This window comes from Rhipicephalus microplus, chromosome 1 (genome assembly GCF_043290135.1).
Source record: "Rhipicephalus microplus isolate Deutch F79 chromosome 1, USDA_Rmic, whole genome shotgun sequence".
NCBI classification, from domain to species: Eukaryota; Metazoa; Arthropoda; class Arachnida; order Ixodida; family Ixodidae; genus Rhipicephalus; species Rhipicephalus microplus.
The window spans coordinates 278018393-278289664 of record NC_134700.1 but is presented as its reverse complement, the minus strand read 5'-3'; the positions used below and the strand labels follow the sequence as shown (position 1 = coordinate 278289664).

At 45.6% G+C, this 271272-nt stretch overlaps 7 protein-coding genes across 12 annotated transcripts in view; 2 read left to right on the top strand and 5 right to left on the bottom strand.

The window, feature by feature from the left end:
- Positions 1 to 41568: 41568 nt before the first annotated feature.
- Positions 41569 to 120550, bottom strand: LOC119188253 (aquaporin-9). 2 transcript variants are annotated; one of them, XM_037436200.2, is made up of 7 exons: positions 120187 to 120550; positions 66451 to 66571; positions 53718 to 53855; positions 51130 to 51248; positions 47771 to 47988; positions 46713 to 46870; positions 41569 to 41959 (listed from the first exon to the last, which is right to left on the bottom strand). In XM_037436200.2, the coding sequence occupies exons 1-7, from the start codon at positions 120292 to 120294 to the stop codon at positions 41943 to 41945; spliced, it is 879 nt and encodes a 292-aa protein (XP_037292097.1). In that variant the 5' UTR covers positions 120295 to 120550; the 3' UTR covers positions 41569 to 41942. The 2 variants fall into 2 exon arrangements, with proteins under 2 accessions (XP_037292097.1, XP_037292096.2); XM_037436199.2 differs by lacking the exon at positions 41569 to 41959 and adding an exon at positions 45739 to 45967.
- Positions 120551 to 124935: 4385 nt separating this feature from the next.
- Ctr9 (RNA polymerase-associated protein Ctr9) lies at positions 124936 to 160709 on the bottom strand. The gene is made up of 19 exons (XM_037436198.2): positions 160543 to 160709; positions 160336 to 160434; positions 159174 to 159413; positions 157142 to 157231; positions 156927 to 157049; positions 155888 to 156283; positions 154785 to 155000; positions 151639 to 151761; positions 147253 to 147517; positions 145666 to 145754; positions 144117 to 144384; positions 143393 to 143541; positions 139274 to 139536; positions 139061 to 139132; positions 137214 to 137481; positions 136403 to 136551; positions 133982 to 134173; positions 130299 to 130448; positions 124936 to 125672 (listed from the first exon to the last, which is right to left on the bottom strand). Exons 1-19 carry the CDS (start codon positions 160582 to 160584, stop codon positions 125072 to 125074), a joined length of 3795 nt encoding a protein of 1264 aa, XP_037292095.2. The 5' UTR covers positions 160585 to 160709; the 3' UTR covers positions 124936 to 125071.
- A 1286-nt stretch (positions 160710 to 161995) lies between these two features.
- LOC119165224 (uncharacterized) lies at positions 161996 to 169209 on the bottom strand. Of its 2 annotated transcripts, XM_075895657.1 has the most exons (6): positions 168869 to 169209; positions 168619 to 168729; positions 168049 to 168106; positions 167878 to 167966; positions 163940 to 164195; positions 161996 to 162358 (listed from the first exon to the last, which is right to left on the bottom strand). In XM_075895657.1, the coding sequence occupies exons 1-6, from the start codon at positions 168919 to 168921 to the stop codon at positions 162212 to 162214; spliced, it is 714 nt and encodes a 237-aa protein (XP_075751772.1). In that variant the 5' UTR covers positions 168922 to 169209; the 3' UTR covers positions 161996 to 162211. The 2 variants fall into 2 exon arrangements, with proteins under 2 accessions (XP_075751772.1, XP_075751769.1); XM_075895654.1 differs by lacking the exons at positions 167878 to 167966; positions 168049 to 168106; positions 168619 to 168729; positions 168869 to 169209 and adding an exon at positions 166616 to 167244.
- Positions 169210 to 169253: 44 nt separating this feature from the next.
- LOC119188251 (perilipin-2) lies at positions 169254 to 176771 on the top strand. Its single transcript, XM_037436196.2, has 6 exons — positions 169254 to 169405; positions 169736 to 170157; positions 170967 to 171104; positions 172907 to 173239; positions 174410 to 174685; positions 176492 to 176771. The coding sequence occupies exons 2-6, from the start codon at positions 169771 to 169773 to the stop codon at positions 176615 to 176617; spliced, it is 1260 nt and encodes a 419-aa protein (XP_037292093.2). The 5' UTR covers positions 169254 to 169405; positions 169736 to 169770; the 3' UTR covers positions 176618 to 176771.
- Positions 176772 to 192954: 16183 nt separating this feature from the next.
- Positions 192955 to 195542, bottom strand: JTBR (jumping translocation breakpoint protein JTBR). The gene is made up of 4 exons (XM_037436195.2): positions 195349 to 195542; positions 194964 to 195108; positions 194579 to 194661; positions 192955 to 193202 (listed from the first exon to the last, which is right to left on the bottom strand). Exons 1-4 carry the CDS (start codon positions 195525 to 195527, stop codon positions 193046 to 193048), a joined length of 564 nt encoding a protein of 187 aa, XP_037292092.2. The 5' UTR covers positions 195528 to 195542; the 3' UTR covers positions 192955 to 193045.
- A 513-nt stretch (positions 195543 to 196055) lies between these two features.
- Positions 196056 to 197417, bottom strand: LOC119165214 (E3 ubiquitin-protein ligase CHFR-like). Its single transcript, XM_037417401.2, has one exon. It carries the CDS (start codon positions 197324 to 197326, stop codon positions 196370 to 196372), a length of 957 nt encoding a protein of 318 aa, XP_037273298.2. The 5' UTR covers positions 197327 to 197417; the 3' UTR covers positions 196056 to 196369.
- Positions 197418 to 204687: 7270 nt separating this feature from the next.
- Positions 204688 to 271272, top strand: part of Nckx30C (solute carrier family 24 member Nckx30C) — a 228152-nt gene continuing 161567 nt past the window's right edge. For all 4 annotated transcript variants that reach the window (XM_075895624.1, XM_075895621.1, XM_075895620.1 and 1 more), the window contains exon 1: positions 204688 to 204901. The gene's annotated coding sequence lies outside the window, so the exon portion shown is untranslated. The remainder of the gene's footprint in view (positions 204902 to 271272) is intronic.

Genomic DNA, 271272 nt, shown 5'->3' with positions numbered 1-271272 from the left:
AAGCGGTAGAGCTGCAGTACCTATACAGTTTTCTCTCTCTTTCTCTGTCTTGCTGAGACAAAAGATCTCGTTAACTAAATGGCATCGAACGTCTTTTTCTGTTCAAGCACGTTCTTGCTGCCTTTTTTTTCCTTTTGGTGTCTGCGTAATTTTTGTTTCTATTGCACTGGAAATGCGTACTTATAAAGAACGTTTTATATTGATTTTGTTTAAAGGCTATATGTGCGACAATTCATAGCACATGGTCCAGCTGTGAGCATTTTTGTAGTAAGACGACTCGCTCAACATAAACTTGACTGGTAGGATACATAATCTGCCTTATACCTGCCCAACAACAGTGTAATCCATGCTGGCATCCCTTTTTTGAGAGCTGACGCAGCTGGAAAACATCACTCGTTTGCTCGCCAGCAAAACATCAATGCAGTTCCAACCAAGTCGAGTGAAAATTAAGTTAAACGCGTGCCTTTATTACTGCCTCTACGTAACGGTATCATCTTTTCTTGTTTTCCCTAGATCTCAGACGTCACTGTGCAATTCAAACCCGTCTACGACACAGAGTATATAGCGTTCTCAAAGACGTTCCCACTGGTCGCTCGAATGGGCTACAGCAACACTTCGTGGTTCGCGGTAACCTTCACTGCAAATGCCTCTTCATGCACATTCAGAGACGATAAGCTCGTGCATACGTTCCGGGGAGGTGGAGGAATAAACTTTATTATAAGAAACCAGCAGGATTAGGTTGCCGGGCCCAAGCCTCCCATGAGGGGACGTCAAGGGTTTGCCTCGACGCCGCCTCACGGGCCTGCTGGGTCGCCCAGGCTTGGTCGTCAAGAGTGGGGATCCGCAGAACTTCATGGAGCTTCGACGAAAGTACAGACACACTATCGCCATCCATTCCGAAAGGCTTTTTTTATTTCACCCCAAGGTGGCGTAGGTATGTCGTTCACTGCTTCTTTTTTTTTTTTTTGAGAGAGCCTCAATCCTTCGCATGGCTGCGCCATCCTTTTGCTACCAGGCTGTCAAACTGTCAGACACGTCAGCACCAACCAACTTCAGCGGTCGTCGTATAGGTCTATCCGTGATGATGCACGTCGGCTGTACGGCTTTCTTTGACGCACGAACTTATTTGCATTGGTGAAGACACCGGAGCATTCTCTGTCTTGGCACCCGTGTGACAACTAAGCGAACACAAATGGATATCGTCTCGAGCCGTCAACCGTACGCAGTCGCTCAGCTTCACTCTGCAGCCTCCGGTAAAGAGAGAGAGAAGAGAGAAAGTGAAAAAAAGAGAAAACAATCAACTTTCGCTACCGTAATTGCTTCGCCGCATGCCACTCTCATCGGAGGGGTGAGGGGATACGTGGCCGTGAAAGCAAGAACTGCGCGTTTCGCATATGCGCCGCAAGTTGTGCCGCTAGGCCTCGTTTAATGAACAACGGACAAGCATGAAACGAGGGAGCAACTTGTTTTGTCGTCTGCTTTTGAAGAGCAGACGGTGTCTCAGACTCGGCGTGCGACGGAAAAGGACGCAGCGGGATCTCCGAAAATGCTTAACATCGCCGGTTCCCATGCACTCCAAGACGCTGTATATATATTGTGGAAAGCATCGATGAGACGAGACAAGCAAACACAAAAGTACTTTTTGTTCGACACGGGCACGTATTCTTGACGTGTCCTTGCGTGCTTCAAAATGGGTATTGGTATTCAGACGATCCCTCACCTTGAATCATCCGCGTAAAGGTACGAAAAAGTGAAGGCCAGAGATGCGTCAAATGAAGGTGGGGTATACAGGTGGGAATGAGCTGTCCAGTGATTGGTGCGCAAAGCAGGGCTTGAACTTTGAACTCTCCGTAATATTACATTACGTGTGGTATACAACGGTGAATCCCTCCTTTTGGTAAGTGTCAGTGGCTAGTAACGTTTACGCGATTTGCCATTCTTTCTGGACTGTACAACTCATAACCTCCCATGGCGCGCTATTTGGAATATGAATTCAAGGGGTTTTAAGAGAAAGCTCAGGATATCACTCAATTCTCCTATAAGTGAATTTTTAAGCCCTTAGTCCTATTTTACGCCTAAACCACCTTCTCAATTATGTATACAAAGGTAATTTTCTGAACTTGTTCACTTGAAACTGAGGTGAAGAGGCAGCGCAACATTGAATTATCCGTGTGTACCACACTGAGGTATATGGAGACAGCTCGAGTCTTCTGGCTTTTTTAGGACTTAATTTATTTTTCAGCATATAACCCCCCCCCCCTTTTTTTTTTCTCAAATATATCATCGATTGCGTTTGAGTAGGCAAGCCTTTGCATTTTTTTTAGTGAAATAAGCAGAGCTAAGTTTCGAAGGTTCTCTGCAATGCCTTGACGATAACTTTAGACCAGAACAAGAAGAGGCGGCGCCATTATTAAATATGCAGAAGTGCAGCCCTGCATTGCGAAGCCAAATAAAACTTGTATATATGGTAGACGGGAAGGCTGATATCCACTTGAGCTTTCGGCTGTATAGTATATCGGAACGAACGGCGCAATCGACTCAGCAACGCCAGTTCGTGCTCACGAGTCAATTGGAATTCCTTTAGGCCCGCAGCATTCTGACAGATCACAGCTGCGTCGTCGAGCGCGCAATATTTGCGGCGGAGGACAACAGACCGTGGCCGTCACGACAGCTTTGACGTTGGCCCGCGTGACACTACGGTGTCCTGTCACAGTGGCCACGAGATGACAACTCCATGGTGTTTTCATTTCGGCCAGGAGGTGCGGGTGTCCGTAAATAACAACCCTGTGGAAGGCGCACCGCGCACCTCAAGTAGAGAGACTGGTAGAGCGAGTGAGCCCTCCAGGGGCAGAAGAGGCTTATTAAGGTGCGGGAGAGGTATTTTTGACAATGATGACATTCCTCATCTACCTCTGCCCTACTCTGTTGAAATGCTGCCCCTTTCTAATTACGCCGTGTCGGTCTTGCTTCTTCTCCTAGATTTTCTATATTTTATTTAATGTTTGTCCTCCCGTTTCGCTGTTTCTTCTTTTTTTTCTCTCTCTCTCTCAATTGACCCCTCCCCTCCTGTCTCGACAGGATATAAAAAGGCACAGAACATGTATAAATAGTATTATGCCTTGAAAAAGACAGGGTTCCTGTCGAAACGTCGGCACAATAAACAGTTGTTATGTGAAAGCGCATCTACTTTCATATATATATATATATATATATATATATATATATATATATATATATATATATATATATATATATATATATATATCGTGTGTGTGTGTGTGAGAGAGAGAGAGAGAGGGGGGGGGGCTACATATTCGCCAACTAATCGACTGAGTGTTCGCACAACAGCACTAAACAATGAATGCATTGTTCGGCTACAGTTGGTTTTCTAGCTTTAATACTTTTGAAGCTATTGTGGAATCAAGACGTTATGTTTACTGATGGATGAATGTCATTTATTTAAAACTCTCTGCAACATAGATAAAAAATGGTCTTCGCGATGCCGCATCGCAGAACGTGAAACTTCGACATGTCTCTGTAACCACCGATTAAGCCAGCGCAGGTTCCTGCGGTGTCCACCACTTCATCTTCGTTTCTTGTACGTCATGCACACAGCCCTAACGACACGCAGTGTGTATAGAGACATCATGTCGTTCATCAGAAACGAGCAGTGCAGTGGGGGATCGGCGACCACTACGGTTCACCGGTGCCACCAACCATCGATTCAGTGGTCGCCTCTCGGGCCACAACTTCCAACCGAACAGCGCAGTAACGCGATGCAATACCCGTGCATTGTTCTTTAACCATCACGATTTCTTAGCGTTGCGTATATATCGGGGCGGGTTCACAACAGTGTCCTCCGAATGGGGTGTGCGCATGTTCTCAAAGCCACGCTAAGGGCCACACGCTGCCATTAAGCCCCGTCGGCCGCTGCAAGCTAGCGTTTGCACCTACAAACATGCGCGACCAACGCACCACCACCCAAGCCTTCTAATTACATCGGCTGGCGGGTGCGCGTGGCCCAATTGCTTCCACAGCGTGCGGTGACCCAACGACTGTAGCTTCGGTCACGCCGGTCTCCGACCTTGGCGGCCGCGATCACTTTCGTTTGACTCGATCGCCGTACAGGAGGCTGCAAAGAGTGATACCGTCCTTATACTCCCATCGAACTGTTCTGGCCTCGCAAGAGAAAGTTCGACTGGGCCACATGTGATGCTGTCACTGCGAAACGGCACGCGCATCGAGTTATACGCGAAGATGAAATTCTGACAGATGGGACGGCTCATACTAACGCTGTGTGTTGTGCTACATCGAACATCGGCGAGCGTAACATAATAGTTTGGGTCTGAAGTCCTAAACCCAATTTATGATTATGAGGGCTGTCGTGGGGAAGGCTCAGGGAAATTCGACGACCTGTAGTTCCTTGACATGCATCCTAAACTTAAGTTCGCGGGCTTCAAGCGATTTCGGCTCCATCGAAAATGTCGCCACCGCAGCCAGAATTTCGTTCCGTGACCTTCTGGCCAGTATAGTCGAGTACCATAACTATAGACAACCATGGCGGGTATCGGCCAGCGTAGGATGTGTGAATGCACTATAGCTCTGAATTGGTCAGGTTGAACTAAAGCGACAATTCAGGCACATAACAAAGGACAACAGACACGTGAAATCATGCGGTGCCACGCAAAACAAAGCTCGCTGGTGGCAGATTCAGCGCACTCGCGGTAGTTTTTGACGGAATAGCGTTCAGGAGCTTGTTTTGCACAAATTAAGGCGTGGAAGCTGTTGGTCGTGAGCAAAAAAAATCGAACTAGATACAAATAGCTCGTAAAGAAAACTTCCCTTCTCGTGAGAATTGAACCCGGGCCTTCTGCAAGGCAGTCATTCTACCACACAGCCACGCCATTGCTCTGAAGTGCTTGTGAAAATAACCCAATTCGAATGTTATGCGATGCAAATATATATAGTAGCCCCGCCGCGGTGGGCTAGTGGCTAAGGTACTCGGCTGCTGACCCGAAGGTCGCGGGTTCAATTACCGGCTGTGGCGACTGCATTTCCGATGGAGGCGGAAATGTTGTAAGCCCGTGTGCTCAGATTTGGGCGCACGTTAAAGAACCCCAGGTGGTCAGAATTTCCGGAGCCCTCCACCACGGCGTCTCTCATAATCATATGGTGGTTTTGGGACGTTAAACCCCACAAATCAATCAATCAATCACTTCAAGAAGAGTCTCGTGCAGTTACCGGCCGCCGCTGGCGCTGTCACGTCACCAGGGGTCGTCACGAATGCATGCCGGAAATTTTTCACAAGCCCGGAAGCGCACGCGCCGTTGCTAATGACAGACCCCGTCGACTCGACAAAGGAGTGGACGATTGCATTTCCTTCTCACGTTCCTCGGCGCCGAAATTGAGCTGGCATCCCCCTTGTGGAGAGTAGGTGTACTCCGGTGTACAGGCATTCTGACCGGAGGAACGAATTGGCCGCTCGTTGTGGCGTTCCATCGACTCCACGCATGAGCTTTCAGGTCTCCTTTCACGGATGTAATCTAGAGAAATCAGTTAACGAGAACGATTAGCGAATACGCTCGTTTGTTCATCGTTAATAAACTACTGAGAGGCAATTCTAGACGCCTAAAGTACGACAGGAAAAAAATAATCACAGAGAAAGAGAGTCAACTCGCAACTGGTTTATTTGCAGGAGAAACGCAGGAAATATATAGCCGCACACGCATGTGCAGAGCACACTACTTCACCTAGTCACATGACCACAGACATAAACTGAGGACGTTCAACCGGCATATCTAATCAAGCTACCCCTCAGTATGACGAACCAACTTGCCCATACAACAAGTACTTCTAAGTTAATGAACTACACTAGCCTGATTAAACTTTGTGCTGCCATTCGTGGAGGTGGAAGCTATTAGTGCCAGAGGTTCATTCTGAAATGTTATAACATGTGCACCATGGGGCACTTGTAAAAATGTTTACCAGTTAGAATAGGGTAACATGTACCCTATAGGGTACGTGTGTTCGTTAGTAGTAGCAGGTGTAAGCTAAGGAAACGTGTATCCGCGTTTGTGTGAAGCCTATACCGGTTGTTTTTGATGGGCCTACCGTATTTACGTTGCATAATACCGTGTGCTTGGCTAATTCTGACTCTCAATGACTGTCAAAGTAACAATAATTGAATGTGATTAAAGATAACACTGAAACGTTTATCTAGTATTTACGTCTATATATCACCGCTGAACTTCGTTGCTCGCTCTTGACGGGTACCTTAAGGTGATCATGGGCTTGACGCAGAAAGAAAGGGCAAGGTGAGATTGAGTAAGCTAAGAAAAGGGGATAGGCGGCAAGTCCTTTGTGCACGAAGATACAAAAAAAAAAGTTATTACGGATTTGTCACCCTTCCGCCAGTTTGCGCGTTTTCACAGAACTGATTTTCAACACAGTAGGACATGGGGCAAGTAGGGCTGTTTGGACAGCGTTGGAAATGGTTGGCTTTAAAAAAGTCCGCTGGTTAGTTGGTTTGCGTGCTTAACGTTCCAAAGAAACCCAAGCTATGGGGGACGCCATAATGGAAGGGTCCGGATAATTTTAGACCTCCAGGGGTTCTTCCATGTACACTGGCCTCACGCGAAGATATATGCATATAACAGTGAACTAGCAGGGACATCTGGGCTATAGTTTATGCCAACACATGTTTGAAAAAACAGTTTTGAAAAAAACACACACACAAGTACGACATCATGTCCCTTTCGTGCCTGCGTATAGCGTTGTTCATAGTCTGTTTTGTTTTCTGACGCTTTTTTTTTCTATATTTCCCTACAGCATTTGACTACCATTTAAATGAGTTCATCACGGCCACTATCAAAACGCTGGTTTTTCAGGTCAGCCTTCACGCATCATAACCATCATATTATTGCTACCAACAACATTGTCCAAAAAAAAAAACAGGACATATATATCTCACTGAAAGACGTAACAAATGCATGAATCGCATACGCAACGCTTCATACACATCGGTTATCTTGGATAAAAAAAAATGAATTTGTGCAAGGAAAGAAGCCCGGCTGCTGGAGCTAATGCACCTTAGTACGCAGCAGGTGAGGTCGAAAGCTGCGAGAGGCAATGAACCTGTGGCTGTATCACTGCGTGTTTACGACACAGGTATTTGCATAAAGAATCCGCGAGCTAGGTATGCACTAAACTGCTGTGGCCCTTGACTCAGCCTCTAAGAGCAGCCTTAACCGCTTCCTTTGGTAAGGGTGATGTCCGCGAACTTTGGAAGGGTGATATTCGGCTGCATAAGCATTTCCTCTGGTCCACAGTTGGATGTATGGAACTCTTCGACGTTCCTAACCCGTACAAGTCTTAAACGCTTCTTTCTTATCTTCTTTTATTTCTCAAAATTAATCACCATTCCAAATCAAATCATAATTAGTCAATCTTCGTACGCATCACAACAAGAATCAACATTTGCCTTTTGCTCCGTTATAGTCGCATATGTTATTACCTTAAAATACACGCTCGAGGTTATTGAACCTACCTCTCTACCGCAGTGCCTTTTTGAAGATGTAGCTTACTGTATAGGGTGCGATAACCAGTCCATAATCAAGAGTGATGTCACAACTTAAATGAATCAAACCTTTGTTTTTTTTTCTAGCTTTCCTGATACGAAATTATAGTCGGTTCAAAAATGTCAGTTATGTCGTGGTTTCCAAAAAGCCATTATTGCTCACTGCACAAACTGAAAATTCGTGTAACCCTAATTTAATACCCTTGACTACTACACTTCCCAACCTAAAAAGAGATAAGTTTATTTAAGGCATTGAAGAGGCTCATATTTGTTTTAAAAGGCAAATGTGCTGTAGTCAACATTAGCATATGCCTCGTTCGGGACAACAGACACTTAATAATTAGAGAAGAAATGCACCTCGTGATTAAGTCGATGTGTTTACTGCCGTCCCCGCGTGAGCTATTATTGTCGCCCACGCATACGTTCATGTCAATGTCACATCGTCGTCGTTTACGACGAATACCGCCGTTATATCATTTTCCCCGTAATGATGTCACCACTGGCTGAAGTTGACGAAGTTTCAGTGATGAGCGCGTTCAGATAGCGTGCTCCGAACTCCAAAAAGAGTACGCTCGAAAGCACTCGTGTGTGACAGCTTCGGGGCTTAGCTTAACGGTGAATTCCACTAACTGCTTTGGGGACACGAACGTGTTACGTGGTGAATTGTTGGTTCCATGGTAGGAACGAGTGGAGAGGGAGAACGCACTGAGGAGAGCTTGGAGGAAAGAGTCCGAAACATGTCGTATCTTTCGGAAGCCGTAGCGTGCGCAAACTCTCGTGCAGGCCTCGTGCACCGCTTCAGGGTTGGAGTGCGTAGTGCGCGCTCCCTAATAACACAGCAGAAGTCGCTTTATCGCCGTTAGGTTTATCACAAGAGTGCACTCCACCAGCTATAGAGAGCGTTCGAGCTCCTTACCCTGACGGGCCCATTTCGAAACTTTTGCAGTGCAGCAGTTTCAGAACCCATCGAAATGAAGACAGCAGAACTTTCTTGATGGAGAGCTGGAGGTGTTTGCCTGGCTTTTTCCCTGACGTTCTAGGTGCTGCTGGGACATCGCCTCGAGACTTATCAACCCACATCACGGGGCCGTCGTCACAGTGAAGGCTTTTCCTGGGCCTTTTTTATTTTTATTTTTCCAGTGACTGGCTCGCGTTACAATGCCGATCAAAGTTCGTACATTAGGTTTAAAATAGTCTCTACATCTTGATTGTGACTTCATAAGCACAAGTATGGCTAGATATGATGGCGTCACGTATGAAAATATACAACATGGCTGCTTGCGCTTCACCAAAACATTCACTTGGGCATCACCAACGGAGCCACGTAGCGGAGCGGTTGTGAAAACGCCTGGATATCTTGTGTGAGCACGTGACGAATACCGTTCACCATGTCTTGACTTCGAGATATCGTAGGAACCGGAACTATCCTTTGAAAACACGTCGCTCTCAAGTTTCAGAGTGCAATCACATTTGTCACAGCATTTTCTGGAATCTTGAGGACTTGTGTGAGCTAAACAACAAGTGACAACAAACAAGAAGAAATTTTTGTGTCAATACACTTTTGAGTCGGCGTATGGAAGGTATCGTGTACTCGCAGCGCTGCTCTACACTTCAAAAGCGAGTAGCTCACGAAGGGTTGCTGATCGGGCGAGATGGTCATCCATGAACGTAGCGTGTGTTAGCGCAGTACGTAAAAGAAAGGGACACGACACAGACGTAGAGATGGGTAGGCGCTAAACACATCGGCGTGTATTAACCACCGGCGTGTATTAGCGCCTACTTATCTCTACGTCTGTGTCGTGTCCCTTTCATTTATGTACTGCGCTGATAGACGCTACGTTCAAAGTAGCTTACGATTAAGGCCAAACCTCATAAGCGCGAAAATGCACGCGACAGCGACAAGCGACGCGACGTAGATCGGCTTCGCGCGATCAGTCGCTAGCGCAGGCAAACCTCATTCACGCGACGGCTTCGGCGAGCGAATTCCACTGTTGCTGGCATGAGGCCGTCTACTCGCACCAAGAAAACCACGTAGCGAGCGGTATGCAATTTAAAAATAAGATATATTGTTGTGTAATGAAACGGAAAGTGTTTATTATTGCCTTGCAGCACTTTTTTATATGCACATGCGTATTAAACATTGCGTTATTTCTTGTTGCGCATACGTGACTCGGGCAGGGTCACGAGCACCTATGTAGTCTTTGTCTTTTTCCGGTTTTTCGCTATTGGCTGCTTGAGCCCAGCACTTCCGGGCGATGAGCGACGGTTTCCAAATCTGGAGAACCGAGCGATCGCGCGAAAACGAGCACGCGACACGTCGCGCGAACGCCCTGTTTCGTCGCTCATAGCGTCGCTCGTCGCTGTCGCGTGCATTTTCGCGCTTATGAGGTTTGGCCCTTAGTTTCTCCGAGAACCCGAGGCGCCCGAAAGAATCGGTGTATACTCGCGTGGTCTGCCGTCGCGCTCGCAGCGCCCTCTGCCCGGCGGTGAACCGGCTTGCCTCCTCACCCGCGGTAGGCGCGCAGGGTGAACGCCACCCTCTTCGGACTCACCAAGGGGCCGCCGCGGAGTATAAGGGGCAAGGTCATCGCTAAGGTGAGGAGAGCCGACACCTTCAGTCCCACGCTGCTTTTCCTTCCCAACACGGACCACCCAATGAATGAATACATCATTACCGGTAAAAAATGGACGCTCTCTGCATCGAGGAAGAGAAAGAATAAAAGGCCTGGTAAAAGGCAGGCTATTACAGTAGAAAGAAACAAACAGAGAAACACCGCTGTTTCTTCGGCCCGTGAAGCTATTTTCTCGAGATAGGATTCGTGCACGACCACCTAATCTCTCTCGCCGACCCTTTCAGACCAACAAAGATTTCATGTTTTTTCTTTTGTCTTCGTCTTTTACCCGGAGAAGATCATCTGAGAGATATCAGCAGTACAAGTCAGTTACGACCGTTATATCGGTAGCAATCTCACACTCTGAAAAAATATCGAGTAAAAAGGGTGTCTTTTTGTCCCACAACATTAATCGTCATCAGGCTTGCGTGCGCTTCCTTTCTTGAAAACTCGGCGCTGGCCGCTTTCCTATCGAGAATGCAATGTAACCCTGATAATGGCCATGTCGATCGTGACTGGAATGTACCGGGCGTGGGCCGATAGCGCAAGGATTGAACCCAATATAGATGATGATTATTGTTGTGGGACAAAAAGACATCCTTTTTACTCGCTCTTTTTTAAAGTGCATGGTACTCCCATTCAACTCGTTGTTGGACGCTGCATGAACTGGTTTGCAGTCACAACAAGTTCATTGTCCTAGCTAATAAAAAGAGACATGGATTGAATAACAGTCTACAATACTTTTATTTTCTTCTGCTGAACCACGTGTAGATTGACATGCTTGCCCTTTCAGACAACAACCGCTGTGGACAACCGCTATCGTGAATTTCGACAGATCGTTAAGTTGAAAGAAAGGGCGATCATGTCGTCACCACACGAAGCGTTACACTTCAGCCGTTAAATAATGTCTCTCTCTTTCTCTCTCACTTTCACTCCACTACTGCTTCATGCATCCCTCAGAATGAAGAAGGTGTGCGTCATGTTTTTTTTTTTTTCGTGCTTTCCTAAATATCATACCTGCTGACTCGCTGGGCAACACCAAACGGCTCTGTCAAGTCTGTCATAAAGTGGTAGGTAACAAAGTTATCTGCAAAGTAATTTTGGTATCATTCTCTGATACCGGCATAGTGAAGATTTAAACTAAACGAAGTTAGATTGGACTTTGTCCCATGTGCGTTTTCTCTGCTGGGTTGAATATCATACCTGCTGACTCGCTGGGCAACACCAAACGGCTCTGTCAAGTCTGTCATAAAGTGGTAGGTAACAAAGTTATCTGCAAAGTAATTTTGGTATCATTCTCTGATACCGGCATAGTGAAGATTTAAACTAAACGAAGTTAGATTGGACTTTGTCCCATGTGCGTTTTCTCTGCTGGGTTGAATATCATACCTGCTGACTCGCTGGGCAACACCAAACGGCTCTGTCAAATCTGTCATAAAGTGGTAGGTAACAAAGTTATCTGCAAAGTAATTTTGGTATCATTCTCTGATACCGGCATAGTGAAGATTCAAACTAAACGAAGTTAGATTGGACTTTGTCCCATGTGCGTTTTCTCTGCTGGGTTGACGACCAGACGTTACCCTATACAGTATGTAGTGTGACTGTCAGCACCACAAACTTTAACTGAAAAATGCATCGAGAATCGAACATTGAGCTCGAAGTGCCACCTATGAAACTGAATGGATATGGGGTCACGGGTTCGAGGTTAGGTTCTCGTTGCGGCAGCTACAATTTGTATAAGAAATTCAAAAACGTTTATTAACTTAGATTTAGATGTGCGACAAACAAACACCACAATGTTAGTATAATAAAGAGTTGCCACTGCGCAATGCATCATAACCCGATTGGAGTTCTCAGCGGATAGCCTCAGCTCCTAATTTAATTTAACCTTATGCGTTCAGTAGTCAATGCAGCCAACGTCCTGACAGGTTTACTTCAAAACAAATTTGTTCTCGTGTAATGCCTGGTGTCGGTATTACGATGTTGCTAGCTGAATTTAAATACCAGAGAGTGATTACCGAGCGATGAATACCAGAGTTAACGCGTCACTTCGGTTACGCGCCTCATGGCTAGCGTACAGAAATTGTTAGCTTAACAGGTCGTCGATCTTGAGCTCATCGGCTTCGTGGACTTGTATAGTAATTGAACCCTTGACCTTCTGTTGAGCTTGAACACTCGAATGTAGCTTCCGATTCAACAACATTATCCTGCAGGGCTAGTACACCTGCTAGGCGTCTAACCTAACTACTTCTTCTTCTAACCACATTTCTTTCTTTTTTAAAGACTTCTGTAAACCAATCAACACTCACATTTCATTCTGTAGATATGTTCAATAATTCTGCTTGATGAGTGTGCATTCTTTCAGTGGAAAATAGGCACGTTTACTTCCGCTCAGCTACATCGTACTCACACGTATTTATTTGTTTAAAGTTTCAAACTCGAAGCTTCCGGGGGTCTCTCCATGGCCTCTGACTCTTGCACGGTGTAAAAAGGCAGTTTACATGTGCAGTGCTCCAGCAGAATAATTTGTCATGAAATCTCAAGCGAACAAGCTTGTCGAACAGTTACGAGCGTGTCGAACTGGCATGTGTGTTTGAGTTTCGGGCACAATTACCTGCTGACTCGCTGGGCAACACCGAACGGCTCTGTCAAGTCTGTCATAAAGTGATTGGTAACAAAGTTATCAGCAAAGTAATTTTATTATATTTCTCGGATACCGGCATATTGAAGCCTTACACGAAACAAAGTTAGCTTACACTTTGTCCCATGGGCGTTTTCAGAAGGCAGAAGAGACACCGGCCAAACGAGCGAGGCGCGCCAGCTGACTGCATGCCTCCACTACTGCAGAAATGGTCCTTCTTGTGTACGCGGCCATGCTCTTCGATGGCGGGATGACTATACGCCTCACTCATGACGTTGGTGTAGTGTGAGCTCCCATTTGCGCAAGCTTGTGTGCATCCTCGTTTCTCGAGGAAAAGCTGCCGTCTTGTACGAATGAACAAAGACATAGTTTCAAAGACAACGTCCTTGAAGGGATATCGCAAAGATCGGGAGTCACAATCATCAAACATCAGCCCAGTTTGTGGAATAGGGTGTTCATTCAAAGTATGATGCTTTGTTTAAAAAAGTACCATCATAAAGATAGATGAGAAGCATTTCTTCGATACAGAGACAAGGGCACCTACGGACACCCGTCCACAAATGTCTCCACGGCAAACGCAAATTTCTGCTCTGATAGTGCACGACGTTTCTATAGCCTATATGAGGCAATTGCGGAGGTCACAAGGACTACTACAGGTTGCAACGTCTATCTAGAGGCTTTGTTCTCAAACAAAGCAGGAATATAGCTCTTCCCAAGCAAGCAACCACTTGGCAGGACTTATACATGCAGCAGTCAAGATGACGACCACGACTATGATGGTGAAGATGATGATGGTGATGATGATGACGATGATGATGATGATACATCCAGTAGGCCAAGCGTAACGTTTGCTGAAGAGTGGGCACTTTAGCTTTTTGAGGATGTCATGACATTCCCACAGGTAGTTTTCTATCTTCCAGTGAAAAGGTATTTGTAGAAGGCAAAAAACTGTAGAGAATTCGCAAACGCACTTGTTCGCTTTATGCACTTTCCTCGGGGTTGAATTATGACAGTGACAATACCGCAATCGCTTATACACCCTATGAATTCCATATGAGCATACCTAACCAAACTCACTTGACAGCATGACCTGTCGCGGTGGTCTAGAGGCTAAGGTACTCGGCTGCTGACCTGCAGGTCGCAGGATCGAATCCCGGCTACGGCGGTTGCATTTTCGATGGAGCAAAAATGCTGTATACCTGTGTGCTCAGATTTGGGTGCACGTTAAAGAACCCCAGGTGGTTGAGATTTGCGATTCCCTCCAATATACGGCGTCTCTCATATTGATATGACAGTTTGGGGACATTAAACTCTGCATATCAAATGGTCGTTTGACAGCAGTATAAGTTTTCACGAAAGACACTGACATTTGATGAAGGTCACACGACGCCATCTGCTTACCGTTTGCCATGCTAATTGATGCCTCCGAATCGGGGAGTGCTTAAAACATTGTAACGGTGACGCATTGCCGGGGTCCCTCGCCACCCCATCTGATTTTGGCACCATGTAAAATCGCTGTCTTTATGATTGCGTATGCATACTTTGAAACAAGCTGTCACTGTTGGTATGTGCTATCTATCTATCTATCTATCTATCTATCTATCTATCTATCTATCTATCTATCTATCTATCTATCTATCTATCTATCTATCTATCCGCCTACGACGTTTAGCTCTCCTGGCCGTTTCGATAATGATATCGACACCAAACTTGGTATGGCATAACATGACTGTATAAACAACATATTTGATTAGTCATAACATGAAAATCAAGACATTTATGCCATCAATGTCATGCTTTACATTTCATGGTCCTGCAGCTCTTGCGGGGGTTTTGTTTACATGGCATGTTGCAGAACTCGTATGGTATGGCATGATTGCATGGCGAACACAAGTGATGACTCTTACATGAAAATCATGACATGCGTGTTATGTAACAACATGAATACATACCAAGCTCATTATTCTCTCGCGGCTGTTTCGTTAGCGTCCCATATACCAAATTTGGTATTACGATACGTGAATGGATGACGAAGGTATGTGACTGGTGCAAACATGATAATCATGAGATGCGTGTCATGTAACAACATGACTACATGCCACGCTAATAATGTGCTGGCGGCCGTTTCGCTAGCATCCCTTATACCAAATTCGGTATTACAGGACCTGAATGGATGACGAAGGTATGATACTGGTGCTAACATGATAAACAAGAGATGCCTGTTATGTAACAACATGACTACATGCTACGCTCATGATGCGCTCGCAGCCGTTTTGCTAGCTTTACATGTACCAAAATCGGTATTACGCAACGTGAACGGACGACATAGGTAAATGACACATCCAAACATGATAATCACGACATGCGTGTCATGTAACATCATGACTACATGCCACACTCATGATGCGCTCGCAGCCATTTCGCTAGCTTCACACAGGCCAAATTTGATATCACGTGACGTCAATGGATGACGAAGGTATGTGACTGGTGCTAATCATGAGATGTGTGTCATGTGAGAACATGACTACATGCCACAGTCAAGGCGTCAATACATTTGAACGTGACGTGGTCGCGTGCTCGCCGGCGTTAATTTCGATGCGTCACGCCGGCGTTGCGACGCCAGGCGCCGGTCCCGCCATATACTCGCAGGCGCGCGCGCCGCGCTGCGTTGCTTTGACGCATGCGCGTTTCAGCGCGCCCGGCGTCCCTCCGTCACGAAAAGAGGGAGACGCACTGTTGTCTGGATATGGCGTCGGTGCGACATGCAGCACGTCACATTTCGCACTGGTTGCCGTCGGGCCGCGCCGACGGACGCTGGTCGCGCCGGTTGCACCTGGCGTCAGACTATAGATGGTAGGTGGGGGTAAAAAACATTTATTTCAGAAGAAGTCTACTAGAGAGTGCCGACGTGGCCCATCGGCGTGCTAGAGTGGCAAGACCCTATTCCGGGACGCCAGTGGAGCTGGAAGCTGCCCGTGCGCGCTCCACCAAGGAGCGTTGTGCAGCCAAGGTAGAACAGCCGAGCAGGTGCTCCTCCCAAGCCTCTCCAGTTGGGATAGGAAAAGGGGATGAGAAAGGGACGGGATTAACTAGGCACGATGCTACGACGTGATATGTGTCGGCGAGGACATGACAGGTCGAGCATGTGCCATTGATTTCCGGCAAAAAGTGCCTGGCGACCGCCAGACTGATAAAGGTGTTCGTCTGCAGGCGGCGTAGCAGTCGTTCGTCCGCTTTCTCCAAACCGCGTGCGGGGTCCGGGTAGAGGCGGCGCGAAGCCCGGCAATAAGCCAAAATTTCGCGAAAGCGCGTCAGGTTGGCATTGCCAGATTCCGTCTCGGGACATGGAGGGGCAACGGCCCGGACAGGAGAAGCGCGGGCAGCGGCATTTGCCGCCTCGTTGCCGGGCAGGCCCGAGTGGCCTGGGGTCCAGAGTATACGAATGGGATGAGGGTTAAAGCGCCAAGAGGCTGCCTGTAGCAGGCTAGCCGCCAGCGGGGCAATGGAACCCTGAAGGTACTGAGAACAGGCCGAGCGCGAGTCCGTCAGGATGGTGCGTGAGGCAGGGTGAGAGGCGGCCAAAGCTATGGCAACCTCTTCAGCGTGCGTTACTGTGTCTGCTCGAAAGGAGAGGCTATCGACGTGTTTGCCCTCTGTAATCACGGCAGCCGTGAAGTGACCCGAGGGGGAGGGACCCGAGACGTCCACGTAGAAAACACCAGGACGATCGGAGTGTCGCGTATGAAGGGCCGCGGCGCGTGCTAGTCTACGGCCAGGATGGAGGTCGGGGTTCATATTACGGGGTAGAGGTTCCACCCATAGCTTTTGACGCCAGAGCTCTGGTACCGGCTGCAGAGGGTCTTGGTCAGATATCGGGTTAAGGCCAAGTCTGTGTAGAAGACGGCGCCCTGAAGGCGTCTGCGACAGCCGATTGATTTGGTTAACGCGATGAGCTTCGCGCATCTCTGCAAAGGTGTTGTGTACCCCCAGAGCCGCGAATCGGCTATTGGAAGTTGCAATAGGTAGGTCCAGAGCGCGTTTGTATACTGAACGAAGAAGGACGTCCAGCTGGTGCTCGTGTCGACGACGCAGGCGAAGGTAAGGCAAGGCGTAGAGGACGCGACTGGTCACAAACGCGTGGGCCAATCGGAGGGACTGAGACCCGCGGAGGCCGCCGCGCTTGGTAGAAACTCGCCGTATCAAGCGGCTCACCTGTTCGCTGGTGCGTCTGAGGCCTGCTATTGTGCCCTTTGGATCCAAGGACGATGTGAGGTGAAGGCCAAGAACCCGAATATTTTGCACTGACGGGACGGGCCCGGACGGAAGAAAAATTTGAGGCGGCGGTAGCGGAGAGACTGAAAGAAGAGCCGATTTAGCTGGAGAGCACTCCAGGCCGCATGAACCTGCGTAGGTGTCCACCAGAAGGGCAGCCTTTTGCAGGCGTTCTTCGATTTGCGCTAAGGAGCCGGTGTTGGTCCAGATTGTGATATCGTCCGCATATAGTGCGTGTTGTATTCCCTCGACCTCGCTTAGAAGAGAGGGGAGGTTCATCATCGCCAGGTTAAAAAGCAGAGGAGACAGGACTGCCCCTTGAGGTGTACCCCGCGTGCCTAATAAGTACGGGCCGTGTTCAGTAGAATTAAGGCGAATGAAGGCGGTGCGATGTGATAGAAAGGCGCAAATGTAGTTGAAAGTCTTCTGCCCGCAGTTTGTGGTAGACAGGTTAGTGAGTATAGTGCTGTGTTTGACGTTGTCGAACGCCCCGCGGAGATCGAGAGCGAGCACGGCTTTATCGTTATGGCGCATAGTAGTCGGCTCTATGATATCGTGTTGAAGCTGGAGCAGGACGTCCTGCGCCGACAGATGCGGGCGAAAGCCAAACATCGTGTCGGCAAAGGTCCTCCTGGCCTCCAAGTAGGCGGAAAGGCGTTCGCGAACCATGGTTTCCATGAGTTTGCCTGCGCAAGACGTAAGTGAGATGGGTCTCAGTGCCTCAATACTAACGGACTTTGCCGTTTTGGGAATGAGTGTCACGACCGATGTGGTCCATTCCGTTGGAAGCGGAGAACCGTCCCATATCGAATTTATAAGGTGGAGTAGCGAGAGGTGTGCTTGGTCGGGAAGATTTGCCAGGAGCGATACTGTGATTCCGTCGCGTCCAGGGGCCGTGCCCCGTCGCATTTTCGTGAGTGCAAATCGTAAATCAGAAAGCGTGTATGGGGCGTCGAGGTCGGTGTTAGGGGCGCCGGAATACGTATATGCTGGGCCTGCGGGATCAATTGTGCGGCAGATGTAGCGGTCACAAAGTTCTCGCGCGAGTTCATCCGTAGTGCCCTGAAAGGCATGCAGAACACGGTGGAGCTGGCGTTGCGTTTCTCCCCTGGTGGTGGAGGGATCGAGAAGGCTTCTAAAGAGTCGCCACGCACTCTTAGAGCTCATCTGGTTTGCAGCCTTCGAACAGGTGTCTGCCCAGTTAGCATCGGAAAGTTGTGCGGAGTATGCGGCCGCCTCTGCAGTGAGCGCCTCAATGCGAGCGCGAAGTTTCCGATTAAGTTTGTTGCGTTTCCAGCGCCTTATGAGCCCGCGGCGAGCGTGCCAAAGATGTAGGAGGTGTGGATCGATTGCAGGAGTCAAATTAGAGGTTGCAAGGGTGCGAGTGTTCGCTTGTTTCATATGAAGAGCGTATGATGCCCACGCTGCATATTCGGTCAAGGAGAGGCCGGCGGGGAATGGTTGCATTCTGAACTGAGTCCAATCGGTGAGACGGGCTTGGCCCCAGTGTTGGCGCATTTTCTGCCGCGGTGTGAACGAAATGCGGAGTAAAAAGTGATCGCTGCCTAGGGTTTCGCCTAAATTTTCCCATGTAGCATCGCGGATGTGACGGGTGAGGGAGAGGTCGGGGCACGTGTCTCGCGTGACCGAGTTGCCGGAACGTGTGGGTTGTGCCGGATCGGTAAGAAGCGTCAGGCTCAGCGAGGAAATGAGCTCCTTGAGCTCTCTGCCCCGGGCCTTCTCGTAGTGGTAACCCCAGTGAGGGCTGGGGGCATTAAAGTCCCCGACAATCACCAGTGGTTGTGGGGCCGCTATACGCAGCGCCCGATGGAAGAGATGCGCAAACGAAGCCCTCGCAAGGTGAGGGGGACAGTACACGTTTAAGATATGTATTGATGGTTGGCCCCTCCGCTGAGACAGCACTGATATCATGCAGTAGTCGTAAGGAAGATCCAGATCGAGGTCAATCTGTATCGCCGTGTAAGCGTTATGCACGAGGAGGCATGTGGTGGTGCCGCCTACATAGGAGCAGTATCCAGAAAGGGATGGAGCAGGGCCAGATTCTTGGAGCGCCAAGACGGCCGGCTGAGAGCCAAGTGAGGTGAGGAAAAGGGAAAGATGTGAACGCTTTCGCCTGTTCCCGAAGCCTCCAGGGTTCCACTGTATGATCTCGAATTTAGACGCAATGTTTGAACGGGACGTACGATTGGTAGCCATCGTGACTGTCTTAGGTTTTATATTTGGTCCTCCATGTCCCGCTCGGAATCCTCAGAGGCAGGGAGGGGCACGGAGGCCGGATTGTCCGACGGCGGTGTGGTGGTAGCCACCTTACGACGACGCCGTGGAGCTGTACCCTCACTGCTCACCGAGCAGGAGCGGGAACGCGATGCCTTGGGTTGAAACTGGGTGATTCCCCAGGCTTGAATCGCCTGGTAACCTCTACTACTATGCGTTGGACCGAGAAGCTGGTGAGGAGGTGATTAATCGAAGCTTCGACGCGCGTGAGGCGTTCCTCTACGTGCGGGGTGCGCTCTTCGCTAGGGAGAGTTTGGTTAGCGGGCAAGAGAACCTGAGGTGCCCCAGGAGCCTCAAGAGCTTCTGGAGTAGATGTGGCACCGGTTCCGAGTGCTGGAGTACACATGGGTGCTTGAACCGGCGGTTTAATGGGAGTGGACTTAGCGCGAGGACTAAGCTTGGACGTAGCTGGCGTAGCCGCCTGGACAGAGGAGGCAATACCGGATGGCCTTGCAATACACTGTTGTTGGGGTTGAAGTCGCTTATTTAAGAGTTCGAGTTGTTTAGTTAAAAGAGAATTTTGCTTTTGAAGTGCCGCAACTTGCTGGCGAAGGGCCGCAAGTTCGGGAGAAGGAGGATCGACAGAAGGGGGTGAGAGAGGCTTAGAAGCAGCTTTCCCTGCCCAACTGCTCACCTGAGGTACCGCCGCTGGTGCTTCGAGCGGTGGGAATGCTTGAGTGTCGGCGTGGAGTGGTGGAGCCGAATGATGCAGGTTGGTGCTGCTGTCTGACTGTGACGAACATGAGGTGGTCCCTCGAGGAGATGTTGAGGGCTGCTTGCGTTTCCGATATTTTCGATATTTTGCCGTGCAGCCACTGGTCCCAGTCTCATGGGCGCCGTGGCAGAGGATGCACTTGGGGTGGCAGTCATGGGCATTGAGACCTGCAGGTGCGGGGGTTCCACATTTGGCACACTGGGTTGGAGCGGGGTGAGGACACTGAGGTGGTCGATGACCGATGGTACCGCACTTGGTGCAAACAGGGACCGTTTTCTTGTAGGCGCGGATATACACGCAGTGGTAGAAGAGGAAGCGGGGTAACTTCATGCCCTCGAAAGTCACCACCGCCGCCGCGGAATCTCCGAGTTTGCGGACCGCAAGGATAGTACCTCGAGGCCAATACAGTTCAGACTTTATCTTCTCCGGGCTTTCAGCAGGGTTTACGTTGATGACGCCCTTGCATGTATCCCCTGGTGCCTTGGCGTGGCCTCGAACGGGCAGCTGCTGATCCCCCACTTGCAGCTGGAAGTCCCCGAGGAGTCGCTGTGCCATAGGCAAAATGGTGGTGCTACAGACCAAGATGTTCTGTTCCCAGATTGGCCACACTTGAATTTGCGTGGTAGTCCGGTCGCCGAGGTAGCTGCGGATGGCGTCGCCCGCGCGATCGGCCGGGACAAATGTGCGTAGCTCGCAGGGAACACGAGGTTTCACTATCACGATGTAGTCGTCGCGAGAGAGGCGAGGAGTTTGACGCGGACGCCACTTGCGTTGTTCGCTGGCTGCGAGGACGGAGCAGAAGTAGGCACACCACCGGAGGGATGGCGCACCGGCGTTCCTTGCAAGGCTGGGGAATGGTGGCCCGCTGTGGCGTCTCGTTGTTGTTGAGACGCAGACTTCGATTTCGCTTGCTTGCGTTGCCACAGTCTCACCATGTCGTCGAGGTATTCATCTTCTGATGGCATAGTGTTTTCGGAGGATGAAATCTCCATGGACAGCGTTTGGCTTGAGGCAGGATCATAGCCCGTAACCACGTTAGCGGCCGCCATCGCCGGGCTGAGAGCCCTTAGCGAGGCGGCGTTGTAGCCGGGAGTGAAGGACGTCCCTCAAGTTGTCAAAACTGGACCCACCTGGACGAAGGTGTTGTCTAGGCGAAGCGGAGAACTTGGCGGTGACGATAAATCCAAGTTTCAGGGGTACCAAGGTGGATGTCCGCAGAAATAGCAGGAAATCTACGGAGGCGATGTGGAGTGCGTCCGTCACCATCGAGCGCTCGCAGCGCCCCCAGACTATAGAGTGCTCGCGTTTTGATATCGCAGTGTTGCTGCGCCCAGCGTGCGCACGCGTCAACGCTACATAGGAGTGTATTGGGCCCTTCGCGATGCACTCGCGGTCGTTTTGCTAGTTCCACATATACCAAATTTGGTGGTACGTGACGTCAATGGATGACGAAAGTATATGACTGGTGCAAACCTGATAATCCTTACACGCGTGTCATGTAAGACCATTACTACATACCATGCTCATAGCGTGCTCGCAGGCGTTTCGCTAGTTCCACATATACTAAATTTGGTATCACGTGACGTGATTAGATGATGATTGCAAACGACACATCTAAATACGATAATCATGACACGGAAGTCATGCACGGCATCATATGCCTCCACCTCGTAACGTTGTGCTGATTTTAAAATGACACATCAATCAGTCTCAATCGTGCTTCGCATACACCGATTTCCACTGTACGTGGGATCTGCCAATTTTTCATTTTTCATGATATTGGCCGCTTACACCCTCTACGCATCGCATTGCTGCGTTCCGTCGCGTGTGTGTGCCGATTGTTGCGTTGATGAGGCATTTTCTTATGCCATTGCACATAATATTACTTGGTGATTCCACGTAATCTAAACCTTGAAATTAAGCTTGACCTGCTAAAATATAATAAGATTTTTTCGTTGGTCGTTCCCAGTGCGAAACAGCTAATAAACAGACCAGGGTTGTCCAATCTGGAGTGCCATGACGTGCGGAGCTGGGCGTCTTTTATTCCTCATTTATATGAATGACTTATCTACCGAAATTGACAACTTGCACTTGTTCACAAAACGGCGCACTCTTCCGGAATATAATTACTCTTCAAGAAATAAGTACTCTTCAAGTTGATAATAATTACATATGCAATTAGTGCCAATTTGATCTTGCATCTGGTATTCCCGACACGGCCACATTTTTCTCACGTCGTCAATGTAACATGCAATGTCCTTCAAAATCATTCTGACCTCATGTGTCAAAACGATGAAGTGACCGTCCCACTGATATTTTTTTGTGTTTTGGTAATATAGCTGGAATTTTGAAGAAGTATTAGCTAACTGTATGTATTAACAAGCACTCGAGACTTACGTCATGCTTCAACGCTGTTCCTGACCAACTTATATAACATCACACATTTAGGAAACTACGTGCATTATCTCGTAGTTAAGCGGCGGCTGAAAAAGTCACAGCATATCCACGGAGTGCATGATGATTAGTCGGGCGAAGCGTCCGTCCGTCCGTTCGTTCTTGCTTCTGTCCGTCCGTGCGTCAGTCTGTGTGACCGCCTCGCGTCCAGCCGTACGTCCGTGCATTCGTTTGTCCATGAATCAATCCGTGCGTCCGTCCCTGCGTCCGTCCGTTTGTGCATCTCTCTGTCTCTCCGTCTGTCCAGCTAGTGTACTAATGTCATCTCGCATTTTTTCATCGTATATTCAGCATATAAAAGTACCGCCGTCCAGTGGGCATACCAGGGACTAAGCGAGAGGTGGCACTCACGAGTTTACTTACGGCCTGCGCTTAGTGTCTACTTCCCACCTTTCACCGCCTTTAGATAATTGCACTGGGGCCCAACTCTTACTAAACCTTGTTAAAACCAAGCAGGTTACACCCAGCGAGTTTACCGTGGCAACCCTTTCTGGTCAAACAGTGCTCAAAGTGCGTCCTTCTCATACTAGTTTTTTTTTTTTTTTAGTAAGCATCCAATTCAAGGCAAATGTTATTGGAGGTTAAGTCACCAATACTCGTATCTGTAAGTAATTTCATCAGAAACTACTATCTCTTTGTTTATGATTAACGTGCAAGGGTTTCCTCCTCAATGGAAAAGGTTGCACGCGTGCCGCTCTTCTAGTCCGGCCGTGGAAGTGGCTACCTACTACTACGACGACTACATACATCGCGGACGCACAATCCACGACATAGGGAGCTTCACCCCCAAACCTCAGCTAGTATTGCACAATTAGAAAATAAAAGTGCATACTGTGGGCATTAATAAGACACTTCTTCATCACTTGTACATAATCATCATCACATCGTGCTTTTCATCGTCATCGTTTTTGGGGACACCTCCTGAGTCTGTACCTTGGATGCGACTGGTTTTGCCACGTCTACCAGGCCTAATAAAGGCGTGTTGAGTACTACGTCTCAAGTGGTGGAGGTTGCTTCTCGATCCCCCTTGCCTGCTCACCCGCTTAACTCCTAGATGATGATGATGAAAAACATTTATTATAAAAGAGAGAGGTACGGGGCCAAAGCATGACCCCGCTACATGGTCGGCGTCCTTAGTCCGGGACACCGCATGACGAGGCCCCTACTCGCGCCCGTCTCACCAGAGCCCGTTGAGACTCTAGTGATGAGCAGTTGAGGAGGGCAGTCTCCCATGCCTCTCGGGAATGGGTAGGGAAAGGGGGTAGGTTTTTCGGACATGCCCATACCATGTGGAAGATATCACACGTCTCCCCACAGTGTGGGCACCGCCCATCTGTGTTCGCATCGAAATGTTTTAGGATTGCAGGACAGAGTAGAGTACCTGTCTGCAGGCGCCTTAGAGTTCGCTCTTGCCTATCAGCGTTAGGTAATGAAAGGGGGTGGCAAAGAAAGTAGAGAAAAGGTGTTCATGATCATGAGGATGAAGGCGATGATAGATTGAAACCACGAAGGCCCAAAAGTTATTTACAGTCTATCGACCATTACAACATAGTGAGTGCAGCGAATCATTGGGACGATCCTGGCAAGCTCCGCCACGTCTCTTCCTATCTGACCGGCGTGGCAAAGACTTGGTTTTTCAACTACCAGATCGACTTCCCCGACTTGAGTGCTTTCAAAAAGCATCTCAAGCAAGTTTTCGGTGCACCGGCAGTTCGATCTAGCCTCGCGAAAAGGGCACTTGATGCTCGCAAACAACTCGGCGAGCGCTATACCTCGTATATCGAGGATGTTCTCTCACTCTGCCGATGCGTCAGCACTTCCATGCTAGAGTGAAAATTTAGAAGGAAAGTTTGGCATGGACATTGCACGTACAGTGATAAGGCAAGATAACCACCGGTAATTAATAGTGACATATTCACCTTTTCGGTCGGTGTCAACATAGCAATAGCCGCAGCATGCGTTGCTTCCCAAGAAACTTCTGGTTACTTCAATTGTGACTCTCTAACGTTGAAGCAGAAAACTTGTTTTTTTTTTTTTTTTGTCAGTGTAAGGAAAAACACTTTGCTCGCTTTCTGGTAAAACGAAGGCGCTTAAAGTTAACCCTTTCGGCCGTGGCGGTGTCAGTTGAGACCACCGCACAACATTTCTTATAGTATTTCGGAAATGTAACCAATACTGCTCATTCTTGGGGTCATAGTTCTTTATTGATCCCCACAGCACTTAACATCACTATTGCGGCATGTTTGTGGAGGTAGCAGCCACAAAGAAGAAGCATGGCCAAGGTCTTCGGTGAAGCCGAGACGCGTAAGGTGACATGGGTAAGCGCCATTTTTGCGACGACGTACCGAAGCTGTTTCAGTGAGTATCAGGCTGTAAATTCAGACGTTGGTTTCTATTTTCTGTACACTACTGACTGGCAGAAAAAAAAGAAGCAATTTTTCTCAACTTTGAATCACTTCGCCCTGATTACCTAATTTGATACCTCGTTAATTATTCCAAAAATGCTTGCACCAGTGGCTCAGTTTTCTGTTTGTTTTCTTCTGAGGTCCTAACTACCAGAAAAAAAACACCCAAAAAGTGTATCCGACCAAAATGAATAATGCAGGGCTGAAAGGGTTAACTACTCACTCCTATATTGTGTGTAGCTTAGAAGAAAATGTATTTGAATTATTTGGCCAGACAAAGGGGAGAAAACTGTTGAAAATGAGCGGGCTACTCGCTACAGCATTAGTTCCCTGCTATTGCTTCCAGGATACGCTCGGGCACAAAACCGGAAGCCTTCCGCGAGTGAGGCGCCCCTACAAATTGACGAAGACACCAGCCCCAGTGACATAAGCCAGGACAGTAAGAGACGCCTTTGTACCATCCTCGCTCAAGAACCTGGACTCTAAACGCCACCGGATAACTACTCGTGACTTAGAAGCCCCCACCAGAGACAGAAGTCCCCTGCGGACTTCGACGCGATCCCGGAAGCCCCGAGCCTCCGGTGGATCGCCTGGCCGGAAAAAAATGACTCAGCCACTTGCGGGGCACCGGCTCCCGCACCTGATAAACGTACCCCTGCATTTGCGTGATCCTATACTATGTTTTCATTTTCCCCATGGCTCTTACTCTAAAAGTTATTACTTTTAACGTTCAAGGTTTCCGCAATCCACAAAAGCAGGCTGAGGTATTGGCTTTTGCGCGTTCTGTGATTTGCTGTTCGTGCAAGAAACAAATTTTTTCAAGCTTTCTGATGTGCTCGCTTTCAAGCGCGCGTTCAATATTGATTGTTTCTTTTCGTACGCCAGCACGCGTTCGACTGGCGTCGGAGTCATTATTTTTAACCGAGGTCTTTTACGTGACCATCATGTTTCCTTCGATGCCTTCAGACGCGTGCTGGCGTTCGACTGCACTTTTTTTAGGGGCGAAGCTCCTTATAGCGGCACCCGTTCGTCCCCCGTAGTATGTAACAAGTATAACATTTTGACCTCCAAGGTGGTGCCGGTGAGAGACTTCTTCTGTGCGTTGTTGAACAATAAAAAATAGTGCTCAATGTACATGTCAATGGCTGCTAATGGGGAATGAGAAACAGGAGCATTCGGCTTTTAGTTAACGCGCAGACTGCGATCACCATTAGCAGCCATTGGCATGTACATTGAGCACTATCTGACAAGAAAGGGTTGCTACGTTATACTCGCTGGGTGTAACCTCCTTAGCTTTAGCAGAGTCCTTCAATGCTTTTCTGGTCACGAAACTCCGCCCGAAGGTTGATATAGGGACAAAATCTGTCGCTAGAGGCGCCACCCGTTGTATGGGGGCCACAAGCCGCCGCCACTGCTGGGCTTGTATGCGCACTGCGGCCGACGTTTCGACGCGATTATGTGCGTGCTGTTCTTCCTGTTACCTTTTTTTAAACGTCTCTGAACGCATCAATGCCACCAGATAAATAAGTTGAAACGGGATCCAGTGTAGACGACGAATGAGAGCTGTTTACTTTGGAACGCACGCGTAGTTTACTTGGAAGTGCGGGCCCACCTTATAAACAGCAGCGCATTAAAAGTGTTCTCACACCGCGCGATAACGCTTCGGGTCAATAATTGTCTCATAGCCCAATTATATGCATACTTACGATGCCTCGAAGCGGTACTTGCGAGCTATAGCTCGCAAGTGTTGAAAGACGATGCTTATGCTCCATGCTCTTGATGCGAGCAGCTACTGCTTGATCTGCTCGACAACATGTTTGTATTTGCGCCCGGCCAAAGGGCGATTATGTTTATGCGGTAGGTGAGCTTTATATTCTGGTAGGGCCACTAATAGGGGGAGGAAGGTTACGAAATGAAACACGACTGGGTAGTACAGGAGCAATCACATTGTTTTATATCCGGCTCGCCTCTCGCGCGCTACTACCCAAGTATTCAATTGAACTGAATGGTTGAGCCAGAAGTTTTATTCCAGACCTTTCAATTGAGTTTATACCCAAATGCGCCGTTGTTTTGGACACACGTTTGTGAGCGCCAATCGTTTTTTTGACGCGGGGACTTTCGATGCCGAGGGCTTTCGCGACCGCTCTAAACGTGCCCAACATTTGATTGATCACTTCTTTCCACGCAGTTCACACGGGACACCCGCCGCTTGACGTTTCCTCGTGTTTACTGTTTAGGGCATTATTATTTACCGGCCGACAACCCATGATTTCTCCGGGAACGGAATTACAGCAGCCTAATCTGGAAGTTCCTTTTGATGCCAGTGCTAGCCACTTGGCCGCCTCTGGCACTACCGAGGTACCTCATCACACATTTGTTTTTATTTTTTGGGTGGGAGGGGGGGAAGGGTGGTTATGATTCAAGGCATGCAATAAATCTTAAATTTGGTGCTAATGATACGCCGCCTAGTAGTCAGGTGTGCACTTATGAATGGGAGATTAACATATGGTGCATGTAATGGGGAGAAAGTTGGAAAACATTTGTTTACACAAAATACACTGAGAACAACACTTTGGAGAAGAAAAGCACTAGAAAGTATTGCAGCTGTTTAGAGCAATGTTTCAAAATTTGTGACTCTACTGTACAATGTGTATTTCGTTTCATTAACAGCTGCACTCTGCCTTAGCTCACTGCCTAAAATAAACTGTATTTGAATATACACTATTTACACTATATGCAGATAAATATGAATAGTACGAAAATATTACAGTGTAATGTATACAAGATATACAACACTATATACAAATGGGAAGGCGTGCTCACATACACAGCCATTATGCTTAACACTGTGGCTTCCACCCACCACTTGCAGGGCACGAACTGCGCACAGTTGCCGGCGAGGATTTGTTTTTTTCTCGAGTGAAGAAATGTAATCTACATCTCAAAAAAAAGTGTACAACGTTAGCTGTTGTCCCTAAAAAGTGCGACAGACAACCTTCACTTGCTGACGCTGTGCGGCTGTCGAGCAAAATGCCCTCAACAATCCTCGCGTACACTTCACCGCATTCAATGTTTTGCACCGTGTACGTCTCTACATGTTCTTCAACAATTTTCAGGAGAGCAAGAAGATGGCTGCTAGGTACTTTCAAATAGCCCCTCGATTTTGTTTGTAGCTTTGTCAGGTACGCCGGGAGCCCGTCAACAATTCTTGGAACGGCGTTCGTGCGAAGCCTCGGTCTCTCTCGCTGAAGCGACGCGACCACCCCGTTCACGATGTGCTCGTCGGTTCTCACAACGTCGCTAGCATCAAAATGCTTTTCGCACACCCGAACGTTCTTACTTTCGAAGCTGAAACCGCCAGCTTCCAACCGCGGTATAGCTCGCTTCCATTTCTCTCGGAGTTCGGCGCTACTTGGGAAACAGAAGAGCGACGCCTTTTCTTTGTTGCTTCGGTATCCGGAGCTGCAACCCGTCACACAGCACGTCTTAGGCATTGTTCATTCGAATTTTCATGCCGTCCACCTTGAGCACGGTGCACTGGCAGATGAAGTTCGCGTTTCGCTGATGCAGAAACCGCGAGCTGCCACCACACAACGCCGTCGGGATGCCGCCGCGGCCAGTGCGTTTCGCCGGGCGCAGCGGGGCGATGGCCCCCCTAGGACGGCTTGCGCCGCGTAGCGGCCGCTCTTGGCACCATATCAAGCTCTCCCATAGAGTGACGGAGAAGTTTCGTGACCAGAACGGTATTAAGGGACTGTGGCTTTAGAAAGGTTTAGCGAGCGTTGAGCCGCAGTGCCATGAATACAATGAACTTGTATATACCATGAGCCCCGCCGCGGTGGTCTAGTGGCTAAGGCACTCGGCTGCTGACCCGCAGGGCGCGGGTTCGAATCCCGGCTGCGGCGGCTGCATTTCCGATGGAGGCGGAAATGTTGTAGGCCCGTGTGCTCAGATTTGGGTGCACGTTAAAGAACCCCAGGTGGTCTAAATTTCCGGAGCCCTCCACTACGGCGTCTCTCATAATCATATAGTGGTTTTGGGACGTTAAACCCCACATATCAATCAATTGTATATACCATGAATGAACTCGAGGTGGTTAAAAATGGGAAGTAGATACAAAGCGCAAGCCGTAAGAAAGTGTGCGTGTGCCACCTCTCGTTTAGTCCTTGGAATGTCCGCTGGATGGCGGTGCTTCTATATGGGGAATATATGATGAAAAGATGCGAGATGGTGGTACTTGGAGTGTTGAATAGATGGACGAACGGACACATAGACAGATGCATGGATGGACGCATGAACGGACGCCGGGGCGGCTGCATGGACGAACGCAGGGACGGACGCACGAACAGACGCACGCACGGACGGGCTGATGGACGCATGGACGGTCACACTGACAGACGCATGGACGGACGGAAGCAAGAACAAATGGACGGACGAATTCTTCGCCCCACTCTCCATCATTCACTCCGTGGATATGCTGCCATTTTTTTAGATGCGGAGCATCTAATACTCGAGGCTTGTAGTGCGGCGCCGTCCGCAAGCTTCCTCCTCCTTCTTCCACCATCTGTGCATCCCTTCCTCCTCTACACACCGCGCGCGCTTCACTCCTCCACCATCTGTGCACCCTTCCTCCTCTACACACCGCGTGCGCTTCTCCTCTTCACGAACATTCGCTAGCTGTATAATGTAGCGCGCATGCGCCGTCACGCTTCGAGAACATCGGCAGCTGACGCGCGCGCATGCGCCGTCGCGCTTCGAGAACATCGGCAGCTGACGCGCGCGCATGCGCCGTTGCGCTTCTCCCCCTTCTCGAACATTCGACAGCTGACAGTGCATGCGCCGTCGCGCTGTATATATACTCAAGGTCGGCGCTCGCTCGCTCAGTTGCCGCTCGTCGGTTGGTTTGTACGGCGCGTCGACGTCCAAGGTCGCGGTGAAATGAATTCCAACGAATCCACAAACACAATGATCGACGTCCCTTCGACCAGCGCCGCCCTTTCGCATACGTGTGTACGTGTTCACTCCCCCCTCCTACAACCACGTTAACCAATTTAGCCATCGACCCAAGTAAGTCGCAATTTAACACCCCATTTCACAACCACGTTAACCAATTTAGCCATCGACCCAAGTAAGTCGCACTTTAACACCCCGTTAACCAATTATATGCTCCGCATCCTCCTCAGTGTTCCCCCGAGGGAAGCTGCGGGCAATTTTTTTTTCGTTAAGAATGAGATTTGTTGCCGTGTATGCCCCAGCGGCACGCGTGAACTCAAACGCGTTCTTCCAATCTCTTGACGCGTTCCTTTTAAATTCCCAACATGTGGTACTTTTAGGGGATTTCAATTGTGTCTTAGACTCACACGCAGACGTTCGAGGTCCGGGTCGCGGCCGGTCAAACTGGAGTGCCAGAGAACTCGAACGTCTAGTGCAGCAATTGGCATTGAGTGACATTCATCAAAGTGTGCATGGCAGTAATTATGCCTATACTTGGCGTCGAGCAGCGTCGAGCAGCCGAATCGATCGCGTGTATATGCATCCCCAAGTCTCATTACCTACGTTCACGACACCGGGGTAATGTCATTGCCACCGACACCAGTGTACATTAGCGACCATCGGCCGGTTATGTTCTCTCTCCGCCTGCCAGCGGGGACGCCAACAATTCACAGACCATGGCGTCTCGATTGCCGCGTCCTCCAGGACTCTCAGGCTACGGAGAAATTATCGCGAGCGTTACACACATCGCTCATTGGGGCGGATGTAGCTGATTGGGATCGCCTCGAAGAACAGTGGCGCCATCATTGCAGTGTGTCGGGCAGAGGACTTTGCACCCGTATGTCGAAAGATGCGTCATTGTTAATCCAAAAGATACGCATTGCCAATCGAGATCCCAGTCCTTCCACTGTAATGCGGGCATGGCAAGAGGAGCTCGTTGAACGGTACCAACGTATTATGCGCGCTTCTTCACTCTCGGCTGAAGCTTGGCGCTGTAGACGTGCACCGTGTGCGCACCCTGAGGTGCTAAGGTATGCACGAAGAGCTCTGCTTTGTCCACCAGGCTCGCCTGCCCACTCGCTGAACTCTCCCGCCCCAGCTGCTGCGGGTACGCGCGACTTTCAGGAATTCACTCAACACTTTCAGTCAATAGCTCAATCTGGTGCTAATGTCTGTTACCCAGGATCCGTTTCTTCGCATCCTCTGCTAAAAGATTTACCTCATGATTCCAACATGTCAAATGACGTCCTGCTATCACCGCCATCCGATGACGAAATCAAGGGCGCATTAGACGCAATGAAAAAGGGATCGGCCCCAGGGCCTGACGGACTCCCTGCAGAGTTTTATGTACAGTTCTGGCCCATCATTGGTCCAACTATGTCACGCGTCATTCGAAAGTGTTTCCAAGATATTACACTTCCAACCTCTTTCCACAAAGGCCGTATAACACTAGTTCCCTAGAAAGACCCAATGCCCACGCGACCAGAAGATTGGCGCCCTATTACCCTGCTCAATGTAGATTACAAGCTCTTGGACTGATTCGGTGCACCAAAATGTTGGCCATTTCTTGCAACATTAATCGCTCCCCACCAGGTCTGTTCTGTTCCGGGCCGAGAAATACACACCCATACGTGACATCATTCAATACACCATTAGCCGATGTGCGCAAGGACTGTTGGTTTCATTAGATCAAGAGAAAGCGTTTGATTTCATAGAACATGGCTACATACTAAATGTTTTACATGCATACGGATTCCCGGATAAGTTCATTGACCTCATCCACGCGATGTACACTAATTTAGAAAGTACCCTTTACTTTGGTTCCCGTGAGAGTCACGCATTTAGAGTCACGCGTGGGGTCCGTCAAGGGTGTCCCCTCTCCCCAGTGTTATTTATCCTTGCATTAGAGCCCTTCTTAAGGGCCGTTGAACATCACCCGCAGATTCGTGGCTTACCTCTACCCGGTAACACTCAAGTAAAGGTCACTGCATATGCAGATGATATTACTCTATATGTACATAATGAACAGTCGCTGCAGCATGCTCTTGATACGTTCCATGATTTCGGTATTATCTCCGGTGCAAGGTTAAACTTTTCTAAAAGCCAGTATTTTTTCATTGGCAACCCCAGCCGTCGTATCAACATCACGTCACCTTTACAGTGGTCTCCTGAGATTTCAATACTCGGAGTTACTTTCACTGTATTTGGTATACAGGATAGCATCTGGTCATCCGTTCTACAAACTCTTCTAAATGATATCAAAGCAGCCAGGCACTTCGAATTCCCCCTCTTGGAACACCGATACTTAACTCAAACGGTGTACCTAGGAAAATTTTGGTACCTTTGCCGTTCTGTTAAACCACCGCTCCACGTCTGCAGGACAGTGCAAAGCTGCATCAGTTCATTTTTTTGGTCTGGTGGCACAGAATTGTTATCGCGTCCAGCGTTAGCTCAACCGCGAGATCAAGGCGGTTTTGCATTCCCCGACGTTTCCGTCACGGCTTCTACATTGTGCCTCCGCACTCTATTGCGAATACTAAGCAATGATGACATGCCCGCTCAGACACTGGCTCGCTACCATCTAGGGCCATCACTACGTGTCTTCTTTCCGGATAGCCAAATAAACAAAGGTCCCCAATCAACTAAATTACCATCTTTGTATCAAGCCCTTCTGGCATTTCACCGACGTTTGGAAGCTACGTGCCCAGAGATAGAGGTGGCCGATTCTAAAGTGGTGGACACAATGGCCGCCCTTCTACGGCCCTTGGTGCCCCAGCATCGTCAATCTGTATTGAACCGTGCTTGGAAACCAATAACTGCTGCAATGTTGCCAGGGCATCTCAGAGACTTTGTCTGGAGGTTGGGCTGGGGCTTGCTCCCCACGCGAGATCGGTTGCAGCGATGGCAGGTGGTTCGCACTTTCACTTGCAACTGCGTCATGGTAGAGACCAATCGACATGCGACGTTTGAATGCGTGGTTTCCCGCCTTTTTTGGCGTGCGGTTAATGCTGGCTTTTCGGGGACAGGGTGTGCGAACTTTCGTGTCCAACGGCCAATTTCCGCGTAGCCGCTTCTCCGCTCTCTTAATAGTTGCGGGGCTGTTCAGCCTTTGGAGAAACCGATGTGAGGCCGTAGCTGCCAATTGCCGCCGGCGTGCCTTGTGGCCGATACTGGGGAGAATGAGACGAGAGATCCTCGCGTTCCTCTCCGAGGAGCTTTTCTTCCTCGGGGAGCAAGAGTTTCTGCGGCATTGGTCGTGCCCTTTCGTCAAGGTGGAACACGAAAGGATACAACTAATTTTTCGACCGACTTGGTGCTAAGCAGCGCCCGTTGAGTTGTTATATATGATTTCATTTGTTACAAATTGTGTTTCATTTGGATCTATTGTATCGTTATACCCTTGTATCGTGATATCACATTGAATTCTTGTGTACACGTATGCCAACATAATCATGTATATTAGAGCAAATGTCTTCACTGTAACGTAGTGATGTTAGTCGTGAAATATAGATGTGCCGAAGTGTATGTGCCCTGTTACTGGAATGGTATGAAGCCTTTGTGTTCTGTACATGCTGTAAATAATTTTTTTTCTAAACGCAAAAAAATGATAGTGGGGCGAAGCATCCGTCCGTCCATTTGTTCTTGCTTCCGTACGTCCATGCGTCCATTTGTGTGACCGTCCGTGCGGCCATCCGCCCGTCCGTGCATGCGTCTTTTCGTGCGTCCGCACGTTCATCCGCGCGTCCGTCCCTGCGTCCGTCCATGCGTCCATCAGTCCGTGCAGCCATCTGTGCGTCCGTCCATGTATCTGTATGCGTGTCTGTTCGTCCGTCTCGTCAACACTCCAAGTACCACCATCTCGCATCTTTTCATCATATATTCCGCATATCCAGCACCGCCATCCAGCGGAAATTCCAAGTACTAAACGAGAGGTGGCACACGCACACTTTCTTACGGCTTGCGCTTCGGGTCTACTTCGCACCTTTAACCACCTCGATTTCATGGTATGTATTTGTTCACTGTATTCATGGCACTGCGGCTCAACGCTCGCTAAACCTTTCTAAAACCAAGAAGGTTACGCCCAGCGACTATAACGTAGCAACCCTTTCTTGTCAGACAGTGCTCAATATACATGCCAATGGCGGCTACTGGGGAATTAGAGACAGGAGAATTGGGCTTTTAGTTACACGCTGCGAATTTCTTATTGTTCAACAACGCACACGAAAAATCTCCCACCAGCACCACCTTGCTGGTCAAAGCGTAAGACATGTCAAAGCGTAAGAAGGTCAAAGCGTAAGACAAAACGAGGGACGAACGGGTGCCGCTTTAAGGAGCTTCGCCCCTAAAAAACGTCTACCTTCGTCTACCCGCGGGACGGCTTTATGCTCTCCCATAGTAGAGTACCAAGGGCTCTAAATCGTTCACTATTTTGTCTAAGCACACAACTTTGTTTGTGAACAGCAAAAGGGGCTATTGAATTCCGAGAGAAGACAAGCGCGCCAGTTCAAGGAAAAAAAAACTGAGGTAGGCAGGAAACACACATGCCGAAATTGCAAATTTTCGCATTGTCTTATATGACCCCCCCCCCCCTTTTTTTTTTGACGGAAGGACAGAATAATGGACGGACGTCAATGGTAGATGGATGGGGGTACGGCAGGGCAAGGAAGTATCCTAGGACCCATTTTTATTTTTACTTTATATTACGAAATTCCGACGATCGATGATACAGCCAAATTTATTATATATGCAAATGACACCAGCTTATTTTTGCAGAAAACTCAGAATCGAACCTAATTAATAGAGGTAACGAAGCGCTATCGAAAACAAATTACTGGACAACTCAAAACCACTTAAAAAATTAACATTAGCAAATCTAAGGCAATATTGTTTCGACCACGAAACAAGCACGTTCAACTAGCACCAATAACGTTGTATAATGCGGAAATTGAGGTTGCGGCATCAATAAAAAATTTAGGCGTCTATTTTAATGAGCACATGACATGAGATGACCACATAAATCACCTAATTAGTAAACTATCTAGTGCAATAGATGTGATGCGCCGTGTCTCTTTTAAATGCCCTATAAGCATCAATATGTTTTTGTATAATGCTCTATTCGTACCAATACTTAATTATAGATTGCTAGTTTGGGGTACTACTGCAACAGAAAACAATGAAAAGCTCGCAGTTTCAAAAAAAAAAAACGCGCGATTCGATTAGCATGCAAGGTTTATTACCTTTCACACGCGTTTGATCTCTTTATAAGACCCAAGATTGTCCCCTTAAAGTCAATTTTTAACTATAATCTATGTCAGCAGTGTAAACTAGCTTAATAAAAAAAAAACTAGTCCACCCTAATAAATTGTAATATATACAAACCAACAAAAATGGGCAAATTAAAAATGTCGCACTAACTGCGGTCACCAAATGCTTTGTTAAATAGAATCAGTAAAGAGTAGCTTTTTTAACATTCCGGAAATCTCATTTAAATAACTACGGAGACTTTTTGTTACAATATCCTTATCATGAACATGCCTCATAAACAACGCCGTCTGTTTCTTTTTTGTTTCTCGCTGTTTTACAAGGAAAATAATTTAGTCATTTATTATGTTTTTTTATTATGCTTATGGTAGCACGCTACTTTTTTGCATGAAGAATATTAATGTACAGCCGCGACCAAATCTGTGTAGAGCACGCGAACAGCCGGTTTTTGCTATGCGGAGCAATTCAGCATATGTTTAGCACCATGGCACATCTTCTGCTAGGTAAAAATGTATTTGTATTATTTTAAGCCCCAGTAATATTGATCAAGAGCCGTTTAATCTACTTGTTTGATACTGAACCTTGTGACTATCTGCTGTACTCTCTCCTGTAAAAACGAGTTTACTGTACGAGAAAAGACTTGATTACGACTGTAGTTGTTCTCATTGGAGGGTACCCAGTCTTTCGTTCTCTCCTTTTTTTTATTTCTGTATATTTTTATAGTTATATGTATTTTTTTTAAATTGTCCAGTTCATGACACAATTCATTTCAGTCGCTGTAAGAAACATATGTTGGAAAGAGTGGTATGGATCAAGAGCAAATTAAGAGCCTTATTTTTTCTGTTGGTTTATGGCTAATTCATGTGTTTTATTAAGCTGCCATCATCCTTGTCGACAGACTATCTTTAGTACGCATTCTACGTCTGAGCCAAACAATATCATAGGTATTGTAATTAACCGGCGTAGCCAATGGGGAGGCGGGGGAATGTGTAAATAAATTGGCCCACTCCACCCCCACCCCCCACCCCCAAACCGACGTTTTTCGGTTTTGTATGTGCACATTACGCCTGCGCACACAAACATAAAAGAGTGTTTTAACCCTCTAACTAGACAAAAAAGTACTGACTGCGCCACTGTTGGATTTTTATCCTTCCCGCTTGACGGACATTCTATCATCTGAAGTGGCATTCCGTTCTGAGCAGTTGCGAAGCTTTGTACGCTTGCCCACGTAATAGTACGCAGGATTTTTACGACAGCTAGCGCTATCTGTCGAGCAACAGAAACTTCTTCTTGGCCTACCTTCGTGCGCGCTACTTTCGACAGGTGGGGCGACCTGCCTCGCTATCTTATGCTTTCTCATTTTTTTTTTTTTTTTACTGGAGCACAAGCGGTACGAAGCGGGCTCACAAGTGCAGGTGCGGCGTTCAAAATGACTCGGTGCTACCAGGTGCCGCTTCAACGGAAGGAGCAAGTTGACGTAGAGAGAAAAACGCGCGCTGAAAAAGCATCGCGGTAGGTCGACGGTCGACACCTGGGCTGCGCTTCTCGGCTGGTCAAAAGAATGACGCCCGGTTTATCGGTACTGTTATTTCAGCTGTTCAAAAATCAGTTCATGCGCACGAAGATTTCGCTATCTCGCGATGAAGCGGTGCTCACTTTCGTTACCCTAGTGGACAGAAATAAATAAATAAATAAATAAATAAATAAATAAATAAATAAATAAATAAATAAATAAATAAATGGACTTCAATACAGCGGCGAAAGCGTCTACGAAGTTTCCAGACAGTACAGTTCTATGAGAGCCCCCCCCCTCCATTTAGCGCTGCCACACACACACACACACACACACACACACACACGCACACACACACGCACACGCACGCACGCACGCACACACGCACGCACACACGCACGCACGCACACACGCACACACACACGCACGCACACAGACACGCACGCACGCACGCACACAGACACACAGACACACGCACACACGCACGCACACAGACACACAGACACACGCACACACACACACATACACATGTAGCTATTTATGCCAGTGTACATCGACCACAAATATTTAGTAAACTACAGAAGCCACAAAACGTCAAAATCAGAAAAAGCAGAGCAGTAGAAACTCGAGGTGAGAATGCGTCGTGGTGGTGTAGTGCTTATTGTGCTTGGTGATCCCAAGGATGCGGGATTGAATGCCGGCCACCATGGTCGCATTTTCAATGGAGGTGAAAATGCATGAGGCTTGAGTACTTAGGTTTAGCTTCCTGTTAAAAAACCATAGGCTTTCGCAATTTCCGGACCCTCTACTACAGCGTTCCTTATATAAATGTATGGAACGTTAAACCCCACCAATCATTAAATTGGATGGGAGGAGAATAAACGGCAATCTAGATGCTTCACGTGCATCAATTCTGGCACGAGCTTACTGGTAATGCACCGGAACGTCAAATTGGGAAATCGTTCCCGGGATAGGGGAGCAGCTTGGCTTTCTCGGAAGGGCCTGGAAGTAGCCCAACTGTCACAAGTTGCAGCATGTATATATAGCAGAAGTGTGCGGAAACATTACATAATAAGGCGCGTGCAACACGTCGGGCTTTGCGGGTCTTTTTCTGGCACATTAATCAGAGCGGGCTGGAAACATACTTGCGGCAAACTGCGAGCGCGCAGCGTAGTTATTACATAATCGCCGATGCCGCACGCTTCGGCTGCGTATACGTATATAGACGCCAAGGTAACAGCTATGCCTTACTTCTATGAATTAAGCACCACGACAGCGTGATGAAAACCACACGTGCATTCTTAGTGAGTGCATATAATGTCGAGAATGATATAATAATCACTAGCGCGATAACACACAACGGAGTAGCCAACTATACACAGAGTATCATATACTGATATACAAAAGGGAAATCTGGCGCTAGTGTCTATGGGAGCTGCGGGGCATGATGCTTCAGCCAGGGTGGGAATAACGGGTAGGACATGCATTTGCGCATGATTCGTCGATTCAGCTCCACGTGTCCTGCTGCCACTTTGTCTCAAGGATTCCACGAAGTTCAGCAAACGTTCAGAAATTACACTTCAGGATCAAGTTCAGATATTCACTATTTTATCCGGAGCGAAATTCAAAACACGGCAATAAACAATGCCACAAGTTTGTTTGAAGCTGCAGATAGGCAAATTCGCGTACTGTGAGTTCTTCCTTTGGTGACGCAACAATCGCTGCACCACAGTTCTCCCTGTAGTGATAATTTAATTAGTTCCGCTTCGCGAACATAAATACAACAGTCAAGCTGGTGGCGTTACATCCTTCGTCAGGCTGTAAGGCATGTTCATGTTTTGCAAGCCTTTCAGATATATTGCATCACTGTTCTTCATTAAAAGACTCTTTGTTAAGCTGTGAGCAGGTAGTCTATAGTTTTACTGCATCCATGTTGAGAGTTTGTGTGAACGCCTCTGACTTGCGGTGGAGTTTTACACGCTCCAGGGAATTCACTGTCTATCTCTCCCTTTTTCTTTTCCTTCTCTTCCCTCCTTCTTTTTTTATTGTCCCCTACCCTAATTCCCCACTGTAGGGTAGCCAAGTGGATGTCTTCCTGGTTATAACCTCCCGGCCTTCTCCTTTTGTCTGCCTCCTTTCTTCCTGACCTTATACAGAAATTTACACTCTTACTTACCAACACTTTTTTGTCAAGCTTTGAGGTGACATTGTAGTCACCACCTTTCACAACCACAAAATGCCATCGTTTATAACTACAATACTGTTACTCTGGTAACGCAAACGCCATTTTCTCGGCTGTTTTTAGTGTAAGTTGTTTCTATTGCGGGATTTGCCCGATTTCTGTAGTACACAGACGTTCATCATGATTATAGTTTCCTGATATATTCCCAGAGAAGGCAAGCGGGTTAGGGGGAGACAGAAGGTTAGGTGGGCAGATGAGATTAAGAAGTTTGCGGGTATAAATTGGCAGCAGCAAGCACAGCACCAAGTTAACTGGCGGAACATGGGAGAGGCCTTTGACCTGCAGTGGACGTAGTCAGGATGATGATGATGATGATGATGATGATGATGATGATGATGATGATGATGATGATGATACCACACAGATTCTCGTTGCACATACCAGTTGGTTGGCCTTACTTTCGCGTTCATCTTTAGTGAACCAGTGCTGAGTGGTGGTATTTACCCAGCGTATGGCGAATACCCGTCGATGATGCCCACAAACGTTACCACGGACCACGGACATGAAAGGTTTGGCTAAGAACAGCTTCATGCTATATGAAAATCCACGCTATCAAGTAGTGCTCGCTTATCTTCCTGCAGCTCTTTCGTTTACCACAGCGTAGTCATTCTATCTTTACTCGAGCTGTGGTCTGCCACGAGCTTTAGTGCATATTCAAGGACCTATACTGCATCTCTAGCCGCGGATGCAAGTTGTGATTTTGTTGTGACCTGCCAAGAGCATTTGCGAAACAAAAGAAAAAAAAGTAAGGTTTGTAAATCAGAATTGCCCTGAACGTTCTGTAATCTGAGCTTGGTAAGTTATGGTGTTGCCAGACGTTCCTTTAGTCCATGATCGTCGTACTACCGGTTTCGGGAATACACCCGAGGCACTAAGTTATATCTTCTGCGTAGAGCATAACCCGGTGCTGACATTAGCCATATTTCACAACTATAGAAGGCCAATAAGTGCATATGAATGAAAATAATGTTGTGCCCATGAAATAGATGATTTGCAAGCTTTCCCTGATCCTGCAGAAGACGGGATCATTATAATTAATTGTGGGAGTATGTTCGCGAGAGCATTTCAAAACAAACCGTGTCACCAAAGTTTTTCTCCCACTCTCTCTTTGTTTATGAGTTCGCATTTTTCTTCAGGCATTTGTTGTCTGTGTCACCCGGCACTTTTTTTCATGGACGCTGCCCTGGTTTGTTACGGAGGACAATCCTCAACTTACCAATCCTGTCGCAATTTCGTGTTCACTGCCTTCGGGTTCCTCTTAAGTCCTCTCCGTCATGACAATCTCTACCACAACCGAAAACAGGAGACAAATGACAGAACGACAAGAGTTCAAGCATTCTTTATTGCGATTCAACGTCACGTTTTTCTCCAGAATATTAAAAAAAAAGTATACGAAAACCGTAGCAGTTTTCTGCTTCCGAGCTCACTCATATTCTAGAACTGGCAGTAACTATTACACACGTACACAAAGGCAGTGATGGCGCTGCTTGATCATTTCTACCCGCCGTCTAACACTTTCTACTCGGCCATATAGAAATCGATTTGATCGCAGCATTTATGCTCCATTTTACGATAGCAAACCAATGCAGTCAAAGGAACGAAGCGTGCTCAAGTGCTTGAGAACGCGTACGTTGTGATAGCGCTTAGCGATACGTGCGTTCGGCTTCTCTCAATTATTGACGTCATCTGTCCACTTCAGTTGCCGCATTATTGCCAAACATAGTACACATATGCATGAATTCACAGCAATCGCCGTGCTTCGACTTGCTTCGCGGTCTCAATATCGTATTAATAATTATAATCTACCTCTATTCAAGCCAACCCGTCACCCCATGTACAAAAATAGTCCCCTTACCTTAACGCTACCCGGCAAATGTGGTAGAAAATCTGTATGCAGTCGATGTTTTTACATCACGCTATTTTTTCATTCCTATAAGGCACACATGTATTCTCGGAAGAACTAGCCTCGATTGAGGCACGATTGTGGACGGTATACAATCAGCGCACAAATATGCAATAAATAATTCTTTCTCTTACACACTCTGAACTCTGCGCTTGAGCTACGAATACACTGTAAGAATAAGTTCTTTCACTAGCATCCCATTTCATTTTTAATATACATAGGACGCCTCCTTCATCGACATCGGAATCCCCACTGCATTTTTCGTGCCCGTTGTTAATTCTGTGACCAAGCGCTGTCTTTGAAACCTGTATTGAAAACTAGGCCTGTACCGCTTAATTCAGCGTACTGGAGAGTCGCGAAAGTTCTTTGGACATCTTGTACGCTAAGTTAATCATCAATAGAAGTAATACGCATTACCAGTAATAGTCTGACAGGCCGATCCTCCATAATCGTGGGTAAAAAAAAAATGACTGCTCCACGAGTTTGAAATCTCATGTGGACAATGTCACGTATTGGGAACGCACAGAGTGTCTTCAGTGACAGGTTGGTGTGGTCGTCATATTAATTTTTTTTTGTTTTCAGGTAAGTAAAAAAGAAATGCAGGTGGGGTCAGTCGCAGAGCACACGTGTAGCTCACTACTACAAAACTTTCAACTGATGAGCACGTAATGTGCCTCTCTAAGCACTTGTTTTTTTTTTGTCTTTTTTTTGAAAATGAAGAGGAATAACAGTGCCCGCGATGTGTCAAAAAAACATTCGACGTAAGTTTTTTCTGGCTTCCTTAAGCCGCGTCTACTAGCGATAAAGTTATAGAGAAATGTTGTAAGAAAACAAAATAATTTCAAGACGGTGCTGGTGTATAGATACATATAGCTACGGCTATATACTTCAAGTGCACATCGTTGCGTAAATGAAGGGTGTACGATCTTGTGACGTAATGTGTGACCATGACTGAGCTGTTGGCTGCAGTCTCAGCGTGAGTCATGGCGTAAACAAAGATGCGAGCGTAATCCATTCCGTGCTGTCGGGTGATTTCTGGAACACGACGTTCACTGTTGTGCTAGGCCGCTGTTTTGTCTGTAAGAAACAAACAAAGACAACAACACGGAGGTGTAGAGCCGGCTCGCCGTTTTCGTCTCGAACTGAATCAAACAAAGCATGCAAGCGAGGTGGAAGCAGCCGGGGATTAGCGTAAGCTGTAATGGTTACGCCGCGTGGAAGAGGAAAGAAGGTGGCGCTAAGTCTGCTGCGAAGTCTAAGTGGCAAGGAATCAAGTGGTAACTAGAAGGGATATTTAAAAAAAGAGAGAGAAACAAGAAGCAGGGGTCTTTGCACACAATCTGATTATGAAAGACGCATAAACTGCCACTGCATGTCTTTGAAACCGAAGAGAGCAAGCTATACCAACCAATTTATTTTCACCTTCTGTTCTGTCAAGTTCTTTCAATGACGAACAGCCCGCAATATGTTCCCCAACCGCCTCAATTTAGCGCACCGCCAAAACAGCCTGGAGCTATTTATGTGTAGGCAAAGCGTCTGGTGGAGCGCACCTTCATAGAGTGAAGGGGCAAGCTGTGCACGACATTTTGGCGCCTCCTTACCGCACCCTTCGCACCACAGTTCGGAAGCCATCGTGTTTACTATATATTTGTTAATCGCAGTTTTATTTACAATACGGCTATTGGGAAATTAGGAGATTGTTCGAATATCCGTCGCTGCTCGAACAGTTTTATATTTGATATCGCAACGGACCCTTTGCATGATTATCAAGTGCGCTTCCTGCGCTGCATATTTCATCAAGTAATGGCGGCCCCTGTCGTGCACCTGGCGGCACCTGTCGTGAAAACCCCCCTCAACTCCCCTCTAGTTACGGCCCAGATGCCGAAGTATGCAGCTTGTAGATGCGCAAACAACATACTTGAGCAGAGTGCACATCTTGTGCCTGTTGAATAGACTGTTCATGTGTTCTTTGAGTCTTGAACAAGACAGCGATTAATATCGTACTTTATTGACAAAAGTTTGCGGCTTTACAGCACTCATAAAAAATGGAAAAGAAAAAACTATGGATAGGTAAAAAAAAAGACGCTGGCTTTGTGTATTTCTGCTCGCATCGGTGTCTCTTTTTCTTTTTTGTCTTAATACAATGAAAACAAAATATGCTTTTGCTAGCACACTTTCTGCATTTCTGCTTCTAAGGTGTGGCAAAGTGCCTATCCGTTTGCAAGCATTCTGGACGTCTCTGCGAGCCTTGCAGGAAATGGGAAAAAAGAAAGACCTATAGGTATACAGCGCCCGCAGCAGAAGAGGAACTCAAAGAAAGTATTGTCTCCTCCGTGAACAATGAATGGGAACACCTGATAAGATCACACCGCGAAACGGCTGTTCCGATTCTAAACTTCACCACGTGTGGACGAATACAAACATAATGAGATTGTTAATCCGTCAATGCCGCAATATAGGCGTCGCACCAGCGCCATCCATCCGTGTGGTTCATTTTGAATGTTTCCGCTGTGTGTATGCATGGCAGGCCATTCCGTAAGCGATGTAGCACGCGCGAGTACATGGCCGTTTTCTGAGGAAGGCATTACGTAACATTTAGTGCCGCTGTTGTTAAACGGAGGGTGTGCTTGGTGAGGTCTAGCCAGAGCATGCCTTTAAATAACGGCCTTCAACACATTTATGCTCTCATTTTCATTCTATATTCTGTTTCCTTTCTCTCATTCTTGTCTCTTTGTAGGGTTGCCAACCGGATGTTGCACACACCATGCGGTCTTTCATTGTCTTATTTCCAACATTATTTCTTATTTGTTATTCAACACATGACATCAATGATGGCTCGGGACAGATATATATATGCGCCGTAAAGCACAGGATGTCGGGTCCGTTTCTGACACCGTATACACGGCACGCATCGACGAATTCCTGCAATAAGCGCGAGGTATATTGGCCGCTTAATCTATGCGTCTTGATGCGGCCACAAGCTGTGCCGATTCTAATGTTTGTTCTGGTAGCAATTACCAGCTTTTTTTTTATGTCGCCCCTTCGGGAATATTCAGGAGCTTCGTGGCAGTACACTACTTCAAAAGATTGAGTGGCTTTAAAATATATATATATATATATATATATATATATATATATATATATATATATATATATATATATATATATATATATATATATATATATATATATAGATGAAATAGATGATCAGAGTTTCTTCCGGCTACCGTAATAAAAGTTATAAACTTCGAGAATAGTGCAGTATAGGAAACAAAACAATAAAATATTTATTTAATCCTAACAGTTTCGGCTGGTGGACCAGCCTTCTTCGGAGGATGTAAGTGAAATGATACAAGTTCCCGTAGCAGAGGGTCACCCTCACAGTTTAAAGACCCTCCAAAAAAAGAGAGAGAGAAAAAGACAAGCGGGCGAACGAGGTAGCAACAGACAACAAGAAGGAGAAGAAGGATTGTTTCCTATACTGCACTATTCTCGAAGTTATATATATATATATATATATATATATATATATATATATATATATATATATATATATACTGTCCAATCGTGGGAGCGACGCGCAGTGTGCAAGGACGCACGCCTTCAGACCTTTACAATAAAGTTTTCCCAAACCAAACCACACCAAACCAAACCACGGAATATCAGCCGTGTCACGCGAAGTTTCAAGTAACAACGACGACAGACCATTGTCATCGAACAACATACGCGCTTACGGAACGTTGCGGTAATCTCGATATCTATTCAGGGTCAAGCGGCAAAGCGCCGCACTTCAGGCAACTATAGTTCAGCGGTTTCCCAGTAAAGGGCAAGCTGAATCACAATGTGCTAAGGTTAAAAATGTAAAATGAATAAATAATGGTTGGCGTCGCAGTTTTAGTGAGAGAGCATGTGTCGCGCTGGTTTTATTACGAATGTGTTCTATAGTAGCCAGTTATAGTACCATGGTCGTTGCGTAAGTAAGAACACCGTATTTGAAACGGTACAGATTAGCCAAGAGAGAGAAACGAGAAAAAAAAGGAAGGCAGGCAGGTTAACCCACATTAGCCAAAGGTTCTGCACTTGCTTGTGTTCTGCCGTGAAGTAAGGTGTATTGCTCATTGTACCACGTCCAAATTTTCTGGGCATGTATTCTGCATTTTTACCGTGGTAAAAGCAAGAATTACAAATATATGTGAATCTGAAAACGAACATAAATGTACTCAGAGGCGGGCACGACAAAAAACATGCAATGTTAGAACCTACATATTTGTGAAAGCATTTTGGTCAGCATTGCAGAGAGAAGGAACGTGAGAGGTGCTATTGAATATAGTGAATATTGCATATAGGCTGGTGACATTATGGCCCTTAGAAAATTTATTGCACTATTTTACGCATTCAGTGCAAAGTGAACGATGTTGTGAGGTTGTGCTCAAGTAAATGGCAGCATCTGACAGTATCTACAACCACGAGAGAGCATCCTCAGATTTTTTTTTCTTCTCTGCTTCTTTTATGCATGCATTTTCGCTCCTAAATTTTATTTTATTTTATTTTATTTAGAACATTACCCGCAGCGCCATCTTAGACATTATTGCAGGGGGCACAGTGCCTCATAGAATGAATCCGCAGTATTGCGGCCAACTAAATCAGCTGGTAACGTTTTCCATTCGACAATGGCTTGCGGAAAAAAAGAATGCTTGACAGATCCGTTCTGGGGTTGTATTGCCGTACTTTAAATTTGTGGTCTTGACGAAAGGAATGATGGTGCTATGGTTTTAAATATTCTGAAATATTAATGGCTGTTTTCTTATTATAGATTGAAATATAGCATGTCCGGCTATGATGATGCACAAAGTGAATTAGAGAATGATGAGATTATCGCTTTATTGAGTGGGGGATGTCACATGACTAGGAAGCTGGTTCGTTTGGGCATGGCTCTGTACAGCTATTTCACTTTCTCTTCGCTAAAGTTCACTGCAGGCACTCCCGGTGATGCTATGTTTGCATTTGTTCCTTTGTTGGCCGTAATGTGATAAACTGCCGAGTGAAGACCAACTGTGTACACGCCTGTGTTGCCGGTGCTCTCACCTACAGCAGAAAAGAAAGAACCAGTGCAGAAAAAAAAGAGAGAGAGCTACAATTCAAGTTAATGGCAGAGAGAAGCAAGAGCTAAGAGAAATCACGCTTGCTTTGTTTGTGCGATTTCATAACTATTACGAATGTGGTCACTTAAGGCTAGAAAAGGTTTGGTGCTTTTTTAACAAGGAAAGACCTCGCGTAAAATACTGTAGGCTGTACGGACTTATTTCCCATATTCACGTGAGGGCTTTGACTCGGAGATTGCTGAAGTGCGTCGAGTGAAGCACCGCCTTTCAGCAGAAGATACTGCGCTTTAGTAATTGCAATATCTGGGATTGGACGTCGTGCAATGCGCATATCGGAGGACATGCAACCACAACGCTGAAGAATGTGTACCAATAGTTTTTTTTTTTTTTTAAATATGCATCTTCACTCTTGGGCATTCTCGGCTGAACACTGGGGCTACGCTGGCACAATGTTTTCTTTCGACAATCGCCATGGGTTGTCAACGAAGCGAAGCTATTGCTCTACTCGAAGAGTGACGCTGCTGTCGAGTTTTACCTTCTTGAGACTGCATGTCGTGTCCATAGTATTCCAACGCTATGGAATACAAGTGATATTGTTGTTCGAGATAGAAATCCCTGGCGCTTATATATAGCAAAGCCAATGTTACTGCGTGTGGCGGGCAATGAGAGCGCAGTATAAGCGATTAAGCACACGTGTCATGCGCTTACGGGACCTATAGAATACTGACCGGCTCTGGGCGCCAGTGGTAGCAGATTGACCCCCTCGGGTCCGTCTCTGGACTGCGGCTTCGAGATGTGCATGCCGATGCACAGCACGTACAGCCAGGTGCCGATCAGGCCACCCAGGTGAGGCACGAACATTGGAATCCACCAGAAGTTGCGGAACCTGCGTTGGGTAGCACCCGTCAGCACTCACTTTGCCAAGTCTCCGCACGAGACACGTGACAAAGTTGGCAACCTATAGCGCACCTTCTATACGGTACATGTGCGGTAAACGTGTAGGGCAACGCACACAGTTCCTTTGCCCATACAGCAGTGATGTATAGCATCTGGCATAGCCGTAATTGGCATGCAAGTGATTCCGTTGTGTATTCTTAAGCTTAATTTTTAGTGCTCCTTAGGCAGGCTTATATTTGTGCAAAAGTTTAAGTTTCCGTGAAAATACTGATAGGCATGACCTCACGATTCTGGCATGGAAGCAGCCAGCGGCGAGCCGAGGGCCCCAGCGTGTCCTTCTAGCTTACTCAGGACCTCTTTAAAGCTAATTGCCTGTCTGCCTAAACCACGTAGTAATTCACATAAATAAGCCAACGAGTGACATGGCCTGACCAAACTCTTTTTTACTTCGTCCTACTTCTTTCTAGAGAGAGAGAAAGAGAGAGAGAGAGAGAGAGAGAGAGAGAGAGAGAGAGAGAGAGAGAGAGAGAGAGAGAGAGAGAGAGAGAGAGAGAGAGAGAGAGAAGATTTCACTGAACACAATGGGCCGGCAATTCGTTCTCGGTGGCTTTATTTAGGTGACGGCTCGTGGTCCCTGGACTCGGGCGGCATCCTCGGCCTGCCGGACGGCCCAGAGCTGGTCATTCAACTCTTATTTTTTTTTACGCTAATAAGTATTATTTTTACAGCTACACAGAGTTTGTAAAATGCACAAACGTGTTCATAAGAAATAAAATTTGGTTTCTTGCGCCAGAATGCCTTTCACATCTATATGAGAACACAGTGAACCGGGTGTATGACTTTTGATACAGTAACGTCTACTAAGAATGAAGTCCTTAAGTCAACTCACGTGAACGATTCGGCGCCGTATCCAACGATCGCGCTAAGCACGCGCGCCGGGAAGTCCCTGGCAGGGTTGACAGCGCCCATGCAGTTTGCTCCGTAGGCCCAGCAGAGGGCCACCACCATGATGCCGATGAGGAAGGCGTGCATTCCCTTGGTCGTGTTCGCGTTGCGGTCGTCCAGGATCACCATGATGGTGAACATCAGCAGGCCCGAGCAGATTATCTGCGGATACGATCGAAGCTCCACGTGAGCTGCGTCTACACCAGTCGCCGAGGGCACTCTCGTCACAAAAGTTTCTCATTTATGCTTCACTTTCAGTGCAGCGATGTGTATAATATAAAAATTAAGCAGATGATTGATTGATTGATTGATTGATTGATTGATTGATTGATTGATTGATTGATTTCGGTCCCGTCTAAAGCCAACTTCAGTCACTGCTATGAGCACCGTATCTCTGATGCTAAGAAACAGTACATCATAACCGCTCAGCTTATACAGCGGGTAAGGAGTAAGCTGTAAATAAGAACAAGAGGCAATAATATATACAGTCGTGTTTAGTGATAGCAAGATCGTTATGAAATTCCGGCAAATCACTTCAATGCCAAGCTTGACTCGAGACCTTAGTAGGGATATCAACGCAGCTTTTCGCAGCCGTGTTTTTAAATGCGAAGCATTTCTTGGTGAACTTCGGCGACTTTGAGCATATCTATCTATCTATCTATCTATCTATCTATCTATCTATCTATCTATCTATCTATCTATCTATCTATCTATCTATCTATCTATCTATCTATCTATCTATCTATCTAGCCACTTACGTTTGGCTACTCTCGTGGTCACCCTCTTAACTTCGCGTGAACCAAAATTAGCATGGGAGAGTAAGATGGTCTGACGAATATGAGGCGCTGGTCAAGACATGAATAATGTCACAATCCTGTCGCGTACGTCGTCACACACTTCCCGCCAAACAGTGGTCCATACCTGCGAGCGGGTATGTGCAGCTGGTATACGTGGATATGTGCCACAGGTGATTGACACTTAATCTAATCAGGAACGACGAGAACACACATGGGCAATTTTAACCTTCGAGCGTTAAGAAATAAACGACATCGGTAGCGTTGACCCGACGAATCTAAACAAATAGCTGTCAGGGTCCCAAATGGAATCGAACCCAAGCATTCTGAGTGGCAATGAAGAATTTTACCACAGAACCAGGTCTCGGAACTCCTTTTCAAAAAGACTAATCTACGTGAAACGTCAATAGTGGTTGCAGTGCTGCCTACCCAATTTTATAAACATTACATAAGTATTCCTTTCATACAGCCGTCACGTCGAGTTGATGTCAATTGTGATTAGTTGTCATGCGCTGAACTTGATTTATGTAGCAGTGTCTAGGGCCAGCATCCTCGCGAGCATCAGCGCTTCATACCAGCTCCTGGTGTTGCTAATACGCATTTTCCAGTTGGCATCTTTGCGCTGGTGCAAACAATGGTTATATAAACATCTACAACTCTTCAACGTATGTGTGTGCGTGCAACATTTGTACATATGTTTAGCGCTATTTCATGACGTGTCGCTCAATAAAAAAACTTGTAACACGGCCACCTTCTCTCCACACAAGTTCTTCGCACAACGTCGATTCCCCGGGCGTATGGTATCTGCCGAACTTTTTCTTAGCGAAGTTGAACCTATAGTAAAAGCAGGCGTAATTGTAAGAATGTGCGTAAACAAAGCTCGTCTGTTCGCTGGAAGTGAGAACAAAAATGCTTTTCATGAATAGATGGTATTCCTTCGGCATTTGCCTTAAAGTGCTGCTTGATATATGGAGCGGCGTTTCTTCGTTGTTTTCATTGACGCGAACTACGACACGCCAAATCCACTCTATAGTTCTCCAAAACAGCGGCTAAACTACATACGCGCTCAGGCCGGAGTGTTTTTCTGTTCACCGTACAAGGCCGAGGCCCCACTTGGTACGAAGGGCAAGGGCACCGTGCATGAGGGACTGCGGGGTCGAGTGGTCTGCATCGTGCTCGCGATCCGGCAGGACGGAGGACGCGGCTAAAAGCGGTAGCCGCGGCCCTCCGCATTCTTCTCCGACAACTAGGGCGCGTCAACTGGAGCTTGGCACTCTTCCAACGCCCCCTCGTTGTTAGGGATGAAAAGTACGTATACAAACAAGGCTGTAGGCCGGATCATTCAAGTTAGAAGAAGCGAGCCAAGGTTGTCACACTTTACGCCGTTTTCACCATCCCCGGATTGTGGAAATTCAATTGATGCCTGCGCCGTCTGCAAAGGAGGTCCACATGTTGGCTTTGAACTCCGTCAAAAACTATATACGCAGACAGTTTCGACGTCACGGAAAGCACAAACAGGGCATGCTAAAGAAGGCGTCCATTACAGCTAGGCTTACACGAACGTGAAAATTTAATGAAGCTCTGGTAATTAATTCGACCCTACATTCAGCACACGTGAACTCACGGGCTCGACTTCCTTCTGTGGTGGTGGTTATATTTAACACGGGACTTCGCTCCACTCGTAACTGCCAGCTGAAAAGCTTTTGTTCTACGTCGTCATTCATGCTGTGGAGTTACATTTAAGGCATGAACTTCGAGTATGCCGTTCCACTTTTACCTCAATTCACCTGAAGTAACATGCATCATAGCGTGTCGCCGTGTGTAGCCCAGGTCTCGATAAATGTATTCTGATCTATCTCAGTGGGGCAGAAGTTGTGCCCGTAAAAAGAAGTGGGGGGTCATTCCTTTTGATCTCATATCAGAAAGCAACAGTACTTTCATTTTAGCATTCACTGTATGCACATGAACGTGAGCGTTTGGTTGCTAAGTAAAGCAAAAGACTAGAAGCAAAAGTTGGGCTAGTTGGCGCTTCATGCTTCGAATGTAAAAACAACAGCAAAAAATAAATAAGTGAGAGAGAGACAAGGACTGAGTTTGCCCTAGCGTCTTGTCGACAACAGCACCTTGTGATCTCTTTTTCAGTCCTTGTCTTTGTTTTCGCGCTGTTTTTTTCATCCCAGGCATGAAGCAAAAGCTAAAACCGTTGATTAATTCCCGTAACAGAAGGTCTCGAGAAAGAGAAGAAAGCATTTTAGGGATTTCACTTTTGCTTACTTTTCTTCGTTACGATGCGCTTCAGCCATCAAGCTCCGTTTTAACTTTACACTGAGTGAAAGCACTATTAAAACACTTAGTATTATACTGTCCTGCATATGATGTTCGTTTGAGTGTCCTTACTGAGCCTACCGTCAATCAATAAATAAACTGTATTTAATGAAACGAAATGCATTGCATCTCACGTTGAGACATGGAGGGAAAACACCTGTGACGCATTCGCGATCTCGCTCACCGTGTCGAAGACGCACACGGATAGGTGCACGTTGTCGTTCGGGTATGTGGTGAGCAGGATGCCGGTGCCGTTCTTGCCGAAGATTTGGCGCTCGCCGCCGTCAACACTGTCCAAGAGGTCTGCGCACAACACGGGCACATACGTTGGTATAACACCGTGCCTGCCTTTTGGGATTGTGTTTAAAGAGGACTGACATTTGAACACGTTGGTATGAGTGTACTATTATTTAGAAAACGGCACAACAGAAAAAGGCGCAACGTGTTTTGTGTTCGTGTGGCTAAAGTCTATTCTTCTTTTTTGTCGCACCATTTTCGAAATTTCAGTCGGAAGAACCTCTGCGCGGAGGAAAAATGAAGTATATGCACAGGAACCACAGGTGTGGCTTAGGATGTTTCAAGAGTTTTAAAAAAAGTTTACTAAACTCGATATGTAGCAGCGTGTCTCAAAGCTACCAAGTGTGGAGGTCCAAATTTCCACTGCACGTCTGCGATAACAATAACAAAAGTGTAGACATAAGTGTGGTAGTCTGGGTTTGAGATTCCATCATACTTTATATGGCAGTAGCCGAACCCTTTTCACTACGGGAGATAAAAGCTATATATCTGGCATAAATGACTTCAGTTGATTGTTGATGTTTCTTCTTCTGGTTACTTCCCTTGCTCTACGGCGGCACGTCCGCTGTGTTTGCTCTTTGAACACCCATGATGTTCCGCTGGAATCATTCGCATTTAGAATGTCAAAGCTCGATGTGCACTGAATGGTTGTGGAGCAGATAATCTCGTGTTAATGTCATCAAAGCATAAGCTTAAGTTGCAGAAAATATTTGCTAGCTAAATAATTTTATGGTTGTGCGCTTCAGTGAATCTTGTAAACACTGAATTCGGACTCGCGGGATTGAAGAACATCGTGATTGGGACGTTAGCGATATTACCTGAGGTTTAGTTGCACTATAGTTCACTCAATGAGCATTCGTTACTCTCTTCTCCATTTTCTCAAGGCGATCTTAAGGCAGCGCTGAGATGTCACTGGTATCGCCTTCAAATATATTAGGTACTAGTTTAACAATACTGATGGTCTTTTAATACACTTTTTCCCAAACTTATGATGTCTCTAACGACCCCCACTGTCACCCAACCTCACTTTTCGTCACGACGTTTTTCACAGAAAAAATGGCGAACCTGCTTCTCCTGAGAAAGAACCATATCAAATTACATGACCGAAAATGTAAGTGCTTTGAATAACAAGAAGCACGTCGTACTGGCGCCGGCGGCAAGACTCCAATGGCGATACAGGGACTGTGAGGTGTGCAACTTTTGGTGAGTGTGCTCCCCGACCTCTCTCTATTTCAATCTCCATCATCAATTTCTCCAGTTTAGAGTAACACACCACTTTCTTTAGAATGGTCAACATCCCTGCCTTTCAACTCCTCTGTTCAACCTCCTCCAACATTATCTGGCTCGACGTGAGACATTTCATCTCCTTCCTGTATATGATTGAATTTCCGGGCTGTATAATTTCTTAACCCAAGATTCCCGCGCATTCTAAACGCTAAATGCGTGTTCGGCAAAGTGAAGGTCTGACGCAATAAACGTCCGACTACGCAGAGCATACGTGACTGGAATGGAAGAATCCCCGAATCAGCATACTTCGCCTTCTCTGCGCCCATTAATCCTCCTTACTCAAGTTAACGCGCCCTACACAGACGCTGCTGTAAGGCAGTACACTTTCTTAGTTTGTTCTGCGTTCTTTCGTTTTATTTTCGTCGTCCTTTGACACGAGCTTTGGAGAGGACTTTTTTTTTCCGCATTTCTTCATCGACGCGCCGCAAGGTTGGTTCAGTTTTCACGTGTGAGCAGCTTTGCTCGCAAATAGGCTTTTTTGTTTTGTTTCAGCCAGTGCATTCCACGAGCCTCAGATATGCCAATTTAAACTGTGCAGGCATGATCATGAGTCAAGCTACGTGTGCGTGCTTTTCTATATAGCAGTCATCTGAGAAGGGATGAAAGCTTGAACCTCGAGAACAGAATAGAAGGCATATGAAGTTGGCGTTCCGGCGCGTTCTAGCCGTAAGGCGCTGCGCATTGTTGCTGAAAGGATAGTTTACATGTATTTAAAGATATTGTTATGAGTGACTTGTTTAGCGGCTGTTATGTATCAATATATAGAGTAGTACTTGCGTGGAAATCGTCTTGCAAGTGCCGGAGACTGATAGTAGAGGCCCGAAATGAAATAAGATGGTGGCACAACCACAGCTAACGATTTCTCAAGTAAATGTAGCTTGAAGCGTGTCGCACTTCAATAACTATAAAATGTTTCAAGCTTCACTTACTATAAAAACAACTAATAGCGTATGCGATATCAAGGCAACATGCGCCATCAAAGGAAACATCGAAAAGTGGCTAACAATTTTGTAACGGTTTGACAGGTGTGTGGCAAGTGTTTAGCAATGTAACGAGCGTGTAACAAGTGAGCGAACAAAGTACGCATCGACAAGCTGATAAGTGAACTTAACGCGTCACTGCAGATCTTGCTTTAGTGCTCTTTTGTTTGGACAAAAACGGCACACGTAGCAGACAAGTGCGTCGTACCAATGTAGTTGAAGTAGAGGATGGCCGAAGCGAGGAAGGCTCCCAGGTGCTGCCCAAGAATGTAGTGCGGCACCTTTCGCCAGGGCAGCTTGCCGACGCTGGCGAACGATGTAGTTACAATCGGGTTCACGTGACCACCTGCGTGAAGACATACGGAAATAGGGGTGTCATACAGAAGGCCTTGTGAGAAAAAGAAAATTAGAGAGACGGGGAAAAGAGAGGGACGTTAGATCCTGAGTCTACAGGAGTTTTCCGTCTACGCAGTATGGCACTTTACTTGCATGTACTCCACAATAGGTCATGTGGTCATCATCATCATCATCATCATCATCATCATTTTCAGTCTACTGATGTCCACTGCAGAACGAGGGCCTCTCCCGATGATATCCAGGTCACCATATCATGTGCGAGCTTATTCAACATTTTGTCTCCATTTTTGTTTCAAAGAACCTCTTAGTTTCTTCGCTCTATTTCGCTCTCTACCTTCCAAGACTGAACTTCCCGTCCCTTGGTAACCATTAGGTTGCTTTTATAGCATACCGGTTTCTCTGTTTTACGCATTACGTGGCCAATGTCGATATCTTGCGCTTAATGTCAACCACAATATCCGCTACACTGTTCGTTCCCAGACTCATTATCCTGAACTCCAATATCTTCACCACTTTTCTAAGAAGTCATAAAATGGACTAAATCAAAGAGCTTATTGCCTCACGAATCCACTGGCACGAAAAAATTCTTTGAATCTGTCCAGTACGAGCGGAGTTACAAAGATTTCTTGCACGCTGCATTTACATTCTCTCTTCTCTCGTCCCGATGAAAGCACTGGAAGCTAAGCAGGGAAGGATGGCAGGGGCAAAGAAAATACGTCACGCTTATCTTGTGACTTGAGCACACTCTTTCTCTTTTTTTTTATTCGAATATGTGGTTTTTCAGTGTGATCACGCGCGCACTTATAGACAAGTCACGGCCTCCCACGTTGGGTTTATTAACAATCAATCGCGCCATGCTCAAATAAGCCAATGGCTGATACAATGGTTGTGACGAGTGATTTTTAAGCTTGTTCCACCATTTTTTCGAGGGAAGCAAGAGGAAAGAAGATGTTTGTTTCCTCTGTTTTTTTCCCTCCTCCCGAAAGAGTGAACAGGCGTTGTACCCCTCTAGGTGACAGTTGCCAGCTTACTATCTCCCTCTTTCCTATGTGTCCTTGTGTATCTGTGTATGCAAATCAAATAATAGTAAATTATAATTTCGAAACAAGAAAAAGTAATTTTTGGCTGACTTTGTGAATTTATTTTGAAGACCAGGCCACGTGCTGCGCTATATTATTCGGCCCACGTGTTCTGTAGGGAGCCTCGACTGCCGATCAGCAGCGTTTTCTGACCATGCTCAAATTTTTTTCTTTTCCCTCTCTTCCCTCTTTCTCGTCTTTCTTGTCCCCTTCCCTAATCCCCCAGTGTAGAGTAGCCAACCGGATGTCTGTCTGGTCAACCTCCCTGCCTTCTCCCTTTTGTTGTCCCCCCCCCCTCAAACATTGTTGCACGGCTCTTTTTCAAATGTTTCCCATCTCCCCCACAAGCAAACCTCTTCGAGCAAAAGCTTCAAGCAAACGCGTTTCAGTAAAAAACTCGAGTACATATAAGGCCATTAAGACAGCTTGCGCTGTGAATGTAGCGAGCTTTTCCTGGGTACGGCTGTACATCCCTATTAGCTCCACAGTGTTGAGTAATGGTTTTTACGCAAGCGAATAACGCCAACATGTAAAGGCATGCAGTGTCAGACCTACACGCGAGCCACCCACAGTTATCCAAGGCAGTTGTAATTGCGGACGCAAATGCGTGAAGGAAAAGCAGCCTGGCTACTCCGTCTCTATTAACAGTTTCATGTTTCGTCTCGGTTTCCTTTTAATGTACTTAAAGGCAGACCACGTGGTCATCCGAGTGAAGCGTAACGTTTGCTCATTGTTTGAATGCCCGCAGCAAAAAAAAAATGACTTCTCGTAGACCAAGCTTCCCCGAGTGTGGAGCAATCCTAATGCAGACGTCCTTGAAGAGAGTGATTGGGTAATCATTGTCGCGGATGGTGGCTCGCCCGCAAGGTAAGCGCTGGACTTCCCGTTTCGGAGACAATGGCTAGATTTATGTGGCGTTACATATAGTTACACATAGCCGGTGCTGGAGTTGTAAGCTGAAGGCAAGAACAATTACGTTCGCACTCGCCATAGATAATGCACTGATTTCGCTTTCTCGGTACTCATAGTTAATATGACGCTTCGAGCAGCTGTTGTGTTATACGCGGAATGGCATGAGTTCACAAAAACGCTGAATTTCTCTAAACTGCGAATTGAAGTGCAGCTAATTAAAGCAGATATTCCAAAGCGATTGCGCTTGCTATGATGAGCTGCAATTTAAAGCGCATTCTTTCAATTACAATAAACACGAACTGAGAAATCTCAGAGCTCTTGAACGAACTGAAATAAAAATTACTGTGTGTAAAAAGAATAAGTTTATAGCGGATACCGCAAACAATCAGTCACTAGAAAAAAATTCATGAGCCCTTGTCATATCAGGAAAATTGATTCAATTGAAGCTTTATGTCTACGTGCAGGTATGCTTCTTTCTCTTTCTTTCTTTCTTTCTTTCTTTGTTTGTTTCTTTTTTCTTTCTTTCTTTCTTTAGGAAAGAGCACTGCATTGTGCACTGCTCTTTTCTAATTTTTCTTCCCCCATGCTGACAATTGTACCGTGATTCACGTGCAACAAAAGTGCGCAACACATTTGTTGCTACGGGCAACAACGACAGCTGCGCGAGAGACAATGGAATGCAACAGTAAAATGTGAATGCAACAGGAATGCAGCAGTGAAGTGTAGATAAAGATATCAGATTGGTATATATCAGAAGCGGCAGATCACCGACAAGCCGATCGTCGAGAGAGCATCAGTTATTGAGAAACGGTGCGTATTCAAATACGCGCGCATATGACCGGCGCTCCATGGATCTATTGCCGCATTTCAGAACACTAGCCAAGCGCCAGACTTTTCGCTCACGATGCCACCGAAGCCTGTAACTCTTAAAGCTGTTCCCACGTGTTTCAGCTTCGAGGCGTCTTGACGACGGGTTGATGACGCAAATATCGCTTTCCCCGTGGCGCTGGAAGAAGTATCGTAATGGGCGAGACACAAGAGGCGTCATGCATCCCAGCGCCCGATTGAGCTCGACTCCGACGTCGCACCTTTTTCTTCCTCGTGCAGCCTCGAGCTGAGTTCGAGTGACGCTTTCCCCGGAAAGTCTCGGAAATGCGACGTATTCATAATGATAGCGTCGCAAGCAGGTTGACGGTTGGCTCGTACGCCCATTTTGCTACTGCCTTAAACATTTTGGTGTTACGACATCTTCGCTACACCTCTTTTGCATGTCTTAATAAAAGCTCATGAAAAGTCTTTATGTCTTGTACCTTGTCTACGCCCTCTGATTGTTCAATAATGGAATTACGTCAAGTTATTGTAATGAATTCGTTTAGAATAATGAGTTTCGCCATAAGTTACTTTCGTAGGCCGGCAATTAGGCATTGTAATTCCAAGCAACCTGCTCGTTACTTCGTTTTATCAATGCATTTTCGGCTGAAATATACGATGTCCGCTTGCCTTACGACACGAAAAATGACAAGTTAATTTTAGTGATAAACCTCATGCATGAGAAGCTGAACAGAAATATGCGAGATTTCAACCTATAAGTTGCGCAAATATTATTTGGTGTATACAATAGTCGCTGCATGAATGAGAATTAACTTTTGTTAAAGCAATTCCAATCATAATTTCAGCACTTTAAATGTAATGTCCTTATTTCGACTTGACTCAACTTAATTACATTTATTATGTCCCGCAAAGTGACTTCTAATCTAATTGTTTTTGGAGAAATTTTGACTTTTCTTATTCCAACTATTATATGGTTTCGTAGCTCCTAAACTTGTGGACTAACGGGAGCGCTTTCGTGATCCGTTGCACGCACCTGCTGATTTGACAGGAACAGATGACGTTCGACATCTCCGAGCTCTTTTGTGTATGTGGTTCTCTGATTTGCGTGCTATTTGTGTGCGTATGTGTTCGCTGTATATAACATAATTATCAGCCAACAGCTGTAATATGAAGTCACGCGATCACATCCAAACTAGCATATAAAGCATGTCGATATTTCTTCATCATCTCCCTCTTCTTTCTTTTTTTGTTTATTTTTTTCTTTCTTTCTTTGCTCGGTATGTGCGTCAAACGTTCAGCGTATTATGTTGTACCTCGATCTCAGGTGTTCAATATCTTGCGTAGTTCGTTCGCATGACCTTGTCCGATATCGCAGCCCATGCGCACATTATCACCTCAATCAGGTACGCTAACTACTAACACATCTGCTTACTTCTCTCGCACGAGACAGCTTTCACTATAAACTTCGCTTTTTCAGGGAACGGTAGGATTTATCACCTAATTGGTACAGGCGACACCTTGGAAGACGTTTTACTCGGGATTTCGTCCTTCCCTTAGCCGTCAGAAGAGCGTCCGTCTAAGCTGCTTCTGACTTTGCCTACGCTGCACTTATCAGCGAGTTCGAAATGCGGCGTCACAGAACGCGAGATTAGCGTGCTTTATTATCTGAATTATTATTATTATCTAATTTATTATTATAATTATTATCTTTATTATTATCTGAATCAGAGGTGCTCCACTGCACGAACACATTCCGCAAAGGAAAAAAGCGCAGTGAGTGCATTTTCCTGCGCTTATTGCCCAATCTTCTGCTCACTGCCCGTTTTACTTTCCTCGTTGCCCACTGCTCTTAGTCGTCTGCGTACCAACAGCGTTATCGAGAAAGAGAGACATGATGAGAGAGGAGGAGAAAAACGGAAAAACAGGGAGGTTTATAGAGGTGGTTAAGTAAACACTATAGAGGGAACTCTGGTGTTATAGTGTTTATGGGAGCTGCGACGTACGGCGCTTCAGCGAGCATGGGAATGATAGGTAGTACACGAACTTGTATAACCTTCGTTATTCTGGCTCCATGTGTGTTCGTAAGGCTTAGAACAGTTCTGTCACCAAACAAAAATAAGCAAACGTTCAGCGGTTGTGCTTCACCACCTAAATCTTTTAGGCTTACCTTTCCAAAATCGGGTCACAAAGTTCAAAAGGGTTGAATTTTTCTTTCAAAACAAGCGAAACACAGCAATAAACGAAGCCGGAAGTATGATTCGCCGACCGCAAGTACGAGGACTAGGCAAATGTGTGTACTACCCATCATTCCCATGGTCACTGAACGATCGCAGCGCCAGAGCCCTTTGTAGTTAATTTTAGGAAACTCTATGAAAAGGTTAGCCAGTTCTCAGACCGGTTGGCTGCCCTGTGCTGGGTAGCTGGGCAAAAAGATATCAAAAGTCAATATTCCCAATCGTGTATTTTTGGCGAACAAACTCACATAACGCAAGCTATAGAAAAGCATACAAATGTTGATCTAATTCTACATCTTCTTAGTTCGCAACTGCCGTAAATTAAAGTAACTCTTATCAATTTAATCACGTTTGCTTATCTTACTTTGCGAGGAGGCGCGCGTACGTCGAGCGTTTATTTTCTCTGAAGCAGATGACATGGTGGTGCCGCCGCATATTTGTGACGTCACGCTGTTAGCTTATCTGAAGAACGTGCATGTCGTCATGGAGTCATGGTGGCACCTGCGCTGTTGATTAACGAGAACATGCGTATTGAGCTTCATCGTCAAGCAGTGACGTGAGGTGATCATGTACTTGATAGATACCGCCGGTGCCAGCGCTAGAAGTTATTATGACGTGTATTTTTTTTCATTATTCAATACAAGCAGATGGCCACGATATGTTTGTGTAAATGTCATTGTCCACAGCGACGCGCGCCGTTCGTAAGTCACGAAAAGCAAAACGTCAGTGGGGGGTATTTTGTCAGCCCTATATATTTCTCTTCTTCCTCGATTCTATATCAATGAGATATCTTGTCAACTATCGCTTTCGAAACATATCTACAATTCAAAACATTTCAATATCTAAAACAAGGTGCCGTACATTTCATGGCTGATCCCCCGGGCGGGCCGTGCCGTTTTACTGAGGTACAACGAACTAACCAACCGTCTAACGAGGAACTTTTATCCGCGAGAAACACGAGTATTTCAACTCCTCGTTTACAAACTCAAAGCTCCTCTTCCCTAAACATTACGCAAGTGGTCCGAGAAGCGTGAGACCAGAAAGAAGCATGCAGTAGGCTTTGCAGAAGCCCGCACTCTCAGCTCAGCAGGAGCTTCAGCAGAAAGAAACAATCTCCTCCTAGTCGTCGTAACAAATGACTGCAGACTTCAACTCGCCCTTGAGCACCGGGCAGGTTCAGCATGCCAGAATTAGTCGTCGCGGGCTTGAGACTGACGCCTTGTGCCAGACTAAGACTGCGTCTCTCGCCTCTCTCTCTCTTCTTTCTTTTCTTTAGCGACCTGAATAAGTCAAGGCCGTGTTCACCCTTACGTCGCTCGACATTCTACGGTGTGACGCTGACTCCAGTTGACACTGCGTTGTCGTAAGCATGGGCGGCGCGCTGCGCTTGAAATAGCATAGAGAAGAAGGAGGTATACCATGGACTGGTGGCGTTCACGCGACGCAAAGATCCACAGACCACATAGTTTCGTAATGGTACGCTAGAGGGAAAGCCGACGCTAGTGTTTATGGGAGCTGCAACGCGCGGCGCTTCAGGTAGTATGGGAATGACGGGTATGTACACGGATTTGCCCGCCACGGTGGTCTAGTGGCTAAGGTACTCGGTTGCTGAACCGCAGGTTGCGGGATCGAATCCCGACTGCGGCGGCTGCATTTTCGATGGAGGCAAAAATGCTTTAGGCCCGTGTACTCAGATTTGGTTGAACGTTACAGAACCCAATATGATTGAAATTTCCGGAGCCCTCCACTACGGCGTCTTTCATAATCATACGGTTGTTTTGGCACGTTAAACCCCACATATCAATCAATCACGGATTTGCCTAAGCTTCGTTCTTTCAGCTCCGTTTGGGTTTGTGTTGCCTGCAGCTGCCTTGTAGCCAGACAAAAGTTTAGCAAAAGTTCAGCAGTCCCAGTTCACTACTTTTATAGGTTCACCAATGCAAATCAACTCATAACGTTTCACAGATAGCCATTCTTATTATTCGAAACAAAAGCCAAAACAAAAGCCACGAGTGCGTGTGAAACTGTAAACACGAAGACACACACACACACACACACACACACACACACACACATATATATATATATATATATATATATATATATATATATATATATATATATATATATATATATATATATATATATATATATATATATATGTGTGTGTGTGTGTGTGTGTGTGTGTGTGTGTGTGTGTGTGTGTGTGTGTGTGTGTGTGTGTGTGTGTGTGTGTGTGTGTGTGTGTGTGTGTGTGGGGGGAAAGAAGTGTAAACTTAAGGGCTCGGGCTCGCTTTTTCCATGTTTTACATAATAATATTAAAGAGATCCAACAGACAATAATACAAAGGAAAGTAAAGGGGAAGTTATTAGACCAAATAGTAATGTAAATGATAAGAAAGAAAAGTGGGTGAAAAGATAAGTTGCCGTGGGCAGAAACCAAACCTGCGACCTTCGAATAACGTGTTCGATGTTCTGCCACTGAGCTACCACGGCGGCTATTCCCTCAACCGCTTTGTTGGGAAGTTTTACATTGCAATCCGGTCTAATAACTTCCCCTATACTTTCGCTGGCATTATTGTCTGTTACAATCATTCAATTCTCATATTACAATCATTTCCATGATGGCTGAATAAGCCAGCGCCGGAGTTCCCTCTAGTAAATATTGTAGGAAGCTCTACGCCAGAGAACGAAACAGCATACTGGCACCTGTTCTTGTCTTTTACCACACTTAATTGACTTTCTTTTTCTGTTTGTCGTATTAAGCCGCTTCATCCTGAAAGCTGTGCTCGAGGCCACCCTTAATTCTGTCCAAATAACTACCCTCCGTGACGCTATCCGCAATTTCGCGACTATAATTAACATTGTTTACCGCGGCCCGATTTTGTCCCTCGGCTATCGCTGCTAATAACCTCGTGACAGGCGCCCACGAAAGAGCTGACTCTCCGATTCAAAATAATCGCAGCGCAAAAAGTACTGGCAGCGAAAAAAGGAGACCCGTTAAGACACAACGCCATGGGTGGTCCCATACTATCGGAGACAATTCTTAAATCTTCGTTTTCCGACTGCAAAGTTGTATTTGCGATGTTATCGGCAGGCTATTAGCGAGTAGACAGGAAGAACCGGGGAGAGGCGTTTATAACAAATTGACATAAGCGTGGGATAATTTATGACTGCCCGTTTGTAGCACTATGCCACAACGAAGTTCATGCGGATTTCTCTGATAGGAAAGTCTTTAGCTGAAGAAAGGTTCGTCATGATCTGGGGATCGAAACCGGTACCAACATCGTTCTTGGGCTGTCGCTACATCAATAAATTATCCTAAGTAATTTCTGTCTTAAGTTTTCTATTACCTTGTGGGATTCCGCAGATCTCATTTACAACAGACACGTTATTTTTGTGATACAGGTATAATTTTTATAGTGCTGGATTCTCAGTGCGTAGTCACACCGCTACAAAGTGTTGGCGGTCAGAAACGCTATCGTCATCTCCAGCGCACTGAGGTATGTTTGTAGTTTAGTTCACACTAAGATGGCTAAAGCGAATAAATACAGGGAGCATCGCAAAATTCAGCAAGATCAACGCATACGTTTTTTTTTAACCGTTGTGTAAACCTAGAACGGAAAAACCCCCGGTGGTATTTTGTGATCACGTGAGCATAAAAAAAGGAATTTCTGCTGACGTAAAAGAAGTCTGGAGGACTCCGTGGCGCTGCTGATAGTGCCTCACCGCTATGCATGAAGGAAAACACAAGAAAGAAGTAACGAAAAATAAAAGTCAGAGGTAGAAAAATGGCATGTCAGCTTTCACATACGCCCGAGAACGTTCCTCTGTGGCGTTATACCTTGCGCTAAATACCCGAGTACGTCACTTTTTTCTTATGCTTATATTTTCTTTCTCGCGAGATGTAAGTAGGCGTTCAGTGCCAGCTCTCTCCCTTCGTCTGTCATTGGGGTTTTTGATATCGCGCTGATCACATTTTTTTGAAGCTCGCGATTCGAAAGAGGGTCTCCGCGACACCAAAAGCGTCAGGAGAGACGAAGCTGGTGGAGCCGCGGGGGATAAGTATTCGCAGCCGGTGCTCAAGCGTACGCAAGGCGCAAGCGATGAAGGAATGGCGCGGAGGCAAAGAGGGGAGCGCCCGAGGCGACGGCAATGACGCCGGCCAAACCGAAAGCGTCGTTGTCCTGTGCGCGCTGCGCTGTGCCGCGCCCTTCCCCTCCAACAACGGTGCCAAGAGGAAAGAAGAAGACTTCGAGAGCAGCAGCCTCGGCGTCGTGTGGACGCCAGGCGACTTCGGGGGAACGGACGACCGACCGTTTCCAGGAGAAGCCGAAGAAGACGTCTATAGCCTAACATCGCACACTGCTTTGATCCCGGTCCTGTTTAGATAAGCGGGCTGGGCTCGCCCTACGTCACCTCCTGACACCGACCTCCGACGAAAGTGTAGCTCTGACCGATTTAACTTGATCTACGCCACCTCCTGACGCCGACAAGAGCTCTCGCAAGTGGTGCCCCGTCCTCGGACGCCTGTGACCGTGTTTCCATCTTTCCTATCCCTCCTATCCACTCGATATGTCGTCGCTCTCTGGCTTACCGCATCATGCCTCTTTCTCTCTCTCTACACCTTTATTCCTAGCCTTTTAATGCCTCCTCACCCCCATTCCTTGTGAGCTACTGTTGAGGTGTCACTCGCTGAAGCAGACAGTTACGGGGTTCACTTTTCTCTTCCTTTCTCTCTTAGAACCACTTTGTGTGTGGGTGGGGAGATGTGGCTGCAACGGGTACATGCGGTGGTCCCATGCCTTAAATGGAGGTATCACAATCATGCTGAGTTTTGGGGCTGCCGCACCACCCAACGCATGTGCTCTTTGTTGTACGGGAAGTGTCGCTGCAGCTTATCACGCGCCACTGTCTCAGAAAAGCATTCCTCAGTTTACAGCGTAGAACTCCGGTCGATGTGCCGGCAGCTGGTCGTTTTGCTCTGCCAATTCTTCAATCTTTTCCGGTGGACTTTGAGCAGCGCAGCAATAATTATCAAATTTATGTTGTAATACAAGAAAAAACATTGTACAAAGTTGAAAAAAAGAACTGATCATATGATAGTGCACTTTTAACGCACTTAAGCACCCACGTTACGCATTTTTATACATTCAGTTAGCTCGATGAAAGTGACTGTTAGGTGGCCGTCGCCCCTTTGTTGCACTGCTGTCTGATCTTTTCCTCATCGCCAAGTGTGCGCGCGATACGCGATTGTATAATATAGTATAGGCCTTATCATTCGAGATTTTTATGACTCGCACTTTCGCGATAACTCTCGCAAGCCTATTCCATATATATATATACGCACTGGCAGCCAGCTTCAGCCTGTTTACGCGTTGCATTTTAATAAAGCGCACGACGAACGTTAACTTATACCAAACCCGTTTGTTCATTGATTGATATGAGGAGCTTAACGTCCCAAAACCACCATATGATTATGAGAGACGCCGTAGTGGAGGGCTTCGGAAATTTCGACCACCTGGGGTTCTTTAACGTGCACCCAAATCTGACCACACGGGCCTACAACATTTCCGCCTTGTTACGACCGGCCCTGGGGAACCGGGCAGGACGAGTTTGGGGGAGAACCGGTTCTTGACCGACGGTGTCGTCCACCCCCACCTCCCCATTCGGGCTCCTCCTCTCGCTGGGAGAGCTCCGGGGTCTGCTGTGCGTTCGTGACCATGTTTGGTAACATTTTGGGGCGCCGAGACCATATATGGACATCGTGTTGGGTTGTGCCACTCCATGTGTTGTGAGAGGTGTTTCCCCCTCCCTCGTGGCCGAGGTGCCGGGGACACCGTATTGGCTGACGATGCGGACAAGGCGCCCAGTGTCAACAACGTGGCGCTATAAAATGCCGAAGACGTTTTGTATCACTCTCACTCTTCTCTCTTTGGATCAGTTGACCACTTCTCCACATGTAAATAAATCTCTGTTGTTCGTTCGGGCGCTCCTTCTTGCTGAATTGTTGGACGATGGATCCTGCGACGGGGCCAGCTACCGAAAACGAGACCGGCAGGACCCGGAGTCCCAACAGCCTCCAGCGGAAATGCAGCCGCCGCAGCCGGGATTGGATCCCGCGACCTGCGGGTCAGCAGCCGAGTGCCTTAGCCACTAGACCACCGCGGCGGGGCAACACGTTTGTTGTCAAAGGAAGCGCAAGCTAGTGATTCCTGTTTCTGCATATATTTATTATTTGAGGACCCTTTACGCCTACGACAAACGCAGACCCCTGGTGATTCGCACAGTTCATGGGCATAGTGAAAAGATATCGCCATGGTGCTAATTGGCCATATAATGGGCCCTTGCGACAAAGGATACTGATACATTGTCATGATTGCATTTGTGATGCTTGGTATTCATATAAACTACCATAATAATAATAATAATAATAATAATAATAATAATAATAATATTAATCTGGTCTTTTACGTGCCAGAATAACATTATGATTACAAGGCACACTGTATGGTGGGGAGCTGTGGAAATTTGAACCACCCGGTGTTCTTCATGTCCACTGGAATCGCACAGCACACGGGCCTCTTCGTGGGCCTTTCACATTTCGTCTTCACCGAAATGCGACCGCCGTGGCCGACATTGCACCACCAGCGTCGCGGGACGAGCAGCAGACATGCCAGCAGAGTGCAGTTACCACTGCACCCCCGCGGCAGGCTTGTGAACTAACAGCAACCGAGGTATGCAGACTGCATTACTTGCATTATTTCTTGTACAACGTTTCCCCGCGTTCTCGTAATTTATTCTGCGATGTACTTCACCCGTCGCGGTATGTACCGGTATACACATCTGAGTCGCTATGGTGCTTCCCTGCTCATATCGCGCCTACGGTACCACCCACGGCGGCCATGGTGTACCATTAAAGGACAAGTGGCTTACGTTTTCTTACACCGCATTTAATAGCGTTGCAGGACTTATGTGAAAGTCCTTTAGCTGTGTATGTGGCCGTCTACGGTGACAGCTGCAAATAATAAGTGCGTCTAGCCATATACGGCGGGCGTAATTCACTTATGAAGCTTGGGATGTAAAAACAGCGCAAAAATATAGACAAGGACAGAGGAAGAGACGACACCGCGCCGATTTGTCCTCTGTCCTTGTTTATATTTTTGCGCTGTTTTTACATCCCAAGCATGAACCACCAACTAGCCCGACTTTCTCTATTAGGTCACTTATGAAGCAAAAAAATAAAAAAGAAAAACCAAGCTTTTTATCAAGAAGGAAAATGTTGGTATCGCTCTTTTTTTCTGTTTTGAGGAAGAGTCTATTGCCACGTCTTCTGCCTAGTCCCTTCTTTTAATCACCTGCTTTCTGTAGGAACTGAAACTATGTAACGTTACTGTACACTAAATGCATCGGCGAGCTTTACATAGCGGTTAATACGTGACCCTATCAACACATGAATGGTTACCTTTAGGTTTCCAAACGCTAAAACCGAAACACTGCACCGAGCCAAGTATACACCTATACTAACCAGAGACTCCAGCTCCGGTCTGGATGCCGAGCATGACGCCTATGCCCCAGCAGAAGGTCACCGCGAACACGTCTTTCTGGTCGGTGAACAGGAAGTGCGCGAAAGATGCACCGCCGAACATCTGCACAGAAGAAGCGAGACAAAAAGAATATTAAACGTGTACCGACACGAAAGGTATCAGTTGTTTGTTTGTTTGTTTGTTTGTTTGTTTGTTTGTTTGTTTTTGCGTCAAATGAATGACCAAGCCTTAGGAGCGTTCACTGCTAAGCATGACTGCACCCTGGAAAAGTACGTGTAGTTTGTTTGGAAAGCTAGTTTTGGTTCCTACTGTATCCTGATGTCACAATATGACATGATCGAATCGTCATGCGATCACGCAAGATATCGTAACGTTTTCACAGCCGATATGCACTGTGCTTCGCTGGTTACGCACAAGCAACCTTTCTGAAGTTTTTTGTTGGTACCTGACGTCATCACAACTGGCCAGACAGCTGCGTGAAGTCACTGGAATTCGCACTGTATACCGTTACATCAAGCTGATGTCGACGCCACGGGAAAATTGACTATTCTACAAAAATGCAGTATCTTGCGAGCGTTTCTTGAGCCTCACGCTTGCTCAGAGCTGTATGTGTAGAAAGGAAATTTTTATGGCAATGTAAACACACCTCCGGAAATAGTGTCGGTATTCCTTTAATCGGTATACAACTCGATCACATTATTATTACTGAATCAACACAATGTTTCTTCAACAAGAGTGGGGGTGGTCAAGACGAGTCACGATATGGACACATTGCAAAGTTCATCCAACATTAGTCGTCACTTAGTAAGTATCGCACAGGCCGGTTTCGATCAGTACACGTAATGAGAGAGAATATTCGGTAGTTCCATTCGCACATTCCTATATTCATCATATAAAGCGGAACAGGCAATCCTTGAACTTATTTCAACTCAGCGCTGGACTACGCGTATACACAAGAGAATAAGGGACAAACCTCTTTTGTCCGCGTAGTCGTGCACTGGGTTCAAATATGTTCAAGTACTGTCACCAATTGGCACAGCTTTGAATCCTTCTACAGGCAATCCTGCATGTCGAATGGTTACAGCTAACTTTAAACGTACGTACGATAATATTTCCAGTTGTTGTCAATAAACTTCAATTCAATAAACGTCAGTTGATAGTGTCAGCAGAGCCCTAATGTTTTCTTTCCTTTGTGCGTCCGTTTAAATTTAGCTGCAACCATTCGACAATGAAGATTATCAGCTAGCTCAGATGCAAACTATTTAAAGGCGATCCCTGTTGAAAATACTAGGACAGACGCACGTTTTCACTGTAGGGATTATTTCCAAAACAACTGATTCCGTTCTTTTACGAAAGTATAGTTGCAGCGCGAGGACACAAGACCGAAAAATAGGACGACACACTTCTTTTTTTTTTTTGCCCTTGTGTCCCCGCGCCATATGTCTTTGTCATGGCTTCCCAACAAGCCCAAGACATCCACCTTTGCCCTTTGTGAAGCTGGGGAAACCGTTCGTTGAAAATAGCAGCTCTGTGACTAATTTAGCCTGCTCTTGCTTATGTTAGCATATGAGTTCGCATGCTGACGCTGCCGTCATACGAATTTTTACGCTATATATGCGTTATCACTCGCTGCGGCTACGGGTATCTTGAGGCGAAACTATTTGCCGATTCAGGCGCGCGTATACGCAACAAAAACTCGCTCGACTGCCGCCATGCGCAGCAGCTGCAGCTGCTTCTTTGACATACAGAAGCATTTTAGCACAGCTGGCTGCAGCTGGCGCCTCGAAGAGATCTACGTCTTCAAACGCACGCGCATTTACTATACCGCGCGTTCAGTCGGTTTCACCTTGCGCGGTTTGGCGCAGTCTGGAGCTTGAAAAATAGAGCCACGTACAGGACTTTGTGCGCAAATTTCAAGAGCCTGATGCGATGCACGAAATGTGCTTGTTTAATATTCCCGCTGATTGATTGATATATGTGGTTTAACGTCTCCAAACCACCTTTATGATTGTGAGAGACGCCGTAGTGGAGGGCTTTGGAAATTTCGACCGCCTGGGGTTCTGCAAGGTGTACCCAAATCTGAGCACACGGGCCTACATCATTTTTGCCTCCATCGAATATGCAGCCGCCGCAGCCGTGATTTGATCCCGCGACCTGCGTGGGTCATCAGCCGAGTATCGTATAGCCACTAGACCACCGCGGTGGAGCAATGTCAACAAAATAAAACGCAAGAATGAAGGTCACATATCAATGCGCACATGCGTTGATGTTATGTTGGCCTGTAGTTGAGAGTAGACAACGTCTAGAAACAAAATCACGCAACTTTGATATTTCCGGCTGGACGTAGTTCTGAACAGCCTCGTACAACGCTTTTTTGAACCTGACACTTCTAGTTTTTGTGAATTTTCCAAAATAGCGTATACGAATTTTTTCGATCGACCTAAATCACGTACGCGTTGTTTCTTCACGCAGCACCGCAAAAGCCTTGGAGATATCGCACCATTAGGGTGGGGCTCGCTGATATCGAAACAAGAGGGCATTGCGTTGATACACTTATCGAAGCACGTCTCAATGAAACAATTCGTCTTACGTCTCCTTCGCGCACTCAAGCACGTGTTTTCATATCTAAAGGGATGTAATGATAACGGCTGCCCCCAATATTTGATCAGCAATGCGCTTCAGTTAGGTTCATATTATTTTTGTAGCATAGGATTGGCTCTGATCAAATGTTTTTTTCTTTTTCGTTTCTTTATTCCTGAAGTGCATTGGCAGATTCCTGCTGTTAGTGATGTCATCGCACGATAATTGTTATACTAGGTATACAGACAACGTTCAGAAAGCGCACGCAATAGTAAATAAAAAAAGCTATGTCGCCAACTTAACCGACACGTCAGTTGGTGTGGTTAGTAAAGCGATGGAACAAAGCAGGATAAGTAGGAACATTAAACTATTTTTCTCTTCAGAACATTAGCTCTCCAGGTGTTCCAATGTCGTCTTTTGGCAACGTTTCCAGGTATAGAATAAAACACTGTTCTACGCGCCAAAACCATGACGCGATTATGAGCCAGGCTGTACCTAGGTTTTGATTTCATTTTGAAAGGCTGATTTTATTTCACGAGCACCTAAATATTAGTACATGCGTGTCTTTTTATCTTTCTTTTCCTTTTTCGTTCCACCGATGTTGGAAGTGCGTCGTGGCCGGGAATCAAACCCGTGTCGTTTATAGACAACCAGCGTAAGTACAACCATACAGACATCTGGACCAGTAAATATGCACAATGTGCAAGGTATATCATTCCGTTAGACATGCTCAAAAATCTGGATGATGTCAACCCAATCAGAGAGAAGCACATAATATTGTGACGCAGCTCAACGTTTCCTCAGCAATTGGCAACTGATAATACATGAGCCACTGTTCTCAGTCTTCACGCCTTGACCTACGACGTCGGAGCCGGGGAAGATATTCTTGAAATGAAAGAGGGTGAAGAGAGAGGCTAAGTGACGCAGTAACTGTCTCTCATGCGAGGACACCACAACCGCGACACTGGGGCGTAGAAGGGGAAAAGGTGTGGGGGAGAATTAGAGGGGAGAGAGAGGCATTAGGGAATCAGCAATTGTAGTCCTTTAGACGGAGGATGATAGATAAACGAGAGATAGACAATAAATTTAGGGAAGGCAGGGAGGTCAACCAGAATCGTAGTAGATGGTTTCCTACCCTGCACAAAGGGTAAGGGGAACGAGAATATTGTTCCAGCTCTCAATAAGAAGACTATTTGTCTGTGGTTGCTTTGAGTTTACCTCGTTATCAGGCAATTACCTACCGTATACCAGCCGAACAAAGATATTTACACACAATGGCCATACTGATAATAAAAAGTGTCACCTATACAAAACTTTTTAATCCAATTCTTCCTCTTCTGGGTCACGTCAGTGAGGCAGCAGGAGCCAGTAGAGCCCTGGACTTGGGGCCCCACTGAAGAGTTAACCAAAACCCTTATTAATAAAGGTTTTTTTTTCTTTTTCTTCTAATCGAATGATTTCTACGTACGTATTTCAGTATAATATGCATGACAAATGAATTATTATGCATAATATGCATGATAATATGCGACGCACTTCATAAAATAAAGTATGAGCAGGCTGTTTCGTGGCGCCGGAACCAGCGGTTCTAGTTGTCTTTATAGACGTTTCCCGAAACGGCGTCTCCCGCCTGGTTCTCCACGCTTTGGCGCCACTGCTCAGGGACAGCTTGTGATGTAGAAGCATTTTCTCACTTACGTTAATACGTGCGACACTGGCCCCTTTTTTTTATGTAGCGGCTGTGGGCGTCGGAAGCCTTGATAACGGTGCCACATGAAATCAGGAGTGCTCGAATGAAAAGAGAGGTGCATCTTGTCTTTTCACGCCATAAAGCGAAGGTGCAGCCACGTTTGAGGATGATAAGCGGAAACATTGCTTCGCGAAGCGATGTCATGATCGCGGCCGCCTCGTTACAGTTGAGAGAAAGCGAGCCTGAGAACTGGTTTTATCTTTCAAGAAGCAAGGCACGACATTCTTCGATAGGCATCACGATAAGTGCACAAGAAGGACAAAAAAAAACACAAGTAAAGGCACAACACAAGCGCTGTCTAACAACTGAAAGTCTAATGGAAGAAAGTTGTCGTATATATGCAAACATGAAGGCATTAAAAAAAAAAAAAACCTTGACACACCCCACCAAGCACGTAATCAAGTATGCTGTAGATACAAAATATCAGCATCTGTGAGAGCAATTGAAGGTTCGCTTACGCGCCCCGCCGCGGTGGTATAGTGGCTAAGGTACTCGGCTGCTTACCCGTGGTCGCGGGATCGAATCCCGACTGCGGCGGCTGCATTTTCGATGGAGGCGGAAATGTTGTAGGCCTGTGTGCTCAGATTTGGGTGCACGTTAAGAACCCCAGGTGGTCGAAATTTCCGGAGTCCTCCACTACGGCGTCTCTCATAATCATATGGTGGTTTTGGGACGTTAAATCTTACATATCAATCATATCAATCAGGTTCGCTCACAATCTGTCTCGAGGCATATATATGCCTCGTCAACACCGTGGTCTTGTTAAACTCATGTGTGCAGCTGCACTGCCGGCAATGAAGGGCAAGATGCGTGGATGATGTACCTTTCAGCCTCGACGTCCGTGTAAGGGAACAAGCTCTCTGAAAGCTGCGTGCATCTTGAAGGCCCTCGATTGCCGGCAGTGCGGCTGCGCAGCTTTGTTTAACAAAACCACTGTGTTGATGAGGCATAGTGACCAGCACACGCGTGAAATCGTTGAAGCGCATGAAATCATAAAAGCAGGAGACAAGTGCGTGAACCACGTTTCAATTACTCTCACCAATGCTCATATTTCGTATCTACAGCATACTTGATTACGTGCTTGGTGGGGGTGTCAAGGTTTTTTTTATACCGTCATGTTCGCATATATGTGACACGTTTTTTTTTTTTTTCATTGGGCTTTCAGCTGTTAGACAGCACTTGTGTTTTACACTTTCTTGTGTTTTTTGTCCTTTTTGTGTGCTGACCGTGATGAGTATCTACCAACTAGCCCAACTTGCTACTTTACTTCGATAGGCAAGCGTTTCGCTTATTGATCAGGTTTTTTTTTTTTGTATTGTCGTTCTGATATCCTCGATCTTGATTTCAGCCCCAACGTGGACGCTGTAAAGCGAAATCAGAAATCGCCCCGCCACGGTGGTCTAGTGGCTAAGGTACTCGGCTGCTGACTCGTAGGTCGCGGGTTCAAATCCCGGCTGTGGCGGCTGCATTTCCGATGGAGGCGGAAATGTTGTAGACCCGTGTACTCAGATTTGGGTGCACGTTAAAGAACCCCAGGTGGTCAAAATTTCCGGAGCCCTCCACCACGGTGTCTCTCATAATCAAACAGTGGTTTTGAGACGTTAAACCCCACAAATCAATCAAGTCAGAAATTGCGTCAAGGTTGCTCGTTCAGTGTGTGTTCCAGCACTCACCGTATACGTACATGAAGAAGTATACAGGTAAGTGGACTGCGGCTAACTTAAGTCTCATTCAGAATTCTTAAAATAATATTTTGGGTTTTTGCGTTCCAAAACTACTGTGCGATTATAAGAGACGCCGTGGTGGATCGATCCGGAAACTTTGACCACCTGAGATTCTCTTAAGTACATCTAAATCTAAGAACAAAGTTCTCTAGAATTACGCCTCCACCCGTGATGCGGCCGCCACGACCGAGATTCGACCCCGCTATCATCGGGTCAGTAGTGAAACACCCCAATCACCAGGTACATCACTCTCAGTGAAGGACTTGTTTTGATTGATCGATTTGTGGGGTTTAACGTCCCAAAACCACCATATGACTGTGAGAGACGCCGTAGTGGAGAGCTCCGAAAATTTCGACCTCCTGGGGTTCTTTAACGTGCACCCAAATCTGACCACACGGGCCTACAAAATTTGCGCCTCCATCGGAAATGCAGCCGCCGCAGCCGGGATTCGATCCCGCGACCTGCGAGTCAGCAGCCGAGTACCATAGCCACTAGACCACCACGGCGGGGCAAAAAAGGACTTGTTTTTAGCTGGTGTTTGGTTCATAGAATTTTATTTAGTGACATTCAACTTTCCTACCTTTCTCACCTACTAGTAACCCTCTTCAAAATTGTATCCAGAATTTTTCTTGAGCGGGAAGGAGGCGTGAAGGGAAGCGTGGCCGTTGGGGGGGGGGGGGGAGGGGCGGTGACATATTATATTTCATGTAAGTGTACCTGGTTGTGTGTGCGCGTGTATATGTAGACACGCAATTGTTTTAATGCGGTGACGGGGAGCCTGATCTTAACTCCCCCAACAATGGGTAAGATCTATCTTCATTCCGATTATTATTATTATTATTATTATTATTATTATTATTATTATTATTATTATTATTATTATTATTATTATTATTTGGTGTGAGTAAATTAAAACATGAAGACAAGAAATACGGAGCAGGCTGATAACTGCCATCTACAGGGGCACAACGCTTGCCTGCTCCTTCGGGAAGGAGAGACATAGAGGAAATGAGGGAAGAGTAGAGAGAAGAGAAAAGTTTTTAAAAATAGAGAAAAAAATACACACACGCAACAAAATAGTCATATGAAAAATGTCTATAAACGAGACGCCAAGTCCATTTTCGTTAAGAGAGTTAAAAGTGCTCTATGAGCCTGGTCACGCCTAGAAGCACATCCACCTGGGAACAAGCAATTCCGACGCCGCGAAATGTCGACAATAAAGCATTTACGATGTTCGTAAAAACCAAGACAAAGAGCGATAGATAACCGGCGGTATTCGGTTGCTCCACACTCTAAAAAAATATCGAGTAAAAAGGGTGTATTTTTGTCCCACAACCATAATCGTCATCAGGCTTGCGTGCGCTTCCTTTCTTGAAAACTCGGCGCTGGCCGCTTTCCTATCGGGAATGCAATGTAACCCTGATAATGGGCATGTCGATCGTGACCAGAATGTACCGGGCACGGGGCGATAGCGAAGGATGGAATGCAATATAGATGACGATTATTGTTGTGGGACAAAAAGACGCCCTTTTTACTCGCTCTTTTTTTTTTTTTAGAGTGCATACAATATTGCACGTTGCCCTCTGGTAATCCGGGAATCCAGTCGATTTTGTGCGTTACTGCACATACTACATCCCCACACTCTCGTTTTTGTTGACGTCAAACTATACCGTTACTCGCACCAGCTGTCGTGTCTTCAGGGCAATCCACAGCAGGCAAAAACGATAAGCGCGCGCCAAGGGCTCCGCCGAGACGCGTCGCCTCGCAGGGCTCGAGTGCTTAGAGACGCCACTATCAGTTCCTTCCAAGAGCCGCATCATATAAAGCACCCCCCGCCCCCCCCCCCTCTCCTATACGGAGCACCCATAAGGGCTCAAAGGGGAGCATGCTCGGCAGAGTCAGTCCGCTTGTAGGAAAATACGCGAAGACCACTCAGTACAGCGTAGGGAGGGCAAACACTCGTACGAGATAAGCTATAACGAGCACAGCCTCCCGCAGCAGCCGCGCGTGAACCGGCAGTCATGCGTCGACCCCACTCAAAGCTATAGCCCGCAGTGCGTAGTATTTATTTACTCATTTATTTACATTTCACCTACATCGCCGTGAGGCATTAGGGAGGTACACATAATAGTTTGACTGCATAGTTTCAATCGAAACAATAGATACCACAAATACAACAGCACTCAAGACATCTTAAGCCCCGCCGCGGTGGTCTAGTGGCTAAGGTGCTCAGCTGCTGACCCGCAGGGCGCGGGTTCGAATCCCGGCTGCGGCGGCTGCATTTCCGATGGAGGCGGAAATGTTGTAGGCCCGTGTGCTCAGATTTGGGTGCACGTTAAAGAACCCCAGGTGGTCTAAATTTCCGGAGCCCTCCACTACGGCGTCTCTCATAATCATATGGTGGTTTTGGGACGTTAAACCCCACATATCAATCAATCAATCAAGACATCTTAAGAAAAGAAAAACACTCGAATATTGGTGAGCGAAAACAACGCCGCAGTCATGCATTTGGAAACACCCACACGCTTCGAGACAACAAACCATTCTTAGTGGCAGTGATATTGTAGGCGTTGTTACAAGGAAGAAAAGAAAAAGGATTCATTATCAGTTTCATTGACGAGATCATCCGGTAGACGGTTCCATTCCTGTATTGTTTTTATGAAAAAAGAACTACCGAAAGAGTGGGTTTTGTAGCGGTATTCTAATATTTTTCGTGAATGGTCTTGACGATTAGAGACGTACGTTGGTGTGAACAGATAATCGAGGGGGTTAATAGCAATTCCTTTATAATATATAATTATATATATATAATAATAATATAATTATAATATATAATAATTACAATATATATTTATAAGTAGGGGCTCTTTATAAGCCATGCGTGAGAGTTCACCTCCAGAGTTAATAATAATGAGTGGGTTTTACGTCCCAGGACCACAATATGAGTATAAGATATGCCGCACCGGAGGGCTCCAAAAATTTAGCCCAGCTGGTGTTCTTCAACGTGCGATGACGTCACTCAGTACACCTTTTCGCCCCTATCTAAATGCGCCCACCGAGGCCGGCATCGAACCCACGACCTTCAGTTGAGCTGCTGAGCCCCATAACAGCTGCACCACCGTGGCGGACACCCCCAGATTCGACTCGGGCAACGAAGCGATAAAATTCGCAGTGCGTCTTTTTTTTGTGATCGCTTTGTGCCCAAACGCAGCGATCTACGCTGTGCGCTGAACTATTATAAACAAGAGCCTGTTTTTAGAAGAGGAGACTCGTATCGTGGCCCTATGCTTCGCAGGCCAGCAAAGTGAAGCTGTGCCCGTGTGCTCAGATTTGGGTGGACGTTAAAAAAATCCCAGGTGGTGGAAATTTCCGGAAACCTTCCACTATGGCGTCTCCCATAATCATACGGTGGTTTTGGGACGCTAAACCCTACATATCATCAGCAAAGCGAAGCAGGTGTTGGTGCAGTTTCTTTTTTAATCGACCTACTTGAGCAGCCACTTGAAGTTGTGTAACGCACAGGAACACAGTCATGTACCATGACTGCCATGACTGCGCCTTTTCCCCCTCTTCTTCTTTTCTTTTATTCATTTAATCTCTTCCCCCAGTGTAGGGTATCAAACCAAACGCGAGTCTGGTTGAGCTCTCCGCCTTTCTTTCGCTTTCTTTCTTTTCTTTCTTCAAGCTGCACTTGGTTAGAAGTTGTTCAATCATGTATACGGCGAGCGAAAGTACAGGCGACTGTACCAGATATAAAATGACCTGCTACATTGATAAAGGACTTTAAAACAGCGCTGAAGAGAAATGTAAATAAAAATTTAATAATTGATTTATCGGTAATAACGTACCTCGACAGTGAAAGAGTTTTCTGATTCCTGTATGCGGTAATTCAGCGTTTCATGCATTTCGCTACGGGTTTATTGGCACCTAAAGGATTTGGGAATCGCCACCTTATAAAGGTGATCATACGCCGTCAGGAGTGATTGGGAAGACCTTTATGGTTGCGCTCTATAATGTATTTCACGATAACAGAAAGCATAAGTGCACATGATAGAGCAGTGTGCTGGTTATTGAAATATCCATATATAAGATTTTTGTAAGGGATGGCTGGTTTTCCTCGGGTAAAACTGTCAAAATTAGAGTGCCAAAAAACATATTTGTAGTTTTTGTTGCCTCCCGCAGCTTAATGACCGCATGCTTCACTTATTCTGAGGGTGCGTTCTGGTGAAATACCTTATTTTGTTGCAAAATGAGCATTCTTCTGAGAATGCACGAGTTTTGCAACAGAACAACGTATTCTTAGAATAATGTTCGCCCATTAGGTTCATAGAAAAAGAAAAACATCTGTATAACAATGTTACAAAAAGGAAAAATGAGCCAAAGGCAATACTGAGACAGTGCAGTACACGCTGATAAAGATTTTCGGGATAAATCTTCGCATGAGACGCATGCTGATTAACTTTCTTGGCCCAGCTGTTTCTTTGTGCGTGCGTGCGTGCGTGCGTGCGTGTTAAACTTAGAGGCAACATGAAACTCGTTTGGTCGTTTCTGCGCTCTCCATACGACACCAGCTATCAAAGTGCCCCAGTTTAACACTGATTGCGCCTGTGTGTCAGCAAACATAGGCCTTTCTCAGTAGGAACGGACGCGCTTTGATGCGGCCAGTGCGCCTCGCGTGGACAACTTGACCGAGATTGAGGTCACTGTGAAACGTGCCTACGTCGTGTACCGCGGGATATTGTTCATTCGATTGCTATAAGATATCAAACAAAAATATCGGTGGTCGACAAGTACATCTTCATGACCATTGTTATCGCACCACGAACGTGTACGTGCTGTCAGATAAGTGTTTATCTTTTTTTTTTCGATGAGCCAGAGCGTACGTTTTAGGTGAAGCTCGATTATGTGTAAGAGACTGAAATAAAGTTCAATGGAAGCTCACAATGTAAACTTGACGCAAGGTTACGTACTTCAAACCAGCTTATTTAAGTGACACTATAGGGGTACTAAAACTCACACTGCCTTTAATGTTTTTACCTGCGACTACCTGAAAGCGAAAACCACCTTATATTTCTTCTCAATCGATGTATTGGTCCCCCTCTGTGCCCCTCCGAAAGCGTCATCACCATAATCATCCTAATTACGCCCACTGGACGGCAAAGGCCTCTCCCATGTGTCTTTAGTCAACCCGGTCCTGTGCTTTCTGCTGCCACGCGTATACCTGCAGACTTCTTAATTTCATCTGCCCACTTATTTTCTGTCTCCCTCTCGCACCTTTGTCTTCCCTGGGAATCCAGTCAGTTACCCTTAATAACCAGCGGCTATCCCACCTATACGCGCAACGTGCCTGGCCCATGTCCATTACTTCTTGATTCTTGATTTCTCCCGAAAGCATTCTGCAACTAACGTGGTTTTACATTGCCACTGCGATCGGCCCACAGTGTGATGACGCCAAAATGTGACGTCACAGACGTCTTTGTGACGTCGTGATGCCGTCACAAATTACGTCGCTGTGTGAAGTCAAACGGTGAGGTGATCATGTGCGATTATTTTTACGTCACACGTGTTGATGACGGTGAACTTTTGCTTTCGATTCGGCATACAATGCTTTCGCCTTTGTGTGGCCTGAATAAACAAAGCAGGTCAAGGTAACGAAGGGATAAAGTTCAACAAAGTTGAGAGCTGGTCTAGTTGGTGACTGATCATTTTACAGTGAGGTCAAATGATCAATGGCTCAAAGATTGGAAATGCAAACGGCAATCCTACGTCCAGCGTCAAAACCTCATAGATATCTACCTACGCCTGCCTTTACGGCCCCATCGTAACGCCATGGTGGAACAATATTGACGCTATTTCCTATCGACAACGCGCGTAAACATGCCCGTTGCAAACTTCCATTGCACGATCTCTACCTTTGCGATGATGAGAACGCACGGGTAAGTGTATGCGTTAGACGAGTTACGTGCGAGTCTCCGCCTGGTATGGTAAAAACTCGCTTTCCCTGCGGAACACGACTAATCGTAGGTAGAAAAAGAAGACTACAAAAAACAGCCAATTCAACGGCCTTGGCTCGGTCGAGAGGAAGCAAAATAACCCGCGCTAGAGAAGCGGCGGCCGTATCACGTGTCGTCGAGACTGTCGAACAGAGCACATCTCACGCAATAGTGTACACCAAGGTCGGTTTCTTGCTGCTCTTTTAATCGCTGCCGCGTCAGTACGCCTTCTGATGTCAGCACCTACGTCCTAGTTGCCGCGAGTTAATTGTTGACCAACGACTAGCGATCGCTCCGTGGGCGCTGCAACTGTATTGCATCATTATACGTCCTGTACCAACCTCCGCATTCTCGAATCGCAACCAATCGCAACCATGTCGACCTTCTCATGAACCCATCGCAACCTTGTTTATCGCGCAGCTTGCTCGTTAGGTTGTTTAGTTAGCTTACGAACTATTCGACTTTGAGAAATAAAAGAAAACAAACCATTTTGACACATCTGTTATTGGTACATAATATTGATTGATTGATTGATTGATTGATTGATTGATTGATTGATTGATTGATTGAAACAGAAAGTGAACGCCACAGCATGGGCAGCCAGTTGTCAGCGTCAGTCTGCTCTCTTTTTCTCTTTCCTTTGAGTCCTTGCGTATTCGTGCTAATAATAATAATAATAATAATAATAATAATAATAATAATAATAATAATAATAATAATAATAATAATAATAATAATAATAATAATAATAATAATAATGTATAGTCCTTGCAGAAGCTGTAAGGACTACATGGATATAGGTGAATGTGACAGCCAAAGTGCTTGCCATTGCCTCCTGGGGCAGTAAGGTTGTCTATTGTATACGACAAGGCGACGGGTGTTGCCGTGATCGTGAGGGAAACCAGAGAAAAATTTTCTGCGGCCAAACACTGATTCGGTTTGTCAACAAAGATGTTTACCGTGAAAATGCTGGTGTAGCTGCTGTATAGACTCTTGCACGGTCACTATAGCCGAAAAAAGGTGCATACTATAGTTGTCAATATCGCTTTTCGGCCCGCACTCATCACTGAACGATTTCACGTCCTAACAAAACTTGGCGAAATCTGTGCCGTCTTGGATATCTAGGAAAATAAATTCGAAGGTGACGTCGAAATGGCCATCATTCACATTTGCGCCATGTTCCGGCACATCATCTATCAACCTTACTCAAAATTTGTCTCTGCACGTTAAAGAACCCCAGGTGGTCGAAATTTCTGGAGTCCTCCACTACGGCGTCTCTCATAATCATATGGTGGTTTTGGGACGTTAAACCCCACATATCAATCAATCAATAATTCTCTCTGGTGTTCACGTATGAATGTTACCAAAAACGAACCAAACCTTTAGGTATTTTTGCGTCTGTTCATGTCAAAACGATTTTACATGACGGAAGCGTAGTGTCAAACGTTGTCAAGAATAGAAAGCGCCCGTGAAGCGAGAGTAATGTGTGGTGATTATAGCCACACCCTTCATATCACACCTCGACGACATTGTCGATTGGCACCCGGAACTATCGGTATGCGGGCGACTGGCATTGAGAGACGATGGCAAACAAGTCGATCCTGATAGCCCGCTCCCTGTACCGGACAGGAGAACAATGGCTTCTCCGCTCGCTATCACACAGCGGTCTATACATTGGCTCAGATATACGATGCAGGCTCCTCCTTTCGAAAGAGAACGTATAGAGTCCACCGTGTCCGATGGGCCAAGTTTTCCGAAAGAAGAGCTCAAACGAGGCAGCGAATGCAAGCTTCAGCCGTTAGTGCGTTGAAGATTCGTTTCTATCTAATGTGCAGCATACGCGGATATTGTTCTCAGCTTCCAGTTGTTCCATGGCTGCTAGCAGAGCCAGAAAACTCAGATGACAAGCAAGGAGACACGAACTGTCGCAAGGGGCATTCGAACAAGTGAAAAGTGAACCATTTGATCGAAGGAAATGCAACGGTAGTGGGCCTATATTTCTTGACAAGAAACAAACCAAAAAGAGACAATCGGCCAAAATCCATCATAAATGGTTTCCAACGTTATGATATGCTACCAGAGATTCCAATATGAACACGGAGCTATTGTGCAGTACTAAACTGCATTTCAGTCAGAAAAAGAAATAAAGGCACTTTATTTCTCACTTTCAAGGAAAAGGTGCATGCTTCTTATGACGTATGTTGTTCGCGATAATGAAAAATCAGGCACCGTTAATCGTTTTAAGGCTATAGTTGCGCACAGTACAGAATAATAAACCAAGGTACTTGCAGAGGTATACTCCAAACACAAGAATACGCAATCTGCTCACGTGCAATTTTCGGTAAACGTTTGTCTTGGGCGCTAGATGTCAAAAAGAGTACCGAGTACTTAAATCGCTAAAACAGTTTTTTTCTAAACACACTGAGTTTTGACAGCATTAGGAGCATTTTACTGCTGTCCCACTGAATAGAATTGGGCCCTAAATTGTTCATAATTTGTTCTATAAACACATCACCTGTTGCTCTTTTACATACCACTGTGACATAGTTGTGACTGGGACGGCTTTCTGCTCTTCTATAGTAGAGTACCAAGTGCTCTAAACCGATTAACACGTTTTCTAAACACCTTGTATGTGGTAAATAGTACTACATACACAGCTCAAAGTTCTCCTATAGTAGAGTTAATCATACTATAAAACGTCAGGCATTCGTTCTAAACACGAATGCTGTCGTAATAATACCTAAGTGCTAGAAAAAAAGCTCATATAGCATTTGATATGTTACTCAATGCCTATAGATTGATGAAATGAATGGGACGGGAAGGCGACTACATTCTATTCGTCTCGAATGCAGAGACGCCAGCGTCGCGATGTCATCACTATGAATGTCGAGAAACCAGAGCACGCTCACGAGATTTCGGCGAGGGCCGGGGGAAATTGCAGACAATACCAGTGCCGAGGAGGAGGAGGCATGGCACACCCGGGCTACTCAGATTCTACAGTTTCGGAGATGCTTTCGCATGACGTAATAGCCAGCGCAACGGATCAATTTGCGAGTATAGTGACGGGGTACAGCAGAGCGCTATTTTATGTCGCACTAGTTCCGAAACGTGAAAAGAAGTTATCGAAGACATATGCCGGCAAGTTTGGGCGTTGACGGACGTTATCACAGGCGTGTGGGTTATAAGTCTCGGCATAACGTATCCCGCTTGAAGCAGTCGAGCTGTCGTTCTCGAAAAGTATTGTTGTGCGAACAAACTCGCGCTGACTCTACAGAAGTTCCGTTTTGTCCACGCTAAGGTACTCGGCTGCTGACCCGCAAGTCGCGGGTTCAAATCCCGGCTGCGGCGGCTGCATTTCCGATGGAGGCGGAAATGTTGTAGGCCCGTGTACTCAGATTTGGGTGCACGTTAAAGAACCCCAGGTGGTCGAAATTTCCGGAGCCCTCCACTACGGCGTCTCTAATAATCATATGGTGGTTTTGGGACGTTAAACCCCACAAATCTAATCCGTTTTGTCCATGCGCGCAGAGGCTATACAGGGTACTTGAAAGTAAACCAACAAGCTAATGCAATTGAAGGAAATAAAAAAACACATGATGCATGCATGACAGTATCATGTTTTAGTTCTTTTTATTTTTCGTTTACTTATTTTTTTTTATTTTTGTAGGCTGAAGTAGGCATAATAGTAGCCTAAAGCGGTAATCGTTGTAAGCTTCGCACAGTGAGCCTCACAATTACGCTGTAATAGGTTCAACAACAGCCGCCTAAATGCGCCACACGTTCCTGTCAGCCTTTACTCGTACGAAATTCTTACGTATAGCCGTAGGCTAGTGCAAGTGGAGCATTCTGTGAGCTGCGTCCAGTATATTATATAGGACGCGAGCAGGAGTTTCATAGCTGCGAATCTCGACCATCATTCGTGAGATTCTAATTTTCCGTTCTGGCTTAGCTAAGGCTCTGCGTTGCACGAATAAGCACGAGAGTGCAAGTTAGTATTACCGATAACAACAGTCGCGTATCAAGATAAATCGAAACACGGTAACCCCTGAGCACTTTGATGATAGGTGCAAAGAAAAAAAAAACCCAGAGCAGGGATATTCCTTACATCAGAAGCTACAATTGGGCGAGTTTGTGCACTTCCATCTTGAAAGAATATTAGCGCGACGAAATTTCTACAAGATGAACAAATGCACAATAAAACATAAGAGTACATTTCCGATGGAGGCGGAAATGTTGTAGGCCCGTGTGCTCAGATTTGGGTGCACGTTAAAGAACCCCAGGTGGTCTAAATTTCCGGAGCCCTCCACTACGGCGTCTCTCATAATCATATCGTGGTTTTGGGACGTTAAACCCCACAAATCAATCAAATCAAAACATAAGAGTGAATTCATTAAGTGTCGAACCAATGCAGTATGCAAAATACCATGTTCTTGCAACAAGGCTAACATTGGGCAAACTAGTCGATGCGTGATTATAAGAGTCCAGGAGCATGCGCGCAATGTAAAAAATGGCACAGGTTCTCATTTGACCATTCATTGTCACAGAAATGGGTGTAATCCTTATCTTGACAAGACTGAAAGTTTGCGTTGCCACATAGACCAATGGTCCCGAGAAATCATGGAAGCTGTTTATATGTCACTGGAAAGTTATAATTTCATCAGCCAGCCTTCCATATCACTATCAGGTGCAGAAGTTTCATATCTCACAGACAGCTTGCACGTTTCAGTAGCCACATAGCGATTTATAGAGTTCTGTCACTTTGAGCTTGCGCGATGGTTCTTTTCTTGTCTTTGCTTTGCTCTTTTCGGATGTCATATATTTCGCTTTTTTTTAGGAATAAACCTTAGTTGCGTGTCAGCGCTGTAGTTTGGCTTTTCTTTCCCGTCCCTGTTTTCGTCGCGCTAATAATCGTTTAAGATGTTCCTTATTTTGCCGAAGAATTCTTATTTCTGGACGTGAAAATTTCATATTACAGGCATCATTTTTTTCATTACACGTTGCTAACATTCCTAGTATATTTCCCTGCAGTACACCGATAATATTATGCACCCCCTCCCCCTTTTCCACCTACACACCCACGCGCATATTATAAATGCATGCGAGTGACGTGCTTGAAACTATTGAAATAATCACTTGTGCCGGAGCTCCTGCACGACAAAAGCGTGACTCTCTTAACTCGTGTGCTGCAAGTACAGAGCGCTAGAAATTGTTCCACATAAATATTAGAAAAATTCTTGCTCGTTGCATACTCCAGAAACGATTACGCGAGGCAAAGGTGAACTGTGACTGCTTCCTGTCGATCCTTATGAATTATTACAACCATTCCTGGAGTTCCCTGCACTATCGCAAAGATTTCCTATCTGCCTTTCCGTAAGAATGACAGCTGAAAACTTCCCGAAAAAAAAAAATTTCCTGCATAGAATATCACAGCCCCAGAAACATTCCTTATTCTACTGTACCCATCATAATCATATCGTGGATTTGGCACTTAAGACTGCTGGATGTATCTAATTACTTTTGCTGAGATTCTCCGCAGTTTTATTCGTGCATTCGGTTGCTTAAGGCGGTCAAGAATCGAGTTCAAGAGGGAATTTGGAAAAACCAGCCGTCATTCCCTACATCCATTATATTTCCCATATAAGTTTAGACATTTATGTCAAAGTTTGACATACTAGTTGTTTTTTCAACACCAAACAAACTGAAAGGGCATGAAAAAGAGTAAATAAGTGTGAAAGCGGAAGTAAGGAAGCCGGGCTGTAATGTTACGCACAGAAATAATTTTGTGAATTGCTCAGAAGGAGTAGTTTATGGCATTCCCCTCTACTGCAATGGGAAGTATATATGCCAGACTGCGAGGTGCTATAATGAAAGATTAAAATAGCATAATTATGCTTCGTCACTCCTAACGCATACTGGTCATTCAGCTTCCCACTACGCAGAATGTAAGTGCATTGCAATGTTTTCTGACACAAAAGTTTTGGCGCGATCTTTTATCAAACAGAAAAGGAAATTACGGAAGCTTTTTTTTTACATGCATATCAATGAAGGGTGCGTCAGCACTCCCTCGATTGCTCTCTCAGGAAGAAATTAGGTATTTGAAGGAAACCGTATCGCTGCATACGTAATTCTTTACACTTTTCAGTGAAGCTGTTTGACGCCCGGATATGTTTTCTTCTCTTCTTCGTATTCTCTTTCCTATCACTGAATTTCCCTTCCCTCTTTTCTGTTTTCCCGTGAGTAAGGTTGTTAACGATCAAAACAAAGTAGTTGTTAGTTTGCGCACGACTCTGTCTCGTCTCTGGTTGTTATTGTTTTTTTTTCTTACCCTGCAGTGCATCACAAGCACGAAGACGTACCAACTAGCCCTTATTGTCGCCATGTTTGTCAGCTGTGGCTCAGCGTGTGTCGACGAGTGGGTGGCAAAACGTCTCTCGGCGAATGTGTTGGAGGTGGGTCGCTCGATGTTGTAATCTTGGCACGCGTTAATGATTCACGGGGTGAAGCCCTTTCCTTTTATGTACTGGATCAGGTTGTGAGAATGTAGTTACGAAGACGCTAGATTAGGGTAGGGGTGACTAGCTGGCACGCTTCGCAATAGCTCCAACTATGAAGCCGCTACAGCCGCCATATATATAGTATACGCTGCGGTGCATACAGGTATGGTGCCGAGCAAAAAATTCCGCCATATCCACGAAGTGAATGATGATGAGTGGGCGAAGCTCCAGAGGTAAACCTGGTAAACCATGAATCCTCTGTACATTTTGCCCACTCGATTTTATTACATCGCTCCCCCTCGCGTACGTCGCTGCACTAAATCGAACGATTGCCTTCAACCAATGACACGCGCCATATGTGACATCATTCCTATTTTATACGATCTCGCGTATTTCATCAACTACAAGTACCGCTTTCTAGTTTATAACATCTTGCATCTTTTCATCATCAGCTACAAGTACCACCATCTAGTAAACACTACAAGAACTAAACGAGGTGGCTACATACAGGAGACGGTACCGCCATCTAGTGAACACTGCAAGAACTAAACTAGAGGTGGCTACATACAGGGGACGGTACCGCCATCTAGTGAACACTGCAAGAACTAAACTAGAGGTGGCTACATACAGGCTACAGGGGACGCACAGCCCACGCCCTAAGGAGCTTCGCCCCTAAAAAAAAAAATTGGTCGAGGGTGGTTCCTCCTTGTCCGGCAAAAAAGTGCGGGAACATTTACAGATATCGCTGCTCGGCTCGTGCAATAGGAATTTTCAAGCTTGATTAGCAGGGGAGACCCTCAGTCTTTTTGTGAAATGTCCTGATAACGGAACCTTCCCCCCTCTCCTCATTTTGAGCGCCGATCAAAAGCAGCAAGGAACGACTGGCATAAAAAATACGTTCGGGCAAAGCACAAGCACGCCTTCTATACGGCTGCCCGACGTATGCGCGTAGCATTTGATCGAGATTTTATCGATAGTCCTTCGTTTAAGTTTGCTCAATGCCACAAGGTTTAAGTAAGTAATGATAATAATAATAATAATAATAATAATAATAATAATAATAATAATAATAATAATAATAATAATAATTGGGTTTAACGTCCCAAAACCACGATATGATTGTGAGAGACGCACATTTCGACCATCTGGGGTCACTTTAACGTGATCTCCCTGTCTTTCCGCTTAAACTTTCTTCCATCTTGTTCCTAAATCTATAGCGTGCGGGCCTCAAATATTTTCGCCTTCATTGATAATGCAGCCGCCGCAGCCGGGATTCGATCCCGCGACCTTCGGGTTAGCAGTCGAGTGCCATAACCACTACACCACCGCGGTGAGGCAGTGCTTGTTTGTAGAAATGGAAAAAAAAAATTACGAAATGTTGTTAACAAAGCGTTACTATTTGCCGCCACCATGAGGCTGCTATTCCGTTTGAAGAAGAATCGTTCCGCTGTTTGTGGGCACCCTACTTTGAGAACTATTGATATACCCGAGACGCTCACGCTATTTAACACTAAATATCTGTATTTAATTGTATAACCATAAAAGGCAGTCTAAATTTCTAGTTGGCTTTACAAAGAAGGCTTTGAGTAATAGTGTTGTATTTTAGTAAGCTTGCTTATATATATATATATATATATATATATATATATATATATATATATATATATATATATGCCAAGGAAAGTATGGGGGAAGTTACTAGACCGAATCGTAATGTAAATGTGAAGAAAGAAAAGTGGGTGAAAAGATAACTTGCCATGGACAGGAACCAAACCTGCGACCTTCGAATAAAGCGTTTTTCGAAGGTCGTACACCCATTCAATACCCTCTTAGAAGGGTGTTGAAGTATGAAAACACCCTAACATTTTGCTGAACACTCTTCGTGTAGGGTGTTCAGCTAACACCCTTTCAGTAGGGTGTATCTGAAAACAATCAGGGGTGTCCCTCTGGCGATAAGGCAGTTTACACCCTTAAGTGTGTAAAACATTATTGTGATGTATACATAATCAGTTGGATATTTCACCTTTGTCGGTAGATTCGCAGGAAAAGTGCGAGGCTTGCGCTATGTTTGATGAAGCGCAGCGTACCTTTCGCATAGGTGTCTGGCTCTCTCGTGCGTTCGAGGCCTGGACAAAAGCCAGGTAAAAGCTTGTATTCACGCATGCGAAATTCGGCTTCTGCATCTTTTCTCCTTGTTTTGTCGTTAACGTCAGTTGGCAGTCGACTCAGCACAGAGCACGTGAAGAACACCCGCTAGGGTTTGCGTTAAGAGTCGGTTCTTTTGCTTTTCTCTGATCGCATTTATGTAAAAAAAAAAAAAGAAACTCCGGCTTTCGACAGCCCGACACGTTCTGGATTCAGTCAATTTCAGTGCCGCGAGTTGAACCAACCATCACGTTAATGTCAGAAGCGTTTATTTGCTCTCGTTAGGCGTGAACAGTACTCTCACAGACTGGTCCGCAGTTAGAAGGGACGCATGAGCTGTAGTGTCAGGTTTTAACCCTGGCAAGTGCACAATCGGCCCTCTTTGCAGCACTCGAATTACGCGCGTGGTGGTGCTGGTACCTTTCAAAACACTTGTGCAGTATATTGACAGGCCCAACCTAAATTTATCACTATGAGGTCATCAAAGGTAGACCCTCATATTCCACTCTGCGTACCACACTGCATGTTATCGTAATTTAGGTTGCAATGCTTAGTGGGTTTGTGGGCAACCTAGATGAAGAGCACGCATGTGGTTTTATTTCTTTTGAACTTCAGTGCAACAACTTGAATGAATCGATAAGTTGTTGTTTTTTTTTTAATTTCAATCTACGCCACGCCACTTCGTGGGTCTCATTATTCTGCAGCGTCACTATACCTTAAGAACCACAGCCGACAGCGACGTGCCGCTCTGACGTTATACGCGAGGTTTACTCACGCGTAACGTAATCCAGAGCATGTGACGGCGGAAGTGCCATTTTCGCGCTTTGTAAGGCATAAAAACATGCTACAATTATCTTTATTTTTTTGTTTTAGGGGCGACGCTCCTCTTAGTATAAAGTTGTCCCGCGTCAGGCGTGACCGGCCGTATCTCCCAATAAGTACAATAAATGGCGCATTCTCATCACCATTTCTCATCTCATTTCCTAGATGGCGTTGGTCCAATAGAAGCGTGTGCAATAGAACGCACGCACGGATGCACGCACGGACGCGCGGACAGACGCACGGACGAACGGACCAACGCTTCGCCCAACTCATCATCATTCACTCCATGGATATGCTGCGATTTATTTTTTTAACAGATCACTATTGGATAATAAAAACAAAAGCCACGTGGTATCACAAAAGTTTGATTCAATTGTGGTATGGGAAGTGCGTGTGTGTATGCATGCGTGAGTCCGGTGTTGATGTTGTCGTTGCTGTCATCGTCGTTGTTGTTTTCCTACGGCGAGGCTGAGAATGACGTGGTGGCCTGCACGATAACGACGATAAGGAAGCGGTCTGTAAAACAAACTCTGAACACTCACTTCATATGCCTGCGCTAATTTAAACGAAGGGAATTACAAAATATTAAATGAAATGTCGGCATAAACACGGAAGTAAGCGCGTGTGAGAGGCTCACTGTTCTTGCCCAGCTGGTCAGCCACCGCCAGCTGCATACAAAGGTTCTTTGACACAGCGAGGACAGGGAGGTCGAGAGCAATAATCGGAGACGTTAACACAATGCCCCAGTTCACGTTAGAGTCATGGAAACTAAAATTCATTCGGACGTCATGCAGTGTCCTTTGAAGTGTGCTCTACAATTTCGGGTGGTGTGAAGGCATTGTGATGCTATGGAAGCCGGCGTCGCAGCAGCACATGTGGCTGCCAACGAACCCGGCTGCCGACGGTCGTCGTCTATACATTGTACTCGGCGGGGTTTCGAGTACCGAAACAAGTACGCATTGTTTATGAACCGCGAAGGACCTCGCCACGTGGCATTCGTGTCGGCAGCAGCGGCGGCAACGAAATCGCGTGTTGTTCACTCTCGCACGCGCGGCCGATGTGTGCTCTGCTTAGTCGCGGGACTGAATGTTTATACCACTACGCCGCAAGACGTTTTTCTACGTCTCAGCTCCAAGCGCTTTAGTATAGTAAAACAGAATGCTGCCCCTGTAAAATAGTCTATACATGTGCATATCATTTTCTTGAGGCGTCTCTTTTTTTTTTAATAATGTGTGCTCAGTGAAAACGGATTATTATTATTTTCGTTGTTCATTCAGACGTCGTGCAGTGTCTTTTTAGGTGCTGAGGTCTCTACATTATTAACTTTCAGGATCTTGATGTTTTTCACAGTCCACTGTCATTGTTTCAAACTGAGCTCCGTACTGTCTTGACATAGTTTTTGACAATGTACAGGTTCTTCCCTTTTCCATCTGTCTGGAAGGCTTCTAAATAGCTGTGTATACACCCCTTTATTTTTCTCTCCCATTTTATTCTTCTCGTCTTGTCTTTTCATTATTCCCATTTTGCACTGATTTCTTTTTGTATGCGCGTCTTCACTCTTTTTATTTGATTTCTTGTTCTGAAGACTACAGTAGATTGTTGATTTTTATCGTTTTATTTTTGTGTGTGTCTGCACTAAGACCTCACAGTTTTTCCGGGGCACGTTAAGTAAACGATTGATTGACCGATTGATTGATTGATTTCGAGCGTTCTAGCATGCTATACCTGTCGGTATTTGGTAGCCTCAGTAGGAATTTACTTTGTTCCGTATAGCGTCGCACAATCTCGCCCAAGCTTCCGTGCATCTAAGGAATTCGAACGAGCGACCTCGGCAGTATAACGCCACCGTTGCGGATGATTCAGCGTTGCAAAACCCCTTGTTCGTGTAGATAGCTATAGATACAGGCCCATCTCCCGTTATCGAGCGATAACGAGCTCGGCATTACGCCAGTTACGCTACTCATACTGCAGCGCGCCTCGTTGATTAGAACATACCCGCACAGCTGGGCGGCAAAGGTAAAACATGGCGATGTTTGGGAGCACATGCCGCGCAGGGCACGTCAACAGGTATAAAGTTTCCGCACGATGGCAGTACAGTAATTATCAGCCTTGTCAATGCCCTCACGCGCTGCGCACGCGCGCTCTATCGCGCTTGTGTACTTAAACAGAACGCGCATTGGGAACATACCTTCACGCGTGTGTTCTCGTAGGATATGCGTTTCGTCGTTTGCTTCCTTGTCGACGACCAGCCTTATGCGTCGGGCGATATCACAGTGAAGTACGGAGCATCGTAGAACATGCACTTGTGGTCAGATAATGATACATCCACAATGTTACGCTGTGAAATCACAATATGAGTATGAGGTATACGCCACAGGGGAGGGCTCCGAAAATTTTGACCATCTGGTCTTCCTTAATGCACACACACTAACATTGTACAGTATGCACACGCTTCTATCATTAAGCTGTACGAAGATGTGACCGCTGCCGTCGGTATGCAAACTGTGACTTTTGGTTCTGCAGCCGAGCACTGTATAGTCACTGTTTCATCAAGGCGGTAGTGTGATTACATGACGAAATATTCTTTTAAAACATTGCAAAAAGATAGAACGCGTATCGTTGACATATGATCAGCGATTAGAGAAGATACAACATGCAACGTCATCCTGGTGCATTCAGTGGCCGCCTGCTCTAAGAGACATGTATCGAGTCACACTCTATCTTTGTTTCCATCATCCAACTATCGCAGAAGTCATGTGATCATTCTGACTATTTCACGACGAAACATTAAAAATGGCTCTTTCTGGGTCGCGATGTAACGAGTGTCTGTCGATCACTCAGACGAGCTTGACATGATGTCAGAGGTAGCTATACGACCTAAACATGTGTAGCATTCAACGGCTCTGCCTACAAGCGAACGTTTGGCAGCTGCTGGGACGAGAACAAGGCGTACCGGTGACACCGCCATACAGCATGGCGAGAATCAAGCCTCTTAAGCCCTTCGTCTTTCCGAACGCAGTGGACTGGTCCGCCTGGATGGGTGACTTTGACGACTACAGGTTCGCACCTGGGCTACGCGAGAAAACGGACGAAGTTCAAGTAAGGACTCCTCTCTCTCTGTACGATGGGTCGAAAGCCGAGGGACATCCTTCGGTCGCTAAACGTAAAAGACGAAGAAATGAAGGACTTCAAGCTCGGAAAGCCTAAATTTAAGGATTACCTTGTCCACACTAAAAATATAGTCTACGAAAGTGTTCACTTTAATCTAAGCCGCCAACAACTAAGACACACAGTAGAGCAGCTCGCAACCGAGCTTAGCAAGCTATGAAACAGATGCGATATCGAAAGCATGAAGGAACGCCTCATAAGATGCCGGTTCTTGGTAGTATTACAGGACCGGGTTCTTTCTGAAGATTTGCAGATGGACCCCAAGCTAACTATGGCTCCTGCTTTGGCGAGAGCACAAACTAGTGAAACCGTAAAGAAACACCAAGCTGAGCTGAAATAGCATGAGGGCACTGTCTCAGAAGCCAACATCACATCAGTAAATCTCAATAAAACCGCTGCTAAAGGCCCGCGCGATTTAGCGTGCATGCGGTTCGGCCTTTATAGCACGATCACTCGTTGTCGGAAGCCCACTAAACAACAAAAGAACTGCAGTTATTGTGCCAGACCATTTCACCCGCGAAGAAAGTGTGCAGCGCTATAAAAGGTGCAAATTTCGCCGGAAATTGGGCCACTATGAAAAGGCATGCCGAAAAATGAAGCAACAAGGCTGAAATCTCGATGTCATCGCCAAAACTGATAGCAAGTTTTTTTAGTACGGTTGAGCATTCTGCAAACACTGCCTGAGAATTTCCTCGGGGTAACGATAACCAGGCACTCCACATGAAACTAGATACGGGAGCCGAAGTGGCAGTCGTTGGTCAAAATTGTCATTTCCTTCCGCCTTCTCTAGAAAACGCAGCCGTTCTTCAAGGATCGAACAATACCAGCATCTGTACGATCGGAAAGTTTGACGCTTTCAATGTGCGGTTCATATATGTATAAAAGATAACTACAGTATGTATGCGTGGTCATGGCGCGCTAGCCGTGAGGTGCTATATCTCCATGTTTACCACAATGGCATGAAGGGCTCCAACTTTTAAAGACGATAGTCTTTCTTGGAGACCTTCGACGGAAAAAATTTTGGTCTGTCTGTCTGTCTGTCTGTCTGTCTGTCTGTCTGTCTGTCTGTCTGTCTGTCTGTCTGTCTCTGTCTGTCTGTCTGTCTGTCTCTGTCTGTCTGTCTGTCTCTGTCTGTCTCTGTCTGTCTGTCTCTGTCTGTCTGTCTGTCTGTCTGTCTGTCTGTACATTTGTCTGCTTGTCCACCGTCACCACGAACCGGGTACTTTAAAAAACACCAGCCGAAACCTCAAACGGCCGACCCCATCCGCAGCGCCCACCAATAATGCTCAATATTTAGCATTTATATTTGTGCGATTGTCAAATAAAAAGCAATCATTGCGCATATCTGAGGTACCATAACAACATGTCGATGGTTTGTATGTGTGCCTTATATACGAGAGAAGGCACACACAAGTAATTCTAAGGACCCTAGCGTTAAAAACGCTGCGCTGGCAGTGCATTGCGATGCTCAAAAAGGCAAGTGTTACCAACGCTTTGCTAGAACGAGACGGCGGTGGCACCTGCCCATCACTTTGCGTTCTACACCTTATCGCTTCCGAGAATGGCACGCATCTTTCTCCGCAGGCGCGCATGCCTTCCTTCGTTTTCGAAGATGTATGCCAGATGGCGCTCGTGCCTAACGTGCCTCGATGCGCTCGTTCGCCTCCGCTACATGCTCGAGGCACTTCAACGCAGCGCTTCTAGAATACCATTCACCGATTTCCTTGCGCAGAACATCAAATAAACGTTTTGTTCACTCTCTCCGGACGCAAGACTATTGTCTTTCGACGACATTTGCAGTGTAACATGCAGATCCAAGGCCAATTTTTTACTTTGTATTTACTTTTCCTGCTAATTTTTATGAGGCTGTGAACTAAGGTCAAGCTGTTATAAAACGCATCTTTTTTTTTTCAGTCATTTCTCTCTGTACTACATAACGAAAAATAAACTTTGATTTGATTTTGTTTGAAAATATCTTGGAAAGACAGCTGTTCACAACAAGCCATTTAGATCGTCCAGAACTCGCGCACGCCCTTTTTGGGACTACCAGCTATCGGTGCTTTAGAAAACATTCGCTTTCTATGTGAATTACACTGCCCACGACATCGTAAGCAAATAGCCTAAGATATTCCAAAGCACGGATACCATATCAGGAGAACACACCGATTTCGTACAGTTTGTCTACAGCGCGACAGGTCTTTTCCTTCTCACGCGAGAGGTCTGGCCTTTTACTTCTCACGAAGGAAAAGGCCAGGGAAGAATACTACAGAATATAACGAGAAGCAATCATACAGAAGATCGAAGACACCGGCAGAATGGTGCACGTCTATCATTCCCGTATTGAAGCCTTCCGGAGCAGTGAGGATCTGCGTTGACTTAACTCATTTGAACGAGTTCATCCGATGAGAAAGACAACAACTGCAAACAATTGAGCGAGTTATGAGAAGTTTCCACGAAGGCGGTCTTCTCCAAACTGAGCCTAATTCTGGGTCATACGAGATAAAGCTTTCCGATGAGTTCCAAAAGCTCACCAAATTTATTACGCCGTATGGGCGGTACTGCTACGGCAGGTTACCGTTTGGGATTACATCCGCACCAGAATTTTTTCAGCGAAAGTTCCCACGAGTCTTGGAAGGCCTCTATAGCGTACTGAGCTACATGGATGACATCTGGTGTACGTAGAAAATAAAGTGGAACATGACAGGCGGCTTCGTAACGTCGTCGAACGACTTCAACAAGCAGGAGTGACGCTCAACAAGGAAAAATGTTGTTTCTCGCTTGAAAAGGTCGCATTCCTAGGAACTTTTTTATTCGAACGGTGTTCACTCAGACACTGAAAAAAATTAAAGTAATCGAGTAATTATTGCCCAGACACCAAAATGTCGCTGAGGTCTGAGCCTTGTAGACATGATGAACCACCTCGCAGGTTCATTGTCTCCTCCTTTACGCAGCCTACTCAACAAAGACAGCGGCTGGTCTTGGGGACCTCAGCAAGAAAATCCTTTCGAGAAGATCAAGACTACTCTCAGCTCAGGCAGATGCCTGGCGAGGTACAACCCACGACACTCGACAGTTGTATCGCTGGAAGCGTCTTCACTAGGGCTTGACACAGCACTCCTCCAGGCTCGGCGATCTGGCGAGACGTCCAGTAGTATGTGCTGTCAGGTTGCTCACAAAAACAGAGCAGAGTTATTCACAGATCGAAACAGAAGCATTAACTTGGGCTGCAGAACATTTGGCAAAATTCCTAAGTGGCCTCGCGCTCCTATTTGAGACGAACCACAAACGCCTCTTCCCGCTCCTTGGTCGCGATCATATTGACTCTCTGTCAGCAGAAATTCAAATGTTCAGGATATTTCTTAAGTGGCACTCGTTCACTCTCACACACGTCCCGGGACAAAAAAAAAGCATCGCTGCGGGGGACACACTTTCTCGATCGAGAGTGATGAACATGGCATCTACAGTCGGAGAACTGTCTGAAGCGGAGGTTTCTGCTCACGCGGAGAGAGTCGTTCAGTATGATTTCCTCCGACGACATGCTCGACAGCATACGCGAAGAACAAGCGAATGGCCCTGAATGCATGTCGTTTCTCGAAACTAGTATGCAAGGTTGGCCCGCTAAGCACCACCTTACCATAGGTTTTCAAGCCATTCTGGGCGCATTGTGGTAGCATGCCAGTGATATACAGACGCCGGTCACAATCTGTTTTTCCTAATGAAGAGTCTCTCTGTCTCTCACAGTTTGCACGCAGTTTGCAAACAGTTTGCAAGCAGGTGTTGGGGCTGGTGATTCCAGGAGCGCTATGGAAATAAATGTTTCGAATGGTCCACGAGGGACATCAGGGCATTGCATGTTGCCGCGCGAGCGCGAAATAATGTTTGGGGCCAGGAATTGGTTAGCGAATTGCACAAACCATTTCCTACTGCCAAGCATGCACTGAAGAGCGTACCCAGTTTTATGAACGTATGATCCCATCTGTAAACTGCAATGACAGAATATTGGAATTGATTTATTTAAGATGAAAGGGAGGCCCCGGCGTACTGGTCTGGTGGATAAGATAATCAGCTTCTGACCCGCAGGTCTCTGGATCCAATCCCGGCTGCGGTGGCTGCATTTTTGATTGAAGCGAAAATGATTTAGAACCGTGTGCGCATATTTGAGTGTACGTTAAAGAACCACGGGTGGTCTAAATTTCCGAGGACTTCCACTACAGCATCTCTCGTAATCATATGGTAGTTTTGGGACGTTAAACGCCATATATCAATCAATATGATGAAAGAAACTGTTTATCTCGTTGCTGTTGATTATCACTCCAGGTATCCTGAGCTGGTCCTGCTGGATTGAAGAAAATCGTCGAAGATGGTCATCCGACCTCTGAAAAGCTGATTCGCCAGGCATGGAATACCACAAGTGGTAATATAGGACAATGAATCACAGTTCATCTCAATCACGTTTACTCATTTTGCAACAAACTGCGGCTTTAAGCGTGCCACAACGAGTCGTCGTTAGCCACAAGATAGCGGGGAAGCTGAGTGCATGGTCGGGAATCTTAAAAGGCTTTTCAAGATACCCGAGCATCCCTACGTTGCCTTGCTGAACTATAGAAACACGCCGGGCGCAACCGGCTACAGTCTAGCGCAACTGCTATAATTAGCCGCCGTTTACGCACGAAAATACAATGCATGCCGTGTGCGCTAAAATCAGAAGTAATATAAGTCGCTTGGAGAGGGCGAGACAAAAAATACAGACAAAAACAAAGGATGTTTGACAAACGTCATGCTGCGAGACCTCTTGCATGTCTATCCGCAGGTACTCAAGTATGGCTGAGAGACAGGTGCCGAGGGCATGGTCCTTCGTCCTTCTTAACCAAGTCTTACTGGGTTTGAACTGAAGGGAATACCATACGCAGAAGCAGGTGTCATCTGTGTTTTCTCCCAAATGGAGGAGAAACGAGCCCCATGAAGGCCAAGCAGCATCAACGAAACGGTGAGCCGACAGACACGACAGACAACGACATCGTAGTTACCCAACACGTCCGACATACCAGATGTTCGTCCATCGAACGAAACTTCAACACCACAGCCAAAGACGCGATATGGGCGCGTCGCACGAGCTCCGAAAAGACTCTGATGACTAATTTGTGAGATCTTTTTTTAACAAGCCCACGATGCTTACAGAACGGAGAAGATATGACGTCATCGTGATGCATTCCGTGGCCACCTGTTCCAAAGACGAACGCCGAGACACGTATTATTTTTATTTCGATCAGCCAATTATCGCAGAAGTCATGTGATCAATCTGGCCGTTCGTATTTCCCGACGAAACATTAAAGAGGGCTTTTTTCTGGGTCACGATGTAGCGAGCGTCTGTAGATCGCTCAGACGAGCTTGATACAACATAGCTGAATGGAACAGTGTAGAACCATGGCTGCTCGGCAAAAACAGAACTATAAAATATGGAGGAAAGTGAAGAACAAGATAAATAATGATGATTGATATGTGGTGGTTAAGGTCCCAAAACCACCTTATCATTATGAGAGACACCTTAGTGGAGGGTTCTTTAAATTTCAACCACCCGGGGTTCTTTAACGTGCACCCAAATCTGAGTGTGCGGACCTACAGCATTTTAGGCTCCACCGAAAATGCAGCCGCCGCACCCAGTATTCGATCCCGCAACCTGCGGGTCATCCAGTGAAAAACAAGAAGCATCTTCTTCCATACCTTAAATATAAATGCGCTATTCTTTTTTTTCTTCTTCTTTCGCAGGAGAACGGGCCTGACAGCTTTTCCTGCAAAACACGTTAGAAGGCGAGGATGGCTGTCGTCCTAGAAACAGCACGCCAGACGACGAAACGGCGCGCGATGTTTCCACGAAACCCGGATGAAGATAGTCTCAATCTTGATGCAGTTATTTGACTTAACATAACTGAGAGAGAGAGAGAGAGAGAGAGAGAGATACAAGAAAGAGGAAGGCAGGGAGGTCAACAAGATGCTAGTATCCGGTATATGCTACCCTACACTGGTGTTAGGGAAAAGGGGGTTGAAAAAGAGAGCGAGTTAGAAATTAGCTTAAGACAATGGGTATTTTGACATACATCTGTAGAGTAGCACGCCAGAGCAAATTATAGCTCAGGCCGACCTCTCTACCTTTCTGTAAATAAATTCTCTCTCTCTCTCTCTCTTGACATACATCTTTTTAATTAATGTTTATGCTGAAGAAAAATAATCGGCAGAAGAGAACACAGGTAAAAAATATGCTTATTATAACAAAAATACATAAATATTTGTCATATCAGGCTGGGTATCGTTACTCAGATTGTTTTACTCCTCACATGGGTAAAAGTCAATGCTCTAGCCGTATGCACTGAAGGTTATCTAAGTGCACTATATGAATTCGCGAGATCGAATCCCGGCTGCGGCTGCTGCATTTCCGACGGAGGCGGAAATGTTGTAGGCCCGTGTGCCCAGATTTGGGTGCACGTTAAAGAATCCCAGGTGGTCAAAATATCTGGAGCCCTTCACTATGGCATCTATCATAATGATATGGTGGTTTTGGGACGTTAAATCCCACTTATCAATAATCAAGTGCGTTATATGATAAATAATTGAATAAATAGTTGTGCTGCGGAGGCTGTCATACAGGTGTCACGTCGAAATGTTAATATAGCAACCAGGAGAAGACAAAAATGTGGTCAGGTTTCATTATGTCTTGTGATGTGAACAACACGACGAGAAAGAAAGTATTGGCACAGTAGGTGTAGTAACAAACACGTTTGGAGAATTGGTGGCGTACGGGTGCACGGAGAAGGATCACGTCGACATAAGCAGGATATAGTTCTCGTAAGGTGCACACAAACCTAAACAGCATATGCAGCAACGTGATGGCACAAATCAACGCCGCGTTGCAGATGAAATTCGCTGACAATCGCCATGAATAACTGAATCTACCAGCGTACGCACATTTACACTAAACAGAAGCGTCTAGTCGAATTCTTCTGTGCACTATAGTTTCAAAAATAGTTTTGAAAACTTTCTTGTCTGTATTAAAAAGAAGAAAACCATTGCTGTACTTGTTTGAGACGCTAACCCCCGTATTCAGAAACGCTCCTCGACTTGAATTCGTCCCTTCACTTGACAGAGTGGAGCAGTGCGCCGCTGCTCGACTGAAACTGACACTGCGCTTCTCAAGAATCGTTGCAGAATATTGCCGATATGCAATGATTTGGTCTGCCAAAAGAGGGCGCTCCTATCGACTTCTTTCAAGCCAAGGTGAAGCATTGAGCGAAGTAACGTTCTAGAATACGGTGGTAAATGATACTTTGATGGTAGTGGGGAAAACAACACGCAACAACAGAAGACACTGAACTACTAACAATTCTTATTGTGAGTGATTCACAATAATAGTTGGCGTTGTTTTAGGGCTCTTTTTTGTCACCTTGATGCACCCGTGTGTCTGTGTCTTGCGATGCTGTTTTTGTACGTACCCACACGCCAAAGACTTTACCTTAACTAAACCTTAATACGAAATACAAGTATTGAACAAATGCATCCCTATTCGTACCACGAACTTCGAGACAGTCATACACCCATTAACGAGGCAATAATGTGTAGCCCACAATATTATAACGCCGAGCTGCTTGGTTCGTGTTTCCGAATTAGTTGGCTGTTAATAGTTACACACGAAAGGTTCGTGGCATAACAAGGTGACAATTGACTCTTTGTTCTTCGAACAGAGCTTCTCATTTCTCAGTCCGCGCTGTATGCGTGCCGGTATGTGCCTCTCTTTGTTCGGTCGCCGCGGTGCTGCGATTTTTATTGCGTGCGATACGTATGGGCACATATGTGAAGGTGACAATACGGCATTACGCATCTCCGCGGTGCTATAGTGACCGTGAAAGCCAGCGGGCATCTTTCAGGTTGCACCAGGTATTTGCGTAAATGTTCGTCATTCGCGCGTGTCAGGCAATACCACCTATATATGATAACGTCGATGGAACTTGGCGCGAGTGGTGGCCGTATACCTGTTGGATGCACGACCCTTTCATACATGCAGGAACGACGTTCACCGCGAAACGGAAGTTCACCGCGAAATGCGGTGTACAACTTAGGCGTGATCGCGTAAGCATTGTGTGCATGCATCGGCCACGCAACAGCATGCGGCACTGATATCTCAATTGTGAAACTCAAGCAGCGAGCGTGCATACTTTCCGTGCTTCGCATGCTGCGAAGATCCGCTCACTATTAGGCCCATTGTTTTCTTCATGCTGTTATCCTGTTCAATCAAAAAACAGAACAAAACCAAAAGAACAACAATACTGACAGAATTCGCCGCGCCACTCTGTTACGCAACGTTGGTGTTACGCTCAAGTGGCGTAACACCAACGCTGCTCTTTTATCGCAACGTTGGTGTTACGCTCAAGTTCCCGCGTATATCTTAATTCGCGAGCGGGAGTGTTTCTATTATACGTGAACACGTCATTCTCTCACTCGCCTGTTCCTCCGTTGTAATCGTGTAATCTCCGCATTGGAGAGGCCCGTATGACCTGACATGGCTTGGAACACTTGCGTACCTCATAATAGATCTGTGTACATAAATCATCATCATCATCGTGACTACGTCCACTGCAGGACAAATTAAGGCCTCTCCCATGTTCCACCAGGCAACTCGGTCCTGTGCTTGCTGCTACCAATTTATACCCGCAAACTTCTTAATCTCACCTGCCTCACCTAACCTTCTGTCTCCCCCTAACCCGCTTGCATTCTCTAGGAATCCAGTAGAAAGGAAAAGGAAAGGAAAATTGTAGGCGTAACCTTGATTGATTTGTGGGGTTTAACGTCCCAAAACCACCATATGATTATGAGAGACGCCGTAGTGGAGGGCTCCGGAAATTTTGACCACCTGGGGTTCTTTAACGTGCACCCAAATCTGAGCACACGGGCCTACCACATTTCCGCCTCCATCGGAAATGCAGCCGCCGCAGCCGGGATTTGAACCCGCGACCTGCGGGTCAGCAGCCGAGTACCTTAGCCACTAGACCACCGCGGCGGGGCGTAGACGTAACCTTAAGAGACAAGAAGAGAACAGAATGGATTAGAGAACAAACCGGGGTGAAGGATATCATAGTTGAAATCAAAAAGAGGAAATGGACATGGGCTGGTCATGTAGCACGTAGACAGGATAACCACTGGTGTGCAGAAATACGCTCTGTCAAACGCGCCATACTGGGTGTCAAATATTCAGGAAAAAATTGAGTCGGTTAAGCGCCAATGTATGAGAGTGATTGAATGTTGTTCTTAGAAGAACGTACATCACACGCTGTTACTTTAACACACACTAGCAGGGGCTCCACGTCGTTTAACCGGTGTATACGCGTATACAGATATATGTTAATTTCTGCGAAGTCGTTACTCAGAACATAAATATGCAAAATATTAAAAAATATATAGTGGCCGAGCTGTGTACTTCGGTCCTATGACGCCTTTTTATCTTCGCAGAGAAGCCAATTCTGTCGTGCACATAAAAAACGATGAAGTATATAGCTTTATTGCGTCCTCGCACAGGCACACGCACACATGCACATTAAACGCGTGCGGCGTGCTCGTGCCCGTGTGTGTGTGCGTAATTGTTTTTTTACATTTATGTTTGCTTCAACGGCTATGCGGCGATTTGTATTGGCTTGGAAATGTACAGCATAAAAAAATGCCGCCATATCCACGAAGTGAATGATGATGAGTGGGCGAAGCTCCGGAGGTAAACCTGGTAAACCATGAATCCTCCGTACATTTTGCCCACTCGATTTTATTTCAACGCTCCCCCTAGCGTACGTCGCCGCACTATATCGAACGATGACACGCGCCATATGTGGCATCATTCCTATTTTATAACACCTCGCATCTTTCATAATCAACTACACGTACCGCCGTCTAGTTTATAACATCTTGCATCTTTTGGACGGACGGATGGACGGATGGACGGATGGACGGATGGATGGATGGATGGATGGACGGACGGACGGACGGACGGATGGACGGATGGATATGGCTGTACCCTTTAGATCGGGCGGTGGCTAGCGTAATACTTAAAACTGAACGAGAGGTGGCTACATACAGGGGACGCACAGCCCACGCCTTAAGGAGCTTCGCTCCTAAAAGTTTCATCTGCTCGGGCTGGCGTTCGTTACATAGGGGCGTATACAGCAAGCAATCTATAACTAAAGGTAAGTACATAACCACAAGAACCTGCAAGAATATTCAACAAAACATTTGCCGCCACCTTCTAAGTGTAGCATCAGCGGCGCCAATTAAAACGCTCACAGAGTCAACACCACTAAGAAGACGTGAATCTGCCAAATGCATGAATGGCTTTGTCAAAAGTAGACAGACATCCGTTCCACCCGACTCTGTTCTCGTGGCGCTCTCAAAACCTAAAAGCCCTGGATAGTTATCGGGTAAAAACGACATCTTCATTCGTTAAGGCGTTTAACCTGTGAGAATTCTACCTTAAATAACTTCTATAGTTTTCCGTGGCCTTCGAATTTACGTAAATCCGCGCGTAATTGTGGCGACACGGAGTGAATGTTTTGTTTTAATAGGTATAGTCATGCTAGAAAATCTTCGCAATTTTGAACGGGCCTGGGAAACAAAGGTACAGTTAAAAAAGGAGGGGGGTTTAATTCAAAGGCTTGTTTGTTTGTTTTTTTCACAGACAGTGTGGAACTAAGCAAGGCATTAGAGGACGTTATATGCTAAAACAATGTCTTCTACACACCTATTGATCGATATTGATATATATGTGTGGTTTAACGTGCCAAAACCACCATGTGATTATGAGAGACGCCGTAGTGGAAGGCTCCGGAAATTTCGACCACCTGGGGTTCTGTAACATGCAGCCAAATCTGAGCACACGGACCTACGACATTTCCGCCTCCATCGGAAATGCAGCCGCCGCAGCCGGGATTCGAACGCGCGACCTGCGGGTCCGCAGCCGAGTACCTTAGCCACTGGACCACCACGGCGGGGCCTCTACACACCTATTACATGTTTGTAAACAGCACTATAGGCGCGTCAGGGCGCGGGGGCTCTGCCCAGCGCAAAGCTCGCCACCTCCTGCTGTGATCACGTGACAACTAGCACAGCAGCAGCCCACACGCCATGACGTGGCTACAAGCGCCTCAGTATGTTTACAGCGCGTACCGCTGTTTACAAACGTGGATTATGTCTATATTTCAAGTACAAATACTGCAAAACATTTGAACTATGATATTACTAAAAAGGCTAGCAAAAGCGTCCCCTATACCATCCTTGGTTCGAAGGTCTGTCAGTTCGTGTACATAACTACATAATTGTAATGTACATTATATGCATATTTCTTAAGAACTTGTTTTTGCTGTGTGCATCAGCAAGGGGCTAAAAAAAGAGCGAGATATATAGAGCTTTGGATGCATGGAACCTGCTGCGCAATAAATTTGTCTTAATTTAACTTCAAATTGCAGTGTACTGAATTGCACATGACCTCTCTCCTTAAGGCACTACCACGTTTGACATGCCCCTTCATTCGAGCCACGTGAAAATTATCATTTTTCATTGCTCAAAATGGACATAAGCAAAAATAAATTCGCACTATATATTTAGCCTGAGATTTCATATGTAAAAATAAAGCATCAATTAGTTCAAAATTTGAAGAAGATTTAATTATCGCTTCGATCAGTTAGGGTAACATACACATTAACATATTATGACGTTACATTTGGGAAGTACAATACTGAGTCCTTTGAAATAACGTTGTATCTATTTGGAACATTTACAGATGGTTCCCCTAACACCCTTACAGGATTAAAAACTGAGGTCCACGCAGAGAACCACAAATGGAAGCGTTTCGTGTCTCACTGTATTCTCGTTTTTCAAGGGCGTCCGAAAAAAAAAACAGTATGTAAAAATGAAGGTGACAGTTGATCCAACAAACAGCCGATGGCGTATCAGGAATTAAAAGCAATAATTAACAGAAATTTATTAAATTTCGTTTTAAAATACGTTTCAAATGCCAAGTTGTCTCTTGTCAAGCATCTTCGTGGCATGTTTTGTTGACACGACTTCATTCCAACCGATTACATCCAGCCCAAGGAACAGCACTCCTGAAGAAAGCCTCTCATGCAGTAGCATTTCCCCCAAAGGCTACATCATGACCGCAAATTCTCGTCCCATCGCTGGCGTAGTGTGGAGGGGGCTTGTGGAGGGGTGTCATCGAGCTGTGGCCGCTTGGAGGGCAGCGCGCGATACGACCGCCTGTCGCCCTCTCAAGTGTTCATTGTTCAAGGCTTCGTCGCTTCGGCTCGTAATCGCACGAGGAGGCGGCGGCATCACGTAACACTGGCTCTCTTTCGAGTGGCTGGCCGACGAAGAAGGGTCGTGCCAAATGCTTGCTGCTGAGCTGCCTTACGGCGTGCGAGTTAGCGGCACAACACGCTGGATCGAGTGCACCGCTGCCCTGAATAATAGCTGCACTGTTACTATTGTATGACGCCATTCCCACAGATAAGTAGCGACGCCATGTTGAAAAGCACACGTAAACAACGGCTTCCGTGAACGAGTTGCATTAACACGCTATACTCGCCGTCAAATGATATCCGACAACGCCGAGATGCAGGCGTGGTACCGTGCTATATCCCTTACTTCTGCCCACGCTATTCTCAAAATGGCTAATTTGGGCATCATGTATCCTCTTGGGGGAGGTCTTTCCGCTGATATATCCAGCCGAAATGAAAGCGGGGTTTTGCATTTTGTTGCCATGAAAAATGCAACCTTGTTTTAAGGCATAAACCGGCGATAAATAGTGAATTCAATGCGTTTTTTACAACTGAGCTTTTTTTTTGGGGGGGGGGGGGAGTACAAAAACGAAAAATAGGCTGGGTCCTTGTGCGTTGTGTTCGTATTAATGAGCCTTATTGAAGTCAGGGGGGAATGGGGGCTGCCCTACTCCTGCACCCCCCGCTGGCTCCACCCCTGAGCATCTAACAGCCACGCTATGGACAAGATGGGTTGTTGTCTTATCCGCAAACCAGCGTGCCAAATGCTCATATCCGGCGCTCTCGCTGGATTCCGTGCCGACCGGTTGTGCCCTCGCCATCTCCGACGACGGCGTAGCTCTGGCCGACTGGGCTGGCCCTACGCTGTGCCCTCGCCATCTCCGACGACGGCGTAGCTCTGGCCGACTGGGCTGGCCCTACGCCATCTCCTGACGCTGATCTTCGACGACAGCGTAGCTTTGGCCGAGTGGACTCGTCCTACGCCATCTCCTGACGCCGACAAGAGCTCTCGTTGAGTGGTGCCCCGTCCTCGGACTCCTGCAATCATCTCCATCGTTTCTATCTTCTCCTTACTTCGGTCGTTCGCTGTCCCTGCGCCTCGCTCTCTCCTTCATCTCTCTCTCTATCTCTTTGCTTTTTAATTCTATCCTTTTAATCCCTTCTCTACCCCCATCCCTCGTGAGCTACTGTTGAGGTGTCCTCCCCCTGAGAGACAGTTACGGGGCTCACTTTTCTCTTCTTTTCATTTATAATCACTCCCCGCCCCCCCCCCCCCCCCCATCGTACAGCTACAGCCAACGCCTGCGAGGGCGGTCACACGACGCGCTGGTGGGCGCGCTGCCTGTTTCTGTTGCTGCTGCCGCCGGTAGGCATGACGTCGCCTAAGCGGGCGCCGGCGTGCAGGCGCCGCGCAGTCACAAGGCTGCCAAAATGTAGCCATTTGCTAAAAAAAAAAAAATAAGGCAGCATCGTACTAGTGGTGCCAAACCTCAAGAAAGTGCCTACCTCGCTTCGTTTCTCTTCGGTTTCGTCTTTCTTTTCTTATTTTTTTTAGAGGCGAAGCCCTTTAGTGTCGAGTCATGTCTCCGATCCATCGGTGTGACACGGTTTGGATATCCATGTCCATAAATATAACCATATGAATATCCACATAAATATACATTTTAATATGGATATCTATATACCTTATCCATATGAATATCCATGAACATCTGAACCCCGTATGCGCAATGTGATTAATAAACAGCTTTATATATACTGTACACACGTGTCGTCCTGTTTATTCCTGTTTATTTTCTTCTTCTATTAATAAATTTTTTTTTTGCTCTGGCAAATTTTTCTATATTTTTTGTTCTCTCTCTACTTCACACTTGCCTCTTGTTTTTTTTTTAGATTGCTGTGCGGTTTTTTTTGTGTGTGTTACACCAAGCGCACTAGTTTTGTTAATTTTCTTTCCTGTTGATGTTGAGAGACAATCATCAAGGCACTCTAAGAACAAGAGGACTTCTCCTTCTGATGCATACCCCAGCGACACGTGTCCCTCGTGCGGACACACGGTGACACTCGCGCACATGCTTTGAGAGTGTAGAAACCCTCCTCCCGACTCTACCTCAAACAAATGGGAGAGGACCCTCAGGAGCTCACTTCTCGCCGACCAGCAATGGGCCGTCCAGCAGGCCCACGAAGCGGCCGCCAGGTGCTCCCTGTCAGTCCCTACGTGGTAGACGCCCGCTACGCACTAAGCGCGTCCGGCAGAACTGAAGTAAAGTTTTTTTTTTTTTCATTCTATTCCATTCTATTCCTTGGCCAAAGGTGAGTGGGGGGGAAGGATAATGTTCAGCCACATACATTGGCATAATCGGGAGGGGAACGCTGCAACCAACCTCATGCCCGTTGTGTGTTAAAAGTTGTTGCATGAAGGTAAAGCGATCACAGCGAAGTTTAGAAAACTAGAACACCTTGGTTGTACTGCACACAACCACAGTGAAGGCAGCGTTCGCATCGCCTCCGAAACACAGCTGCGCCTCTGGCGGCGCCCGCTGGCTCCATGTGAAACTGAGGTGACAGTTCCATGAACATAGAAATTATTGAATGGCTCTGGTTGTACCAACCATTCTACCACTGTTGAAACGCAAGTCACTTGATACGGGTACTTCATTTAAACAATTTTTATCGAAATTCAGAAATGGCGTAAAGATAAAACTATGTGCACGACTGAGCTTCGGTTTCAAGAGCGGGGCGCGATAGCGGGGTAGGAACATTTTTGTACTGCTTTTCCAGTCGCAAGCCTGGCCTCGGTTTTCGGTCGACACTAAATTTTACCGTAAGGAAAGCCAGAAATTGGAATATTTTCAATTTTCGCCTCGAAGTGTTCAATGCGATAGCGATCATCTGCACCCTAGTGCGTACATAAACCAGTTAATGCATACGTTTTATTATATGATGTTACTTGAGAATTGTGGGTGACTGTGATATAATCGACTAAGTTGATAGTGGATTGTGCCAGTGAAGCTTTCGCATATGGATAAATTCTGTGTGGTGGATAGCATGCTTTAAACCACCAGCAATTATGCGCATGAAAAACTTTTCGAACTTGCTATGAACCCACTATGTGGTTTTAAAGGGAAAAAGGAATATTACGTCTACGTTGGTCCTTAAAACATCAGTCCACAAACCTCGTAGTGCTACATGTGTGCCAAGGAAGTGCTTGTTTTGAAATAAAATCACGTTTTAGTGGTCCGCATCGCGTTAGCGCACTTCAAATCACCCGCCTGAAAGCAGTCTTTCTGACGTGACTGTTGCGTGCCCAACGTTGACCGCCTTTACTGTGCGGCCGCCGACACTAGTAGCAGCGGAGCGAAAGTAGCGGGACTCACAGAAGCAACAGTGGTCATTGAACAATTTTTGCTAGCTTGGTTCAACTGGGCGCCGCCAGATGGCACCACCTATCTAGTTTTACCAGGCGTAAACGGAATTTTCTAACCACTCGCGCCATTCCCCTTAGTAACGCCAGGTGGTTATTTTATTTATTTTTCTATAAATCAAACAGAAATGGACATTCAGCATTTTATTACGTCTCTTGATGCACGGAAGGTTCTTTTTTTTATTGCAGCTAGTTAGATTACTAGTGATTAATTTGAGGCGGACGCTCTCACCTCATCGGGATTATTTCCCATATATTCCACTTGTGGCGCACGTCGTGGGACACATTCACGGTAAGATACATTTCAGATAAGTGGGGCATTTATTGCCGTTTTAGACATTGCCATGCATTGAGCTTTCGCTCTGACATAAATTGTTATTTGCCTTTAGTGTCTTTTAGGGGAATTCGTGCAGTAACATGGTGCCTTTTGCGGTAGGTAGCTGGCTTTAAACCACGAAGTCGTTATGACAGTTACAAGATCTGGTGCCTGATGGCTTGTGCCGCGCAATATTACTGCGATATTTGCATGTTGTATTGTGAAGCCTGTATGAAGGACGCGTGTGTTTGTAATGCATGAACGTTATCTTCACTGAATTTCCAAGCAGATGAAGTTATTTTATCCGTATTTGCAAGCAGACGCGAGGTTGTGTGGTAGAACACTATAGCTTGCCATGCGTTCGGCCTGGGTTCGAATCTCGCTCGCGCCCGTAAGTTTTCATTATTTATTTTATTTGCGTATTCTTCGATTTTCCCGTCACGCACATGCATGATGATGATTTCTCGCTCAGAACCAACGTCTCCGACGCCCGGAATTTTTGCGAAACGAGCTCTTTAACGCTATTGAGTTAAAATGCAGACGTGTGACGGCAGTGATATTTATGCATGCGGCGCGACAGAACACTTAGGAAGAGGAATAATATCTATCGATAAGAAATTAGAATAGGAATGTGGGAAAGCATGTTCCATGGGCCCTTAGCGTCATCCCGCGGAATTTTCGTCAAGCAACTAAAGAACCTCCGAGATGAGCATACCATCAAAGCTAAAGTGCTAATATAGATTGCTTGTCGTTAGCACGCGAGATGGTGTGCGTAAAGATCCATCACTAGATGCCTACAGGGCCAGGTTTTTACCAGTTCATGGGGAAAATGACGGAGCACCTTACGATACTGTTATGTTGCTCGGCTTTTTCAGTATTTGGAAAAAAAAATACATGGCTGTCCATCATGCCGATATCAATACACTGCCAGTTCGGGAATATTTTCGCCAAGTGTTCTCGAACTTTGTTGTAGATTGTGGGATTAGGGACCCAGTCCCAGAGTGGCTCGAGACACTTGAGCTACTTGTGCCCATAAACTAATTATAGCGACTGTGTAACCCTTACCCCTTATTACCTCTGTCCCCACAGTTTATGCGCTGCATTACTGCTGTATGATGTGCAAATGAAAGTAACATTGCACAAAAGCGTGTTGGCCGAGCGGTTAAAAGCATTGTTCCACGGAATGGAAGGGCACAGGTTCGAATCACCACTTGCACTCGAAACAGAATATTTTTAATTAATATTATCGCTTTCCAATGGTGAGGTGTCATCGCACACATTTAAAATGTACAGGTAGATTTACGACACCGCGTGATGCTCATAGACGTCACATCACGAGACCCGTTCACTGAAACGCCATTGCCCAGAGCAGAGTTCAAGTGATATTGTTTTCACCAATCTAGTGTATTCGCGCGTAATTCAAGCCTAGGGTTAATTGGCGACACCAGGTTATCTCCCCGTTCAATGCTTCATGTCCGACGGTTTTCAGGTGTGGAACTGGCCGTGGTTCTTATAAGCGTAGTGCTGCAAGGTGTGACGTCAGACAAAAGTTAAGCCTTATCAGCGGTGATAAGGGCCTCAACTTTTTCGACTGCTTTTCGACATATACTGATGTAAAGCAAACCTCCTAGGGGAAGCTGTAACCGGAAGGCTAGTTTTTGTACGCGTAGTTGGGCAGTCGCTGCAAGTTGTGACGTCAGACAAAAGTATAGCCTTATCAGATGTGATAAGGGCCTCAACTTTTTCAACTGCTTTTCCACGTATATTGCGGTAAAGCTAACCTCCCAGGGAAAGCTGTCACCGGAAAGCTCATTTTTATACGTGTAGTTGGGCAGTCGCTGCAAGGTGTGACGTCAGACAAAAGTTTCGCCTTATCGGATGTGACAAGGGTCTCAACTTTTTCGACTGCTTTTCGACATGTATTGCGGTGAAGCTAAACTCCCAGGGGAAGCTGTCACTGGAAGGCTCGTTTTTATACGCGTAGTTGGGCAGTAGCTGCAAGTTGTGACGTCGGACAAAAGTTTATCCTTATCAGTGGTGATAAGGGCCTCAACTTTTTCGACTGCTTTTCGACATATATTGCGGTGAAGCTAACCTACCAGGGGAAGCTGTTTCCGGAAGGCTCTTCTTGGTACACATAGTATGGAAGTCGCTGCAAGGTGTGATATCAGACAAAAGTTTCGCCTTATCAGTGGTGATAAGGGCTTGAACTTTTTCGACTGCTTTTCGACATATATTGCGGTGAAGCTAACCTGCCAGGGGAATCTGTCACCAGAAGGTTCGTCTTTGTACGCGTAGTTGGGAAGTCGCTGCAAAGTGTGACGTCAAACAAACTCTCTGCCTTATCAGATTTGATAATGGCCTCGACTTTTTTTACTGCTTTTCGACGTGCATTTCAGTGAAAGAAACTTCCCAGTAATAGCTCGCGCTGATCGTAAAGGTCGTTCTTATTTGCGTAGCTGGTTAATAGCTGCAAGGTTTGACATCAGACAAAAGTTGAGCATTAATTAAGCGAGTGCTTCAGTATTTTTGACCTCTGAAGGGGATGATTGGGTGGGCTGGTACGACATGCAACAAATAAAAACAGCGCGAAATGCAGATATGTAGGGTTTAACGTCCCAAAACCAACATATGATTATGAGAGACGCCGTAATGGAGGGCTGCGGAAATTTCGACTACCTAGGGTTCATTAACGTGCACCCAAATCTGAGCACACGGGCCTACTGCTGCGCAAAGGACAGAGGACCAGTAAAGTACTTAAAAGATGCATTAGGAGAACGTTAGCTCAAAAGGTTAACATAGCATTGCAGGAGATTCGAGGAACAAACTACGCTTTTAAATACGAGTGCCCTTCTTTGTCAGCCCAACGAGAAAACTTTCTCTCCCTCCTTCCCTCTATCGCGTTACGAAATAATTGTTATAATGGAATGAAATAAAATCGTTCGAAACAATATAACATTCATCGGCAATGCTAGGTGTCGCGAACCCGGGCCCTTGTGCTTTGGAGGCAAGTGCCATGACAACTTCGCTGGACACTGACGGTTGTACTGGGGGATTATGGCCCATCTTCACAAACGCTCCTCAACTCGAAACACCACCTCAAGATATCCTTGAGCCTTTTCGCATTGCATAAATCGCATCGCGGAACAGTCATCAAGAAACCCTTGAGGTGAAGCTTCCAGTCCATGAGCGTTTGTGAATATGGGCCTATATCTAGACCATACAAGGACTCTCAGAAATGAAGACGCTAAAATAAACTTCCCAGAGGTACTTTATCTGAACCAGGGCACCTGCACTATGAGGGCAGGTGTCTTGATCACTCGGCTAAACGACTTTTTTTTCTTTATTGCCACCTTTGCACACACACAAAAAAAATTACAACACTTAACAATTGCAAAAAAATAACACCAGCCTGGCTGTGATTGGTTTTATTTGAAAACGCTTCATTGTAGCCAACGCGTTCCATATCGACACTCAGTCGGGTCATTCTTCTCTGGAATCGAACACGTCTCTTATGTATACAATACTTTACGTGAAGTATTTGAACGCAAATCGGGCATTGTGACGTGCAGCCATTCTGGTTTGCCACACCCTGTGAAGCACTAGCAACCTAAGCATGTCATAAGGCACACCATCTTTGTTTTCCACAGTCAAAAATCTAATACCGCTCATATGGTGTGACAGGCAAGTCCCTATGCGAGGTGCAGTGCGAAATGTCCCACAGAAATACAGCGACCCAACGGTCAAGAAAAAATGTGGTTGACAGTCTCGGGTTTCTCACAGATAAGGCAGTCTATCATTGATTGATTGACATGTGGTTTTTAACGTTCCAAAACCACCATATGATGATTTTGAGAGACGCCGTAGTGGAGGGCTCCGGAAATTTCGACCACCTGGGGTTCTTTAACGTGCACCCAAATCTGAGCACACGGGCCTACAACATTGCCGCCTCCATCGGAAACGAGCCGTAATTGTCCACCACGTCGCCGCCGGTGTCCGTAACCACTATATCGCGCGAAATAATAAAAAAACTATATAAATAAATTAAGAACACCAAGGACAGGAAGGGATTCGAACCCGGGTCTAATGCGTGCCAGTCTAGTATTTCACCAAGAAGCCACGCCCGTTTTTTTTTCTTTATTGTCTGTTTACATACAACATTCGCAAACATATATACATCAAACAAAGTAGAAACATGAAACAAAGAAAAGAGGTAAAAAGCATCATATTTAACAAGCTTTTTAAAATTTCTTCATCTGTAGAAGGCTTTCTACTTGATGAAGCCATTCTTCTTCTTCTTCTTCTTCTTCTTCTTCTTCTTCTTGATTGCCTTCTCTGCAAGAAGCCACGCCCGTGCTTGAGACTTCATTGCAAACTGACTCTATAGGCAGGCCTGATGCCCGGTAAAGAACCGCCTTTATGTAATAAAGCGTTTTAGAAAAGCAAAGTAACGACCAGGCACCACACATTTCGAATTGCGTATAACAAGTCAGTCTTGGATTCTCCAACCCTTCAAAAAATATTCGGCCATAATTCTTCATCTTCACCAGCCACAGCATAAAAATTGCAAGAAGTTCCTTGCAAGTACGTATACCGGCAATCACGCTTACACAAAGGATGCCCCGCCACGGTGGTCTAGTGTATAAGGTACTCGGCTGCTGACCTGCAGGTCGTGGGATCCAATCCCGGCTGCGGTGGCTGCATTTCCGATGGAGGCGGAAATGTACGCCCGTGTGCTCAGGTTTGGGTGCACGTTAAAGAACCCCAGGTGGTCAAAATTTCCGCAGCCCTTTACTACGGCGTCTCTCATAATCATATGGCGGTTTTGGGACGTTTAACTCCGCATATCAGTCAATCAACGAATTACCCAAAGAGTGTTTAACAAGGACTCCGAAATGCCACTCTGCCAGCTTTCGTTCTGACTGTGCTGCACGCTCCGCGCAGGCCTGATGTTTTTTTTTTTCTTGTTTTTTAATCCACGACAGCGGGCGTTGAGCTGTCTGATATGAAAAAAAAAAATCCCATTTGGCCGACTTTCACTAGTTAACACGCAGCTGTGAGAATCCGCAGAGAATCGCTAGATTGTTCAGATGTGAATATTTTTGCATGAACGGCTGCTCGGAAATCTCACGTTAACGTTTTCAGCAGCCACTGGCGTTTTCTGACGCTCTGTGACTTTCTCTGATTGACGACATCCGCCAATCGCTCAGCAACGGTGCAGAGAAAAACGCTGAGTAATATGCAACTGAGAGCAGCTTTGTAGACTGCTCAGCAAAAAGAGAGCGTAAGATGAAAGCTCAACTCTTCAGCTACTTGCATGCACTAGGAATGTCGGCTAATACGTGAACTTGTTTCGGCTTCGTTATTCTATTCGGCTTCAAATGCTCTCGCAACTCCATAATGCTTTAACTTTTGAATTTTACACGCATTCAGTTTCGCACTCACCGAGGACGAAGGACGCTCTAATGATAATGATCACCCAACTGAGCGAAAGTGTCATGGAATTTCATGTTACGTCCTCGAGCCGCGAACGTCACAATCATGGCATTCTTCTGAGGAAAGCTGTAGTCACACAAGACTTCTTCTGCGCTGAATGGCACGGGTGAATAATTATATTATGATATATATACATACCGAAAATCGAAAAAAACCAGCGTTTAGCGATCCGGTTTATATTTAATAAATATCAGTGGACAGATTCCCCAGCTCAACTATGTGTATTAGCGGAGTGATTCAAGCTAGGACAAAACACGAAAGACTTAAGTATTTATATCCCATTATTAATGAGCGTGTCCATACAACGTATGCTGAATATTTCTATATTTTTCGTACTGAAACTTCTAGACATCGCCATTCAATGTTTATTCCTACACCTGCTGTTTCCACCGATTGTTTTAAGTATGGCTTTTCAACAAGAGCTATCAGTGAATGGAATTCGTTGAGAGATGAAGCCGTTTCATGCTCATCCATAGGTATGTTTTTAAAACGCGTAGCACATATCCTCGTTTGTAATTATTAATGCTTTTTTGTCTCTGCATGCTCCTCTAGTGCATTCAATGATTAATTTCTCGGTTTCGTTTTTTTTTTTTGATGACTTCATTCTTGTCCTCTTATTCGTTACTTCTGATTATATTTGTTAACTATGTTCTGCTCTTGGAAGGATCGCTATGTTTTCATGTACTTCTTTTTCCACACCTGTAATATCCCTATGTAATGGATATATATATATATATATATATATATATATATATATATATATATATATATATATATATATATATGCACTCGAACTGATTCGTTAATATTATTACCACGTACAAAGACAGCGCGCTTCGTGTGTCGTCTTTTCTGGGCCATCATCTTTTGCACAGTGCTCATGGTTTCAAAAAGACAAAAGTGAAAAGGCATCGCTATTTGGCGCGACGCCAGGTCGCGACTCCGGAGCATGCGCACTCAGACTGATAAACATGACGTCAGTGTCTTAAGTAGACTTCTCGTCTGGTAGCGTTGAAGGAACTATAGCCACGACTCTCTCGCTCTCTCTCGCTTTCTTTTTCTTTCTTCATTTGACTGCTGAGACCTTCGTGAAGCGTTTAGCAGCTCAGCAACACATTCGGCGGCATCGCGGTGGTAATTTTTCCCAGTGTTCAACGCTCACTGAGCCGGCGCCCCGCTAGATACGTATACACCAGGGGGCGTTAACCGGAATATGCATGCAGCGCTTGCTGTTTGGAAGCTGCGCCTGCAAATGCTGCTGGTGTCACGATCTATCATCGCGGCCTCTGCGGCGTTAGAAGGGCGTATACACCGTTGAGCAAGCCCATCTTGAAGTCGCGCGTGCCTCAGTCCCGCTGACGTCACGCTGTATTAATTATGTGACGTCACTGCAAGCCTCATTCCTAGAGGCGTTAGCGGCACGATATATAGACGAACATCGCACGATCGCTCGCGACGAAGACGATGACAAACTGGAGACATGTGCTCATACGTGTATGTTGTCACTAAAGATGCTATACGATTTCACGGAGCTCCCACACCGCCGCATTTGATGGCTACATACCGCGGAGTTGTGTTATTGAAATAGTTTGAACCGCAAAACACTGGCGCGTGCACTATGGGCGCCCTTGTACGGTGTTTTCAGTGCGCACGTTTACATATTTCAAGATAAAATGGCGTGCGAAAATTACAGGCCATGTCACAGAAATTATAGGACAGGGACAAGCGCGAACTTTCAGTTGAATTTTATTGTTCGTCAACTTTCGAATATATACTTAGGAAAGAACACAGTCACGTGCACATGGTCCCATGGTCAAAAACGAAACAGCTTACAAGAAGCCACGTAGAAACACGCTCACTGTATACGAAATAGGGAAATTGAAGTTCGCACTTATCCCTGTCCCATCTTTTCTGTGTCCTTGTCTGTAATTTGCGTACACCATTTTACCTCGAACTAGGAACCAACTCACCTAGCTGCAAGTTCTATGATTACATTGTAACATTTATTTTATTTGGGTGCGCGCTCATAGCGATCTTATCTGAGTGCTTCAGTGAACCTAACCAACGACACAAAAAAGTGAGTGAAGCAATATGGAGTACATGTGGAGTACATGAAGTACAAGCAGGTGTCTCTTCTTTTTTCACCGGTCGTTGACAGTCCAGACATGTCTACTGGCAATCGGCGACATGCTTTGTCTATCGGCGAGAAACTTACGAAAGTCGCCTGCAGAAAAAGAGCTGGACTTCACCGCGTAACTATGGTTGATAACCAGGCAAGATGGTGGACCTATGCGCTACTCAGCTCCCGTAGGGAGCGTATGCAGTTACTCTAGTTAAACTGGACAGATCGGGCCATCTAGCGGGGCCCAGTTGAACCAAGTACGTCTGCCATCTCGGAGCCAATGGCAGGAAATTGTTCAATGGCCGTTGTTGCTGCTGCGGCTCCCGCTGCTTTTGTCCTGCCGCTACTAGTGTCGGCGGCAGTGACGTGAGACGTTCTGCCTTAGGTGGGTAGTTTGAAGTGCGCTAACCTGAATCGGACCACTAAAACGTGATTTTATCTCAAAATAAGCACTTTCTTGGCACAAAAGTAGCACTACGAGGTTTCTGGACCGCTGTTTCAACAATCGACGCCGACTTAATAGTTGCCTTTAGTGTCCCTTTAAATCCAGTACAAAATTCTTACCAACGGTGATGACATCCCTTGAGCTGACACGTTGACAAGGAAGCCGAGTGTTTTCGTGATCGAGACCTGACGACAACCGGTGCATGTGTCGAAACTTCGGCTTAAGAATGGCAGGCCATGTTCGACGACAATTGGTCATTCCAACGTCCCTGCCTATTCTAATGAAGATCTGTGTTGTTTCGTATTTATATAAAACGTACATATCAATGCACCCGTACGAAATCATCTTGTTGGCATTAGCCCAACCGTCGATTTTACCCTTTTCCCATTCGTAAGACTGCGACTGCTCCTCTATGATAAGTTCATTCATTCACTTGCGTAGTTCACACTTGAAAGCGTAAGGAATAACTCTATCTTCTAAATGCGAACTGTCGATTCTGCGCACGTCAGTATACAAGTGTTCTTTTTTTTTTTTGCTACCTTTGCCAAATGTCACGGGAAATTCCTTTCGGAGAGCTCTAAAGCGAACACAGCTGTCCGTAAGCAATGAATAAACTTAAAATCTCTAAAAATACAAAAGCGGGAACCGGGAATGCATCGTGTTTTTTTTTTCTTCAAAATGCGCTACTGTCATCCAACTGCTTATACACAGCATTAACACAAACTGGGCTTTTTCTTCCCACTTATTGTATTTATATGCGTGTGCGCAACGCCGCTTATCTATAGTTCGCGATCTCTGGCTTCGCTTAATTTTAGGAACGGCGCTTTTGCGAGGACCAAGAGCAGCGTGGGATGAAGAAAGTCACAGTTGGCATGACGCCACCGGCTTTCCCGCATAGTAGACCGGCGCGTATTTCCTACAGCTTTCCGTGTTTCGTAAGGTTAGCCTGTGCTTTCCTTGTACTAAGCGAAGGCAGTGACGCATTACCCACCGATGGAGGCTTAACGACGCTCCTATACGTCCCTCGTGCCTCCATTACATACCCAGCATCTTTCAATAGAACCCACGGAAAGTCGGCCACAATATTTGTCTCGGTGTCAAGCGAATGTAGACAGTATGCGCAAATTTTTGTCATGACCTATAGGTTCTGGAAGACATTAATTTTTCGAAGTCGGCAAACCACCAAAAGTATCTGTGAGAGCGCAGTATGCTTGCATATGGGCGATAATTAATACACAGATGGTTACAGAACTGTGGCAGCTTGGGCTAGTTGGTATGGCATGACGACACGAGCGCTCGTGTCTTTCGTGTCCTTCTTGTCTCTGTGTCGTCGTTTTGTTCTCGCGCTATGACTATCGTCATGGTTACAGAACATATACGCCTGTACAGTCTTCGCGAACAGAAAAAAAGATGTAAAAATCTTTGGATAACTTTTTGAAAAAATGATGGACTTCTCGAGGTCACACTCAGGAAATTCGTCTGATGGTTATATACTCCGTTGTAACTTTTAAAAGGAAGTATCAAATCTCCACACCTGGCTCAGTGATTCGACGACACGAAATGCTATCGCCCTGCTTGAGCTATATAACAGTCAGACTTTTACGAGTTTCGTGTATGGCTGTCGACCTCTCTTTAGAGTTTCATGCGTCCAGGTCTTGCGTCCGATTGCCGGTCACCGCTGCCACATTTCGACGCTGGTTTAAATGCATTCAGGTGCATTGAACTTAAGTGCACGTTAGCAGAGCGACATACGTGCAAAATTAATCAAGAGTTCTCCACTATGGTGTCTCTTACAGCCATAGTGCTGGCTTGAAATTCCAAACCGTGGCACTGTAGTGTTCGCTTTTTTTTTCTTTTTAGCACTTGCACTATCTTGGGAGCGTTACATAAATAAGATTATTATTATGGTAGTTGTGAAGATGAGGATGATGATGACGACGACGACAACGGTGATGATGATTGATAATTATGATGATGATGGTGATGATTATTATGATGATTCTGAGGAGGAGGAGTTCCTTTTGGGGGGGAGGGGGTGTACAGGCTTGCGTACTCGTTCTATAAATATGGCATTACTGCTAACGTGACGCTTGCTTTCGAGTAAAAACAAAATTGGTTTTAGTAGGTTTCTGCTCACACTGTTCCCGAATTGTTCCCGAGTTGAACGTACGGATTGGCGAGCATTTTATTTTCTTCTTCTTCTTTTGGAGTTCTTCTGAAACACAAGACGACCACACTCGGAAAATCAACAGCCCGTTCTGATAGTTTCAGTTCAGTATTTAGATAACCACTTCGCTAACCACCACGGACACAATCCAGTTAACTTGCTTCATTTATTGGTTTGTCTCTATTTCCTTTCGTTCCTTATTCCAATCACTTTAAATGTTTCACTTTCTCTACGGCCACAAGTGATTTAGGAATGGTAAAGGTATCTGCCCTGTAATTGGCAGCGAGCGCACAGTTAGTCGGATTGATAACTCACGGTGATACCCACCGAGTCATGCCGCACTATATGTCCAAAGGACCAGATGGAATAAATTTAAAGCTTGCATAAGGATAGCTGCATCTGATAGAAATTTACGAAACAGGAACCAAAAGAAGGCGTCGGTGGTCAGTGGGTGGCGCGGTGCATTGACGGCAATGGGGAATGTCAAGACGGCAGCTGTGGTATGACCAAATGGGAAGATAGGTGCCAATATAAAGTTCAAAAATTATTTCCTTCCTTCAAACAAAAAAAATGTAATGATAAAATTTGCCATACGAAAAGAACTGTTTATTTGCTTTCGATTTAAGTATAAAAGTGATTTTCAATTGGACCACCACATGGTGCAAATTACGTCTCAATATGGACAAAAATGACGATTTTGCGAAGTTTGTGATTTCTTTTTCTCGTAAAGCTTAGCAACTTGAGAAAGCTAAAAAGTTTCTTTTCTCAAAATATACTTTCTGTGGAGTAAGTATTCACTACTCAGATATTCATACAATGTACATTAATGCAATAGAAAAAAAATGCGAACATAACACATTCCGGCTAAATTCTTGGAGGCGTATGCACCAGTATAATTGCAATAATATTACTGAGCTTCAAACACTTTATACAAAAACCTCTCTTAACATGTAAACCAAATTTGATATAAGAAGAAGCGGTACATTTAAAATATTTTTTTCCCTCAAACAAGAACCAAACGCCATTCGATTCAGGGAAGTTCAGAAAGCAGCCACGTGACAAAAAAAAAATTTTCTCGGAAATATTCTACCGTTTCACTGTTTTGAGTGCAGTAAATTATCTCTTTTTTTTTTTCAAATACATTTGAGATGTACGCCAAAATGGTTGGGACGTTTGGCATGGAATGACCCAACCCCGCAGCTCTGTTTTCGAAGGCATGTGTGTTTAGAAAAAGTGTGTAACAATTTAGAGAACCCAGTCACTATAGGAGAGCAGGAAGCCGTCCGCAGTTGCGTACGGTAACCCATTGCGTTTTGAAAAATGCTTAACGATTTAGAGTACTCGGCACTCTACTATGGGAGAGCTGAATGTCGTCCCTTGGGCGTCACACTTGATGAGGCCATATAGACAAAAAAATTACGCATGAGCGATGAGCATTAGGTACTGCTGTTGTCATATAACGACGTTGAGAGCAGGTTTCCCAAATCCTATAGAATACCCGCCCTCCAAACATGACATAGCCCCGTTGGTTCACTTCGTCATCATTTCATGTCTCACGTACGCTCAATTCGGTTTTTATGAAGTATTTTAGACACGCTTTTGATCACTGCGTATGGCTTATATCTGAGACCAAGTGACGTTTCAGGCGGAAAGCAAACAAGCTTGTAATTGTCTTATGAATAACTTCAGGTTTCGCGCAGAGATTGCTTCGTGAAACGAGGATCGCTGACTTAGACCTTTAGGATGCGTAATTATCGCGTGGAGGTTCTGCGGGAGCTTTGTGGTGCGTTAAAGAAGAATTTCAAAAGTTATATACACCCCTTAATCATTCTGCGCGCTGTCGAATTAGGGGCGGGGTCACGCTTTCTTTACTGAAAGGGGTGGGGGGGGGGGCGATTATATAGGGAAGAACACCTCCCGTGCCCCCCACTCCCTTTGGCGACACCCCAGTATGAAATGAGTGTTGATTTGTTTTGTTTTTTACACCAACAAGGCTTCTGATACTTTCACGATGACCGGTATTACTTTCGTGTAACGACCGATTCCTATGTGAAGGGCACATCAACCATTTGTTTTCTTTTATTCAACACACGAACACATGCACGCGCGTGTACAATCACGCTACATCGTAGAACCAAGCGACTCACGAAATAGACAATTTTAATGTAGGGAAAACGGGGCGGTCAGAAAATCGGATTTCTCGCAGAAGTATAAAAGTATTTCCAAACTGAATTAAAACCTACCCGAACGAAGTAAGAGTGGCTTTTCGTACTCAACGGAGCCGTCGAAAATTTAAAAGAAAAATGAAACTCAGAATTTGCATATGTAGACAAAACTTGAATTTAGAATGTAAAACGTATAAATCTATCATACATCAAAGAATATCGACACAAGTAAATTTCTGCACAAGTAACCACAATATGCAACAATGACCAACCATGCTTAAACTTTTTCCAGGGCACATAAAGTACATGAGAGGAAGACAGAAAGATAATTCATCGTAGCGCAAAGAAACACCTACATCTTTACAAATGCATTACATCGGATCCTCGGCGTAATTCAGCGACTACTGATTTAGCCACTTGGACCTTTAATATTGAAAAGGCCTGTTTTTTTTAGCAGGCATTTCTACATCAAATTGAATAACGGAATTCGCATGTTTCTCACAACATAAGTACATAGTCATAATTTTCCACAAACATTGCTATAGGGACGAAGTTGTTCGGAGAAAAAATGAAATTTAAGAAAACGAAAAATTCGCGCACTTACGTATAGGATGAACGTGCCGAGAAACTCGGCGAGGAACTCCTTGACGGCTTCATTCTTGGTCACAAATTTCCTCAGGAAAGGGAAAGGTGGGTTTCCAGCGCTCGCCATCGTGCTTTCTCTTAGTTACAATAAGAAAATCCTACAATTTATAAATACTACGAATCCGACTGGCAACGAGGCACACCAGCCGTCAGCGGGGAGTGAAGCACAAATACAACATACACGCACAGACACACGGGAACGCACGCGCGTACAGCGACACGTTCGCAGCTAGCACGCGAGATCGCGCGAGCTGCACCGACTCTAACGCCAGCAGCGAAACTGAGAAGAGTTTTTCTTCGCGATCGCCAGGAGCAGAGCGATGGGTTCTTGCGATAGGAAAGAAGGCCGCAACCGCAACCGGCGTCGTCTGCATGAGGGCGTTGCAATCTAGCGAGCTGAGCCACTCTCTCACAACTAGCCCTCTAAAGACACTACTAACGTTGTCTTCAATTTCGCTACACACCGATCACTGCGCCATCTTTTGAAAATAAATAAAAGCATAAACTAGGATACGTACGCAAGCAATTGATGAGAGCATTTACTCTGCGTAAAGAACGCGTACGTCTGTTGAGGATTAAGATTGATTACAATGAGTGGATTACTTTATACTATACGTTTCAAATTTATCTGATAAAAAAAAAAGACTAACTCGTACAAGTGCTTCCATGCACATTCATAGCATCTACGAGCGCCCGCCGAGTGGTTCTTGTTTCGATTGTGAGGACACCTCTCGGCGGCAAGCAAAGGCTTCGATGAGTGCATTGGCGCGAAATTTAATATACCAACCTAGAAAACGTTAGACGCACATTCCAGCGCTGGAGGTTCTAACAAAGATATGTTAAACATCATTGCGAGTGACCTGAATTAGAGTATTAAGTACTTGGATCAAATGTTCGCAACCACGATTGGGCGCGAGTGGGATCCAAGTCCTTGCAAGTGTGCGAACTGTGGTGAGCTGGCTACGAGCCGCGATTGATTTTGCGCAATTAAGCGTGCCCATTACGATGAAAAACTCGATTTCTATCAGGTTTTATCGCGATCCGATGTACTTCGTGTAACTGACGCATTACAGAACTTAAGAAGCTACTTTCATTTATCTCTTGATCCAGTTCCTGTTCCGATCTCAGTTACTTCTAAACAATTAAGCGGCATCGAGAGCGACACTTCGTGTGTGTGTGTATATATATATATATATATATATATATATATATATATATATATATATATATATATATATATATATATATATATATATATATATATATAATGGGCTATATCCTGGTCACGGCAAGTTACTTTTTCACCCACTTTTCTTTCTTCTTATTTACATTACTTTGGTTTTAATAACTTCCCCTATACATACCTTGGCATTATTGTCTGTTAGAGCTCATTAACTCATTATATCATGTCAAAACACGGGAAAACTAGCCCTTAGGTATAAACGTCTTTCTCATATATATATATATATATATATATATATATATATATATATATATATATATATATATATATATATATATATATATATATATATATATATATATATCCCCTGATGAAGGGAGGATTCCTCCCGAAACTGTTGGGAAATAAATATATTTATCCTTGTTGACAAAGGTCCCGCTGTGCCATATCCCATATCTTTACGAAGACTAACTGGCCCATTGAATTACTACTCCCACTATATATATATATATATATATATATATATATATATATATATATATATATGACGAGAACACTTGGCCTCCAGAAACTCTGGAAGAGGAATCATCATTTGTATAATATATTCTATACAAATGATACTTGGCCATAGCAATTCTTTGATATATATTAAACAGTTGCTATGATGAAGTATCAAAGGTGTTCTGAATAACTAATGAAAGTTTGGCTCCACAAATAATCAATTTTTATGCTCCGTAGGCTAAGAATGATGATTGATTTGTGGGGTTTAACGTCTCAAAACCACAATTTGATTAGGAGAGACGCCGTAGTGGAGGACTCCGGAAATTTTGACCACCTGGTGTTCTTTGACGTGCACCCAAATCTGAGTACACGGGCCTACAACGTTTCCGCCTCCATCGGAAATGCAGCCGCCACAGCCGGGATTTGATCCCGCGACCTGCGGGTCAGCAGCCGAGTACCTTAGCCACTAGACCACCGTGGCGGGGCTGGGCTAAGAATACATAAAAGAACTCTTGTGAGGAGCAAAGCTAAAGTCATGAAACCGAATATGTTTTAACAAAGCCATCAGCTGACAAAAAATATGCACAGGGTCATCAAAAAAGAAAAACAAATTAAAAAAGCTTGATATTGTTACGGAAAAGAAGAGACGCCGTAACGACGAGGCTGGGGATTAGATATATTCCAAACCAGCGGTAATGGCGTGCCCGGTTCACCAGCGATCGAGCGGAGACAACCCTTCGTCTTCCTCGTCAGGCACACACGCGCGATGAGAAATCTTAAGTCATACATAAGAACGTACCAAAGATCTGCTAGGATTGCTTGTGTATTTAATGGCTTCCATGGAACAGCATTATTTATTTTAAGCCATTACTCCACTGCATAAAACTTCAAATTATTGTAATATTATACAAATTACAATCTATTAACCCAACTGGTGAGCAGAACAATAATGGGCTTCCCCTTAAAAGTAAATTTTGAACCTTTCAGGTCGACCAGCAACCAAGTCTGTTCATGACAAGTAAATCTGCAAGATCCAGAACTGGAAAAATAAAATGTCCACATCGTCGATGCACACTATAAATCACAAGTGAAAATCGCATTTGTCTATTGCCAGCACAAATGCATCACAAACCGGACAAAGTGTGTTGGACTCAATAATTACAATGTGTAAATTTCTTGAGCAACCAAGGAGTAAAGGCCTTACTTTAAACGTAAAATTTGTTTTTATACCTAACTATTTGCAGTAGGCTGGGATGATGCAATTTATTAAGAGTTGCTTCACTAAGTAACCAGCTCATTAGATTGAGACAGCTCAGAGTTATTACGTATGCCATTACTGCCACCGTGGCCCTGAATTTGTGACACTGCAATTCTATTGACCAGTGCCCCGATTCCATGCAGATTCCTAGAAACATCAGTTCTAAACTGCACATCACACCGATTCCTCGCAATATGCACCCTGCGCACGTCGGTCGACGTAGGGCCAATGGTAGAGCTGGGCTCGAGCACGTCCATAGCAACCCCAATGATGCAAGCTTTGTGGATGCTGCCTCGTATGTCCTACACGAGACCATCGCTGTTTTCATCGTCGACTAAAATTCCAGGCTCACTTGCTCCGCTACAGTACGCACATCGAAGCCCGTGAGAGCCGAACAGGTTGCTATCCCGTTAGCTATGCTTGATAGTCGCAGAGAGTCAATATATGGCAACTCCAAGGCGGCTATCAAGGCCTACGAAACCGGGACGGTAGCCCCTCAGGCCTTCCACATTCTCCAAAGCATCATGAGTATCACACCCTATTCTCTCATTTGGTTTCCCGCTCACCTGGGGTCAACTGAGGGCTCTACCTCTAACCCTAACGAAGACACACACGAGGCCGCGTGAGGACTCACTGACCGCACCGCCTCCGCAGTCCCTCTGCCTCAATGTGAACCCTTACTGACATTCTACGAAATCACAAAACACTTCTGTCTGTCAAGACCGGTATTCCCTCTCCCACACCCTGCCTTGTGCCGCCAAGCTCAGCTTGACGGTCCCTTCGTGGGATTAGCCGGGTGGCGCGGGGTCTCTCCTGTGTCTTTTCAGGACCAAAATAAAGTTTTAATCATCAATCATCATCACCTGTGCTTCAAATTGAATGCTCTACTGAGTACGCATACACTTATTGTTTTTGCTTAACCAGATGAAATACTCATGTAAAATTTCACGTGTTATCAGAAGGGGTGAAGGTGTCATTCAAATGTACCGACAATTTGCGACAACTCAGAATGCAACTCTGAGGCCACGCCGTAAAAGCACTAAGAAAGCGTGCACATGTCTGAAGACTTCCAGAACTCGACTTCCTAGAAATCGTTGCTGCAGGATTCTTTAATGAAGAACAGGTTAAAAAAAATGACGGGACGGGAGGAAGGGCACTTTTCCGTCAGTGGCGCACATTTAAATTTTCTGAAAAGGGATGGTTGCTTAATATTTTGCAGCACTTTGTATCAACTGCATGGTAAAATTTTTAATGGTAGAAGTTTACCCACAGGACCTCATTATAAGGGCCTCCATATGCGATCATGGCCTCACCACTTGACTACAAGAATCTAAATTTCTTACACAACATTCTAAAGTTTAAGTATTTTTATAGCACTGTTTTGTTTACACTTCTTGTATTGCACGGGTCAACAACCTTTTGAGCAGAGGGCCAAGTTACATGAAGCAAAGACAGCAAGAGGCCACACAGAAAGTTGGGGAGAAGGAAAGGGCTTTGCAGGCAAAACGTAAAAATTCCGTGCATTGACGCTGATCTGCAAAACTGGATTCAAAATCATGTTTATTTTCTACGTGCATGCACAAAGTTTGCAATCAGACGTAGCGTACAAGCAAAAATCTCATATTATGTCCAAACTGCATTGTTGGCAGGGGGTTTGACTCGGTGCCGGGGCCACATAACATACCCCTGTTGTTACGTGAAACTTGTGAATGTTTTGCAGTAAAACGAGTGCCTGTCTTGAGAAAAAAGAAACATCTTTACACAAATAAAGCAAATCCAACAGACAATATTTATTTTATTGTCTCTGAGACTACTGACGATGTGACAAATGTTACTTCCAGGTATGAAAAGAAAATGAAACAAAGAACAGGCACTGGCCAGTCTTTACTCTTGACAGACTGCTCACTCACTTTCCGAGCCGGACTGAGCAGGGGACCCAGGCGGACTGCCCTGCTTTGATCCAGCAGGACTTCCAGATTGTGAACGTGAACCAGATCGCGATCGGGAAGCTGATTTTGAACGTGATCTGGAACGTGATCTCGAAGGCGACCTTGAGCCGGACTTTGACCTGGAGCGTGATCTTGATCCAGACTTTGACCTTGACCGTGAGCGTGAAGGTGACTTGGATGCCGAGCGGGCCGGAGACCCCGATTTCGACCTCGATCCCGATCTCGATGGTGAGCCCGACTTCGATCTCGAGCCCGACCGAGATCTAGATCGGGAGCCTGACCTAGATGCAGATTTGGACCGTGAGCGGGACCTGGAGGCTGACCTAGACTTTGACCGAGACTTTGACCTGGAACCTGATCTTGATCGTGAGCCAGATTTGGACCTGGAACGTGACTTGGAACGAGAACCAGATCGAGAGTTGGCAGGAGATCCAGACTTGGACCTCGAACGAGACCGGGACTTGGATCTCGAAGCAGAACGTGACTTGTTAGACCCAGAGCGGGAGCCAGATGCTGACCTTGACCTTGAGCGCCTTGGACTGCTCGCAGGAGACCTAGAAGACAAAAATACATATGTTCATAAGTACATATGTCCATAAGTACAAGCACTTTTTTTATATACCGTATTTACTCGCGTAATCCTCGCACTCGCACAATTCTCGCACCCTCCACATCGCCCAACAAAAATACGATTTCTTTTTTCCTCGAGTAATTATCGCACCCCCGAAAACTGCTGCAATAATGTCATCTGCTCTTTCCAGCCAATGATGATGATAGCGCACGTCGTCTGTTGCCATCTCTCAAGCATCAAGCATACTATTGCACAGAGATTCATTCCAACTCAAGCCAAGCCGAAGTGGCCAGTGTGCATTGCGGCGTGTTTCGCATGTTGCGTCGGTAACCCTGTCAAGTTATGAGGCGATACTGAAGCTGTACGGCTGCTTTCAAGTTGCAGGTGATAGATAATGCACTAAAGAACGGCAACACGGCCGCCGGTAGGCCCTTCGGAGTCTACGAGTTTTGTGTTCGCTACTGGTGATGGCTGCTGAAAGCCATTAAGGCGCATTGGACCTGCCGTGTGCCTAAAACTGGGATTGATGATAAACTTTATTTCTTAAGAAGGAAACTGCGAACAATTCTGTTAACTAGCCATCAGCCCAATACTGACGTCCCACGCTTACCTTTTGAGGGCTCCTGTTGAGCGACGAACGCTACCGCTACGCTCGCAACGTCCGCAAGCTTTGCGTATGGTATTCCGATTCTCGACTATTTGCTTCCACTTTTTGTGTCTCAAATAAAGCTTGCCTTGTGTTGAACCTCTGCTTTTATTGTTGAGGTAAGTTTTAATTAGTACTTCTTAAAGCTTGCTGTTAGTTGCTGGTGTGAGAATCCCGATTTGCGGCCACTTCGTTTTCTTTTTCGCTCTGTACGTTTTCGTAGAACGTTTTCCCCGCGTAATTCTCGCACCCCCCAACTTTTCATCGGTTTTCCGGCAAAAAAAGTGCGAGGATTATGCGAGTAAATACGGTATACCATTTCGCATATCATTCGTGCAATGGCCAACTTCCCAGCGTGACCAACCACACAACAATAGCATTGAGAACCAATTAAGTAGTTGGAGAAAATGTCATGTATGTGTGCTTGTTTCCTACTACAGTTTAGCCTGGTTATAACAAAGTTGGCAAGAATCAGACATTACTTTGCTATAACCACTTTTTTGCTATATTTGGCCTCTAACAAAAAAAAAAAGTTCAGACACCAAGCAGATCAAGTAGAAAATTTAATTTATACCCTCTGAAAAATGTGATCGAGGGTCCCCGGTATTCGTTTCGCAAGAGTGGTATTAGAGCCCTGGCCTCAACACTGTCCATCAGAGCGCAATCGTCCGGTTCGAAACTCAAGTACATACGCAGTGAGTCGACAGCTGCGAGAGCTACTCCGAAGGTCACTGGCTGAGGTGCAGCAATGTCGTCGCCTTCAGGGTCCAAGGAACTGCTATCGGCGATTGTTTTTTTTCCCGACACACCAGTGGCGAGTTCATCGGTGGTGAGCTCCTCAGTTGCGACGAGGTCTTCATCGGCGAGAGCAAAGTCCATATAATCCAACCACCTTGGGACAAGGCTTGCATCGCCAGCAGTTTCCCAAAGCTGCCCTAAGCTCGTCAGAGCCACGGTACCAGCTGCTGCTCTTTCTTTTTTGGCAGTGCTGGTTCCTCACGAGAAACCCGCTTTTTGGAAGCAATGTAGGATCGTCCGAGACTTCACGTCCCTGCAGGCTCTACTAGCGCAAAATATTGCTTTCACCAGTGGTACCGTCAAGTCAGCCAAGTTATCAGCTGTTTAGATGTCGATGAAAAGACACTCAATGACACAGCGGCGATAGTGGACTTTTAAGCTTACGATCACTCCCTGGTCCACCGGCTGCATCTCGGTAGTTGTGTTGGGAGCCAGGAAAAGGACCTCGGCAGCGTTTAGATATGCATTGACATGGTGTGCACTGCCATTGCCAAGAAGAAGCAGCATTTTAAGCTCCTTCAAGCTCATTTCCTTGTCAAAGTCAGTGAGCCAATTGCAGAAGATGTCCCCCGTCATCCCTGCCTTTGTGTTGTGTGTGTACCTTACTGGCATTAACAGCAACTTTGCAAAGTCCTGTAGTTTCTTATGCTTGCCGATGACCAATAGGAGCCGCTCCTCTGTGCCATCCATATTCGAGCAGACCAACATCGTGACGCGATTTTTGCTGTTTTTTCCTCCCACGCATTCATCAGTCTTCGCCACGAGAATTTTTGCTCGCAGTAACTGAAAAAAAAGCCCCGTTTCATCAGTGTTGTAGATATCCCTTTCAGCATATGTGTCAAGAATGTGGCACCTGTGATTCTCCATCCAATACTAGAGACTGTCCTCGTCAACAGATTCAGCTTCACCGACAATGTTTTTGAACGCGATGCCATGGCGGTTTTCCAATCGCTGCAACCATCCGTTGCCTGGATTAAAGTTCTCAGGGCCAAGAACAAACCCCACACATTTGGCCTGCGCGAGAACGATTGGCCCACTGAGAGGGACATTTTTTGATAATGCATCTACAAATCAATGGTAGAGGGTTGCTTCAACATCGACGTAAGTGCAAGCGCGGATCCACTTCTGCTCACCATTGCCACCGTCGTCATCCAAAACAGCATCAATTTTGCTGGAATTTTTTTATGATGGTCACCAAAGCGGTCTGGGCTATGCCACACTTCCCCACAATGTCTCTTTTCTCGATTATCTGGCGAATTTTATCCAAAATGGCGCGTTTCACATTGACGGAAAACACCTTTTGTTTGGCTGTGGATGAGGTCGACGTTCCAGGTATCGCTAAACTCGACAATGCCGAAGAGTTAGTCAGTGCCCAGGGTATGCCAAGCTGTTACTGCAGAAGAGTCCAAGCGCGCTGCGCTGATCTGCTTTTCACCAGTGAACAGAGCTGAACAATCGTGCGAGTGCTTGTGCTGTTCAAACTGTAGTGCTTTGTTTGCGTACCCGAGTCACGCGAACAAGCATGGCAGGCTTAAGCAGGCACCGCTGGTGGCACCACGCACCTATTTGCCTTTTCACCACAATGTAGCACCACAAGTACAAATGGCCTGACATGGCCCCATGGGTGGCCCAAAGGCCCAAAGTGTGGGGCCGCGTTCTTGTGAAGCAGGCCAGAGGATGTAGTATGCATTGTGACGAGATAAGGTAGCAGCAACATTTTACCCGGCAGTTGGCCGGCCTGGCACTGAAAAAAATAGAAAGCATACGCTTTTTTTGGCGATGGTGACCATGTGATGTAGGGAATCATCATCAGCATCATCAGCCTGACTACGTCCACTGCAGTACAAAAGCCTCTCCCATGTTGCGCCAGTCCACTCGGCCCTGTGCTAGCTGGGTCCGGTCAGGGTGCCATTCGTACGGTGAAGCAAGCTTTCGCAAAGAACTGAGCGAAAGGGCAAATGATGCTGCGGGAGGCTGCTGGAAGCCAAGAATTAGCAGTTTTTCGACCGTTTTGATTCACGGAAAAGTTCAAAAGGACGTTTGATGGCACCTTTTCTTTTTCTTTACCTCAAAAAAAAAAAAGAATGCTTTGCTATATCCGCTGTGGTGGGCTTACAGACTTCGTTAAAGCTAGACTTAAAAGACATTGAAAATGCAGAAGTTTGATTGGGAAATCAATATTTCTTCGATATAACCGCTATTTCGCTGTAAGTGGGTCGTTATAAATGGGCCACACTGTACAGTAAAAGCTCGTTAATTCAAATTTTGCGGAATCAGAAAAAATGTTCGAATAAGACAAATGCCAAATTATTTAATATCAACACAATAACAACGAAATGTGTGTTACATCAATACATTTTCATTCCCTTCATAAATATCAAAATTCTGCTCTTCTTAACAAGAGTAATGCAAAAACCACAATTTTTGTCATCCTACAACTTTGTTCTCAATGCAACCACGGTACCAGACTCCTGTGCTTAATTAGCCTGAAACATGCTCTGCACCCCTCCTTGTCTGTACCGCCACGAACCCTAGCACCACACGCAGGTAAGGGTGGTTCTTCTGTAGCTAAAATGGCTGGCAACAGACAGTACATCCATCGCAATGCAGCAAAGAAGTTTTATGCTAGCCAGCCTACCGTAGCTGAAAGCTCTTCAATTTCAACAGCTTCTGCCATGTTTGAGTTTTGTGACTTTTCACGTGCATTGCCTAAAGTTAAAATGAAGCTGCTTAGTGTCGGATACGGTTGCAGACAAAAACATGGTCACTTATTGAAAAAAAAAAACCATGTGAACACAGCCACATCGTTTCAGCTGTCTGTGAACTACATTTTCGCTATTGTTCATCGCTCTATTGCAGCGCTCCGCACTCTGTGCACTCATCTGAATTAAATAAGTTGCAGCCAAAGGCGGCCGAATAACGGTAGTCTTATGCCGCTGAAGAATCAATGGGCTGACCCGGACGTGGTAACAGGTCTGAATTATCTAATTTGCCAAATTAATTGGGATCCAATCAACAAACTTTCACTGTATGTCAGCACGTGGTGACTAATCTAAACAAACTCAGTAATCAACTTGCATTACGCCCCGTATTTTTTCTTGAGAAAGCCACCAGAAAGCCACCAGTTTTCATTTTTCATTCGAAAATGAAACCCTGTTATCTTACCCTTTGTTTGAAGGCTCCTCCTTTTCGTTCTCTGAGTCTGATGAGACAATCCGGTGCTTCTTCCCCTTTCCGACGTCGGAGTCTCCAGCCTCGCTGCCCGACGAGATGCGCTTGCGCTTCTTGCCTTTGGAGCCCTCATCCTCACTGTCACTGCACCGGAAAAGCCAGCACCACTGTTAGAAGGAAGCTTTAACTTAATTAAATAGATGCTAAATTAAATGGATAAGACTAGCCTCAGAAAGCATTCTCAGAAAAATCTGTAATGTGAAAACTAAGAATGTACACAGCGAAGTGCGGTCTTGCCAAAAAGAATGAGTACAAACTGCCTGAATAAGGTCACGGCATGAACCTGTACCACTCCCAGAATGTTAGTTTAAATTTATTAGTGAAGCTAAACATGGCTAGGAAAGCGCGGCAGCCCATAAGTCCGGGAATGTTCACAAGCTACTTCAGCACAATCCGCCTTTGCAGAGGAGGTAGAAGTGGGAGAGGGAGAATTTCGCAATATTAAGTGGTGTTATAATTAGGTTACGGGAGCTAAAACAATTGTTTTGGCTAGTTTTGGTTTCTCGCTTGACCTCTCTACCCTATTATGCTGTGCAGAAGGATAAAAACGATGCCAACCTTCATGACAATGCCCCCAATGGCAATATAACACGATGTCAGTGATTACATCATTGGCGCACAGCTAATGACTGATCAAGGCTCTTACCATGTGTTGGTTGTGTTTGTTACTAGCAGGTATAGGGTGAGGAAGCGTGATGCAAAGTACTGAGGAGGTTTAAAAAATGCTAGGCATGTGCTAATATTGAATTTTAGGTCCGAAGAGAATTCGAAGCAAATAGTGATTTTGATAGAATGATTTCGAATTGAATTCGAATAGTATGTATGACATAAAAAAAGGAATATTTATCATGACCTAACTAACCCGCACAATATTTTTTTGAATTAAAATAGAGGCTCTATGCAAATGTCTTTTTCTTTTCATTCAAAGGAAGTCGAGACAACCTTGAGTAGTAGTTTTAGTAGGGTGCGAGTAATAACCTGTAAGATACTTAACCTTTTAAAATTTATTATACTTGGAGCATATAAGCTGTCATAACAAGCTTAATAAAATGAAGAATTGATTTGAGGGTAACATATTCCTTTAAAGGGGCCCTGCAACACTTTTTCAAGTAGTCATGGAGTCGGTAAACAAGCTTGTTGCTTCACAACACCGCCGCCAAGTTTCTAGAATCAGTCCAGTATGAGCGGAGTTCCAAAAATTTGTCGCACACTGGATTGCATTCTTTCTTCTCGTCCTGACCAAATAGCTGAAAGCTAAGCAGGGAGGAATGACACGGCGAAAGAAAATTTATCACACACACCTTGTAACCTTGAGCACGTTTTTTTTCCCCCCGAATACGTGGCTTTTGAGTGCGATCGCGCTCACACTCATGGACACGCGGTGGCCTTCCGCGGCGGCCCCGGTAACGACGAGCGCGCCATGCTCAAATCAGCCAATGGCTGTGACCAGAGCCGTATATTACTTCTTGGCTGTGACAAGTTATGTTTGAGCTTGTAGTGTCATTTGCCAAGGAATTTTTAGCTTTGAAATTTTATTGTGAATTACAGGCCGCATGCTACGCTATAATATTTGCCTCGCGTGTTCTCGGTAGCCTCGACTACCAATGGGCAGCGTTTTCTGACCATGCTCAGTAAGTGTTGCAAGGCCCCGTTAAATTTGAAGGGGGGATTCGCGACAAAGCGAATTTTCCCCGATTAAATGCTTTCGCGGCTTAGCACCCCTACACTGTGGTGAAACTACCTTTACATGCGAACTAATATACATTTATTTGTTTATTGCGAATACTTCAAAAATATTCGATAATTTAAATTCGAATCGAAGCAAATTTGAATACTCAACTATTCGTTCAAATATTCGAAGCATTCAATTATTCGCACAAGTCTAAAAAATGCGCGATGCACGTGACAAGTTCACTGCCAAAACCACTTTACCGCAAGCCAAAAGCCCTATTCTGTAGTTTGGAGAATCGATTGCAAAGGTTAGTGCTACATAACATTGCATTTGTGAAAAATTACATGACTTAGCAGGCAAAGAGGACTAGTCAGGCACAGAAAAGGGGCAGAAGAATTTTTTAGATGCGGAGCATCTAATACTCGAGGCTTGTAGTGCGGCGCCGTCCGCAAGCTTCCTCCTCCTTCTTCCACCATCTGTGCATCCCTTCCTCCTCTACACACCGCGCGCGCTTCACTCCTCCACCATCTGTGCACCCTTCCTCCTCTACACACCGCATGCGCTTCTCCTCTTCACAAACATTCGCTAGCTGTATAATGTAGCGCGCATGCGCAGTCACGCTTCGAGAACATCGGCAGCTGACGCGCGCGCATGCGCCGTCGCGCTTCGAGAACATCGGCAGCTGACGCGCGCGCATGCGCCGTCGCGCTTCGAGAACATCGGCAGCTGACGCGCGCGCATGCGCCGTTGCGCTTCTTCCCCTTCTCGAACATTCGACAGCTGACGCGCGCATGCACCGTCACCCACCATCTGTGCCGCGCGCGCTTCTCCCCTTCGAGAACATTCTACAATTCTCCTGATTCTCCAGTGGACGCGCATGCGCCGTCGCGCTTCGAGAACATTCAACAGCTGACAGTGCATGCGCCGTCGCGCTGTATATATGGTCAAGGTCGGCGCTCGCTCGCTCAGTTGCCGCTCGTCGGTTGGTTTGTACGGCGCGTCGATGTCTAAGGTCGCGGTGAAATGAATTCCAACGAATCCACAAACACAATGATCGACGTCCCTTCGACCAGCGCCGCCCTTTCGCATACGTGTGTACGTGTTCACTCATTTAACACCCCCTCCTACAACCACGTTAACCAATTTAGCCATCGACCCAAGTAAGTCGCACTTTAACACCCCGTTAACCAATTATATGCTCCGCATCCTCCTCAGTGTTCCCCCGAGGGAAGCTGCGGGCAATCTTTTTTTTTTTAATGGAGCATCTGCGCTCTCTCCACCAATGGCTCACACCACTGTGATACTAAAAAAAATGTGAGATAATCTATCTCATCAGGGAGGTGTAAAAAAATCACAAACTGCTTACAGTAAGAAATTCGAAAAGAGGGGATGGATGCTGGGACCAATGTTTTGACAAACGTCGGCTCCAGCACACATCCCCAGTTTTCGTATTTCTCATCACAAACTTTCATCTTCCCTTTCATGCCTTTCTTTTGGATTTAAACTGTTAACTGGTTATTTAATGCATCAATATGCCCCTGTGCTAACTCTACTTGGGTAATTTAACCTCTACAGCTTCAAGAAAGAGTAACTTTTTTAAGGACCATTGTATGCCTAGATAAATTCAGAAGCACAATAAACGTAGCAAGATCCTTAAAGTTGCATTTAACATGTCCAAAAGATACGATGATAACGTGATGATACAAAGGCATTTTCTGCGAATTAGGCTAGACTACCTCACTACCATTTTTCGCTGCCGTCGTGCAAAAGTCACGCTGGGGCAGGAAGTGACCATACTATTTTGCATTTGGCAAAATTTTCTGCTACACAGGATTTGCGATTTCCTACAAAGAGATATCAAGGAAAAGGCGGAAAGAAATCAGACTGCTAAGAAATTGCACAGGGCAGTACGATTTGCATAGAATGCTGTGGAATAAATTCTCACCTAGACTTGCCACCTTTACCAGAGTCCGAATCTTCGCTGGAGGAGATGGTTTCCTTGGAGACAATGCGAAGCCGCTGCTTTGCCGACATGCCCGAATCCTTGAGTGCAGCGGCGGCGGCCTTCTTGCTGACCTTGCCTCCCTTGCGGCCACGGCTCTTCTCTTTCTCCCCACCATCTCTGCGGCTCATGTGCCTGCGTTAGCCAACATTTGTATTGTTACCATCGACCAGTATTGCCAGAACAAACTCAACTTTTTGCATTGAAAAGCACTAATGTGTCAGTCGGGCTCTTCCCACTTTTTACCTCAACTGATCCACAAAAAAAATAACAGAAAGAGACCTGATAGCCTGTCACCAGGGTGTCCTCTAAATGGGAGCCCCAAGCTCACGCAACTGATCTACTAAAGAACAGCCAGCTTGTTCATGCTCTAATTTTTCACAGTATATGCCCTCTGCAGAGGATTCAGTCTACTACTGTGGTTGTTAAGACAGCTTGCCTGCTTTGCAAATAAACAAAAAAAAAGAAAACGAAATGTGCATCTGCAGCAACACCGATAAAAATACCATGGTAGCAAAATATAGTATTGTGAAAGTTTACTGTAGTGGAATATGACATTCAAAACATTTCTTCCCTGGCTTTCCCAGATGTTATGTACACTTTGCATTTATGGTGGACGAAATAGGCCAAGCAAGCCCAATAGGCCCAAACCTGTCATCAAAATAAAGCCATCGCGAAATGCACAAAAGTGCCGCTATTAACACAGTCACGCATACCGGGCACTATTCATTTACAAACACAAGAATATTTCTTGTTGAGAGACTTCTCTACAGCAGACCAACACACATTTTAAATCACACAACGTCCGTATATACACATACAGCATCCATGTCTCTAAGCTATCCTTTCTCCCAATACTAAAGCACTCAATTCATTTACTTGAAAATAAGTATGTATTTTATACAGCCACTCGAGAGGTTGTAAAGCACTCTCGGGCCAAGCATATTGTAGAACACAGGAAAAAGGAGAAGGTCGTACAGACACATTTCAGAAATAAAACACTAGAATAAAACAGATGGAGGTACAAAATGCAAATGATGTGCTACACTTCAAAATGTGTGCAACAAATTATGTGGACAGCTTCAAACAATATACTGTATTTATTCGAATCTAGGCCGATAGTTTTTTTTTTTTTTTTTCACATTTCTTTGCATCAAACTCCAGGGTCGCTTTAGATTGAAGAATTTTAAAAAACACGTCATTTTTTATTGAGAAAAGCAGTGCACAGCTAGTGCCATCTAGACGGCATTACAGCCGTTAGTAGCCAAGCAACACCTGGTTTAAGTACACACGTGAGGCCGCCATTTTAATCATTGGAGCGAGTGTTGAGGCGAGCATTCGTCATTTCGAGTTGCGCATCAAGTGGTCTGCGTGCGGCGTAGCTCAATGGCGCCAAACAGGCGGTGTCATTATAGTGCCGCTTATAAAAGGAACGTTGTCCTAGCCACAGAGTCGTCGTCCAACATTCAAGCCGGGCGGGACTTGGAGGAGTGGAGCGTAACTGAAGAGGCTGCAGCATGGGGCGACAACCAGGGAACTTTCATTGTGCGCTCTTTTAAGAAGTGCGGCATATCCAGCGCGCTTGATGGCGTTGAGGATTGCGCACTGTTTGAAGACAGCGGCAAAGAAGTCACCGACGAGGGAAGCAGCGATGACAACTTGGAATGAGCGTGACACCGGCCAGCACGGCATCTTTATGATGCAACTAAGAGCAGCCCGAAAAAAATTACAACAAAGAAACACACGCAAGAGGACTAGCGGCTGTATGTTTCTCCAGTTATTTGCATCGTGAACCAACTGCTTTGTTTCATCTTCATGTTCAGTAAATGTTTTCTCTTTGAATCCGTGGTTCTCGCTGTTTTATTTGGCCTACATTAGAGATTTTTTTTTTTTAGGCTTCGAATTTTTGGAGGGTCGGCCTAGATTCGAGTAACTACAGTAACAGGGGACTGTATTTCAAGTCTAACCTATTCAAGCTCACTTCTGTGAATAGCACTTTCGCATCTATGAAATCTGCACAGAGTAAGTGCACCAATCATCTTTGGGTACACCACGAAACCGGTGAAAATGGAACGGTACCGAAGAGACACAGACAAGCGCTGACACAGACAAGGGCTCATCTGCATCTAGGTTGTACCCTTCCATCTTCACTGGTCTCGCGCTGTACTCAAAAATGCTGCCTTACCAACTAGCTGAACTTTCAATACTGTTAAATGGTCGCGTTAGTACATTGTTCTGCTCTATCGCTCTTCGTATTGAGGTATGGAACCAACCATCCACACCATACTTCTTTTACTCATTCTGCAGAACAAAGGGTCTAGCAGATGCTTCAAGCAAGAGAGGGATGGGTGAAGAAAGACTCACTCCTTCTTCTTCTTCTTCTTGCGGGGTTTGTCCTCACCGTCAGAACCAGATTGCGGCTTCTTGCGCTTCTTCTTTTCCTTGACTTCACCATTCTCAACCTCACCTCCTTCGTCGCTGCTGTCACTAACGTAGTCCTGCGTCTTGCGTCCCTGAAAGATGGCAGCACCAAGAGAATGTCATCAGGCAAAGTGTTGGCCAACGTTACATACATAATTCTGGCCAAAAAGAGAACCCATCTTTAGGTGTTACTCTAACAACACCATCCACCACACCACTGCGAAATTAACTTGCGATCTTGAGATGCTGAGAATGAACCAAACTAGAGCATTTCATAGAAATGGAGTAGACCTATTGCTCCCAGCTGACCCAGCACCAAGCCTCTTTTCTTTATGTTTTATTTTTTTCTTGCCATTTTTGGAGCTGCGCAGCTTACCAGAGGGAATATTCCAAATAGCTTAGACAAACAATCCAGTTAACTCTCTTAGCAGTCTGCGTATAAGAATTTGTCCAATGCTACCACCTTCCTTTACAAAAGGCTTGTATTTTATTGCATGCGGTCTTCATGGTCACCGAATTTCCAACCGCGATTCGGTGACCATGAAGACTGTATTCCATAGGTTGTCAAAATGTGGAACATTCTGGTATTTAGACATGGGTGCACAATAAAGAAAAAAAAAAATTCGGAAACAACCAAAAGGCCACCATTTATTGTACGACCCTTCTTAACTCATAGTGTTTCACTCAACAGTACAGTTTTGATTCCATGACTAGTTCTCCCACGTTGACACTGACGTGTAAGAAGTAGACTCACCTTCGACTTTTTGGACGGTTTGTCGTCACCCGTGTCGACAAACTGCATCTTGCTCTTGCTTTTCTCGACAAACTCCTGGCGCTTCATAATCATGGCCCTCTCCTGCTCAAGCTTCTGTTCCTCGAGCAGCCTCTGTTCCTCGGATATCTTGCGGCGGAGGGCCTCGCGTTCCTCTTCTTGCTTACGGCGGATCTCTCGCTCCTCTTCGTCCATGCGGCGTGCCCGTGCCACGTGATACTGTGCCTGACTCAGCAAGTCCTGGCATTGCCTGCACTCACACACAGATGAGGCATGTCACGCAACGCCTCAATTCAACTTGCACACATACTGCACTGAGGAGGAACAAGGATAAACTGAAAAGGTATTTTCCTTTGAATCTCACAAAGGCCGCTGCCATGGCTCATCGGGTACAGTACTTAGCTGCCAACCTTAAAGAGATGCTAAAGTGAAGCGATGAATAAAATCGGTTCAAATTAATAAAGTGCACTCCAAAAACTCTAGTTTCATTAATTTCACCAATTTTGTTAATAGAGGAGAAAATCACGGTCAAAATTCTATTTATAAATTTTGTGCCAAAATCTCTGCGCCTGACGTCACAGATATTAATGTGTACTTGTATTTTGGCGACGTTGCCTCAATGAAATTTCCTGAAACTTGGCAGCTTTAGTTTATGGCCCCCTCGGTGGTCAGTGCAGACGACTTTGCCAATTAGGAGCTATGTAGGCTATAGCAAATGTCACCGAAATCTGCGTCGTCAAGATATTTGGTGCGGGAACTTCAATGTGGCAGCACCCCCCCCCCCCCCCCTTTTATTTTTGTGCATATCCTTGCTTACCAAGTGCCTTCTTGAGGCAAGTGTGGCTAGTACTTTGGAATTGTAAAAGAGTTACTAAGTAATATAAAAAAACTGTTTTGTCTTTTAGCATCCCTTTAATTAAAGGTTCAATCACAGCAGTGGCCAGTTGCATTTTGATGGAGGTGAAATGCTAAAGGCTTCCCAATGTGTGATCACGACACACATTCTTTGAAGAACCCCAAATGGTCGAAATTACCGAAACACCTCCAAATTTAGTACAATAATTCCCATAACTTAACCAACAGTCTGACGGGCACCGCTGCCTCCTCGGACCTTCCCGCCTTTCTGGTAAGCAATCTCGCTGTAACAATCAACCGTAATTCCAGAAGCAATATGCAATAAAACACAAATATGTATTCATTGAAAAGCCGAATTCAACAGAGTCTCTTGTGAGTTCACAGAAAGAGGAGAAATGAAAATATTTCTAATTTGCCTAAAGCAAATAAATATCTGTTAAACAATGCAGCAAAAGGCTGCTGCTTTAGCAGATAGGCGGCAGGCAGAATATACTTACCAACACGAAGCTATGTGTAAATAAAGAAAATACAGTACAACTGGCACTGACATTGACTATGGATGGTCAATCATATCAAGCTGTCGGTGAAATTTGTATTCATCTGGCCTGAACTAATGGTCATACACATAAATGGTTCATGCATAAACCAGAACATTATCACAATAAAGATTACTTTTTATACAAATGCCCACCAGGTTTCTTCTAATGCAGCATGCTCAACAGTGAAGACATATAGAACACTCTTGTACAGCCCAGGATGCAATCCATTACGGTGATACAAAATAGACACGGGTGGCCCAGGACAGATGCAGCCACTAACATCCATGCAAGCATTACAGTAGAGCAGTATGTGCCATCTTTTATTTTTCATTTTTCCTGCAGCTGTTTGCAGGTGGCTGCATTATATTTGAAAAAATGTGGTACACACTATCATCTGCAATCTTATTGATAATAGTGATTGGCTAATGTACTCACCTAGACTCGGCAGCAGCTTGGGCAAGGTCGTACTTCATTCGATCCCCGTGGACACTGAGATACTGGAAGTACCTGGGCAAAAGTGGACACAGCATAAGCTCCAGTTTGAAAAAATTTGAGCAGTCTTGAGCATGTCAAATTCGGCAACTTGTTATGGCCACATCATCGCATTCTTTTCATGGGACACAAGCTGCGTTTGAAACAGGCGTGTACCTGTGTGCAAGGCCAAGTTCGTGGACGGCCGAGAGCACTGTAGCCAGGGAGGACTTGTCGTCTTTCAGGCACTGGGCGGCCAGCTTCTGCAGCACCAGGGAAATGTTGTACAGCAGTAGGGTGTCCTGGGGTGCCACTCGACGTGCCCTGAGCAGGACACGCTTGCACTCCCGCAGCCGGTTGCAGCGGAACAATGCCCTGGCCAGGTACACCAGGATGTCCACATGGTGATGACGGTAGAACTTGCGCAGACAGTTCTCATACTGCCAGCCAAGGCAAAAGAAACAAAAATACTTCATGTTGTTTTACACTCAATATAATTGGACAGCAATGACGCGTCAGTGTATGTGACTAGCTAGCGAATATCACGTGCTTTGTCATCATCATACCGTATTTATTCGAATCTAGGCCAATAGTTTTTTTTTTTTTAATTTATTTGTATCAAACTCCAGGGTCTGTTTAGATTCGCGGATTTTGAAACATGTGCCATTTTTCACCAAGAAACGTGGTACACAACTAGCGCCACTTGGCGGTATTTAAGCCCTTGTAAGCCAAGCCTTGAGTACACACGGACGGCTGTCATTTTTACCTTTGGGTCGAGTGTGTAGGCAAGCCGTTTGTCATTTCGAGTTGCACTTCAAGTGGGCTGTGTGTGAAACGGTAAGTCGGGCCAGTTGGTTAGAATCCATCGTGAACTTTCTTACAGCGCAACACCACAAAAAAATACAGGACAGGGAAGGAGTAGAACAGAAAGAAAAGACAGCGCCGTCTTTTCTTTCTGTTCTACTCCTTCCCTGTCCTGTATTTTTTTGTGGTGTTGCGCTGTAAGAAAGTTCACGATGGGCTGTGTGTGGGCTAGCTCAATGGCACCAAACAGGTCGTGTCATTATAGTGCCGCTCATAAAGCCACGGAGTCGTCATCCAGCCTTCAAGACAAGCGGGACATTAAAGTGCATGAGAAAAGGTGCTTCACTGGAAGGGCTGCAGCATAAGACATCCCAGGAACTTTCATTGTGAGCTTTCAAGAAGTGCGGCATATCCGATGTGCTTAATGGCACTGAGGATTGCGCACTGTTTGAAGTCAGCGACAAGGGTAGCAGCGACTACGACTTGGAATATGCGCGGCATCGAACTAGAGGCAACGTGAAAAAAAAAACTATGACAAAGAAATACACAAGAGGGCTAGCGGCTGTACGTTGTTCGAGTTATTTTCATCATCAACCAACTGCTTTGTTTCACCCTCATGCTCAACGAATGTTTTCTCCTAGTAAACGTTGTCTTCGCTGTTTGGTTCGGCCTACATTCAAGGTTTTTTGTTGTTGTTTTTTTTTTTCGGGCTTCAAGCTTTCGGGGGGTCGACCTAGATTCGAGTAAGTACTGTAACAGGGGACTGTACTTCAAGTCCTTGTGTGCAGTACCAGTTTGTGTGTACTAACAGAGTACCATGATAACATTTTGTGCCACAAAAGTTTACTGCACCGCTGATCTTGCAGACGCCACAATGTGCAGTAAATGGTTTTTCATCATGTTGATAAGTGCGGAAATCAGCCAATCAGTTATTCTGACCTCTGCGGGATTGCGGAGATGACATTGCTAGTAATTATGAAAAAAAAAAACGAAGGCGAGGTAGCAACCGCCGACATTCGCACCAGTATGACTTATAGCCAACGAAAAGCCTTAACACAGTAAGCATACCCGGTTATTTGCTTGGGTACGTGCGTGGCGTAGCACCACTTTAGGCTTACTGCACGCTTTTAGTAGGCAACTACCTGAATGCGCTAGGCTGCCGATTGCTACAACTTCGTTGTGTGGGACCATGTATTCAAGCAGGCGCACCGCTTTACAGAAACGCAAGCAGCTCGCCGTTGCGGAGTCTAGCATTGCGGGTTGCAGGCACGGAGAAACCTTGCTGTATTATGCTAGCAGGAGCAACGTACAGCAAGTGTAGGGCCGTTGTAACCATGCTGGAGACTTTCAGCGACAGCCCAAACGCGCCTCCATACATTGACAGAAATGCTGGAGCATCGCGGAGAGTGCATTGCTTGCAGAAAGCTCGTCATTGCTGCGTTAACCCAGCAGGCTACTCACCACATCTGCGCATGTCCTGAAGCGGAGTGAGCGTACTCTACAGCAAGCGGATCGGCAGTCATGGTGTGCGTCGATTAAACAAAACACTGCACCCAACTAGCCATGCAGTAGACAATTTGGCTCTCTGCGAATGTAAGGGGTTTGAAAGAAAACTGTGTCAGTTTTCACTTAGAAGCAGAAACAACTGTGTCACGGACAGCCGATTGTGTCTGTTCTGTCGCTGTACCACACTGTGTATCTCTGAACCTTCAGTACTTGCGAAATGCTCCTTGGCGTCAGCCACCGAGTGCTATTGGGCGGTCGTGCGAGAGTCAGAATATTTTCTGCACTTTTGCAAAAATAAAGAGATGGCTTTGCGGTGGGCACTTTAGGCAATATTTTCTGTGGCATAAAATTTATTTCTTTGTTGCTGGCAACGATGCATGTCTGGAGATGAAAATTTGTAGCTGGTGGTTAATGCGTAGTACGTCTAGTGTGTAGTTATGCCGGCGTCCCCGGAAGGTTCGTACTAATGGGGTTTCACTATATTTGGTTGATTGCGAGTTTGCCAGTGCATAATTAATATTCCCCCAACGTATGTTTGACTGCAACACTCGACTACTCAATTTCATCCACAAATGCACTATTGATAAGCATGAAGATTACTGAAGTACCTACATTTGTTGAGAAATTTCCAATAAGCCCAAAAATGCAACAAGCGATTAGAAAATTCTACAACAGGATCAGGGAAAAAAAGAAGCCCGAATCTGCTTATTATCAGCAAACTGGCAACTCTGCAACGACAGCACACGGTGGACCTATTAATAATAAATATACATTCAAACCTTAATATTACGAACCCAGACATAACAAAATATCGGTTATAAGAAAGAGTGGCCTTAAAATAAATAAAGCGTTAGGAATATATCTTTATAACAAATTTTCAGATATAACAAACTTATTTTTCTGTGAGATGCAACTCTATTATAATGAGGTTTGAGTGTACTCACTGCTGCGCTTTTCAACGTCCCAAAAACACAATATGATTACTAGGAATGCCATAATGGTTCTGGAAATTTCAACCACCTGAGGTTTTTAACATGCAGCTAAATCGCAGCACATGGGCCCGAAGAATTTTCACCTCCCTCGAAAATGTGGACACCACGACCGGGAATCCAACCCTGCAATTGCCATTAAAAGTCTTCTCTCATACGACAAATCTCGTTAAGGTAGCAATGGTCAATTATCTGCAAGTACAGTTTGCTGAAGGCCAAATGGAGAAATTGAAGAAATTAATTACCGTGAATGTCAACGGTATAAGAAACTATTGTATGAACGATGTACGTAGGTCGAAAATTTTTTTAATCAATATAAGTCAATAACAAATACATGCTTCAGGTGCTTTGATGTTTTGATGCGTGTTCATTACAACTAGGCTTCACAGTACATTCTTAACTTTCATGGATTCTAAAATGTGGCACATTGAGGCTGTGCCTTCTGCTCGCCACTGCATAAAAAGTCACTTCTAGGAATTAGGATCCAAAACGATAATCACAGACATACAGTTTCTTAAAAACAAGTTGAAACTGATGGCCTATCTAAAAAAAACATTTCTGCCATTCAAGCAGAAAACTTTACAAGAGAGAGGTCATTTCTTCAACCTACAATGTAACAAAATGGTGTGATGTCGGAGTAAAGCATAAAGTCATAATGGTCATAAAGCCAAACTCTCTCGAAACTTGGTCACTAAGATGTATCATGGCATGACTCAACTGCGTTTCTATAATGAGTTATGAGATGTAAATGCCTTTCCTCTTCGTAAACTGAATGCTGCATATTGTCTGGAAAAATTACGTAAATCAAAGTGGCTGAAGAAGTCGGACCATTAGGCACTTCTGTGTTCTCAGCCCAATTTGTTATGTTCCGGGTAGTTCATTACTCAACCTGAGAGTGCCTTAGGTATAGACGTCCCCTTGACTAATGCCCATGTCCAAATGTACCGACATCACACAACAGAACCGAGAGAGAAAACTGCCAATGCGATAGCCATACCATCTGAATCGCAGCAACATACTGCTTCTGCTCCACGTAAATGTGAGCAATGTTGAGCCACACATCGCAAAAATCTGCAGTGGCCTCTCGCACTTGCGCAAAGATGTCCCGTGACTCTGAGATGTAGCCTTTGTGGGCAAGCACAGCACCTGTCAAAGAACAGAAAAGTTCTTGAAGCAAGAAATCGACCAGAAGCCACTGAAAGATGACTGTCAAGGTCTAACAACAGTAGTAAAAATATGGTCATCATTACACAAAAAGAAGAAAAAGTAAGCCAAAGAAAGCCAAAAGTAAGCCAAGGAAAGCAACTGTTCAGCCACATTGAAAGAACTTTGCTACTCAATGATTGAAACTTTCGGTTAACTTAAAGAATCTAGCAAAGTAAAGCTTAAGAAACAGCAGAGCAAACTACTTTGTTTTTTTGAAGCTTTACGTGACTAGAACGAACTTCTTCGTTTTTCTACAATTGTGTGGACACACTGCATAATAATGTGCATCAGTGTGATCAATGATGTTCAAAAACTTTTCTTGCAATAATGCGGAGCTGTCAATGACGTTGCTGCGGCCTTTAATAAGCACAAACATCACAACACTAGTTGGTATGTTGCTTATATTTCTGATAGTTGAAACCACTGCTTATTAAAACAAAATCATAAGGAACCCTCAGGTCTGAATTATTGAGTCTACTGTAAATGCTGGGAGAAGAGAGGGGGTAAGAACCCACCCACGCCATTGGCAGCCCAGATGTTTCGTGGGTCAAGCCGTAGCACCTGCTTGTACATGGAGAGAGCCCGATCTTGGTGCCTGCGCTCCTTGTCCCGGTCACGAATGGGCTGGTGCAGAGTCTGCAACCACACGTTACCCAGCGCTACGAGGGAGTAGGCGTCCCCTTGCGCACCCTTGAGAATACGCTCAAACTTCTTCTGGCCGGGACCCCATTCCTGCTTGGCCAGGTGGAGGTTGCCAATCAGGGACCACGAGTCGGGGTGCTCCTGCAGAAGGCCCAAAATAGGCAGTTATTCAAAAAAAAAAAAGAACCTGTGTACTGGTTAGTAAGTGAACCTGGAAAGAAAAAAAAAGGGTCACCACATAAAAGAGACACTAAAGAGACAAACGATGTTTAGAATATTAGTATATTACTGTTTTCCCAATTCCAAGATCACCATGCTTGCCAAGAGGAGGCACTTGGTAGGCAAGAACACGTATGAAATAAAAATGCGAGCAGCTACGGCATCTTCAAATTCCTGCACCAAACGCTGTGGCGTCATATGTTTTGATGGTATTTACTAGGTCCTACACAACTCGCCATCAGTAAAATAAAAATACATAGTTCTTTGAGGGGAGCATAAGCTTAACATATCAAGATCTAAGAAATTTCTCTAAGTCAATGTTGCCAAAACACAAAAAATAGAATTCCGAATCCCCGACACCACGGACGGAAATTTTGGCGCAGAATTAATACTTTTACCTTTTTTTTTCTCCTCTATTAATAAATCTCTTAAAAAAAGAAATTCACCAAAGAATACAAATGGGAGAGAGCGGATACTGCTGGTTCTGACGTATGCGGCTAGAACATAGAGATTATCAAAACAACTAGTGGAAAAGTTGAGGATTATGCAGTGTGCAAAGGAACATGGAATGACAGGAGTAATACTGAGAGATCGGAGGACGACAGCTTGGGTAAGTGAACAGACAGGTGTTGCTGACATCTTAGCTGACATCAAGCTAGAAAAACAGACTTGGGCTAGTCATTAAATGCGTACAAAAGACAAGGAGTAAGCAGTAAGAGCAACAGAATGGTTATTAAGTGATAAAAAATGAAGTCAGGGAAGGCAACTAATTAGACAGAGTGACAAAATGAAGAAGTTCGCAGGGATGAAAATGAATCAGCTCGCACAGGATAGAGAAAACTGGAGATCATCGGGAGAGGCCTTCGTCTTGCAGTATTCTAACACAGGCTGAAAGCGAATGAATGAATGAAGAATGAATGAGTCTATAAATGAGATTATAGGGCTCAGGGTGCAATATATCGAACTATACTGATTGACTGTTTCACTTGAGTGTCCCTCTCTAACGCCCCGAGACTGCTAATCGAAGTAAGGCAGAACGGACAATATATGAGTTCCAGCAACACCCCTGTTCACTAATGTTTCATCAAAAACTGCTAAGTGATTCATGATAGATGACGTGATGGGAGTCTCTAGACAAAAGTTGAAACCTAGCAGTCTCTTAACGAGAACTGTACTCTGTACACAAGGCCTTTTATTTCTTACCTGATTCACTTGAAGAGCTTCCTTGAACCAATCAGAAGCTTCGTAAATTTGTCCTCGGTCTCTCGCCATGCAGCCAAGGCGAAGATAACCTGAGCAGAAAACAGTTCATAGAATGTCTCGTAACTAGGGGTGAGTGAATATTGAAAAGTACAAATATTTTTTTAATGGTGTTTGCTATTCGATTGAATTCAACCAAAAATTTTGCTACTGAAACTTCTCACAGACAAATACAGTCATCAAACTAAAAGTGACCTTAAGTTTTTTAACATGCTTCACCTCATCTCTCTGGCATTGGGGCAAAGCTGCCTTCGCTATGGTTGCAAATTTATTGACTCAAGAAAACGCTGGTTCCAACACGGAGATGAAACGATGCAGCACAGGCAGAGGTTTAATTAACACTGTTTAGGACTTGAAATTTGGACAAGGAGTCCGAAAGATTGGACACCGAAGATTTTTATCATCCAGAAATTTCAGATTTTTTGATATGCTGACGTCTACGAGGCAGATTAGGAACTTTACACTTGAAGAGAGCACATCCTTGTCCGCCACATCACTTACACTTCCACACAAGTTGAAAGGGCCGGAGAGGTCGAAAAAACAACATTGTTGCCTCCCGCGCATAAAGCGCTGTCGACAACACTTTGCACCAAATATGTACATAAATACAATTCAACCTCTTTATTGTTTCATTCTTGATAAGGCAACTACAAAACACTATACCGACAGCGCTGCATCAACCAAGCCAATAGCAACACTTTCATGTTGCAATGAATATGCTTATAAGAATATGCTTAGGAATTTTCTCCAACATGGTTTTCTATTTAGCTTCGAAGTATTCAAAAGATATCCTAGAAATATTCAAAATATATTCTAAAAATATCTGATTCGATTAGCACTTGTACTTCAATACAGTAGATTCTCAGTAAATGGAAATCTGTTGAACGAAATTTCTGACACGAAAAAAGATTGGTTTCGTGCTTGTATTCAACACCCTTGTTCTTCTCTCACTAAACAGAACTCCTTTTATATGAAACATAAATTTCTGGTCCCTTCAGGTTGCGTTCCATTTAATGATATTCTACTGTATCTGAAATCGCCTTGCACCGAAAATTTCACTATTCGCACAGATCTACTCATAACTAATACACCAATACTGTCACACATGCATATCACAGCCTCTAAGAAATAAAAGCAATTGGTATTTCATGCAACCTCAAAACAGACAAAAATACATGTTCCACAGCAAACACAAGTAAAATGGTAATTAAGGCATTAACAGTAATTTTTTAAACAAACTGTAGACCACAAGCAGAAGCTGACAGAGCACAGCAAGTCTACTATGACCTTCGCAAAAGCTCTGCGATTATAAAAATGACATCTTTATTGTGATATCACAGTGAAAGCATTCTGCAAGCAACATCAGAGCTAGTAGCAAAGCTCAACTTCAAACAACTTCAAAAGTGGCATGGTTAGCAGATGCATCGATCAGCAAGAATTTACTCTAGGTACAAGACCAGGCTGCACTGCCCCCCTGTGGATAATCTGTACGATAAAAAATAAAGTTTATAAGAAGACATCTCCACTCACAGTCAACGTAGTTCGGATGTTCCCGAAGAATGTTCTTGTACGCCTGCTCAGCCCTATCGAAGAGACTGAGTGCTTCGTACAGCCGAGCAAGGTTGTAGGTGGTGGTCACCGAGATCGAACTGTAATAGTGCTCGTCGTTGTTGGCCTCTGTACGGCTGCGCTCCAGGGAGGCCTCGTAAAAACGTCGGGCTTCCTGCAGGTTGCCCATTCGAAAGTGCAGTGCACCTACGTTGTTCAGGATCTCCGGAGGCACGTCAGCTTTCACCTGAATTTCAAAACAAGGCAAGTCAGTAGGGCAGCAATAGATTGCAAGTGTGCCGCAGAACACGCCTGAACATGGCAGCACATAACACACAGCACCAGCATGGCACCTTAAAGGGGCCCTGCAACATTTTTTGAACATGGTCAGAAAACGCTGCGCCAGAGGTTCCCAAGAACATGCGAGCCAAACCATACAGTGCAGCCTGCGGCCTTGTATTCACAATAAATTCTCAAATTCAGCTAAAAATTGCTTTTTCTTCTCTTGACAAATGTTGGAAGAAGCTCTAAAATCACTCGTCACAGCCATTCAATCAGCCAATGACTGACTTAAGCATGGCATGCTCGTTCGTTACAGGAATCGCTGTGGGAGGTTCCGACTTGTCTACACGAGCATATGCAATCACACTGAAAAGCCGCACATTCAATCAATCAGTCAATCAATCAGTTTTTATTATTACGAAGAGAGGATTGTTACAGAATAAAAAATATACAGACCTGGGTCCCAAAATATTAAACTGCAACGGGACCCTTGGTGATGGTTAGAAATAAATTAAACAAGGATTAGCAGAAGTTTGAACCATAAAAACATATCTATTTCTAGCAATACATACACGAAAAGAAAAACAAAAATGCATGGACTCCAAGTGTACAAAATACTATAAGCACAATATACAGCCAGACAGTTCTGGTACAACTAAAGAAAAAAAAGGAACATCATATATTTAACAAGTATTTTTTAATGAGTTTTTTAATGAAATTGAAGAAATTTCATATTTTAGCGATGAGGGTAAAGCATTCCATGATGAAATAACACTGAAGTGTGACACTGAAGTGTGAAGCATTCCATGATGAAATAACACTGAAGTGTGACGATGATTTACCATAGTTAGTATAAACTTCAGGTAACAGAAAGTTATTGCTATCGGCAAACCTGGTCGTGTTAGAGTTGTTAAAAGCTCGGAATCAATTGAAAGTGGTAAAAAGTTTATTTGTTGATTGTTTATGCAGAAACATAATTAGATTGAACCTAAACAAGTTGTTAACATTTAAGATGTCATTGTTGTGAAGAAGGTGAGTGGTGTTCTGTCGCGAGGACAGTTAAAAATAACAAGAAAGGGCAGGATTTTGTAAATGCTGTATGAATGAAAAATGACACTGATAAGTATTTCCTTATAAAACATGCCATAAGTGATGTGAGAATGAATGAAAGCAAAGTACATAGACAGCAGTGCATTGTGAGAAAAATATGAGCAAGCTTTAAAGGCCAACTGGGGAAATTTCTTGAGCATGTCAGGATAATGGTGCTTTTATGTTCCTGTGACACTCGTCATGCACCCGGTAGCTGAAATGCTCAACGAATTAAAAAATATTTTTATTTACAGGAAAAAACGTAATACCAAAACTGAAACCCAGCTGAGTGCGCTTCTACGCGTGATGTAATCGTTTGCCCGAACCTGCCTGATAAGCGCATAATGCCCTCCAGATGGCACCACCCGTCTATGCCGTCCGCCGCGATCGGCTAAAACGCCTACGCTGTTATGGTGAATATATGGCAAATTGTGTGTGCCTCACAACACAACACCACTTGCCACCTATCGCACACCCACCAACACAGAAAAAGAAATCACACGCTCAACCAAGGAATCGCTAGCCGAACCCTCGCAATCCATAACAGACAAGCTAACGCTGTAGTTGCACATCAGTTCCGTCACTTCTGCCAGGCAAAACTCAATGTCACACACACAATGTTGCCATTAATTCTGGCAAGCGAGGTGAGCATTTCGAGGCGATGCTATAAGATTCATTTGAAAAGAATCTGGGAAACTCTCAAGCTTGCAATTTGGCATGAATGGGGCAAACGTGCAAATGGAAGGTACCCAATGAATTTCATTGAGAATTATTGACCTCAAAAAATCACCAGAGTTGGCCTTTAAGTAGCGCGCAAATGCCGAGTGCTGTCATTTTGCTAACGTGAGCAATACGAAGATCGGATTTAAGGTAAGCATTGAGGTGAACACCAAGACATGATACCCTGTCACTGATACTAATGAAATGAAAATCAGTCACGAACAATTCAAAGGAAAAAAGATTAGAAAAAGTGCTCAAAGTCACGAGGCATGCGTGACGTACTTGCTTTCCCCTTGCCATTTCTCCTTCCTTAGCTTCCAGTGCTATCGTCGGGACGAGAGAAGAGAGAATGCAATTGCAGCAAGCGACAAATCTTTGTAACATCGCTCATACTGGATGTATTCAAAAAAATTTTGAAGTGGTGAATTTGTGAGACAATAAGCTCCTTTAATGAATCCATTCCATGGGTACTTGAGGAAGTGTTGCAAGACCATTTTAAGTATTTGCACATATTCAGACAAAAAAGCGAATTACACTACATTCTCCAATCACAACTACCACTACGTCATCACTGTGGCCTGTCATTGTAGCCTTATCACAAAGCCACTGCATTTTCATCCAACAACATTTGACAGCCTTCTTACTCGCAACAAATATTTATAATGTGCAGCAAATCATCATTTAGGGGAAGATGAAAGTAAAAAAATGCAGGTTTTTTTCCAAAGGTACATATGTCCGTATTTCTTTGCTTTTACAAATTTCGTTTCTCTACTTTCACGAAAAAAAATTTAATATTGTAATTAAACTCGAAGTAGGTTAAAATCACGTTGAAAGAGCATAAGGTGGATACATAAAACTGAGAAGCTCATTGTCAAGAGTCCCGTGGAATTTTTCATCAGGCTGCTTGCCACTGCATTTCGCATGAGCAGTTCACAAAAGGCATGTGCTCAAAATAACAATGATTACCGAGCTCTCATGGGGGAAGAAATCCTTATTAAAAAACATATCTTTGCTGTATTGATGAGCTTTCACTTATACATCTAAAATGCATTTTTTTTTTTTCAAGTACACGATTTTGGACAGCTTCTTGAATTTAGACATGTATTTTGTACCCCTGATAGCCAGATTGGAATGAAATTTTGCCCACATATTTCTTAACATGTGAAGAGTGGAAGTACGGTATCTCCTTTAATGTTTGATAACCACTAAATAATTATTACAAATAAAAAGTAAGCAATTAGTATGATCTGAGCATTTTAAGACTTTTCGCATTACAATTTTTCTTGTCCATCACAATGTCTTGTGCAAACTTTCTTGTTAGTTACTTGCATTCTACAGTTACTATGGAGCAACATGAACCCTTAATGGCTAGAACCATGAAAATTTAGTGGCAAAAAAGGTTTTTTTTAAAAAAGAACTTTATTTTAATGCATTGTCATGATATGAAACAAAAGCTATGCAACTTACTTAAAAACTGATTACATATTTGAAATGAGTATAAAAACCTGTGTATAGAGCAAAAAATTCATTTTATTAGGCCAGTGGTTCTCAAACGGGTACTGCCAAGCCCGCATTTTTCTTTAATCATGACTGTGCCACGTATTGATGAACTGTCCAAAATGAAGTGATGTGGCAGGTTTGTTTGATGTTTTTGGTAGCAATAAAAGGCACCTGTTTCACGCTCTATTTGTGTTTTAATTTACTTACGTACCCCCCTCCCTCCCCACCTCTGCAAGGGGTCCCCTATCACTTCCACCAGTCCACAAGGGGTCCCCAACACATCCATGGCTGAGAACCACTACCTTAGGCTACAGAATAAAGAAACATTTTATCTGAGTAGCACGTCCCCTTAGCAGAACTAAAAAGACCTGAACAATACGTTCCATTAAACTACAGTTCTGTTTACCGAGAGATGAACAGGGGTGTAGAATTCAAGAATAAAACCAACCGCACTAGAAGCATTGTTCCACTTAAGCATTTAAAAAGCTTCGTGGTATATCCGATAGAAAATTGGCCATTAAACCTCTACTTTACTTTCTAGCTTTTGCTGCACTTAATATTCTTACTGCTGCTGCACCTCTGCCATCAAATGAGTTCTATTTATGCTTCTACCTCGTCCCTTCATTCTACGTGTCAAATGTCTCTAAATAGAAAATTATGCATCACCTTTAGCATCACAGTGCTTATTATGGCATACGAATACAAAAGCCTTACATAGTGAACCAAGACGTCGTGACAACCAGCTTGGGAGATGAAATGTAAAACAAGGCAGCTGACCTTATCCTGAAGAAGGCGGGTGGCTGTTCCGTATGCCGACAGCGCCCCTTGGACATCGCTCTGCTCCAAGATCTGAGCCAGTTCTATCCAGGCCTCCACATCCTCAGGAAACTGATCTGTCACCTGAATTTCACAGGGTACAACAAACAAAAAATCAATTCTTAGAATAAGTTTTTCTAAACATGGTGGCTACTGAAAAAACTAACAAAAAAAATTGTTTCAATAGGTCAACAACACTTTGCTAATTGGGAAAGTCAAGTCATCTTTTGTATTTCACCATGCTACGTCAAAGATATTAATGTGGAACACTAAATCAGCCTAAACTCATAAAAGCCATTTGAGAAGTTTATTGTGGTAAATTTTGCCATTACAGTGGAACTTCGATTATACGTACCCTGGTGTCACGATGACCTGCATTTTACGAGATCAGTTTGATCCCGGCGAAATTCCCATTTAAGTAATATATTGAAAACTTTGATTAAACGACACTGTTCTACAACGACCCCACATCTTACGACGAATTTCAGATTACGTGCGAAATGGAAAACCACTTTTACTCGAATCAAACGTCATCCAAATAGTATTCCCGAGTGCAAAATATGAACTTGCGTTTTTCAAGGCTGACAATTAGAAAAAAGTAGAGAGACAAGATGCTTTCTTAGAATGAAAAATATATTTTCCTGGAGGATGCAGGAATTCGGGAGTCTGCGCCCGTCGCTAGACACCATTTTTTCCTTCGAGAGATCCGGCACCACTCTCCTCCCGACAGGACAGATGGCGGCTGGTCATAAATCGCAGTCACTTCACTGCCATCCTCGCCTCTCAAAGTTTAACGCGGTGTCCCATTGGCTTAATTTTGGCGGGATTCTGGCCTTGCTTACCCGACAAGCGTGGGCGCAAGACAAGGTTCGGGAGACCACTTTGGGTCTTCGGAGGGTGCGTATGTGTTTTGGCCTCTCCAGCCAGCAGCGATCCTTTGTCCTTCGTGGCCGCTGGCCAATGGTTATATGTCGTCTCGACGAGGGCCCTGGCCTTGGAGCACGCGCTCCTTTTCGAGATCTCGAAGTCCCAAGGCAGAGCCTCGCGATCTTGCATACCATACGTTCTTCTCAACCGTTTCTTTATGTGTCTGTTCTGCTTGTTCTGCTCTAAGGGTGTGTGATGACGGGAGTGCTGGCAACAGCGCAGGTGGGCGCTTCTAAGTTGGTTCTTTGTCTATTTGTTTGTTTGACTGTTTTAAAAGTGCGCCATTCGTGGCCACTGATTCGATATATTTAGTAACTTGTATTCGCCAACTGGTGTACTGTATAATTATCTTACCTGATCTATTTTTTGTATAAAATGCACTAAATTCGCTGGTAATAAGCCAGCCGTTTTAAAAGTGTGACCTAGGGTCTCCCTCGCTGCGCGCTTGCAGGCTTGCCGTCGCACCATGGCGATGGTCCAATCTTGCGTGCGCAGCAGTACGAATGACATAGATGGCTCGACGATACAGAAGAACTAGGAGGCATCAGACCTGCTTGGAGATCGCAGTGCTCAAACACGCGGTGGTGTATGACAAGAAAAGATAACGATAATAGCAACACCACAAGGTTTATGTGCTTCTACATACGCCTCCATCACGAGCTTACATATCCGGGATCGCTACCCAGTCAAGCTCTATTCACACACAGTACCTTCAGTCGGCCGAAACACTGATATTTTCACTTTTTCAGTCCATGGAAACTTTTCCTGATCAACAAACAACTGATCTACTGCCTTTGTCGTACTCACCGTCACAGGCTTGCGCATGCATGAGGGCGTGACGCAGGTATTTTCACCGTGCAAAATCACTTTCACTTGACGTCAACGCTCATAATAACAGCAGGGCATCACTAGTTGCACTTCACAAGCCAACAAATTACAACAAGCACAGCTCAGTCGCGCACGAAGGTATAGTATACTAGAATATACTGGATAGCGGGTTCAGGAGAGGGCACGCTCTATGCAGTCGCTTGAAGTAGCAAGCGTTGACAGGTCTCGCAGGTGTGTGGCGGAGCTGCGGTAGCATGGGCTGTAAGCAAGCCTGGTATGCCCAGTACAGGGCAGCAGTAAAGACGCAAATAAATAATGCAGGAAGGTTTCAAGGGTAGTGCAAACTTTCCACTGTTTATTCCAAAATTACTGCAGCGCAGCATATATGCAAAGGCATGCGCGGAAAGCAAGGCACACATCGAACAGATAATGCTTAGTGCAATGCAATATAGAGGTATAGACATGCGCAATCGGAAAGGCCCACATCGATCAAATAACATCTTAATCAAAACCTGCGATCCAAGAACATGCTCTCTGCCTGCGAAAGGAACAAATAAGTGTCACTGATGCATAATGAACCACGCGCTTTTATGTGAAAAGCTTCCAACAGTTCTTGAGTGGTGGTGTCCCTGCTTTGACCCAGAATCTGAATTTTATTCAGATACGGCTCACACTTGCGTGAATCGCAATGAACCGGCAAATGTGCCCCACTTTTAACTGTTACTGACAGCTCATGTTCCCACGCACGCTCGTTCACGCGCAGTCCCGTCTCGTCGACAACACCGATGACACATTTTGTGTACGAGTTTCCATACTTCTTGCCGCAGTCAGTTTTTTGTCCCCATCATTTAGTATACATGGACAAAACTGAGACAGGTTACGTGACGCGGAAAAAACAATTGGCACGCCGTGCCTGCTTGAAACCTTTTTAAAGTTGTGTGAAACCCAGTGCATATACGGTACAACATCAGGCCTCAACGTTCTTCGCTCTTGCTCAACCCCAGTATGGTGGTGTTTACATTCGAACTTCTGGAGGAGCGACTCGGCAACGGCATTACGGAGCGTGCGAGGAAAACCAGCCAATGTCAACTGATCCAATTGGTTTTAAAAACCCTACAATGTTTGTTATAGAACGTAGCGCTATGTAACTCCCATATGAGGCCTGTATCAACAAAACATGAAGAGATGCGTATGCCCAGTGGCTTTCTTTATAACACATCATGTTCTGAGACACTGCTCAATCTATTAATTCGAACATGCACTCAAGATTATGCTGACTGCAGCTACACAAACCATATCTGCCAAATGCCATCACACTGCATAACAAACCAAACACAGTAAAAGAACCTTGCCTTTTTGAGGTGTGTCTTTGCCTGGTCTCGCTTAGACTGGCTTGACGAGTTGGCATACAATGATCCAAGGATCTTCATAGTCTCATAGTTGCCCGGCTGCGCCTTGAGGACTTTTTCAAAGCACTGTGCGGCGTTGTCTACATCCCCACGAAAGATGTACATCTGGCCGAGACCAAAATGTGGCAGCACGAAAGACGGTGGTGCAAACTGGGTAGCCTGTTAAAAAAGAAAGACATCACAGAGCCAAATGCCACTGATGCCACAAACACATCATAAGCAACAATACAATATGGAAAGTCAGACTGCTGTTGAATCTAGAATCTAAGCAGACATTTAACATACATTTAAGCATTACCATGCAAAGAGTAAGTGAGGAAGTTTTGTTTGCACCCCTTGCACCACGACTCAAACATCAGCTCTTAGTGTACAGGGCAGGACGTAATGGCCCCTGCAGTAGTGAACGCTAACAGGCAACATTCCTTAAACGACTATAAGCTCGACGGACATAACTATGCAATCGGGCGCATACCAAAAGTGCATGGTTACAAAAGTAACCTCCGAAATTGCCCGAGAATGATGCTGCGGCAGATCAAATGCTATGGCAAAGTAAAGGCACTGTCATAATAATAAAGCCAGGGTCATCCACTTTCCGGAGCTGCAAGCTTTGTAAAACGAAAACAACAAGATGCAATAATGGCCAGGTCTCAAGCTGCAACAGGAGCAGAAATTCTAGAAAAGTAGTTAAGTAGGAATACAATTACGCTAACAGCACAAATATCTAGCCATGTTGACGAATAGAGTGCAATAGTGTGAAAAAATCAGTCATTGGGTGTAAATCTTAATGCACTGAAACCTCGATATATCTAACCCAGATATAGCGTTATACTGGTTATAACAAGTAAATGAAAAATAGTCTTGCAATAGATATAGTGTTAAGAAAAAATATCTACAACAAATTTTCAAATATAATGAACTTATTTTCGTGTAAAGTGCAACTTTGTTATAATGAAGCCTGAGTGCACCAACGATAATCGGAAGGTGCTTTAAACAGGTACCCTGTTTACAGTTCGAAAGCTGGTACCTAATCCAATAAGTTGCACTACCTGGTAGTAATATTGGAAGGCCTGGTCATAGTCCTCTTGTACGTGAAAGGAGCGGGCCAGCTGGTAACAGCTCTCGGCACGCATGGCCTCATTTTCGGTGTTGTGGAAGGCGTGCAGTGCCAGATGTTGCACCTTCCCATAGTCCTTCTTGAAGAAGAAGTGGTTGGCAAGCTGGTTCAGCACGACAGGGCAGGATGGGTCCACGGCGTAAGCGCGCGACAGCATCTGGACGCCTGCGCGGGTCGCCTCGGTACCCTTCTGATTGAGCTGCAGCACAGCCAGCCCTGACAGTGCACCAACACACTGTGGGTCCAGGACCAGCGCTCGTTCAAAAGCTGCACGAGCCTTCTCCTGCTTGCCCAGACGATAGAGGCAGTGGCCCATGCCTAGCCGTACCTACAGTAACGTATAACAGATTGCACAGGTAGGATCGAAAGGAACAACAGAAGCAACATCATTCAAGAGCATATCTCAATGTAAGCATGTCAAAAACACTGAACATACTGCTTTTGTACTTACATACTTTCTATTTAGCCCCCTCATAATCTTTCACGCAAGCCTTAGTGTCTTGTATTAGTGCTACACTGTAGTACTAATACAACTGATTAAATGTTTAGTAACCTTTATTCTCCAACTTAGTCCCTTCATGCCACGAGTAGCACGCAATACTAAACTCAAGCACTTGCAGGGATCCTTACAGAAACAGCAGTGAGTGCCACGAGCAGGCCTACAACAGCTACCGTGAAATCTGGAGCAGGCGCCCCTGGCCCCTGAATATGCACCAATGACCAAGCAAGTATCTTCCATGCCCTCCCGCCACTTTTACTGTTTTTATTAGATTGACGAGAGCAATTAATGACAGTAAATACATGCACATTAAATAAAACGTTTCATTGGAAGCACATGCGGGTCTTCCACCGTCATCTTGAATTTTGACCCGTGACAGAGCAAGGGCTGCCCCTCTGAATCTTATTCAAATTATCGTTCACCAAAAGGGGGCACTTGCTCGGGATTTCACAGCACATTTCTTTGCACGTACCTCAGCAGGACAGTTGGGGTTGGTGCGAAGAGCTTTTTTGTAAAAGGCCAGGGCACCTCTGTAGTCCTTCTTGTTGAACGCAATGCAGGCTTTGCCCAATAGAGAAGGAATGTTGTTGGGAGACTAGTGAGAGAAGAATTCATCATGAGATAGCATGTTTCAATGCTTATGAAATAGACAGCACATGGTGAAAACTGCGACACAAGGTTTATTACCTGGTTAAGCACAAAGTTGAACTGAGCATCGGCCTGGTCCATTTTGTCCCCTTCCAGGAGACAGAAGTAGGCTCTTCCAAGAAGATGGTTCTAGAAAGGAAGGGACACAATGGAAACACAACTTAATATTCATGAGCTCAAAATATTAAAACTCAACTTCTTGGTGTGGTACAAAATATGTAGCAGTAGGAACGTTTCATCAGGGGTGCTTAATATTCTTTACTATAAGCAGCAAATTAACATCCCATTTCCAAGAATATAAAATTACTATACCTTTTTAAACAACGCCACCCAAACCATGAGAGAAAAAGAAATTTGGTACAGTACTAGTATACCGTATTTTCCGGTGTATAATATGCACTTTTTTTCCAATATTTTCGCTGGTACGTCTTATCTACACAAAAATTGATGCGATTTTGTGACACCACTTTGACGATATTTCATTCATAAGTATTATAAACAGGGTGTGAGAGCACTTGTAAAAAGATATATAATCTTGTTATAACAATGAAGCACGTGTGGTTTTGGGTGTGAACTACTAGCTGTTCAAGAACAGCGACGGCCACAGAGATTAGAGCCACCATATAGGCCCTCACTGTCACACAAGCTATCATATTATTCGAATAGTTTGTTCTTAAACAAATCATTAAAACTTTGGAACTGAGGCAATAAGTAAAGGAGGGCACCACAATGATTCATTGTAACTTGATTCATTGTAGTTTGGTGTCCCCAATACCAGTTGAAGACACGAAAGTATGTACCATCCCGTTACCATCATCATCAATCTAGCAGTAGTCATACCTTTCCGCTTCTGGTCACCATTTACGTTTTGAATGTGTGTGCTTGTCAAACGGGCGGCGTGATTGTTGTTTGTGTATTCCCAACAAGCCTCATAATGCTGAAGAAGAAACGCCAACAATATGCTCCAAAGTGCTTTCAATACGACATAAAAGAGTTACACAGAGGCCGACAATAGCAATCCCAGTATGCAAACAACCAGGATGGAAGAAGTTTTCACAGTGTAATTCTGTGGAATTAATATTGGTTTAATGCACCTCAGGACAGCATTATTTGAAGTTTTATACTGCTGCTTAAAGATATTCATTGTCATACATTGCTACGCAATTCGCAATGAATCTACTCTGCGTGCACCATTTTGTTTTATGATGTTGACACTGTCAGAAACAGGCAAGTCTTGTATATCTTTTTTCCTACAAAAGTCGTAAAAAGTAGGGTGTGCATTTTATAGAAACGTGCGACCTACACACCAGAAGATCCGGTAGCTTGCACAGTGTTCATTTAGCCTACCAAACAAGAATTACCTCATAATACTGTTTTAGAGGAGAAAAAAAGCAACATCTCAATCTATCGCGAATACTAAAGTGATTTCAGGTATTTTGCCACCGGGTTAACTTCTAATAGCTATTGTATTTGTATGCAGGCTTAAATAGTGTAAAAAAACAGTTTTCTTAGGTAAGAAGAATACCTTTTAAACACTTTCAAGACATAATGCTCAAAAATGCATCAAATGTGATCCAAAATGAACATGGCAGTCTACAAATGCCAAAAGGTACTTCATAATAAAATAAAATACATGGCAATACTTGGAAAAAGACATAACTTGTGCACAGCACTCACCTACGTGTCAGATGGCTCAGCAACCAAAGAGAAAGTTGCATTATTACAGAGAGGTCGATGGTGTCTAAATACAAAACACTTAATGTCAGTAAAACTAAAGGAATACAAAAGCTGGTGCATTGTTCCACACCTCCCAGGTAATTTTATTGCAAAGTTGGCCAACGTTCAATGTCGTATAAATGCTGCTAACTTATTACACAGTTTGAAGCCTCGTTCAAACAGCTTCATTATTAGGAAACTGTTGGATGGAATATTTAATTCCTGTAAGAACTTGGATTGCAGTAGCGCTACACTGTTAACTTATGTCTTTAGAATAGCTATGTGTTTAGCATCAAATACCCTAATGAGTGAATGAAAACAGGAGTCGACAGTAAAATGCCTTCGCTCTGCATACCTGCGTGTACATAATGATCTTGTCAGCAGTGGTGTAGAGCAGGGTGGCCTTGGTGAACAGTTCATGCTTGCGGTCCTTGTTTTTCTCCTTACTGGCCTTTTGAACGTAATAAGCAGCCAATGTGTCGAGGCACGTCATCTGGTCCTGCTCAAAGTCTCGGTAATCGAGCCGGGCCTCGGTGCGGCCAGCCTCCAACAGCCGGACAAAGTCGTCCACTTTGCCCTGCCGATAGTACTCCAGCTGAGGGGGAAAATGCAAGACAGTTATGCAAACCACAACGAGATCCTTACACCGGGCTACAGAGTGCAAATACATCCTGGCTGGGTGCAACACATGCTCACTCTATCATTGCAGGTAGCACTAGACATGTTGAAGGACAAAGCACAAGCCCGAGTTCTTTCTGTGTCTGCCCGTCATAAAGTGTCGCACTATGTACAATGAAAGATTACTACCAACGATCTCGATGAAATTGTCTGTTAACGTACAAACGAAAGCAGCACGACAGATGGGTGATGTCAAATTGAAGTATACAGTGTTGCATGAGCAGAACAGCCCGTGGTCTTTCACACAGTGACACTGTGTGGAATGATGGTAAAGTGGTGATATGTTCTACTCATGCTAACCAGTCGTGCAGCTACTGACAAGTCTGTTTGTTGCACGCATGAGGTCAGTAAAGAGAATAACCGAATGCTCCTCATTGCGCGAAAAGTACGGTGCATCGATCGAGACAGTGTGTACGTAACGCTGTTTTACTTTCAACACTTCCGGTACACTAGTTTTCTCTTTATTATTGTGTGTGTGTGTGTGTGTGTGTGTGTGTGTGTGTGTGTGTGTGTGTGTGTGTGTGTGTGTGCGTGTGTGTGTGCGTGTGTGTGTGTCTGTGTGTGTGTGTGTGTGTGTGTGTGTGTGTGTGTGTGTGTGTGTGTGTGTGCGTGTGTGCGTGCGCGTGCGTGCGCGTTTACCCTGAGGGGCTATCGTCTTAGTAAAGACTGATTGACGATGCTGAAAAGGAGCGATATGGCGATGTGATTTCCTTTCTGTCTTTCTTTTCGTAACTGCACACAACGCGAAGCGACGATCAAAACGCTCGCTAAGCACGCATCGCGTGGCACGCTAGCACGACCCTTGAAAACAAGAGAAACCTCCGATCGCTGCGCCCTACCGCAAGGTTGACCCATAGATGTAGTTGGGCCTGTTCTTGTCGAAGGATGCCGAGGACTTCTTCTCCTTCCGGTAGTTGGTCGACATCGAGCTCGATCACCTGGAAACACGTAAATTAAGCGGTCACGATCGACGCGGAAACGCACAGCGGCAGGTTCGCTACAGCCGCCGGGACCGCAAAGAAAGCTACGCATCGAAACAAACTCACCTCGTCGGTGTCGCGCAGTGGGATCTCGATGGACCCCGGCATCTTGAAAAAGCTTCAAGAGATCAGAACAGATGGTTTTTAAGCATTAAACGGGAGCATATGACACTCGGCCGACTGTATGCCGACCTTCTATCTTGTTTCTACGTTGTTTTGCCCGATTTGCTTGGTAATGGCGATAGCACTACCGAAGCGCAAGAGAGTCTTTAGTTTCGATTACGAATTGTCGGGCAGCGTGAATCTTTCGATTTAGTTCATTCATTATGAACGTGTATCTGAGGTTCTGCATCCACCTGCTTAAGCGTTGAATATTATGTGATAATATATACGAATATAAATGTGTGGTATAAAAAAATAAATTTATTGTGGCAGTATACAGGCAATTACAATGAAATGTGTCTACTGGGGCGGGAGGGTGGAGGGTTGAATTTTTATGCCGTAGCTGGGAAGGTTCAACTAAAGCCCCTATACTTACCTAAAGCCCCGAAGGTATAGGGGCTTTAGGTTCAACACTTTCCCCCTCTCCTGCCTCCCCGAAAATTTTCAACTTTGCATGTGTATATGTAGCCACATAAATACAAACGCAAGCACGAGGGTACATTTTATTGTAGTATGGTTTAACTCGCTCCCCCAATACACACACACATTATATATATATATATATATATATATATATATATATATATATATATATATATATATATATATATATATATATATATATATATATATATATATATATATATATATATATATATATATATATATATATATATATATATATATATATATATATATATATATATATATATATATATATATATATATATGACGCTCCCACGTTTAAATTCACATATATACCCAATAAAGTGGGTGGGGGGTAGCCGCCGGGGTTGAGCATCAAATGCGTTATTCGAAGGTCGCAGGTTCGGTTTCTGCCCACGGCAAGTTATCTTTTCACCCACTTTTCTTTCTAGACATTTACATAACTTCCCCTATACTTTCCTTGGCATTATTGTCTTTTAGATCTCATTAATATTGTGTCAAACATATACACTTCTTTCCCTTGTATATATATATATATATATATACATATATATATATATATATATATATATATATATATATATATATATATATATATATATATATATATATATACATACAAGGTGTATGTATGTGTGTGTGTGTGTGTGCGTGTGCGTGTGTATGTGCGTGTGCGTGTGTATGTGTGTGTGTGTGTGTGTGTGTGTGTGTGTGTGTGTGTGTGTGTGTGTGTGTGTGTGTGTGTGTGCGTGTGCGTGTGCGTGTGCGTGTGTATGTGTGTGTGTGTGTGTGTGTGTGTGTGTGTGTGTGTGTGTGTGTGTGTGTGTGTGTGTGTGTGTGTGTGTGTGCCACTACTCTTTTCAGTTGTATGTGAATGCAAATGCAGAAAGACTGCACAGAATCCGAGTGCTTTTGGTTGTCCACAGATATTTTATTGACTTCGAGAACAACTAAAAAGAAGAAGAAAAAAACTAACTTGTACAGGAGGAGGATAACAACACGAGAACAGCAAACTGTATCTGTATGACTGTCGTAGAAAAACGCTGAGCCAATCTTCGGCATGTGCGTCTAGAAGCGCATATATATATAAGCCTATAGGAGGCAATAAGCGACCGCTCATAACAGCTTATGAGGAAATTTCCTGCAGCTCGTCGTCTTCCTCATCGGGGTCGATGCCGGCGATCTGAACCGGCGGTGCTCTGCCGCCCACCTGGAAGTCGAATGGTTGCTCTGCCAGCTGCATAGTCTGTTGCACCTTGGGATCGCTCATGTCCTGAAAGAACATTTGGTGAAGGCCTGTACAACCGCGAGTCAACGGGTGAACTTTCAGGTCGCTACAGTGATATACAATGCGGTCATAATCGAAGCCAGAAAAGTGCCGAAAGAAAGAATTTGCATCAATATTCTAGTAATATTTAGCGGAATAAAATGTGCGTCAAATATATATAATGCAAAACAATTATAAAACTTGAAGGATAAATTTCACGGATGCTGTGGAAATAGTTGCTTCCCACAACAGCCATCCAATGAGCGGATGCTCTTTTTTATATAAATAAAAATAATAAATCACGGCTACGTTTTACGGTTGAGTTATAATTTTGGTTTTCCCCTTCATTCGTGCAAGCAAACGAGGGGAAAGAAATGAATGAGCTCATTTGGCCTCGAGAACCATAGATGCGGTTTCAACTACATGGTTTTGTATTGCTACCATACTGGAATCCCAGCCATATTGCCACGTTCCATTTCTCAAGTTTTGTTATCGCCCCAACACATTAGACGATTCTCAGCGCAAACCGCGCCTGCAGTTTTCGAGAAGCTTCAGGACTGTAGTAGATCATTTCGATAAGATCACGCCCACTCCGCGAGCTGTACAGATTATTCTAGAACCTACGTCACCGCCAACGATAACGCTAGAACATTCGACGGCAAGAATATAAATGCCGACGCACTTCGCCGCTTATCAGTTGTTGATCGACGGCCGACGCTCCGTTCGCCGCTATCATATTTGTGGTTCTTTTTTTTACGAATGTATGCGTAGTTTAGAACAAACATGTATATATCTATATACATAGATAACTGTGTATGTGCCACTAGTTTCCTCTATGGATAATGGAGCTTGTATGCCCCATACCCATAGTGTACAAGAGGGGTGTCTAAACGAGCACTGTATGTATAAAATGATGTAAAGAGTTTTTTTTTTGAGTTTGAAGTTAATAAACTTCTCTTTGTATCAGTCCAAGACTGCTACTGTGTAGTCCGACTTTCCGTTTACTGGGCACAGGTTTGCCCAAATAAACAACTTATTATTCGACTAGCAGTGTGCTCGATTCGTCCACGTCACGACCACGTGACACTATTCACCGGGGTGCCGTTTGGCACACAGGGTGTTTCGGCCTATTTGCGCCAAGTTTATTACTAGGAACAGGAGAGTAGCGGAGGGTACGAAGGACAGCGCAAGAGCGAGGAAAGTGCAAGGAGGGGCGATACGATATGTATCGCCCCGCCGCGGTGGTCTAGTGGCTATGGTACTCGGCTGCTGACCCGCAGGTCGCGGGTTCAAATCCCGGCTGCGGCGGCTGCATTTCCGATGGAGGCGGAAATGTTGTAGGCCCGTGAGCTCAGATTTGGGTGCACGTTAAAGAACCCCAGGTGGTCGAAATTTCCGGAGCCCTCCACTACGGCGTCTCTCATAATCATATGGTGGTTTTGGGACGTTAAACCCCACATATCAATCAATCAATCATCAACAATATGTATCGTCCATCTGAAAGGTATCGAGTGTGGAGTATGCTCATAGCACGAAAAGACACACAAGCAGTTGTTCGTAAATGAAAAGAGCCAACAGTTGCGGTACCAGCGCGATGCGGAATCGCTGCGCCTGGTTCATCCATTGGGCCCGTCGGTACGCCTGGCGCACGCGGGCGTCGTGGTCGAAGAGCATCAGCTGCTGGGTGCCGCTCATGCCCCTGGAGACGCTGACTGCGTGCGGCGTGTCCAGCCAGCGCAGGCTGCCCGGCGATGGCGGGCCACGCGAAGAGCAGCCGCGAGGAAGCTGCCGCTGCTGGACGCGGCCCACGTTGGACGACGCCGTCGTGTGCTCGAAGGGCAACCTGCGAGCGCGATACGTATGGTTGCACTAGAGCATCAGCGTGGCCTAGGCAACGAAAGAAGTAGTGCACTTATTCTGAGGCATATGCTGCGTTTCTCTGATGTCAACCAAGGAGTGCTTGGTGTAAGCCTCTTCGACCAAGGAAAGCCGAGTCGTCATTGAAAACAGCCAGCACGTCATGTAGCGCCATGATTCGACATGTGCACGTGCTGAACGAGAATACCAGAAGCACTATCTCAAGGGTGCAAGCTGTCATTACTCCATTTTTTCTTAGAGTGATATGTAAGCGAATTGCACCCTGCGGGGTGTGAAGTTTAGAGGTCATCAAAAGTGTACGCGCAGTCGGTCGCGATAGGAACGTTTAAGAAATGCTGGCAGTCCTTTATCAGCCGATATCTGCAAAAAACATTTGAGTGCGCTACATGTTGAAGACTCTTCTGCCACAATATAACTCTGGGGACTTTCCAGTGCTCATGTAGGCAGTTAGTAAAATGTATGCAGAGTGGCGTGCGTGTTGTTATGTGGAGCAGGTTGTGCGGCTGCTGCAGAGCGCGGAGCGAGGTAGGCCGATCGGTTCCGCGAAGGGAAACGCAAAAGACCATCGCATGGGAACAAAGGAGACTCCGTCGTTCACCCGGGTCACGAGCAGAGCAGTCAAAGTCGCCCCTATAGTTTGAAACCAGAAAAGGGTAAAGCTTACTCGGAAGCGCATCTTGCAAGAACCGGGTCAAGCGTGGTAAGTTCATTGTTTGGCATGCACGTGTGCCGTTTGGGAATGCCGCACGGACGAGACCACTGACAGACCCAAACACAGTTGTGGCATGCGGGCGAGCTTGTCCGCCCCGCGATACGTTTTTTTTTTTTCTGGGGGGGGGGGGGGGCGGGGGGGGTTACGCGGCTTCTACGAATAGACGTTTAGTGAGAGCTGACGGAGCTCGAGCCTGGTAATGGTTAGAAGAGGAAAAAGGCACCTGCAGCCCGGAGCACAGCGCAATGCCTGAGAACAGCTACCGTCAGCCGATACACGGGCTGACATGGGAGAGATTGTTACACGCTGAAAAACCTATACCCTCGCGTGTTGTATATTATGACGTGCTTGTTTCCAATGCCGTGTCCATCATGAATGTGTTCATTCGATTGGTGGTGGTTATATCAGCCCCCAAAGTGGGATTTGTTTGTTTGTACACCTTCTGTTTGGCCGGGGGTTCAAAAGAGGGTGTTTGAATGTAAAATGAGAGAGCGGAAGTTCGGGCTTGGACCCGGGCGGGCGCCTGAGTGCTGCAATGAAGCGTCTCTTCACCGGACTACGGCTCTTCCTCCGCGCTGCCACCGAGCACTCGACACCCATTGCGAACCTCGAGCACATTTCCCTCCTTAGCCAGTTTAGAAGCTAGACTATGCCTTTTCTGCGGATATAGAGGCCTTGTTTCATTTAGTGCCTCATGATGAATTGTTCGTAGTGGTCACTCAGGGAGTGTATTCAGTAAAATGGCTAGATAAGGTTTCAATGTTCCACCAGAGTGACATTCAAGAGTTTCGTGTTTCTTTTATAGTTTTATTTACAAGCCACATTTATCTCGATCCTCTTCTGCATTCAGCGGCAGGGCATATGGGTTGGATCATGTGTTGCCCGGTCCTATAATATATTTTTAGCCGCCGTGAACCACTCCCTGAGTCGCGAGCTTGCTGAACTGTTGTAAAGGACTTCCGATATGTAGACGACATTTTAATTGTTACCTCCAAACAACTATAACTATGACCCACAGTGATTAAGTGAGTAGAACTTTGATGAGATTTAGAAAATGCGGCAAAGGCTTAGTTTTTACGCATGAAACCCCGACCAAAGGCTCACTGCAGTTCTTAGATATTAACTTGAATTTTAGTTCGCATCACATCAGCCGGAAATGTGCTCCAGAAGCGCAGAAAGAGCTCCTGCCTTTTGAGTGCGCATTCAAAGATAGTGAAAAGGGCAATTGCAAGCTCGTCCCTGGAATCGGCTCCTACAAGTCATGCTCGAACGCAATGCATGATATGCTTCCAGAACCAAATCAATAGGCTGCTTTCAGCAGGCTTCCCGCCCGCAATCATCACGCTTTGCGATTGGAAAACTTCTAAAAAGGTTAGAAAAGAAAGAACATCTCGGTAGCAACGCGCGACCGCGAAGGAAGAATGTCACACGACGAGCATAACTTGCGAGTGGTTCTTAAGATAGAGAAAGGAAGAGAAAAGTGAGCCCCGTTATTGTCTGCTTCAGGAGCGACACCGCCACAGAGCTCACAAGGGATGGGGGTGAGAAGGGATAAAAGAGTAGAAGTAAAGGTATAGAAAAGAGGAAGAAGAAGCAACAACAAACTGAGGGGATAGGAGAGACAGGAAAGATGGAAGCACGGTCACTGGAGTCCGAGGACGGGGTACACTTGCGAGAGATGTTGTCGGCGTCTGTAGATGGTGTAGAGCAGGTCCAGTAGGTCAGAGCTGCACTGTCGTCGAAGACCGTCGGCGACAGGAGGTGACGTAGGGCCAGCCCAGTCGGCCAGAGCTACGATGACGCCGAAGGTCGCGAGCGCACAACCGGTCGGCACTAAATCCAGCGAGCGAGTCCACGAGCATAACTTGAAGAAAGTGGCAGGCAGGCATGGCGTCCGAGTGGTTTTCTCGACGTTAAAATATCTTTGCCGGCTTACGCCCAAGGTTCTGTAGGTACGGACAATGGTGAAGCGGCTGCGGAAAAAAAATCCCCCCGAAAGTTTCTTGAAATGTACCACAGGAGTTGTGTACAAAATCCTGCTCACGTGCGGTCGTTCGTATACGTGGGAGGGCGCTGCGTCAATGAAAGAGTGGAGGAGCATGCCGCGTCCATTACAAAGAGGGAAGGGGCGGCCATGGGCGAACTTGCCAGCTCATGCATGGGGTGCGAGCCCACATTCGCAAGGGTAAAAATTATAGGCAAATTCAGAGAGAGAGAGAGTAGTGCGCGAGATGTTAGAAGCTTTTTATATTAATTGGGCAACAACTGCGTAAATGGCACGTCAGTCGCTCTGTATACCGCAGAAGGTAATTTTATGCCCAGCTTTTTTGTTGACGATAAATGAATAAAACCACCTGATAACTTGTGCTCTTTCCGTTCGCTCTGTCCGATAGATAGATTGTCCAACGATTCCCATCGCTTCTGATGTCACTGGCCTACCCAGCGATGAAATGCCCCCCCCCCCCCCCCCCAGAAAATAATGGCTACGCTACTGTTTGATGGGGACCAAAATGTTTCAGCCATCCTGTTGTGTCATAACTCATGGCAATTATCACGATAGATTTTCCAACGATTCACATCACTGCTGATGTCACTGGCCTACCCAGCGATAAAATGCCCCCCCCCCCCTTTCAAAAAAAAAAAAAAAAAAACTGGCTACACTATTGTTTGATGGGGACCAAAATGTTTCAGCCATCCTGCTGTGTAATAACTCGTGGCAATTACCACCAGGAGGCGTAAATCACAAATAGAGTAAAAAAAGGATACTTTGTCACTTATAGGTGACGCACACGCTATCGGAGGCCCTCGGAAGTGCGTCTCTAACGTGCAGGTGCATCTGTTCTACGGGCATGTAGTATGCATGCATGCCTGCTGCATATAGATAGCAGTGACAACTATAACAATCGGCGCTGTTGAAGGACGTTTGTCAACTAACCTGTGCCTCCTGGCGCGTCCGGGGGGCGAACCAAAGATGCTTATCAGCGGCTGCCCTCGACTCACGCACTGTCGGATGTCATCGTCCACCTGAGTCACGTAAACATGAATCAGCACGGCAACGTGTTGTGATACAAACGGGTGGATTAGATGGCGATAAACATTTTGCTACCTTCCGCATGACGTTGCGAAGTGATTCGTCGATTTCATTCGAGATCTGACTGCGTATTCTGAAAAAATAAATAACGTATCAGTCGAAGAGAAGAGGAACATCGAGCGAGCAACGCACTGCTATCGTTTAATTTCCGGAAGCATGGACAACTGCGTTTCAAAGGGAGCGAATGCAATAACAGCCGTTTATTATATATTTGTTCATCCGGCCGTAAGCTAACATTCGGATAAAGTAATCATGACAATCGTCTGCTGCAATCTCTGACATATCAGATTTGTAGGAACGGGTACTCAGCTTCGCGCATACCTCAATTTTGGTTGTTGTCCATGCATATGTGCGTTGAGCCATTGATCGAGCGTAAATTTATTCTTTGGTAGCGTCTCCAAGGAACACAAGGTATGGGTACCTAATTTCAAAACTGATATCTCGTAGACCGTTATACGCGCCAAGTTAAGGTCAAACAACGTAAAATTAAGCTGCTTGACAATTGTGCTTATTTTCGGGCTACGTTTTATGAATTAGCAAGAGTGGTACGTTTTAGATGATGTGCGAGTCATGCGACTTGATTACCTGGCGCTGTTTGACGCTGGAACCGACTGAACTTCATCGGGGTCTGCACTATCCATTGCTTCGGACTCCACAGAAGCGTCGTACTGACCCCTCCGAATAACGTCCGAAGCCCTTTGACAATAAAAAAAGAAAGAAGTACTGTCAGGATGCTCGTCAGGATACTAATATTTTGTAGCTTTGGGTGTTTCTACTGGACGAGAACCGGCGCATTCAGCATGTTATGGAATATGAGGCGTTCTCGGTTAATTACCTGACATGCGTGGAAGAGAGAACGTAGTCTTGCATGTTTATATCTTCCTCCATATGCTCCTCGTTCGATTATCACGCTAAAGAAGCTGAGTAACTCGCAAGAACTTGAAATATTGCTTTGTAAGAGCGCACAGCCAACTCTGACAAAACGCCGAGACACGTCTGGCATCTGGTACGCGAATTCGGTGCAGACGAATATTTCAAGTCGTACAAAAACAAACAATAAACAGTGCCTCATAAGTTATGAAAATCAAAACGCCCACGCACAGGTGTTTCTAAGCGTCAAAATTGAAAACAGGGCAAAATCTTTTTTTTTTCTGCCTCGCACATAAGTCGCAACAGTTATGCTGTTTTGCGGTACATGGTTGTTAGGCGAGAGCGCGCTAGCAACAAGTTGGTTTCGGTTTTTATTCCGGAAGTTCGCGCGTATCTACGACAGTTCCGTTGAGACGTGTGCTATATAAGCGTCAGCACAGCTGTATTTTCCGCAGATTTCATCATCATTTTGTCGTACGCAGCGTTGGTGAACCTCTCTGTTGTAAGCAACTTGTTTGGTATTTCTCCTGTTTGCCTCACTACTGTTCTCAACTTGCTACTCATCACGTTTGTCTGCGCATTGCTTGTCTTGACAAGCGGCGCGATCTGACCGTTTCAGCTGTATTTCCCGCAGATTTCATCATCATTTGTCGTATGCAGCGTTGTTGAACCTCTCAGTTGCAAGCAACTTGTTTTGATATTTCTCCTGTTTGCCTCACTGTTCTCAACTTGCACAGACAAGCGTGATGACGAGTAGCATTTCTTATTTTGACAAGTGGCGCGATCTGATCGTTTCAGCTGACTTCACATAACGACATTATTTGTGTTGCAGCTTTCCTCGTCGTTCGCGCACCAGGAAAACAAAACATGCCGGAGCCCATCGCCAAGGCACCGCCCCTTCAAGGCGTGCAGTCCAACTTTGTAAATCGGCTGAGCGAACTGCCTGCCGTCACGAGTCTGTGGGAAACGGCGGCTCAGTCGTACGCCCGCGCCAAGGCGAACCCGGGCCTGCTGGCGTTCGCGATTGGCACCGCCGAGAGATCGGCGGCAATGGCATTCGCCTCTAGCAAGCCAGTCGTGGACAAGTTGGCCACGCCGATCAGCATTGTCGACGGCTTGGCCTGCAAGGGACTCGACAAGCTGGAGGAAGTCTACCCCGACGTCAAAAAGAAGCCGCACGACCAGATAATGACCGATGCCGTCGAGTACGGGCGCAAGAAGTACGGCGACGTGAAGGATTACGGCATCAATAAGGTAGCTGTCTTGTCGTCAAGGGGGGGGGGGGGGGGGGGGGTCACCTTGCTTGCCCGTGCATCGGTATTCGTGCCTATCGGGTTTCTCCGTCACGCGCTCGAGGTGCGCAATCGGCGGATCATTTAACGCTCTGGTTATTTCCTTGTCATTCACGGACACTTGTAAAGCAGTGTCTGCGTGTCAGCTGTAGGGAACGAATGGTCTTTCGATTTAGACGGCGTTTACGTTAACAACCACTTTACCGTGTGTTAATATCGCAGTATTTCCTTATATTTAAGCTGTAGCTTTGGGATAGCAATCCCAAAGCTTCATTCAATTTTGCTGTGAAGTGGTGCAAGCTCTCTCCACTGTGACTCGAGCTTCGCCAAAATTTTGAATTTCGAAGTAAGCGGGCTATAGACTATAGCCTTCTTTGAGTGCACATGTGAAATTGCCGAAATAGCCATCCAAGGTTTCATAAGCCACAATATTGCATATTATTTAGCCTCACGCTATGGGCAGTGGGAGCTTTTCATTGGTTAAGCATATATTTCTATGTATTGTTGCAAGGCATGGTGGTAAAGTGAAATGGAACTGGCGTTTGAACAGTGTGTGATATTGTGTAATTCTTTGTGGTGAGCAGTGCGCAGCTTGTTTATGGTGAAGCTAAATTAGACGTTATATCGCGCCATTGTTGAGGAAGTGCCATTTATATCTGCTCGGCACATCCGCTTTCTAATCCGACAGTGCAGGGCTGCAGCAGGATGATGAAATGACTTGCTTATCTCCACTTGACGCACTGTTGAATTGAAGGACTCTGCGATTTTCAGATCAACGACATCAGGAGTGTGTCTGCTGGAACCGTTCATAGGGTGGTGCATCCTGCGGAGACTATCTCGCAGTGCCAGAGTCAAATCTTGGTTTATGCCAAGCAAGCTCTTGCTGCTACTGAAGCTACATTGGACCAGGTATGCCAGCTATTTTAATTTCTATAGCAAAGCCACTGGTTGTGCTTACTGGCCTACCTAGGGGATATTTAAAATTAAAAAAAAAAGGGAAACATATTTGTTGTGTTCTGCCAGAGTTGCTCATTTGCTTTATAGGGTAAAAAAACCTGTCATCAGATGTAAATATTTAGCAATTAAAAACCACTCAATCGTTATGAGCCTCCTGCGTGGATGCCTATGTTAAATCTGTTGCTTCCCTCCTTGCTGGATCTACAGCAGTTGTAGATATTTCTTTAATGGCTAGGTGCTCATTATATCGTAATTTTTCCCATTAATAGGCACACTAGCATATTGCATACTTAGTAGCATTCACTTATGTACCTCTACAAATCGCTTACATAATTTAATTTTGTTAACTTTTGTTACCTAGAGGACCACATTATGATGTAAGTTATGTATCCTATGGTGTTACTTTTTGCAGTTCAACTTCGTTATTTAAAATGGCTGTTGTTAATGAATATGGAAATGTAGAAGATATGATTTAAGCAAATGGCTGCAAGCAGCTTTTATTTTGCTCAATGATGTTTGTATTAATCTGTGCTCTGGATGAAGTTATTGTTTAAACTGGCTTTTGAAGAATTTCAGTCCTAGCTGTCCCTTGTTGAATAGCTTGAGACAAGTTTTTTAATCACTTAGATGCTAATTTTCAAATGTTGAAGTATTTTTCACTGAAAAGTTATAGTGGGACCGAACTTTGGAAGTTCATGGCTTTTTCTTCTAAAAAGCGGTTGCACACAAGATTGCACCAATTTTGGGCGTACTCTATAGACAGACGTCACGAGGTTGCCAGCCCGCGACTCCAACTTTGTAGAACATAGCGGAGTGTACAATCGGGGTTGTTTCTTTACTCACGTAGGTGATTAGCCGCCACGCTTTGGTCATCTTGGTGATGCCTTTCCGGACTTAAGGTCTATCCACGCGTATCCTTCAAAAAATTGGCATCTCATTATTGTTTGTTTTTGCTACGTTGCAAACTCTATAAGAAGTGTAATGTTCACAATGGACAGGAATCTGCGAGATGGTTAATACTTCGAATATTCTTTGCTCGAGCATCCTATGAAAACATGTGGCCAGCTCCTTTTTGCAAACACTGTCGAAACAGCCAAGCTGATCCCCTTTTATCATTCTTGCCTTCACCCATATTTGTGTGCCTCTTATGGTTTAAACTGTTCGTCAAAATGTGCATTGTAAATTGCTCTTCTGTACAATATTTGAGCTACATTTCCGATGCATCCCGAACAACTCAAATACTATAGGTATCATTCGAACCACTGCTGAATACTGCTGCTGTATTTAGTTATCTTTTTGTCTGCCTATCTTTCTTCACATTGACATTGCATTACTTCTAATATCACTTATATACATTCCTTCGCATTATTTTCTGTTTGTTCTCTTTAATATTTTGTCTTCGCGGGTTCATATCCCGGCTGCGGCGGCTGCATTTCCGATGGAGGCGGAAATGTCGAGGCCCGTGTGCTCAGATTTGGGTGCACGTTAAAGAACCCCAGGTGGTCAAAATTTCCGGAGCCCTCCACTACGGCGTCTCTCATAATCATATGGTGGTTTTGAGACGTTAAACCCCACAAATCAAATCAAATCAATATTTTGTCTAACAAAAAAAAATGAGCCCTTAAGTTTACTTTCCTCCCTACATCTGAAAGAGTTGTCTCATTAAATTCCTTGGGCCAAGTTCATGGGGCGATCTTGGCCCACAGTAACACGAGTCAAGGACTGCAATAAGAACTGCCCTATCTTCTTTTCAGCACATAGCGTCCCTTGGAATTGACATGAAGAAAGATGGCAACGAGGCTGTGCCTCCGGAAGAGGTGGCTCTGCTCGCTAGGCTGGACAGCATCTCCCGCAAGGCATCGACGTGCGCCTCGCGTCACGCCGCCCTGCAGCTGAGGGTGCTGCAGCGCTATGCAGGCGACTCCATTGCCCGTTTTCAGATGGCTCTGCAGGTGATCCAGAGCATGAAGCAGAATCTGGCTGCTGGCACCAACCAGTCCTTCCAGGAGGTCCTGGCTCGCATGAGCCTCCAGTCTTCCTGGCTCCAGGGACTACTGAGCGATCCCACTGATGAAGCTCAGCTGAAGGTGGGTGTGGCACAAATGGAACGAAACTGGTTTAGTGCCATATTTGATGGAGCGACGCATAAAGGACACAATCACTCGCGCATAAAAATGGCTCTGGTACAAGCGCTGGACTGTAACTTCATTGAAGTCCAGTGCTTGTTTGCATAATTTTAATAAGTGTGCAATTGTGTCCTTCGTGCGCTGCTTCGTCAAATGCTGTGGCTCACAAACTAGCCCTCGGTACATTTCGTGCTGCCATTTGGCAACTGGACAGGTGCCCAAAGATGTCGCGTAGTCGCACCTTGGAAATGTCAGCTCAGTTTTGTGAATGTCAAACCAGACACACAGCGTGCCTCCCAAGTAGATGATGATCATGGTAGGGTCCCACTGGCAACTTTGGCTAATACCCTTGTACATGCTGACCCAGTAGTTGATGTCGAAGCCAGCTTGGGTGGAAAATGTACCGGGATTACAGGTGCGGAACACCCTTAGGTACATTGTGGTTGGCACCACAGCTGTAGACAAAGGAGCTGTTGTCAGTGGTAGCCATGGTCGGTTACTGGATGTCGCGGTGAAGCTTTGTGGTGAGGATGGGGAATATTCACCTCCATCAAGTCAGTTAAGCAATTGACGAGTCGGTAGACTGTAGTTTTTAGACTATTTAAGCTATATAGCTACATTAACCGAAGCAACGCTGAACAGTTAAACTTGGAGCCCGAGCAGAGAGAGATCATCTTTCTCTTCGTCCGGCACACGCAGGCATGGTTCAGAAGGCTAGCAATATGCAAACGGTAATATTTATCTTTAGCATGTTTTATGAGCCATGCGTGCTTCACATTGCAATACAGGGCTACACACAGGCTAAGCTGACAGTGCACAGTGCTACACATATCTGTCCAGAACATGGTAATGTTGAAATGCAATGAAACCAACTCTTTTTTACATCTGGAGTAGTAGCCTATGTGAAATTCACCAATTAGAAGTGTGATAGCAAATTGCAGTGCATGTGGTATTGTCCACATGGTTCAAAATTGCTTTCTCAGAACTGTTAGGAAGGTAACAATTTGAACAGCTTACCATTTCTCTGGCTTGACAATGTTACCTGAGGTTGCCCTTTCAATGCAATTATCTTGCATAGGCAGCACTGAAAGATCTGTTTACTGCCTCTAAATATGCTTTGTCTAAATGCAGAATATACAGGCCACTGTGCTCAATTTTGCTCGAACTGCATTGAGTACGGCTAGTTGTGCACTGGAGCAGCCTGCAGTCCTGGTTCGAGGCATGTCCTCCCAGTTGCAGGAGTCCTACAGTCGGCTGCTCAACTCTATATCCGACATGCTGCAGACGTTGACGGGCGTTGCCAACATCAGCGAGCTCACTACAGTCACACTCAACAACCTTCACCTGCAGTCCATCCGGCTTGAGTATTCTGTCCGCCTGTTTACACACCAGGCACTGGAGTGGCTGGTGAGGCTTCTTGATTTAAGGTTGTGTAACGAGGAACGTGATTGACACGAAGGCCGCCGACGTAGCCGTGTCGATTTCGCCACTGCCGAACTGCTGAAGCGGTGCGGCTGCAGGCGTCTAGTCCGTCAAGATTGTGGGCTCGTTCTTTCTGGCTCTAGTCCTAGCATGAGCTGCGCCACAGGCATGGTGCAGTGGCTAGTGAAATGACGGTGATGGCGACGCTAAACTTCTTTCTGTTCGTTGGCTGAACATGTTGTATTGCAGCTGGTGCAAGCTAGTGAGCCAGTGTCGCTCTGTTTTATTTGCAGCTCGGCCTTTTCCACTGGGGAGCAGTTCTTGTTTTCTACAAGTAAAGCACCAGGTTCTCGTTTTCTGATGAACCCCTATTTTCAAGTTCACACACTGGTGTCTCTTACACCAAATTGTGCTGCATCAGTGTTTTTTATAAAAGGTTCGGCTGTTGTGCATATGCGTAGGCTTGCGCAAATATTCGAGCACTTCAAGTATTCGAATGTGGTCCCATTATATTGGAAATTTTGAAGTGTTCGAAATGAACAAATAGGTGCACATTAGTCAGCATGTAACCCCCTGTAGGTGGTTTCACTGTAGTGGAGGCATGCTGTGCCATGAATACAACCTATCCAGGGAAATCATTGCCGTGAAGCCCCACTTCAAGGTTAAATGACCATATTATCCCCTTGCATCAATTCATGATTTTTAAAATTTGAAATCTCTTTATGCCAGCTTTTATGCCTTGAGTATAGAAAACTTTAAAACTTGGCTTCATAGGTTATAGCTTGCATTCTACCAAAAGTGAAATCCTGCTACAATACATAGTTTTCACGTGCCGTCACTGACAGGTTCTCTGCGCTGGGTATCTCAGCATGGCATCCACAGCGACTTCTTATCCCATAAGAATGGCAGTGCAGGGGAGGCCACACATTTATTCTGTCCCAGTGTTCTTTTGTGCTCTCCCTGCTTTCTTCAGTCTGCCAACCGTGGGAACACATAGTAACGCCAGGGGGCACCAGCACTAATTTGATGCCAGTTTCTTGCTCCACGGATTTGATTAAAAGTTCACGCAGCATCTAGACTATCTGGTACCCCAAAACGTCTGCCACAGTGACGTCAATATAGAACTATGTATTAAGTTGCTTCTACTTCCTTTGAACCAAAAAGAATAACATTTGAACATACCTTATTTAAATTAAGAAAAAAATATTGTGCAAATTAAGCCATGACAAATTTCTGCATTTTCTGTATAATATATTGTATGTGCTATTTGAATTCAATTTGAAACACTTCGAAAAAATCGCTGTTTGCTTTGCCTTTACTTTGAATTTAAATTTGGCTATTTGCACAAGCCTACATATGAAAAGTAGCCCACCAGCAATGTGATGTGGTCAACTTCCCTTCTGTTCACGTCGCTGTATTTTGTTTTATTTTTTGCTGAAAACCTTCTAGATTCCATTGAGAACCCGCAAGCTTAGGCAAAGCAAGTGTTTGCATGTAGTCAGCGAGTGCACAGTTGCGCGGACAAACATGCTCGAAAATCCGCGGGATATGCCTTTAACGCATAGCAGCATGGATATTGCATACCAGGGTCAAGAATAAACTCTACGGGCAAAACGTGGACTGCATTTTTTTTTTCTGTGGTAGATTTTCTGTGCTGTTAATTTTTCCTTATAAGTGTAAACAGAAACAATTGACATTGCATCTTCTTCGACACTTTGCAGAGGTGTAGTGACTGCTTGCACAAATGCTGCTCTAATCAACATCTCTTTGCCTTTCCCTTTGCCTGTTTAGACTACACTTCCGGGTATGGAGCGCCTGTTGCAGACCCCCACTGAGATGACTTCTTTTGGCTCAGACTCCACGCAAACGGTCGAGTCATCGTCCGAGGAAGAATCCTCTGCAGATGAATCTCTGTAGCCCTTTTTTTTGCCTGCATTCATATAAGTATCGAACAAAGCTTTTGTGTGAGGGTGCACCACTGGCATTTATAAACCGAACCAAGTTTTGTCAGTGAGGTTGCAGACACATTCCATATGTATACTGTTACTTAAATAAAGCTGTTTGCTTGGCACACTTGTCTATTGTAGTTGCTCCTTAAATTGCTTTAAAAAAAAAAGTATACACTGCATAAACAGCTATGTTGGATTGTACGCCCCCCTTAAGGGGGGGGGGGGGGGGCATACAATCCGACTTTCCTGTTCACACGGGGTGTTCTTCTTGGAAGCGTGCTGTATAATGCGTGTACAGTATATTCCTAGACAATTTCCTGAAGACGCAGTAACGTAGCAGACATGTTTTGTTGAACGAGAGAAATTTCACTTCAAAAGCCTGGACATCTTGGAATACATATACATCCACAGGAACACGATTGCAAATTAGAACCAACATTTGGCAACTGGACGTCATGTTCAGAGCATACCGCATTTCCTCGCGTAAGGAACGCACTCGCATAATAAACGCACTTCCAACTTCAGTGATCAAAATTTGGATGTTTTCCCCAGCGTAATAAACGCACCCCCCTGCATTCATACACTGCAGTCCCGCTAACCGACACCAGGCGCCTCCTCACCCTTTGGATCTCTCCCGTTTCTTATGACTTTGCCGATCCCCCTTAACCACCTCGGCTCGCTCCCGCCCCTTCTTCGCCCGTTGCCACATGCCTATTGCTTTTCGTTCTAGCTGTGCGCGGCACGTCCCCCGTCTTATCTGTGCGCCACAGCGGGGTTCTTCACGAGTAGTTCCAGTGTAGAGACATCGTAGCTCATAAGCACACAGCGAGCGAAGGTCACCGAACTGCCCCCCCCCCCCCCCCCCGCCAAACAACGTCGGTCGCTTCCTGCGAACTTCCTTCTTCTTTAGCTCACATTTTTTTCTTCAATCTTACTGTCCCTTTATTCTCCGTTTCCACCCCCCCCCCCCCTCCCGTGAATGTATCGGTTGAGGTGTCCTCACATGAGAGACAGTTATGGTGCACTACACCCCCCCTTTTTTTTAGGTTCATTCGAGTCACCTGCACCGGTCGGAACCGGTTCATGGCTGTGCACGCGAAGTTCAGAAATTGTGCAGCGCGAGTTCAGCGGTGCAGGCACAACACGACACCCGAAACAAATGACGATGTGCCGACAAGGTGTTGGCCTTATTTCTTTTCGGTTAATTTACACCATTCAGCAAACACTGACCTATAGCGAAACGCACATGCGATCAGTTTATGAGGCGCAAACATCTTGGCAAAACACACCGCATTTGTAGAGGCGGGTACGGCGCCTAAGCCACCTACGTCTAAGTGCTGCGTCGTCTGCTCGGCTGCACGCGCGCCTGCACCAAGCCGGCACCGTCAGCGAAGGAGGTGCAGGAAAATTGTGAACCGGTGCTGTACCACTTCTGCACCTTTCGAAACGAATGGCAGAGTTCAGCGGTCGTCAATGCTGCACCGCTGAAACGAATGGTAAGGTGCAGCACCTCGTGAACTGGTTCACGTGGTGCAGGCGAATCGAACGGACCTTTTACCTTTCCTCCTTTTTCTAAAGAATCATCACTACCCTCCCCCCCAAAAAAAGCCCAAACGCGGGCACGCGATTTTCGAGCAACGGCGGCAGGGTTTGCTGTCGCGAAGGGTCATTGGTCGTTATCACGTCGCAGGTTTCCGGAAAACCTGAAAAAATCGTTTGGCGATTTCCGCAACATGGTAGCACCCCCGATTATCGCTTTGCTTGTTATCTACGCGTAGAGGCACTTCTCAAGTAGAAGCGAGGGGGGGCGGCCGTATTTTGTCGTTAATCTTGTTATCGACGGTTCGCGTTGATGCTTCGGGAGTAGCAATTGCTGCAATGTTGCTTTCTTGCAACCACCATGGAGGAAGGAAAATTTTTCCTTCTTCCATGGCAACCACGACCTAGTCGTGCTTGCTGCAATGCTAACGGCGCCGTCACGGTTGTCGTGCTCGGTTGCCGCGAAGTTGGCAAAGTGCATCGTAGCGCACGCTTTCGGGCGCCCCTCGAGATCACAGGAGATACCACTGTTGCGGTTAAACAATTGGGAGAAAAGATAGCCGCAAAACGTTTTTATGGCGTACGCGCTACGCGGGCGGCCTTGGCGACGATGGATGGATGGATGGATATGGCTGTACCCTTTAGATCGGGCGGTGGCTAGCGCCACCAAGCCGTAATACTTAATGAACTCAAAACTATATTTATTTATTTTTTCCTTAAAAAGTGAGTTTGAGGATTCGTACTTTGCAGTGAAGAGTTTAATTTTCACTCGTGCCTTGACTTTAGCCACCAATCAGATAACCTCCTTCTAGTTAAGTCTACTTGCTTAAAGTCTATTTTGCCCTCCCGGTCCCTAAACCCCAGTGCTTTGAAAAACTCTGCGCCGTCATCCTTAACTATAGGGTGAAGCCCTTTACAGAACATTATCAAGTGTTTGGCAGTTTCTTCTTCCTCTCCACACGCACTGCGTACTGTGTCTACCCCTTCGTATTTGGCCCGATATGTCTTGGTTCGCAGTACTCCCGTCCTTGCCTCAAACAGTACAGAACTACCCCGAGTATTATCATAGATCCTTTCCTTGGCAATTTCCTGCTTAAACGTTCGATAGATCTCTAGTGCGGACTTCTTAATCATGCCCATTTTCCACATGTCAGTCTCCGTTTCCTATACTTTCTTCTTAACAGATAGTTCTTTTTGGTTTGGCCACCTGCTGTTTTCTAAGTATTTACCAGTCAACTTCCTGGTTCGCTTCCTCCATTTTGTATCGACATTCTTCATGTACAAGTAGCTGAAAACCTTCCTAGCCCAACGCTCCTCCTTCATTTCTCTCAATCGCTTCTCAAATTTTATCTTGCTGCTAGCTTCCCTGCCCTCAAATGATGTCCATCCCATATCACCTTGTACTCCCTGATTTGGTGTATTCCCGTGAGCTCCTAAAGCAAGCCTACCTATTCCACGTTGCTTAATTTCTAATCTTGCTTGAACTTCTGATCTCATGCACAAGACCGCATTGCCGAACGTCAGCCCAGGAACCATGACCCCTTTCCATATTCCTCTCACAACATCATACCTATTGTAATTCCACAGTGCCCTATTTTTCATCACTGCTGCATTCCTGTTACCTTTAGTCGTCACGTATATTTCGTGTTCCCTCAGGTACTCGGTCCCATTGCTTATCCATACGCCCAGATATTTGTATTTATCTGTTATCTCTAGCGTGACGTCCTGTATCCTAAGCTCACTACCTTCGTTGTCATTGAAAATCATGACTGCTGATTTTTCCTTACTGAATCTAAAATCTAACCTATCTCCCTCATTACCGCAGATGTCCATCAATCTCTGCAAATCTTCCTTGTTGTTGGCCATTAGCACTATATCATCTGCGTACATTAATGCTGGTAGTGCCTGATCAATAAGTTTTCCTTGTTTGACTAAAGAGAGGTTGAAGCCCAGCCCACTTCCCTCTAATTTTGCCTCTAATCCTTGTAGGTACATCATGAATAATAAGGGTGACAGGGGGCACCCCTGCCTAAGCCCCCGTTTTACCTCTGCAGGCTTGGATACCTGTTTTTCCCACTTTATAACTACCTTGTTACCTTTATAGATACCCTTTAAAAGATTAGTGACTACATGTTCCACGCCTAGTGTGTTCAGTATTCCCCACAATTCCTCTTGAACCACGCTATCGTACGCTCCCTTGATATCCAAGAATGCTAGCCACAGGGGCCTGTGTTCCTTTTCTGCTATTTCGATGCATTGCGTCAGTGAGAACAGATTGTCTTCCAACCTCCTGTGTTTCCGAAACCCATTCTGCAGTTCCCCCAGCACCCCCTCATCTTCTATCCATGCCTGCAGTCTTTCCTTTATAATCTGCATCGCCAGCCTGTAGACCACTGATGTCACTGTTATAGGACGGTAGTTGTCTATGTCAGCTTTGTCCCCCTTTCCTTTATAGATCATGCTCATCCTGCTAAGTTTCCATCCATCGGGAACTTCACCATCGATTATTATTTTGCTCACTGCCTCTCTCAAAGCCTGCTTAGACTTCGGACCTAATGTCTTTATCAGCCTAATTGGAATGCCATCTGGGCCTGTTGATGTACTACTAGGAACCCTTTTCTCAGCCCTTTTCCACTCTTGTTGTGAAAATGGAGCCATTGCACCACTTGATTCGTCCTTGTCTATTGTGGTGCATAAAGTACTTCTTTGTTGAAATTTTTCTGTCACCCTTGCTCTTATATATTCAATAGCTTCGTCCCCTTCTAGCCTGGCACCTTGGGCTGTAGTTATAAAACTCTGCTCTAGGCTCGTCTCATTTCTTAGGGAGTTTAGATGGTTCCAAAATTTCGCAGCTGCCTTTCTATCTTTTTTATGTACTTCTGCCAGCCACTGAGCTCCCTTTCTTCTAATCTTTTCATTGATCAGAAGGGATGCAGCCCTTCTACAGCTTAGAAAGGTTTCCCATTTTCTTTCAACATCATCTGTCGGTTCACCCCGCTGCTTAGCATGTCTGTGTTCCCTAGAGGCTTCCTGACGTTTTGCTATGGCTCTCTTAACTTCCTCATCCCACCAACTTTTGGGTTTGTGTCTTCTTTTCCGGGGTGACTTGTTACGCGTCTTAGCAAGCTCTAGCTCAAAGAGTCTAATTAGATTCATGTATGTCCACACTGTCTTATTATCCTCCGTGATTACTTTCTCAATTTGTTTAGTGGCTATTTCAATTTGCCTTTCTGAATAACAGAAAGCTTGCAGAAGATAGCGCCATCAACCATCGAAGATGAGTAAAGTGCAACGAAGAAGCTGGTTCCAAACAGTGTACTCGTATGTGAATTGCGAAAGGCTAAGCGACCTAACTCTTTTTCTTTGCATTACCGCATTTTTTTTGCTTCTCCCGTAAAAGTTTGCCTAAAATTTACCCCGCATAATAAACGCGCCTCCCAACATTGCTCCGATTTTTTGAGAAAAAAGTGCGTTCATTACGCGAGTAAATACGGTATTTCTTGGTTGGGTCAATTGCTCTATACAGCATTTTTACCGTAACTGAACCCATCTGCACTTTTCAGGCACACGCTTTCCAGAAATAAAAAAAGAAGAAGAAGAGGGAACTAAACCAATACGTTTTCTGCTAGACTTCTAGGTCTTCTCATTGGTCTTGACTTTGTGTTGCTTTCTTAGGTTTACCTACTCCAATTATTTTTGTAGACTGCCTGGGCCAGCGATTCCACAAGTAATTGCTTTCCGTCACATTTGGTTGCACCACGACTGGTGGAAAAATAAACTGTTTAAGTTTAATGCCTTTTAAAATTATTGCTTAAAATGAAACTATTGATGGTATATTGTCACAGCCCATTATGCGCATGCAAAGAGTAATTCAGAGGTGGCCTAGAAGATTGAGCAACAAGACCAGAAGTCAAGTCTTCTAAAGAACATGAAGATACTGAACCTTCTTCTAAGCATCCTGGTGACCGACAAGCTCTATGTAAATACATCTGCTCTTCTTCATTAACTTGAAAACTTTGGCGGCGGTATGAGGTATTGATGGCAGTATATCTCATTTTAATGTATCGATTTATTTTTATAGCTCGCCACTGTTGAAGCATAACAGAGCTAGCTGCTGTGACAGGTGGCACTGTTTGAACAGACTTTGTATTACTACAGGAACATGCAAAGGGCATTAATAAAGTTTAATTAATGAATAATAAATACCATAAGTCTGGAAAAGGTGTGTATAGAATAGACATTAATCTGAGTCTTTTTCAAAAACTATTTTCCACATAGCACCAGAAAACATTCTAAGGCTATCGAAAGAAAAATTGCAGTGTTCATATGGAATGTCGGCTGAAGCACGAGCAGCGACCTGGTCTATGCATCTCAAGGAGGCTAACGGGGAACCAATCGCGCCACACGATAACAAAGTTCCAGTGTATGACAATACAGTGCTGTGTTGCAGGTAATATCAGTAGCTGGAGAAGTCTCGACATAGAGTTCCAATCGTTTGTTGATGGTGAATCTAACATTGATGCTTCAGTACAGCCTCTTCTGCTAGCTCACACTGAAGTTACATTACAAATCTTTCATGTAATACGAATTTCATAAACTATGTGAGCGGGCCAAAAAAAAAAAAGACTGGGAAGAACAAAACCTACGAAGAAACACATGTAATGGTGAGATGACTGCTTGATTATGAAAACAAGGAGTCCAACTTTAAGGATGGCGACACAGTGGATTATATTACAGGGAGCTAGACCTCTAGCTTGGTATCTCCGATGTGTTTCAAGAAGTGTCGCATGGTAAAGGTGAAAACAAAATAAACATTATTCAAGCCCACCCACACCCATCACTTAAGAGACGTAGCAGTCAGACACATTGCATATTCAGGAAGTGTCATCTGCTAGAAATTCCCAAGGGGCCTGAAGCATAAGCAGGATGTTGAATGGAACGAATCTTTAGGATTTTGAAGCGCAAGATACAGGAAATACTGAAACGAAGAATGTTGATAGCCATTCCAAAAGGAAGGCTATGTCCGGAGAAGTATAAGAATCACACAAAACAATGTGACACCCTGCTCGGGTTTCAAGCCTGAGCGCTCTCTGCTGACTACACAAAATCTGAGGGCACCTGAGCAATCCTCAATAGACCTTATGCAAAACTGCTGCTGTCGGAGGTTTGATTAAGCTATCAATTAGGTTCCACATTGGAGGCTGGTGTGCGAATAGTATTGCTGTTGCTATGACTTCTCGCTTGTATCTGCCTTTACAGCAAGCAATTAGGGCATAAAAGCATTAGACAAGTGTTTAATAGCTATACACAATACCAGCATGTTCTAGTTATTAAGTTGACAGTTCTTGCATATAAAGAACTGCCTCACAGTGAGAAGATGACGCAAGTTGGTCACCGAGTGACATGTGGGCCTGCTGTAGCTGAGAGTGAAACTTTGCACTAGGTTGCGAATTTTGCCTGCCTGTCTTTAGTGCAGCGAATAAAGCCCTCTGAATAAAGCTATCTTTCTAACTATCTGAATATCATTCACATAGTGTAGGATGGTTGGGAGGAGGCTCCAGCACACTTCATTGCTAGGCACAGCAATTGATGGCAAGAAAAAGCTATTAGCCCATTCCACAGTGTATTTCGAAAGGAACAGCCTACGTCAACTTGATTCATTGTCCATCTCATTTTAAATGAAACATTTTTGTCTTTTTTTCCTTTTGAAATAAAAAAATATTTTACTGCTATAGCCACTGATGTTTTTTATGTAAAAGTTGCTGCACAATTGATATGTAAAAAACTTCCGCACCTCGCGCACGTGCATAAAGAACATGAACAGTGTCCATTTTTCCAAGAAGTAAGTGCCAATCAGCAGTATTTCATTGAATATCTTTCCAACAAGTACTTGTAACACGATATGCCAAGATTATTCGCATTCACATCATCACTTCCAGGTCCATTTGGCACCTCACAATATTGTTACGGAAGAGAAGAGACGCCATATCACAAGGCTATGAATGAAATATATTTGAAACCAGCAGCAGTGGCGTGACCGGTTGACCAGACACTGAGCAGAGACCACTCTTCGTCCTCTTCGTCAGGCACATACACGCATCGTCCCACAGAATGTCAACATGCATGTAGCATGATTCTCGGCGGCAGAAGCACCCTCTCGGTGCATATAGATGTCAACATCAGCGGGAGAGCAGTAAGGCTTCAAGCGTGCCACATGTACGATATCGGTGGTCTGTGGGGCAGGTGAAGGCGATGAGGCAGCAGGGGCAATTTCGTAAGTCACAGGAGTAACCTCACAAAGGACTCGACATGGACCTGTGTTAGCCACCCTGTTTACGAGGTGTCTCCTGACGGCAAGAGTACCAGAGTCTTGGAAGAACACTAACATCATCTTAATACATAAAAAGGAGATGACAAGGACTTGAAAAATTACAGGCCGATCAGCTTGCTCTCTGTAGTATACGAGCTATTTACAAAGGTAAATTGCTAACAGAGTAAAGAAAACATTAGAATTCAATCAACCAAAGGAACATTCGAACAGGCTACTCAACAATCGACCACATTCATACTATCAATCAGGTAATAGAAAAATGCTCAGAATATAACCAACCACTATACATAGCCTTCATAGATTACGAGAAGGCGTTTGATTCAGTAGAAATATCAGCAGTCATGCAGACACTGTGGAGTCAAGGCGTCGATGAAGCATATATAAACATCCTGGAAGAAATTTACTGCTACCATAGTGCTTCATAAAGAAAGCAACAGAATACCAATCAAGAAGGATGTAAGGCAGGGGGACACAATCTTCCCAATGCTATTTACCGCGTGCTTGCAGGAGGTTTTCAGAAGCCTTGAATGGGAACAGTTAGGGATAAGAGTTAATGGAGAGTACCTTAGTATCCTGCACTTCGCCGATGACATTGCATTGCTGAGTAACTCAGGGGACGAATTGCAACTCATGATTACGGAGTTAGACAAGGAGAGCAGAAAGGTGGGTCTTAAAATTAATCTGCGTGAAACGAAAGTAATGTACAACAACCTCGGAAAAGAGCAGCACTTCGAGATAGGTAATAGTACACTTCAAATTGTAAAAGACTATGTCTACTTAGGGCAGGTAATAACCGCGGAGCCGAACCACGAGATTGAAGTAACTAGAAGATTAAGAATAGGGTGGAGCGCATTTGGCAAGCACTCTCATATGACGACAGGTAGATTGCCACTATCCCTCAAGAGAAAGGTATATAACAGCTGTATCTTACCGGTGCTTAGCTATACGGAGCAGAAACCTAGAGACTTACAAACAGGGTTCAGCTTAAATTGAGGACGACGCAGCAAGCAATGGAAAGAAAAATGGTAGGTGTAACCTCAAGAGACAAGAAGAGAGCAGAGTAGTTTAGGGAACAAACGGGTGTTAAGGATATCATAGTTGAAATCAAGAAGAGGAAATGGACATGGGCCGGGCATGTAGCACGTAGACAGGATAACCGCTGGTCATTAAGGGTAACTAAATGGACTCCCAGGGAAGGCAAGCGGGTTAGGGGGAGACAGAAGGTTAGGTGGGCAGATGAGACTAAGAAGTTTGCGGGTATAAATTGGCAGCAGCAAGCACAAGACTGGGTTAACTAGCGGAACATGGGAGAGGCCTTTGTCCTGCAGTGGACATAGTCAGGCTGATGATGATGATGATGAGCGGGAAAGAAGGTTTTTCGACAAGCCGACGACGGGTCGGGGACCACAGCAGGACCAATGAACCGGGTAAAAAATGCACGTCGCGGTGCTGTTGATCGTACAAACGCCGCTGGTTCTCTTGAGAGGCCAGAAAGCGAGTGCGGGCGATTTCGCGTGCGTGGGCAGCCCGAGTGATAGCGTCAAAGGCATATTCGCTAGCCGGTGTCGCGGTAGATGAAATAACTGTATCTAGGGGTAATTTAGGTTCTCGGCCAAACAACAGAAAAAATGGAGAGTGCCGCTTACTCTCCATTTCTGTTGTTTAAGAGACAAGAAGGGCCCAGGAGGTCTGCGGAAGAAAGGTTCTGACGAAATGTCAAGTGGTTGAAAGTGTCCGAGAGGAAGCGTCGATGGTGTTTTGCGGCGCTGACATTTATCACAAGCCGCAACGCATCTTCTGACTGAGCGTGAAAGACCTGGCCAAAAGAAGCGCCGGCGAATATGGTCGTAAGTGCGTGACACGCCAAGGTGACCGGCAGTTGGAAGGTCATGGAATTCGTCGAGAATGGCCGAGCGGAGGTGTTTCGGTATGACGAGCAGCTGGGCTGGTCCATCTGCGTTGAAGTTCTGGCGGTATAGGACGCCATCGTGGAGGACAAATGAGTGATGGGGCCTGTCAGAAAATGGTTATTCGAGACGTTTGATTATAGCACGCAAGGATGCATCATGGCTTTGCTCGTCACCGATGCGGGTCAGTTTCGAAACAGAGAAGACACAAGTGTCGGTGTCAGAGATGGTGCTCAATTCATCGACTGGGTAGTGGAAGAGGCAGTCAGCGTCCTGATGTAGGTGTCCTGACTTGTACGTGACTGTATAGGTATATTCTTGCAGTCGCTGAGCCCAGCACCCAAGCCGGCCAGTAGGATCCTTCAGTGAGGAAAGCCAACATAGCGCACGGTGGTCCGTTATTACAGAAAAATTTGTGGCATATAAGTATGGGAGGAACTTCGTGACTGCCCAAACAAGAGCAAGACATTCACGCTCTGTTATTGAATAGTTGCGCTTAGCAGCTGTGAGAAGGCCGATAGCGTAGGCGATAACTCGGTCGTGTCCCCACTGTCGTTAGTGTAGGACGGCTCTAATCCCGTGACCCCTCGCATCAGTTCGGACTTCTGTCGGAGAGGACGGGTCAAAGTGGGCCAATATAGGTGGAGTCGTGAGGAGGGTGACGAGGTGAGAAAAAGCGGCAGCTTGAGTGGAACTGCATGTAAAAATCACGTCTTGCTTCAGAAGGTCGGTGAGTGGTCGAGCGATTGTTGCAAAATCTTTCATGAACCTTCTAAAATAGGAACAAAGCCCCTCAAAGTTCCGGACGTTTTTGACAAAGTGGGGTACAGGAAAGCTTGTGACGGCACGCATTTTCTCCGGGTCAGGCTGCACACCTGATGCGTCGACAAGGTGGCCCAACACCGCAATCTGCTGGCGGCCGAAGTGACATTTGGATGAGTTTAGTTGAAGGCCAGCAGTGCGGGAAAAGGTCGAGAACTGCTGACAAACGCTGAAGGTGTGTCCCAAATGTAGGTGAATATACAAGGATATCGTCCAGGTAGCACAGGCACGTTGACCACTTGAACATCTGTAATAGCGAGTCCATCATACGCTCAAACGTGGCTGGGGCGTTGCATAGCCCAAACGACATCACCTTGAAAAGGTATAGGCCATCGGGAGTTGCAAACGCAGTTTTTTCTTGGTCTTTCTCGCCCACCGCAATCTGCCAATAGCCAGAACGTAGGTCAATTGAATAAAAGTATCGCACGCCACGAAGACAATCGAGCGCGTCATCAATGCAGGGCAAAGGATAAACGTCCTTTTTTGTGATTCGATTAAGATGGTGGTAATCAACCCATAAGCGCCACGTGTCATTTTTTTTTATTGAGCACAACGGGAGATGCCCAAGGGCTCGAAAAGGGTTCAATAACTCCTTTGACTAGCATCTTGGTGACTTCTTCTTGAATTACCTTACGCTCTGTGGCAGACACTCGGTATGGTCGGCGGTGAATGGGAGGAGAATCAGCAGTATTAATGTGGTGCTTTACGAGGGAAGTGTGACCGAGTGGACTGCTGTTGATGTCAAATATGTCGCGGTAGGAAGCCATAAGACGGCATAGGGCGTCGCATTGCTCAGGTTTGAGTTTCGGGTCGATCATGGGGTGCAAGGCTGCATCGAGGGATGTAGCATCCTGCGGGCGACATGGAAGATCGGAGCATGCGCCTGCCCCAAAAGCGGTGACGTGAGCGTCTCTTAAAGGTTGCAGCGTGGGGACTGAAATTCCGTGTGGTAGTACTTGCTGCGTGAAACCGAAATTGCATGAGCAGACATGTCGGGTTAGAAGCCATGGTTACGACGGAGTGTGGCACAGTGATGTCGTACGCGAGGAGAACATCAAAAATAGGCGTGATGACATCATCACCATCAATAACGAATGAACTTGTTGCAAATTCAATGGATTTGAGGGCTTTTGGCGGTATCTGACTGAAGTCTGTGATACAGAGGCTTTTTGGCAACTCGAGGCGAGAATCTGGAAGAAGAGGAATTTCTAAACAGAGAGTGCCCGCGGAACAGTCGATCAGGGCAGAATGCATTGATAAAAAGTCCGTCCCGAAAATGAGGTCATGAGGGCAATTGTAGAGCACGGTAAATAAAACAGCAACATGGTGGCCAGCAAGGATAATACGAGCAGTGCAAATTTCAATGACGGCCACAGTTTCACCATCGGCGACACGGACGGCTTATGTTGTGGCAGGCGTGAGTACTTTTTCAGGCGGCAACAGAGACGAGCACTCATTATAGACACCTGAGCTCCAGTGTCAACTAAAGCCGTGAAAGAAAGACTGTCCACATGCCCTTCCAGCAAGTTCTTATTAGTAAAGAGCGTCAACAAAAGATTTGGGTCAGTCACACTTGATGCAGCACTAACTCCAGGAGCTGCATGATCTAGTTTTCCATCCGGGAAGTTTCATAGTTAGTTGGCGATGGATAGCGACGGAGTTGGGATGACGTAGAACGGCGGCGTTGCGGTGATGGAGAACGAGCAGAAGAGGGGCTTTTAGGTGCGTCGGAAGCAGGATACTCACGGCTGGGCGAATGCCGACGGGGGTCCGTGTATGGGCGAGGAGAAGAATAAAATTGGCTCCAACGGGGGGCGTCCAAGTTCTGCGGCAGTAGCAGAACACATGGCCAACTCGGTGACAGCGGAAGCAGATTGGCTTGTCTGCTGTTCTCCATTCCGTCGGATTACGAGATCTGGGCAAAAATTATGGGTCATGGCTTGGTCCATTCATTGGCATCAGTCTGTAGCCCGGTCGGCAGACGGAGCAGGTGACAGGAAAACCAAGGTTAGCGATTTTTTGCCGCATGACTGCCTGAATAACTGACACCGCCGGACGTGTTTGCACGGTGCCCTGGTCAAGTGGAAGTGGATGAAATGGCGCCGGACGGGCCGCCTCAAACTCGCGCCGAACGATGCGTGTAACATTCTTGAGCAAGGGTGCTGTGGCACCGAGATCGGTGCAGGTTGACGTGACAGCCATGCGTAGGAGCCGCAAAAATTGAGGCAGAACTCGGTAGTTTTTGGCCATTTCGAAGTGGCAGCATTCCTTAATTATGAGATCGACGGTCGTGACGTTGTTTTACACAAGCAAGTTGAAAGCGTCATCTACGATGTTATTGAGTATGTGGCCCAGCTTGTCGGTCTCAGTCATTTGCTCATCCACTTTGCGGCACAACGCGAGCGCGTCCTGTATGTACGAGACATACGACTAGGTTGATAACTGTACACGGGTGGTGAATTCTTGTCGCACGGCCATTCGTCGACCGGACGTGTCCCCTTGAAGATGTCGTTCCTTGAAGATGTCCTAGCTGGTCAGCTCGGTCTCATGAGCATCGAAACATACACGCGGTGTGCCATCCAAGTAAAAGATTACGTTGGGCAGCATCATGGTAGGGTCCTATCGGTGAGTGAGGCAAACGCGCTCGTACATGCGGAGCCAGTAGTCGACATCAAAGCCACGCTGGGCGGAGAACGTACCGGGATCACGGGGGTGGGACATTGCAAGGTACGTAGTAGCTGGCGCTCCAGTTGAAGGCGGTGACGGGTTGTTATCATTGGAAGCCATGGCCGGAGGCTGGACAGTGCAGCCACTGCGAAGCTTCGTGGTGAGGGCGGGGAACGTTCCACCTCCACCAAATATGTTACGGAAGAGAAGAGACACCGTATCGACGAGGCTGTGGATGAAACATATTTCAAACCAGCAGCAGCGACGTGACCGGTTGACCAGACACCGAGCGGAGACCACTCCTCGTCCTCTTCGTCAGGCACACACGCGCATCGTCCCACAAAATGTCAGCATGCATGTAGCAATATCATCCCATTGCAGGAAGGCAGCTTTGTATTGCCAACTGAACACTTGTGCAGCCATCTCAGCCCATAACCCACAGTAGCACACCTACGGTCGAATGTTGCACGTTTTGTGAAACAGCATATTTTTTTTTCAGATTCATAAAAAAAATTGCACTCACTTGAGACAATCGTTAACATTTCATAGCTCACAACGGTCGACACACTATTTTTCCAACGGAGAATCAACTTTAGGGAGAACATGAAGTGCTCTTGGGGTATAAATTTAAAGAAAAGTGAGGGACAGGGGGCGGTCAGAACATCCAGGTTGCCCCCTTGAATTTTGAAGTAATACGACATAAAATACATGAGAAATACGAATAGTGAAGCAGTACGTGCGCAGAGCATCCCACCAAATGCTAACTCATCAAACTACACAATCAAAAAAGAACTACAAGCACGCTCCAGCACAATCAGTTCGTTCGCCTTGAAGCAATGATGCGCACAAGCTACCTCTATAACATGTAACTGTGATCGCAATGCAATAAACAAGGTAATGTTGTCAACAGAAGTGCACGCGTGTTCAAGTAGCTACAATACATGCAGTTTTGAAGCTCGTAAACTAAGCCGGTTTTTCTGTGCCTGCAAGAACACGAAGCTAGAACTCTCGTTTTGGCATGACATGAAAAAAGGCTTTCAGATTAATGTCGTTGCTGTCGCACATCAAATATGTGAAGGATGCTGAACGTAAAGAACGCATTGGTTGTAAGCAGCAGCCGGAGCAACGCAATGATCAGCTGCTTCTCGTCGGCCACAAATAAATCTGATAACTTGGAGGTTAGTTCCTTGCAAACCTTTTTTTCGGCATTCCAATTTTCTCGATCTGGGCAACACAGCACACGAAAATAAGTTCGCAATGCCGTTCCTATCAGCTGCCACACATCAATATAGATGTTGTATAGTGCACATGGGGAACATGCCTAGTCTTCTACGTGGTGAAAATGCGCACGGATGTCGCCAGATGGCAGTTGATCTTGCATAAGGTCACAAGACAATACCTGAGAACAATTCATGTGGACACGCAAGTGTCGAGTGAGCTGTATTGAAGGGTAAAGCTTCTTTGAGATTGGAGTATGGGATTCTGCTCACAGAGAGGAATACTAAAGAGAAAACCAATTTTTCTAATATTACTAAATTACTCTTTCATATTTGTAAAACCACTGCGCATGTTGCGAGGATGCGCTTGGTAAGCAAAAAACGACTCGGAAAGAAAATGTGGGCGGCGACATCACTTTGAAATTCCCGCACCAAATGCCATCACGTCATAAATTTTGAAACCATCTGCCAGGTCCTACATAGTTTCTAAATGGTAAAAATGAAATGCATTGTCCTCTGAGGGCTTAACACATCAAGTTTGAGAAAATTTCGTTGAGCCAATATCGTGAAATATTGAAAAACGAACTTGACTGACGTCATGTACAGAGGTTTCAGCACGAAACTCGATATTGAGAATTGGATGTTGATTTTCTCCAGTATTAATGAATTCATGATAGCAAAATTAACAACATTAGAGTTCTCAGAGTAGAATTTATCAATGTAAATCAATTCATTGTTTCTCTTTAGTGGGTCGGTTTCGTATATGTAATCCACTAGTTTGTTTTAAAGGAATTCTATAACAGCTTTTTATCTTAAAATAATATAAAACTTCAACGCTACATTCAGTTGCCTCATGAATTTCATGCCACAATTTATTTTCTAAACTGTCATACACATGCTGGGTTATCGCATGAGCAACTGCCAGGATTCGAGGTTTGGCTGCTGCGCGAGGAAGGAGGGTCTTCGATATTACTAGTCTCCTGGCCCCTGCCTCCCTCTACTTCAGCAAGGACATGAAATAAAATTCTGCCTCTCTCCCTTTTTGCACCGATGAGCAAACTGGGAACTACAGAAAGGAATGTGTTGCCCAAGAGTTGCATCACTATGTGTCATGACCTTGAGCATTCTCTCTTATTTTTTGATAGCCTAGTGCTTGCTACTTGTGATTTGGAAGTGTGACAATAATAGCATGCGGCTTTGCCCCATGCTGGCCATGCTACCAACATGACAGGGCACATTGTGCACGAGATGGTCCACCAGTGCACCATTTATGAGTTAAGCCAATGGCTACGATACTCCCATGCTGGATAGTTGATAACAACACTGTGAAGAAAAAAACAAAGGCTTTAGCTGCTCATGACACCAATTCCAAACTGTCCACAAAATGCAATGCAATAATATTTGGCTCACATATTCGCACAGTCTTTGACAACGGACTGGCAATGTTTTCTGCATATATATATATATATATATATATATATATATATATATATATATATATATATATAGTGAGGGCTTCCTTTAAGGGCTTACAAAGTATGACCAACAAATCAATGGCTGACAGCTGATCAGCCATGTTGTGAACAAAAAGAATGGCATGTGATAAGCTCTACTTTTGTCTTTAGCGATGTTAAAGTCTATAGTAGGAAGTGGCCAGTCAAAGTGTGTTTCATATGCACAAAAAAAACTGGTTCCATTGATGATATCAAGTTTCAGCTTGACTACTGCTTTCTAAGATCAATCCTGGCTGATCTTCTGGCTACAATACTTGATCTTAAGGCTATTCCATGGCTAAATCCCTGAAGGATGTCAGTCATTTGGAGACATGTTTTCCAAGCTTTATTACCATTAATGGCCACAGACCAGACGGTTGAGATTGCAATAGGAACAAAGATGGTCTTTGCGGCAAGCAGTCATACTCCTGCGGCTACCTGCTGCTGTATGCGCTCTATCATCTTGCGGTCAAGATGCTTCTGTCGAAGCACAACCGAGAGTGAGCTCAGCAGACCAGTGACGAGCATGCTGCCTTCAAATATCCAGAAGCGCTGTCCCTCTTTCTCATTGTCACACCTGCAGCATGCAGGGAACATGTGAGTAATTGCATGCATAAACTATGCAAAATAAAAATTATATCTCATTGTAGATACAAAGATGTAGAGTGCTCACAAAATGTAATGTGACTTTAACACATTAAGTATAATAACGATTGGTCACGATAAATATGTTGCGTCACTACAAACCTTCCCGTTAAGTGTAATCAATAAAAACCGTTGGAGTTTTTCGTCCAAAAACTATATACAACTATGAGAAACACTGTGGTTGAGCACTTTGAAAATTTCTACCAACTAGTGTTCTCTTAACCTGCAACTAAAGCTAAGTACATAGGCCTCTAACATGTGCCCTCTATTGAAATTGGTTGGTTAAGTATGATGCTGGCTCTGCTGTAAACGTACAACCCAATATTATGCTGATGTGACAAGTGAAAAACAATAAAACTGGGAAGTATGTCCTTGACTTAACCACAAGTTGATGCTGTTGCTTTCCATGACCACTATACAAACACAAAGATCTGCACGTGCATGCAGGCGTTTCAAGGAAAGCTTTAGGTTGTTAATGAACACAGCACGAGAAGGATTCAGAGACAGCAAGAGCACATCACTTGTGGCAGAAAACTAAAGATATATGTATTAATCATTTAGGAAGTTGCCCAAAATGCAGTAATAGGTTTCTGAGAAATCAACAGCAGGATGTAAGTGTAAAACTTCAGCAAGCCCACAAGTGTAGGAGACAGGGCGAGTTGGTTCCTTATACTTGAACTGGCATATTGTGTTACAGTAAAGAAAAAAACGGTCGAGAAGACTGACACAAAAAGACCAAGCGCTCTGTCCTTTAGTGTCAGTCTGTTTGGCTTTTTTTTTTCTTTCCCCTAATGCGGGACACTAGTTCCAAGTCCAGCAAGTTGCCAAGCAAATGTTATCTGTTCCCAGAACAATTGCCTGGTTATAGCTGCAGGGAATGAAAAAGGTGTTCTGCTTATGTGTTGTCACCGAAATTTCATTTTGTAACACTTTAATTTTATATGTTTCAGATAACTTAATGCAAAACAGGAAGTCTGCTGCAAGTCTGCTGTATTTAGATTTCATATGAGTGCGTGCCTAACAGCACTAGCCATTTTGTATCGCCATAGCTGTTTGTACTTGCTCAAGGTGATGTAAAAAAGTCAAATGATTCAATGTTTACAACTATATTCTAACTTCTAGTCGCAGACCAAACACTCTCCCGCTATGCAAGTGACAAATCATGCACGAAAGCTCTCAAATGCACTTAGCAAGCAGGACGACGACAAGGAACCCCACAGTTTTCATAAAATGCGACTAAACTGAATTAGAACAGCGAAGAAAGAGAAAAAAACACACAAAAACAATGCAGTGCTGCATCATTCGCACCTTCTATAGACGTCACCTGAGCTCTTGCAGGTGACTAGTTCTTTGTACTTGGACTGAATGCATATTGGGAGGTGCTTGCTTGCCTGAAAGAGAGGTGAAGAAAAAATAACATCATGACACGTGACAGATCCAGCAGCTGAAGACGCTCGGTTATAAAGCTGGCACAAGACGAAAGTCATATTTGTATAACAAAGTTCCATCGCTAAGTAATAATAGTCGTAGCTAGATCTAAGGTTGTAACTGCCCGCGACGAAGAAAACAGTGTCAGTCACGAAGAGCTGCAAGCTCGCGTTTCATCAGCAGCTGAGTGACGAAATATCGAGGCTAAGTTACGTGTGTAAGTGAGTCAGGTCGTGTTACGAGTGAGTCAGGCCGTGTTACTCACCCTCTCGAATTCGGTGCAAGGCGTGCACTTCTGCTTGACGACGTACTCTTCTTTTTCCCAGCAACCCTCCGAAGAATTTGAACCGTTTCGATCACTGTCGTGGTCTGACAGGATGCTTTCCAGCGTCAGGATCATCAGACAGGCACTGTCGGAAGACTCGAAATAAGACGCCACACACCTCGCAATAAAAACGACAGCCATTTCCCTCGGGAAACACAAAACGCCGGGCACCGTGCTGCCATAAGAATCACATTAGGAAACGAGCGTTCATTCAAAGCGAATGAATGATAAACATTGCGAAACTGGTCAGCAGCCGGGCGGTGTCATAAGGTAGCTTATGAGGTTGAAAAAAATCAGGTTACGAGAAAGACGAACGCAAGCTTACCCTATCAGAAAGACAGTGAGGAATATTATGCGTTTCAGGGAACACACTTCGATCATGGTGAGCCCAACCACGTCATTTGGAGCAGTTATCTTCACCCTCGAGTCGAAGTCTCCGCGATCGTCCAACTGGAAGCCGCCATGTTGTTTACATGTCGAGTCGCGTTGCGAGGAGGCGTGCATATTTGGCGTGTACGAAAGGAACACCGCAGACAGTTAAGTGAAGCTACAAACTGCTATTTTCACAATGTTATAAACATTGAGCCCCAAAAACACTAAAAGAAAGAAAAGAAGACGTGCGGGCCATGGAACGAAAAATAAACCCGTTTTTGGTAGTCGATTGCGATCGCTGCGACTTATTATCGAATCACATTAAATTTTCCTTTCTGCTGACACGGTTTACTTGCTCTACGCCATTGTTCTTCGTTACGTCGTGAATTATTTTCGATGTACAAGCTATTCTATTGTATACAAATTGAAGCCCTCCGCTAGGATCCGGTCCCACTGCACGTACCGGGGGTCATGCTCCAGCCGTCGCTTGCATTCCCACACGTTAAACAGTTTGCAAAAGCAGAAGATCGAAAAAAAAAAAAGGAAGAGAAGTGAATTGCTCGCTCGCGAAAGAATCATTTTGTTTAGATTAAACAGCAGCTTCTTACCGTATTCTTTCCGCTTTCACAAAATGCAAGACGAGAGCCGTCAAAGACAAAATCAATAGGCAATATTTTTTTATTTAATTCTTTTTTACATGCAAAAAGCCCAATACTCCATCTCACAAACACACATAATCAAATAAAACTTCTAATCGAACGTCGATAGATGGGTACCCTGTGGCATGTAATGCAACGGCGTGTTTTGTTCGCAGTATTCCCGCCTACTTTCTCGTAGAGCGAGAACAAAAAAAAAAAAAGCACATATAAAGGGGCGAAGGCTAAATAGAACACTAACGATTAACACACGTACGCACACACGTATAAAACGTTCATAGCGTAATTATAATCACCATAAAAGCGCTACGCTCTTTATCAATTCTTCGAAGAGTCACCATACGAAGCTGCCGATCTGGAGTGCGCTAAAGCCTCCCGAAAACGCTTAAGCTCGGGGTTGAAGCAAACCAGTTCGTCGATAATGTTGTCCACGACGAAGGACCGCGTGACCGAGCCGATTGCGGCGAGACAGAAGGGACACACGTTCTTCTGTTGCCTCCAGTTGTGAATGCAGTACGAGCAGAACGTGTGACCGCACTGCAGCATGGCGGCGTCCACGAACAACTCGCTGCAAATCGCGCACGTCAGCTCGTTCTCCATGATGCTTTCCAGCCTGCGCACTACGCAGTCGCTCGCCGACAGCCTGATCTTCTTGCTGTGCTTGGGGAAAGCGTCACTCCGGCCGGCCACTGCGAAGCCACTGGGCGACGCACCGGGCTGTACGAACACGTTGTTGTTGTCTCTGTCCGAGGGTAGAACGGGCGAAGAGTCACTTTCGCTTTCGTCAGACGCGGACACCGCCGCCCTGTGAGAGACTTTGTTGCCACTGTCGAGCTCTTTGGGAAGCAGGTTGGCGCCGCCGATCATGATGAGAAACGCGCGAGGTCTAGAGGTGGTAGCGTCCTTGGGGCGTTGACCCGCGTCGCCACCTCGATGCCGAGGGTCGTCTGTGGCGAATCGAAAGACTACGTTCGTTCGCTGCGGCGGACCCAGCGATACCACATCGTCCTGTCGCAGAAGCCGCGGCCTCTCCGCCTCGACCCGCTGGCCGTTCACGTACACGCCGTTCATGCTCGAGTCGTCCGCGACTCGCCACTGACCCGACGCGTCGCGTCTGAAGACGGCGTGGCGCCTAGAAACCATGACGGAACGCACACATATGCTGCAGTCGCTGCTGCGCCCGACCACTTCCTCGTCTCTTTCGAGCACCAGACGACCGGGCAGGGGACCGCTACGGTCGATGACTTGGGTCTCCGGCTTACACAGGGCCGCCATAATTTTACAGGCAGCCACCGGAAAGCGCACGCAGCGATCAGACGCTCTTCTTCTTCAGAGGCACTCTCGACAACACAAATTAGCAGCACGCGCCATCTTGGTTAGATCGCTAGATCATGTTGCCAGAACAAAAACAAAACGAGAACATGATACAGAAGCTGTACACAAATCTAGACTGCACTATTACCATCAAAAGGTGAAAAGAAAACTTTACAAATAGTTAAAATTATATTGTGAGTACTGACTATGTAGATCATTGTATACACAATTATTGAAATCATCACCATTTGTCGCACGGACCGCGTCGCTTTTGTTGCTACTTTTGCCTCGCGCCACTGCTCAAAATATACTTAAAATGCTGCTTAAAATATAACTATTTTTTAAAGTTACCGACTTCTAAAATTGCTGACGCAAACAGTATAAAGTGGCGCTGTCATCGGCAAAAATGACGTTTATAGTCGTAGTCACGGAGGAAGGAAAAAGGTTCCTTCCTCCGTGGTCGTAGTGGTGTAGTAAGTCTCTGAGGCTATAATCGTGTTCCGCAAGGTTTTGCTTGCTTTCGAAAGGTAGATGCCTTAGAGTTTCATACAATAGTATGGTAGAGGCACATGTAAGTTGTAAGCTTTTGTAAGCAGGAAAAGTGAAGCCGCCGTCCAACCTTACTCCCCTTTTACCACTCCCATTTCTAATGAATAAAATTTATTCCTTTTGCAATTCAGCCATTTATTTCGTCACTAGACCGCATAAGTAAGCAATATGTTCAGAAACATGTTCTGACGCATAGAGTTAATGTCTGATGAGACGAGAACGCTACAATGTTTATTTTGGCAATGTTTTTGTTGCGGAGTGGTGGTGCTAAGTGGCTTTGCCGATTGGAGCACCTTTGCAACTTATACGATGGACAAGGACGCTATGGTGTACTGGAATGGGGCAGTGTACTGTCTCCACGGCAAACCATAGAGTTTCATACAATAATTATTAACCACATCAGGCACCGAACGCTTCATAGGCTGCATACGATAATATTGTATGAAACCTATGAAGCTCTATGCAGCAAACCAATGGTACAGCGGTGGTCGCTTTTGCCGTGACGCTACCAGGTGGCTGCCACCATCGAACGGTGTGCTTGACGCGCGTAATTCGAATTCGCATTGTCTACCTTTGTGCAGATTTTGAGTAAAATCGTCACATAAAAGGATTGAAATTAAAAACATATGTATGATTAAAATACATTCAACACATATAAATACACTATTAAGGTAAATAATGCTCGACAAATAATAGCAGTAAGCTAGCATATCGTCTGCTAGCTTACTGTTTTACCTGCAGAAGGGATAAAAAAGCACATCGCCATTCATTTTATCCATATGTACCCCTGTATAGCTATTACACTAACTTGAAGTCATGCGACGATACAACAGAGGAGGCACTGAAGGATAACGTTATCGGCGGGCAAGTTCCACGACCACCACTTGCCTGCATGAGCCAGGAGAGTAAGCAGTCGCGCTGTTAAAAAAAATAACGCTCAAGGACATACTGCTCTACTTGTTTATACATTTTCTAATAATCTTCATAAATTTTAAAACCACCGTGGCAACTGCAAGTACTAATCTCGGTGGCTTCTTATCCCAGTTGCTCATAAATTACTTCAGGAGGCGCCAAAAGGTGGCGACACAGTAGTACGATGTGCTCCGGCAGCACTGGCCGTCATCGCAAGAAGAGCCACGTCTGGGGCGCCAAATTACTAGCCACTGCCGCACACTGCCTCAGTAAAGTGCATCATAAGGGCGCTTTTACCTTTGAAACCATGTCGAAACACCACGTATATCCTAATCAAACAGGGAAATTCACCGTCGGTGGTGTCGACACGAGTAACGCAAAAAATCACCATCGCGTGATGACGTGACAATGTGGCTTCGTCATGAGGTCACAGATTGCCCAAATTTATGAAGTCTTCCTAACTTGATTTATTCTGACGTCGAATGTCATCACGTGACATCGTCATTTGTTCAAACGTGAGCCGATAACGCAGACTGCACAAGAAGCGAGGTGCAGAAAAAAGCCGCCCGCATCTTCCCATGGGGGAAACTCGAGTAACTGCATCGCAGAGTGGTGGGGGTACCACGTGAATGTTGCGCAATTTTGTATGGTTTGGGAAGGCTGAATTGCTATTTTGTCTTTATAATTCTTATTTATTGATAGAAGGAGAGGCGTTGCCTTCAACGAGTCGTGGGACGCTGATGTTGGGTTGTGCCCCACTACTGGTTGAAGGTACCGTTGCTTCCATCGCATCAAGCAAAGCGTCAAGTCAAGCGAAAGCCAAGTAGAGACGCTCTTGACTTAATTCGAAACGCAGTGGGAGTTTGGCCGACGCCGGATTTGCGAGTAGGAGCGACTATGAAATGCTCCGCATTTAGAAGGTTACAATGCCTCAATCCTTGGAGGCAGTGCAAGCTAAGTTAAGTTGCAGAAATCTTTTCAGAGGAGGGCATGGGGTATCGATACATCGATTGAGAAGGAAAATACGTTGCTCATAACTTGCTGTAATGCTCACGATTCCGAGGACACGTGCTACCATGTTAGGCGCCGAACGCTTCCGAAAGGAGGGCTGGGGGATCATTACATCAATCGTCGGTGACAACCTAAGATTAAATATGTTACCAATAAATATGTTACCTGTCTTTTACAAACTATCTCAAGGTCAACGCTGACGAGGAACATCGTGCTCACTCCACAGTTAAGGATCTGTCCAATTGTACCTTGTTCAATAACCGTCCTTCGCTGAGACAGCCCTACTCACTTCGTGTCAGGAGGCTCGTTGAGCAAACATCTGTGCCATTTTTAGAACAAGGTTCGATGGCTCCAGCAGTATATGCAAGTTGCAGACTGCGATCTATCTTTCAGGGAAGTCACTAAAGACTCGCCTACTGCACATACCTGCACGCATTTCCTCGAACTCCAACATAAGTACACTTGCCCAGAATTTTTCACAGATGCTTCAAAGTATCACACTGGTGTGTCCTATGCAGCTGTTGGCCCATCATTCTCCAACTCCGGTACTCTGCACTCAGAAACAAGCATCTTCACAGCAGAGGCTCACGCGGTATATGTGGCCGTCAAGCATACTAAATAACTGCAACTACAACGCGCGGTCATGTACACAGATTCGCTGAACGTCGTAACGGCTCTGAAAACTGTGCGAAAACGGAATACGCCGAGTTTTTCCAACACGCACCTGTACTCGATCGACCCAAACTTGCAACTTCGTTTGCCATCCGGGCTCCCACAATGCGCTGAAACTTTACCGTGTCGCATGAGGTTGGGCGTGGCATTTACGAATGCGTACTCTCGTCTCCTTGGAATGGCGACCACTTCGGTATGCAACAACTGCGCCTGCGAGGAAACGCTTGAGCACATTCTATGCCATTGCCCAGCATACCAGTCTGATAGAAGTATTATGGAAGCCAAGCTCTGTTAGCTGGATTCACGGCCGCTTACAGAAAGGAATATCCTGGGACCTTCCGACGGTTTCCCATACGTGCAAAACCACGAAAGCCCTCTTGTACTTCTTAAGGACCACCATACTTCACGACCGCTTGTGAAAGAACAGTGTGAGACCGTGCTGTGTAGTCGCGAGCTGACTATTCATCCTTTTCTTTCTTACTCATCTTCTTTTCTAACTCTTTCCTCTCTATTATTATCCCTTTTTCTCACCCAAACTGTAGGGTAGTCAACCGAGCCAAGCTTGGTTAACCACCCTGCTTTTCACTTCTCTCTCTCTCTCGCTCTCTGCGAAAACATAAAAATCCTGTCCTTGTGTCTGATGGGTACTAGGGCACCGCGAAATCGCTGGAAACGTGTTGGCAGATCAGCTTGCCGCATCTGCTCAAGACAACGCTGCTGCCGCCAATACATCTGTAGCTGTCCCTGCACTTGATCTGAAACCTTTTCTACGACGGGAGCTCAGGGCGTGCTGGCAGCGTTTATGGGATAGGCAAACAGAAAACAAACTGCATGTTATCAAACAGAGAATTGGAAATTCGCCAACAGTATTCAGATCACGCTACACATAAGTCACACTTACAAGACTACAGATATGACATCCACATACTTGACACATTCATATTGCCACGTACCTTTCTTCAAGCTTTGTCATCGTCATGTTACACTATGTCCAGCGCAAACCACGCCTGCGTTGTTAGAGAAGCTTCGAGGCTGATCGTTTTGTTAAGATTACGCCCACATCGTAAATCTTTCAGATTATTCTGGAAACAACGTTGCCGCTAGCGATAACACTGGAATGTTCGATGGCAAGTGTGACACGCTTCGCCACTTGTCAGTTGATCAACGGCCGACGCTCCGTTCGCCGCTATCAGTCCAAGACTGCTACTGCAGTCCGACTTTCCGTTTACTGGGCACAGGGTCGCCCAAATAAACAATTTATTATTCGACTCACAGTGTGCTCCATTCGTACACGTCACTAACACGTGACAATGTCTTTTGTCTGGTGGCAATGCACCATTGTGTGAGAGATCGGTTCTCCACATCTTCGTCCTGTGCAGTGATTTAGATTCTCTCAGGGAAAAAAAAAAAAACACTTTATTGCCCTACCCACAACAGATACCCTTGCACCCATCTATGTTCATCGGTAGAGAACCCCCTCTTCCACATAAATCATTGCTGGCGTTTTTAACAGACGTACGTACCTTTAACGTCATATACCCAGGCGCTCCGTAGCAATATCTCTCAAGAGATGTCGCTGCCGTGGTGGCTACATCTTTATCATTGTTTTATTATCACGACGTGTCACCATTTACTATTATTGCACATATTTTACGTCAATGTCGTGGTTTTGATGCTTCTATGTTTTTACCAACGTTAGCGCGAGTAATTTTAAGGCCCTTTTACAGCCCCATATCATAATCATTGTTCGCATCACTTGTCCCTTGACCTAGCGCTCTTTGGCCATCAAATGGCCCTTGCGCCATAAGACACCGCACATTATCATCACTATCTACCCCCCCTCCTTACACACCAACCTCAAACAGTGAAAAAAAAAAAAAAAAAAAAACGAGAAAGTGTATTGTTGTAAAGTCGCCTTCCTTGTAATATTATAAGCAATGCTGTGAAGCTAGCTTGCTCAACAAAATCTTTATGAAAAGCACGATTTCCTTTAAAGCTTTATATTGAATTATACACTATATAAAGCTAATTTCCTGTTTTTTTCTTCTGCGAGGTCTATACATGCGGGTTAGATTGCACTCAGTTCCCAAATAAACCAACAAAATACAACAAAAGTGAATAAGTAACTTGTTTCTATTTCATGATTAATTGAACAGTCGAACATACTAAATCACGTTGTGCTGGCTAACGAAATACGTACACTTGCACTAAACGACCTCAGGCAATGACTTCACTTGCGTCATACTCTACAGATGGGCCCCGTTCCTCCTCCTGTGCTGTTGGCTTTTTCACATGTTTAAGTTGTTTACAGTGAAGACAGCTTTCAAGATGCAAAACTAAGTGTGTCTGAAATTAAGATGTGACTGATGAACATCTTCTTATATTAAAGAACCTTCTTAACACAAACGCATGCACTTCAAAGAGAAAGGATGAACTGAACAAAAAACAAACCGTGGCTACTGAGCCAATTAATTTTTTTCCCTCTGCGATTTCTTCGGAACCAGTTCCTAAGTGCTTTCTCGCAGTCGCTACACCAAGCTTTTCTTCTTGGTTTTCAATTAGCCCACCTTCAAGCAAACGAAGCTTGCCTTGGTGTTAATATTAAGCGGGACACTTTTTCTAAGTCGTCGTTTGTCGCCGCACAATTTCCCATCGTTTTCGTCTTGTTCTGTTCCGGGTTTTGGGGCGACGGTAATCAGGACGCCATTTGTGCCTGCTAACGTCCCCGCAGAAAGGCTCATTAACCCTTCTTCCTTGCTATGACACTACCTCCACTGCAAAGAAAGCCCCCCCCCCTCTCCATTTTCCCTTTTTCTCCGCCTACATCGTCAGATACATGTTCGGCTTAATCCTCTTCATTTAATTCACGATATTTTAGAAGTAAAATACAGGTAGGTAGGAGGCAGAATTATGATGAAGGTGCGGGCTGCAATGCGGCTCATTGTCATCGCATAATCGCCAGCACTCACCTCTCGACCCACCAATCGCTACTGACTTCAGACGCAAATCCCGCGCTTTTTGAGCGGAGATGCGGATGTGCTCTGGTTACTTCGAGGGTCGACAGCTGGCGCTGACGGACTTCACGGATTCACGAAGCCAGCGAAACGAAACGCTGGGGCGAAAGCGCGTGAAGGAGCGCGCCGTACGTACGCGCGGGGACGTCTTGGAACGCACGTGTGTCACGTGGCCTGCTTAGCAGGGTCCTGATTGGCCCTATTGATTGAAACTGAGCGAGGAAGAGCAGCGGAGGAGAGGCCGGCCTCGCTGCCCGAAGAGGGTGATAGAGAGACAAAAGGAACGAGAGAAAGTCAAGGCGGCAAAGCGGTGCGACAAAGCGCAGCGCGTACACTGCAGCAGCGGCCCGAAATCGTCAACATCAGCAGAGGAGGGCTGCACGCAAAGTAAAGCAAGCAGCGGGAGCACTGGCAGCCGTACGCTTAAAAGGAAGCGAGGGTAAAAGTACGCTCCAAAGGAGAGGGGAAGGAAAGAAAAAACGAGGGTGCACGAGCGAAGGGAGATAAAGAGGATCGCTGTCACTGTGTTTTCAAGAGGGAGAAGGATACGGGAAAGGAAGAAGTGTGTGGGAAAGGGAGTGTGTGTGTGAGAGAGAGAGAAAGAGACAGCGGGTTATGATCGCAGTGTTGGGGAGGAGGAGGGAGACTCCAGTGGTTGAGCCCTGGGGCCCGAGCACAACCTCTGCACAGCCGTGGCCGGGGGTGCGAAGTTTCGCTTCGCCTGACGCGGCCGCCGGCGCCGGGAGCACTTGGGCCGTCTCGCGTCTCCGGGGCAGAGAGCCGCGGAAAGATTAAAAACAAAGCCGGAGAGAACATTTCGTGGCGTTTAATTGGTTCGTTTCCTGGCCGTCGTCTACTCAAGGGGTGCGTGTTGTGTGTAACGCTGTCTTTTCTGCCAGACGCGCTTCGATGTCTCGTGTGACCGGGAGGTGTCTTCCTCGGCGAATCAGGATTCTACCATCACCCTGACATCGTTTATAGGACTGATGTTGTCGCCGTCGGCTGAGTGACTTGTGGTTTAGTGCTTTGAAGAAAAAAACCCCTGCCTTATAGCTTTATATACTATTTTCCCGTTCTTCACCTTTAGATCGCTTGACAAATCATCCGTGACGTTAAGTTGTTTATCACATCGGCTGAGTCGTTCTGGTGTTTCAGAAAAAAAAAAAAAAGGGAAGGGGGGCATTGTGCTCTCCCAAAGTACATCCAATTCTCCGCTGCCTCGTCCAAGTTGCCTCTGACAAAGTGACGCCGTGGTTGGCCCCAGAGATCCACTCAACACCAAAAAGGTCAAAGCGTCAACCCCCTTTGCCCAGGAAGGAACGGAACGGAGAAAACGCTGGACGTCCGTGCAAGCCTACAAAACTGACATCTATTCGAGGTAAGTCATACATCTCAAATCCGGAGTTTGCCAGCTAGTAGTTCCAGTAGATATTAAATTTTGCAAGAAGAACAAACGTGTCATGTTAGTATAAAGTATTATAGTGTCATGCTTCACTCTGTAGCGCCTCGTAACTATGGTTCATCACCAAAAACCGCTGCTGCGAAGATGGAAAAATACTTAGCGCATCAAAAGAAAAAGAAAAAAAAATGCAGAGAAGAGTCGCATCTCGCGTAGGTTGTTTGTTTGTCATTAAGGGAATGAGGTTGCTTTGCTCGGTCGTACTTGTTCTGTTGCTTCTACAGCGGTTTCAGTGCCCAAAAGTGCACCATAGTGTACTCTTGGTCTGCAGTGCACCGAGCGGTTGATGTACGGGTGTTTACAGGCGGGGTGAGAGAAAAAAAAAAGGAGGGGGGGTTCGGATCGAACACACTCTCTCTCCTTCACTGAGTTGACGTGGGAGGGCTCCGCGGCGCTCCAGACACGAAGAAGGTCTGCCCGCACCGCCCATGCTAGACGCCCGTCCCATGAGTCTTGGCGTCACACCGATATCCCCCTTCTTCCATTTAAATCCCCCTCACTCCTCCTCAAAAACATACACGCAATCGTTGCTAGCAATATTACTAAGAACAAGCAATTCGCTTTAAACTACTATTGCTGGTGATGTGTGAATTTCGTCACGACGCTGTACGCATTCTTTGCAGTGGAAAAAACAGACAATGCACGAGAAAGAAACGGCACACGTGTTATATTGACGGTTATACGCTGCCCAATAATAGACAAGTTCCAACTCGCTCAACTTTCGCTTCTGTAATATATTTATTTGATTTGCATATACAGAAACACAAGGACACGGAGAAAAGAGAAAGAGAACAAGCTGGAAACTGTTCGGTTCCATAAAAGATTCTATAGGTACACAATCAGCTTTCCCATTGAATATTTAGTCTATAGTCTCATTACGAGTTTTCTGTTTTCTTCTCACAATGTCCCATCGCCGGGTAACCATCCAAACGCTCTTCTGGTTAACGCGTCTTGCCTTTCTTGTTTCCTTCCTTGCCTACTTCAAGGCCTACTTTCCACTTTAACTATATATATTTTTGCAAGCACTGGTAACTTCGCTGCTTAGCTTAAAGCTCGAGCTCCGTCTCTGTGCCTTAATTTTGGTGGCGGCGAAACGCAAGATTAACCGTGTGTTTTCGTTAGTTCACGCTAACAGCACCAGGTGCACGTAGTCCTGCTACAAGATCGAGTCAACGCTTGTCACAGTTGTGCAGCGTCTCTCGTGAGGCAACTGAGTGTTACGCAATGCTTCGGACAGCCTTCCGTACCAACGTCGTGTCAACATAATTCAAGCCTATGGCTTGTTGTTATAAGGAGCGTGTTGCAGAGGCACAATGTGGTATATACGAGTCCGAATTTGTTTCATGTAGTGGCCTGACTCGAAGAGTGTGCCTAGCGCATATGTGCCTGTGTAACGCCCTACCGTAATTGATGGAGGAGGAGGAGGGAAACATATTTAAGCTGGCAGTACAGATAGCTCTTATCCCCACCGGGCTGGTCGACATCGCTAGTCCAGGACGTCATTAGTCGAAGCCGCCACCCGAGCCCGCTAGACCAGAGTTCGTCGTACCTATAGTGCGGAACTATTAAGTAAAGCTGCCTCCCAATCCTATTTGGTAGAGTTGGGGATGAGGGCTAATTTTGGGTTCGTTTGGCAGGCCCAGACCATAAGGTAAATGTTGGCCGCTTCACCACAGTACTGGCACTGCCCGCTTATTTTTGGGTCGAAATATTTGAGTATGGCTGGACAGAGCAGCATGTTTGTCTGCAGGCGCCGCAGGACGCACTCCCCCAGTTTGGAGTCTCCCTTCGCTGGTGCGGGATACAAGCGGGGTCGCTCAATGTAGTATTGTTTGATTTCCCGAAATCGTGTTTAAGGTGTGGGACGTTCAGGTCTATCGGGGCAACAGGGAGCTTCCCGGGAAGTAAGCGCGCGGGCCGCTGCATGTGCAGCCTCGTTACCCCGAAAAAGACCCTGATGTCCCGGAGTCCATATAAGAAGTATATTTGGGTGGGATCGTGGTTCCTGGTGCTCAATTTTAGTAGTCTATGAGCCAGCGAAGAGATCCTGTGCACATAGCTCTCGCAGGCTCTTCGGGAGTCTGCAACTATTTGTTTTGATTTGATGGGACACCACCAATGCGATGGCCCCCCTCTCCATCTGACTGGAGTTTGTGGTATTATACGGCTTATGACTGCGGTAAAGCTTGTCGTGTACCACGGTAGCCACCTGAAAAAAAAAAATGGCAGCATATCCACGGAGTGAATGAAGGGGAGTGGGGCGAAGCACTCGTCCGTCCATTCGTTCTTGCTTCCGTCCGTTCCTGCGCACGTCTGTGTAACCGTCCATGCGTCCATCCACCCGTCCGTGCGTGCGTCTGTTCGTGCGTCCGTCCCTGCGTTCGTCCATCCATCCGCGCCTGCGTCCGTTCATGCGTCCATCCATGCATCTGTCTGTGTGTCCGTTCGTCCATCTATTCACTCCAAGTACCACGATCTCGCATCTTTTTATCATATATTCTCCATATAGAAGCCCCGCCATCCATAGGACATTTCAAGGACCAAACGGGAGGTGGCACATGCACACTTTCTTACGGCTTGCGCTTCGTATCTACTTCCCACCTTTAACCACCTCGAGTTCATGGTACATACTAGTTCACTGTATTCATGGCTATGCGGCCCAACGCTCGCTAAACCTTTCTAAAACCAAGGGGGCTACACCCAGCGAGTATAACGTAGCAACCCTTTCTTGTCAGATCGTGCTCAATGTACATGCCAATAGCTGCTAACGGGGATCGCAGCGTGCGCGTTACCTAAAGGCCGAATGCTCCTGTCTGTCATTCCCCCTTAGCAGTCATTAACATGTGCATTGAGCACTATCTTTTATTGTTCAACAACGCACAGAAGAAATCTCTCACCGGAACCACCTTGGAGGTCAAAATCGTAAGGACCGCTATTTCGGGTATGTGCCACTGATGGTTACGTACTACGAGTGACGCACAAGCCACGCCATAAAAAGCTTCGCCCCTGAAAAAAAAAAAAAAAAAAAAAAAACCACCTATAGAGTGGGTATGTAGGCGAGCTTTCAACAGCATCTTTGGTAGCAACCACTCGAACATGAGTGCGGGCCAAAATCTGGATTGTTTGGCGCGACACTTCATCTCGTACGCAAGCTGTAGCTAACATCTTATGACTCGTCTTGAACATAAATCAGCTTCGCAGTCGAAACTCACGAGATGGTCTTTTCGATTCCTTAATTCATATGCATGATGACGCAACAATGATCCTAAACACGGCACACACCGAAAGCGACTCGAACAGGAACTCCATAAGTTAGATCCCGAGTGGCCATTTGCGTTGAATAAAATACTAGGCCCATGGTCATCTAAAAGAAATGGCAAAGCAATAAAGGCGGTGCAACACTTCTTCGAAGAAACGAAGCTTTGTGACCACCACTGGGCGGAACTATAGTTAAAAGTGAGCGTGGCGACTACGTGTTTGTTGTTGCTTTTGCTCTCACATATGTAAGGCGGTATATATGTATATATGCTATTTTGTTTTATTTGTTTTCTTTTTTTGTAAAAACCAAGTGGAAAAGGGTAGCCATCGCCAAGTAACGGTGACAAAAACTTCTACGTTTATTTTCTATTTCAATAAAAAAATGATCATTATCAGACAACTAGTGCAAGATTACTTGTTTGGCATTTTGTTTCCCGTGTTTAGTATAAAAGGTTACGAGACGTACCATTAAGAAGTTTCATGTACTTACAACTGAATTTCGTTTCATGCTATAGCGTGAAGTAAAATCGAGTACGTACACCCGTAAACATCGCCATGTAGTATATCCGATGTAGCAATCCAACAACATATTCAAAGGCGGGTTCGTTGAGGCGCTATGCACTGGGCCCGTAAGTTTCACACAGACATGAAAAAAAAACAGGGCCACTTCTTGAGGTCAGGACAAAAAAGATAATAAAAAGACGAGGACAAGCACTGCCTTCCGACTGAAAGTTTTTATTACACACTGCAAACACACAATTGAAGACGTATGTAAAAAGATGTATACACGATTCTGCATGCCTATACTAACATGTACAATGAGTAGTACGTCTTTTTTCGCAAATTTAATGAAGCTCGCTGGTTGAAAATCAGAACTCGTGTTTTTTTGTTTTTGTCCACGATTACAGAAGTAGCACTGTTTGACTTGAAGGAATGTTCTTTCGGGCAACGAAGAATGCGTAATCGCGCAAGCATCGACGCGCATAGCACGAATGCGAGTCGTTTTGTAACTAGAACGTATACACATACTACACAATATATGTGCAAGCATGTGCAGATCTGAACCACAGTGAGGCTAGCTGACGTTGCTACTATGTATTTTAGCAATTAGTATACAATGGCGCATCTGCGGCATGATTGAACAAAATTATGATCTTACATTTCGCACTTTCACTCTATAGAGGACCGTAAAAAAATTCGCAACCGTAAACATTCCTCGTCGGAGAATCGTCGATGTGTTCGGAAACGAAGATTTCAGGGTACTTCTCAGTAATTGAGGCAGTAATAATACATGCATACGTTCATTGAGGGGTAAAAATAATAAAAATAAAATAGGTGAAATTACCCTGCAGCCCGTACCATGCAGGAGTATAACGGGAATCGCTGAAATAATACAATGAATGTGCTAATGTTCTCGCCTTGTCGCATCTTGGACATATTATCAATAGAATCAACAGATCACGCACCGATTGGGGCGGCTGTCGTAACAATAAATGGAAATTACTGTCTTGGTTACAAATACCGAGAAAAGAAGGAAGAGAAAAAACTGTTCAGCTTGGGTTGCCAGTGTAGATAAAAAAAAAAAAACTTCTGCATTTTCTTATGCTCATTAATATTATATTCTGAAGCTTCTATGCAGGCGATGCTTCTATGCATATTTTCGATTGCCGAGCACTTTAATTTCGTTCTGAGAAGTTCACCGCATGCAGATCTGCTGGAGCGAAGGAAAGGAGTAGCTCCCCGTAAACTGAAATGGAGGTTCCCTTTTAATATAGCGTATTTTCCTAGATCGTTATTAAGCGTTCGGACTGTGCTAAGCAAAGAATGTGAAGAATTCGAATGGTGGGCATCGCTTCGTTCTCGTGTGTTCCCACGGTCCAGTATAAGGACTATACAGATTCAATACCCTCCGCGCGCGCATTTAACTGCGAACATTTCGCAACCGAACGGACCATGCCCTCCCACCGGTATAATCTCGCTCTTCACAAAGTTGATTGCATTCTATACGTAGCTTAAGGTGAGCCTTCTGAAGATTCCAGTGTGTGGTATTAGCAAAATAGGAAAATAGGAAATGAGAACGGTAGAAAAAAAAACATAGAAAAGTATGGAATAATTTTCGAGAATTCAAACGATTGCAGCATAGCATTGCACCATCGTCATCCGCACTACCGATTGCACAATATTGAAAAAAAAAGAAAAGGAATAAACAATGTAAATTATAGTGGACAGGTGGGGGAGGGAACTAAACTATACAAGCCAGTAAAATGCACCTCATTGATCTTACTTTCTAAACTTCGGGAGGGCATGGCATTATAGAGAACAAACACAGCCGCACGAAAGTGGTAAGAAAAAGAAATATAGAAAGAACACATGGTGGGATAGATGGACAAGTAAGGGAAAGGGGGGGGGGGAGAGAGTGAAAGCCGCTAAGCCTTTTCAGGCCCTCGCGCTTTCGTTGCGCTATTTAACTTCGTGAATCTTGATGTTCGTAAAGAAGGCAGCGGTGCACCCTTTTTTGTTATCTAAATTCGTTGTGCGTACGGTGTTCAATAACGGCGAGGCGCCTGTATAATACCAAAGATGAAGCCTCGATATTACTATATCCGCACTCCCGGTGATCGATGAAACAGAACGAAAAAAAGAAGTAAGAGAGACATGCTTTTTATAAGAACCACTGCTGCCATGAAAGTGTTAAATTTTTTTTTAGAGGCGCGCAAATTTGTGAAGAATAGTACGACGAAACGCTTTCAAAAAAAAACTAAAAACGCGGTTTTACGGCTGGCTGTAAATTCCGTATTTTGTAAAGTGGAAGCACTGCAGTTACAGTCTGTACCACATACGCTAAAGGCTGTCCGAACGGGGGTGCACGTGCCTGTTTTATGTAACTCTAATTCTTTGTTATATACTCCCGTATAAAGACTCGGCGAATCATCGAAAGGGGAAGAGCTGGCTGTAATATACTCGGTCTGTTTCTCCCCTAAACTCCCAGCAATCTCATTTAAATTTGTATAAACCATACGTGGAATTGTTTGTACCTTTATTATGTAGTTTTATAAATAAACTGCAGACATGTCCTGCATACTAACAGACTACGTAGACCGTCACAATCAGCAGAATAACTTAACGTCGTACAAAATATCATGTTGTTTTCATGTCTGCTAACGACCAAATCTAGCTTCGTTTGCGTTAATGCTTGCAATAGAGAGATAAATCACATCGCCTAAGAAGCAATGAAATTTGGGGGACTCTCACGTTGCTCCATTAGGCGTTGAACGCGACCGCGATTTCTCGTCCCTAGTGTGCGTACTTGAGCATTGAACCAATAAAAATTGTCGTTTTTCAGTAACGAGAACGCGGGTATCGTGGCTCGTGAACTCATTCATACACCTCCACACAAGGTATCTCCACGATAGACCATGACGACGTCACCACGGCCTGATTGGCTGCCCACGCACAATGAAAACAAATAAGCGAGCTCATTTGAGCAGGTAATTTAGTTACGTTACATTATGGCCACTGCGACCAGTCTGCCAACCGACACATTGTGTTGAAGTCAATTTGCACTTTTGCTAGCAAACTAAAAAAAAAAAACTATCTGGCATACTTAACAATTTTCGATGATGTCACCTGCTTCCATTAATTGGTGGGCTTCAGTTGTGTCCATCATTGTAAGTACACGAAAGAGGAGAGAGAGGGAAGGCAGGGATGTTAATCAGTTTAGAAAAACAGATTTTCTACTATACACAGGGGGAAAAGAATAGATTGAATACCCTTCGCTGCACGCACGAAAAGAACGGAGAAACGGAGGCGTCCCCATATAAACCAACGTGTGGGTGGGGCAAAAGAGGGGGGCTGAAACTTTGCCCCATTCTTCGACTTAGTAGTGCGGAGGGCGCTGCGGTTAACCTTTGACTCCCCTCTCCCATTCTTGATGGGGATCTCTGCGGATGCCTATGATACGAGAGCTTCAAAGCTGTAGTAGAGAGAAGGAGAGAGAAAAGGGGAGAGGGGATCACAAGCGCGCATTGTCACTCTCTTTCCAGTCACGATATTGCCACTATAGTCTATAACCAGTGGTACAAGTGATGGACGCCGGACCTTCCTGAGACGTACTTTGGAGTTGAAGGTCAATTGCGTATGGTCTCCTGCGGTGGTACAGCGGTACACAGTGAATGGTCACGAACCCGAAAGTCGTATAGGTTAGATCCCAGCCGCGACGACCGCATTTTGATGGTGGCAAAACGCCAGAGGTTCTTGTGCTGTGCGGTCTTAGTGTACGTTAAAGTACACCTCGTGGTCATAAATTGCGGAGCCCTCCGCTACGGCTTGCCTCATAGTCATATCGCGGTTCTGGCGTTAGCAAACGTTTGTTAACAATGGTTAACGTTAGTGATGATGCTGATCGTTTCTGGTACGAAAGTAGAGTAGAACGTTGTAGTGAAGATGGCCGTTTCGTGCTACTGGCGTTAGCTTCTGTTCTTACAGGCTTCCTACTATAAAACAAGAACGACAACTCCGAAATTTCACGCGCCAAGGAAGGAAGGAAAATAGGAGGAAAAGAACGGCAGGGAGGTTAACCATCCTATAGGCGGCCGGTTTGCTACCCTTCGCATTTGACGTCGTCGACAGCTGCAGAACTTGCAGCCATTCGTGCAGCTCTGGAGTTTATAGTGAAAGAACCTTCCGGAATTTGGTCGATCTTCTCGGACTCGAAGGCATCTCTTCAATGTCTTATATCACCCTTTCGCCATGGACCTAATGAACAGTTAGTAGTTGAAATAAGGCTTCTTCATCACCAAGCAACCGAAAAACAGCACAGCATAGTGTATCAGTGGATACCAGGTCATTGCGGTATATATGGCAATGACCGTGCAGATGAGGCCGCTAGATCTGCACACGACGGTACCAAATACACAGCCATCCCGTTCTCAAGAACCGACGCAGCTACAAGACTTCGTTCGCTTGCACGTGACCTCACACTGGTACAGTGGAACTCGACAGACTTCACAAACGCGCGCCTGCATAACTTGGATCCCGATCTGCAGCTTCGTCTTCCCCCAGGGATATCTCGAGCTGAGGAGACTCTTCTATGCCGCCTGTGGCTTGGAGTGGCCTTCACGAACGCATAATCTTATCTCATCGGGATGGCCAGCTCTCCTACATGCACTTACTGCAGTTGCGAAGAAACCATCGCGCACCTTCTGTGTGAGTGCACCTATTTCAACGTGCAAAGACAAGAACTCACTGCAGCTCTGGATAGACTAGACAATCGGCCTTTGTCGGAACAAAGGATTCTGGGCCATTGGCCAAGCCCATCCTCAGCCCAGAAGGCTTTGAAAGCTTTGCTGCGTTTTTTGCGGACAACTGGCCTCAGAGACAGACTTTAGTGTCTTATACTCTTTGATGTTGCTTTTCCTCTGTCGCATTTTTTTTTTGTAATTTCTCCCTCTCTTCGCAACATTTATTTTTAACATCTATCATTCCCCTCACCCCTTTCCCCAGCACAGGGTAGCCAGCCGGTCTAAGAACTGGCTAACCTCCCTGTCTTTCCGCTTAAACTTTCTTCCTCCTCCTCCTCCTTCGCATGGTAGGGGGATGGGAGAGATGAAAGATAGAGAGCAGAGAGGGAAGATAGATAAACACAGAACATTCGGTAGCACACGCGCGCACACCCTGTCATAGTAGAAAAAAAGGAAGAAAAATAGGAAGAAAAAAAAAACGGCAGGGAGGTTAACCAGCCTATAGGCGGCCGGTTTGCTACCCTGCGCATGGGAGAGGGATGGGGAGATGAAAGAGAGCAGAGAGGGAAGAGAGATAAACACATCACATTCGGCAGCACACGCGCGCACACTCAGTCATTGTCCAGTCTTGTTTTTCGTGGTGTGTGACATTGCTGTTACGGCCGCTTGTTCAAGTCCGTGTCGCGTAGGAATTTCAACAAAGCTTTTGTCGCCTTCTGTTGCAACGTCTTCTCTCGGGCACTTGACAGAATAGTGTCCACAGACATTTGGCTGTTGTTCACGTGCCAAAACAACGACATAGTTGTGCCGCCTTAATTTGACATGATTGTAATATGTCTTAATTTTGATCAAGTGGTATTCATTAACGCGCACCTAAATCCACGCACATGGATCTCCTCTGCCTAATTGTAAGCTCTAACTGTAATCTTCGCGGGGTTGTTAAAACTCTTTACGACATTCGAGAAAGTGCGGCGCAGGTGTTTTTTGCATAGGGTGACGGAGGGCTTGCCACGAGATTTACTGTGATCGCTTAAGTGGGCCTAGAAAACAGCTCGATAAGAAAAAATTAAACAGCAACAACGAGATTTACATTTCACGAGATTTAGCGCGTACTCAACGAACGCGTGAATGCATAGACGCTTTGCCCGCTAGCCCGCGAAGAGCTATCGAAATGTAAATCAGGCGAACTTCTTGCCTAAAGAAAAGAAAGTTTTGATTTTGTTATTTCTTTCATTTCCTAAATATGGAATGAAAGACCTCTTCGGTTTATTCATCATCACTTTAAGCGTCAAGTTTACTTCCATTTCCGTAGAAAGGGGGCATCATCGTTAGGTACATTATTTTCATTTCTAGTGTCTTTTTCCTTTTTTTCTTTTTACACTGATACTCACCTCTGCAGCACAAGTGTGACCGCCTCACGAGAATTTAATTTCATAAACCCGGTAATCTAATCACGCTATTACATCTGGAACGGAAATTAAGAAGAATGGAATCGTCTGATAGTCTCGCGAGCAAAAAAAAAAAAAAAAGAAACGCGAAGAAAATATCAGAAAGAAAGACACAGGAAGAAAAAAAAAGAAAAAAAATGACGTCCGGGAGTTCTAATCGAGTATGTACGCTCTGCGAATGTACTTGTGTTGCTTTTCATCTCCGTGAAAGGAATGGCGACACGTGTGCTAAACGGAGCGCAATGAACGTACACCAGAGCAAAAGAAAGGCCTAGGCTGATGTCTCGAGCTCGGATTCAGAGCCTCTGCCCACACGCTGCATTGAATAACAAGAAGAAAAATAAACTTGAACTAGAATCTTAGTTTAGAGAGAGAGAGAGAGAGAGAGAGAGAGAGCTTAAAAACGAAAATAGAAGTAAAGTGGTTCCGCAAATACTGAGCGTGTTTTTGAGGAGAGCGAGCGAAAAGGCTCTGAGCGGATTTGACAAAAGGTTATTTTCTTCATTTCTACGAAAACAGCTGTCAAAGGCACTTGAATTAGACTTTCGTGTCTCGAAAGTAGTGTCATTATGTTCATTGCCTTAGTCAAGTTTTTTTTTCTGTCGGAAAACATGGAAGGTGCGAGAAAGTAACACTCAAAGGCGGTGCACACATCGCCCTGTTGGTATTTAAACAAGGGCGATTGAAAACTGTCTTCTATATAAGCGACGCGGACGCCTTTGATCTTTGAGTTAGCGTAGCAGCTGCACGTAGGAAATGACTATAGCACAATCTCATCGCCTGTAGCTATCAGTGGCACAAAAAAATAATGGGATGAAGAATTGCTAACGACAGGTGCATGCCTAGTGAAGTGCGGTTATTTCATTAGAGTTAAGAAATGGGAAACATTGCCATCCAGCTGTGTGTCTAATAATAATAATAATAATAATAATAATAATAATAATAATAATAATAATAATAATAATAATAATAATAATAATAATAATAATAATAATAATAATAATAATAATAATAATAATAATAATAATAATAATAATAATAATAATAATAATAATAATAATAATAATAATAATAATAATAATAATAATAATAATAATAACTGATATGTGTGGTTTAACGTCCCAAAGCTATGATATGATTAAGAGGAACGCAGTAATGGAGGGCTTCGACCCCCTGGGGTTCTTCAACGCGCAATAAATCTGAGCACATGAATGGACCCCAAGCGTTTTCATCGTCACCGAAAATGCGGCCGCCGAAACCTCATTCGGTCCTGCCACCTGTGGGTCGGCAGTCGAGTATCATAGCTACTATAGACCACCGTGGTGGGTATACTCGTTTCTACAGCGCGAAGCTACAAGTAAAATGTGTAGGTATTTTCAAGAAAGGCAGCTGCTAATAATGGCTGGTGGGCTCTAGCGACCAAAGCCCACGATATTATGATGACAGACGCCGTATAGTGAACGGACTTGGAAATTTAGATCACCTGGGGTTCTTTAACGTGCACCCGAGTATGTAGCTACATGGGTCTGGAGCGTTTTCGCCGCCATCACAAATGCACGGCCCCCGCGGCAGAAGGAAAGCTGTCTAGTTGACAAAAGGAAGATTTCGTTTTGGCCTACGACATGAACCTTGCACCAACGCATTCTACGAGGAAGGTCGCTGTGCAATCGAGATAACCAGAAGGCTATAAAAACGCAGGGCGAGGGTGAGGTAGTCACCGACTCGAAGCACGCGCACGCAGAAAGAAAAAAAAAAAGACCCGCAGAGTGGATAAATGTTTATAATAAAGAAATACTATCATTAGCCTAACTTCTCCCCTTTCGTGGGCGTTCTTCCACCGTAAATAATTCTACAGAACTGATTCACCACGAGTTCACTGGTAACTCATGTACTTATGGTATAACAGTGACAAGATAATTCTCTCGGACGAACAAGAAAGAACACGAGTACAATAACTAGTGCACAGGGTGACAGAACCGGTGCCGAAAGTCTCTTTTCCAACGGTTCGACCGTTGTAAGTTGGCGCGATAGAATTAAAAAAAATTACAGCCTATCCACGGAGTGAATGATGATGAGTGGGGCGAAGCACTGGAGGGTTTCGTGGCTAAACCGTGAACCATCCACGAATATCGCCCCACTACATGTGTGAGCTACACACATTTAGTGGGATCACACTACACTGCATCACACTAGACACTGGGATCGCACTACATGTGTGATTCCAGTGTGAGCTTTGTTATATATGCTGATGACATGAATTTACTTTAATCACGCCTTGACGCAATTGAGCTAATCATCCGGTGTAATAAGCTATTAAACAAGCTTTTCTTGGGGTATAGCGAAAATTTATTGAACATTTATTCACTGAAAAAAAAACATCGTATTACGAGCTAAAAATAAAATATTCTCATCAACACAAGCGTTAGCTTACGCAGGTGAAGACATTCGTTTTGTAGATGAACATGAAATTCTTGGCGTCACGTTTTCATCAAACCTCAGCTGTAACCAACACGTCAATGACATCTGCAAAAAAAGCCTCTAGTGTAGTTGGTGTGCTAGCTCATTGTAGACATATCTTACCAGAAAAGATGAAACTGTAAATATACCATGCTATTTTTCTTTCGCCCATAAATTACTGCAGTTTGGTGTGGGCAACCACGGCAAAAACTAACATAATGAAACTTCAGACCTCGCAGAAAAAAGTTATTAGACATGTCGCTAATTTAGACTATTTGTCATCAACCCAACTTGTGTGTCGGGACTACGGTATTATTAAAGTGGAATATATGTATATCTTTTGAATTCTGCGATCCTGCTATTTCTCTTCCACTTTGTTTAAACAATTCATTAAAACTACCGCATGTCTAACTGCAAAAAATGTTTTGTTAGGAACAAAAAGCAGTGATGTTGAATTGTTCCGAGGTTTCGCAATAGTTACAAATCTCGAAAATTGCAATACACTCTACCAATGATTCTCAATAAATACAGTCACATAAACAGTTTCTCATTAAAAAAAAAACTACGATCCTGTTTTGTAAATATAGGCTAACTTTTTGACGTAAAATGTGCTGTCTGTACGATAGTACAATTTCATTTTTCTTTCATTGTGTGTGCAGCCATACTGTACCGAATAGGTTATATGATTAAAAACATATAGCAAACATAGTGTCTATATAAAAATTTTATTTGACATGTGATGTACATTGTATGATGCAGGACATACACAATGAGCAAAGTTGTATATATCTTCCCTGATGTTTCGTCATTATTTTTATTTTTATTATTTTATTTTTGGCAATAATGGTGCTATGGCTGCTGAATTTTTCTTGTGTTTTTTCTTTGTTTTTTTTGCTCGCGTCCATGTAATCTTCTGTTCTATGCTGGTCGCGGGTTCGATTCCCGGCAGCGGCGGCTGCATTTTCGATGGAGGCGGTAATGTTGTATGCCCGTGTGCTCAGATTTGGGCGCACGTTAAAGAACCCCAGGTGGTCGAAATTTCCGGAGCCCTCCACTACGGCGTCTCTCATAATCATATGGTGGTTTTGGGACGTTAAATACCACAAATCAATCAATCAACTTTCTGGGAACAGTGTCACTATGAATTCCTTGGCCTAAGCACACCGCTATATGTGCTGTCTTTCTAGGGTACTTATGCTTAACTGAATCAGACCCGTAGCCGGGCATTTTGGGAGGGGGGGGGGGTTGGAGTGTGAGGTTGGGGACACTTGTTCAAAGCCTTGACAAAAAACACCTATTTTCATATGTTATTCCCGGTACCCCTCCACATCCGAATTTCGCAAGGGAAGCCCGGGCCCTTATAGGACATCTCCCATCCCCCCATCTCCTGCCTAAGTGCAGCTGACAGTAAGTTTCTGCAACTATATAGTTGGAAGCTTGACCGTAGTATAGCGCTGAAAAGGGCACTCGCACGCGCATCCGGCATCCTTCCAATCTCGCTTCTTACACGGACCCTCTCACGCCTCTCTGCGAACATTTGCATAATGGAACGGCATGAACCAATAGGGCCGCTATGCTAATCCAGCTGCTCGACTGAATTCCCATTCTATAGCGAACATTCAGACAGTTACTCAGTGGCAACTCAACCGAGTTTGGCGAAACTCCATCGTGAGCACAGCAATATTAGTCATTTCGGTAGCTACAATTTATTTATTTATTTATTTATTTACAACACTGCTACTCTCCTCCGAGAGCGTGGCAGTTGGGCAATACAGTAATTTTTTACACACACAAAAAGAATGTAGACGTAAAAACATGCAAGCATAATAACAGGACATGAGGATCATATAACCATTGAGCAGTGCAGAAGTTAAACGTTAATTATGTTATTAATACACAATGTATGCAATAATCACAAGATACAAAGCAAGTTATAGCCATTATACAGAGCTGAAACCATGCCGAAAGGCGATAGAAATAAAATACATGATTGAAGAAAGGAACTTATGTTAGCATTGGGGGAAAACATAATTCTTATCGTGAGGGAAAACAATTATTCTTAAAAGGTATGTTGTAAAGGTTTTGTTCGGCATTGGACATTATGATTCAGCATAATTTCGAGGACATGTAAGAAACTATCTTGTTCTTGCTTTTAACGTTAGCGACATGCAAAAGTTACAGAACAAAAGAAAAGAGAAACATCAAAATTTGTGAACAAAATACTTAAGATAAGAAAGATAATACAACGTTAAGAAGGATATAGATATCTGAAGGTTTCACATGCCGAAGCCATTGATATAATTATGAGACACGCCATTGTGTGGGGCTCCAAAAAAATTTAGACCATCTGTTGTGCTTTGAAGTGCACTGACATCGCGCAGTAAGTGAGCCTCTAGCTTTTCGCTTCCTGCGAAATGCGACTGCCTCGGCCGGGGTCGAACCCGCAACCTACGGGACGGTAGCCGAGCACCCCAACCACTGCTCCACCTGTTGGGCTCAGCGTCAGATGGAGTGAAGTGATTGATCCTACGCTCAAACGTGAACAAGTCAGCTGTGAGAAGAAAGAGTGAGGCAGCTCTGAGGATGATCTTGACAGAAGCTCGACGACATAAGCTCACAGTAGCTGACGATGCGAGATAAAATAAGATCTAAAAAAAAACAAAAACAAAACCGAGAGCAGGACGAAAGATATTGCAAGTCAGAAGAAGAAGCAGTAAGGATAACCGCGCTGCCAATTAGTTGCTACAGAAAGTGCTGAGACAGCTCATTCATCGTGTCTCGGCAAGCGTTTAGAAAACCGGCTTACCGGCAAAAAATGATGAAGTTGTCGCGTTTTACAAGTGAACAACTTTCGCTGTAGACAGAATGCAGCTCTTTACCCGGAAGTGTGACTGCATTTGGCACACAAGAGTAGATGAGGTAAATCATTTCTCAACTGACGTTTTTTACCAAAGTATGATCCGTTTCGATTTCGCTATATAAAACTGCTGATAGGGTGGACAGTAAGCCTTAAGTTGCTTCGCGTAGTATAGGTTACATAAAAAATTTGCAGTTGTGTGTGAGCAACCTGGTAACGAGTAGAAGGACAGCATGGATTTACTTTGAAACGTCTTTGTGTAGATATGCGTTTTCCCCATATTAAAGAGGGGGACATAAATAACCACCCCCTTACAAAAAAAAAATAAAGTCATTGCAAATCGTTGGCAGATCTGGTGTCAAGGCATTGACGCTGCTGTCCGAGTGCCACAAAACGCAAACGCGAACGACGCAGTGATTTCTCACAGTAGAAGCAGCGTTTGGATGAAGGGGTGAGCATACCGCGGCTGTAAGAGAACGCACCTTCGCTCAGGTGTTAGAGTTATTTCGGACGGAAATTATTGACAGGATATTTCTGGCTGGATCGATACGACGGCTCTTAGCGAGCGGCGATGCCACGATGTGGCGAGATATGGTTTCCGTATTCGTGCAAAACTCCGTTGATAAACACGCTGATTTCTTTGCACTATATACTATACCAAATTAAAAACAAAAAAAAAGAGCAATAATAATGAAGACACCGTCGAAAACGATTTACATACGCAAGTATATTCGAGGTCGTAAAGGGTCATTGTGCTGAAGCAATCTACAGTTCGCAGAACACATTACGTAAACTCGGTTACGACCAAAGAGGATTGAACTTTTTTTCTAAAATTCTTGTTTGTTACAACCCAAGAAAAACGTCAGCGCTTGCCCTTCACCTGTGGAATGGAGTCGTGCCAGTTGGTTTCCGCTGGAACTGCAAGAACGTTTTCTCAGCTCTTGTAACATTGCACATGCGTCTTTTAATTTAAATTAATTAATTTAAATAATTTAAAGCTCGATCGTCGTTGCTACCTAAAACTAGTTTCACGGAATAATAATGCCAGAATCTTTGATAACGTTTTCCAAGGCGTTCAAGTTTCTGGCATAACACCAGCGACATAAACGCGTGTCTGAATAGTCGTCAACGTCGTCAACTATCTAAAAAATTGCATGCTTGATATTTACGACGGGTTTAGATCGGTCACGCTTACGTTGTGCCCTCTGGTCGAAATTTCCAGAGTCCTCTACTACGGCGTCTCGCATAATCATATGGCGGTGTTGGGACGTTTAACCCCACATATCAATCAATTACGTTATGCCCTCGTCTCGTCAAGGCTTGGGTGGGGTGTGCTTCTAAAGGAATTTTGGTGAACAGGGACTCATTAATGCCTAGTTCACACTGAAGCATCCGCTTTTTACAGCGACCGAAATTCGCCTGCCGCCGAAACGCAGCGTCATTCGCACTGGACGCGCCCCGCGCCGCCGAATATGCCATCTACTACGGGGCGAACGCGGGATGGATGCGCTGTCACCCGGTTGTTGTCGCGGCTCGCAAACGCTACTACGCTATCCGGTGGTGCATACTTCGACGATTCTCGTACGCAAGAAGCAAGAAAAGACAGTACTGCTTACTTTGCTGGCAAGTGGCTGTCTTGTGATGCACGAAGAGCAGAAAAACCACCGACGCCAGCGGCGTTGGTGGGTTCGTTCTGCTCTGCAAGACCACAACAAGCTCGGTCACGCCAACAGCAAGCTCGGTCACTTCTTTCACGAAATACGGAGGCGAAGTAGGCACAGAGTAGGTTAAACTCCCGTTGGTTTCAACATTCAGTTACGTGCACTGCGGCATAACAAGTGAGTATAGGGCTTGGCCGCCATTTTTCAAAATTCCTTGACTAGCGCTCCTATTGGTCCGCGGTGACTGATTCGGCGGCAGACGCCGCGAAAATCGGTCCGAGAGCAATCGGCGCGGAGAGGGCCCTTTTGGCGGATCTCACCGCTGCCGAACCGGATTCGGAGCACTTTCGGCGGCCGAAATGCTCAGTGTGAACGCGGCCTAAGTGTGAGGCTTACAGGACGGCTGCTCTCCCATAGTAGAGTAACAGCACCTCTAAACTGTTTACCACTTTTTTAAAAACACAAACCGAGTCAGCTTATTGCTCTCCCAAAGTAAAGAGCAAACCGTAGTTTCAATTGTCGAACACTTACTCTAAACATAACTTCTTGTCATCCGGGACAACTTATGGCTCTCTCACAGTATAGAGTGCGCATAATGCTCTAAAGGAGGAGGAGGAATAAACTTTATTATAAGAAACCAGCAGGTTTAGCTGGTGTTATGGGGGGTGTCTCTTGACCGCCGTCGTCAGCAGGTTGTGCTCGTAACTTGCATCAGGACCGACGAAAAGGGAAGTACCGGCGAGACGGCGCAGAACAGCAAATCAAAAGAGTTTAATACTACATAGTTAGACCAAAGTGGACATTCAACGGTAAGAAGCCGAGGAGCAGAGTTCCGGCAGAGTCTCAATCTAGACTGCTCCACCCAGTCTCTCCCTGCGCGTTTTTAAAGGGTTCCAGACGCTTGTGTGACGTCAGGCGCCTCCAGACATGACCAAATATGGATCACCTTGTGTTCGCACCACCTACCACGCCACTGGTCACGCCACCGATCACGCGACTGATCGCGCCACGGATCACACCACCGGCGTTCCCACACTCAAGAGCCAGGTGCGAATGAGCCACGAGCTCACCGCGTTCTCGCGCACAGCACATGACGACCTTCGCGGCAGCAGCGTCTCAGGTTCCTCGGCGTCTGGGCATACACTTCTGCGCCTCTACCCCCGATACGTTTACAGGCCCGGGAGCGTTCGCACGCTGTCCGTGGTCTTGCATTTGGGCCCAAAGGGGTTCGCGTAAAATGAAGCGTAACAGACTGCCCCCTCGCGGATAGAGATCCCGAATGGCAGGGGACAGCATCCACTGTCAACAGGGATCAGTCGTCGAAGCTCGTAGCCTTCTTAACCTGGAGCACGGTACGTGATACCTGGCTCTAGGCCCTGTTCCGTCTCGTAAGGTAGTTCCGCCAGATTTCCCTGATGTTGTCGAGGTTCGCCGGAGGCTGGAGGCGAACCATACAATGGAATCCAGCAAATGGCGACAGTCAAGAGTGGCCAAAGACAATGGTATGAGCTCCTTTCCGGGGCGACCCCGCAGGGGCTCGTCGTTGGGGCTGGTCGCCAGGCAGCTCCGGGTGGTGAGATCATCACACCCCACCGCTTCAGGTCTTTCATCAGCAAGAAGGGAAACCACAGGTTCTTCCGGCGTTCCTGCCAAGAGTTTGGGAACCGACGTGGTGTCCGAAGAGATGCCAGATGACAACGAAGTCCTATCTCTGGGAGGGCAAGATCCTCGCCATGGTAGAGCCGGTCGACTGAACAAACAATCCACGGGGAAACACAGGATAACAAAGCCACGGAAGAAGCAAGCGCGAGACACGTATCCACTGAGCCCCGCCAGGCTTACCTTAAACACAAAAGTCTCAATCTTATTACTCGTACAAAGTACTAAACACACCCCTGATTTCGTTGCCCCCCTAACGACGCACAGGTCTTCCAAAACTACGGAAGAAATAATAACACAAAAACCTATGTCAGGAAAAAAAACAATCGAGGCCAATTCATGACCTAGAGGCTTCGGCTTAAGCCATCGGCATTGCCATTGAGACTCCCCTTTTTGTACCGTATTTCGTATGAATACTGCTGCAAAACGAGGCTCCAGCGCAGGAGGCGACCATTTTTGGAAGAAGTGGACTGCAGCCATCTGAGAGGACAGTGGTCTGTCTCTATTATGAACCTCGAGCCTGCAAGGTAGCACGACAACTTTTGCACTGCCCATACGAGACACGCACATTCTTTCTCGGTTGCGCTATACGCTTGTTCTCGCACAGTCAGCTTACGACTGGCATAAAGAACTGGGTGTTCACCGTCCTCTCCTCGTTGGCACAACACTACTCCCATGCCTCGCTCACTAGCATCACACTGAACTATGAACTCTTTCGAATAATCAGGTGATTTCAGCACAGGTTGACTTGTTAAGGCGGCTTTTAATGCTTTGAAAGCCTCCTCTTTACGGTCATCCCAGATGACAGTTTGTGGCTCAGTTTTCCGGAGCGCGTCAGTTAAAGCGCTAGCTAATTCCGAATATCTCGGGATGTAACGTTGATAGTAACCTGCAACCCCCAGAAATGAGCGGATATCTGTCTTTGAGCGTGGTTGCGGGAAATCGCGTATGGCAGCCACCTTGAGCTCAGAAGGTCGGAGGCGTCCTTGTCCGATTATGTGACCTAGGTAGATCACCTCAGCTTGAGCGAGTTGGCATTTAGGTGCCTTCACAGTTAGTCCCGCTTCACGCAAACGCGTTAGAACCACTCGCAGATGTTGCATGTGTTCCGACCAAGCGGACGAATATATCGCCACATCGTCTAAGTAGGGTAAAGCGAATTCCCCTATTCCTCGTAACACCTTGTCCATAAGGCTTGAAAAACAGTATGGTGCATTTTTCAAACCGAAGCTTAATACCTTAGGGCGGAACGTTCCCAACGGCGATATGAACGCTGCATATCTGCTAGCCCTTTCGGTGAGAGGAACCTGCCAGTAGCCTCGAACGAGATCCAGCGTGGAAATATATCGAGCTCCACTAACCCTCTCAATGCGCTCTTCAATGTTTGGTATGGGGTAAATCTGATCTTTGGTGATCGAGTTTAGCTTGCGATAATCCACGCAAGGGCGTGGATCTTTTCCCGGCACCTCAACTAAGATTAAGGGCGAAGTGTAATCGCTCTCACAAGGCTCGATCACGCCTAATTCCAACATCTTCTTCACCTCGGAATCCATAATCTCTCGTTGGCGCGGTGACACTCGGTAAGCTTTGCTACGCACGGGTTCTGAGGATGTCAGCTCGATGTCATGAGTAACAACTGAGGTTCTTCCAGGCTTATCTACAAATAAGTCCTGAAATTCTTTCAGAAGATCCTGGAGCTCGATCTTTTGCTCCGGCTCTAACTGCGCTTTCGATATTAATTCTTTGATTAGTGGTTCACCATCCTCACCGTTTATGACTAATGCAAGCCCTGGAAGTTCAACTGGAATCTCCTCGGGGATGTTCACCATCATGCATACCACTGCTTCCCGTTCTCGGTATGGCTTGAGCAGATTGCAATGATACACTTGCTGTATCTTTCGCTTTCCGGGCAGGCGTATCACGTAGTTTGTGTCAGAAAGCTTTTCAACTACGTTGGCGGGACCTTCCCACTGCACTTCTAATTTGTTTTTCTGCGACGGTCGCAGTATCATTACTTTGTCCCCGACATCGAATCGACGGGTTCTGGCTGTGCGGTCATAGTACACCTTTGACCTATGTTGCGCTTTAGCCATGGCTTGCTCTGATAGCCGTTGAGCGCTTCTTAAACGCTCCAGTAGCTTCAAAACGTACTCGACCACTACTGGGTCTTCGGCTCGGCCTTCCCACGATTCTCGAAGTAAGCGAAGAGGAGATCGCAACGAGCGGCCGTACACGAGCTCGGCTGGCGAAAACCCCGTGGCTTCATGCGGGGCAGTCCTTAACGCGAACATGGTAGCCGGCAAACATAGCTCCCAGTCCGTCTTCCTTTCGTAGCATAACGCCCTCAACACTCGCTTCAGAACGGAGTGGAGCTTCTCCACGGAGTTAGACTGAGGGTGGTAGACTGAACTATGAATTAGTTTTACTCCGCACCTTTCCAAAAACGTAGTGGTAAGAGCACTAGTAAACACAGAGCCTTGATCCGACTGTATTTCGGCGGGAGAGCCAACTCGTGCAAATATGGAAAGGAGCGCGTTAACTATTTCCACAGAGCTAAGTTCTTTAAGTGGAACCGCTTCGGGGAACTTAGTCGCTGGGCATATCGCGGTCAGCACGTGGCGGTGGTACCCCGACGATGTCGCCGGCAGTGGGCCTACAGTGTCCACTACGAGCCGCCGAAACGGCTCTGTGATGATAGGCACCAGCTTCATCGGCGCCCTCGACTTGTCACCCGGCTTACCTACACGCTGACACGTGTCGCATGTCCTTACAAATCGCTCTGCGTCGCGGAAACAGCCTGGCCAATAATACTCCTGCAACAACCGTCCCTTCGTTTTCTTGACGCCTAAATGACCTGCCCAAGAACTTCCATGCGACAAGCGCAGTAAATCCTCTCGATAAGCTTGAGGCACGACCAGCTGATCAAACATTACACCCCTTTTGTCAACATACTTCCTGTACAGTATGCCATCCTTCTCATAATAACTTATGTTTTTCGGGGCTATCTTTTCATTTACCCTGCTCTGGATGTTTCGCAAGCTCGGGTCTTTATCTTGTTGATTCCTCAAGGCCATGCTGTCTACCATTAACAGTCGCTGTAAGCTTTCCGACGTAGGCGCTACAAGTAAATCTCTGGAATGCTCTTCCAATATTTCTGATGGTGCCCGTGCCGTAGCTTCATCCTCCACGGATGGGACCCCCTGCTGTTGTAACGCTGGCGCAAGTTCGACCTCTGCTGGGGAGTCCTGCGTCAGGCCGATTTCGGCTAAAGGGGACTCTGCAACTGCCTTCGCAGCGAGTTCCCGTGCTTTCGAACGCGTTAGCGCCATCACATTTGCCTCCCCAAACAGCTGCCCTCTCTCGCGCAGCATCTTGTCAGATCTATTCGAAAACAGGTAAGGGTATTGCGGAGGGAGTGCCGGCGACACGGCAGCTTCCGTCTCGAGCGTGCCGAAAGGACCTTTGATAGTTACCTTTGCGACGGGAAGGCATGCACTACACGACTCTACAGCCTGCTTGATCCAAGCACACTCACCCGTGAACATTTGCGGTTCAACGTACGAGCTGTGAACTACGTCCATCGTAGCCGCACAATCGCGCAGTACGCGGCATGGCTTCCCGTTCACTTCAAGGTCGCGCATGTAAGGTTCGAGAAGCTCGATATTCTCGTCCCTACCACTGATGGATAGAAACACAACTTTTGGTTTCTTACAGTGCGCCGCAATGTGACCGGGTTTATGGCAGTTATAGCAAAGGAACGGTTTCCTCTCTTCTAGCTTCCTTTGCTGTTCTAACGCAGGTTCGGTGTTCCGTTCCGACTCCGACGTATTTAAGGTTAGGGCATTCCCAATTTCAGGCTCTTCCTTCGTTTTCACAGGCCCTCTCTTTGGCTTGAACCTAAAATCGGGACCCCCTTTTCGACCACTGTCACTGCCTTCGCGAGCCCGACGTGTGACGAATTCCTCTGCTAGCTCTGCGGCTCTGGCTACAGAGCTAACATCTGGCCTGTCTTGCACCCAATGCCTAATGTTCTCTGGTAACCGGTTGTAGAATTGCTCTAGTAAAAAACACTCAATAACCTTTGCGTGGTCACCGTAGGCCTTCTCCTCCTTTAGCCATTCCACCATGTTTGACTTCAGTTTATAGGCAAATTCAGTGTATGACTCACTCCTTCCTTTCTCCAATTCACGGAATTTCCGCCGGAATGCCTCCGCGGATAGCCTGTACTTCCTAAGCAAACTGGATTTTACTTTATCGTAATCGTCGACCTCCTCAGTGGATAAACGAGCGATTACTTCTGCTGCCTCGCCAGGTAAGAGTGTGAGCAAGCGCTGTGGCCACGACTCACGGGAGAACCCCTGCTTCTCACACGTCCGCTCAAAGTTCACCAAGAACAACCCAATGTCCTCTCCGAGTTTATAAGGGCGAATTAGTTCTGTCATTTTGAGCGATATGTGCACCCCTGCACTGTTTGCCTCGCTTCTCTGTCCTGCCGTTCGCACGCGCTCTATTTCAACCTCGAGTCGCTTTAACTCGAGCGCGTGATCGCGTTCCTCGCGCTCTCTCGAACGTTGAAACTCGAGTCGTTTTAATTCGAGCTCCCTTTCCTCACGCTCTTTCTCTTGTTGTTCTCTACGCTCCTCTGCCTGTCTTTTTGCGGCTTCCCTTTCTCGAATTATCTCAAGGCATTCCGTCAGCTCATCTTCCTCAGCCTCCAGAGCACTAATAGCCTCGATCAATTCTGGTTTCCGGAGTGCATCAGAAACATCCAAACGCAACTCCTTTGCAAGCTGTAATAACTCCGCTTTACGCAGCAACTTCAAATTCATGGCTGTGTTCAGTGCGACCTTTCCTACTGTACACAACTATCTTGCCGCAGCCCACTTTGGCGACAACAATAGTTCGAATTACCAGTTACGCTTCCCCCACTGAAAAAAGCCTGGCAAAACTCAGCAGACAAAGCCCCGCACTCACCACTCAACAGCCAAGAATTCCGCGTAGACCCTCGCAAACACTGCATCTGGTTGCGGCCTGGCAGACGAGACGGCTCGTGGATCCTTGTCGCAGCTCAGCCCTCGAGTCGTCGAAATGACTGCAGCATCCCACCGCTGCCACCAGTTGTTATGGGGGGTGTCTCTTGACCGCCGCCGTCAGCAGGTTGTGCTCGTAACTTTCATCAGGACCGACGAAAAGGGAAGTACCGGCGAGACGGCGCAGAACAGCAAATCAAAAGAGTTTAATACTACATAGTTAGACCAAAGTGGACATTCAACGGTAAGAAGCCGAGGAGCAGAGTTCCGGCAGAGTCTCAATCCAGACTGCTCCACCCAGTCTCTCCCTGCGCGTTTTTAAAGGGTTCCAGACGCTTGTGTGACGTCAGGCGCCTCCAGACATGACCAAATATGGATCACCTTGTGTTCGCACCACCTACCACGCCACTGGTCACGCCACCGATCACGCGACTGATCGCGCCACGGATCACACCACCGGCGTTCCCACACTCAAGAGCCAGGTGCGAATGAGCCATGAGCTCACCGCGTTCTCGCGCACAGCACATGACGACCTTCGCGGCAGCAGCGTCTCAGGTTCCTCGGCGTCTGGGCATACACTTCTGCGCCTCTACCCCCGATACGTTTACAGGCCCGGGAGCGTTCGCACGCTGTCCGTGGTCTTGCATTTGGGCCCAAAGGGGTTCGCGTAAAATGAAGCGTAACACTGGCCGGGCCTGGGCCCCACCTGCCCGCCTTCACCTCATATTCCCGGACGTGTTACACAACCTCCCACTGTCGGTACTGCGGCACTCACCCGGCTACGCTTCCGCATATGCTCTAAAGCGTTCATAATTTATTCTAAACAATAACTTAGTGAAAGACTGGTACGGCTTTCTGCTCACCCACAGTAGAGTACCGAGTACTCTAAATTGTTTAACACTTTTTTTTTAAACAACAGCATACAAGTACGCATGCTCCGCATGGTTCGGGTATACGTTTACGGTCTTATAAGCGTGAATTTGGGCTATAGGCATGGCTAGACGTGTAAGATAGACGATGAAGTCGGAGAGAAATGTAGATCGCCGCCGTGTATAACGCCATCCCATGTTGTTTGATTCCCTATAGTGACCGGAGTTGGCCACGCTGGCGTGACATCGAAAACGTCGTAGCGTCGCCTTGCATGCCCGTGCAAGGTGTCCGCAGGAAATGTTTCCCTACGTGAAATGAATGAGCTGCGCTCGATGGCGCATGTTTGTTACGATGCGGACAATGTCGATTCATTCAGTGATATTCCGCAGAGAACAGAGTTTCTTGCTAGGGAATCTGAATCAGAATGTGGTGGCAGTGAAATATTGCCGTAATAATGCGTGGTGCAAGCGCCCATAGCTATCGTGCGTCAGAACATAGGATAATCGCGCGCGCACGCGCACGCGCACGCACACACACACACACACACACACACACACACACACACACACACACACACACACACACACACACACACACACACACACACACACACACACACACACACACACACACACATATATATATATATATATATATATATATATATATATATATATATATATATATATATATATATGACTTTGTTGTTTAAGGCGTTAACCCGCTACAAAAGGTACACACGCTACTGCGCCTGTTTAGATTTCTATTGAGCGGTAACATTTACACGGGGGCTAACCGCAAGAGAAACACTCTTGCACTTACGTTTACGTGCACCCTAACGAGCGCCAGGTAGTCAAAATTGATTCCTCACAATGGCGTGCCTTTATAACAGAAGTTTTGAAAAAGGAGGCCACAGAATTCGGTCAATTCAACTTAAGCTATGTTATGTAAGTTAGCTGCAGATGCGGTAAAATTAGCCACAAAAAGTGACTGTTTTGCTGTATACGAGCGAGAGGGAGTGACGTCAGAAAAGGAGAGGGAGTGACGTAAGCAGAGAAAGGCTGTCCTTCACGAGCGCCCTGCAGTTGCAGTCTTGCGTCATTTCTTCACCTCATTCGCTACATCCTAAACAGTTTTTTTTTTTCACGTGCGACGCGACAGTTTATATGAGCTGTAATACGGGCTATAACGCTTCAACGAGCTGTAATAGTTCGCGTCCGGTGACAAACATGGTTGCGCCAAGCCGCACGCCTTTTTGCGCCGGCAGTGAAAGTCTGACAGCCACGCTACAGACAACTGCAGCGTGGCTGCAGAAAAATGGGGAATATACAGAGAAATAGACAGGAAAATAGAGATAGAGAGAGAAAGAGACTACCCACACACGTGCTCCCAACTAAGGCTGCTCCCGTTCCTTAACTCCTCCTCCTCCTCCTCCTCCTCCTCTGGTTATTGAGGCTGGAGCTTCTATGACGATTGATAGATGCGCATGAAAACCGGAGAGCCCACAATAAGGGTGTTTCAACGTTTAAAAAGTTATGACATTTGAGGGGGCGCTTGTTTTTGTTCGTAAATATAGGCGGAAGTATTTCGATTCGAAAGGTGTACGTTGCATGAAGCACCAACAGGACGACGCCCACATCACGTTCTACAATGCCATCTGTAGTCGAGACAAAGTGTACTTGCGTAAACAAAGCGTCCGTACGTTATGCTGGTAGGTTGTTGAGAGAGTGCAGATATGTAAACAGAATATGCAGGAGCAGCGCCTTATCTATATATGCGATTCAATCCTAGACGCGTGCTTGTTTCGAAGAGAACATGTACGTTTACCGCAACTTCCGTGATGCATCGACATCAATGTCCAGTCTTCAAAGGAATATATCCCGAATTATTGAATTATGTATAAGGTGGTATAGTTTTTAGACAGGACACTTACTTAGGCATTCGACTTTATAGGGAGAATTTGGATGACGTCAAAATATACGCCACTTTGTTGTAGGCTTGACAGCTTCTACTATGTTCTGGATGAATAATAGATTGAAGGCAAGTGCGGCTTTTATTGTGCTGGCAGGGTCATAAGGCTAATTAAACAAAAAAAAATTGGCAGCATATCCACGGACTGAATGATGGAGAGTGGGGCGAAGCATCCGTCCATCCATTCGTTCTTGCTTCCGTCCGTCCATGCGTCCGTCTGTGTGACCGTCCGTGCGTCCATTCGCCCGTCCGTGCGTGCGTCTGTTCTTGCGTCCGCACGTCCATCTGTGCGTCCATCCCTGCGTTCGTCCATGCATCCGCCCCTGCGTCCGTCCATGCGTCCATCCGTCGGTGCAGCCATCCGTGAGTCCGTCCATGCATCTGTCTGTGTGTCCGTTCGTCCATCTATTCAACACTCCAAGTACCACCACCATCATATATTCCGCTTACGCACCGCCATCCAGCGGACATTCCAAGGACTAAACGAGAGGTGGCACACGCACACTTTCTTACGGCTTGCGCTTCGGGTCGACTTCCCACCTTTAACCACCTCGAGTTCATGGTATATACTAGTTCACTGTATTCATGGCACTGCGGCCCAACGCTCGCTAAACCTTTCTAAACCTAGGAGGTTACGCCCAGCGAGTATAACGTAGCAACCCTTTCTTGTCGGATAGTGCTCAATGTATACATGCCAATGGCTGCTAAGGGGGAATGAGAGACAGGAGAATTCGGCTTTTAGTTAACGCGCACGCTGCGAATTTTTTATTGTTCAACAACGCACAGAAGGAATATCTCACCGGCAACACCTTGGAGATCAAAATGTAAGACTGGTTACACACTACGACTACTACTACGACTACGAGGTGTGAGCGGGTGCCATTATAAGGAGCTTCGCCCCTTAAAAAAAAGGGGGGGGGGGAATACCCGGCCTCCAAGGAATGCTCATTGGCGTAGCTGCCATACGCGGTCCTCGACCCAGAAGAACGCGGGAAATTTCCTACTGTGCTGCAAGGAACGAGCATTGGCGTGCCTGGTACGCAGTCGGCGTCTATCGAAGAAGGGGCATAGAGGGGCGAAGTGTGCAGGGAGGAGCACTGGTGTTTCCCACAGACACATTATAACTCCTTATGTGTTTTTAGAAAAAGCTTTTAACAATATAGAGTATCTACTTTTTATTGTGTTTAGGAAAAGTTGTTAAAGATTTAGAACACTTGGTACTCTACTAAGGGAGAGCTAAAAGCAGTCCCACGGGCTTTGCATTATATGCAGGAATGTGTGTTTATACAGGAATGTGTGTTGGGAAAGAGTTCTTAACAATTCATAGTACCTGGTACTCTACAAAAGTAATCCAGAATAAGCCTACATCAAAACTTTGTATATGCTTCGTTAAGTGGCGTTTCAAATAGATGACTTCATTGTAGAGATGCCCGTTTGTGTCTCTGGTTCAGGTAAGAAACTTGGGCGCCTTGGTAAATGTATTCAAGGATTCTGGCACCGCTGCTAAGTCGAACGTAATGTTTCAAGCAGCAACGACGAACTTTTTACTCATTACTTTACGAACTGGTGGCGAGCAGGGGGACTTTGTCAATTTTCGTGGTGCATAATCGTTTACGATGAACCGTGGCGACGACACCACACTTCAACAAGCCGACGCCCTAAACATCCTTGCTGCGCACACAAACGAGGCACACAACGAGCAACTTGACAGAAACAAATGCAGCGTTTGTATGTCGTTTGTTCGTGCTTCTAAATTTTGATAAGGCATCTATACCAACTAGTCGACCTATCTACCCTTGCAGAAACAACATGACAACGTTGATCACGCTGGGCACAGACTATCTAGTTTGAAGCTTAGCTAACAACTTAAAATATTAAAGACTAGCTTATAGACGAAGCGTACAGACCACACTTTTGTGCTTCCTCTTGTGCGAAGATCTCGTAACTTATGGTATAACTTCTTGAGAATGTTCCGTCACTTCCACCTCCTGAAGAAGAATAGTAAAGGTTAATTGCTGCGCCGCTGAGCCACATTTATTTATTTATTTATTTATTTATTTATTTATTTATTTATTTATTTATTTTTAAAATACTGCAGAACCATTCCAGGCCCAAGCAGTGGGGATGCATACTCAAAATACGCAGGTAGTAATAAAAAAAAAACCATCATCCATTAAAACAACAAAATAGATACAATGTACATGCATACATATATATATACATACACTTGAATGCCAACCACTGTAATAGGAACAAAAAAGGAGAGAAGAAGAAAAAAAAGTAAAACGATTGATAGGTAGAACAACTACGACAGCGTGCTGTGTACGCCTACAAGCAATAAAGTAAGTGCCGACACAAAATACCACAGCTCTCTAAGCATCTGCAAGTTTGATATCACTAGCGAAAAATGAGCCAAATACTGTAATAATAATGGGTCAACAACCATTGAGAGTGAGAGAGAAAAAAAGGATTGTTTCTGCATAACAAAGTATTAACAAATCATGACATCAAAAGAGGATACTGCTACGTCCTGTTTAGTTATTTGTTGTACTGGCTCAGCGCTATGTAGCCATGTCGATGGGAGCGCGTTCCGTTCGTTTATCGTGCGTGGAAAAAAATGAAAATTTGAAAGCATTAGTTTTGGTGCTTAACCGGGTTAGACATTCAGCACGACGGTGCATGGTTTGTCGGGTTGAAAGAGGTGGCACGTAATCTTCTGGTTATAACGCTAGTATTCTGCGTTTGAGCTGGAAAAAAAAAAGAACTGTACCTTCCCCCGAAGCTGAGATATCTTGATACCGTGTCGACTCATTAAGCTGGTTGGGGAGCCAGTCTGCCGATACTTTGATAAGATAAATCATATAGCTTCCCGCTGAATCCTTTTCTTTTCGTGTGTAGATCTCTAACACTCACGGCATGTTGAAGCTGCGGTCTAATAAGTGATAATGATGATAATTGCTTGCCTCAGCTTGTGCTCGGCTTAGCTTGTTTCTGAGAAGACAGAGTTTTCGAAAGGAGGATGGTGAAATGTTCGATATGTGTGAATTACAATTCAGCGTATTTGTTATAGTTATCCCTTGTCAATTGTAGTTTGTAGGTTTGGCAAGTGGAATGAATGCTTCTGTTTCTGATGCCATTGTCATTAAGCCTATTCTGTTTTTTTGTAAGGTGGCAGGCCGGGGATGTCTAACCTTGCGATTATGCCCCTGCGATGCATTTAGTTTATAGTTTCACATGTTTTCTACGGTTGACGTGACGATCTACGTTTTTCGTTTCCGAACAGGGACGTTAGCCTGTGTGGATATCAATACCATTATAGTTTAGTCTTGACATTTACTAATGGAGGGCCTGGCTTTATCGATCACAGACTCATTTGTCTTCTATTTAGAGCTGCGCACTTGTGTATAGCGCAGCTGTGGGTGTCAGAGCACCATCGCGGATATTCTGAAGGCAATTTTAAAGAGGTAGAACTAATGAAAGAAAAGAAAGAAAAAAAGCGAGGTAACATACAGCGAAAAGGAGATAGAAAAAGAAGCAACAGTATACTCTGGTCTCTTATGGTTACCAGGGTAGATGTACAATATGCGCAATCACTGTTCCTTTTTTCATCCTCATGGACTCGTATTCCATTGGTAATGGAGCTCCTCGTTGAGGATCTACAAGCAAGCTGTGCGAAACTATCTCATGTGCAATTCTAACTTATAGGATCATCTATTCTATCGTATTCATACTGCCTCCTGACTTGACCATGATGAAAAAAAAAGACTAAAAGACGGAAAACTAGAAAAGCATCAAAACTTTCCCATTTCGCACGAGGAATACTTTATTGTACCTTTATCCTAAAATAAATCAGGAGGGCTCGTTTCTTTGTTTCGCACAACCTTAATGAAGGCGACCAAATAAAGAAACCAAGAAACTTAAACGGCACGTCAATTGTACTGTTTTAAGGGCGCCGTAGTAATAGTGATAGATGTTTGAAGAAAGTGAAGTGGAGATAACTTGCCGCTCGCAAACACTAAACCTGCAATCTTCAGAAGGTTACAAGTTCGGTCCCTGCCCTGGGCAAGTTATCTCCACGTTACTGTCTTCCCGTCAATATCACAATTATACCACGACGCATTTAAAATAGCACATTTAACGACACCAATACATTTCTGTCTCCCGCTCACCCGCTTATCTTCTCAGTGGGAATAGAGTCAGTTACCCTTGATGACCAACGATTATCCTGCCTACGCGCTACGTTAGGTGGGCAGATGAGATTAGGAAGTTTGCGGGTATTAAGAGGCAGCAGCAAGCACAGGACCGAGTTGATTGGCGGAACATGGGAGAGGTCTTTGTTTTACAGTGGGTGTATCATGTTGCTGATGATGCCGATATATTTCTAGAATTCCTTATCTTCTGGCATTCACTGACCTTTATACTGTGCAGTTTCACATTGTTTTAAAGCGAGATTTATTTTTCAGGCAGCTTCAGAGTGATACTAAAGCCTATTGCTGTTCGGTGAGCGAAAATTGAGAACAAACAAGGGAAAAAACTAAGCTAATGACATGGTTCAAACCTAAATAAACTTCTTCCTTCGCTTCCCCCGTCCATCCGCTCCCTTAAAAATTGACATCACATGATAAAGGCTGCCAGTAGTAAGCTTTTTTTATGCTCTTCCAGTATTTGGTTGCCGTGTTTTCTATACTCAAGACACAGTAATGTGCCCGGATTACTCGAACAGCTTCTAAGGCGAACGTGTGCGAAAGCCCGAGCAAGTGATATGCTTGGTGATGTAATAGACCGCGTGACCCGCAATAGTATGTCCGGCGAGTGACAGGGATACAGGGCACGTCCAGATCACTGACAAACACAAGAGGTATACGTTCAGACAAATGGAAATACTCGCATGCTATAAGGCGAACGTTCCTCTTTCTGTTTCGAGATGTCCGAAACGAAACGAAAGCCTCCCCTTAATGCAGCGTATATGGAAAGTTTCGTGAGCCTAGCCTCTAAGCACATTTCTAGGAAATGGCGACTGAACTTTATGGTCTCGGAAAAGCGATGAGATCAACCGGATTGTTTTCGTTCGTGGGTGCGTGAATGGGTGAAAAAAAAGGACAAAGAGAAAGAGATAGAGCTAGGGGAAAATGAAAAAGGATGCATCCCACAAGGTCATAGAAATGACACGTACAGGCCATATGCGGGTGTTCGATGCGTCAGTTGCAATGACAGGCAAAAACTAAAAGAACAAAGTGGTGTCGTGGCCGAAGAAACACACTGTCAAGTCGAAGACGAAGCCAAGGAGTTCGTGTATTGACCAATTGATTAGGGCGAAAGCAAGAGCGTTGCCTACGTCTGTCGCCACTCGACGAACAATAGGAAAGCCTTCCGCGTGGGATGACGTCGAAGGCGGTGACCACACCCCGACGGGGTGTGGATCCCAGGCATTGCGAGTTTGGAGTCCCAGTGTGAGAACAGCATAAAAGCCACTACCCTCCTCTTCCCTCCACTACGTCGGAAGCAGGGACAAAAGGGGCACGTTTCCCACTGTCTCTGTGTTCGCTCTGGGTCACTCTTCCCGCATGATTTCACAGAAGGGAGCAAATACGCCTACTCAGCTAGCCATCGCTGTTGAGATTATCTCGGGGATTTTCCTATCTTGCGTTTTGTTATCTCAATGTGAAGAAAGGGATGTTTGAGGGTAGGAGTCCGGTGAAGTAGCATCCAAAAAATAATAAAAAAGAAAACAACCTTCAAGCAAAACAGCAAAGAGTATGAAAAAGGGAGCCAGGCAAGGACAGGAAAGGGCGGAAAGGATCTGGCGGATTGACCTCAATGATGTGGAGGTACAGTAGAGTACAGCCTAGAAACACCGTGCGTTGAATTGGGATTGTTCGCATAGGCGTCACAGGATTCGCCTTCAGGGTGGGCGAAGGTTCATGGCAGTGCCCCCCCCCCCTCCACCTTTAGGTCAATGTATGGGGCAGACTTTATGTTTCCTTTCCCCATCTTTAGGTCACTAAGAAAAGCAACCGCTTCCCCCTTACCCCCCCTCCCCACCATGTGTGTGATCGTTCGAGTAGGTTACTAATTATACAAGGCTACACATCAAAGAGCGAATTTCAACCGTAAACCATCACGCCTTTTCAGTTTGTTTATTGTATGGTAGAAGTTCGTTTATTTGCCACTTTGTTTAGTTATGCATGAGCCGAACAGCCTGCATTTCCATCGGGAGCCAGTGGTGATAGTCACACAGCGTTTTCCTCAAACGAATGAAAAAAGGAAGTTTGAAGATGCCTCCGTGGAGAAGCAGATCAATGAAGCTTGACTATGCAGTGACAACCAAGGGCCAAAGGGCGAAATCAAGTCAAATCGAACCAATTTGCTCTAGTATCACACTCGGTGCTTCAGCGCCGTTTCAATGCGCGCTTCAACGAGAAATCGAAGATCGAGAAGCCGCGAGTGCGAACAACTTTTACGCGAGGTTCCAGTTGTGAGACTCTGACTCCTAATTAGCTTAGGGCGGGATCTGCAGATCCCGACACACTGCATGGTTTTAAGGGGAAGCGATGTGCAGAGAACGCGGAGCGTTGAAAAGGTGGAGGACGACGACGTCGACGACGCAGAAAGAAAAGCAATACAACTTGGCCTGAAAAAGAAAATAAATGCACGGAACTTAAAGGAACATACGAAGGAGTAGAAGGCAGACGAAAACTACGAGCGCTAAAGGGCCGCAGTATAGGCGAGCAACAAGAAACAGTGGCGAGTGGGATGGAGCTGAGAAATCGGGAAATCGATAGGGTGGTGGTGCTGGTATAGCTGCGGAAAGGTTTCGGGAGGGAGGGATGTGGAGGGAGGTGTAAGAGGAGGAGTGCGTCTCTGCCAACAACCTTGACGCCCGAAGTGGCGCAAGGACGGCAGTGGTGCCGCTGGTGGCGGTGGTGGTCCGAGAATGCTACTCAGACGAAACGGGCAGGCGAGATGCAGGACAAAAATGAACGGAAAAAGGAAGAACTGTCCCGCACCACGTGTATCACGGGGCTGCTGGAGGCGCGAGTTGCTAAAAAAATATATGAGTAAAAATGCAACACAGTGCGCTGCAAAGAGACGTTGCACAGAGAAAGCACAGAACTAAAAGCAGGCACCATCCATCTTTGGAAACGAGCAGGTCTTAACTCGCTTGTCCACGGCTTCGCACTGCCGGTGTTGCTGCTGCGACGCTGACGCTCGTCACTACACGCGTGTCGTGTGTACAGTGCTCGTATTTTTTTCCCCTTTTCTGCATCGTTTCCTCTTTGTTTCGACGCGCATGTGGTGCAGTCTTTGTCTTCCCAGTAGCGACGCCTGTTGTTGAAATGTATCCCTACCATTTGTCTCGTCGCTCTCCCCGTTCACGTTTCCTTTCGTAAGAAACTCGGCCGACGTAGGGAGCTTGGTGGAAGGCCATGAAGGAATGGTGGTTCTTAGCAAGTAACGACGCCTGCTGGATCGCGCTGTCTCCATCGAGCTCATGGTCGTTCTCGGGATTTGCCCCCCGAGAAAGTTTTTGAAGAGAAGTTCTTCTGGAACCGTTAGGGTGGGAGGCTCTCAAAATGCTGTCATTTCGAAAAAAGCGCCGCATCGTGCTTTCAAACATTTGTGTGAGCTTGCGTGCGTATACGTGAAGTTTTTTCAGAAGCATTCTCTAGGAGAGAGCCGGAAATTTTCCATGCATCTGGATGGACAGTGAGGGTTGTTTCTGTGACGGCTTGAGTCGCAAGATACAAGGGTCTATTACGTTAACTTGAAAGTTGAAGTAAAAGGCAAGCTGAGAAAGTAGAACCGATGTACACCAACCGGCAGCTGCAGAAAGACAGAATAAAGAAAAGAAAATTGCCGAAGTACGAGACGCTATTTCCGCATATCGAATGTCGTTCCGAGGTCGTATTTTGCCAGCAAACGCGGAGCTATACTTATCTACTTTTTCACCAAAATGACATTCTTCTTGTTTTGTTTTGTTTTGTTTTGTTCATGTTTTAGCGTGAACACTGAACACTATCGTTCACATTTGACGTCACCCCTGTTCATTGTGTTTCTGCGGTTTGTCAATTCTGGGTAAACGATGTCTACAGAACCAAAAGAAATTTCAGCCAAAGTCGGGTCACGTTGGCTAACTGATGACAAGTAAATAAACCAAACGAGAAACAAGACACCTTGTACAAACAACCTTGTATTCGTGGCCATCGCAAGATTTGCTTTTGACCATGAACCTCAAGCGCGCTCAAAATTCTCGAATCTGCGCAAGCACGAGAAAACGTGAAGTACGCCCTGCATAGGAAACGACAGATAAGTGTAATCTGGCGCACAATGGTCTAACAGCCGGTGGCTCAAACACGCGGGTCACGTGTGGTGTAAGAGCCCGCCCAAAGCTATGCTCGTACCATATTTTAAACATTTATTTTCATCATAAGCATGTTCGGGGGTTATAGAGACATGTCGGGTTTAAAACATTGTTTCCGTGAGGCATCCCATGTGGTCACCATGGGCTCAAGCGTAACCTTGAAACAAAAACAGTGTTTCAAAATCGGCGTCCAAATTTTAGTCACTTTGTAAATCGCGGTATCTACATGACCTTAGATCTAATCCTGGCCCCAAATCTTTGTCAGAAACGACCAGAATTCCGGCAAGCATAGGCGCGCGCTGAGAAGGGGAAGAGAGTGCGAAAGGGAGTCGCTCGCCTTAGCCATCTTAGAAGTGGGGGGGGGGGGGGGGCGCAAGTACTGCCCAATACATTGACTTAATGTAAGAGGGAGGTGCCAAGAGCCTTACTCCCCTCGCCCCTCTGGAAGGGATGACATTAATAACGCTCGAGAAACTAAAGGGAGCGGAAACAACACGGTGTTTGCGCGAAACTTTTCAGTGACAGCCGAAGCTATCGATCTACTTGCAGATTATGTACAGGTGGAGGTCACTCAGAGCGACATGCGTTGAGCGCATGTACATTGCAGCATAAAAATTACATCTTGCAACGTGAGTACTGATCTCGTCTTACAATTTGAACCGATCTTCACCGGAGGCAGCAGCATGGAGCTTTACTATAAGCGAACTTCAGCGCCAATCATCTTCGCGGAACTCTTAATTGTTCTTGGACCCATCATAATCGTGGAGGCATGATAGATGTTATTCCGGTCATCATCATCAACCTGTCTCTTACGAGCCTTAGCAACATTTTGCTTCAATGATATCACGTAGGAATGTGCGCGGAGCGACGTCTATATTAAGGATTTAAAATCAATCTATTTATTCAATCAGTCATAATCGAGTCTTTCGAATGTATAATCAATAGGCCCAGGCTCGACATCACATGACGGTGTCAGTTGACGGTTACAGGCTTAACATTACGCGAGCTTCTCTTTTCCTCCTGAGTTGTTGAGCCGTTCAGGGATGATTTGAGATTTATGTTGCGGCTAATATCTGATTTTTTTCCATTTTTTTTGCTGTCACTGCCGATGATAAATTGGAACATGTTTGTTCCAACGTTATAGAAGTCGGTTACTGAAATAGAGAGAGAGAGCAACACACTTTTTCTTTTTCTAAAGTTCTCAGAGGCTACAGTAGATGAAAGCTAATGTCTGCGGATATGTAAAGGGTTCTTAAAAGGTTATGCGCGTGGCCAGAAAAGTGAGCGCACCCTGAGGCACTTATGAATGCCGCCTTGTGTTCAGCCGCAATGCTTGCATTACAACTGAGCTTCGACACCTGCCGACGGCCAGAGCAAGGTGACGGTCTCTCTTTGTTGCGCAATCGGCTCTGACGAGGACTCTCATGCGTTGCGCACCGGATGCAAATTTTCCCAGGGGAAATTAATGTCGCGTACACAATAAACTCGGTTGTTCTCGGTTCGTGTCACCCGTGTCTTCACCTCTAAATACGTCGTGAAGGAAGACAGCTCCCCGTTCTTTTTTTATTATTTCATCTGTGGGCTTGTCTGTTTGTTTGTGTAGTCGAGTGACGGTACACCAACACCACAGGAAAGACGTGAAGTCACGTTAGGCGCCGTGAAGGTGCCTCGTGGCTCGTTTCACCACATCACTATACAATGCTATATACGTCAAAGATTGCGAAAGGAGGGCTTCCTTGCCCCGGGCGATTGCTGCGCGTGCATTAGGCAGATGCTGTCGAAAACTCTCCCATTCTTGCTTTATTGTCTTGCTGGCGCTGAGACGTGCTCCCAGCTAGGGCTGCATAAGTTGCGTCTTCACCTTTTCTCGTCCTCCTCCTTTCTTGCTCTCTGTGATTTTTTTTCCCTTTGATACCTTCTTTGTACCGTCCACACGACAAGTAATGTCGCGAGGAAGAAAAAAACAAAACAAACATCACGACAACTTACTCGTGAGAAAACCTACGCCACCATAGAGGCTTGTTCTTATTTTATGGGTTTTATTGCCAGCGATTGTATGTGCGCAGAGTACGAATTCAGTCGCTTCTGAAGCTAGCTTGCAAAGCATTTATTGTTTTCGGTGCACGTCAAGGCAAGATATAGGTTACTTAAATTCCACCGTGTCCGAACATACACATTCACAACGTACAAAAAGAGAGGTTGCCCCTGCTTCCTTTCAGGAAAGAAGTTAGGCTGCGCCCCTGTCCTGTATGTTACAGCGTGCTGCCAAAATCAATCGATCAATCGATCAAATATTTATTTAATTAATTACTGTCGTATACTGCATTTTACACGAATTTATGGCTCTCCAGAGGTACAAACACCGATTTCCGAGCTTACAGTTTTCGGTGGTGAAGGTTTAACAAACTGATTAAAATGCGCAGGTGTATTAATAATGCGAAATAGACGATATGCTACAAAGAAATACGTACTCTTTCAAAACAAAACGAAAAGAAATAAAGCTGGCAAGATTCCTTATGCATTCGCCCAAGACGGCTCTCCGGTGGAAGCCATATTATTTTTTTCTCCTGCCATTGTAATGATGCTGCCGTGCCCCCTTTTGAAAGCTTTATGCACCTAACGTGCTTTCGCACGGCCTCCAGGATCGGAGGCATTCCAAGCTTTCTCCACTGCTTCAGTGATCGGTGGTGCGATAACGACGATGTCGTGAGATTACGTCATAATGACACGCTTAGTGGCGTCATGGTGACTTCGTATGGTGGTATAGAGAGTGAGGTCATCCTGCGCACGCTCTTTGCACCACTCGTGTTGACAAGGTAGACGGGGAACGACAACAGTCAATCTTCGTGTTTTGATTAGGCGTGCTAGACTCCCCTTGAAAAAAAAAAAGATTCTCTTTTAAGCTTGCTGGGAAATTGAACCGGCGTGATTTTTTTCAGACAAGTAATGAATCTTGAAAGTATGCCCCGCCGCGATGGTGTAGTGGCTAAGGTACTCGGCTGCTGACCCGCGCCAAGCGATCAAATCCCAGCTTTGGCGGCTGCATTTTCGATAGAGGCGATAATGTGTAGGCCCGTGTGCTCAGATTTGGGTGTACGTCAAAGAACTTCACGTGGTCGCAATTTCTGGAGCCCTCCACTACGGCGTCTCTCATAATCATATGGTGGTTTTGGGACGTTAAACCCCACATATCAATAATAAATCTTGAAAGTAAAACGATCTCTCTACGGTTCTCACGGTTCACTCACAGATATATTTCGACTTACAGTAGGCACAAAAACTTAGTGGGCCAACTCGTTTTACCCGAAGAGATCAAACCAAAATATGATTCATGCCAACAGAGAAACATGAATTATGTAGTTAAAACAAATAAAAAAACGACGGTCATAATGGTCTATAATACAAAATAAAAGCGCAGCAAGATTCATCATTTTCGCTGCTGAATTTTCGTTCAAGGAGTTCACTGAGCAGCAATGGCAGATGAAGCACTTCCACTGGTTCCGTCCAAACTGCGTGAACGCGCAGCGTTAGGTCGACTCGCCTTGGAAGTACTGAATGGTCGAAAGCGAAAGCGAAAGGACCCTCGTCTGTATATTTTACTCCCTGTAACATCCTTTTATGACATGATAATAAACTGATTGATTGATTGATTGATTGATTGAAGCCGCACTAGCAGTATCGGAAAGACTCGTTAAGACGCAACCTTGCCGTGATATATAGCAGCACGAGCTCCAGTGATATAATCGGACGCAACTTCAGCACCAAAAAGGTAGAGAATTTGGACATTTGCTACTGGCCGACTTGAGAAATAAAAGACGACGGACCACGTGAACGGAGAAAAAGGATGAGTGGTAAACGTTTAAGTGCGTGTAACATGATTAGGATCCCGGCTTGCCATCCATCCACGTTTCGTATCGAGTGGCCACGCAGGGGTCAATACAGGCCTGAAACAAGGATAACAATGCTCAAAACCAGTGCAAAGTAAACCAACATGGTCTACAATAACACAAATTACAGAAATAACCAAGATTTAGTCGCAATAATTTTTAAAAAGTTGCGAAAAAATGCCTTTCAATAAAAGTGGCAGATCACACGTACAGTGGAAACTGACGATATATGCGAAGCACGAACCAGAAATATTGATATGCCACTTTAAATTCAGCACAACGTTACGAGGTGGAGGTAAATGATGCCGTACATGACTTCCGTGTCATGATTATCATGTTTAGATGTGTCGTTTACATTCGTCATATATTCACGTCACTTGATACCAAATTTATTATATGTGGAGCTGGCAAAACGGCCATGAGCACGCTATGAGCGTGGTATGAAATGAACGCCGGCGAGCACGCGCACCTTATCGCGTCGAAATGTGCTGGCGCCTTGAGTGTGGCATGTAGTCATGTTCTCACATGACACGCATCTCATGACTATCATGTCGGCACCAGTCACATACCTTCGTCATCCATTGACGTCACGTCATACCAAATTTGGCAAATGTGAAGCTAGCGAAACGGCCACGAGCGCATCATGAGTGTGGAGTGTAGTCATGTTGTTACACGACACGCATATCATGATTTTCATGTTTGGATGTGTCATTTACCTATGTCGTCGGTTCGCGTCGCGCAGTACTGAATTTGGTGCATGTGCAGCTATAGCGAAACGGCCGCGAGCGCATCATGAGTGTAGCATGTAGTCATGTTGTTACATGACACGCATCTAATGTTTATCATGTTTGCACCAGTCTCACACCTCCGTCATCCATTGACGTCCCGTAATACCAAATTTCATATAAGTGAAACTAGTGATACGGCCGCCAACGCACCATGAGGGTGGCATGTAGTCATATTGTTATATGATTCTCATGATTATCATGTTTCCACCAGTCAGATACATTCGTCATCCATTCAAGTACCGTAATACCAAATTTGGTATATGCGACGCTATCGAAATGGCTGAGAGCGCATCATGAGCGTGGCATGTAGTCATGTTGTTACATGACACGCATGTCATGATTCTTGTGTTAGGGTCTGTCGCTTGTGTTCGCCACGCAATCATGTCATACCATACCAGTTTTGCAACATCTCATGTAAACGAAACAACCGCAAAAGCAGCAAGGCCATGAAATGTAAATCATGACATTCATGACGTACGTGTCATAATTTTCATGTTATGGCTAGTCAAATACGTTCTTAATACAGTCATGTTATGCCATGACTGTATTATGTTTGGTATTGATACCATTATCCAAACAGCCAGGAGAGCTAAAAGTCATAAGCGGCCGATAGATAGATAGATACGCTCAAACAAACAAACAAACAAACAAACAAACAAACAAACAAACAAACAAACAAACAAACAAACAAACAAACAAACAAACAAACAAACAAACAAACAAACAAACAAACAAACAAACAAACAAACAAACAACAACAACAACAACAAAACAACAACAACGACGACGACGACGACGACGACGACAACATGCGATACGCATGCGTCGAATTTACATGAAGGCGGCTTGTTTCTTGAAACCAGAGCTTTCGGGCAAGACCACTTCACCACGATGCGCTTCTTTTATTCTTTCCCCAACTTTTTCGAAAATTTACATCCTCGGAAGCTAAGCATTTGAAATAACCGTCAACTTTCCCTGGACTACCCCTTTCAAACGACGAGTCGGTACAGTCAAATTGCAAGCTACTTCTCTTTTCTCCCAACCTTATTCGCAAGGCTAAGAAAATGAGTATTCGGTATTGTTTTTCTTGATCCACACAACCATAATAGAGTCGACGAGCAACCTATCAGGCCGCGTCACCAATTATTGTCACAATTCGAGCAACAACCACAAAAAACCTACAAAAGAAGAAAAAAAGAAAACCGGGCGCACATCTTTTTTGTCATCGAGGTGGCAGCTTACGGAACAGTATCCTTATACGGAATTTCGTGCTGCGGAGCACGTCTGCGCTTAAAAAGGGGGACTCCTTTTCTCTTATCCCAAGGCAACTGAGCAGTGCGAAGCACGGAGCCAGGCGGTGCAGTTGGCTGCCTAACGACGTCCTAAACGCACTCGTAAAAGGGAGGGCTCCCTGCCACACTCCGACCTTCTTCACTTGTGAGACGCACAATGGGGTCCACACATTCAGTAGCACTCAATCCCGTCCCGACTCTAAACCCGTAGCAGTACACACCATTGCATACCGCTTCCTTTACCTCACCCTGTAAGGATGTGCCGAGAAGCGCGGTAGCGATTAAACGCCGCGCTCAAGCACGCGCGCCTCGACGCGAGTCTGACTGCTTTCGTGCGAAAGGGCCACTTCGGCACCGTTGGCTGCACGAACAGTTAGCGGAAACGAAAGGGAGGAAGCCGCTGACGTGGCGTTGAGAGCGTGAACTGCCGTCTCGTTCGTCACGCATTTTACTTTTCGCGTTTACCATTTAAGCCTCGTCTCGCAGCGACGTTGATTTCCCACAAAAGAATGCATAAAGTTGTTTCTCTCTTTCTCTCTCTTCAATAAAAGAAGAATTGGTTTAATTACCGGGCACGGACATGACGCGCATGAAATTCCAGTGAAAGACCTCACCCTTTTCCCCGTTTAGGAAAGCCGATATATGTACAAACGGCTACAGCAGTAAAACGGTTTTTGTGCTACGGATTCGGCGGGGCCCTTTCTGTTCTGTTCTGTTATGTTCTGTTCTAACTGTTTTTGCTGTGGCGAAGTTGAGGTCCATATTGCCTCGGCTACTCCATATCAATAAGTTCTGCAGTGCAAAAAAAAATCAGCAAAAAATAATACTGAATGGTACCCAAAAATGAACAATAAGAAAAAAAAACCATAATGGCACACTAAAACCAGTTGAAATATCATGCCAATGCACAGTTTGCTTGCAGCAGTTCACTCGGTCATAAAATGTTCACACGCACACCTTTATTTTCTACTGCCAGTAATATGCACTAGCGCACCATTTCATACATGTCAACCCCTGTCTGTCTACCACCAGATGATTGCTGTAGAAATGCCCGTATATCATACGTACGCACTGGGTAATTAAAAAAAAAACCTTTATATCGACGGAAAATAAAATTATTTGTCAGCGTATATTGTAATAATCCCCCAGCACCTTGAAGTAGCATGCAAGGCGAGCAGCTAGGCTAACATGTCCACCACTGAAGCAGTTCTATCTGTCTCTATTGCATGTACACAGGCAGTTAGACTGGCGATTCGCAATCGCGTCAATACGAAGCCGTGCAATGCACAAAATGATCGCGCTCTCACACCGAGAGAGGTGATCGAAACGAGAGGAGCAAGGTGGACGATGGACAAGGCGGTAGGAATCGAGGTACCAGCAATCCCCACCCCCGCCGCCCCCTTCCTTTGCACGCACTGCAAATGGTTCACTTATCTATCCTCCGCCTCGCGTGCGCGGGACGATTGTTCCTCGCATGCCAAAGTGCCGTTTAGGCAGCAAGTGAGTATGCAACCCTTTGTTTCTGGCACTTTCAGCACTGCTATATAGTATTCGAGGTTACTGGGTGGAAGAGGGAGGTTCGCACCTAGGACTCTTGCTTCTTTCGGCCTGAGATTCTTTGCGAACACCGCTTTCTTTCTGGTACGGTGTGTTTTTTTTTTCTCTCTACATAGCCGAGGTCAAAGCGGTCTCGTCCCTAATACCCCTTCCACGCAGAGTCCTGCACACTACCTAGCCATTAGAAATTGTCCGTGGGCATGGATCTGTAGCTGTTCTTTTATTTCTTCATTTTCTTTAGTACAACGATGCGACATGTCCCGCTCGTGGCCTTGTTCGCCCTCGTCGACTGTGAATGGCGAACGCCCATAATGCGACGAGCTCTCGTCGATTCCGTGACCCTTCACCCGCCGTGGTTCGAGTTTCTGCTTCTGTATTTCTTTCTTCGCTGCGACACTTTTGTTGCGGTCGCGTTTATAAAGGAAACGAATAAGACGAGGAAGCGAGGTAGAAGAAGCGTGGCAGCGACGACTTCCAACCATTCAGATTCCCTTCGTTTGTCTCGGGAGTTTCTTTAGCGACAGCGACCTATTCTAAAGAGACGGGCTTTCTCATTGTCGCGGATCCCTTTTACCGCAAACCTGCAGAGATCGGCTGAGGGACGTGTTGTGCAAGGGTCATTAGGAACGTCCTTTCTCGTATAGTCCCTACATAAAGCACATCTTCGGAGCCTTTCGCCATGGTGCCTCTATCTAAGGCGCTTAATGTGGTGTTCTCTCCAGTTTAGAAATCACCGTGGACGTTGCCATTGATAGGAGAGAAAGTTCTCAAAGAGTGACTTACTGGATGGGCCGAGCAACATTCATCTCGTCAAAGGTGCCCTTGAAGATGCCATCAGCAAGGGTGGATGCAAAAAGTGCCCTCGCAAATGTTAGAAAAGCGCGAAAAAATGCTACAGATATTCAGGGAGGATGCTCAAAGATGGCTATGTCGAAGAACCACTTGCTTGAGATTGATTAGATGTGATGTACATCTCATTAAATAATTGATTAATTGATTGATTGATTGATTGATTGATTGAGTGGGTGACCAACCAACCGACCAAGCCTCTGATTGAATGACTGAGCAGAGACACTGTAAGATGATAAGAAATGAGCGGGCTGTGCACGCATGACAGTGTCTTCTTACTTGGGAATGTGCTTACGTTTTACATAATTTGGTAATCACTCTTTTCAGAGCCTCTTTAGCGTACACATTCTGACATTGAGAGAGCATCAAGATGCTGCCCATAAAAATAAATAACTTTTCTATAGCTCGTGTACGCTGTGGAGACTTGAACTTGTGGTGCATGGAATACAAATGACATTGTAAGACATTGTGAATTGTCATACAGAAAGACGTTGTGGCGATCGTGATAGGCATAACGACGGTACTAGCTGAAGATGCCACGAGAACTATCTTTAACATTTGGAATTGAAAAAAACAACAACAACAACTAAAAGTCCTCCCGGAGCACTTGATTAGTTGTCGTCCTTGCTTTCCTTCTGAGTGGACTGCAGTCCAGTCAGAATGAAACCATGGTTGTGAATTCGAAATCATGGTTTCGAATTCACACACATGCGGAGACCCGCGCTGCCCGCGTCGGATTTTGTCCTGCCAGAGGACGTGAATTGGCTGCTGCTGGTGCAGCTGATGTCGATAATGATGATGCGGGGCTTTCTTAGCATTGTCTTCATTCATGGCCTTTAGAAAACATAAGCGCACCCTCTTAAAGAGGCTCGATGCGTCACTGATCTTTCTGCGTGCGTTCTAGATGTGGCCCCCTTCGTGGAACGGAGAGACCGCCCCACGATTCGCTGACTGTGCCTATCTAGTTTCGCGTGAGCTACAAAATCGATGGGCGCTGCTTCTCGGAGTATTACAGGTTCTGCACGCGACTCGAGTTCCGCAGGTGTACTGCAGCAGTGCGGTGCGTGGCGAGAAGCTTCGCGTTCCCTCCTCCATACGCAAAGCACATACATGCACAAATGTTGATTGATTGATTGATTGATTGATTTGTGGGGTTTAACGTCCCAAAACCACTATTTGATTATGAGAGACGCCATAGTGGAGGGCTCCGGAAATTTTACATGCACAAATGTCAACGTTTCGCTGAAGCAACAACACGTAACTGACCTTTTCAAGAAAGATAGAGGTCATTTCATTCACTAACTTATATATTCTTTTAATAATTTAACTAACGCAGGAGCAAGTGACACGCTGCATCGTTCGCGTACAGAGCGGAGGTGGGTCGCGCACGGGGGTTTGAATCCAGAATAATTTTAAATTTTCAATGTGTGTGTGTGTGCACGCACAGGTGCAAACATATCAATTAGCATTCACAAAAGGTGGTTGTCCCCTCCTTAGCAAAAAATTTGGCTGCGCCCTTGTTCTGTACGTTGATGCGTGCTGACAAAATCAATCAACAAATCAATTACTCACTCACTCACTCACTCACTCAATCAATCAATCAATCAATCAATCAATCAATCAATCAATCAATCAATCAATCAATCAATCAATCAAAATAGTGGGGAGGTAAATCACGTTACATTTCATTTACTATTTTACACGGTGGGATGGGAAGAAATAGAATAAGAAAATAGAAAAGAAGGGATACACAGCACATATTTTGGAAGAAATAGAATAAAAAATAGAAAAAAGTTATACGCGGCACAGAAACATCTCTCATGTCTTACAAAGCTTTACGTACAACCATCGTACATAGATTCGAAGCATTGTGATTACTTAATCAATTGATTAAATAAGCGTGTCAAGTGCTATATCTTAACTGATTTGATATATTGATATGTGAAGTTTAACGTCCCAAAACCACCATATGATTACGAGAGACGCCGTAGTGGAGGGCTCCGGAGATTTCGACCGCCTGGGGTTCTTTAACGTGCACCCAAATCTGAGCACACGGGCCTACAACATTTCCGCCTCCGCCGGATATGCAGCCGCCGCAGCCGGGATTCGCTCCCGCGACCTGCGGGTCAGCAGTCGAGTACCTGAGCGACTAGACCACCGCGGAGGGGCTATACCTTAACTGAGTGCTCGAGAAAATTGACTATGCAGTCTATGATGCTAGAAGTTGCTAGCGTCTCATGTCCTTCTATGTACATAAATAAAAATAGAAAAAAATATCAGTGGCGCTACAGCTCCCGAAAATACGTCATAGGCATTAAATCTGTTGCGTCGATCGCGAAAACTGGCACTAATATGTATTCTTAAAAGTATGGCGGAAAACCATTTAATTAGGTCACTACTTTTTATTATCCTGAAATGAAGTAGTATTGCGTACAATAGTACGTGCGGCTCAGTCTAGCTCTTCATTTGGAAGAGGGTTACAGGTCAGTTCGCCCACGTGTCGTGCCTTGTCCACCTCTTTCTTTTGTAGTTTGCCTGGTGCATCCGCTTTGAGCGCTGAGATTGGCTACTCTGTGAGGCAACCCGCGCGTATTGGGCGATCCACTTAGAGAAATGCTCTGTTTCCCAGTAAGAGAAAAAACAAAGAAAGAAAGACTCCATGAATTCAGTCACGGAGAAGCGATACATTAAGGCATGAGTTGAATAGATTCGGTTCACAGATTATATTATAATTAAGACCCCGTGTAGGCCGTTGGATTAAGATAAATCCGCTGCAGGTATTATTTAACGTTTCCGTATTTCATCTCCATTGGAATGCACCGGGCGCCGGTGTCGCGCATGTTTGTGCAAAAAACGTATTAGCAGTGTTGTACGCCTAGTTATATGGCCCAGTGCGTAAGGTGAATCCTCGCTCTTCCGGCACAGTATCTATCTATCTATCTATCTATCTATCTATCTATCTATCTATCTATCTATCTATCTATCTATCTATCTATCTATCTATCTATCTATCTATCTATCTATCTATCTATCTATCTATCTATCTATCTATCTATCTATCTATCTATCTATCTATCTATCTATCTATCTATCTATCTATCTATCTATCTATCTATCTATCTATCTATCTATCTATCTATCTATCTATCTATCTATCTATCTATCTATCTATCCATGCTACGCAATGATGCTACGCTCCTTTAACCGACGGGTCCCACGACAGGGACACGTACATTGCAAGCACATCCATCAGTCCTTGAGTTTCACGGATCCGTATAGCTACATCCATCACTGTTTAGAATTCACTCAGTCTAATGCGATACCGGTAGTGGAGCGGGAACTCAGCCCCATGCTCACCTTCCAACTGCTTCCTCTTCTATGCGCTTCCTTTTACGCTCTACATCACAAGCTCAGCTCACTAGCTGGCTTTTGGCATTTCGGAAATCAAAACGGAAGTTACGCTATCCGTCATGCCACCCTGACAGCGCGACGGAGCACAGAGCGGCGTTACCAACAGGATCGGTCGGTAAATTGGGGATTGACTCTGAAATGGGGATCCATCAGAAGCACTGCTTGAGACAATGGCACCACTTTAAGATATCCTTATTTTTATCTTTTTGACGAACGACTTCGGTAACCTGTAGCACGTAGCACGACGTGTGATCGATATGACCATGTTTTTCTTTTTTTTTTAGAGGCGAAGCTCCTTATGGCGTGGCTTGTGCGTCCCTCGTAGTACGTAACCATCAGTGGCACATACCCGAAATAGGTATAACATTTGACCTCCAAGGTGGTGTCGGTGAGAGATTTCTTCTGTGCGTTGTTTAACAATAAAAAATAGTGCTCAATGTACATGCCAATGGCTGCTAATGGGGAATGAGAGACAAAAGCATTCCGCTTTTAGTTAACGCGCAGGCTGCGATCACCATTAGCAGCCATTGGCATGTACATTGAGCACTATCTGACAAGAAAGGGTTGCTACGTTATACTCGCTGGGTGTAACCTCCTTAGCTTTAGAAAGATTTAGCGAGCGTTGAGCCGCAGGGCCATGAATACAATGAACTAGTATATACCATGAACTCAAGGTGGTTGAAGGTGGGAAGTAGACCCGAAGCGCAAGCCGTAAGAAAGTGTGCGTGTGCCACCTCTCGTTTAGTCCTTGGAATGTCCACTGAATGGCGGTGCTTCTATATGGGGAATATATGATAAAAAGATGCGAGATGGTGGGACTTGGAGTGTTGAATAGATGGACGAACGGACACACAGACAGATGCATGAATGGACGCATGAACGGACGCAGGGGCGGATGCATGAATGAACGCAGGGACGGGCGCACGAACAGACGCATGGACGGTCACACAGACGGACACATGGACGGACGAATGCTTCGCCCCACTCTCCATCGTTCACTCCGTGGATATGCTGCCATTTTTTTATGAATGCTTACATTGCGGTGGACGCCGTGTAATCAAGTTTTGATGCTATTGTTTATTACATCCATAGAAATGGGAAGGTACGCCCCGCTGCGGTGTTCCAGTGGCTAAGGTACTCGGCTGCTGACCCGCAGGTCGCGGGATCGAATTCCGGTTGCGGCGGCTGCATTTTCGATGGAGGCGAAAACGCTGTAGGCCCGTGAGCTCAAATTTGGGTGCACGTTGAACAACCTCAGGCGGTCGAAATTCCCGGAGCCCTCCACTACGGCATCTCTCATAATCATGCGGTGGTTTTGTGACGTTAGATACCACGTATCAATCAAATCAAATCAAAGGAGAAAGTACAGCGTCATTAAAGTTTCGACACTAGACTGATAAATAGTGGACGAGCGTTATACGTGACAATCGTGGTGACCTATATGCTGACTTCAAATCGCTTTTTTAAACTTATTTATATCCTCATCAGCCTATAACTACGCCCAATGCAGTTACAATAGTTCTTGCGCTATATCGTCACGTCGTTTCTCATTTTAGCTACACTTTCACTCATTCTTGTAAACGACAGAACCAGTGATCAATGAAATCAATGAAACCAAATAGGACGCGAACGGCGGTTAATATCATTAGTCTTTCGGAACATACGAACACTGACGGCCACAGAAAACTTTGCGCCGGTTCTAATCAAACCTATTATCAACTGCGTCCGCACCTTATCTTCTTTTTCATCGCAATCGAAAAGACAATGCGGAATGCGAACGCATTTAAATTAGCCCGTATAAGTACATCAACAAGAAAAAAATGCGCTAAAAACGTGGACGGAGAGAGAAAAGAACATCACAAGCGCATACTGATCAAGGAATACCAACTCGCGCAACGATTCATGTCTTTTACGGATAAGTCGCAAGATAAAGAAAATACTTCGCAAAGCATATTGATAGTATTGGGTAGTGTTGGCGACTATCGTATGGCGCCCTTCGGCGTGTCGCTCTAATCTGCTGCGATAGCTGTACCAACATTTGTCGTGTGCCCTAACCACGGCGGTTCGCCTGAGCGCGCGAACATGCACAGTGGTTGCTTCCCCGTTGAAACGACGTCATACCGAAAGTGGACGGCCAGAGTCGCAGCCGATAGGGGTCGCGCTGTGCGGTTCATTAGCGGACCGCACTGTATAATGAACCTACGCTGATTGCTGTTTAGATAGATGGCGAGAGAATGGGAAGGGAATCGCGGTTACTGCTGACTCTATATTAAACGGTCTAATTGCGGAAACGTATCGTCTGCCCATGCTGTGAACGACATCGGCGTTTTGGTGAACCTCGGCTCTATCCCTCCTCCTTCATTTTTTCCCTACAGCAACAACGCCAACCCTTCCACTCCTTTGTCAGCCTTATATTCATGACCATACTCTCCTCTGACGAGGTTTCGATTTCTTGCCAGGCTGCCAGAAATATCGGGACGAGTTTCCAGCGTTCGCGATGCGACGCTTTAGGAATTTTAAATCGCACGTTTGTACACGGCAGGCGACGCAATATTGAGCGGCGGTCGTTTCGCAGTGCGGCTGTCAGTGCGCGTTTGTTCAACGCATGTAGGAGGGCTGTTCGCGAACGAACCGAGAAGCAGGGATCATTTGGAATCGCGATTCGTGGCCCGGATTTCGACGTGCATCCAGAACACGCGACGTTTAAAGAGGTCGCGCGATATTGCCCTTGTAAATCACCTTTTCGTCGCTGATTATGTTAAAGCAGTGCCGTTGGGACAGTCGTCTGTACAAAAAAAAAAAAGTGTCGTCGGGACAGTCGTCTGTACAAAAAAAAAAAAAAAAAAAACAGGCGTGTAATTCGCTGTTTCCCATGAGCTATTTTATTGACACCTTTGGTCCCTGCTTTTGTCTGCTTCCTTCCTTGGCTTTTTGTCACGGACTCGATCCCACTACCGGCCACCACTTCCAGACGCGTTCACAGACGCGCGCTGCCGCTCTGTGAGGCGTCCCGGTACGAAGCGCCTGTAAATGAGGCGTTTCGGACGCCTTTGGTCCTCTTTTACATAACCGCGCCGCTGGAAAACGAAATTGTGTTAGGTTCGTACGTGCAAATCGCCCAAAGCCACGTAATGAAATCATCGCGACCAGAAAGCGTTCGTGCTCATGTGCGCCCGCCACGTTGGCGCCTCGGTATATAGTTCCGTATAGTGAGGAATTAGTGAGGAATCCCCGTGTGACCTTTGAAGAGAGACTCGATCACAAGATCTATTATGCATTTACCTAAGGCGACTCGAAGGAAAAAGCTACCTTCTTGCTTTTCTGCTCAGCCGCCAGCAGTAACCCACGCAACCCCTACCCAACCTCCTGAAAGTTACCCCGCCACGGTGGTCTAGTGGCTAAAATACTCGGTTGCTGACCCGCTGGTCGCGGGATCAAATCTCCCGGCTGCGGCGGGGGGGGGGGGGGCGCTGCGAGCGCTCGATGGTGACGGACGCACTCCACATCGCCTCCGTAGATTTTATGCTACTTCTGCGGACATCCACCTCGGTACCCCTGAAACTTGGATTTATCGTCACCGCCAAGTTCTCCGCTTCGCCTAGACAACACCTTCGTCCAGGTGGGTCCAGTTTTGACAACTTGAGGGACGTCCTTCACTCCCGGCTACAACGCCGCCTCGCTAAGGGCTCTCAGCCCGGCGATGGCGGCCGCTAACGTGGTTACGGGCTATGATCCTACCTCAAGCCAAATGCTGTCCATGGAGATTTCATCCTCCGAAAACACTATGCCATCAGAAGATGAATACCTCGACGACATGGTGAGACTGTGGCAACGCAAGCAAGCGAAATCGAAGTCTGCGTCTCAACAACAACGAGACGCCATGGGGGGCCACCATTCCCCAGCCTTGCAAGGAATGCCGGCGCGCCATCCCTGTGGTGGAGGTGGTGTGCCTACCTCTGCTCCGTCCTCGCAGCCAGCGAAGCAACGCAAGTGGCGTCCGCGTCAAACTCCTCGCCTCTCTCGCGACGACTACATCGTAGTAGTGAAACCTCGCGTTCCCTGCGAGCTACGCACATTTGTCCCGGCCGATCGCGCGGGCGACGCTATCCGCAGCTACCTCGGCGACCGGACTACCACGCAAATTCAAGTGTGGCCAATCTGGGAACAGAACATCTTGGTCTGTAGCACCGCCATTTTGCCTATGGCACAGCGACTCCTCGGGGACTTCCAGCTGCAAGTGGGGGATCAGCAGCTGCCCGTTCGAGGCCACGCCAAGGCACCAGGGATACATGCAAGGGCGTCATCAACGTAAACCCTGCTGAAAGCCCGGAGAAGATAAAGTCTGAACTGTATTGGCCTCGAGGTACTATCTTTGCGGTCCGCTAACTCGGAGATTCCGCGGCGGCGGTGGTGACTTTCGAAAGCACGAAGTTACCCCGCTTCCTCTTCTACCACTGCGTAGCGACGTATATCCGCGCCTACAAGAAAACGGTCCCTGTTTGCACCAAGTGCGGTACCATCGGTCATCGACCACCTCAGTGTCCTCACCCCGCTCCAACCCAGTGTGCCAAATGTGGAACCCCCGCACCTGCAGGTCTCAATGCCCATGACTGCCACCCCAAGTGCCTCCTCTGCCACGGCGCCCATGAGACTGGGGCCAGTGGCTGCACGGCAAAATATCGAAAATATCGGAAACGCAAGCAGCCCTCAACATCTCCTCGAGCGACCACCTCATGTTCGTCACAGCCAGACAGCAGCACCAACCTGCATCATTCGGCTCCACCACTCCACGCCGACACTCAAGCATTCCCACCGCTCGAAGCACCAGCGGTGGTACCTCAGGTGAGCAGTTGGGCAGGGAATGCTGCTTCTAAGCCTCTCTCACCCCCTTCTGTCGATCCTCCTTCTCCCGAACTTGCGGCCCTTCGCCAGCAAGTTGCGGCACTTCAAAAGCAAAATTCTCTTTTAACTAAACAACTCGAACTCTTAAATAAGCGACTTCAACCCCAACAACAGTGTACTGCAAGGCCATCCGGTATTGCCTCCTCTGTCCAGGCGGCTACGCCAGCTACGTCCAAGCTTAGTCCTCGCGCTAAGTCCACTCACATTCAACCGCCGGTTCAAGCAGCCATGTGTACTCCAGCACTTGGAACCGGTGCCACATCTACTCCACAAGCTCTTGAGGCTCCGGGGGCACCTCAGGTTCTCTTGCCCGCTAACCAAACTCTCCCTAGCGAAGAGCGCACCCCGCGCGTAGAGGAACGCCTCACGCGCGTCGAAGCTTCGATTAATCACCTCCTCACCAGCTTCTCGGTCCAACGCATAGTAGTAGAGGTTACCTAGGCTATTCAAGCCTGGGCAGTCACCCAGTTTCAACCCAAGGCATCGCGTTCCCGCTCCTGCTCGGTGGGCAGTGAGGGTACAGCTCCACGGCGTCGTCGTAAGGTGGCTACCACCACCCCGCCGTCGGACCATCTGGCCTCCGTGCCCCTCCCTGCCCCTGAGGATTTCGAGCGGGACATGGAGGACCAAATATAAAACCTAAGACAGTCACGATGGCTACCAATCGTACGTCCCGTTCAAACATTGCGTCTAAATTCGAGATCATACAGTGGAACCCTGGAGGCTTCGGGAACAGGCGAAAGCGTTCACATCTTTCCCTTTTCCTCAGCTCACTTGGCTCTCAGCCGGCCGTCTTGGCGCTCCAAGAATCTGGCCCTGCTCCATTCCTTTCTGGATACTGCTCCTATGTAGGCGGCATTACCACATGCCTCCTCGTGCATAAAGCTTACACGGCGATACAGATTGACCTCGATCTGGATCTTCCTTACGACTACTGTATGATATCAGTGCTGTCTCAGCGGAGGGGCCAACCATCAATACATATCTTAAACGTGTACTGTCCCCCTCGCCTTGCGAGGGCTTCGTTTGCGCATCTCTTCCATCGGGCGCTGCGTATAGTGGCCCGACAACCACTGGTGATTGTCGTGGACTTTAATGCCCCCAGCCCTCACTGGGGTTACCACTACGAGAAGGCCCGGGGCATTGAGCTCAAGGAGCTCATTTCCTCGCTGAGCCTGACGCTTCTTACCGATCTGGCACAACCCACACGTTCCGGCAACTCGGTCACGCGAGACACATGCCCCGACCTCTCCCTCACCCGTCACATCCGCGATGCTACATGGGAAAATTTAGGCGAAACCCTAGGCAGCGATCAATTTTTACTCCGCATTTCGTTCACACCGCGGCAGAAAATGCGCCAACACTGGGGCCAAGCCCGTCTCACCGATTGGACTCAGTTCAGAATGCAACCATTCCCCGCCGGCCTCTCCTCGACCGAATATGCAGCGTGGGCATCATACGCTCTTCATATGAAACAAGCGAACACTCGCATCCTTGCAACCTCTAATTTGACTCCTGCAATCGATCCACACCTCCTACATCTTTGGCACGCTCGCCGCGGGCTCATAATGCGCTGGAAACGCAACAAACTTAATCGGAAACTTCGCGCTCGCATTGAGGCGCTCACTGCAGAGGCGGCCGCATACTCCGCACAACTTTGCGATGCTAACTGGGCAGACACCTGTTCGAAGGCTGCAAACCAGATGAGCTCTAAGAGTGCGTGGCGACTCTTTAGAAGCCTTCTCGATCCCTCCACCACCAGGGGAGAAACGCAACGCCAGCTCCACCGTGTTCTGCATGCCTTTCAGGGCACTACGGATGAACTCGCGCGAGAACTTTGTGACCGCTACATCTGCCGCACAATTGATCCCGCAGGCCCAGCATATACGTATTCCGGTGCCCCTAACACCGACCTCGACACCCCATACACGCTTTCTGATTTACATTTGCACTTACGAAAATGCGACGGGGCACGGCCCCTGGACGCGACGGAATCACAGTATCGCTCCTGGCAAATCTTCCCGACCAAGCACACCTCTCACTACTCCACCTTATAAATTCGATATGGGACGGTTCTCCGCTTCCAACGGAATGGACTACATCGGTCGTGACATTCATTCCCAAATCGGCAAAGTCCTTTAGTATTGAGGCACTGAGACCCATCTCACTTACGTCTTGCGCAGGCAAACTCATGGAAACCATGGTTCGCGAACGCCTTTCCGCCTACTTGGAGGCCAGGAGGACCTTTGCCGACACGATGTTTGGCTTTCGCCCGTATCTGTCGGCGCAGGACGTCCTGCTCCAGCTTCAACACGATATCATAGAGCCGACTACTATGCGCTATAACGATAAAGCCGTGCTCGCTCTCGATCTCCACGGGGCGTTCGACAACGTCAAACACAGCACTATACTCACTAACCTGTCTACCACAAACTGCGGGCAGAAGACTTTCAACTACACTCGCGCCTTTCTATCACATCGCACCGCCTTCATTCGCCTTAATTCTACCGAACACGGCCCGTACTTATTAGGCACGCGGGGTACACCTCAAGGGGCAGTCCTGTCTCCTCTGCTTTTTAACCTGGCGATGATGAACCTCCCCTCTCTTCTAAGCGAGGTCGAGGGAATACAACACGCACTATATGCGGACGATATCACAATCTGGACCAACACCGGCTCATTAGCCCAAATCGAAGAACGCCTGCAAAAGGCTGCCCTTCTGGTGGACACCTACGCAGGTTCATGCGGCCTGGAGTGCTCTCCAGCTAAATCGGCTCTTCTTTCAGTCTCTCCGCTACCGCCGCCTCAAATTTTTCTTCCGTCCGGGCCCGTCCCGTCAGTGCAAAATATTCGGGTTATTGGCCTTCACCTCACATCGTCCTTGGATCCAAAGGGCACAATAGCAGGCCTCAGACGCACCAGCGAACAGGTGAGCCGCATGATACGGCAAGTTTCTACCAAGTGCGGCGGCCTCCGTGGGTCTCAGTCCCTCCGATTGGCCCACGCGTTTGTGACCAGTCGCGCCCTCTACGCCTTGCCTTACCTTCGCCTGCGTCGTCGACACGAGCACCAGCTGGACGTCCTTCTTCGTTCAGTATACAAACGCGCTCTGGACCTACCTATTGCAACTTCCAACAGCCGATTCACGGCTCTGGGGGTACACAACACTTTTGCAGAGATGCGCGAAGCTCATCGCGTTAACCAAATCAATCGACTGTCGCAGACGCCTTCAGGACGCCGTCTTCTACACAGACTTGGCCTTAACCCGATATCTGACCAAGACCCTCTGCAGCCGGTACCAGAGCTCTGGCGTCAAAAGCTATGGGTGGAACCTCTACCCCGTAATATGAACCCCGACCTCCATCCTGGCCGTAGACTAGCACGCGCCGCGGCCCTTCATACGCGACACTCCGATCGTCCTGGTGTTTTCTACGTGGACGTCTCGGGTCCCTCCCCCTCGGGTCACTTCACGGCTGCCGTGATTACAGAGTGCAAACACGTAGATGGCCTCTCCTTTCGAGCAGACACAGTAACACACGCTGAAGAGGTTGCCATAGCTTTGGCCGCCTCTCACCCTGCCTCACGCACCATCCTGACGGACTCGCGCTCGGCCTGTTCTCAGTACCTTCAGAGTTCCATTGCTCCGCTGGCGGCTAGCCTACTACAGGCAGCCTCTTGGCGCTTTAACCCTCATCCCATTCGTATAGTGTGGACCCCAGGCCACTCGGGCCTGTCCGGCAACGAGGCGGCAAATGCCGCTGCCCGCGCTTCTCCTGTCCGGGCCGTGGCCCCTCCATGTCCCGAGACGGAATCTGGCAATACCAACCTGACGCGCTTTCGCGAAATTTTGGCTTATTACCGGGCTTCGCGCCGCCTCTACCCGGACCCCGCAGGCGGTTTGGAGAAAGCGGACGAACGACTGCTACGCCACCTGCAAACGAACACCTTTATCAGTCCGGCGGTCGCCAGGCACTTTTTGCCGGAAATCAATGGCACCTGCTCGACCTGTCATGTCCTCGCCGACACATATCACGTCGTAGCATCGTGCCCAGTTAATCCCGTCCCTTTTTCATCCCCTTTTCCTATCCCAACTAGAGAGGCTTGGGAGGAGCACCTGCTCGGCTGCTCTACCTTGGCTGCACAACGCTCCTTGGTGGAGCGCGCACGGGCAGCTTCCAGCTCCACTGGCGTCCCGGAATAGGGTCTTGCCACTCTAGCACGCCGATGGGCCACGTCGGCACTCTCTAGTAGACTTTTTCTGAAACAAATGTTTTTTACCACCACCTACCGGCTGCGGCGGCTGCATTTCCGATGGAAGCGGAAATGTTGTAGGCCCATGTGCTCAGATTTGGGTGCTCGTTAAAGAACCCCAGGTGGTCGATATTTCCGGAGTGCACCACTATACGGCGTCTCTTATAATCATATGGTGGTTTTGGGACGTTAAACCCCACATTTCAATCAATCAATTTCTAATTTCACGTGATGTGGTTACGGGCACCGGCGGTGGCGGCAGACAATTACGCGTGACCCGAGTTGTGATCTCATAACAGCTTTCGCTGTAAAAAATGCAAGCCGAATGCTTCATCACTGGAGGACTACGTCAGTTCATGACCAACATTAAGAAAACACGCAGTGACGATAATGGTATAGCGGCTTAAGATGCGCATGCGTGTTTCATTTATTGTCTTTGTCCCCGAGATTCTCACGAGATGCTGCTCGGGCACAAATAACGCATTCGACTTGTTTACTACCAGCACGCACGGGCCAATCAAGCATTCACATCGCAGTGATCCGACAGGGCACTACATTTCTGCCATTATATCCATCGCTCGCTGTTGTAACGAATGCTGTCACGGCCATTAATAATCACGCCGTGCCTGCGTTCGACCAAGTACGCTCATAAGAGCTCCACCCTGCATGCAGTGTGGCTTCCTATCACGCATTATACGCCTTAGACAATAGTGGCGTAAACAACGCGAACGGCTAGGCGGCTGGAGTCAATAAACATTGCCGTGTTTACCCCACTCTCACGCTAGGGAAGATACGTTCAAACATCGCAGCGCATTGGCCTGCGGGCATTATAGCAGTCAGCTTTATGTCTCTATGCGGTAAACATGCTCGCGCAGCTTTATAGAGCTTCGTTTATAGCCATATTTTCTTGTTGCGGAATTTAATTTGAAGTTTGTCTACGAAACATGCTCCCAGGAATATACCATACGGCACGCGTACATGCTACGCGGTTGCCCAACACTGTTGCACGGAGTTGAGCTGATAAGCTCCATCCCAGAAAGTCGCAATCAATGTCCTCTGTGAATACACGCTATACGCATCGCAGAGACAGTAGGGAGTTTTCGAATAGCGTACCGCAAGCATTTGCGGTGGGATCGCTGCCACTGTGCATTGGTCATAGCGTGAACCAGTTCGCGCTTGCGGTCCGCTCGCAAGAAATAAAAAATAGTGTGTGGCCCGCAAGGCCCGAAAAGCCCCTTTGCAGTGAGCGAGCGTACTGCGAGCGTGCGTCAGCGTTTGCGGGTGAAACGCTATTCGAAAACTCACACGGCGCACGTACGCAAGCACTACGCCCTCAATGTCCGCTAACGTAAAGACACTAAACGCTGGTGATGGCCCTTGTCTTCGTCTATTCTTTAACTTCAGCGTTTCGTGCCTTTCCGTTACACCATTTAATAATCACGAGCTCTGGTATCAATAGCGTTGACCGCCACGGTGAACTATAGTGCTCGCCTGCGGACCCGAAGGTTACGTGATTGAATACCGGCCGCGGCGGCTGCATTTAGACGACGGCAAAATGCCACAGTCAATGTACTCACCTTCAGGTGCGCGTTAAAGAACGCAAGATGGTCAAAATTGCCGGACCCTTACCCGGCGGCGTCTTTCGTAATCATACTGTCGTTTTGGAATGTAAAACTTCAACAATTCTGTAAAATCCCAACAATGACAATAAGTAGAAAGCGAGGATTTATCAGCTGGTTGTCTCACTCTAAATCATAATTAATACGAAAAAAAACAAACATGGCGAAACAAGATACAGGGCAAACAAGGAGGAACACACTATAGTCTGTTCCTTCTTATTTGCCTTGTATCTTGGTACCAAAACTATGGTACAAATCGCAAAGTTGGTTTAAACGCTTTCAAACAAGGCAACATTTCTTTGACACAATGTTATAAGGTCAATAGAAAATGACGCCACGGATGTCTTTAATGGGTTGTAGATGGCATGATCTTCGCAGTTTGTAACTGAACTATAGTAATTATAGTATAAAGGAAAAAAATAAATAGAGTAGATAAGTATACAAATCACCACCGGTGAGGAATGAGCCATTAATGTTCGCATCTCGTCGTCTCCTTTAATTTTTTTTGTTTTCTTATAATGTTGAGCATAAATTAAGAAAAAAAATGCAAACAGTAGTCGTTACGCTTTTATTGGAATAACTGGCTGTTGGGCTTAGTATCACCTAAGAAGAGTTAAAATATTTTCAGTGAATATGATCCACTGATGATATCTCTTGATGATTACTTCATATCATTAGTGAATAAAGTATTGGTCTTTTATTTTTTTTTTCGCTGCAGAACTTATTGACATGGAGTAGCTGAGGCGATATGGACTTCAACCTCTCCACGGCAAAACAGTTAAAACAATTAGCAGAACAGCCTCAAGAACAAACTTGAAGGTGTTAATAAGCCGTCGATGCGAAAATCTCTATGCACGTCACTTTGAAAAAATGTGCCTCACACCCCGTGAACGTAGGAAATGCATTTTTTTTGTCACGTTCAGTAACAGTTTCAGAATGATCCATACGAAAGATATAAGAAATAAAATGCACTGGCAACGATGAGAACTTGTGTTGCCGTTAAAGTGGCTTGTCGCATGCCCAGAAATAATTGTCAGACAGGAAGAGTAATAAGTTATTGATATGCTTGATACACTGATTACAAAATGGCCGCTACGTGTAAATAATGTCTTAGAATACGCCGACACCAAGCATAAGAAAATCACTCCAGTTGGGATGAAGTAGGTCTGTGTGCTGCAGTTTTATGTTTTGAACTATTGTTTTGTACGCTTTGTGCCAAAAGATAGAGAGAGAGAGAGATCGAGCAGACACATAAAATAGGTGGCACATTCAGCTATAACGAATATTCATATATATATATATATATATATATATATATATATATATATATATATATATATATATATATATATATATATATATATATATATATATATATATGGCATATGGCAAGTGAAATTGGGTTGCGCGCGCGTTCTCCTGTGAAGAAACTAAAAATGAATGAATGAATTAACGAGCGAATGAATGAGTTAACGAACGAAAGAACGAACAAACGAACGCACGCACACACGCACGCACAAGTTAGCAACTTTGTATACAAGCACCCTATTCGGGCTATATCGTAGAACCGAAGATGACAGAGGGGATATTTGAGGCTTTAAAAACATTGAATCGCCCACTTGGTAGCAGTGTCTTGCAGTTGCCACACCTAGTGGGAACTGCAAGACACTGCTACCAAAAAGGCAGTTCAAATGCAAGAGCAGCGGTTGTATTGGGAGGCGCTAATGTTCGTCTACGCGTCATTTCGATGCATTGGTTTGGGAGGTAGCACGGATGAGGATACTCCATTGTTTTCTCTCTCTCTCTTTCTCTCTGATCGGTTGTCAACTTTGTATTACTGAATTAGTGGGCCATGCTTAGCTGATATGTACGCCCACATTTTGTCGCGCTTACACAATTCTCGAAGGAAATCTCCGATCGTGTAACACAGTTCCTGCAACTTCGCTTCTTACGCATGAAAAGTTGCACGAGCTGTGCTGTAACTTGAGTAAATCCTGTTGGGATAGTTGGTGTATGTTACAAGAAAATGAGACGAAGGAAGGCACCGGGGAAGAATAGGCGATAGTTTTGCAAGAATCAACTGAGTTGCGAGGTGACACTCTTTCATTTAGCCTATTCTTCTTCGGTGGTTTGCGTCGTCAAAGTTATCTCCTGTGTGCTGCAACTACTACGCTGCATTTTTCTGTGCAGCAACCATGCTGCCAAGCAGCACAGCTGTGCAAACAAAGATCAGTGATTTTTTTTCAACCACTGCTATGAACATGACTATGGCAATCGATTTGCTCGTATGGCGCTGTCATGCCGCTATCAGGAAGGAGTAGTATTGTGTCTCTTGGAAAAAGGATACTGCACAAAAAGTACTTCTTTTTCGGAGAAGTGCTGCGTAAACCTGTTCCTTTTTGCGTCGTGTATACACTTATGGCATCAGACGGAGTAATTGCGGTTATTACAGCATAGTCTACAGTATAGTAGCGAATGCAAAAATTTTGTACTTCAGTTCACAACAATAAATGAGACATGTGCTCATATTTAGCTATAAAAAAAGACCAAAGCCTACATGATGATAACTTTCTTGCTATTTTTTGAGTTATGGACTTTCCATATTTGCGAGACACTCAAAGAAGGCCATAACTTAACAAAAAGCTGATATTTAACCATTGACAATACTTTGCAAACTTTAACCTATAATTATGCTATACGCAGCCTTTCACCTATAAATCTAGTCAAATGACTCAAGCACGAGATACTGGTTCGATAACATCAATGCTCGTACAGTAGTAAAGGGACAATAGCGGTAACTATATCACGCTAGTTTTTCGCGCATTCTCCCAATATAAAACGCGAATATTCTTGCTTAGCACAAATTGAATTTTCTCTGCGCAAGCCAGCATTAACTGCAGCGATTTTCATGATTAGCGAAAAAAGGAAGGAGAAGGAAGAAAACAAAACAAAAAAAGGCCGAAGGCATCAATATTAACCATAAAGATTACGATAAGCAGCCATACACTATATGGAATTGGTGTACACGTGGATGAATGGAAAAATGGGAAAGAGAGACAGGGAGAGAAGTGAAACATAAAGAAACCGAGAAAGGTTAAAGGCCGTTGGAATATGATGAGACAAATATAATGGTAAAGTATCCAGTTTGTCAGCACTTCTACCTTAAGGATAGCCTGCTTAAAGAACTCACCGCGCCTGCAACCACATATGTAAACAGAGTCGGCGTGTACAAGAAGACGATCGTATATATAGGGGCCGGAGAGAAAATAATCAGGAAGAATCAACATTGAAGGTATACATCCAATTCCCGCCTCATGAGGCGGTCCAAATTAGGTTTCCTTGTGGCGAAAGAGAATCGTGTCTCTCTGAAGCTGGCCTGCCGGCCAATCTGCGTAGCCCTCAGAATGCAAGTCGTGCTGTGTAGGTGGGCCGGTTTCTTTCTACCCGCTTCTGTTGACCTTCATGTCACCCCACTTTCAAGCACCCTATATGTTCCCTGCTTGGGCTTCCTGTACAATGTCTCGTGTCGCACCTTCAAAAAGTTCCCTACATTCAAGGGGCGGTAGAAAACCACGATAATTGAGGGTATTAGGCAAACACGCGAGCACCGAGGCGGTTACTCATTGGCATACACACAAGGGGAACAGAGACCCCCTTATAGTCCAAGGGGAGTGGAAAGTCAGCCTCGTGTATACCTTTACTGGGTCAAACTTGTCCCGTCATTGTTTTATGTGCATGGCAATGTTTATGCACCTTTTTAATAGCCTTTCCCTTCGGAAAAGTGGTTACCAAAGATGTCATCGTACCATTTTCGTTTTCGTATCTACGGCGAAACTTGCTACCCTTCGGGTTCCGTCACTACAAGAAAGAAAGGGGGGGGGGGCAAGGGCAATACAATATAACTCCTCCTCCACCCTTCCTCTCCTTAGTGAAGAACACCTGTGAACGCTTATAAGGTTGTCTACACGGATTTAAGCAAAGCACAGTTCAGACTACTAAAAGCACTCGACCTCCATAGTTATGGTATACACACCGAGTGTGCGCGCGTGTGCTGCCTAATGTGCTGTGTTTACCTCTCTCCCCTCTATCCACTCTATCATTAATCTCCCCCACCCCCACCCATGCGCAGGGTAGCAAACCACCTGCATATAGGCTGGTTAACCTCCCTGCCGTTCTTTTCCTCCTATTTTCCTTTCTTCCTTCACTGTCGTATGCAGTGTGGTAAATTCTTTACCCGCCACAAGACCTTTTGAATGTGGTCCGCTAGGCCTTTCCGATAGCAGACGACATCGCGTCCATGGTTTGGTGTAAGCAGCGGAACAATACAGTGCACTGAAGTGAAGGCGATCGTACGTTGACTTGCTGGCAATAGCTAGATCACTGTCTATCGCGTGGTCTTTTACCAAGACACCGAGTCTGACCGACGCCGTGTGACTTTCTGAACTGTACTGCAGTGCTTGCTAAAGCTAACGCGTGCGCTCAGAATATTGTGATAACAAAAGGACTTTTTGTATGACGGCTACTTCCCATATTCAAGATTATCTAACATTGGCGTACTCGTCAGTAATCAATTGGATGATGTCACAACTTACCCCATTTCGCGTCGTTTGCAATCGCTGTACTGGACAGCTCACAATCGACGGAAATTTTCTGAGCCATCGTACACGATGCACAGCACTAACTATTCAGAGTTGAGATCATAAGGTATATAGAGTTGTCTGCAGACAAAATTCGATATGGATCATGTTGGAGCTCTTTTTTCTTCTAATTTCGGGCGCACAAAGAATAGGTACTGCGCCGGCACACTTGCAAGATAAATAAACAGGCCCCGAAAGAACAACGCGAAGTCCCAAGGTTAAGGCTTGGTGTGTGGCAGTTCTCGATATACAGAACAGATGCGTGTTTATTCACGGAAGGGGGGGGGGGGGGAGTGCTTCTGTTGCAACACGGCAGCCGAGAGGCGTACCCCGCTGACCGAAACTCGCGTAACTGTTGGTTGGGTTGCGCCGAGGCCGTGGATTGAGTCGTTTCAGGCACGAACAACGGTGCGGCTGCGCGCCTATTTTTTGCACTCGGTGGTATCGTTAGCGGAGCTCCACCAACTCCTCGTTATTGAGTTTTGAGAAGGTATACGCTCGAAGTTAGCGTGCAGCTTTCTTTTATTAGCTTATTTTGTTGACGGTCTTTTTTTTTTACGAACAGGATGGGGCAATGAAAGAATAAATTAGACGAAAGAAGACGCCGACACAAACAAACACAGGTCGTCTCCACAGCAAGACAGAACTGAGAATAAGAGAAAAAGGCTATACGGAAGAAAGACAGCAGCAAGGTCATGTCTGAAACGAAGTTGCGAGGAAAACGGGTGTTGTAAACTCCTCAGAGTTTTAGCCGGTACTAAATAACAGGGCCTTCTTGAAAAATATGCAGCGGTCTGTGGGAGACAAGTGATGCGAATGACGGAGGTCTATAACAAACGAATCTTTACGAGAGTCCACGCTTGCACCGTTGAAAAAAGAAAAAAAAAAGAGCGTCTCTGGCTTTTCTCGGTTTCTAGACAACATTTTTCTTTCTGTTTAGGTCGTCAGACGTGCCCACATGTGATGTATTGAACTTCATAGCAGTTGGAACTTATTATTAGAAGGAAGTGGAGAGACTCTAACTTGTACGCTCTGACTAGCTACTGTACACGCGTAGGAAATCTATATTTAGGGTTAAAGAACATCCACTGACACGCACCAGATCTTCGCGTCTACGGAAAGGCCTCTGACGAGCTTCTTTATCGTCTAAACACTTTATCGTTTAAACACGTCCTCGTCTATCGTTTTATCGTTCTCCGGCAACGCGTACAGTCTTGAAGACATCGCCTGACAACGCTATAGCTCCGACGATGCGATCCTAGTCGACAGGTCTCGTCAGGTGTCTATACTGTTGCAGGAAATATAAAAAAAGAACAACAAAAAAAGCGAGCGCAACAAATAAGTGCTCGAAAGGAGGCCTACAACATGTCAGAACCGGACGGGAAAAAAAAAGAAAAGCTGTCATTTCTCGTAACGGCCCTGACAGGAATCTAAGGCGTGCGCGAGAACACACGCTTCCGAAGCGTCAGTAAGCGGTATCGTTATTTTATTTTTTTCATTTTCCTTTCGTCATGGAAACAAACCCAAAAGACGTTGCTCGCTGTGTCGGTAAAAGGCCGCTAAACGTCGCATATAATGCATGCACCGCCGTGGTAAAAGAACGGAAGGGTTACGCTGCCACCGAACATCCATCTCATCCCTGTCGGAGCAGCCGTGCTCGGAACCGAGCGCTGCTGGGCTTGACAAATTACGCGAGGCAACGCGGGAACGCAAAGCGCGCAGTGAGCCCGTGAGAAATGGCGCGTCCCGTCTCGACGGGGAAAAAACGAATTCTAAAGGAACGATGCCGACGCTCCTTGCGTCCAGAACTTCCGCCACCACCGCAGCTCTATGGCCGCATGCAAACCGCGTTGGGCTATCGCATGGCGGCGAAGTGGTGGCACGCGCGTTTCACGATAGGAAAACAAAAATAAATAGAAAGACAATAGACACAGACACACACACAGAACACAGACACAAAATATGACTGAAGGCCACGAGCTTTCCATTTCTCATTCCTTTTCCTGTTTGGTTGTTGTTATTTTTTTCTTTCTGGAAGCTGTTTATTTTGGGAGCCTGCTTACCTTCGTGACCCACGTAACGTAAAAACCCCAAAGGGACGCGAAATATTCACCAAACTCCGTTGACTGATTGTGTTTACTGCGGCTCTAGAAGTGGGAATTGATGAAAACTTCTAATATAATTGTCGGGCAGATCTTGATTGATGAACTGTGCTTGTTTGCTCTGCACAGTCGAGAAAAAAAAACAAATAAGAATAAATGGATCCGCGTTTAGACAGACAGACAGACAGACAGACAGACAGACAGACAGACAGACAGACAGACGGACGGACGGACGGACGGACGGACGGACGGACAGACAGACAGACGGACGGACGGATGGACGGACGGACGGACAAACAGACACACGGACAGACAGACAGACAGACAGACGGACGGACGGACGGACAGACAGACAGACAGACGACATCAAATGTTTCGTGCTTGCAAACATGAAGCTCATACGCCAAGCGAGCAGGTGTTGGAAAATAAACAAAATATCGGCAGTGCTGCTTGAGAAACTAATAAGTGATGAACAAGCCCGGGAAAGCTGACCGGTGATAAGTTGGAAATCGTCGCTCACCGGATTTACACTGTATATAGCTTGAGACCTTTGTTGAATTTCAAAAAAATGAAACGTGAACGGCGGAGAAAACGAGGGCAGTAAAGAACTAAACTTTTTAACCGAGTACTCAGGCAACCATTTTATTTTACCTATTTTATTTGGATATGCTGCAGGCCTTTTGCAGCCCATGTATACGAGTGGCAATATAAATGCATAAACTCGGAAGGAAAGGGAATATGGAAGCTTGCGATCAAAAAAAGAAACTGTATACAGGTGTTTGTGTAGAGCCGACATTTCGACAAACGCGCTTGTGTTCCTCAAGGCTAAAACAGTTCCAGCCTTGAGAAAGACAAGTCCACTTGTTGAAGCGATGGCTCGACATAACCCCTGTTTGCGGATCATTTTTCATTTGAATACACGGAGCACATACGTTCTGAAGAATCCATGGTGAAAATTCAACATTACGAATGAGCTTCATAAACGAATACATCGTGTTTTCGGATAATTTATACTAGTGGAAAACGGCCGACGAAAAAAGCAAATACTTATGAACCTTAACACCACTTAATGGTTGGCAGAGATTTCGTTAGAGAGATTTAGTTACAATGAAGTGTTTAAGCTTACTATTTAAGCTTAGTATATTCTTCATTTTTTTATAGTAAATGTGAAAGCGCTAGAGCGTAACAAAGAAAAAAAATATGCGTGCTAGTTTAAGCAAGCCAGGGAAGCAACCATTCATAGTATCAAGAGACCGGCCGTGGTGTTATAATTTAGAAGGGCTCGACTGCCAACCCCAAAGTCACGTGATTAACCTAATTTCTTTTAAATGTTGTAATGTTAACCAAAATGTGGTTGATATGTTTTAGCCTTCACATGTGTATTAGTATGTAATGCCAACATGCAATAAAGAGAAAAAAAAAAGAAAATCACGTGATCGAATCGTGGCCCCATTTCGATGGCAGTAAAATTATATCCATGAGCTCAGGTTTATGTGCACGTCAAAGAACGCCAGTTGGTCGAAATTTTCGTATCTATCCCCTATAGGACCGCTAATAATGATATGACCGTCTTCAGTGGCAAATACTGAAAGTTGTTATAAAGGAATAAGAGTTTCTCACCTCTGCCGCAGCTGTTCGAAGCGTTGTTATTGCACAAAACGTGCCGCATTTTGGCACCCCCCCTCCCCCTGAAATGCGAGCTACGCATTGGTCTCTGCACCGCGCCATACGTCTTCATCGAATTTGTGTGTTGGTACTGGATTTTTTCACCGTTTCTAATTTTACGGGAATTTTATTGAACGCTCTCGTTTTGAGCGAGTTATTTTTAGCTGTTGAGTGGAGAGCGTCATACATGCATGACTGGTTTTAGCCACAGTAAAATTGTACCCTTGGTTAGGGAAAACTACGTTATATCATATACATAGTTGTTAAACATTCATTCGGGGAAAAAATTGCACCTAAGAAAGGTAAGTTATGTAGATTCTGCCCCTTTGAGGAATTCTACTTACCTGGGAAAAATTGATTCCTGGGTGGGCCTTCCTATAATGCATTCCCGCAACAACGCGACGGCTAAGAATGCAAATTAGATGCGGAGAAAGTAGGTCATATTGTTACAGTTTAGGCCTGCATTGAAGTTTACATCCGGCTATAACGAGGCGTATAGAAACAATAGAAGGAGCCC

What these genes read in the sequence shown, in the direction of transcription:
- JTBR (XM_037436195.2), bottom strand. Translation starts at nt 195,527, where the DNA reads ATGCACGCCTCCTCGCAACGCGACTCGACATGTAAACAACATGGCGGC. An exon ending in CTCACTGTCTTTCTGATAGG is followed by an intron (nt 195,109 to 195,348) that starts GTAAGCTTGCGT and finishes GTCTTCCGACAG; the next exon opens with TGCCTGTCTGATGATCCTGA. An exon ending in CTTGCACCGAATTCGAGAGG is followed by an intron (nt 194,662 to 194,963) that starts GTGAGTAACACG and finishes CCTCTCTTTCAG; the next exon opens with GCAAGCAAGCACCTCCCAAT.
- LOC119188253 (XM_037436199.2), bottom strand. Translation starts at nt 120,294, where the DNA reads ATGGCGAGCGCTGGAAACCCACCTTTCCCTTTCCTGAGGAAATTTGTG. An exon ending in GACCGGAGCTGGAGTCTCTG is followed by an intron (nt 53,856 to 66,450) that starts GTTAGTATAGGT and finishes GTCTTCACGCAG; the next exon opens with GTGGTCACGTGAACCCGATT. An exon ending in TACGGCGCCGAATCGTTCAC is followed by an intron (nt 46,871 to 47,770) that starts GTGAGTTGACTT and finishes TACCCAACGCAG; the next exon opens with GTTCCGCAACTTCTGGTGGA.
- Ctr9 (XM_037436198.2), bottom strand. Translation starts at nt 160,584, where the DNA reads ATGCCGGGGTCCATCGAGATCCCACTGCGCGACACCGACGAG. An exon ending in ATGTTGCTGCGATTCAGATG is followed by an intron (nt 139,537 to 143,392) that starts GTATGGCTATCG and finishes CTTGGCTGGCAG; the next exon opens with TATGAGAACTGTCTGCGCAA. An exon ending in CAAGCTGCTGCCGAGTCTAG is followed by an intron (nt 137,482 to 139,060) that starts GTGAGTACATTA and finishes GTGTGAGTGCAG; the next exon opens with GCAATGCCAGGACTTGCTGA.
- LOC119188251 (XM_037436196.2), top strand. Translation starts at nt 169,771, where the DNA reads ATGCCGGAGCCCATCGCCAAGGCACCGCCCCTTCAAGGCGTGCAGTCC. An exon ending in AGGATTACGGCATCAATAAG is followed by an intron (nt 170,158 to 170,966) that starts GTAGCTGTCTTG and finishes TGCGATTTTCAG; the next exon opens with ATCAACGACATCAGGAGTGT. An exon ending in CTGAAGCTACATTGGACCAG is followed by an intron (nt 171,105 to 172,906) that starts GTATGCCAGCTA and finishes TCTTCTTTTCAG; the next exon opens with CACATAGCGTCCCTTGGAAT.
- LOC119165214 (XM_037417401.2), bottom strand. Translation starts at nt 197,326, where the DNA reads ATGGCGGCCCTGTGTAAGCCGGAGACCCAAGTCATCGACCGTAGCGGT.
- LOC119165224 (XM_075895654.1), bottom strand. Translation starts at nt 167,043, where the DNA reads ATGCTCCTCCACTCTTTCATTGACGCAGCGCCCTCCCACGTATACGAA. An exon ending in AGACGCCGACAACATCTCTC is followed by an intron (nt 164,196 to 166,615) that starts GCAAGTGTACCC and finishes TCGCGCTCGCAG; the next exon opens with GTTGCCCTTCGAGCACACGA. An exon ending in AGCGATTCCGCATCGCGCTG is followed by an intron (nt 162,359 to 163,939) that starts GTACCGCAACTG and finishes ATGTTCTTTCAG; the next exon opens with GACATGAGCGATCCCAAGGT.